The 287,528-nt window shown below is 38.8% G+C and overlaps 13 protein-coding genes and 1 long non-coding RNA gene across 24 annotated transcripts in view; 6 read left to right on the top strand and 8 right to left on the bottom strand.

Annotated features, from left to right (window-relative positions):
- LOC106921809 (rho GDP-dissociation inhibitor 1-like) overlaps window positions 1-17,369 on the top strand; it is a 17,995-nt gene extending 626 nt beyond the window's left edge. The window contains exons 2-6 of the mRNA XM_014993722.2: window positions 5,736-5,924; window positions 11,299-11,382; window positions 12,944-13,020; window positions 13,475-13,538; window positions 15,781-17,369. Coding sequence (XP_014849208.1) covers window positions 5,738-5,924; window positions 11,299-11,382; window positions 12,944-13,020; window positions 13,475-13,538; window positions 15,781-15,980 — 612 coding nt within the window. The 5' untranslated portion in view covers window positions 5,736-5,737 and the 3' untranslated portion in view covers window positions 15,981-17,369. The remainder of the gene's footprint in view (window positions 1-5,735; window positions 5,925-11,298; window positions 11,383-12,943; window positions 13,021-13,474; window positions 13,539-15,780) is intronic.
- Window positions 17,370-18,934: 1,565 nt separating this feature from the next.
- Window positions 18,935-36,374, bottom strand: ppp1r12c (protein phosphatase 1, regulatory subunit 12C). The gene is made up of 20 exons (XM_014993705.2): window positions 36,041-36,374; window positions 32,761-32,941; window positions 31,333-31,463; window positions 30,838-30,956; window positions 29,146-29,305; window positions 28,337-28,481; window positions 28,175-28,249; window positions 28,009-28,088; window positions 27,661-27,773; window positions 27,519-27,586; window positions 26,819-26,973; window positions 26,617-26,704; window positions 25,060-25,177; window positions 22,924-23,039; window positions 21,956-22,005; window positions 21,721-21,751; window positions 21,463-21,576; window positions 21,174-21,224; window positions 20,823-20,873; window positions 18,935-20,021 (listed from the first exon to the last, which is right to left on the bottom strand). The coding sequence occupies exons 1-20, from the start codon at window positions 36,241-36,243 to the stop codon at window positions 19,935-19,937; spliced, it is 2,136 nt and encodes a 711-aa protein (XP_014849191.2). The 5' UTR covers window positions 36,244-36,374; the 3' UTR covers window positions 18,935-19,934.
- A 1,835-nt stretch (window positions 36,375-38,209) lies between these two features.
- LOC106921803 (nicotinate-nucleotide pyrophosphorylase [carboxylating]) lies at window positions 38,210-45,434 on the top strand. The gene is made up of 4 exons (XM_014993707.2): window positions 38,210-38,467; window positions 39,236-39,546; window positions 43,635-43,766; window positions 43,855-45,434. Exons 1-4 carry the CDS (start codon window positions 38,215-38,217, stop codon window positions 44,050-44,052), a joined length of 894 nt encoding a protein of 297 aa, XP_014849193.2. The 5' UTR covers window positions 38,210-38,214; the 3' UTR covers window positions 44,053-45,434.
- A 130-nt stretch (window positions 45,435-45,564) lies between these two features.
- On the top strand, window positions 45,565-68,776 carry LOC106921799 (integrin alpha-L). The gene is made up of 31 exons (XM_088003772.1): window positions 45,565-45,708; window positions 49,168-49,291; window positions 49,499-49,641; window positions 50,946-51,016; window positions 51,114-51,228; window positions 51,301-51,431; window positions 51,527-51,669; window positions 51,770-51,923; window positions 53,300-53,441; window positions 53,541-53,614; window positions 53,882-53,996; window positions 54,149-54,291; window positions 54,601-54,747; window positions 54,832-55,029; window positions 62,025-62,155; window positions 62,433-62,593; window positions 62,672-62,829; window positions 62,924-63,040; window positions 63,172-63,239; window positions 63,338-63,479; window positions 65,533-65,625; window positions 65,762-65,838; window positions 65,949-66,029; window positions 66,121-66,196; window positions 66,312-66,419; window positions 66,516-66,557; window positions 66,642-66,767; window positions 66,847-66,960; window positions 67,041-67,070; window positions 67,158-67,268; window positions 67,362-68,776. The coding sequence occupies exons 1-31, from the start codon at window positions 45,660-45,662 to the stop codon at window positions 67,560-67,562; spliced, it is 3,585 nt and encodes a 1,194-aa protein (XP_087859898.1). The 5' UTR covers window positions 45,565-45,659; the 3' UTR covers window positions 67,563-68,776.
- LOC148161076 (uncharacterized) lies at window positions 56,672-60,040 on the bottom strand. The gene is made up of 4 exons (XR_015762332.1): window positions 59,945-60,040; window positions 58,526-58,682; window positions 57,922-58,014; window positions 56,672-57,055 (listed from the first exon to the last, which is right to left on the bottom strand). It is a non-coding gene; the product is annotated as an uncharacterized LOC148161076 (long non-coding RNA).
- Window positions 68,777-69,584: 808 nt separating the features above from the next.
- anapc11 (APC11 anaphase promoting complex subunit 11 homolog (yeast)) lies at window positions 69,585-71,416 on the bottom strand. The gene is made up of 2 exons (XM_014993712.2): window positions 71,144-71,416; window positions 69,585-70,420 (listed from the first exon to the last, which is right to left on the bottom strand). Exons 1-2 carry the CDS (start codon window positions 71,250-71,252, stop codon window positions 70,275-70,277), a joined length of 255 nt encoding a protein of 84 aa, XP_014849198.1. The 5' UTR covers window positions 71,253-71,416; the 3' UTR covers window positions 69,585-70,274.
- A 152-nt stretch (window positions 71,417-71,568) lies between these two features.
- On the top strand, window positions 71,569-76,021 carry LOC106921804 (uncharacterized). Its single transcript, XM_014993709.2, has 4 exons — window positions 71,569-71,880; window positions 72,651-73,293; window positions 73,381-73,488; window positions 74,337-76,021. The coding sequence occupies exons 2-4, from the start codon at window positions 72,667-72,669 to the stop codon at window positions 75,453-75,455; spliced, it is 1,854 nt and encodes a 617-aa protein (XP_014849195.2). The 5' UTR covers window positions 71,569-71,880; window positions 72,651-72,666; the 3' UTR covers window positions 75,456-76,021.
- Window positions 76,022-77,328: 1,307 nt separating this feature from the next.
- On the top strand, window positions 77,329-87,066 carry LOC106921800 (uncharacterized). 2 transcript variants are annotated; one of them, XM_088003783.1, is made up of 9 exons: window positions 77,329-77,788; window positions 78,063-78,544; window positions 79,061-79,207; window positions 79,730-79,864; window positions 80,430-80,579; window positions 81,061-81,195; window positions 81,758-84,067; window positions 85,213-85,310; window positions 86,146-87,066. In XM_088003783.1, exons 2-8 carry the CDS (start codon window positions 78,092-78,094, stop codon window positions 85,303-85,305), a joined length of 3,423 nt encoding a protein of 1,140 aa, XP_087859909.1. In that variant the 5' UTR covers window positions 77,329-77,788; window positions 78,063-78,091; the 3' UTR covers window positions 85,306-85,310; window positions 86,146-87,066. The 2 variants fall into 2 exon arrangements, with proteins under 2 accessions (XP_087859909.1, XP_014849190.2); XM_014993704.2 differs by having other exon boundaries at window positions 77,330-77,788; window positions 85,213-85,306.
- Window positions 87,067-87,456: 390 nt separating this feature from the next.
- On the bottom strand, window positions 87,457-91,585 carry LOC106921805 (group XIIB secretory phospholipase A2-like protein). The gene is made up of 4 exons (XM_014993710.2): window positions 91,251-91,585; window positions 90,373-90,461; window positions 88,571-88,736; window positions 87,457-87,870 (listed from the first exon to the last, which is right to left on the bottom strand). Exons 1-4 carry the CDS (start codon window positions 91,510-91,512, stop codon window positions 87,752-87,754), a joined length of 636 nt encoding a protein of 211 aa, XP_014849196.1. The 5' UTR covers window positions 91,513-91,585; the 3' UTR covers window positions 87,457-87,751.
- A 1,717-nt stretch (window positions 91,586-93,302) lies between these two features.
- On the top strand, window positions 93,303-99,754 carry LOC106921798 (uncharacterized). Its single transcript, XM_088003760.1, has 10 exons — window positions 93,303-93,614; window positions 93,703-93,775; window positions 94,663-94,926; window positions 95,006-95,107; window positions 95,227-95,342; window positions 95,432-95,540; window positions 95,634-95,770; window positions 96,218-97,593; window positions 98,230-98,331; window positions 99,243-99,754. The coding sequence occupies exons 1-10, from the start codon at window positions 93,532-93,534 to the stop codon at window positions 99,248-99,250; spliced, it is 2,370 nt and encodes a 789-aa protein (XP_087859886.1). The 5' UTR covers window positions 93,303-93,531; the 3' UTR covers window positions 99,251-99,754.
- Window positions 99,755-100,394: 640 nt separating this feature from the next.
- Window positions 100,395-102,254, bottom strand: ppp1r27b (protein phosphatase 1, regulatory subunit 27b). Its single transcript, XM_014993687.2, has 3 exons — window positions 101,790-102,254; window positions 101,560-101,710; window positions 100,395-101,001 (listed from the first exon to the last, which is right to left on the bottom strand). The coding sequence occupies exons 1-3, from the start codon at window positions 102,016-102,018 to the stop codon at window positions 100,878-100,880; spliced, it is 504 nt and encodes a 167-aa protein (XP_014849173.2). The 5' UTR covers window positions 102,019-102,254; the 3' UTR covers window positions 100,395-100,877.
- Window positions 102,255-103,987: 1,733 nt separating this feature from the next.
- On the bottom strand, window positions 103,988-115,306 carry p4hb (prolyl 4-hydroxylase, beta polypeptide). Its single transcript, XM_014993699.2, has 11 exons — window positions 114,955-115,306; window positions 112,715-112,921; window positions 111,613-111,746; window positions 111,340-111,477; window positions 109,477-109,581; window positions 109,268-109,393; window positions 108,277-108,477; window positions 107,926-108,046; window positions 107,196-107,377; window positions 106,467-106,574; window positions 103,988-105,395 (listed from the first exon to the last, which is right to left on the bottom strand). Exons 1-11 carry the CDS (start codon window positions 115,091-115,093, stop codon window positions 105,324-105,326), a joined length of 1,533 nt encoding a protein of 510 aa, XP_014849185.1. The 5' UTR covers window positions 115,094-115,306; the 3' UTR covers window positions 103,988-105,323.
- Window positions 115,307-122,842: 7,536 nt separating this feature from the next.
- pecam1b (platelet and endothelial cell adhesion molecule 1b) lies at window positions 122,843-141,397 on the bottom strand. Of its 7 annotated transcripts, XM_088003740.1 has the most exons (16): window positions 141,201-141,397; window positions 141,086-141,103; window positions 137,929-138,225; window positions 137,261-137,539; window positions 136,913-137,185; window positions 136,473-136,745; window positions 135,445-135,723; window positions 134,828-135,103; window positions 132,836-132,940; window positions 132,690-132,720; window positions 131,631-131,710; window positions 126,515-126,568; window positions 125,557-125,646; window positions 125,049-125,105; window positions 124,224-124,246; window positions 122,843-123,122 (listed from the first exon to the last, which is right to left on the bottom strand). In XM_088003740.1, exons 1-16 carry the CDS (start codon window positions 141,241-141,243, stop codon window positions 123,018-123,020), a joined length of 2,283 nt encoding a protein of 760 aa, XP_087859866.1. In that variant the 5' UTR covers window positions 141,244-141,397; the 3' UTR covers window positions 122,843-123,017. The 7 variants fall into 7 exon arrangements, with proteins under 7 accessions (XP_087859866.1, XP_014849177.2, XP_014849181.2 ...); XM_014993691.2 differs by lacking the exons at window positions 131,631-131,710; window positions 132,690-132,720 and having other exon boundaries at window positions 141,201-141,396; XM_014993695.2 differs by lacking the exons at window positions 122,843-123,122; window positions 124,224-124,246; window positions 125,049-125,105; window positions 125,557-125,646; window positions 126,515-126,568 and adding an exon at window positions 129,711-130,281 and having other exon boundaries at window positions 131,631-131,706; window positions 141,201-141,396.
- A 1,331-nt stretch (window positions 141,398-142,728) lies between these two features.
- Window positions 142,729-285,901, bottom strand: rptor (regulatory associated protein of MTOR, complex 1). Of its 4 annotated transcripts, none has more exons than XM_088003681.1 (36): window positions 285,062-285,901; window positions 282,325-282,499; window positions 270,130-270,232; window positions 267,729-267,811; window positions 244,428-244,586; window positions 242,470-242,616; window positions 233,831-234,006; window positions 220,389-220,448; window positions 211,797-211,897; window positions 209,244-209,388; window positions 202,488-202,563; window positions 200,402-200,503; window positions 196,396-196,479; window positions 195,457-195,567; window positions 194,403-194,477; window positions 194,209-194,274; window positions 191,072-191,263; window positions 184,654-184,794; window positions 184,104-184,224; window positions 183,442-183,582; window positions 180,677-180,832; window positions 174,799-174,917; window positions 172,422-172,525; window positions 172,163-172,340; window positions 171,950-172,060; window positions 164,986-165,091; window positions 162,757-162,871; window positions 162,548-162,672; window positions 160,733-160,858; window positions 155,682-155,729; window positions 149,004-149,110; window positions 147,605-147,732; window positions 145,835-145,921; window positions 145,641-145,757; window positions 145,392-145,521; window positions 142,729-144,730 (listed from the first exon to the last, which is right to left on the bottom strand). In XM_088003681.1, exons 2-36 carry the CDS (start codon window positions 282,490-282,492, stop codon window positions 144,662-144,664), a joined length of 4,077 nt encoding a protein of 1,358 aa, XP_087859807.1. In that variant the 5' UTR covers window positions 282,493-282,499; window positions 285,062-285,901; the 3' UTR covers window positions 142,729-144,661. The 4 variants fall into 4 exon arrangements, with proteins under 4 accessions (XP_087859807.1, XP_087859810.1, XP_087859817.1 ...); XM_088003684.1 differs by having other exon boundaries at window positions 160,757-160,858; XM_088003691.1 differs by lacking the exon at window positions 155,682-155,729.
- Between the last annotated feature and the right edge of the window lie 1,627 nt (window positions 285,902-287,528).

The following is a 287,528-nucleotide window of genomic DNA, read 5'->3' as shown; positions in this document are numbered from 1 at the left end:
GGGCTATACACATGACCAGAATACAAATGAAATTTAACTTGCCATTTCACTGACGACTTTCAGACTTGATTGAAATATATATGTAACCTTGTTTTAGGATCTTTCACAAAAGTTTCATAGCTATAATTATGTAGCTATACTTTATAGGTGCAGCACTGAAGCGTTGAGCTGATCTACCTTTATATATCTTAACGAGTCACATCATGGAGACCAATTAGCAGCTGAGCTGAGCATCAAACAATAATTGCTGCCATATTTTCAGCTATGAAGATTTAAAGTATTTCATCAAACCATCAATGGAGGAAATTAGTTTAAATTGATGGATACTGTTTGTTTTTCCAAACATCTTCAATTAGTTTCATTACCACATTTATAATAATGTAAGTATTTTCCATGGCAAGAATGAATATAACGGCTCATTCAGTAAAATAAGTGAAGTTGGACAAACAAAGAGGAAATCTACTGCTAATAGATGATGTTTTATTTGAATTCCTTTTGTAAAGGGATATGATTTTTCAGATGGCCAGCACCATCATAGAAGCTGATGATAATGCAATAAAGTGTTTTTTTTTCCCCCTGAATGCCATGCTGTCACTTAAAAAGAGCTGTTTAACAATGACTTTTGGTGGTTTTTGCCTTTTTATACATTAATCGGTATGAGATTCTCATGGTTTTGAAGTATTATGATTGTAAGTTTGTGACATTTACCCTGATGTATTCACTTTTATTCAAAAGAGAAAAGGAGCAACTACTCTTTTTACTTCAGGATATTGTCTATATTATGTTTTATATAGCGTTCATTAATTTTGTGATGTAAACTTTAGCAAAACAAATATAAACACCCATTTTATATTGGTATTATATTTTGTGTGCTTTTTGAAAAGTTATCTTTTCCTGATCTACTTTCTTTAAAACTGATATTAGCTGATTAATTTTTGCCAATTGCAGATTTAAAACCGTGTTGGTTCAAAGTGATGGGACCCCTTTTGGTTTCCACATTATGTCCTTGTTTTCTTTCTAGACTGGATGTAATTTCTGAACTTGTTTTGTGAGCACAGGGTATTGCCCTGTGCTCACAAAGTGTATTGCCTCCTCTGAGCAGTTGTGTGCTTCAAAATGTTTTGGATCAGGCAGCGTTGTACTACGTTGATTCATTCAGCTGGAAAACAGCTGAATGGTACCTCCTCTAGCGTCTCATTAAAAGTACTTTAAAATCAGTATTAAATCTGTAGTAGAGTGCTTTGATGCCTTTTGATGTGCCGTTTTTTCCTGTTTAATTTTATTTGACTGTTTTGCCACTGCAGCTTATAGCTAAGATTCGGGTAGAGACACAAGGAAACATTTTGCTCATTAAGGTCGACATCTGCAGTTGCCAAACATGCCTTTCCCTTTCAAGGGTTTTGAACATGTCGGCAACGATTCAGCTACTAAACTAATGATCAAATTGTCTTTACAGCATGCTGCAAATTACAAAATGCCTACAAAATTCATCTGAAATTATGTACCAAGTTTTGTTATTCGTGCATGTTGAGATGTTTTTGTTGTTGTTGTGCCTGAACCATAAAATTATCACTCAAAAAGTAGCTTAAAATCAAACCTATTTCCTCAGAAGTGTTCAGACATTTGCACTGAACTGAAATGAAATTGAAAATGAAGAACTGTTAGGAAAGACCAGCCCCCCCCCAAAAAAAAGTGGAACAATGTTTGAGTTTGGATGTTGGTTTTAAATTGTAACACAATAAACATAAAAGTGACAATGAAAATTATAAATTAATTGTAGTTTCTTTTTTGGCAAGAGGTCACATAGATTGTAGGGTTGCAACGATATATCCCTGCATACAGTCACAAGCTCAGAAACAGATATGCCTCCTGAAATTAAAAAACATCGTCAAATAGACGACGTCAGTAGATCAGTTTGGTCAGACAGGGCAATTGTAGTAACATAGAGCACAGAATAACTGCATATAATCATAGCTGTAATTGTTGACACTCTAATGCACATGCGTCAAACTCCAGGCCCGGGAGCCGAATCTGGCCTGCTGTAGCTTTCTATGTGGCCCTCTAAGCTCCAAATTACATCAATAAGTCCTTCCACTTTTTCACAAATCCTCAAAATTCACACAAAATCAACAGATCCCCACATTTTTTCTGATTTTACTGAAAATTTTCCCTCAAAATTGGTCAGAAACATTGGGTTTAATTGACTGCTGCCTCAGCCTTACTTGATGTCAAGTTATAGTCCATGATCGACACATCGAGTCATAAAAAGTCACATTTATCATCATACATTAGCGTAAATATAACAATTTCTTACAAATATTTCCAAATTAGCATCACAAAATATGTGAGTTTGATTACAAAAAAACACAAAAACAATCAATCCTGGAGGGACTTTAATATTTATTAATATTTTAACAGTTTAATGGGTTTTATCAGTACATTCTGGCACAACTGGCCCTTTAAGAACAGTCAGATTTTTGATATGGCCCAAAATGAAACTGACTTTAACACCCCTGCTCTAATGGAAGTGGGAGTGGAAATAACATCAACTTGAATCTTGCTATAAACCTTTAGGGTTATCAGGGTCAATTAGTTAATTGTGTTAAATCACAAGTCGTATCAGAATGTAATTTTTCAAAATAAATATAAACGGTATGCAAATTTTCCAAGGGCCATAATTTTACAAATTGTTTGTACATTAAAGTAGCTACAGCTCATAATAGTGTAATGTAATCGGAAATGGGATTAAATCACGTATCAACACAGACAGCATAAGAGAACCAGGATATAGAAGTGAAGAATCCCAAAGTTTGGTTTATAGGAGCTTCTGCTGCACCAATGTATAAGGTGCCAGCATCATTCATTCTCCCTTTGTGTAAAGTTTCCTGTCCTATTCAGCTTGATTGTTTCTACACAGAGCTGGGTGTGGTGATTCTCTCTCATAGGATTACTGTGAATCCTTTGAATCTCATGTTAACACTTTGTGTGTTACTTCAGTACAAGTGAACAATTTGACAGGATAAGAACTATAAGTTATATTGAGAATTCATCTACCAAGGCATAAATCAACATTGGTCATTATCTCACAGCTACTGGAGACACGAGGCTCTTCAATTAGCCTTTTCTATGGAAGAGAGAGAAGTAAAAGCACTGAATTTAAAGTCATCAGTTACATAGTTTATTTACAAGCTTCTCATTTTTTAATTTATATATAGCATTGGTCTATTCTGTCCCTTGCAGATTTGATTTATTTGTGATGACTTTAATATCAAATGACTTTTTTTTTTTTTCAATAAAATGTTTCCAGTCAATTATTTCAAGTATTCTGGAATAATACTTGGAATAATTGACTTCCAAGTATGAACCTGCTCTGATTTTGTATAAAGTTACATTACAATTTTACCCCTAATAATATCCACAAACCAGAGGGATGCTCGAAGATGTACATAGATCTTTTATTTTTATCACAAAACGTGGGACAAAAAACCTCTTGACTCGGTCACATTTTTTTTTCTGATAGAAGACCAAATGTATCTAGGTTTTGTGGAAAATTGAAGGGGGATATGTGAAACAATTTTTTTTTTTTTTTTTTTGTGGCTTCGACATTCCTGTCATGACTGCTAGTTTGAGCAGAGCAGATAGGAGACCAGGACAGTGGTATGCTCAGAGAGTCACACTTTACTGGGGATGAAGAATCATGGTGATCATATGTCTGTAATGTAAGGAGGAAACATCAGGTCTCTATGCAAACAGCTTGAAGTTTGCTTTAAGGTAACTTCTCTGGTCCCCTCCATACAGAAGTCCTCTAAATGCTGCATGGGGTCTTGAAGTCAAGTGATGATCTAGGGTGATTGTACAAAAAGAAATGATCAGGATCCCTCTGTGTGCACGCACCAAGTTTGTGAAATATTATCTGAGAAGACTAAATCCGATCATTTTGTCAAACTGGATCTGTACAAAGCATTAACAGCAGCGGTTTCATTCACTAAAACGTGTGTGCAAAATATGTTCTTCACTGTGTTCAATGAAGAAGATTAATTTATTTGGAGGTTATTTAAGTTCTAATAAGCGAGACCAGCACTGCACATAAAAACATCAGTGGTTTACTGTAGGATGGAGGTGAGAGTACATATCTTGAAAAATTAAGTAGAAGCTTGTTGAACCATAACAAACGTGTGTCCTTGAAATGTCTGAAACTTGTTTCCACCCATTTTTAAATCAGTTTTATTTTGGAGCTCTATGCAGTGTGAACAAATGTCCCATTGTTCCTAACCAGATATCCAACATTCAAGGTTCTTTGGTTTATCTGTGACTGGAAAAAATGGCTCTAATAATGGGGCTGCAGCCAATTACCGTACTTTCACTGTTTTTAACCTAATAAAAACTTAAGCTCTCTAAATAATTTAACTAAAATCTGGAGGGTGCTCTGAGATTCTCTTCACTATTCCATAAATTGATAATCTTCTACTCTTGCAGCGTAGAGAGACATAAAATAAACTATTTTTATTTAAAAATTTTAAGAAATCAGTCGCGTCTTTCATAACAATTGGTGTCATTTCAAATATTTTATTGGCATCCCAAGTCCTTAAGGAGATAAACATGTCACTTTGGAATTTCCTGGCTGGATATGCGTTAAATAAAATTAACATCTGCAAAGATAATGTTTAATGTGAGTGTGTTGTGATCATCTCAGTTATTAATTTACTTTACCCAAATGTCTCTGCACAGCTTTAACCTGAAAATTCTTCAAGAAAGAGCCCCATCATTCAGTTTACTGCTCTGTTTTCCTCATCGGACTGCTTTAGCTATTTATTATGTTGGAGTAGCTACACCAATTTTTTTTTTTTAAAAAACATCAGCCTGCGCTTAGCTCACAAGAATCGACACAAACCCTAGAGGTTTAAAATATTTAGACTGCATTGCTTCAGTCTCCCAGCATGTCTGTGGGGCTGTTGCAGGCTGTGGGTGGGATGGCTGTAGTGTGAATGTCGAGACTCTTGGAGTAAACAGAGCTCTTCCTGCTTTTGTTACTCACTCTGTTCCTGCAAAGGAAATCATTCCAGTGCTAACCTCCTAAGCTCTTCCATGGGGAAGCGCAGAAGGACCTGTTATTTGCTTTCCAAATAACCAGCTGTTCTGGCTGCATTGGAGCCTTCATTCCTGATGTTGTGGTTAAGAGGACAAAATAAATGTTCTTAATTCTTAATTCAGAGGAATTTCCTGGACTGCAGCCAGTATTTTATATTTTAGAAAAATAACTCCAATATAAATAGAACTTAATGTAGTGACTGTAATGAGTGCAAGATGCTGTCTTTTGTTTTTAGCATCCCTGTTGGCTCAAGTTTGTCATTCCAGGGCATGTCAGTCGTTTTCCCATGACCTAGACGTCGCCATATCCTGGTGGAGAGGCTTTCTGTCATGTGATCCATGACGCCTAATTCAATTCATGACTCATTTTGATGACGTTACTTCAGCGCAGGTTTCATATAGCAGAGCTGGGGCAGCAGCATCAAGATAAATGAGGCTTTTTGTACAACCTGACAGCAGCACACCAGATGCGTTGGAGTACAGAATACAAAACCTCTTCAATCAGGATTTGAAATTAGGATGATTAAATCTATCTATAGGTGTTCATCTTTGTTTTGGTTATTTCTTTGCACTTCTATTTTCTTTTACATTTCTAAATTCTCGGCTTGCTTTGCTGCTGTTCTGATGTACGTTATTCATTTCTCCAGACATGGCTGAGGATGAGGTGACCCCAGAGCAGCTAGCAGCCATCGCCGCCGAAAATGAGGAGCCAGAGCCAGTAAACTATAAACCACCAGCGCAGAAGTCTGTGAAAGAGATCCAGGAGCTGGATAAAGATGACGAAAGTCTACGCAAATACAAAGAAGCCCTGCTTGGCCCCGGGATCACTGAAGCTGGTATGTCACAGTATGATTATGTGCCTGATTGGGGAGGAGGTGCTGCTGCTGCTGTCGAAATTGTTTCTAGAGTTTTATGGTTTAAGAAGCTTAAATCCTAAATCCCTTCTGGTGTAAACAATTGCTTTTGCTGTGGGATTGTGTTGGAAATGAGGCTAATTATTTGCCTGAGATATAGACATTAACAGCTGGTGTGTGGTTTTTTTGTAAGCTGTAGTAAAAAACAACAACAAAATAAAAATCCCTGAAGAACTAAAAACTTCTGCACGTTTAGTGTTTATAGAAAATGTTTATTGCTCTCAGAATCGAGGGATGTGTAGGTAAACCAAATGTAACGCCATGACGTGTTTTTACAAACCGTCTTTTAAAGGACCATGAGCGCACACAGCGGCGGCTCTACATCTGTCTGGATCAACGAGGGCAATTTTATAGAAAAAGTGCTGCAAGGAGTTTACTGCACTGTACTTTTTTTGCTTTTACTTGATTATTATGATTGTTTCTATTTTTACTTCAGTTAAATTTCTTTATACTCTATTCAATAGAAGTAACTTTAACAAAGAAAGAACAAACTTATTTTAACCATAAATGTCTGAGATACAGAAACACCTACATACTTGTTTCTATACCAGCTTTGTTGTTCTAAAGCTGTTTTCTGTCTGATGAGCCTGTTGGGTCATTTGGACATTAATAAGATACAATAAATACTACATATTGACACTGGAAGTACTTAACCCTGCTCTAATACACACATTACCTACTGTATGTATTATTTTATGTAAAATTTAATATTGGAAAAAAAAGATTTGAGAAAAACCTGAATGTGTTTGGTATATATTTTTTGGACCGTTTTTAAAAATGTAGTCTTTAAAATACCATAATTGGCACAACTTTATATTGTATCTGTTTGACATTATTTTAAAAATATTAAATCAGATTTTATGATCACTTATGTAGCCTTTAGTTTTATCAAACACTTCTTTTTTTACACTGGAGTACTTTCTTGGAAAGCTGCTCTTTTACTTGAGTAAAAGTATGTTGAAGCAGTGCTGCTCTTTTGGCTTCTCTACCCAGTTCTGCCAATGCTGGTTATTCAATGCCAGGAATAAGACCAATAACTTTTTCATTTTTGTGCAGTTTTGGTCACTATTGCTTTTCACATATTTAAAATAAATCTTTATTGTCATAATAGAGCAGAGAGTCAGGGAGGAGACATTAGACCAGAGGCCAGCAGCAGGGACGATGATGCAGGGTTTTTTCAGGTAAGATTGTAACTTACTGAGAGAAAGAGAGATCTGTTGCAGGGAGAAACCAGGCAGGTGTCAGGACAGGGTTTTCATAGATATTTCAGAATCTTTCTCATTCACACCAAGATATTCTTGCCTGTATAGCTACCATACTATTTCTCTTACAGTTTATTTCTCACGCCTCTGTCTGATCTTTGCATTTAAACTAAACAGATTTCAAGTATCGGAGACTTTAGTACCTTAGATTTTTGCAATGTATGAAGCTAAAGTTTATGCTAATATAGGAATAATTACTCATCAATGTTTGGTAACTCATGCACACCTGACATGTCATTGTATATATTGATAAAAAACATGGCTACTTTATTTTTCACAAAGGTTTATGGATTTATATTAAATACAAAGCCTGATTACTGGACCCCCTGAAATAAGCTGTAGCCTCCCAAGCTAAATTCCTCTGGATCTGGGTCTCTGTTTCCTAATGTCATTACCCAATAACACCCCGTAACTTACTCAAGGATTACAACAAATAGAACCATATGACTGGTTAGAGTTTGTATGATGAGAAACATGTGTTGTACAAAATTCAACTAAAATGGGCAACATATCCTCAAATATTAATTTGATGCATACTCGTTCAAAATATGGCCTCATTAGTGCAGTTCAGCATTACCTGCATCAAGAAGTCCGTTTCTGGTAGAACATGAGGCAGAGATCTTCCACATGATAATAAAACAATATGAAATTAATTGCAATGTTTTTACCTGCATTTAATTAAAAAAATGTAAACTATTAGAACCTTCTCAATAATCATTTACTAATCTTTATTTGCATTAGAGCAAACTGCTGGCCAGCTTTTGCATGCTTCCAGTGGTATCTTGACTATTTTTGGTGATGAACTTCAAGTCTTTGAGGTTCCAGCGTTTCATTTCAGTCATACTGACTAAAAATCCCTCCACAGAATCTCTGTCAGTGAAGTTGAGATTCTCTAAAATACAATTACTTTCAGTCAGAAGAACCATGTTGGTCAAATTAAAGAGTTAAGTCTGCTTGAGTATGAATACTCCAAGCAGAACGAAACTCTGTTCATTATGTTATAAGTTCTTAAACTAGACAGCATAAAAATCTCCTGTGTTGATGTGAACCCACACTCACTGCTGGTTGACTTTGTGTTGGATCAGTGATGTAATCAGCTTGGTCTTCGTGTTTTTCCAGCACTGTGGTCCAGTATCCATCGGATTGAAACCAGGAATCCATTTGTTTCTAATTATTTTTGCTACACTGCAACCAAGAAACTAAAGTCTAATTACCAAAGAAAGTGCCTGAACTACAGCAGAAGTGTCCCAGTTTCAGCTCCCTGGAGCTCACATATTTGAACAGCTGCAGGATGCAGGACTCGCATCGTGCGCAGGCCCTCCTGCAATGCTGCAGCAACTGGACTAATAAACACTTCAAGAGTTCCAGAATAGCTTTAAAGAACTTAGATTATTTACAGTAATCTTTGGGATTGCTGTAATCTCAAAGTATATTGAGTGTATATTAGCATGTCGGAGTGACCACATTAGTTCAAATCATTTTCGCTACAGCAAATGTCTGAACTGCTGGATGCCACCACTATACTTTTCTCAGCTTGGTGGGAATGTGCGTAAAGAGCCTCTCTCCTTGCCTCCAGACTGACCCACTGTGGTGCAGATGACTAAAGGTCTTCATATCTGATGTTCTGTGTAACCAAATAGTTGTCAGCTCTGGTCCTCTGGAGCCACTGTCTTGTATGTTTTAGGTGTTTCCCTGCTGCACACACATGCCTTGCCAACCCATTGTTGGCATGGGTGGTTAACAGGATTCTGCAGCATTGTTGGCATGCTGGAGACGTAATGAAATTATTATTTAAGTTAGATGGATTGGGGATAGTGGGCCTTCTAGAGAGTCGTGGTTTAGAAATACTCATCCAGCTGATGTCTGTGCTGCAGTTTGTGATTGATGTTTCAGGACACTGCATCTGTGTGATGTCGTATAATAAAGGTTGCTTGAAGAATCTAATTTGCATCTGTCTGTAAAGTTTGAGCTCTTAGCCTTTGGTTAGCAATGACCTGAAACTAAACTTGTAAGGAAGAAGAAACAGTTTGTGGTTCTTGTCATGTAAGAGGTTAAAAAAATGACACTAAAATGTTTTTTTTTTTTTGTTCAGCCACACACAAACGTTTCTAAAAGGTTTAGGAGTAAGTTTATGAGGATGAGCATTCTCCTCATGACATAGAAAAACACACTGTCTTCAGTCAGAGGCTTCTTCAAAGTAGTAATACAGACTGCTACAGGAGATATTTCATGCTCACAGCTATCACAATCTACAATAACTCTTTAGTTATCTGAGTTATAACACCATTAAGTATATTTGAATTTGAATGTTTGACCATCTGAGAGTAAGAATTCAGACACTGATACTGGACAAGAACTATGTTGTGTAATTTACGAGAACACGGTTCTGTTATGTTGGGACTCTATGGAGACCGGTAAACTACTTCTACACCAAACTGTCTCGTCCGTGCCTTTATGGATGCTGCATTGTGCACAGTCATGTTGGAACAGGAAGGGACCGTCTAACATAAGTTGGGAGCATGAATCTTTCCACAACATTTAACTTGTAAGCTGAAGCTTTGCAAGTTCCTTTTATGATCAGTGAGGAGCCAAGCCTAACTAACTTCCCTCTGCACTGATGTGTAAACCCAACACAATGCAGTCAGAGATACTCTTGAAAAGAGAGCATCTCTGCCAGGCTCAGAGTTGTGTGTTGAATTACCAGAGTGGCCTAATTCATCCCTCCAGAGAACATATCTGTGTTACTGTCCCATAGTGGTGCACTTTACACCATTGCTTCTGACACTTTGCATTATAATTGGTGATGTGAGACTTGGCTGATTTTACATCATGGCTACCACCTTGTGACAGAGTTGCTGCCATCACCCAACACTTTGACTTTGCCAACAATACAAATAATACTTGAGTGTGGAGTATGTATTAAATAAGAAGTTTTATGGCTGAACTGAAGGCACATGGTCCCATCCTGGAATTCATTCAGCTCCTGAGCGACCCAATCTTTATAATGCTGGATTTTATGTTCATGTGGACAGAAATGTTCAGAACCCCTAAATTCAGTGATTTTGTCTGCAGTATACCATCTGCTTAAATATACAATTCTTTAACAAATGTCAGTACAGTCTAATTATTATGTTGCTCACTAAGCAAAAGTCACCCAACAGACAAATGTGACCCATATCTCACTTTTTCACTTCAGTGTGAATCGCCCAATATCAATCTTTTCTTCAAAAAACAAAAACAAAAAAGTCTGATTTATGCCACTTTAATATCTGGAACTAAATCAGATATCCAATAGTTTTCAAAGCATCTGAATGGTCATGTCAGTTTATCTGACTTTTTTTTTGTTAATGTGAGACATGCATCATAATTCTGCGCCAGAAGACTCAAGATACAATAATACTTGGACGTAAATGGTATTTAAAAATTATAATTTTGGAAAATTATGAAAGAAGTCTTTGTCAGTGAAGCTAGTTACATCATAATCCCACCAACTACGAGTCCAAACAGACTTCTGTACACAAGTTGGAGTCGATGCTCTACAAAAGACCATTTCTATTAGTTGTGCATTCTGTTTATTAGCCCCTTCATCTTTTGATCATGTAGCAGCATTGCCATCTCCCATTGTTGGATAACTGCGATATTGATACATAGAGCGCGACATTCTTTATTCTGCGCATCGCTCGGGAGTCGTAAACCGTTCACACACAAGTCTGATTGCGGAAGCAGAAAAAGAAATCACATTTCAGAAAAACATCTGAATCGAGCATCAAGACCTGCTTTGTGGCCGCAGCCTACCTGAAGTTGTTCCTGCTGTAGGAAGCTGATATTTTAATCCACAGCTTTGCCACACATCTTGAATTGGGAAAAGTTGATTATAAATTCTACTTTAGGTTTGGATGGGATGTTATTTCTAACTTAGTATGTTCCTACAAAGCAATCATCAACATTTGTTAGCATCCTTTGGAGAAGGACTCTCTTGTTAGTGTATTAATCTAAATATACATTGTTTTTTTTTTTTTTTTTATCCCATCCAGATCCAAATGCTCCTAATGTCCAGGTGACACGAATGTCTCTCGTTTGTGAAAGTGCACCAAATCCCCTGGTCCTGGACCTGCAAGGTAAGTCCATTTTTTCCCCATGCAGTTTGCACAATATTTCCCCATATTTATAGTATTTTTATTATTTTTTTAATTGGGGTCAAAATGTCTATTCAGAAAACTGCAAGAGGTCTGAATACAGCCAAATGTTTTTAAGCTAATCTCCTGTGCAACAGCAAAAATAAACAGAGCCTTACTTTCCTCACACCACCACACATCTCCTTGCCCCGTGTCAAACCTGGAAGTGCTCATAAACGTATTTTACACAGTTGAAGTCATTTTACTCCCAGTGGAAAATCTCCAGCTGGCCATGATTTGAGTTGGTGCAGAACATTCTGTCCTGTGTCTGCTGTGTGTTCCTGGCATCACTGCAGCGTTTTCAAACTTCTCATCCAATTATGACATCCTGCTCCGTAGATGGATGGAGACGATGCTGAGTTGGTGTCACATTTTCAATATTTCCACCGAATCTGACAGCCAACAAGAGTAGTTCTGGTGTGCTTAGCTTAAGTAGTGAACCGCTGGATATATTTACATTTGATACGCTGAACAATATGTGTGAATAATTAAATTTACCTCCTCTTTACAAAGTGTTGTCTTAAAAAAAGAGTTTGTATGCATTAATTAGTAGAGGTGTCTTATGCAATCAGAATCTGCTGATGACTCGTACTTGAACAGAATAAAGTAATAGCAGATGGAGAAGCTTTATAGCACGAGGTTTGGGTCAGGGATGCTGGACATGGGGTCACCACACAAGGGACTCCCCGTTCATTTTTAGACTCCTCTAGTTCAGGACTTGGAAGATGATCAATGCACGTCGTAAACTACTGTGTTTATCTGCACGTCCAATAGATTTCTTTCACTTAAGCAAATTTATTATGTTTAAGTGTCAAGAAACAAACAAAACAAAACAAAAAAAAAACAGTCTAAATAAAATTCATATTTATTTGTGCGCCTGCACCAAAATATGGGTTTAAATGAGGCGGGTGTGAGGAAGAGGCTCTGCAGAAACCTAAAAATAAAACTAAGTTATCGTTTGTAGTTTCTCTGCTGAGTTGTCCTACTTACAGTGCTGTAACCTTTTCTGAAGAGACAGACTTTCTTGAAATGTTTTTTTAAGCAATTTTAAGGATTTCCTTATAGATTGTAATGATGTGGAAAAAAACAAAATCTTTGTTCTAAATTGTGATGACATTTTAACAACTTTACACACACAAAAAAACAACAAAAAAAAAACGGATAATGTTGCTGGAATTTTCAGATCACAAAACAATTGAAATTTGTGTTTAGTGTAGAAAACAACAACAACAAAAAAATCTTTAAAACTGATACCTTCAAGCTGCTACAAAGTCAGAAAATGCATTATTTTATATATTGAGAACTGATGTTAATTGTGGCATTCATAGAGAAATGAAAAAAATGTTTTGCAGCGAATGTAGGAATCGGCAGCATACTGGCTGCCAATTTTGACAGACAGATGTTTTTTTTTTTGTATGAAATGAATGAGAAACTAATTTGACGAGGGAGTCTTGCTGTTTGATTTCTGTACTGGATTCTCATGACGGTCCAACTTTCCTTACAGGAGACCTAGAAGCCTTTAAGAAGCAGGCCTTCGTGCTAAAGGAGGGAGTAGAATACAAAATAAAAATCAGCTTTAAGGTAAGAGCTCATGTCAGTCTTTTTTAGGAGTTATCTTTTTCTTCAAATATAGACATACATAGTTATATAGTAGTTATAGCAAAGATTCAGCGTGACTGTAATGTCCCTGAATTTGTAGAGTAATGTCTCAAAGACACAGTATTGTTCACAGTGTTGTTCTGAGACTCTCTGAGTCAGTTACCATGGTGATATCCCCGAGCAGGTTTTAGTTTGGTTTTGAGTAGAAATGGTGATAAAACTCATTTTACTGTCAGGCCCAATAATTTAGTTTTCCATCCATATTTTTTTACCCATTGCGGCTCCTTTCAGGTCTGCTAAACTCGAGGAATTCACTTTGCAGAAGAGAAACCCCCCGCAGAATTACTCATTTTATTCAACTCTTGTTACGAAACGGTAAACACTAATTTGTAAGATTTGTCTCTGCTAATATCTCAGATGACGTCTGTGTTCTCAGGTGAACAAGGAGATTGTTTCGGGCCTGAAGTACGTGCAGCAGACGTTCAGGAAAGGAATGAAAAGTGAGTCAGCAGCTTCTCCTGATGTCTTTTGAACCGCTTCAAAAGACATCAGACATCACTCCACAGACATTACTCCGCTGTCTCTGAAGCTCAGCAGGCTCTGTCCAAAACCAAACAATAGTGAGGACTCCCTGCAGCCAGATCCCTCACAGAGGCTCATCTGGAGATCCGCTCCACTTCAAAGGCCGTTTGGCTTCGCATCACCTGTCGCTAAACTGATGCTGTAAACAGCTGTCAGTTGGTTGACAAATGTTTATATTGTTACATTTCCTCCAAAGCATCCAGACTGGAAAAAAAAGTAAAATCCTTAAAGTAACTGTTTGGTTCGTCTCTATTTTATTCTGCTTTTAAGAGACATAATTGAGGGTGACTATTTACACTTAAGCTAATGAAAAATGTCAAAACTGCAATAAATGTCTGTGCTGTTAATTATAAATCTTTGGCTACACTATGCACTCTATGGTCATACTGTATTCTTTGTAGTTAATTGTTACTTAACTGTTGATCCAGCTCAAGCTTCTGTAAATGTTATTTTTATACTAATTTGCTTCCTAAAATGACCAGGTTTTATCGCAAGTTTTTCCACAGTCTTCAAAGATTAATTTATTTTTCCAGGGTGGAAAAGTATCAAAATTAGTTTCTCCACTCCTCCTATGCTGTCTTTTTCCACATCATAAAAATCTGAACTGATAGAAAATGTTCCAGCAACTTAGCTGATTGTTTTTATTTCAAATATTCATACAGTCGTCCGTCGGTCCAGCCATTTGCACATCCATCCTGTTTATTAATTTAATATAATCTTTCACATTCATATCTGCCCATCAAACATCCAGTCTGCCTCTCAAACTGTCCATTCCTTAAACAATTCATTCAATCCTCCTTCATCCATTTATTATCTAATCAATAATTTTTATTCCGTCCAGCAAATCGTCCATTCGTTATCTTTGTCATATCTGCTGGCGTGTCATCTGTCCTCTCTGTCAAATCTCTGCAGACTCCGTACTCAAAACCTGAGCTCAGAAACCGACTGGGAGCTCTGGAACCGGAGTCTTAAAACTTTTGGCATTTTGACTTGGAAAATTTGAGGGAACCCTGTTCAAAATAAAACACAGATGCAAGATAATTTATGCCAGTAGGTGGCATGATTTTACCGTTTAATGGTAGCTGTGACATAAAACCTTGGCTCTTTTTCTGGTTCAGACATGTTTAATTAAGATGGTTTTTGTGAAGTTTTAGGTTTGATTTAGATGCCACGCTGTGCTGATGGTCACCATGGAAACCTGAGCTGGACAGCAGCTGGGCATTTGGTAGTGATTTTCTCACAACTCTTTACTGTTAACACGTTTTTTAACAGGTTCAGCAACGATTAAATGGACAGGAAGTTCTCACACTGCCCATTAGGTTTTTTTTTTTTTTTTTTTGGAAACAGATTTCACACAGAGCTCAAAAAGATGTTCCAATTTACTGAACATAAAAGTCAGACTTAATAAAAAATAAATAGTAATCAAGTGAACCTATGACAGATAAAACATATGAAGCAGAGGACAACTTGCATCAACCAGTAATTATTAATGACCAGCAAAGTAATGGGTTTAGTCATTTAAAGTGTAAAAAAAGGTAACATAACTAGCCAATAGAGTAATAATTTTCAAGTCCTAATGATGTTTTATACAACAGATGTGTTTCAAATGTGATCTTTATATTATCATTTATTTACTAAGTTTATTTTTGATTAACACAATGCAAACAAGTTTAATTGATGTTCGCTTACAGGCTGCTGCATTCACAGGTTCTTACTTAATTAAACATTTTAATATTATGAACTATGCAAAGCCGCACTCAGATGTTATCATCTAGCAATCGTCTTTTGCCCATCAGTATTTTTGAAAAATGCAACGTTTTGTTTTTAAATTGAATATATCGCAGATTTTCTTATGTATTTGTGTTGGTCATAGCTTCAGTGTTCGGTTTTGATCTAATCTTGAATGAACTCATTACCTTAAAAATAAGCTAGACATAGTTTTGTCTAGTTTAACGGTGATGCAATGGGCTTAAAATTGTCCTCAGAAGACGAGACAATAGAACTTGGACGACTTTGCAGAGATGATTGAAATTTCTTCATCTGTAGATATTGAACAAAATCAAGCTAAGAGCAACAAACGATGAAACGCGCAGAGCTAGTTGTGTCGCAGCCCTACCACGAAGACGAACTTGACGAAACCGTTTTCTGTTTTCTTGACAGTCGATAAGTCGGACTACATGGTGGGCAGCTACGGCCCGCGCCCGAATGAATACGACTTCCTGACCACGATGGAGGAGGCTCCTAAAGGCATGCTGGCCCGCGGCAACTACGTCATCAAATCCAAGTTTACCGACGACGACAAGCACGACCACCTGTCCTGGGAGTGGAACCTCAACATCAAGAAAGACTGGAATGATTAAAAAGAGGCCTTTGTGTTTGGGGCGGAGGGTTGTTCCCCTCACCCCACCTCTCCTCTTCCCCTCCTCCCATCCTCATCCCGTTGTCCACCATTTCTGCCTTCTTTGTTGTTACTTTGCATTTCATGCTCTCATGCCTTAGTTGTGGCCTGACTGTCTTAAGCTCGCCTTGCCCTCCGTCCCTTCCTGCCTCCGTCCATTTCATCACTACCTGCACGACGGCTCATTGGTTGCTCACAACCCTCCTCTGTTCACAGACCTGCTATGTAGCACCAAGCCTCCTCACACCCAGCTTCCGTCCTCCTGGTTTTAGCTGCTTGAAGAGATTAACCCCCCCCTCCCCTGCCAGAATGGTGTCTTCCTCTTTCAGTATGAAGTACATGTGGACAAGCAACTGTACAATCAACTTTTGTTTGCCTTTTTTATATCTAATTGTATCAATGGTTGTGTAATGTGACTGTATTCACATGTTAATCAGCTGTTGTATTCATAGCTAACCCCACCGCATCCGCTCTGCCCTTCCCTCCCACACACTACCGTTCCTTCGCTTGGTGTCTTTTGATACAAGAACCGATACCTGCCTTGTAACAGTTCGATCGGAGCTGCTCCGTAGCACCTTCACTAAATGTATTCGCCCACCTCCCCCCTCCATCCAGGAGGCTGGGGCCAAAGTCGGCAAGGAAGTGTCAAGTAGAGAAGTAGCTGCCTTATGTCGAAACTTATCAGCGTGTCTTCAGTGTACGAGCAGCGCTCTCCCATCAGTTGGTCTGTTCCCGAAAGGCTTTGTTTCATCACCGTCTGTCACCCTGCTGTAGTAGTCCCCCCCACCAATCTGAATTAATTCCTGCTCTCTGGAGTTGACTGAATGTTACGACTGATTTGGGGGGAAAAAAACAAACACAAAGTATTGGTAACCTCTCCTGTCCCAGCCGTGAGGCCTTAGTACCAAACTACAGTCATGTGGAGGAAAACTAACATTATGAAGCTGTTTTTGCTTATTGTTCCCTTTTTGCCTTATTGTACACCATTCTCACTACATTGTTCATTTTGATTGTCAAGAGGAGGCGTGGAGGAGGCTGAGCCAGGCACCGCCTGCTGCTGCCGCCGCCGCCGGAGACCTCGGCGGTGTCTGGGCTCAACCTGCTGACTGACCCACCCACAACCTGAGATCAGGTGACACTAAACTAACCAATGTTGGATCAAATTAAACTTGTACTGTACCAGAACATCTGGATGTAAAACACTTTGTTCTCGTTGCTACGTTTATTTTCCTGCGCCATACATTCCTTCACATTGTACAGTTTCTATGAAAACGCTGGCATGCTGGTGGGGTGTATTATATCATCATTTGTGGTTGCTCTTATTGGTCAATAAAGATTTTGCTCAACTTGGCCTCTGATGCAGTGTTTTGCAGTGAAGTAGTGTTACAGCATGTGACTAACAGAAGATTGAATCGAATCATTTAAACTTTCACCACCGATGCTTTAGGAAGGATGGAAGCAGTTTATCTCTGAGGAAATGATCATTGGCACACAGAGTGTGACAGTTTTTGGCACGGCTCAGTTGAATTTAAACAAATTTTAAATTGATTCCTCTTTCAAGTAAATCCGTTTGAAATTTCCACCAGTTCCTGTTAGAGAACTGCTGCAAAGGGGACACCGGGTCTCCATAGCAACAGCTTGGTAAATCTTTTAAACTAGCCTGTTTCTGTCCTACCAGCAGACTTTAACTAACTCTACTGAAAGCCTACATATTATATTATCCAGACTGAGTCTTTGACTCTAATTGTAAAAATATTTAAGATTAGTACAAATGTTCAGTGGATGTTTCTATTGTGAGTGTAAAGATGGATGAACACAAGAATCGAAGGAAAGGAGGATTAATGGTCACCACAAAGTTAATAAAATACATTTTGTAAATACAAATATTCTTCCATAATCATTGTTTCCAGACTAATATAGACATTGAAAATAATCAAATTCCAATTTTTGAGTGGTCAAGTTTGTGTCCATGGTTTGAATCTCTATGGTCTTTCTGAATGTAGTTTGACTGTTTTCCCTGAGCATGTGTGGGATCTTTCTGGGATTTTCCCAGTCCAAAAACATGACTGTTACATTTACTGATCTCTAAATCATCCTGGTAACCTGTCTAGGATGTCCCTCCCTTGAAGACTGCCGGATATAGGCACCAGAAAAGCACTGTGTGAAATACCAGGTGATTTTAAATGAAAAGTTGAAGGTAAGTCACCACTGGGTCTATTAGCAAGATATTGATCCAGTGCATGTGGCAAATTATGACAGAAATTGTCCGCCAGACTAATTAGCCGTCTCCAAAAGTCAAATGAATTTTTTTTTGCTTTGAGATATTTGTTGTGAATTGGCACAGTCAGAACTAAAAAATGTTAAAAACCTGCTGGTGTTGAAGAATCCAGGACTCTGGATAAACTGTTCAAACACCCCTCGCTCTCCGTGTGTGCGCTTCAATTTTGCAACATAGAGAAGAACAAGCGGCGTCTTTTGGACCAAAAACGGGTTGCATATTGTATGAACTGCAATACTGTTTAACTTGGGATTTTTCCTCCAAAGTTACAAACATGCTCAAGCTAAAAGCTGGATTATTATTTTTTTTTTACATACCGAAGCAAGATAATTCATCTGAAATGTTGGGAAGGGATTTGGAAGCAGACGGTATCAAAACATCCTCGGGACGTGTTGGTACTTGAACGTTTGAGCCAAACCGTGTTCCGTCATTTGTTAGAGCTCTGAATAAAAGACTCCAATCAACTGAGGTCCAACTCAATAATGCAGTTTGTACTGGTTCCTTATTCGGTCTGCAAACTGGGAATGCATCAGCGCCCTCTGGTGGAATTATTTTGTAATTACAAACGTCTCGCTTTTCAGGGTCTACTGTAATATTTTCAGGTAAAAATCAAACAGTAAGAAGCAGCAGACCCTTAATTATTTATGCCCACGTTGTATTTTATACTCAACCTTGTACAATGCCAAAGCAAAATAGAAATATTACTTACAAATGTATATCCAAAGGCACAGCTTCAAAATACATTTCGACATGCATTTCTGTCTCGTAAGGAAGTAAACATTCAAAGGATGACCCATCTGGCCCGTCTGTTAAACAGCTGTCCGTCACAGGGTGAATACTAAAAAGAAGCGTCCAGTTAAAGCAAAAAAAAAAAAAAAAAAAAAACATACAGTACAGAGGTCAAAGATCAGATTCTCCTCAATCTCCAGGAAGAGATCTGAACTGTAACATTATTTGAAGTATCTGAACCTGAGTTTCACCTCACAATGTCTCTGTTAGCACCCGAACACTCAGTCTGTAACACAGCAGTAATTAAACACGCCTTTACTCCGATGCACCCCACAGGCTGCTGCAGCACGAACATGTGAAATGCACACAAAGGAGCAGGGAAAGGTGAGCATGCAGGGTTTTGGTCCACTGGTACAGCAGCCGACTAAAAACAGTAAGCGTTGAAGAAAAGAATCATCCTGAGAAAAAATACTGCCCACATTTATTTTTTTACCTAAAAGATGTGCAAAACTGGGACTATTTTTATTCTTTTTTTTCTCATTTTGGCACATTTAAGTCTTGCGTGCGACACACCCCCTTATTGTGAGCCATTTGTGCATGGCTTCAAGTCTCTGAATACAGATTTTATACAAAGGATCATTGAAGCAAAGCACAATAAAACATCGCAGGTAAAAAATACAATAAAAGCCTAATATAAAAGTGGATGTGGACATCCCGCCGGTCCACAGGAGGTGCAGTTTGCCTCATTTAAACAGTAGATCTGCCAAAACATAAAGACCCAAACGCTGTGGCGGACGGTGAGCTGGACATCTGCAGTTCCACGCTGCGTCTCCCTTACTGGTTTGTGTCCTCCGAGTTTGGGCGACAGAAGAGTCGTGTAATACTTTGTGTCTGTACGGTTATCGCAGTTCATCTGGAGAGTTTGCTGATGACGCGGATGAGGGCGGCGTTCTCGTCTTTAAGCCTCTGGTTGTCCGCTCTGAGGTCCTTCAGAACCTACGCACACGGACAAACGACACCGTTACAGAATCAGTACATTTAAAGAAATGACTAGAAGACTACGGTTGTGTTGTCCTCTCTGTGTGTGTGTGTGAAATTATTTAGTCATAATCCAGTCTTGTGGTTCAAAAGCATTAGGTTGAAATAGATGTTCAATCAACCAAGAAGTTTGTTTCTGGTAGGAGTCAGGAATCTCAAAAAATATGAGAAAATAACAGAAAGAGCATCTGTTTTGAATAAAATTATCCATTATATTATTTTTTTTTTTCTAAATGATTCATGCATTTTCAATGATTATTGGAAACATCTTTACTGGCATTAAAGTAATCAAACCCTCCCTATTTGCTGACCATCTTTCTCTTCTTCTTAGTGTTTTGGTGATTTAGCTCCAAGTCTCTGAGGTGGAAAGGCATATTTTCTAATCTTTATCTTTTATGGTTTCATTAGTTTGTGAGCAACAAACACTTACAGATTTTCTAACTTCTCCTCAAATCAACAGCCAACTAGCTGATGCTTAGAAACAATTATTCATAATTCTCATTAACACTGATTTAGGAATGGATGAGGAAGATTTACACTAAGCTGTAAGCCTTTTAGTCATATATGAGCTCTATTTAAAAGCTCGGTTCCAGGAAACAACAGCTTTAAATAAACTCCGAACAGAACCGGGTTGACGACTGCAAAAAGCACGTAGTTTCTCAGCAGCTTGCTAAGGGTCACATGTGGATAATTTTGACCTGTTGTGGATTAGAAACAAAATCCACTCGTTTTTCTAAATAATCATAGAAAAGCTTGTACCTTCAGCTCATCCTCCAGTTCCCCTGCTTTCCTCTGGAGGGACAGCTTCTCCTGTGAACCAATCAGAAAGATCAGGAAACAGACAAACTGCCACAGCACAAAAAAATAAAAAAAATAAATATGTTTCAGCTTCTGCAGTAAAACTGTGCAAGTTCAGACAACGACTGGTTCAACCCGTGGGCTTCATGCAGCGCTGAAACTGCAGAGCGGTTAACTCATTCTCTGCAGTAGGCTTGTAATTTATCACACCTCCCAAAGCAACGACAGAGAGCAGCTTAAAGGCTAAAGGACAGGAAATGGCAGCTTAGCTTTGTTTTAGGTGTTTAAAATAAACCTCTGAAGGTGACTTACAAATCTCTCCAGCTCAAGCAGGGCCGGTCTGTCGGTGTCGCTCTCCTGACTCTGCAACACAGGGACAGCGCGTTTCTCTCTCAGATATCACAGGGAGACGTTTTACTAAAACTTCTAAGTACGCAAACAGTGACGGTTGTATTTTACGTTCCTGTTGACTAAATGACAAAATGCTTTCTCCGCAGTCCAGACTTTCTGTTCGGGCTTGCATGAAATGAACATGTTTCTTTTCCTGATATATCATGACACGAACACAAACCCAGATAAAAGGTCAGAGGAAGCAACAAACCTGCCAAACCTGTCGGAGTCTCTCCAGCTCCACTTTGTTCTGGCTCAGCTGCTGCTCCATCTCCTGCAGCTTCTCCTTCAGAGTCATGTTCTCCTGCAGTACCTTGATGTACAACTGAGAGGAAACAACAAATAACCAGAAAAAAAAAAACAAAAACAGAAACTCGTCAGTCTGTGTGGTAATTAGTTTCGTCAGTCGCAGACGCGTCTGACTGATTTCAACTCTCAGACCGAGAACAGAAAAAAATGTTTCACCTACCGTTTTGTAGTCTGAAGACAAATCTCTCCCTCTGCAAAACGAAAGAACCCGTTTAACATCCTCCGTGATAACATGTCTCCTCTCCAGTCATTAGTAAACCCTGGTTTTTCTTGAAGGTTTTGCCTACAAACAGCAAGACTTTCCTGCCAAGACTTTACTTAATGCCATATTCCCATGTGCCAGAATCAGTCAAAAGGCTGAAAACGTGAAATAAAACACAAAAGCCTCGACTCACTCAGTGCTGTTGCTGTTTGCGTCTTCCAGCTGGGCTCCGCCGTCATCATTCTGGAAAACCCAAAGTTTGGAGTGTAAACATGACACTGGATCTCTGACATGAACTCTGCACACAGTCTCACGCTTTATGTTGCTTATTTGGTTCTTAGAGGTTTTAACGAGGATGAAACACACAAGCTGAATGGCATCATTACAAAAACATTTGTGTTTGTAAAGTACGTTTACCTGCCAGCGATTATTTTCACAGCACTTCTGCAATATGCAGGTTCATGTGATGTACAAACATGAGCAGGTAAAACACCGACTCGGATCCGAGGCGCTCAGCGTTGAGGCTGACTGATTGTGATGTGGGTGTGATAATCTGGCTGATGTGGAAATCTAAACTTTGGGGAAATTAACCGTTTCGCCATGATGGGTTTATTTCCCCCCTCCACCTAAAACTGAAACAAGCAGCAGCTTCGCTCTCTGTCTTTACCTGTAAAGATCTGGCCGAGGAAATATTCAGTCATGTTTACATTCCTGTTCTGCTCACGCACACCGTCTGAAGCAGAGAGGTTATCTGGTAAAATAATCATGAGAACGCCGTCTGATCTGTTTGCTAATTTCACTTTATGAACAGTTTGTATAATTTGATTTCTGTGCAAGTTCAGCTTGTTCTGTGAAAACCTTGGTGGGTTTTTTAAAAGAACGGACGCTCCGGTGGAAAAATGTATTTTCTGTTAGGTGATTCTATTAAATATAACATCCTTATCTGTAGGAGATGACAACACTTGCTCAGGAACACAAAGTCTCGTAACTTCGACCGAGAGGACTTCCTGTTTTCACGAAACGGTTCACATCACATGTTCAGTTGCATCATGTAATAGAGGAACTGGTTCGCTCTCCTGTCCTTTTGCCACACAAATTTGACTGATTCGCTGAAGGCCGCCCCCGCTGCCCGTCTGCAGTTCAGCTCCGAAGGCTTCTCACCTCTGACCCCAGCTGGACGATGCCGGTGGAGCGTCTCTCCCTCCTGCCTCTCCTCCGGTCCTTCACTCCCAAATTCTTGTCTCCCTCCGACTCCACCTGCTTCGGCGTCTCATTCTCTAAAACAAACAGATGTGGACAGAAACAAAGATGAGCTACGGAAGCACATGAAGGAACCAAGAGCGCCTCGGAGGCTGCTTCAGAAAACAGGATTAAGGGAATAAAAGTGAAGTGAAGAAATAAGAGAGATAAGAGGATCTCTGCGGTAGAGGAAGCGGTCGGCTTATGGTTGACCACGAGCTCAGATGACCGCCAATGAAAGATGTGACAGTCTTGATATTTCTCCAGGCTTTTTAAGGCTCGCTTTATTGGGTTTTTGGTTGATTTTTACTTCTTATTATCAAACCCACTTCTTGTAAATAACCATTCACTAAAAAAAAAAAAACAATTAAAAGAAGTGAAAAAACTGGACATGAGTTTGCAGTTTGATCACAGTTCTGAAGGGGAAGAGAGCAGTTCCCCTGCACACAAAACCAACATAAACAAAGGTGGCGCTTTTGAAGCGATGATGAAATCATGATGGCAAGACAAGAAGGCTTGTAAAAAGTATGAGAACAAGGCAGCCGCCCTGAGGCACGCCAAGCAGCTCACACCACCAGCCGCGGCCCTCAGGGTACGTGAGAAAACCTCACTTCCTTGTAAAAAGCCTCCTTGAGAGCACTCCACCTACCGCGCGCTTCGTACGTCTCGCTTCTCAGTGATGGATGGGAACTTACAGTAAAGAGAAGTCGAACAGCTCAACCAGAAACAAAGTCAGACTGAAAGCAGTTTGACTTTTAACTCTTCGTTGGTGAAAAACACCTGAAAACTGATTGGTTTTGCAAAAACATTCAGCAGATTTGAAAGTTTAGTTCTCATTTTCATTTCATGCATCTGATCACGATGTCGACTGAAATGTGAATTTATTGTCGTTTCTAACTGAAGGCTCGATGGCAGCTTAGAAAATGAGCATAACCAAGGCATAATAATGTGAAATTGTATCAACTTCCATATCACCGTTTAACTATAAAAAGGTGAGTCAGCACCTCAAAAAATGCTTTTTTATTATTTTTTTTATTTTCTTGATTTTATTTTTCACATCGCCAATATTTAATGGATAAAGAATAACTTGTTCACAATCCTCACAGTGAAGAATGGTGGTGGCATAATTATGTTTTCTTCTGCAGGGACAGCGACTCTGGTCAGAGATGCATCTTCTCTTATTATGAATGTCTAACGGCCACTCACAGCAACAAGAAGTATTTTTAAATGCTCGTCTTAAATTAAAGCTCTTAAATTGAAATTGTAGAAGCCTAAAGCTGTAAAAATTCATCAGGAGATTCTGATCAGTGCATTTTAATTTGCTTTTTCTTGATAATCCCTTTTAAACACACTTGTAATCTGAACATCTTGTAGCCACTGAAACTTAGAAAAGTGTAACTTATTAAAACAAAATAAAACTGATCTCGAAGGGCCTCCAATGGGCTGTTAAAAAAAAATTAGCAACTGGGAGAAAAATCTACCAGATTCATGAACCTGTGTTGTAAATAATTTGAGGCTGTTCTCTGTTTTTCCTTGTTGAGGCATTTTTAAGTGGTGACTGCAGGCGCAGACAGTAAAGAATCACGCCGTCCTTTGATCTTCCGTACCGTAGATTTCATTTCCATTGAGGCCTTCAGCGTCGTCTTCACCACCCAAACGCTCAAACCGGTGATGAAAAAGTTTCACTTGTCTTGATCTCAAGTCTAGACAGTCTAACATCATTACCAGAGTGTTTGTGACACAAACACCAGAAGCAAACGGAGGGAGTCACCTGCTGATGTTTAACACATAAATCATCTTTTATTAAACATAATATCTGTGCATAGCTAATGAAAATGTTATTTTAGTGCAAAGCCATAAAACTCTGGTTACTTAGAGTTCCCTTATGTCATGTATAAATATTAAGAAGCTTAATTTTAACAGACTTTCAATCTTCCTTTGCTGCAATTCCTCAACATTTTGACTTTTATCATCACTAATAAATGAAACACTGTATGTAATTAAAAGCTCCATCTTTCTTTTTTAAACAGGAACTCCTTAGTGAATTCTTCCACTCACCCCGTTCAGTAGGCGTGACGGTGATGATGGGGCTCACTGACTGGACATTTCGAGGCGGAGGATCAGCAGCTTTACCGACGCTCTTCTCTGCCTCTTTCAGTTCAGTCAAGGTCACACCCTGTCATCGAGAAAGGAAAAATAACCTTCAGTGGGTTTTTGGCTGCACACAGAAATGTGGGTCTCTTAGTTTTTCCATTTCAGCACCTTTACTGAAAGTTATGCCTGTCGGAAAATCTGATGCAGACATGCAAAAAACATGAAATAAATTGAACTTTTGTTGCTGCAGCAAAGAAAGTTCTTCAATGGAAACATTTACACAGAAGAAGCAACTGATGCCCATTGTTGTGTAGGGAGGAGGGTCAGTAATGCTGTGGGACATTTTCTACTTTAGAGGTTTCAGAATCTTGTAAGATGGGGGACATTTTAAGAAAAATAAAATCTAGTGGGACAGTAAACTTAAAAGTGGGCCATCAATGTGGCTTAAATAGACAATATTTTGTTGATTTTGATAACAATAGTTTCCTTTTAAAAGCAAAGCAAGCCTATTTGTTCAGAATGTCATTTAAGCACATTCTTGGCCACAACACTCCTCTAAGAATGAGCTGCTCAGTACATTTCTTCATCCATCTTCAATCAGAAATGTATTTCAAGAATCATCCATAACATTTGCAGGTCTTAACACCAGTCAGAGAGGCCTTTTAATGAGCCAAATGAGAGTAATTTAATGCAGTCGAGGGTCTGAGATGACCAAAAACCAGAGGATAATGATCCCAGTTACTGATGCTGATGGATAATTGGTGCCGTTTCAGGCAGAATACTTCATGATTTGCTGCAGAAGATTCATTTAAATAAACATGGGTGTTGCCTCCAAATGGAAACAGGAAGGAAGTTTAGTAGTATAAAATGTCAGGGTCACAAAGGGAAATCCTGAGACAGAAGTAGATCCTGAAACAGAAAGTAGAGCAAAAGAAAAAGTTTGTGAAACCAACAGGTAGAAGACACTGTAATCCTGCAGATGTGTGATCATCTCCAAGGTTAATTCATGTTATTTTTGTTTTGTTTTTTTAAGAAGGCTTACTTTCAAATAATTTCAATTGCAATTTAGATATTGGATATTCCTTTTTATGCTTAACAGCACGTCAGATGATTATTTTCATAGTGAAAAGATGAAAAGCATCTAAATTTTACATGATGGGAAAAATGTCTTGTAGAAATGAACAAGATATAAATATTAATTTGCGTTTAAGTATACATTTCAGCAAACCCGAGATTGCTTAAATAAATTGATAGAGAAGGCCTGTATTTCATTTTCTTGTGAATTTTTAGCTATGGTTATCTTTCGTTACTTTTTATGGCACTAAAGTGGTTTGAATTAATAGGCTGTTAGATGTTATTTATTTCAAGACTGTATTCTTCTCGTCATTTAAGTTATGCAAACATGTTCAGCTGTTTCTGTAATTTGGCTGGTAGTATCTGGATAAAACAATAATGCTAATACATTATAAATCATAAGATATGTCTGCAATATTTTAAAAATGTAAATAAAATGAGCACCACCTGAGTGAGGCGACGGGACTGTCGCATCAGCCGACACCGAGCTTTCCTCTGGGACTCAGACTCTTCGTCTCGATCCGCTGCCTGGAACCTGAACACAAAAATAATTACATTTACTATTTGCATGAAGCTGAATGTTAATGTTTTGCGTGGGACAGAAGGGTTAGTAAAGGCAAACAGAGAGGTGGAGCTGAGTATGACTTACTGTTTGGGTTTCTTGTCTGCGTTTGGAGCGCTGGGGCTCTCGGCGGCAGCTTCCCTGGTCTGAGGAGTGGGCTGGACTCTGGCGGTCCGGCTCGCCTTGTCCTGCTCCTTCTCCTCCTCCTTCTGCTCCTCTTCCTCGTTCTTCTCCTCAGTAGGCTGCAAGACACAGGAGAGGAGAAATAAACCAGCCAGCAAATTAAAGCCAGATGTATGAATGAACCTCCTAACTGGATCCTTGGGAATCTTTGTAGAAAAATGTTAATCAAATCAAATAATTTTTATTTTTACCTTGCTGAAGAAACTTAATATTAATAAATGTTATATTTGTGATTAACAACTACATGCTCACCTCCGAAGAGCCATTAAAGATGCGTTTCTGAGTTCTGCACAAATTCTATATTATATTATCTGCAATGCCGTATTTACAAGTATGAAATTATACGAACAATTTATTTCTGTTTTGAAAACACATCATTGATCTCAGATGTGGCAGCAGCTTAAACATCCTACTGGGACCTGACGCCATGACAGCACAGGAGGTTATATTTTCTTTTCGGAGCTCTACTTTTACAGACTCAAATTTTCTAAAATAGTTTTATAAAATGTCTGTGAAAAATCAATCGGTGTATGTGAGTAGCACATTCAGATTAATGTTCTAAGCTGGAGCTCTGACGTTGATGTGCAGCAGGCTGGGTTTTTACCTTCTCTGCAGGACTGACGGTAGATGTAGTCACACTCTCGGTGTCTGGACTGGACACAGCAGAGCTTTCTGCAGAGAAGCATCAGAATTACGGATCAGGTCTGCATAAAGCAGCTGCAGCGCTCCGGGTCGAGCTGACTTACCAGTGCTGCTCTCCTTCTCCTCACTCATATCCACGCCTCCTGAAACGCCCCGTTCTTTAGACAGATCTTGCACGTTTATCTTGTCTCTGCTGCTCATCCTGCACACAGACGTCCTGATAGGCAGAAGGGGAGCGTTAGGAAGCTCTGACTGACGTCACCTGGAAAAACCTCGTCCTGTTTCCTTTACTGCAAGCAGGTTTCAATGCAAACTCTTCAAATGTTTAATGGAACAAAACATCTTGAATGTTGGGCACTCTACAATGAGTCTGATAGCTGTCTTCACAGATAAGAGCATAAAAGCATGTCAAGAGGACATAATGATTTTAAGAAGTAAAACATGAAATGAACCTCCGTCGTTTGCCTTGTGCGTTTGCAGCATTGGGGCCTGGTTGGTTCTGCCTCTCTGATATCGACCGCTCATTACGCCACTGAAAGAGGGGGAGGGGGAAAGGCCCCATTTATAATAACGTAATAAAACATTCATTACATTAAGTTCAAGTAAAATCTTTCTCACGTTGGCTTGTTTCTGTAAGAGCTCCTCCAGCAGCTCGGCAACACTTTCATCAGCTACATCGAACGGCGTCTGACCCTGCAGGATTCAACCAATCAGACGTTAAGAGGAGGTGGAACAGACGGAGGTCAGAGGTGAGACGCTTTACGAGCGCGTGGCGCTCACCCCGTTGCTGCGAGCCTCCATGTTGCACAGCTGCTCGGCCAGAACGCGACACGCCTCCTCTTGACCCCAGTGGGCTGCGGCGTGAAGAGGCGTCCAGCCGTCAAAGTCTGTGGCCGACACGTCCAGTCCGCACTGACACAGCATCCTGCAGGAGCAACACAGACAACAGGGTCTGAGATTTCATTCAACTATTTTTCTACTATTTTCTGAATTAGTGTGGAAAAGAGAGAAAGAGAGAGAGGAGAACGGAAATCATTTGCATTTCCAGACTTTTTCCTTTCCCATTGTCCGAACGTTGCATCCTTTCTTACTCGTATTCTTTGAGTTCTTCCTTTTTCCTTTCGTCCTTGAATCTTTTTCTTCGTGTCATGTCCTCCCTCCTCCCTTCTTGTTCCATGTCCCTCCTTTCATTTTTGAATCTTCACTTTTCTTTATTTATTAAGCTTCCTTTCTATATTGTGTCCTTCTGTACTTGCTTAAGTCCTTTCACACCAATCCTTCCTTGCCTCCTTCCTTCATGCTGTCCTTTATTTCTTCATGTCATCCATTTTTATGTTCTTCCACTGTTAAGTTTTGATGTAGGGTCCCTCTTTTTTATTACTTTCGTTCTGTCCTTCCTTCTTCTTCCCTCTTTCGTGTCTCCTTCCTTCACTCCACTGTATCTCAGTTTATGGTAGCTGCAGGTTCTGTGTATGAAGTCCACTTAATATATCATTTTCTGCCATGAATTTGCTGTTTGTTTTAAAAATAGTTAAATTAAGAGGTAAACTGTTGCATTTAGTTTTCCAATAAATTAGTTACTACATTACTTGAGAGCCTCCATGTATCCTTTAGCTGCAGCGACATGCAGCGGCGTGGCGCCGGTCCTCGGGTCTCGGAGATCAGCCGGCGGACCGTCGTTCAGCCACATCATGGCGTCTGACATCATCTGCTCCTCCTCCTTACACTTAGCTGCCTCCACGTCCACACCTGCACACCAGGAATTAATAAGAAACGACAGAAAAAAGGAAAGATGCTAGGAGTTTTATTAGGCTGAGGAAAAGAGGTTTGCACCCTGGTAAACTGAGCTCAACTGATCGATGTTTTCATTTAACCTTATATTGATGTATTGATGTGATGATCTGAGACTTCAAACACAGAGAGAGAAACAATGTAGATATAAACACACATTCTCTTCTGAGCAAACAAATAGAGCTATTCAGTTCGCAGCACAATGCTGTCTGAATCACTGGTGGCAGAACGACTAGCTGACATCAACGTGCCAGAGCAAATCGCCTCGGACAAAGACGCCCACTACGCGATGGAGGACCACAGCTAGAGCACTGACTCACTCAGGGACAGCAAGACGGATCACAATTCATTTCTGTTCTGTACTTACAGTGATTTACATTTTATCCAACGCAGAAAACCTTAGGCACTTTGAAGCAAATGTGATTAAACTGTTTTCAGACAACTTGTTGCTGCTGACATTATTTAACCAGCCCTGAGCTTTTAGCTGAATTTTTTTGATAGTTGTATTGAATACATTGTATGAAAATCAAGTAAATGATGATTATTGGTTTTATTAAAAAGCTCAATTTAAGTTTTAATTCAAATGTTAAGAGGTTTCTGTAAATAACTGACAGATCACAGTAATAAAACCTAATGAAGAAACGACAAGCAAGTTTACATGAACTGCATATATAACTAGGTTTTAGGCACATTTTTTATTTTCATTGAGACAATCTAGCCAAATTCATCTTATACATGCAAAGAATGTGATGTCTGAGGGATGTAAAGAAAACCCGTTCAACAGCCTGAATCACTCATTCTACAGGACTGATAACGAAAAAGTAAAACTTTAAAACATCCTGAAATCTAATGATGCTTTAAATTTACCATTACGTTCAGTCACAACTAATAAAATTAAAATTAATCAATATTAGAGAACAATAATAGGAAATATTATTACTGTCATTTTAAAATGCACATTAATATAAGAAACAAATAATGATAATGGATTCAAACACGAGAAAAGTGTAAAGATACTCGAGCTATTATGTCAGGAGCTAAAACACTTCCAACATTTTACCTTTCATATAAAATCTTTAGGACAAGTAAATCATGTTCGATTTCATAAAAAGGACTGCAAGATAAACATCATCACTAATTAAATAAAAACAAATTAAATATAAATGTCAAATAAACCCAATATACCCCAAACCTCTTTAGGCCAGAATTGGACTTTTTTTTAATGCAAAAACCAAAGAGTTCAACTGCAGATGTTCAATAGTCAAATACAGAAATCATTTTCTTTCAGTGCCACATGTAAACACATCTAGTTAATTCAGTTGCAATCATATTGCAAAATTGTTGAGTGAAAAAGGTCCTGCTTGTCTTAATATGCGTTATTTTCTTTTCCATTCCGAATATCCCAGACATGACTGAAGTAAAATGCAGCAAATGCTTTATATTTGCAAATACTGCAATGAAATATAGCGCTGTGCAGGCGAAGAGCTCACCTTGTCTTTGTGTGTAATCATGGAGAAGGGATTCGGTCGTCTCATCCAGAGCGATGTCCAGAGGAACGTCGCCGTCACAGTTCACAGCAGTAAGAGACGCGCCTTTCTGAAGAAGGAACCTAAGAAAAAGGAAAAATAAATAAATGTCTAAAAGAATTCCTAACCCTGTAGTTTAATTACATAATTCGTGTTTTTGGTGCAAATAACGTTTTCCACTGGGATAATGGAACCAGTTTTATGAGTAAACAGACTCTCACTTTGGAGCAAAAAAAAAAAAAAAAGCAGATCCATTTTTAAACCTCTCAAGCTGGACGCGTTTGAGTGCTGCACCACTCGCGCTTTAGCTGAAGCGTCATCTCGGCACAGATGACAACAATGTCAGCATTGTGGAGAGCAGAAATGCTCTGGCACCCACGGTGTTCTCTGACATTCAATACAGTGGCAAAGAGCAATGTGCTGCACTGATTTAACCATTTAAAGGAAACTCCTACACACTCTGCTATGTCAGAGTAGCCGCAGGAGGCAGCGACGTGCAGCGGCGTCCATCCCTCGCTGTCGACCTGGTTCACGCCGGCGCCGTGCTCCAGCAGGAAGGTCACGATCTCTATGCTGCCATCTATGCAGGCCTGCACACATTTAACAACAGAAAATTAATCAATATACTAACAATGAAAGAATAAAATAAATAAAAAAATAATAATATTCCATCTGTAGTCACAAGCTGCTTATTTATTCACATGTTTTATGCAAAACTTCAATGTATTTTAGTAGGATTTTATGTAGCAGAGCACAAAAAAATAAAACTGCTTAGCTTGTATGCAAAATACGATATGCGATGAAAAACTAAAAATACCTACAACCCCCACAATGTGGCACATGGCAGGGGCAGCATGAGGATGTGAGTATGGCTTTCTTTAGCAAAATAGCGGTTGATGGAAGACCTGCACAATTTAATGCAAATTTATGGTCATCACAATATCATGGACTACTTGAAGTGCAATAGTAGTTAACTAATATATTCCACATTTTATAAACTTGCATTTTTTTCATGCAGATGTAATATTCGTCCAGTTGGACAGAGTCTCCCGGCAGCCAAGACACACACTGGACATTGGCTACGTTTCTCTAAATGTTAACAGTCACAGAGTGATGGAAGCACAAATTTGAAAAAGAGGAAAGTAGAAAACAGGAACACATCACAACTGATATCGTCCTCTCATGTTTTTCTATTTTACAGTAGATGGGCAAATGAACAGAGCTGAGTGAAGGGCAACACTCAAAGAAAACCCATTTAGAAGCAGCAGGTGGGGTAAAAGTTCACATTCTAGGAAGGCAATGATGCTAAATTTACAGTCAGGTTGTGACGTAGCCATATTTATGTGTTAGAGAGGTCTAGTTAAAGTCCAGACCAAAATCCAAGCAGGAATCTAAGATAAGGTTTGAAAATTGATGTCAACAGACAATCTGTGAGCGATTTTAATGGGCTTGACACACAGAGAATGACAAAATGACAGCTAACGTTCCACCACTGCTGGTGAACTCAACACACGGGTCGTGACATCGTCAGCAGCAAAAGAAACTTGAGCATTTTTCAACTTTCTTGCTCACGTGTGCACATCTACGTGCACAACTGCACAACTTTTGCAGGTACTTGTCAAGCTGCATTCACAAGCAACTTATGTGTGTTTACATGGATACGCTACATATGTAGCAATATTTTCAATAAGTTTTCAATAATCTGTGTTGCCGAGGAAAGAAGCACGCCGCCCTACAAAGAAGCAGAAAACACACTCACTGTGTAAAACGCCTTTTGCAATGTAGTCCTGCAATCATTTAAGCAATACCTTTACACCATGTTTCACTAAGACTTCAAGAAACTCCAGAATGAAGAATGAAAACGACAGTGCGGTGAAGCTGCGTTACCTGGTGCAGTGCAGTGATGCCATCAGCGTTGGAGCAGTTGATGATGTCTGGCAGACTCTCTCCGTCTTCCCGTTCTGCTTTGGACTGTTCGGTCTCCTCCAGCATCGCCTTGGCCTCCTCCGTGTCGCCGCTGGCACAAGCAGCGAGGAACTCAGCGGCGCGGTCAAACCTCACCCTCTTCCTAAGAACGGACAAAAGGGACGATTACAACTAACTCTGCAGAATAGGTCCAGAAATGTCCATCTTTGTCTCTTTGGGACACCCAATACTAGAAAAGTCAGCCGAAATGATTGAAATGATTTATGATAAAAGTAGGGACCACTTTATGGTTTATTTGCTGAACCATAAATACACACAATAAGCTGAAGATTTAGCTCTCAATTAGATTCTATTTCATGAGTCCTCAAAGATTAAGAAAGGTTTTGGTGATTTTTATGATTCAATAAAACCATTTATGCTGACAAAACAAGAATTACATTCACAAGTTTAAATTTATAAAGCATTTTCTCAAATGCAAACATGACTCAAATATATAAGCTTGCCTCAATAAGCAATTAATCAATTAATTGTAAGAAATTAATATGAACGTCATTATTTCTGCTTCAATTTATTCTTATTTTTTTGAAAAGCAATATAAGCAATGTAAGAAATCAAATAATTTTATTTGTGGTTTTGGTTGTGTGTGATTTTTATTTCTGTTTTATTTATTATTTTTCGCTGTGTTTTATTTTGGATCTTTACATAAGATGTCTTCAAGTTTGTTAAGTAAAGTTTATTCAACACAAAGTTGGTTTGATGTGTGCTTGGGGTCACTGTCGTACTGGACAAATGGAAATAAAGACCACATGCAGCAGGACCTATAAATGAATTACATTATGAAATATCTGTAAGCAAAACGTCCCTTAAAAAAATATTAATAATCGAAATGGAAATTAACACGGTCATTTTAATTTATCATGCGATGAACCGATTAATTGCTAATTCAAACAGGGGGTTTGAACACAACAGACACCAAATGAACATTTTGTCCTAGAAGTTGATTTGCTTTAACTGAAATACTTGATGGCAGTGTCACAGCTTTTCCCCAGCTGAAATCCAGACTCTATATATGTCATAAGGTCATAAGTAGTTCAGTCAAAAATAAACTTGAATCCTAGCAATGCTGGAAAAAAAAAAAGAAAAGAAAAGAGGACAGCAAATAGCTTTCAGCAAAAATACTTCCTGTACAAATCTCCCTGAAATATTGAAGGACAGACATTGTTTCTGTTCTGGTAGGTTATCTGCACTTACTGATGTAATCACGGAGCACGAAACCAGGATGTCAAAAGAGATGGAATTTCTGATAGCTGGATGGTAAATACCTTCTCTGTGTAGGACTGAGGTAAGCAAACAAAACACACACAACACCGCTCTGATTGATCAGCTCAACCACACACAATCACACCGAGATGTTCTTTAAATCACAAAAAGGTCAAAGCAAAATGCTTGACAACAAACACAGTGTAAGAAAATAGAGACCAAAGTGATTCTGTAGCTGATTTGAGGTCTAAAAAGAATCTTACTGAGTAAGAGATGAATCCTTCAGTTGATCCAGGTTGCTAAAATACGATAAAATGACAGACAACCAGTATTCACATTGTTGTTGTTCATTAATTAAACTGGCCATTTTAAAAAAAGGTTTCTAAAAAGATGGAAATAAATTTTAAACTGGAGCAATTTATAGTTGTTATAAACAGGCTCACCCCAGTTTGCGGATTATCACAATCCAAACAAGAGACATCAAAAGCACACGTCTTCGGATTAGATGAGACCAACGTTGAACCGGTTAACAAGCAAAACACTTTGTAGCAGACAACCAGTACTGAACTTAACCCACAAAACACCATCCAACAATGAAACATGGTGGTGGCAGCATCATGCAGAGGGGATGCTTTTCTTGAGCAGGGGCGGGGAAAGCTGTTTAGGGGGCATTACTAGGAGAAATATGGTGCAGATGAAACGGCAACTAATTTTCTGAGGATTTGTACAACACCTTATTTGTAGAGATTGGCCAATCAGGTGTTCAGACAGTGGGATAGCAAGTTTTTTCTTGATCAGGTCTGAGCTAAATAACAAATACAGGGTTTCCCCCAGTTTATTGTAAGCCTGGCAGGCCACCAGGCTTTGCTTGTGTCCCCACCAGGCTTAGCATTGCTTATTTATTTAAGGGTTTTTTTAATGTTTGCATTTTTTTATAGACTTTATAGTTGGTGTTCAGACATTAATCTTCCAATAACACATACTTATCAAGTGCTATTTTCAAATTTCCTGAAACTTAAAACATTTTTTAACTCAAAAACACGGCAGGCCTCTGGATGAATGACTGCCAAGCGCCACAACCACCGGACTTAGCAAGTTTTCTGGGGGAAACCTTGAAATACTAAAAGTAACCATTTTTTTCAGTCATCAAACGTGTCAAAACTAAGAATATCTATTTCTAGTCCATAACCAGGCCACCCAGCAGTATTTACTTTATGCACATTTATTATGGATTTAAATAAACCAGTAGTAAGGAAAATATGATCTAATGACAACTTGTTGTAGTAATTGCTTTGTTTTCTTGGATTCAAAGGTGCTACCTTAAGAACCTGCAGCACATTTCTGCTGCTATGTGTTGCAGAAAAACAATAAATTAGAATTGAAAGGTGAAAATCTGAGGTCCAAACCAAAACAACTTTGATTAATCCTCTTCTGACAGATACTGCTTATCAGAGTCATATGACCACATTTCCTTCCAGTGAAGTTTGAGTTGATTGGAGAATATTATTTTACATCTTTAGTTGTAAGTGGGTACAAAATGTCTCCAAAGCAGGTTGGGATTTGGGTATGAAAAGGACAACGTTACTATTACCAGTTTGGTTCCAAGGAAGCAAAATATACAGAAAGAAACATAACAGATATCAAGCATCAAGTTATTAAAAAGGACAGCTAGGTTCAGATTTTAAAAATCTGGGAAACAATGAATACAGTGGATCCCCCAAATCACTGAATCAACCCCTCCTTAACTGTGGTGAATGCAAGTGTTAATGGTAGACTGACTACACACAAGCAGGGCTAACCTATAGTACTCCCCAAAAGATCCATGACAAACATGTTGAGCAGATAAAATGAGATCTGGCTCAGCACAGAGCAGCAGACAACAAAACCTGCTTTACACTGATTAGATAACTCCTGATACTATAATAGGCTGACTTTTCCCTTTTTGCTGGTGTCCAACAGTTGGACTGAGCTGTGTCCTCACCGTCCACTCGGGATGGGGCTGCTTTCATCTCTGCCCTCTGACTCTGGCTGCTGATCCCCCGGCGGGTCGCCACTCAGCTCGGCCTCGGCCTCCCCGGCATCGCCCCGCCACCTCCGCCGGGGAACGTCCGACGCTCTGTCGGTGCTGGAGCCGGCCCAGCGCTTCAACTGCTCCCGCCGCTTGGTCTTCGCCGTGTCCCCCATTAAATTAACCGCGGAGGACGGTGTTTTTACAAATAAAACCTGTGCTGGCGGGGCCAGACACACCCTCCATGTGTATACTTTCGCTTCCTGGTTCTAGCTCCTGATCTCTGAAGGCGGTGGAAGTCCGGCTCGTGCTCGAGAGCGTCGAGAACGCGCCGTCAAGATACTGCCTTCGTGATGTGACGTCATCGATGTTTTGAAAGGGGAAACGTGCCCGCGCATTGTGCACGCACTGTACTTCCTGCCATTGTGCTCTTTGATGCTAGTAACCTATACATCCTCCAAATCTACATACTAAACACAGAGTTTGCCGATGTTTCTGTGCTAAGATGTTAAAAGCTACACATGATGAGGCGCATTGTAACAATATTTAATACTTGGCAAATGATGCACAAATGGAAAAACGTTTCTTTCTTTCCCCCTTTAATTGTGCGTTCAACTATGGAGGACCATAGTGCCTCCATACCCTGGCCTGATTCACTCTTAATTGTTGTACAAAGCTAATAGCAACATCCAACGAAAGACTTTCAGTATGAAAGATGGTTCTACAAAAGTCAAAATACTGAGTCAGTATTTTGACTACAAAGAACAGCAAGTGATATTTTCCATTTAGTACCTCCTTTAGGATCTTTGAGTGCACATTACAGTATTGAAATATGAAGTTTAGAAAAAAAAAAAAAACAGTGCTGCCTAACTCATAGAGTGAGCCAAAGTTGCCACTAACTTTGACTTTTGTTTCTTTTTCTGTACCATAGAAAGTATTCCTGGCCTGGTGCTTTTGTATTTATTTATGTTTCCTTCCTGTTCTCACTGCAGCCCTTGGCTCATCCTGCACATGGTTCTGCTGGGGGTTTCTTCCTGCCGAGGCCGAGTTCGGCTCTCCTCTTAAAGGAAACTCGTGTTTCATCCTCTCCATTGTGTTTATTCATAATGGGTCATCAAACATCAAATTAAAGTAAAGATCTAAGCAATTTGTGAGTTTTATTATATAGATAACTGGCAATAAGCTTAGGCTGTAGTGAAAATGTTAAACTGGATTTTTTTTTTTGAATGCTGAGGTTATATTTGTGTTAATCACCCCTAATATCAATAAACTGCACTGAAGTGAAATGGAATATGCATGATTTTAATACCATACCAGGTTATGGCAGCAAAAATGTAGTGTAATGTATATATTTCTCTGCATTTTATCTTGTGAAATTCTCTGCAAAAGGCTTTTAGATTAAAATTTTTTGTCAGATTATACAAACTAAATCAAAGCAAACAGAACTCAGTGGGGGAAAATAAGCTCCAGATTTGATTGCATAGAACTAGAATGAATTTTCTCTGCAACAAAACCTGAATTCAGAGGCCTGTTAATCAATAAAAAAACAATCAATGCTAATCCTATGGTGTGGCCTCTGAGTGCGCCTGTAAACATTCCAACATGGACACAAGGTCAAATTCCACGCCACATTTTGCTTGGGGCCATGTGTGCTCACTTCTGTCCCACTGCAGCCTGGGATCTACAGACACAGAGAGCCACTGAGAGAAGAAGGTATGCATCTCATTTGCATTTATCATGCTGTTGCAGTCCCAGCCTAGTATACTGTGTATTATTCCTTTGTGTTCTAGGTTGGAGCTTAGAGTATGGCAGAGCACAAAGGAAGCAGAACTTTTAAGCATGCTGCTTTGTGTTGCAGACTGAGCAAAAGTTCATTTTTTGACTCAGAAGGGTGATGAGTCTAAATGGACCTTGTGAGACATTACTCAGTCACAATTATCTTCTTGTACAATCTAGTCTTCTTGCAGCTGCTATACTGGAAACAGGAATAAAAACAGAAATCAGAAAAATGTGTTAGTTCATAAGAAAACTTAAAGTCACAGGCAAAAAAGAAATGATTTGACAATGCGTAGCCTAATTTTGGTTCCTATTTTCATTAAAAGATTAGATAATTACAGCATACATTTCTTTAAATGCAGGTTTGTAGCATGTCTGGACCAAAAGCACAAGTGGTCCATTCGATTCCAACCTACAGCCTGACCCGGCTTGCACGAGAGTGGCTTGCAGAGGACACTCCAAACTTTGACCCGGCAGGAGTCTGCGTGGGATCAGAAGAAGTGGAGGCAAAGTTGTTGTGTAAAACTCCTCACACCGTGCTGGCAGGAAGCCCTTTCTTCACAGCAGTGTTCACTGAGGTGGGCTGCACCGTGGACTGGATGTACCAGGAAGGAGCGGTGATCGGTAAGCATCGGTAAATTAAATTACTACAAAACCTCCACTGACATAAGGTAAAAGCACTGACTGTTTGGCGAGAACAATGCTCCAGTTATCTTTTTATTTACTTATCTTTCTTCTTGAGATCTTGATGTTTGTTACATCTAAATATGTCCTGAAGCGATATGGGCTGACAGGCCCCTCAGCAAGGAAAAACTCCAAAAGAAGCACAATAAAACAGACTGCAGTTTGCAAATACACACAGGGACAAAGAACTTAGTTTTTGGAGACATGAGAAGTACTGTAGTCGGATGAAACTAAAGATGGTCATTATGTTTGGCCATAATGACCATCATTACATTTGGAGGAAAAGCAGGGGTGCTTGTGCCATGGTGAAGCATGGGAGTGGCATCATCTTGTTGTGGGGCAGGAGGAGCTGGTACATTTCTCTTTCTGATTATTGTGGCATTTAGCAAATAGAAATAATTTTGATAATTCTAACTGACCTAAAACAACAACAACAACAAAAAATGTTTGGTTTGATTTAACTTCAGATAGCAAGAAAAAAAAACAGACCTCTCTTTTTATTTGGTGTATATAAACGTCTGGTTTCAGCAGTACTATGGCGTACATAAAGCTGATTGTAATTTGCTGATACAAAGAATATAAACTGTGCATTCAGATAGGAGTCAAATTAAAAAGAGAATAATGTTCCTGACATGCCATGATGCAGAAAAGGAACAAAAAAAAAAACATCCAGCACCTCCATCTCCCCATTTTCTGTAACACCTGTAGGTCCAGATGCCGTCACAGTGACTGCTGTGGTGAGAGGCCCAGCGAGATGCCTCCTCCTCGGGGAGCGCCCTGCTCTAAACTGCCTGAGTCGCGCCTCGGGGATCGCCACCCGCTGCTCTCAGCTCCAACTGACGGCAAAGTCTGCGGGCTGGCACGGAGAAGTGGCTGGCACCCGTAAGACCACCCCGGGCTTCAGGCTGGTGGAGAAGTACGCCATGCTGGTGGGCGGCACTTCCATGCACAGACAGGACCTGAGCGGGATGGTGATGCTGAAGGACAACCACGTCTGGGCGTCGGGGAGCATCACAGAGGTGAGCAGCTGCAGAAGACATTCGGTGGTTCAAGATGAACAAACAGGAAGACGGTGCTCAGATGATCACGGCGCAACAGCTTTGCATCTTCAGTTCATACAACGGCATGTCAAATTTTGTGGGGGCGCCACTGCACAACAGATGGCACAAATCCACCAGATTTTGCCAGCTACAAACAGTGTTAGATGTAATTTTCCGTTTCTATAGCAACAAAACACAACACCAGATGACATGGTTTTAAAAGGGTTTAAAATGTTGCTGAACAACCAAAACATTTCCAAAAAGGAAACCACAACCAGGCAACTAAAATGTTTAAAAACTTTACTAGTAAATAATTAACCAAGTCGCAAGACAAAATGAGTTTTTGAATTTTACAACGAGAAGCTAACCATGAATTACTTCTTAATAAGAAGCATTATTCTCATACTAATATTTTATTTGCTTATATACAGATGAGTCCCATGCAGATATACATTAGGGCTTCATTTTCAATTCTTACTGAGTTTCTTTTGTAAAGCTAGAGGTCTTTATTTCATGGGAGAGAAAGAGGAACCAGAAATTGAACCCAGAACAGCTGCGTTGAAGACCAGTCGCTGTGCACGGGGTTCCTGCCTGACCCACAGCACCACGCTGTGCTGCAGGAGTCCAGCTTAGATAAATAAAATACACAAGGTTTTTTTTGGGGGGGTGTAGGGGGGATTCTATCTAGTGCATGCCTCTCCAAGTCAGAGAGAAACTCTCCATCTGAGACACACATATCTGTTGAAAATGTTACTCTGATAAGAATGACACCTTAAAGCACCGTTGTTGTTTTTTTTACATACAGACATTGCAAAAAGAAAGCCTCTTTGCTTCAGTGGTCATTTTCTGTAGGATGCTATCAGTCTTTTGCAATGTTGTGAGGGAATTATGGCTCGTTCTTCTTTTCAAAGAAAGTGGGAAGTCATTCCTAAAGGCCTGCCTGGAGATGTCACCACAGGGAATTGATTGGATTGGGGTCTGGACTTTGACTAGACCATTCCATCACCTTGATTCAGCCACCCTGTTGTAGATGTGGAGCTGTGTTTGCAACCTGACGTGATCTAGTTTGAGATAATCTTCAGATGTTTTCCAGATGGCCTCTCACTTGCAGTCAGAAGATTGTGGGTTTGATTACAGCTTCCCTCTGTTAGCGTTCCCAGGGCCAGAATTAGTGATTGCGGTTGTGTGAATTTAGTTCTAGAATGACAAGTGGTGAGCATGGCTTGAAAAATGTCTTCATAAATTCAGCTACTGGATGATCATGAGCACAATGATTTGAATGTGGCCAGGTCGTGTGGGCTCAAAAAAGCCTAACTCATCACACCTCCATCATGAAATTTGACACTTGGGTATGAGGTGTGTGTGTTTAGAATATGGTTTGGTTTCTCATTCCGAACAAACATCGATGACATGATTTATTCAGATGAACTTTTGAAAACATAGTTTATGTCGACATTATGTTTTTTAAAGAGAAGAATCTTGGAAACCCTTCAAAAATATGCCTTTCTTTTTCTGCTTTTCAAAACTGTCTGTGATTAACTTAAAAGGACAGAAATATATATAATCCATTGTGCCATTTTACAGCACAATCAAGTAAAACTTAATCAAGTAACTTAGTTACTTCAGTTAACTAACTTATTTGTTTATAGAAATACTGCATATATCAAACATGACTAAAAAAGTTTGATTTCCAAATCTGACGCCTTGAAATTCGGCCTCTGTCTCTTTAAGAAACTTCTGCTCTTTCTGACACTCTGACACAACATTGCTTTTCCATTATTCTGTTAACAACAGTTCTTAGGAGAACTGAACTGGGAAGCAGTTTGCATGCTGAGCTCAGCAGATGAGCCGTTCCACCAGGTGTTTGCCAATCACTGCTGACGCTAGTCTGAAGGAGCAGAGTGGGCGAGGTGTGGGGGGACGGGTGCTCTGTGAGGCAGAAGCCTACATCTCCCAGAAGGAGCTTCGTGGAAATAAGTGGTGCTGTCTGTGACTGTGAGCAAGCATTCATTACGCAACCCTAATGTCCTTTTAGTTTCTTCGAACTTCATGCATTATTTATTTTTCTGAGATTACCGTCAACCCTGATTCTCCTTTCGATTCCGGCTTCTATTTGGTCATAGTTCACCTTTGGTTCACCTCAGCTTCCCTGCCACTTTCCTTGCCACAGCTTTCATCATTAGTCTGCCAGGTTCTCGTGGTACTTTGTCTCTGCAGTTAGTCCCATTGAACCCACCTGTCAGTTATACAACTCACCTGTTTTCTTTCTTGTTCTTTTCTGAATGTTGTTGTTGCCAGATTCCCTGTTCTGTTCATTTTCATCTCATGCTGTTCCAAGGTGCTTCAGTTTAAAAAAAATAAAAATAAATTATCACCATGGCATATTTTAGCAGTCGTCTGTGCACTGACTCTGCAAAAACCTTTATGATGGGAACATCAGTAGTTTTAGTCTGGAGTCCAACTTTTCATTACTTTTCTTTTGCTACTGCAGTTTAATGTTTCTTTCTTTGTTTATTGTGTTATGTTTTTATCACATGGAGCACTTTGAATTGCTTTGTTGCTGCAAATTTATACAAATAAACTTGATGATGATGTCTTGTTAATTGGTTCAATAGGATATGAAATATCCACAAATGCTTAAATAGGACAATTTTAACGTTGATACCAACAGCACTTATATCTCCAGGCAGTTGTGATTATAAACTGTGTATAAATCTTTAGCTGGCTCAAGTTTTATGCATTCACATAGTTCTTCAAATTTCCAGCATTCAGTCTTCTGTGTGAAAATTCACGGGTAGCAGATAAAATCCAGTAGAGTTTTTTTTTTTGTCCACTTGCTAACGACTCTTAATCACATAGGAAAACTGATTTAGAAAAATATGGCTATATTGCACTCAATTTGCAAAACAAATCTATTGGAATCGACTTATTTTATGCGTTAGAACAAATTAAAACACATTGTTCTCTGACTGAAGAGAAAGAAGAAGCAGCATAATGTCATTCTGGACATAATGCTGCTCTAGCAGAAAACTAGAGGAACTGCTAAGACATTCACATTTCACCCAGATTTAAAAGGATTGCTAAACTCTACATCATTTTAGTCATAGTCATTAAGAGTCACTGTGGTTAAATGGCCACATCTAATCTGACAGACTTTTCCTAAGGAATAAAACTGGATCAGATGGAGTGCTATAGCTGCAAATGGTTCATCCAAATATGTTTAATCTACAACATAACTGTGATGATCCATAAGACATGAAGGATCGTGTCTTATGCCAGTTACCCTGCTGGGGTTCCATATAAATGTCTTCAGACATTTATAGTCTAAAGACTATAAATGTCTTCAGAACCTAAAGCACTTAAACGAAGTGAAAGATCTTCTTTTGTGATGTGCAGAAGAGCTAAGGCAGATGCTGCTTTCCTAATATTGACGTGGTCAGTTGCTATGCAGTCTTTAAGTTTTAATCGAGAAAGGTACTTTGAATCATGTTCTTATGTACAGTCATCAACTTTTCTTTTTTTTTATCTAAAAAATGATTTGTTCTTACATTCAGCTCACCAGAACAAGTCTGAATTTAAAAGTAGGGAGAAAAAATGTGGCACACTGAATCTGCTGGCAATCATTAGTAATGTCGTTCTTTAAACCAACGCCTTCTTTAACATCTCGCAGTGATGTCCATGCAAAGTTTGGTTAAACTTAATTGGGAGTTTGCTTGGTCTTAAAGTCAAGTCTTGCCTCCTTGTTTAACATCTATTTTGTTTCTTCACAAAAAACAAAAACAACAAAAACAACAACTCTGGTCTGTCTTAACGGTCGCAATGTGATCATTGTTTCTCATTGCATCTTTTTATAGAGTGTTTTGAATTGTTGCAAGGGCCGATGGCTCATAGCACACTTGACACTATCACACTTGACACGGTGACAATGATAAAGCAGTGTTAAAATACGTCTGTTTTTGTACTCTGAAAATAACCAGTGATCCCCACATGACTGACAGATGTCCAGAGTCCAGGCACCGTTCGCTTACTTCTGCAAAGACAAACTTAGAATCCTGTTTGTTTCTCAGGCCGTGAAAGTGGCGCGCTCAGTCTGTGGCTTCAGCAGCAAGATTGAAGTCGAGTGCCGCTCCACAGCGGAGGGAAGAGAGGCAGCCGCAGCCGGAGCAGACATCGTCATGTTGGACAACTTTCAGCCGCAGGTAGGGCATTTCTAAACTCATAAGTTCAAGAAATAAAATTTTAACTGCAGAACTATCAAGCACCCATTTCCACATTTCTCCTTTGCAGGAGCTTCACGTTGCAGCGCGAGACCTGAAGAACGAGTTCCCATCTCTTCAGATAGAGGCTAGCGGAGGAGTCACTCCTGAAAACGTAGCTTCATATTTCTCCTCACATGTAGACATTATTTCTCTGGGTTGCATCACTCAGGGATGCCCAGTTTCAGATTTTTCTCTGAAAGTTCAAAAGCCAGGTGCAAACAAGTGATTGCTAAACTAATTGTTGTCATAGCAACAATGACAACAATTACAACTGTAATTGAATAGTGGAAAGAAAGTAACAGATCAGTGCAAAAAATATAGACATATAAAATACTGCATTTGCTTGCATTCAGTGCAGTTGACTATATTACTATATAGACTCAACTGGTGGCCCTCCCCCCCTTGCAAACAGTGAGACACGGTGGTGGCAACATTACGGGGTGGGGATACTTTTCAAAGCGAAATTTTAGGCTATTCTGGGAGAGAAAAATACAGTTTGACCTTTCAAACCCTTTAGGAAAATAGATTTATGTCTACTGGTGAATTATGATTTAATGCAAATAGATTCATGTGTGCATATATTTTAGCAGAGCACTGTAAATAAAACAAAAATCTTTTGTTTCTGTTGTGGAAAAGTTGTAGAGGTTGTTTGTTGATTAATCACATCTTGTTTGTCATTTCAAAAGAAGAATAGAAACTGGATTTGACATGCGATGGATTTGTAAAATACACTTCAGCAGAGGAACTGCAGTCACAAGTTTAAATTAAACAGAACAAAGATGGAAAACAAAAGCAAAGCAAAAATTAAACTAAGATAAGTGCTTACCAGTACAGAAAAGTGGATTGGGTTATACAGACAGGTATTTCAGGGCTGTGTTTATTGTTTACCTCTGTTTTTCATTCTGGATTTCTGTATGTTGTCTAAGCCTGTTTGAGTGTCACATGAGTCTCAAACAGCCTCACGCACTTGCATTTTATCTGTACGTACATGTCACTTAGTCTGTGCGTGTTAGGCAATTTGTGCTCATGAATTTAATCATTTGCTTGTGGAGGAGTCTTTCTGAATTCATAATTATCACATTTGTGAGACTGAAGATAAAAAAAAAAATATCTGTCAAATTTGATTATTTCTGTAATTTGTAACTGTGCGTGTGTTAGTTTATTTTGTATTGATATTTTCTAGATATTGGTGTGCACATTTGAAAACACATTTGGAAGTTACCAAAGTCATGCAGAAAATGTTTTTCAGTTCACAAATCATGTTTTGCTCACATAAGTATCCAAAGTTACACACAAACAGACTTACACAGTTTACAAAAGCACAAATATTTATTTTCTCTCACCATCACTTCCAGGTTGGTGGTGAGTTTGTTTTACATCAAGAGGAGGTTTTAAAGTTTATTGTGAAAAAAAGTGGCTGATCTGTGAGCCCGCCCAAAAGACGTGGCATTTATGGGCATTTTTCAAGAAAAAGGCTTTTGCAAACCTAAACAGAGCTGAAACATGTTTAGCCAACAACATTCAGACATGAAAAGATGTCTTTACGGGGAAGATGTTTACATTTTAAACATTTTAAGTCCCTTTAAAATAAAACCAACACAATCTGAACCAAGTGGAGTGTTTTATTGAAAGAGAAATAATTAGAAATGTTCTATGACAGTGGGAAGTATTGGGGATTGAAGTCATTTTATGCAGCTGTGAATGGGGCTCTGTGCAATAGCGGAAGTGTCCCACCCACCTGCTAAGGAAACAGCCTCGTTTTTCAACACGCACTCCAACTACTGCACACTGACACAGAAAGGCGCTGTCTGTAGACTCTGAATTCATGCCAAGATGTACGCGCCACGGCGCTTCAATCTGTTCATCTACATGATATTGGCAGGTAAGTTGAAAATAATTCATTGGTGTTATTTTTTATATTTTTTTATGTTATTCACCTAAAATTGAAAACTATGGGGTGAATTATGATTTTGATCGGAAAGTGTGGAAATCATCTGAATGGTTTAATATGAAGCAACTAAAATAATCAGAAAGTAGTTTTTATTTAAAAGTTACAGCTTTCCTTTTTACTCAAATTGTGACAAATTATGAGCTTTGTTTGTTTTGTTTTTCTTTTTGTGTGGAAAGGAAACAGACTTAAGAAGAATAAAAACAGGAACTCTTCACCACAAACGGGTGCATTACAGTCTTGTGTCAGCATGATATGATCTTCGGTTTACCCAACTGATTTTCTGCTCGTTCAGAACAAACTAAGTAGTGCCAACAGCTAAAAGCACAAAAAGCTTAATATTGTGAGAACATTACTTGTAAAAAAAAAAAAAAGTTATTGCAATGTTTTTTTTTTCTTTTCTGCGACGAAAAGTTTTTCTGGAAGGGCTCAGCTGTTGCAAACCATGTGCAAAGGTGATATTGAATTATATTTACACGTCGGCCAGCCACTGAAGGCATTGTGAATAAGCACTTTGAATTGCCTTGTTGCTGAAAATGTGCTGTATAAATAAAATTACCTTACCTGACCTTACCTAAAGCGGCGGCCATGAGGAGCTATTTTGTTTTTGTCTGAGGTTTTCAATTATAGGTCAGCGTTCATACTGTCTGCAAACTGATTCTTCACCGTTTCTCTAAAATGTTTAATGACTCTTACTGAAATGTGAAAACTGTTTCTGTGAATAACTGATCAGACAGTGCACAATGCTTTCTACCAACAGAGGCGGAGATCTGGAAAATGTTTATTTATTGTGTTAAACATTAATTACAAAAATCATTTGTCATTTTAAAGCTTTAAATGTGCACTTATGTAACTTTTCTTAACACCTTTGCTTAATGTGAACAGTACGATAGCGAATCTAATGAAGGCAGTTCCTTTTTAATAAAAGAGCTTTTCAGTGTAAGAAATAATTTTATACTAAAAAAGATTTTTAAAAAAGTGTCCCCTCCCCTCCCGATTTGCTCATAAAGCAGCTTTGCATCAGTAGTTTTACCGAAGTTAACCCTCTAAGTATCTATTCCACTGTCAGAATGACTCACTGCCGAATTTACACAACATACTGTGAGAAAACGTTACTGGCTGCTAAAGTTCCCCTTTTGCTAGACTTAAATATGCTGATATTTAAGGTTTGAAATATCTAAATATGGTGATAATGCAGAAATAGTGATCATGACATTGAATTAATACAGTAAGGAGAATGTTTAATTTAGGCTTAAATTTTGTGTTTTTGGGGGTTCTTCTATTGTTTTTTAAGCACACTTAATTATTGCATTTATGAAACGGCGTGTGGGGGATGAAAATAAGTAGCTTTATTTATCTTGAATGGTGTAAACTTATGTGAGAGCATCCTTCATTACCATTTTAATGAAGTATATTTATGGAAAAAATATGCTAAATCTCAAGTGCAGATGTTTTTTTTTAAATATGTTTTATATCTCTGATGTTATGTTGGTTGAACAGAGTAAAATAAGTAAATATTTAGTTTTAGCACGTTAGGGAATAGCTTAAGAACTTGCGTTGAAAACTGGAGATGACGCCCTTCCTCGGTTATGCCTCTCAAAACCCAAGTGCAGCACGTCTGCACCATGAAGTAAAAGAGGATGGTGTGAGAAGCGAGAGCAACAACTCCGGCAGCTTTTTTTCTCTTTTGCCCACAGTGTTAACTTCTCTATCAAATGACAGTAATTAGGTTGGTCTCAGCTCACTTTTGTTTCTGTTTAAAAGACTTCAGGTCTCAGTAATTAACTTAGCCTCAGTACATACAAACAGCAATTTTAAAATTATAAATTGATTTATTATGTAGGAAAACTATCCACTCCTATGTGAAGTTGTGATAGTAATCTTTTGGTAATTTATAATTTAACTGCGATCAGATGCACTTTCTGAAAAGCTTTAATTCAGACAAGAAATCTCTTCAATAGATCCTGTCTGACAGCATGAAGTAGGTTATAATATTTTTTTTTAAAAGCAGAACATATTTATCCCATCTACGAAAATCCAAAAACAAATGAAAACAAAGTGGTTGGCGTCTGTTCGTCTGAGGAGAGTTCATCTATTTGGCATGCCATCGAACCTCAGTGAGAGCCATTATTTATGAATGGAGCAAACAAGAAACGCTGGAGAACCTCAAACTCAGTGGTTCTCCAGTTCTCCATACAGTCACCATTCACAGTTAAGAACACCAAAACCACTGTTCACCAAAAAGATCACAGAGACATGCTTCACATATTTCAGAACCCCCTTGATGAAGAAACCTTAGGGAAAACATCCCAACTTCCAAAAGTGGACGTTTTTGGGAGATACGAATCCCATTACTTCTGCAATACAACTGAAAAAAGAAAAGAACATCATCACGTCAAACGTGGTGCAAATGTGATGGTCTGGGGCTGCATGATTCGCCCTAAATGGACCTGAGAGTTCTGCTCCCTACTGAAGGAAAATACCTGGAGACCATTTCATGACCTTAATTTCAACTGAGTCGTGCAGCAGAAGAATGATCCAAAGTGGTTCAGGATTCATTATCCTGCATGATTTAGGAGGTTTCTGCTGCCACACGCCTGACTGGTGACTGAAATAAATGGGTGATTGACAGACTTCTGCAGCACTTGATGGCATGCAGAGGAAATTTGGAGCAGAGAGATGCCTAAAAGTTAAGGGCGTTGGACCTTGAGAACCATTAATCTGAAGCCCACCAGCTGCAGAAGAAAAAAAACATTTTGAGGTTTAGTAAAAGTCCTAGCTCTGCGAAAAGGCAGATGGGCTGTAATGTTTCCCATGTCATGCTGTCTCCTATCAGCTATGACCTTTGCCTTTCTTAATTTTACTAATTACTAACTTTTTTGTGCTCTCGTGGCTTTAAGGAAAGTTTTCTATCTTAGCTTCTGCTTTTGACAATTGAAAACTGGAGACAAGAACTCCAGAAAGTCGTTTTATTACTCTGGTATTGAAATAGTGTATGTCCTGTGTGGATTATGTCACATTTATTTTCAACTTGTTCACTTCATGCAGTACACCTACTCTGTTTTATCAGTAGCTTAGTTTGTGCTGTTGCTTGTATAAATTCAGAAATGTCTGATCTAAACAGGATTTCCTGCCAAGCTAATGAAAAAAGTCCCAGAGAAATGAGAAGGCTTACATTTAGAACGATAAATTTTACAGTTCACTCCCCATTGTCAAAGTTCATATTACCTGATTGCTATTTATACCAGCTTGCACTTATCAAATTTCTTTTGAAAAGATAATAAATATGGTCGATCAGATTATTTTACAATGAAGACAATTTTAGAAATCCAGAAAAGGAACTTGTTCTGCTACTTTTGTGAGCTTGTAAATTGTATCTTTCGTACTTTTCAGCTGCAGCCATCGCAACTACTTCAGCTTTCAATGTTGACACAACAAAGCCTCCCTTTTATAAAGGCGAGCAGAAAGATTTCTTTGGATACAAGGTGCTCCAGTTCAAGTCGCCCAAGGACAAAGGGTGAGTTTGCAGCTCCAGTTCTCTTGTTCTGAGTAAAAAGAGAAAAGTTAAGAGCAATCAGTAGACAGGAAATAACTAAGCTTGTGGTTTGAGCTGTATTACAATATTTCGTCACATGAACAACACTTTGGTAATTAGCAAAAACTTTTCTGTTTTCTGAGAATCATGTTTTTGCCGGTATCTCACTTGTATTTCTGTTGTTCACAGGGTGATCGTTACTGCACCGCTGTGGCAAAATGGATCAGGGAGGATCTCCAAGTTCGTCCAAAATGAGACTGCACTGCTGTGGCAAAATGGATCAGGGGGGATCTCCAAGTTCGTCCAAGATGAGACTCCATTGTGGTTCAATGGTACGCGCTCGTTCACATTTAACCACAGGAGAAGAAAAATGGCTTCCAACAGTACTGAAGTTTGAAATATAACTCAGAATATTGGAAAAAAAAAAGTTGGAATGAATGCTGGTTGCAAAGTAAATATGATTCAGTCATTTAAAACTCGTACTTTTCAGGAATTTTAAATTATGCATGCTTTCTTATTTTCCTGAAGTATAAAGTGATGTGATCTGCTCCACTTCCCAAAATGGGAAAGACAAAAGAACAAGGCAGTCAGTCCTCAGAAATCAGACAAAACCATATTAGGTCTCAACTGTACCGAGGAAGCAGGCATCAAACGACCAAGTGGAGTAAAGAAAGTAATTTTTCTAAAAGCAGAGATGAAAGTATTTCATATTGAACCGAGCTCTGGGAGATGTTCCTAGCTTGGGATATTCTTTCATAATCTGATCCAGTTTTAAATTTCTCTACATCTTTCTCTCTGACCTGGCTGCTGTGCTCCTTGGTCTTCATGATGCTGTTTGCTCACTAATATCCAGTCGTATTTGCGTTGAGGCTAAACAACAATTTTAATAATATAAAATTTTTCCTGAGAGCACCTTTCTGAGACCCAAAGCCACCTTACAGAGAAGAATAAATAAAAAAAATAAAAACATTTATTTAAATCAGTCAACAAGTTTTAATAACAGTAAAAATGTGTGGACTATTTATTAATTATTTGACTAACAAAGGTGGTTGGTTGCACTGGTTGTCATTTAGGTGAATGAAATACGTTGAATTTGTAGCTGTAGCGTGGGAAAATGTGAAAAGGTTCCAGGGGTGTGAGTCAAACCAAATCTGTAGACAATGATGCATTTTATATTTATAACTTAAGTAGGGCTAGTTTGGTTTCATATGTACAACAGAGCATTAGGGCCACACCAAGAGAATATTTTTAAAATTACAAGAATAAAGTAGTAAAAAGAAAAACAAGCAGTCTTACCACTGCATTAAAATGAGAACTGGCAAGTATCTTGCGAAATTATGCTTTGGTAACAGTTATAGCAGTAAGAAAATACTTAATCTTTTAACAGATCAACAGATTATTTTCAGTAGCAGAACTTTGACACGATTGTGCAAGAAACTGCCTATTTCGAAGACGGTCTTTCTACTCTCCTCGTCTGACTCTGGCACTCTGTCGTACATCTAGTCTGTGATGAAATTAAAAGGAAAAATAAATGCAAGAACCTATTCAATATTCATTTACTTTCATCATCCAACCTCGTTGTGAAAACCGATCAGTTTGTCGCTATAAAGTATAACTGGAACAAAATGTTTTACAGGTTCTTCACATCCGTATTCAGCCAAGCATCTCGGCTTGTCAATAACCATGGACACAAAATCCCGGTTTATTGTGAGAAACCACACACTATCTGGGATGTTTTAGAGCAAAACTAATGTATAAACAGTGTTCCAGACCCATTTCTCTAACATATTTTGCTCTGCTTTAGGCCTGCAGTCCAAGCCTCGCTCATCCATGCGATGAGAACGTCTACCTGAACAGTCTGTGTTACAACTTCACACATGATTTTGAGCTGTTGTCTTCTTTCAAGCCTTTGTTCCAAAGTAAGATCATGCTGTTTTTAGTATTTATATGCTGATTTATATGGTGTTCTAATATTCTGTACTTTTTTACAGAATGCATAAAAAAGGCTGTAGATCTTGTGTTTCTGTTTGATGGATCCGAGAGCATGACCGGCACAGAATTTGAACAAAATAAAAACTTCATAATAGGCATGATGGAGAGCCTTAAAAATACATCTATCAAGGTCACTGCACTCTTTCAGCATTTAGTTAAAGTGTAAGTGGGTTAGGGTATAATCTCTAATGTTAAATTAAATCAATATTGTATATTTTTCTTTAGTTTGCAGCAGTTCAGTTCTCAACAACTTACAGAACAGTGTTCAACTTCAAGGATTACGATGATGGTAAGGCTGAAGGCAAACTTATGAAAGAAGAGCATATGAAGGGTCTAACCAACACATACAGGGCCCTTAACTTTACACTGTAAGTAAACATGCCCAAAGTCCATACAGTATACAAATTAGTTCCTGCTGATTAAGCTGAGTTGTCTTCAGCAACCCTAAACATGCCAGCATTTCTTCAGGTACGAACTCTTGGAAAATAAAGCAGCAGGAGCCTCAAAAGATGCAAATAAAGCTGTGGTGATAATCACAGATGGAGATCCAAGTGAACTGGATAAAACTTACAGGAGTGTTGAAACCTATAATCGCAAAGAAATCATTCGAGTTGTTATTGGGGTAATTATGAACATATTTTTCTGTATTATTAGACTAAAAGATGTGGTTGCTTTATTAGATTTTTTTTTCTCTTAAGTTCCTTGTGAAACTGAGCAAAATTAATTTCTCACCACACTATACACAGTGAAATCATTTTTCCAGAATACTGCTTTTAAATACTCCAACAAAAAATCTTTAGCATTTATGTGTTTGCCTTTCTTGCTGACTATAACATCACCTAACTTTCGTCTCCTTCAACTATGCTTTATAAGTCTATGCATCCTGATGATTAAGGCATAGATCCTCAACCCCAGCCCAACATTATGAAAAATGAAAAAGATCATAACTTTTAGCATTTGCTTTACATAGTTAAGAGTGTACTCAGAACATTTCACCCTAATCACCTGGGCTGAAATAAAGAAAAAAGTTTATTGAACAAGTGTATGTCCTCGTTACAAACACTTGTTCAGTAAATCCCATCACTTCAATTAGCGCACTGAAGGGATTTGTCTTGCAGCAAAAAAGCTGTGTGATGAAAGTTTAGACTTTCCCATCGTGTCAAACAAGAAAGCATTGTGTTTCAGGTGTGGCCGTAAGATACATCCACATGTGTGCCTCCAATTAACTCGAATGTGTTAGTTAATCAGAAGTTGGTGGAAGGAAACCCTAAAGGTTTGACCCAAGTCATACAGTTTGAAACACAGTTATCTCTGATACTGACCAAATGTACCGTATGTAAACTTCTAAATTTGAAGAAAGTTACAAAAAAAACTGCAAGAAATGCTTTGAATACGTTTTATAACGTTTAGCAAATAGAAATAATTTTGGTCATTCTGACTGATCTAAAACAAGAGAAATTTGGCCTGATTTAACTTCAGGACAATGAGAAAAAAAAATCTGTCTTTTTACTTGCTGTATGTCTAGTTTCAATTGCATATAGCACAGATTTACATCAAAAGTTCTTTCAAGGTTGGTGTGCTGTGGTTGCGCAGGGGTTAAGCACAATCCACATATGGAGGCCTTAGTCCTCAACGTGGCTGTTGCAGGTTTGATGCCTGGCTTGTTGACATTTGCCGCATGTCCTTCCCTTCTTTCATTACCCACTTTCCTGTCAATTGACTATGAAATAAAGGCCACTAGAGCTGATTAAAATGTTCTTTCAAGGTATTGTATGATTGGTTCATAAGCTGCATTTTCAATCTCTGTAAAGCTGCTGCAGAATACTAATCAATACAGACCAATTAAAAACCACTTGTCTCTTCAGAAGAGAGTTTGCTTCCTTGGCTCAAATACCACATTGTATTTAAAACAATGCAATGTGGTATTGTTTCAAATTACAATTAAAATGGTCATTTTAATTGTCTGAAATCATGTACTATATATTTTTTTCTTTTCAGGTTAAGATTAAAGATCATCAATTCGACAAATTAAGAACAATTGCATCAGAGCCAAAAGAAAAAAATGTCTTCAAAATTACAAACTATGATGGACTTACTGGACTACTGGAAAATTTTCAAAAACAAATCTTCGCTATTGAAGGTGATTTGTTTTTCCTGCTTTATTTTGATTAATGAGATGCTAATGATGTTTCCCTGTCCATGCGGTAGTGACATTTCTTTCCCCTTATGTAATTTTTAGGGTCTAATGGGACTCGATCTGGAGAACTAAGTAATGAAATGGCACAAAGTGGATTCAGTGCCATCTCACACAAGGTAAATTATGCATTGGTTTAGTTGGCATATTTAATGTTTTTGTTTTCATCTGGCAAACATTTGCATCCTTTTTTTGTTCCTGAGAGTAGAGTCATAGATGTCTTCTTGAAATAAATACATTTCAAGAAGACATCAGGAAACTTCTATAAAAGGTTCTGCTTAAAAACTGAATTAATAGAAATAGACCTTGATGAGTCTCCACCAAAGGATAATTTTTCACAGATAAGTCAGGATGTGTGTGTTCTGATCAAACATTTGTGTTGACAGAACACCTTGATTCTGGCCTCAGTGGGTTCAAAGACTTGGCGTGGGACTCTCAACGATTATCAGAATAAAAACAAGGCGATAGTAGACCCAGAAATGCAAGAGGCCTCCTACATGGGTATGCTAATTATTTGCTACCTTACTCAGCTGATTTATTTTAGCTGAAATATCATTAAATAATTGAATCAGTTCCAAATTGACTGTTAATGCCGTACATTGTGCAATGTAAAAGAAAAATTCACAACAATTTGTTGCTACTCACATTTGTAGGATACTCTCTTTCTGTTGGAGAAAGAAATGGCACTTCTTTGTATTTCACGGGCGCCCCACGTTTCAACCACATGGGAGAGGTTGTAGTTTTTCGACGTGATGAAGACAAGTGGCCAATAGTCCAAAGATTAACTGTGGACCAGGTTGGGAATTGTAGTTTTTTTTTATCTATTATATAAGCAAGTAACATGAACATGGGTTGCTCCTTTTTAAGCTTACGTCTGCCTTCAAATGTATTTTGCTTTTGACTTTTAGAAAGAGTCAAGAATTTACAGACAAGTTTCTGTTTGCAAACAAACACAAATGATTATATTGGAAATTATTATTTATACTGAGAGTCAAAGTTTCAGTTTTGCAGTTGCAGAGAGGGACACAGAAAACCTCCTTGAATTTCCAGCTAATTTTTCTGAAAGTAAAAGCTCAGGAAGCAGCTCTTTACCTGTACCTTCCAGATTGGTTCCTATTTTGGTGCGGAGCTGTGCTCTGTGGACATCGACTCAGACGGTAACACTGATTTCCTGCTGGTTGGCGCTCCAATGTTTTTCCTTCCCGAGGAGAGGAAAGAAGGGTCGATCTACGTCTACGCCCTGTCTGATGAGGTGCATCAATTGTTAAGGCTCAGATTAACACTCACTTCTGCATGAGTTTATTACTGAGCTAAATATTGTCCTTATTGCTTGTAGATCGACCTAAGGAGTGTGCTTCACGTGAAAGCACCGTCCATGGGCAGATTTGGCACCACCATATCCAGTCTTTCAGATCTGAATGGAGATGGTCTCCGCGATGTTGCAGTGGGAGCCCCCCTGGAAGAGAACAACGCCGGAGCGGTCTACATCTACCTTGGACAAAAAGGCACCGGGATGCGCAACATTTCCAGCCAGGTGACACAATCATATAAGATTCTGTCAAGTAAAGTTCACATGTTTTCTGAAGTTTTTTTTTTTAGAGTTTAACATGTTTAGTGTTTAATACAAGAACACACAGCTGAGAGAGAAAGGTGAAGACAATTGAAATGAAATTAAAACTATTTATCATGATGCAGTCATAAATCCAATTGACTCTGGCAGAAATATTTTTTTAGTACATGGTATAAACAAAGTAAGCTTTTTTCAAGGGCAACAGAAGGTAATACCCTCTTTCACACCAGGCTAAAACTGTCCATCAGTCTCTATTACCTGATGGACAGTTTTAGCCTGGTGTGAGAGAGGGTATGTTTAAATGTAGCACAATCACCGCAAATCTGGGACACCACATGTCCCCATGAACGCTCTCGTTATGCAACTGCTTTGCATGCCCCAACGATGTTTGTCACTGTTGCTTTCCTGCCATACTGCTGCAGGTACCACGTCTGTGTGTTTCCTCACGAGCTACACAATTGCCCCACATACCATATATGAAAGATTTCTGCATAGGTGCTAGTTTCAGTCTTACTGCGGAAAACTGTCAGGTCCTTCTTTCAACTCATCAGCAACTTGAGAGGAGAAGAGATTTTCTCGTCAGAGTACTCTATGCACATATCTCAACAACTGGAGCAAAAAGGAATCGTGCAGACAACATCCAAAATTAGCTAATCATACCAAAACTTTTGAAATTGTTTAATGTGTTGCACTGCCATTTCAGCATAATTGTGCTATCAATACACTCTTTTCTTAACAACTGGGATATCCTACACTGAAAAAAATAACTCTTTGGATTAACATAAAAAAATCATGGAAAGATTTTCCACCTGATTACTTTGCTTTATTTCAGCACTATGTAATTTTGTTACTCCGATTTAAAGGAAATGTGTTGGTTCAACTTAATTTATTAAGGTTATTCCAATTTAAAGGAAATGTGTTGGTTCAACTTAATTTATTAAGGTTATTCCAATTTAAAGGAAATGTGTTGGTTCAACTTAATTTATTAAGGTTATTCCAATTTAAAGGAAATGTGTTGGTTCAACTTAATTTATTAAGGTTATTCCAATTTAAAGGAAATGTGTTGGTTCAACTTAATTTATTAAGGTTATTCCAATTTAAAGGAAATGTGTTGGTTCAACTTAATTTATTAAGGTTATTCCAATTTAAAGGAAATGTGTTGGTTCAACTTAATTTATTAAGGTTATTCCAATTTAAAGGAAATGTGTTGGTTCAACTTAATTTATTAAGGTTATTCCAATTTAAAGGAAATGTGTTGGTTCAACTTAATTTATTAAGGTTATTCCAATTTAAAGCAAATGTGTTGGTTCAACTTAATTTTTGTGGTTGATTCAACTTATTTACTTTAGTTGGACCCAATGTAATTTAATAGAGCCAGCCTAACTAATTTTACACTGATAACGTCACACTACTTAATTAAGTTGATCCAACTCATGAAAATTAAGTTAGCTGAACAAACATGCTTCATGCTGAAAGAAAGCTATATAATCGTGTGGAAAATCTTTCCATGATTGAATTATGTTAAATCAAAGACATTTTCTTAAGTGCTATTAAATGAAGTGTTTTAAGACCACACTGAAAGAAGAAAGAACACTCAACAATGAGAAAAAGTACAACATGAACTGTATTTTCAAAATTGTTATCCATTTTCTTTTTACACAGCACAAAAAACAGCTGAGTTGAAAGTTGAAATAAACAACAAAAGGTCAGTTTTGTTTTTCCAGAAAAAAACTAAGCTATGTTTAGCATAGATCAAATTCTTAACAACATAAAAAGTGTCAGTAAATTCGCTCAACTTTGCGAACTGTAACAGTTAAAATTTAGTTTTCGACTGCGGTCTTTAGAAAAACATGTAAAGATAGATTGCCCAAGTTGTTCATCACTTCCACCCCGTCCAGGAGAATCCCAACATCCTCAATGGCATCGCCAGGCTCTGCACTCTCCGGTCGAATAACGAAGATTCCACAGACGGTCTCGGCCATTTGTGCACCTTGATGATGGGAACATGGGTGGGGTATTGGGGGGGAGAGATTTCACATCTCATTAAATAAAAAAATAACTTTACACTTATTTGGCTGACTCAACAACAGCTAAGGTCCATCAAAGACCTGTCTGTGTTAATTGTGAGTCCAGTGGTAAGATTTCCCATTTAGAAAAGGTACCATATTTTCTACATTTTCACAAAAATCGTCTTATAATCCGGTGCACCTTGTGGTGCGGAAAATACGGTATATTGTCTCATATGGAAAAACATGAAGAGAAGGGATGAATCCCAAATAGGCCCCATATGCCATGGCCTGTTCTCCTCAATTGAAATGACAGTCTGAGGATCCACCACACAGACTGTCATTCTAAACCAGTCCAATTTATGTGCAAACAAAACCCTGACACTGTACACAAAAAAAACATCTTATACATGAAGAACCTGTCTTATTTCCTGGATGGAGGAAATGTCATGACTATGTGTGGTAGTTATTTCCAAATAGATCAGTACTAACATCTTAGGTAAAGTTACTTAATATTTTTGTCTGCGTATGAAACAATGCTGTTAGAAAAAAAGGCTAAATAAAACAGGCCAAAGATCTTTTTGTGGAGTTTAACTCACCTAAAAATCCTCATTTTAAACCCACTTAACAATAACTGTAATTATATCAATCTTACTAATGATTATCCTTTTCTGTGGGAGAAATCTAAAAGCATCTCAAAAGTCAAATTAAAATTGAATGTACCCAAGTGAAAAAAAAGAAGAGTTTTAATGATCTTCTCTTACTTTAAATTTATTGGTAATTCACAGGAAGTCCAATTAACTCCAACTATCATCACCTCTTTTGTGGACACAAAGATAAATTAATATACCATGTACTCTTTCTCCAGCTTCTCTGGATCTTCATCCAGGTATGCACACAGGCCTTTTAGGATCCACTCTCGTCTGACTTCAGCAGTGTTTTCCTAAATATGCAGATCAGAAAACAATGAGAACAACCGCCAAAATCCAGCAGTATACTATAGGGTCACATACTTGAAAACTTAAATTCAAATGAAGTCACAACGAAAGTGATCAGTGGCTTGCAGCCTATTTGAAAGATCTTTAAAACTGTTATTCTCCTTTCATTATGCCATGACTAAAATTAAGTTTAACATTTTATTTAAACTTCTAACTGAAGCTGTCACCTAAGAAATATTTATGTCTGAAACAAGGGTACAGTATAGGGGGATATACTGTGAAAAATCTATTTCCTCTGCCTTCTCCCAGTGCTAGAAACAACCCGTCAGTGGCAGGAGAGTTTTAGTGCTGTCAATCCCAATGTCATGTTGCTGCTCATCCTTCTTCCCCCTTGCTCTGTACTAATCTGTAGCTAGCATAGGGCTGATAGCAGCTCATATCTACTAGACAGAGAGAGACAACACTCCTTACAGTTCCACATCCCCACGCAAATAAAGACAAATAAAACAGACTTACCAAATACAAGTTCAGCTGAACCCTTAATCGCTCTAACACTAGATTCAGTCATTTTAGATCTGGCAAAACTTATCATTAGCCACTGCAATCTAAAACTTGATGGCCGATGACCCCCTTCACCAGTGCTTATGTAGGTGGATAACAGACAGGTGATGTTCTGAAAGAGATCAGATTTTAAAACATTAAAATATGTAATTCACCCTGAGCAGAGTTGTATCTGAACATTCAAACTTTTAGTACAAGTCTCTTGAATGGATCATGAATAAATCAAATTTTATTTGTACAGCACATTTCAGCAGAAAGGCATTTCAAAGGGCTTTACATAATTAAAAACAGAAACACAGAGTCATGCAACATTTAATAAACAGTGAAACAGATAAAAAGTAAAGCCAAAAACATTAAAAACATTGAAGACATTAAAACCGCACTAAGCCTAATTTAGCTATAAGCAACTCTAAACAGGTGGGTTTTAAGTTGAGATTTAAAGGCACCCAGTGTTTCAGCTGTTCTGAAACTGAATATAACCACTGGGCACATGCAAGCATGTATTGCAGAACAGTGGTGACTTGAACATGGTAGAAAGCAATAAAAATATAAAACATAAAAATCAAAACAAAAACCTCAACATTTCAAAATTAAACCGATAAACTTAAAAATTGTTTTTGAACTACAATTATTTGGGGAAAAACAAGTACAATAACAAAATACATCTTTAGAGCAGAGGAATATATGCATTTAAAAAAAAAGGAAAGCTCAAGTCTGTTCATGGACTAATAGGAATAATGGACAATCCTCTGAGTGTTTCAGCCAGAAAACAATACTAGAAATCCATAGTTAGCAGGTGGACATTTATGTGGACATTGCAAGCACATTTAAAGCTCTAACAGCAAAGGTCTCCGCAGGTTCCTCTGACTCAAATTTAATACTTTTTATTATTAATAAATTAAGAATCTGTATTACGATAGAAAGCCACAAAAGTGTGTGTGCATCCAATGTCCACTCTGCATTTACCTACATAATAACAGTACTGAAATTAAATAATAATAATAATAAAAAAACATTTAAATAGACTTATGTTTGGCCCCAGTGTTTAAAATCCACTAAACCTCAGACTTCAGAGTTTGTATGGCACCAGATGCTGAATTTACATCAGTCCAACTTTTTTCCAGGGAGTTTTAACAACCTGAGGAGGAGCAAAACTGTGACATTTATGGGGTCCGTTTTTTGTCTTGACAGCAGCTTTGTGACCCTTACACTGCTTCATGTGATGTTAGCATGATTTGAGTACATCAATTACATAGAAACGTGACCGAACATAGAAAAAAATGTTTTTTTAAAAAAGTCTGATGATATTAATTTGCATCTTTTTATTTCGATTTTTATTTTGATTTAGACGGATGAAAATAGACTGAATCTTACCTTTTTCAAATTAAGCAGATCCAAATCAGGAATCTTCCCGCTTCTCTTGAAAGAACAGTTTGAAGTTTTCCCAGACACAAGATCTCGCGTGATCTCGCCAGCATCTCGCGTGATCTTCCGTAATTTCGCTAGCATCTCGCGTGATCTTCCATAATTTCGCTAGCATCTCGCGAGATCTTCCGTAATCTCGCCAGTGTCTCGCGTGATCTCCGGGTCTCGCTAGACCCTCTTCGGCGGGAGATTAGTCTGACTAAATTGAATCACGTTGTCTCAACTTGAATACATTTTATTAACGCTAGGTTGTTGAATTTTATGTTTATTTGACGTGATTTTGTCATATTTGCCTTTCAAACATAAAATAATTCTGTTAAACATCTTATTTTTTATAAATGCAATAACCACTTCAATTCAGTTGTGTTTTGACACAAGCATGGAGCAAGCAGGAAATGGTGCAAATGTTAGAAAAACGCTGATTAATTACCAGCTAACCATCACTTCATGTGATGTTAACACATGTTAGCCATTGACATGAGTACATCAATTACATAGTGTGAAGGTATCACTGTTAAATAAGTTGGTTTCAACTAAATTTGCATTCATCTTAATCAAGTAAAGTCAATTATTTGGTCCAAAACATTGCAAATTAGTTGGTCTGGTTCTATTAAATTACATTGGGTCCAACTAAAGTAAATAAGTTGAATCAACCACAAAAGTTAAGTTGAGCCAACACATTTGCTTTAAATTGAAGTAACAGAATTACATAGTGCTGAAATAAAGCAAAGTAATCAGGTGGAAAATTTTTCCATGATTTTTTTTATGTTAATCCAAAGAGTTATTTCTTTCAGTGTACATAGCAACACTGATATGTGCACAATCCTGCCAGGAAAATTTAGTATTCTCTAAACTGCAGCTGGCGTTTTCCTGGCACGAAAAACAATCATCTCGCAGGGCTTCGTGTGATTTCCCATGATCTCGCTCGTCGCCTCCAGCACAAGATCAGTCTGACTATAATGAATCGTGTTATCTCAACATGATTCAATTTCATAAACGTTAAGTTGATGAACTTCTTGTTTGTTCAACATGATTTTATCACGTTTTTGTTTAAAACATGAAATTATTGTGTTAAAAGTACATGATATTCTTTTATTAATCTAATAACCCCCTAAGTTCATTTTTTTGAGTGTAAGGCTGCTTTCACAGCATCCAACACTGCTTCAGAATACAAGAAAAAAAATCACATGGTCATCATTGATAAACCCCATAAGACCTCAGCAGGACTCTTCAGTGACCCTCCTCGTTCTGTAAAATTTACAGTGGTTTGTTGCAATATTTGAAAAAAGTGCTTGGTAGATTTTAAGGGTGAAAATGCTTACATTTGTTTTTTCAACCACTTTTGCCGACATGGTGTGTATGATGCTGAATATGGATCATAGGAAGCCAAGGGGAAAGTTGTCTAGACTAGAATAAGTTGGCTAAGTTCACAACACTTTAGGCAGCCTGCCTGGCTGCAGGATGACAAATTGAAGAAAAGGTTAACACAAATGGCAACCGAAGAGTTCAGAACAACTTTAGAAGAAATTAAAGGTGAACTCCAAAGTCAAGGTAGATCAGTGTCACATCACACCATCTGTTGTTACTCGAGCCAAAGTGGACTTCATGGGAGGAAACCAAAGCATTTAAAAGCGAAACTACCACAATGCATGTTGACAGGTCACAAAGTTACTGGGACAACTGGAGTGAGCCAAAACACCTATGGACAGGTGTAGAAATTGACAGTTACAGAAATAATTTAATTTCTTCAAAAAGTTGTGCAACAAAATTTTAAGTTAAAGGTACCAACACTTTTTTCCAGGCCTGTTGAAGTACTCAAAAAAAGAAACACAATTCAGCAGCAATAATGTCTGATTTCACTGGTTAATCTTCAGTCTTTTTTCATGTATTATTACTTTTGTCAGTTTCAAATTATTTCAATGACCAATGTGGGTTTTTCCTCCATTGACACCAACTATTTTGTCAGTGTGTGTGTGTGTGTGTGTGCGGGTGTGTGGCAGTTTTAATAATGAAGTTTCTGCTTTTCCAGAGAATCACGGGAGCGCAATTTGATCCTGGATTGAGATTTTTTGGTCAGTCCATCAATGGAGACATTGATCTTGGAGAGGATCAATTGCCAGATATTGTGGTGGGATCCCAAGGTGCTGCTGTTGTCTTGAGGTATAACTTCGTTAGTGCACCACTACACTCTTCAAATTAAATGAAGTGTTGAAATGCAAACTTGGGTTCGTTTCTAGAATAAAGGCTACAGATGAAGTTAGGCTTGATGCTTTTAAAGTACTTGTAGTTTTTACCAAATTAAAACATCTGATGGTAAAAAAAAAAAAAATCTGAAAAGTTGCTTGTTTAAAACTGCACAGATATGTAAAAAAAATATAACTTTTTGAGGGGAGTTGCATCAAAACTGTTCACAAATCCTTCATTTGGTCTCTTTTAGGTCCAAACCTGTGTTAGATGTCAAGGCTAAGCTGTCATTTTATCCCAGTGTGATAAGCATTCAGGAAATCAACTGCTTGGACAAGACGGAGGACAAACCTTTACCAATGACTAACATAACAGCTTGCTTTGAAATGGTAGAAGTAACAAACAGCACTGCAGGTGAGGATTAAAAATGGGATTTTAACCTATAGCAACTGCAAGCTTGTCATTTTAAAGGTACACTGTTGTCCACTAAAGGGCCAGGAATTGAGATCTCATTCATGATCATTGTGGATCCAATGAGGCAATCAAGTCGAGGTTTCTTCATTGAAAATGGAGCAAATAGCCGGAATATTAGACATACCCAGGAGCTGACGGACAAGGAAACATGCTTCAACTATTCCATCTCCATGAATGTATGAATAATCATAAGATTGAAATCAATCTTAGTCAAATGTTTCTGGTTTTGTCTCTTCAAGAAATGACCACAGTGTTATTTCTGTTTTCCAGAAATGCATACAAGACACATTATCTCCTGTCAACATCAAGTTAAACTTTTCCCAAGATTCCCATGAGAATTCAACAGCCATTCTTAACATAGACAGCCAAAGACGAGCTATGGTTGAGGTGGGTCCAGTAACCCAAGGGTGCTGCAGGAATGTAAAGATGGATGTGTAAAGAAAACAATGAAGATAAATGTTTATCTTTGACCAAACTTCTTGGAGTTTGTTCATTGGACAATATACATTTTTTTACAGGTTCCTTTCGAAAGACGCTGTGAAAAAGACATCTGCATTGCTGATCTTAAAGTGGATTTTGATTTTCTGTATGTATATTGAACACACATGCACATGCATCTAGAAGAGCTATTGTTTTTGCTTCAAACAACTCAACTGAATTTAACAAATACTTTTCCTGTTTAAGGTCTAAGGAACTATTAGTGACAAAAGAAACCACCATCAAAACATGGATAAAACTCCATAATAGGGCTGATGACTCATACAACACCAGCCTGACGATGCTCTACCCCGAAGGCCTCTCTTTCTCAATGTTGGATCAAACAGGGGTAATTTAAGTCATATTATTTTCTGGCTGTTTTAGCTGATTTGTTTTGTTTTGTTTTTCAGGATGGAAAGATTACATAAAATCTAGAAAGAAGTTTAAAAAACAGAAATTGAATCCATAAGTTTGAAATGACTGTACAGATTTTAGGGATAAATTGCTTAAAAGAATGTTATGATTACAATTTCTCATGTTTAGGATTAACATAGCAATAGGAAACTTCAGTTTGCTGGGCGACTCAGTAGGTAGAGCAGGCGCACCACGTGCAGAGGCTGGGAATCCTTGGTCTGATTCCCAGCCTCAGTCCATTTGCCTCTTCTCTTTCTACCCTCCTTCCTGTCAAATTTCAGTTCATCAATGAAAATCTTTGAAAACGATAAAGAAATTACTATTGAAATCGTACGTCAGAACCACATGCAGCATCTTAGATAAGTAAAAGGCTAGAAGATGCGTGCAGAAAAAAAAATAACATAAGTCGCCCTCTGACACAAGCTCCCTATCAGTTAGTGCCTGGAAAAGTAACTATTAAATGGATATTTGATCTTCATAATGATCTGGCTTGTCCACTAAACCTGTTTGTAACTCCTGCTGAAGTTTGTAACTCCTTCAGCGTAGTCAGAGGTGTCTCAGTGGCCTCTCTCAATAATCTCCTTCCCACACGCAGTCATCCAGTTTGTGAGGCCGGCCTGATGTAGGCAGATTGACTTTATTCCTTCCATTTCTTCTTGTTTCCGTCCTCTGATCTGTATTTGCTTGGAGTGTTCCTGTTTCTAATGGCGCCCAGAGATACTGATTAGCCAGTGATTGGACCTACAGATACAGGTGTCTTTATATTGTAGTCACCGGAGACACACTCACATGATCTCCATTCCACTCACTTTGAGACTACTGGCACTACTTTGCTGGACCTCTGTTGAATTAGGCCAGTCACCAAATAATGATGCAATCACTTATTTTATGTTGCCCAATCAATTTTCACTTTGGGTCAGTATTACGTAAATTTGACTTTTTTGAAACTCAGATCATATTATAATGTTATTCTCTCATCGAAAAAACGCACCTGGAGTGCTGCTTTGACTCTTTCATGCCTGTTTGAGAAATCCTTTAATCTCCTGTGCCAACCGTTTAGGGGTTGGCACAGGAGATTTGTCTGACCCTTCCCCACAGATTATCGGCAGCAGCAGTTGGCAAAAACAATGCTTATAAGAATGATGTTGAAGGCTTAATGGACAAACATTGTTGTGATAGAAGGTGGAGTGTCAGAAAGAACAGGAGCTTATTAAACAGACAGAGGCACAATTATGAGACATTAAATGGTAAAGTCTAATTTTTACAAAATCATGTTTGATATATTCAGCATTTCCATAACATAGTTGCTTGATTGTGCTACAAAACGGTACTATGTGTATGGAAAATACACAATACTGCCCCTTTAAAGGTTTTGTTTCATAATTTTTGGTATCAAAATGGAAAATTTTGTTGGCCATGATCGATTTGTTAAAGTAATAAAAAGGGTTAAATTTCCAAGATGGTGAATGCTTTTCATAGACATTTTACATGTAAAATGGCCTCAGCCCACTGGGTTTGAATGAGAAATTGTACACATTTTTTGAAGAATACTAATTACACATTGTAATTGTAAATGAACACTGAATACAAGCCGGGGGAAAGTCTAATGCTGCTTCACTAAAATGTGTTTACTGACACCATGGCCATCTAAAAAGCCCCAGAAAAGTTGTTTTAATTTTATGTTCACTGGAAAAACAAAATGTTTACTTCATCCTTTTTTTGTGACACACAAGTAGAGGAAACTGCAAAAAGGTTTTTTTTTTTTGAGGACTTGAAACCGACACAGGATGTGTCGGTTGTCTCGGCAGAGTTTTCACAACCAAATGCTTGAAGAAAAATCTGTCGTCTCTTTCAGAGACAAGCCTAAGAGGTTTTGGTGACACTTACATGTGCTTAATCAAAGACACAGATTCTGTCAATGCAGCTTTGCTTTGGAACATGGAGCTTTACAGCAGTTAAGCTTGATTTAACTTTTCTCTCCTCATCAGAACAAGAAACTAACTCAAATCTGCGCGGATCAAGAAAAACTTAATGAAACCGTTTGTGGGATAAGTCTTCCTGTATATCGCAGCAAATCCTCTGTGAGTCATACTGCAGCCAAACATCCTCCTTAGCGACACAACAGAGTTTGTGAAGAGCTCTCTGAATGACAAACTTTAACAGCATGTCTTTCTACCAGAACCAAATTTAACGTAATTTTCTCTTGTCCCATAAAAGGCTGATTTTACTGCTTCTTTTCGCATCAAAGATTTTGAGTGGAATGACACAATGCTGATGACAGTCTTTGCAAAAAGGTACTTTTTTTTTTTTAAAGCAATTCCCAATAGAAGTAAGTTACAAATTTTCTGGGAAGCAAAATGTTCTATTATCAACACTTATAAGATTTTATCCTTTGCATTCTTAGTGAAAATTCAAACTCCAGCGAGAGTTCTTCTGTGACCAAAAGTATTCCTGTAAAGTATTCTGTTGAAATGACAACATCAGTGTAAGTAGTGTGACATCCATCCACAGTATCTCCAACTGTATTATATGAAGGTTTCCTGTGTTTTGCAATGGTTTTTCTTTTGTTTTTTCAGAAATGACACATCTGTTGAGAACCTGAAGTTCACTCCAGAAAATTATAAAGCACAAAAAATGATAACTGTATACAAGGTAAGTGATTTAAAATACGATGCAATTGTATCACCTCGAAGCAGAAACATATCAGTTTATCATAGAAAAAACATACCTGTTTATTCAGAATGATGTGGCTTCTTATTATTTACAGATATACAACGCAGGTTTTAAGGATTTTCCCATCAACGTGTCTCTCTTCTTCCAAGAGCAACTGGATCACGACTTTGAAATTAAAAACTATAGCGTTATTGTCGAGCCTGTAAGTTGTCCAATTGTTTCAACACTTCTCATTTAACTTCTACCGCTTGTCTTATTTGCAAGCTTTTAATATGTAAATTTTTCTCATGTTTTTAAGAACAATACACAGTGCTCAAAAATGTCCACCCCAAAAGCTGAGGTTAGTGTAACAGATTGGGACTTAAACTATGTTGTCATACCATGAGTAAATCACTATGTGACACAAAGTATTATTTTGTTGCAGGGCTGCCCATGGAAAGAAAACTGTGTGGCCATAAAATGCGATACATTTATGTTAAAAAACTATTCAAATGTTTACGTTTCCCTGTTGGGGGATGTGCATTTCCGAAATCTGGAAAACTACGAATCGGTATGTACTGTAATGAGTTAAGACAAAATACACCACTGTGACATCCCCTCAACTGCCCTGTCCTGCTCTTTCTCTAAAGAATATGCCCTTTCTGAAAAAATATACTGGAGTCCACGGAGAGGTCAAATTTAACAGCACTATAAAAGTTCACTATAATGGTAGTAGATACGTGCTGTCTTCCCAGAAAAACGAGGTATGTATATTTTGAACTGCTGAGATACCTTCTCAAAGATGCAGTTTTGAAGGTAATTGTAATCTGATTTTTCGTTTCAGAAAAACAAGGACTACACAATGCAACAATCAGTATGTACAACTCTCATCGATACCTACGTAGTTAAAACAAATTAATCGTTTTATGTAAAGCATAACCTGTTTTTTCTCTGCTAACAGGCTACAGTCACAGTTGAGTTTAAGGTGCCTCAACAAAGAAATCTGATCATTGCGACTGGAGTGGTACTGGGACTTATCCTTCTGATCATACTCACAGTCATCATGTGGAAGGTGAGATTTCTATGTCCAGCTTTGGAGCCTGTTGGGAATTAAGACATGGTTTTGGTGTTTGGTCTAAATGGCTGCATTTGTGCCTGTCCTTAGTGCGGCTGCTTCAAGAGGAAAACCATTGAGGAATTGGAAGAGAAAAAGGCTGACTTCCCTGCTCAGACAAAAACCTCATCTGTGCCATCTCATAATAAATCTGAACAAGTGGAAGAGGAAAAGAAACCTCTTAATGCGGACAAGGACAAAGTCAAACCCTCAGTTAATACTGAAGGAGACTGTGAAAAAGTGGGTTTTTAGGGCCAAACCAGCTCAAACGTGGCGAAAGTTGGGACTAAAATTTAGAGGTTATTTCGGATTTTTACAAAGTTTTTTTTCTTCTCTTTTTTATTTTTTTTTATTTTTACATTTTCAAAAATGAAAAACGGAAATGAGCAACTAAATCAATCTGTGTGTCTTGCAATGAGTGATCAGATTTAGTTGAGTCCGAAAGCTGAGAAACAAAACCAGCATAGCCTAATGGGGTCCCGTCTTCACTGACGTCTCTTTTTCAGCGAGATACACTCTCATGTTGCAGCAGCTGAGTTAGTGGATGATCTTCCAATAAAATGAGGGGGCCTCGATTTCAGCTTTTTAAGATGCAACTTGTGTGGGAGCTTTATTTTCATATATGTTTCATATCTTTACTAAAGTGAGAGAAAGAAAGAAAAAGGGGTACACTGTGTTGATGCTGAATTGTGATAATTTGGTTCAGCTTCTTATGCGGATTCAGTTAGATTGTCCAAGTAAATTTTTATGTTTGACTTGATCTCAGACTCTGAAGGGACTGCAGCGCAGAGCAGAGCCTTTCTTTGAGCTGTTCTTGCCTGAAGCAGGGAACAAGACTGCGCTGGATGTATGAATGATGTAATATAAATACAAATGCCTTTCAGAAAACTCTGAATCGAGCACCATTTACCAGGATGTTTATTGTGGTTTATGGTTTCTGCCTTTTCTGTTTGTCTGTAAGGAGTTTTAGTGTAAGATTGTATTATTGACTGCTTTTGTTTTAATTTGATTTGCATTTCTTGTTTTATGTACTGTTTAATTTCATTTATTGGATTGAGGTGTTTACTTCCTATTAACCAAGCTTTGAAGTCTGATTGCACCATATATAATTGTTCAATGTACGCCAGAGTTTGGTTTACTGGTACATTCTAGCATCCTGCTGTTGTGTGTGTGTGTGTGTGTGTGTGTGTGTGTGTGTGTGTGTGTGTGTGTGTGTGTGTGTGTGTGTGTGTGTGTGTGTGTGTGTGTGTGTAAATTGCTGATTGCTAAAGAAGTGAAGCAAGACAGCTTTTATTTATCATCAGTCATTATATAGTGATTCAGCCATATGTTGTTTCACACTGGAATTAAAGCATTTACCTTATCCTCATTTCAAAGTAAGACTCTGTCAGCAGTGCTTTTAGGACAACATGTTTGTGTAGTATTTTGAAAATGTATTAAATAAAATATTAGCTTTTTCCTGGAAATATGTTTTGCTTTTGCAGACGTCAGTTTTAATGAAACGACTTAAAAATTATGTCATGTTGCACTTAAAACCTGAAACAGTATTTGCACATCCAAATTCAATAACTGAGAACACTAATAAAAAGCTTATTTATTTCAACGTATAGCTCTATTCACTAAAGTGAATATAGATATGCATAATTTCCGCTGATTGGTGTTTACAGCCTTAATTTCTATTTACTATGATGATTTTATTATTATTACTACTACTGTTATTAATACTACTATGATTAATACACATTTAAGATTAGAATATTACATTAAACCAATAAAAAACATAGTTAATGCAGAACAGAGGGCTTAATGAAAATTATGCTTAACACCACCATAAAGGTTATTGCCAGCAGGTAGTTTTAATCTGACAAGCCTCATCAAAATGCATATTCTAATTTACTGAATATTACCGTACACAATAGGCACATTACGTTTTTGTCTGGCAATAAGTCAAAATTACATAACTGATCAAAATTTTCAAAGTGTGCTTGTTGGCATTACAGCAGGCACAAAGGATTTGTGTTTTTTTTCTATCAGTACATTATCATGAAGAATATTGTCACATCTGTGTAATTCTCAGTCATGTTTGGGATTTTAGTGTTTTACCACAGTAAACCCAGAGTAACGGTGACATCTAGTGGCATGATTTTGAAACTGCAAGACATTTTGAACATTTGAGATGAAGATTGCTATGTCAACAAGGGCCCTCAATAACATGAGCTGTAAGCTTTGTGATAATCACTTGTCGTTGTGACAATCACAACTAATACAAAAAAGTTGCCATTTTTATATTAGTTTTATTTATTCATTTTTGTGTACAAAACCTTACCACTAGCTGTTTTACAAGCATAATTTAATTCATTACATGTATTTTATTAATATGATGTGCAACAACTGTTTTGCTCCGAACATGAACTTATTGCCCAATACCAGCTGATACAGCACAGGAAAGTGGAACCTAGATCGGTAGCCTCTGCTCAATCCAATAACACGATCAGACTTGGGTCTGATATTAATATTCGACTCCAACCAGGATGTATTTTTCTGCTTCAAATGTGTTTTAATTGTGTAGGAATAACAAGATTTCTTGCAGCATCAAAAACTGGACAGAAATGCTTTGGGTCAGATTTCTTGAAGAAAAAAAACTGAGTAAATTTTCATTTAGTCCTGTTGCAAGTTAAACGATATTAAAAAGTGCATCTATGTCAAATTAATTAAACATTTTAAAAGTAGGTTTTCCAGAAACATCAACCACTCATGAATGTTTTCGTCCAAGTTGCTCCTGAAAGTTATGTTGTGTGTTAAGACTTTATTACAAACTTAACAGAAATTATATCAAAAATATCCACAACATTAAACAAGCAGGAAACTCTGTGGTTTACAGGCGGTAAAAAAAAACACACACAAAAAAAAACAAGAGAATTCCTGTGAAGCGTCCATCTTTATAGTCCACATAGTCGACCAGAGTTACTCTTTGAACTTCCACTCCTGACGACACATGGGGCACTGCTGCTGGACTTGCTGGGAGTTCAGCCACTTCAGGATGCAGTGCATGTGGAAACAGTGAGAGCACTGACCCCAGACCAGCGGGCAGTCGTCTCCAGGAACTTTACCTGCAAAATAAGAAGTATATTACAAAACCATTAAGAGTGCACACAACAGAGGTACATAATCTGAACCCATAGATACAATGCTAAATACTAAGCATTTATTTCAGCGTATGATGTTATTGGCAGTCATTGCACCACAAACAATGTCATAGCAACGTTTTTCAGATACTACTGCTTGCTGTTGACAATAGGTTGGTTCTAAAGTATTTAGCCTCCTTTTTCAAGCATTTTTGATTGGCCTTTAAAATTACGAAAAGAAAAGACTTATTGCAATGTGGATTGATCTCAGCTGATAAGGTTAGTACAGCAGACAACTGGCCATCTTTTACAAATTAAAGAAAATGTAATAAACTTTACAGGGCAGGTACATACAGAATGTTGCACACGAATGTATTTTGAATAGTTAGACACCCATACAGTTTATTTAAACTTTGCTATATTAAAACTCGATGTCCTAAGGATACAAAGGACCTAGTGTCTGTTCAAGTTGTTCAATATTTAGCCCAGTCTTACTTATTTAGCCCAGTCTTACTTATTTGTTTCGCTATTTATCACTTAGATGTGGTAATAATTCTTTTATCTAATATGAACATTAGGGTTTCATAAAAATATTCAAATGAATGAGTTTTATGAGTTGTAAGGAACTTGAGCTAAATGTGGTCAAGTAGACAGGCAGTAAGTAGACAGGCAGTATGTAAGACAGCAGCCCCCTGCTCAGGTACTCACAGTCCGGACAACATCCGTTGAAAGGCATCCTGCAGATGCCGCAGTTTTCATCGTTAGCAACCCAGGACCAGGAGGCCACTCCGTTCCACTGCCTTATCTTCACCTTCATTCTCTCCGAGCTGCTGTTCAAACCCGAGTCAAACACTGCGGTTCGCAGTCCAGCTTCTCAATAAATTACATGTCAAACATAAAACAATTGGACTCTGGAAGTAGTATAGATTAACTCTTCGTTAATCAGCTACATTAAATTGAAAGACTTCTTCTTCTTCTTCTTCTTCTTCTACTTCTTCTTCTTGAGCTTTTTCTTTTTTTGTTTTGGCGGTTGGCTGGCAAACAACTTTTAGGTGCATTACCGCCACCTTCTGAATTGGAGTAGGAATCATAATCTGTTTCTTACCACCGCATTCTTATCTATCTTATTTTATTTTATTTTATATTTTCATTTGTATATATACTTTAAATATGGGCCATTAGCTGGTTCCCAGGATGCCAGGAGCCAAACCCTACAAATTAAAAATAAGAAGTCGTTCATCCTCCTACCAGAAGGGGCAATATTTTGGAGGAAGTAGGTAGAAACCAAACGGCCTTTTTCCAGCATAACTTCGGTTTCATTCGTTTATTACATGATATTGCAGAGTTAAGCGCATTAATTAATTGCTTAATCGTGTTTAGGCGTTTTATTTTAACTTTAAAGGAATACAACTACTTCAAGAAAGTGGAGTCATCCCACGTAAACGGTAAGTTAACGGGATATTATTAAGTAGATGCATAAACAAAACTCACCTCATTTTAAATTGATTAAACTAAATGCATTGCTTTCGTCTTAAATCATCAGTCTGTTACTTACAGTTTATGCTACATTTGTAAAGTTTGGATCTTCAGACTATATCGCATTTGACCTCTGAACGGTTAGCTTCATTTTAGCTGAGGAGCACCGCTGAAGTTAGCACCCAGTTCAGCACAGCCCCGTCGGCTAGAGAAACTGATCCTCGTAAGGAATTTGTACCATTTAATTGACAATGGTGGTGAACGGACTTAGAAGTTATTCTACACTTCTTGCATATTTTACCGTAAAGTTCGAGATATGACAACCGGTTATTCTGTTTATGAACTGACAGAATTGGTCAACTTCAATAAATTTTATCTTACATTTCAACGAGGTGCAATGTGTAACTGGAGCCCTTTATAAGGATAATTTGTTAGATGAGACTAATGTGGAGCTTGTAGCAACACACTCACCATGTGGGCAGCACAACGATGAATGGGCTGTGGACATTCACCATATGACCACTGTTAGTAACTGTGGAAGGTCTGTCATGCTGTGGGCCTTTTTGATTTTTCTTCTTTTGCTAGTGCAAGGTATCAAGAGCAGGATATGAGTGAAAATCTGTTGTACTTTGCCAAAAGGGCCTCCATTTGGCCTTTCAAAAGAATAATGGTCTAACATAGATGGAAATGGTTCATGAGACACAAAATAACCTTTCTTTTGTTTCCCCTTTCTTTTTAGCCTTAAATGTGAAAGGATGTATTCACAAGGATCTGACTACAGCTACAGGCGGCAGGATGGTGACAGAAATTCAAGACAGAAGTGGGATGATTATGATGACAGACGGGAAGACAGGCACAACTTCTGCAGTAATACTCCTCGGGCCTCTTATTATAAATACAGCAACGAAGGACACGGTAGCACAACCAGGTCAAGCAAAAGTCAAGATTACAGCTCGTCTCCTAAAACACTCTGTAGCTCAGATTCAGTAAGCAGAGAGTGGAGTAGAAAGAGCCCGGTGAGGAGGCGTTTGTCCCCACCTGGTTGGGATGTGCCTGAAGTGAAAAGGCGAAGGCAAACAGAAGAAGGTGATGTGGATTATAGATATAAACGGGACTCCCCAGAGAAAGCTCACAGGCTGTCACCAGCAAGTTTTTCACGTAACCAGCAGTTAGGATATTCGTCGTCACATGAAGATCATGCCAGATACAGGAAAATGTCGCCATATTCCAGATACAGGAGTCAACGTGAAGAGTTGCCTCACAAATACCAGTATGAGGATTTCTGTGACAGAGATTTATCTGATCGTTTCGAAGGAAGTGCTTATCAGAATAGACCTGGGTATTCGCTAGAGAGGACCCTCTCACCAGATGACACTACAAAGGTCAGTTGTGAGTTTTAATGCTTTTGACAGACATTACATTTAAAATTACGTTTATTTGATGAATAAAAATGTTCAAATATGTAATAGATTCAAGCCAAGAGGAGAGAGAGAATACCCACCCCCTCGACATCCGGGTATTATGATGAATATTATGAAAGCAGAACCACGGTGCCTCTAAATGGATCCAGTGGACAGGTACGTTGTCTTCTTAGGTGTTTTTTTTTTTTTTTTTCACTTTAGCTCTTTGACCACAACCAGAAGACCTGAGTGATCTGGAAGATTGATATGACAGCAGCTGTATAATGTATTTTGGTGCCAAGCCATTCAGTGATTTCTAAACTAACAACAGTATTTTAAAGTGTATTCTCTGGCCTGCGGGGATCCAGTGTAGGGACTTTAGGACCGGTTTGATGTGCTCTATCTTCTTGGTTTTAGTGAAAATGTGAGCAGCGGCGTTCTGGATCAGCTGCAACTGTCTTAATTATTTTTTTTAAGCAGACCTGTAAGGACACTGTTGCAGTATTCAATGTGACTAAAGATAAATGCATGGTTGAGTTTCTCGAGACGTTTTGTAGAGACTTTAGTTATTTAATCCCAGAAATGTTCTATCAGAAGACATGATTTTATTCTGATAGAAGGGTGACTTTGAAATTGTCTTCATGTGATAATTGTCTTTAAATTTATCTGTTATGTCTCTACCAGATACCTAATCAAATCTATGCTTTCTTGTGAGTTAAATTGGAGAAACTCAAGCAGGCTGGAAGGCCAGTTTCTGGGGTTATTAATGTGTCCTTTTTGTAGGACTTGTGATTCCTGATATGCAATGTAAAGCAGCAGCAATGTAAAGCAGCAGCAGCATTTACGTTTTTCTAACTAAAATGTAAAGTTCCTATTTTTTTCCCTTGCGTGACATCTTTAAACACGGAAACATTGCTGCAGTCTTATTCATTTCTCTGTGATCAGAAAACGTCAGCAGAATATCTGCCTCATCCTTGAAATAATGTTTTGAATTCTAAAGTTGTGACTTCTATGTTTCCCATCAGTCTTTTAAAAGCGACGCCCCTCCACAGAGAGCCGCACTCCCTGACGACAAGTCGTCCAAAGGCTTCCAACGCTTTCTTGAGGTGCTCAACAAGGGCGTGAATGTTGACGTTCTCACTCAGATAGTAAGTCAGAGCCCTACACCACAGTGTGATGGGCCCATTATTCCGAGGTCTTTTGTGAAAGTTGCAGATCAACAGTGGTCTCCCAGTTGCACTGAGAGGCAACAGAAATCATACAAAGACAACAGCTACTGGAACGAAAGCAAGGGCTCCCTCAGATCGACATCTCCGCTTCATCATCGGTCCGCTAGTCCAGACAGGAATGTCGTGTCTGTTGGCAGCAAATCCCCTTCGGTGGAAAAGACGACTATGACACCTGAAGATGAGCAAAAGCGCAAGCAAATGCAAGACGTTTTGCAGGCTATCGGCGTGGATTTGGGATTGGAGGAGCTCGGTCAAATGTCCCATCGAATCCAGGAGCGTCTTTATGGTAAGAGGGATAACGAGCGTGGCCGCAGATTAAGTAGAGAAAGAGGTGTTGGACAGACGTTCACCGAGGGACGCAGAAGTAGATCGTCGTCAAGCAGCTCTAGTTTTAGCCAACCACGTCAAAGTTTTTATACAAGGAGAGACTCCTTAAGCAATCCAAGGGACGAAGCAGACCTGCAGCGATCTGAACGCAGTCCGGAGTTAACAAGGAGGATTTTTGAGGATGGTCAGAGCAGTGAGAAGAGTAAAATAAGCACAGTGAAGAGCATCCCTGTACTGAATGTTTCTTCTCCGGCACTGATGTCTCCAATGTCTCTAATTCCTCCAAGGCTACCGTATACTCCCATCAACCATCCACTACCGTCATACCCGACTGTTCCTCCACCTCCGCTTCCTTTCCTGCCTCCTGCCAGACCAGGAAGTTTCCTTCCCCATGTGCCTCCCATGCTCCCCCATCCTCCCTTTCCACCTCCAAATGTCTTTCCTCCGCTGGACCCTCAGGGGAGACCGTCATTCTCACCGAACCTGGAGCTTTGCAATCCAACAAACATAGATGCTCAACCGGCCATGAAAACAAAGCAAATATCAAGAACACAAGGAAGGCCCCGCTTCCTGCAGGTTATTAAGTAAGTGTGATATGTCATCGTTTATGTGCTTTTTTTATTATTATTATTTGGAAAACACTGAAATAGACATAGTTTGTAGCTTTTTCTTATTTGTTTTGTAAAATGCACAAAACAAACAATGTAACCTGGTTGGAGGTAATTTGTAAAAAAAAAAAAAAAAACTGTTCAGTTAATGGTCATAAAGCAAAGTAAATAGATTTTGCTTGAAGTCATCGTTTCCACCTAAGAATGACACATTATTGCATTTGATGAAAGAGAATAAACACTGGACATCTATAATAACTGAACCAGCAGTTCAGTTTAGTGTGTAAAGATTGACATCTGTTTGGTATCCAAAGTTAATAAATTCTGAATTCTGCCATGAGTCCAGCTCTGGCTTAGAAAAATTTTCTTTTGCATGCATATATTTCTTTTTGTTTTTTTTTTTGTTTTTTTTTTTGACTGATTTTGCTAACATAAAGAAAGACTATTGAATTGTCTTGTCAGGTTTACCTCATTATTTGTGAGCTTGTAGTTGCCACTTGCTTAATAATATGAAGTGTACAACATTAAAAAGTTTTTCAAAGGAAACTTTGAATCATTTGTTCTTTTATCACTGATTTTTTTTAATGCAGTGAAAGTAGGTGTTCTTTTAATAACAATACGGTCTTGCAATTATTAGTCCATATTGCTATTTTTACCATTGTCAAGATTAAAAAAATTCTGCAGTTTCCACATACATTTCTTATTCAAATGTGGTTGAAAGCAGAAGTAGTGACTGGCGACAAGCAAAAGCTGTCTTGTCTAATCACATATAAAAGCTAAATTGCTAAAGAAATTGATATTGGTTCTGGTAGAAAGGTGTCAGTCTGGTTAGTGTATCGCAGTTTGTTGCATATGGAACTGTCTGACCCCAGAACATTTAGGGCGCCAACGCTGATCCTTGATCATGGCTGCAGAAATAATGGAAGCAAGAGCAATAGAAATATGCTGTATTATAATCAAACAAGCTGGCCTGATCTGATTAAATACTTTTTTTTTTTTACATCACATGGATAACCAGGTGGCGGCACTCTGCTTACCTCAGGGATAAGAGATGCACCATAGGAATTACACAACCATTTGAGGCACTGTGATACTTTGGGGCTGTTCCTTTGACGTATGCAACTTACCTTAGCATTTTGGCAATCAGTGTACACTTGACGTTGATAAATTGCCTTGATTTCTTTCAGCAGCTTAATTATCCCAAATGGCAAATTTGGTGCAGGATTGCAACAAGTTCAAGTTGTCCTATCCTATCCGTTTTTTTAAGGTCTTGTTTTATAATTTGCAGGATTTAAAGGATATGCTGATAACATCTTTGTGCTTAACCTCTACTCTATCATGTCATAATGTTGTGCCTGATCAGTGTGTACACTTGGTACAGTATTAACAATAACAGGAAACATTTTTTTTATTTATACATTCACTTTTCAAGTACACATACAATTTTTACCATTTTTTTGTACAATATGTTTTGTGAAATATGCATCCTGCTTTTCTGCTATTGGTATAGCTATGGTCATTTAAGTTTTTTGGGCCTCACCAGCTTTTAAAATTAGCTTAATGCAACCTCAGATAAACCATAATGTATTATGCATAGGTCTATGATTATTATTGAGATGCTTATTCCACATGTAAAAGCAGTTTCTGGATAAAAAAAAAGTTCCTCACTTGAAAATCTTGTTAAATCACCTCTAGTTCTGATTGCTTGAAGTAAATGTCTCCTGTATTGTATTTTATTGTCATTTCATTCTGATTGACATTTTGTCTTTAAAAACAGACACAGATTGTAATGTCATGAATCAATCAATCTCAGGTACATCTGTGTCTGTTTACTGTGTAATAGTTTAGGTAAATTGTGTCCTGCTTTCACTTAAAAACATTTTTAAGTTATGACAGGTTTATGGGTTGTTTAACAGATTTTGTATTTATGTAATTTTAACAACTGGAAGGGTTTAGTAGATTTTTTTTCCTGATACTAAAATGACCAATGTATTTAGTTAGCTCATTTAATAGTTTCAGACAACGAATATTTTTTTTTCTGTAGGTATCTCTTCAACGTGTTTTTGCAGTGGTGGTCCTCCAACCACACAGGTGGCGCTATTGAGCAATTCTTATAATTTTTAACGCCTTAAAGATACTGTCCTTTTGCAGTATCTTTATGGCAGATTTATTTTGACCAAATCTTTTTCCACCAAAGAAGGTTAATTTCGTCTACGTATTGTCACATCAAGCTATTGTGGAGCTCACTTTATTTATGTTTTTGATAAAAACAGCTATTCGGTTGTGTCGCAGATGACGGTTTTCCAACAGAAGGTAAACCTGTTAGCTTCTATGCTATCCTCTCTGTAAACACTTTTTAATCATTTCCGATTTTCCGTTGCCTGTATTTGAACTAGAATCTAGTGATGTTATACTTTTATATCTGCTTAAGTCAAACACCGTTCCACCAAGCTAGGCTTTTAATCGCTAATTCTCGAGTGTTTTGGTGTCACTAGCTAAAGTGAATTATTCTGTTTTGAGCGTTTACCTGTGGGGTCGTGATATCAGTATGCTGTTTAACGTGTGTATGTATATTTTATGTCCATAGAGCCTCTATAAACTGTGAAAGGCAGTACGATGGATCCACATCACAATGCATGGAGATTTCCTACTCAAAGGCTGGTGCCAGATCAACAGAGGCTTGGCAATTTCAACAGGATAGAGAGAGTCCCAGGGATTACCGATCACTGGCAAACAGGCCCTATGTACACTGCTGTCCAGCCTCACAGCGGTGGTGTAGCCTGGAAGGAACCCAGCTCCCCATCCCAGAACTCCCCAGACCCAGACGGAAACCCATTCAACTCAGAGGATGAGGAAGATCCTGAGTTGGCGAGAAAGAAGCGAGAGCTTCAGGAGTTACATGAACAGATTATGCATAAGAAAACCAACATCGCCATCAAAGCAATTGAGATGATTGTGAAGAATCCAGATTCTCCGGATGACCAGGAGTTTGATACTTACAACCCTGAATCGCTTCGAGACAGGGTGACAGAGATATTGCAGCAACGCTCATTCAGCTTTTTCTCCAAGGTAATGTCCATAAAGTTTTATGTGCAGATCTGAGTGGACTTTGATAAAAGTTACATACATAATTCATACTCATTTTGGTATTAATGTGCTAACCCTAACCCCTCTTTCCAGGTTTTAAGTAATATATAAGCTATGATTGTAATGATTTTTAAAGATTAAAAATTAGATAGGGAACTTTTAGTTTATAGTTGGCATCATTCTCTAATCCTAACCCAATCAAAATTAAAGTACGAGTTTAAATACATTTTACTGAATCATGGAATAAATTGCTTTGAAAAACTTAGACTGTGTGTAATTTTAAAAGGCTAAGTTTTCATGATTGATTGGAGTCCAAAAACGTTTTTTTTATTACTATAAAGACCATATTGTTTAGATGCCACTTGCCTAAGAAGTATTTATAAAAATATCAGAAGGTGGATGTATGTATATCTTTTGATCTGGTTTGGATGAGAGATTATCTGTAATAAATTCAAGCAGTGATTATTACATCTTCTAATTGTATCTTTTGATCGCCAGGTTAAGTTATGTAAACTAAAAGCAAAAGCCGCCGTTTTGAGAAAAAATGAAGTGAAGCAGCAGCACCATCCACTGAAGCTTAGAGTGAAGGCATTAAAGGCACGCAGACTCAGGAACCCCGGCGTTTTACCGCCCAACAGAGAGAAGGTTTGTATTAAACGTTTTATAAATACAACAGAAAGAAATCCCATCCAGATTACAAAACATGCATTTAAAATTATCTAAAACCTTCTAGAAATGTAGAATATGTATAGACAAGGATAATGGATTTGAAATCATAATATAACTCTTATCCTTAACAATAAAATTAGTCATCATACATATGTTTCTCTTATGATTCACTATTTGGGTAAATTATGCACAACCTGACAAAAAATTAATAGTTTATATACACAGTTGCATGTTTTAGATTTAGCTGTTTTAGGCGTTTTAAAAACAAACTGACAGACCAAAAAGGATTAAAAAATTTTTTTTTTCTTCTTAGAATTTTTCACATCTGCTTTTATTATCCAGCTGTGGTACCATAATATGAATTTATATGTGTAGTTCCCGTCTCCTCACAGAAACCTGTTCTGGAAGAATTGTTTAAAGAAGCTAATAAAATCACTGTTGGTGTTTCTCCCACTGTTAATGTGTTTGTAATATTGATGCATGCCTGATGTCTGACAGATCCTTGATGTTCCTCCACCTCTCACCACCCGGGCTGTTGCTTCGCCGGCCAAAGAGGAAAGCAACGCTGCTAAGGGCTTCAAACGCTTCCTCAGTGTGCTCAACAGAGGAGCCGATTTCAACCTGAAAAACATGGTATATCTGCCGTACGCACATAGATGTTAAAATGTAAAATCGACATCACATCAACAAAAAAAAAAAAAAAGTGAATAAAGAATGTCAAATGTATAACAAGGGCTATTACATGCATTGGGTAAACAAAATAAAAATATGCATCTGAATAGAAATGTTAATAACCCCCAATTGAGGACAGTGACGTGTAAATGTTTTAAAGTATGTAAAGCAAATTCCCAGTCTAGAGCTTAACCAGGAGTCTAGTTTTACTCTAAAGCTTGAAAACCCATAAATGCTGCAACAACAGCAAAGCATGGTGATGGTAGCCTCATGCTGTGGGGATGTTTCAATGTTATTGGTAGTACTGGTATTGGCTTTGAATTCATATAACTGTGTTTAAAGTGCAAAAGGATTCCCGAAACAAATGGAATGAATGAAGCACATGAAATGTAACTTCCCTGTCCGCCCAACAACCTCAACTCGACTGATGTGTTATTTTGACTGCTCTTAAAAGATACGTCCGAGCCAAAAAGGCAAACATAATTTCTTGTTTTCTCTATGTTGATGAGTGTGTGATGTTTCTCAGCTTTCAGATGACCCTCTGCCTCCTCATGACCACATCATTACTTCGCCTGAAAAGCAGCAGCAGGAGGAGAGCACCACAAACAAGGGATACGAGCACTTACTCACTGCTCTCAAGACAGTAGCAGCAGCAGTCCCTAACATGAAAAAAACGGTACATCGTGTTGGTTTTCACTTGCAGAGCTGTGAAAAAATGTTTGCCCCTTAAAGATTTCTTCTATTGTTGCGTTTTCATTCCACTGGACTGTTTATGTGTTTAATATGGTTTATCATCTAGTGTTAAAATACGTTTGATCTGAAACAATTAAGCATGACAAAGATGCAAAACCTGAAGAAATCTATAATGGCTATGTTTAACAGCACCATATATGACAATTTTATTAAAAGGACAAGAATTGTTCATACAGAATAATGTCGTTTTTCATCAAGTTTTATTGATAAACATATTTGAACACGATTCCAGATTACGTTAAAATACTGTCACACTGGGAGAGTTGGAGCACCTCAACTCTCTGAAAAGACAAAAGAGAGAGAGAGAGAAAAACTTAAAGAACAGTCTATTCTATTCGTTGGCTTACTTATTGCCAGATTAACTACTGTTTTATTAATTTTTATGAATGTGGGATGATTCACAGGGTCCCGACGTCCCTCTGCTGCCTCCTGGCCGCAGCATCACTTCCCCTGAAAGGCAGGAGAGCAACACAAGCAAGGGATATGAGCGCTTACTCAGTGTTCTCAACAAAGGAGCTGCTCCCACCTTGAACACCACGGTACATCCTGTAGAGTTTTTCTTCTATGTATAAACTAGCATTCGTAGAGTGTTTGATTGTGTACATTTTTAATATTATTATTATAACTTGGATCTAATGAAAACCAAAAATTCAGATACTAGATGCTTGGTGGATATGTTTAATCTTGAGTTGTAATTGTATGTGTGCAAATAGCTTGTGTCATAAATGTATTAAAAACAGCTCAGCACTTTCAGTAGATGTACGTTTCTGGAAGCAGTGGGGTCTGATAGTTGTCACTTAGTTGGACTCTGCTCTGAATTCCCTCTCTGTACTCATCAGAGCTGCGTAAAGATAAACCAACATGGTTAGCTCAGGATAATATGGTATGTCCATCTTCAATTTAAGTTTTTATCAAATATTTCAAGTTTCGTAAGGAAATTAGTTTGTGGAAGATCTGATCGTCAATTATGTTATTATCACAATACCAGCAGAAAATATAGTAATAAAACTTTTAAGTCCACATCACACACCCGTACTCTGTATATTCCCAGATTAAATTTATATTTAATCTATTGTGTGTCTTAATTTTTTTTTTTTTCAGATCCCTGACGTTTCACTAAATCCTCCCAGCCATAGCGACCCTCGTAGAACAAAGGAGAGCAGTACCAACAAGAGTCCCGAGGGCGAGAGCAGAGCCAGTCGGGGTTCTGAGCATACCGGGCAACATTCTGAGAGTAAGAGCAGCGCAAGCAGAAAATCTGAGAGCAAGAGCAAAGCCGACAGACGTTCAGACCACGAGAAAAGTGAAAACAAACATTCTGATCTCGAGACAAGTGTCGACAAGCGTTCTGACCGCAAGACCAGTCCAAAAAGAGGCGATGAGGGCAAAACTGGTGTCAGCAGAGCTTTTGAGCACAAGAAAAGTGTTGACAGAGGCTCTGACCTCAAGAGTACCATCAGCCGACGATCTGAAGTCAAGAGAAGAAGTTCTGATTGTACAGACGGAGCTGATAGAGGTTCTGAGGACGCGAACAACCTTAACAGACCTTCTGAACGCAAGAGCAGTGTCCACAGAGTTTGTGAGCTCGAGAGCAGTGTGAACCAAGGTTCTGGGATTGAAAAGATTCTCGACAGAAGTTCTGAAACCAAGAGGAGCGTCAGCAAGGGCAGCGTTGATCGACTCCTTGAAGGCGAGGGCAGCGTGAAAGGAAATTTTGAGTCTGATAGTGGTGCAAACAGAAGTTCAAGGCACACGAACAGTGGCGACAGAGCTTCTGAGCCGGAGAGCGGTGTCAGTAAAACTCTTAAAAGTGAGAGCGAGAAGAACAGAGGTCTCAAGAGCAAGAGCAGTTATAACAAGGGTTTTGAGCGCTTTGTGAGTCTGCTCAACAGTGGAGTGGACATCACCAAGCTCAGTAAGATGATCAAAGATGAGGTAGATGATCTTCCAAAAACCTCTCCCGCTTCTTTGAAAACGGCCCCCAAGAGTGAAAACCAGAAGTCCGACACTGGACTCTCGCTGCCAGGCTGCAGTGGGATCAGCAGCGTGAATTCAAAAACTGTCAAAAAAGAGATGTCCTCGCCTGAAGACGTTGAGGTAAAGACAGTTAAAAAAAGGAGCAGTTTGTACTCCGGTAGTCAACCAGAGCTTGCCCTTGAAGTGAAAAAGAAGAAGGAAGAGGAAAAGGAAACCTTGGGAATAGATGAGAAGCAGAAACAAGTGCAGAGCATTCTTAAAACACTGGGTTTGAATCTGGACGTGGAGGAATTGACCAAACTAACAGATCGCACTCAGGAGAGGCTGTATGGAAGGAGGAATGAAGGTAGGGAGATGAGCGAAAACAGGATGGAACAGGAAAGTCAGCGTTCGCTCTCCCATAAAAAACACAGTAGGTCCCGCTCCTCAACCTCCTCCTCTTCGTCGTCCTCTTCCTACTCTTCCTCTTCCTCCTCAACTTCCTCTAGATATGCCTCTAGAAGCCGTAGTCGGAGCCCTCGGGGCCGCCGGCGTCGGCGCTCTCGCAGCAGAGACACACGTAGACGTTCTCGTGACAGAGGCAGAGACGGAGGGAAGCGGCACAGCAGGACTGAGGCCAGTAAAGACGCCCAGGGGCCCAGTTACAGAAACCAGCAACATCCTTTTCCTTCTCCTTACGGTGCTCCTTCCGCATATACCGATTACAGTTTGTACCAATATGCCCAGTATATGAACTACTACAATGCCTACAACAGTGCTATGAACTCCAATTGGGTATTTGATCCAAATCAGAGTCATGTGCCACCATCCCGTTCACAGTGGCACTCGGTATTAGGAGATATGAGGCATTCCAACCAACCTGGACAGATCTCAGTTAATGACTTCATGCTGTTCATGAATCCAGACTTGTCTGGGAGTGAAGGTCAGAGCAACGAACCCTCTGGTTCTCGTTGCCTCACGGTCATCAATACTACACCATCTTCTGCAAGCAGCGTGACGGGAAATCAATGGATAATGAATCATGAGCGGAATCTGTTGGAGTTGAAAAGAAAGAATCATAAAAGAAAAAAAAAAAAACAATCTGCAAGTTCAACTCAAGATTTGCCACCGAAGAGAACTGTAGAAAAGTCTATTGAGAAAAAACCTGCAGAGACATTGACTGCAGAGAAAAAAGCCTCAGAAACGGTTTCTACGGCGAACAAAACCCCACAGACGGTCGCTATGAAAGAAAAGGTTGCGGAGACGGTTATGAAGAAAAATGTTGCAGAAACGGTTGCTATGGATAACATAGTTGCAGGAAAGAAAACCATCAACTCTAAGACCTTAAACCCCACACCTTCACAGGGTAAGACTCTTGATAAGATAACCAAGGTAACAGAAGAGAAGAAACGTCACCTTACAGAGGAGAAAATAAAGGCTAACCTGAGGGAAAAGGTAAACTTACTTTTTTTCGTTTTATTATTTAATTTTTTTTTTTACCTTTTTCAATTGCGCTGACAGATTTCCATTACTCTTCTTCAGAAGTATTCCAAACTATCCATCAGATAATTATACCTTAGATCAGTGGTTCCCAGCCCTAGTCTTGTATGTTTAAGATGTCTGTCTGGTCCAGCACACTTGATTGGACAGATTGATTTACCTTCTCAGCCTGCTATCATGATCTACAGCAGCGTTTTAATGACACATTCGATTAAATCGTGTGACACCAGAGAAACATCTACAGCGTAAGTTCTCATATCAAGGGTCCCAACTTTGTCCCAAAGTATTCCAGATCTGGACAAATACTGAAATACAGAGTGTGAATTTTTTTCTTCTATATTTTCTCTCATGTTATTTAAAGGGTATAAAATCGAAATTTCTAAAGGATGAAGGTTCCTTCCTCGATTTTGTTATTTTACATCCTTTTACATTTTATGAATAACCAGAGGAAAGCACATAAAAGTTGTTACAAGTGATAAAATCATATAATAGAGCTGCTCTTCACATTCATATTGCTGCTGTAATAACAGCACAAATGTGGATAACAGAAAAGGAGCATGGAGGACTTCAGTGTTCTTCTTTCTTTATGTCATGTGTGTCCAATGAGGTCAATGATCGTCAATCGCGTGGCTTTGTTTACAAACTATTGTCTGCTTGCAAAAAGCGCAGTGTGTGAAAACAAACTGCACCAAATGTAAAAGATTTAGTCCGCTTTTGGTCTGAACCAAACAAGCGGACCAAAACACCACAAGTGTTTGAAAATTTAAAGTAGAGCTGATTTAACTTGATGTTTTTTTTTTTGTTTGTTTTTTTTTTAACTATTCTTTTTTATTATTTGCTTTATTTTTGTATTTAATGTCCAGTTACTGCTGTGGAACCACTGATGTGAAGTATTTGCCCCGGTTTCAACAAAGCTCCACGTTTAGTATGATTGTGATTAATGTGATTAATTATTTCAATTGTATCAGGTCATGTGCAAGTTTTAAGATCCATTTAGTTATCAATAAAATTCACAGCAGATTATTTACTGGAAGAAGTATGAATTATATAAATATATCTTTACCAGACAGTACAAATATATCTGCAAAATCTTTTTGTAGCTTCTGGAGTTTAACCGGAAAGCGAAGCTGCTGACACAACCCAGCTCCAACATCAAGCCATCAGCAGACTCCCTGGACTCTGAGCTCCTTTAATGCAAGTAAATTACATGTCCAGCTCTTTTGTGTCCTTGTATTTTCTTTCATGGCTTTACTGGGTCAAAGTTAATGCCGCTTCATCTCTATATTTAGGTTTATAGTAGATTGTGTTGTTCAAGGTGACGTGTGTGTGAAATTCTACAAAATATCAAAGTACTTATTTTATATTATTAATTTGAGTATAAAAATCTAATTTGCTTAGAAGTAACGTGTTACGTAACGTGAAGCTATGTGTTCATGCTCTGCGTGCTTTCCTCTTAACCTTTTCCATGAACAGTGGAAAGTTAGTCAGACCTCTCATAGCCAAATAGTAATTAACTTGAAATTCAGCAGTTTAAAGCTATTCCTTTAATTGGAGGTTAATGTGTTGCAGAGACAACTTATTTCATTTTTGGCTTAGGATTCTGAAATATCAATCCTCCCGTTTCTTTTAAACTGTTGCCATAATTTTGACAAAACCTGATATTTCCTGACTTTAACAAAACTAATGTTTTATTTATTTTTTTATCTCATGCATAAAAAAACAACGGGAGTTTTAACAGATCAAATTTGATTCATGAATTACGACGATTTTAACTGGCTAAAATTTTAATGCAGTTAATCTCTGTTTTTGTCTATATGGTTTTATATTAAAATGCAATTAAATACATTTTACATGTAACTCAATTAAGAATGTTAAACAAGTCCCACCACTAGGAAAACACTGAGAATTGCCATGCTTAAACTCATCATTTAACTTTTGAACAAGCCTCCCATTCTAGGCAAACTTTGACAAGGGGATCTGTGTGTATATGCAGTATAATGCAACTCTTAATTGTTTGTTTTCTTTGCTTTCAGGGATCTGTAGAAACTCTCACATCCCCTGTGGATCATTGACCTTCATTTCAGTTTTACATAAACCTTTTGCTACTCCCTGTTCGAGCTGAATCCTCCTCTAAAAGACACAAGTAAATGAAAACTTCCTCGAAGAATTTACTTTCTTAAGTTCTTCCTAGTTTATATCAAGGTTTTTACTTTTGTCGCCACTAATTATGTTACGTTCTAACATTTAATTGCTGGTTCCGTTATAGTTAACCTTATTTTGTTGCCTGAAGTCTTTTAGTTTGTCTGGTTTTCCCTAGTAAAATGTTTAAATACTGTTTAAATGATTGTGGATGTTTGATTTATTTAGTTATACTGTCATTTTGAGGTGCTACTTCTAAAAGTCTTCACTACTTTAGAGTAAAACTCCAAGGGCAAAGATGGTCTGTGGAGCTTGCCTGTACAACCAGACAATAAGCTGAATGTTTTAAAAAGGAGAAACGTTATATAACTTCAAAAAATTAGCAATGAACAGAAAAACGTATTAAATATGTGGGAAATGAGAAGCTTGTCTCTTTAAACTCAATAATTGCTGACTAATTGTAGAATATGATTTTTTTTAGTTTCCAATTCTTTTTCTGTTTTTTTGTTTTGTTTTGTTTTTTTACTAATGGACATGTGAATCAAGTTAAACCCAGAGACTTGGATCTGTAACTACAATAACATTGCCTCAGCAAATATTCACTTAAGGGTACCAAATACATGTGCAAGCCACACATTTCAGATTTCTGTTCCTATAAAAGTAAAATTCTAAACTACTTTTTATTGGTGTTCAGTGTAACACATTGAAGTTTGTATTTTCACAAAGCATTATTTTTATGATTTTAACAGCAGAAGGATGTAAGTTTATATTTAGCATTGTGCTCCTCCAGTGTAAATTAAAATTTGCAAAAGATGTGGAGGGTGTTAACTTCTTTGAGTGCATACTGGATTGTAGGCAGTATCACATATGAGAGAGAGTAAAATGTCAAGCGATCAGGATATAGGTTTGTGTTAAAAATATTTCAGTTTCCATTAGAAAAACAGCAGGAAATTCAATTTTCTGGTTGAGACTTAAAACAGGAAAACGTCCTGGTGGATCATATTGTTTCACTACCAGTGTTGTTTGTTTGGTTCACACAGTGAAAATAAATCAACTGTACTCAGAGTAATTGAAGAAGGGGGGAAAAAAACATGTCATTTTTTTTTAATTACTTTTACCCCTTTTATTTACCTCAAATAGATCAGACTGTTGTTACTGACGGCTCCAGGTAATAAATGGAAAGTATCATTTATTAAATGAAACTCTTGTTTGAATTTTTACATTTTTATTTTACGCACATATTTAACACTTATTTATGGGTTATAACATGAAAGCTCTTCACAGATCCATAAGAGTTCATGTTGAAACAAAGTCATCTCGCATGGCGCTCAAAACAATACTGACGTTTTGCTGAATAATTAGTTTTTAGGAAAACAAAGACAAGAAGGTTCAAATAAATTACTCAAGCAGTCATGGGCATATTAAACACTCTACACCATCAAATATGATGCGTCTCTGTGCTTTCCCGTGGCTCTTGTGGAATAGCAACATGTCCATGGTTTACAGTTCATCTTTCTCCTCTCCTGGGCAGTAGCAGGCCGCTCTCTGGCTGTTCATGTAGGGTCTGCAGCCCAGAGTCCACACTGTGTTGAACAAGGTGTCGGCTACTGTCTCGCACGCTGAGGATGAAACGAGCAATGAATGAGCGGAGATTGGCGCAGAAAACTGAAGACGTTGTCTCCCACAAGTTGCAGTGATTTATATGTAGAATAAATGCAGGAGATGTATGACCTCAGTAAAAGGGAAAAGGCAACCTTTTGCTCTTAGACCTGTGCAGTTTCTCACATTATGTTATTATTTTTTATATATATATATTTCTTGGAGGTTTAAAGTAAACTTTTACCTTTTACCTACTGGTAACTCTTCTAAACTGGATGTACTTTTAAACGATTCAGTACAGAACAGAATCTGATAGATGATTAATGGATGTTAGCTAAAATTAGGGTGATGGCAAAGAGGCCTTCCAACCTCAAACACATCAACAAAGATGAATCAAACATGAAGTCGGTCAGCCATGCTTGACTGTAATTGAAAAGGATCTAAAAAAAAAAATTTGTAACTTTTTTTAAAAATTAATTTTTTCCATGGATACTAAATTGTTTTTTCTTATAAGTCTTGCCGTTATCGCTCCTTGGCATGGGGTAAACTGCAAGTGCAAGTTTACTCCCAAGTTCCTTCTTCCCATAGTTTCTGCATTTAGTTCCAAGTTGGCTAAATAAAGGATGGCACATTTTAATAAGCTGTGCTGATTGTCAGCAAAGGTTGTTAAATAAATCAAAACGGCTTCGCTAGACAATAGAGAAAATGCAGACCGCTGACCTTCGACTTTGGACACGAAGCCGAGGCTCTTCTTGAGGTCCGAGCAGATGCTGTGGAGACACCAGCGAAACTTGGAGTCGCAGCGGTACTTGTTGGAGCCGCAGGTGTCGTAACACATGTCCAGCTGATTGCAGCACTTGGTCATCGCTGGGATTCCCACATCCATCTGGCACAAACACACAGGGGAGTATGATTTCATGCAGCTTCAAAAACCAGCGAGGGTTTATCGCAGCAACATAACCTCACACTGCAAATTAAAAAAAAATAAATACAGGGTTTTATTAATAGTAAATTCACGTCTTTGTGTCACTAAAGCACTAGGGAAAGTGTTTTTTTTCTGTCATGCCACTCACATCTGAAATATGTTTTCGCAAATTGACTTTCTCAAAGGAATTTACAAGAATTGCATTATAAACAAAATAAAAAAATACACATGGATGGGATAGTAATGGGAAAAACAAATGTGTTGATGTGGAACTTATTCAATCATTGGATTTTTCTCAAATCTTCAGTGAGATTATGCTTTTTTTGTACAATTTTATCAGGCTCCCACAGTTGTCTGTGGCAGGCCCAAGGCAGAAGCAAACTAAGCAACCACTTAGGGCCCCAAGGCCCTCAGTGGAGCCGTTTTATTCTATTTTATTTTTTTTAGTAATAATTTCTATGTCATTATAATATCGAAAACACAGAATTTCACTATTAAGTTATTTGGTTTTACAATAATATATATTTGATAATGTATGTAGAAATTATTATTTTATCAATAAAAAGAAAAAAATAAATAAATTGCTCTTGGGTGTCCCTGGTGGCCGTTAGCAAAACAATGTCTCAAAAAAGGACTTATCCTTCAGAGAGGGAGAAAAGAAAGAGGAAGAATAGAAAAAGCCAAGATAAAGGTTTGGTTTAATGTGCCTTGGTAATGTAACGTTTACAAAAAAGCTTTGTAAAGCTGCTGATAGAAAATTAGCTTGAACAGTGTCTTCCTACACTTACAAGAATGTCTTTGTAACATGATTAACAGAAGGCCCTATCTTCCTTTCTGCCCTCATGTGAAAGAATTAACTGTGTGAAAAGACAAAACTTGCTTTTCCCTGACCTTGAATTATGTTTTACAGCTGCTTGCTTATCTACCGGAATACTCCTTACTTGTGAAACTGCCTGTGTGCAGAAGTGGTTTCTGTTTCTCCCATCTTGCCCTTCCTCCCTTCCGTTCCCCTTTTTCCTGATAATAAAAAGACAAGTTCTGCAGCAGGATGGCAGAACGCATGGCAAACTGCTGGCAGAAATGCCAGGATAACTGTGCCTTCTCAATTCTTGCAAGAATTTGGTTGAAAACTAAGTAACGTTGTCTGTAGTTCTTTTATGTAGGTTGGGAAAATACCTATCACTCTATGCTGTAGTTGGGGATATGTTGTTTGCTGCTGAGCATAATCATTTTGTGGGTAAATATATATAAATTACATTTTTAGCTATTGGAGTTATGCTTAAGAGAAATTAATTTAATCACAGAATGTCATGAAATAATTTTTATTCAATTTATATATATATATATATATATATATATATATATATATATATATATATATATATATATATATATATATATATATATATATATATATACATACTTGATATTAGGTTTTATCCTCTGGGTCACATCCAAGTTCATTCCGTTATTATTTCATGTATGTAATCAGCTATCCTTACATACATATTTTACATGTAGAATTTATGAGAAAAGCATTACTGAATAAAATTGACTTTTTCTAACCCAGAAACCTGCTTTTTTCTACAAAACGTACCCCGTCTGGAACAGGAAGGCCAAAGAAGTATGAGCTGCATCCATCAGGCTCAGGCATGTTGTAACCTGGACGAGGAAGAGGCGCTTTACCTGCAACACGAAATAGAGAAAAAAATGATTTCGATGTAGGTCATGAAGCCAGCTGGACAATATAACTGTGAGATTAAAATAGATCCATGTTTGCACATAGAAACACAGAATCAAAATATTTGACACGACCCCCAGTGACCGGATGGCCCCTCTCCTATTACCCAGAGGCCACAGTCCGTTTCCTGGGCCTCACCCAGATAACAGAGCCAATATGGGAAAACATATTGGCTCCAACTATATGTTTAGTTGTAGAAAATCCTGCACATTTAAGAGAAGAGGGAGAACCATTTTAAAATAAAATAAATAAATAAGAGTCACTTAAAATAATGTTACTCTCATTCTAAAACAGGAAATGTCTAAATGTATGTTAATGTGCCGTCAAACATTTAAATCAGAACATAGTATGTAGAAAATGTAAAGTGGTAATTAAAATGTTTTGTTTGGACAAACATATTTTTGATAGAGGAAGTACTTAGAAGTAAAATGTAGCTGTCTTCAAGAGCTAAAATATCAGCTATGCCATATGGCAGTAAAGGCAATTTGAAAGGTTATCATATGATTGTGTGTCTTGCAGATTTTACGGATTTTTTACTTATAGTCTGAAACAAGGATGAATTTTACATTTTTGTTTATTGATTTATTTTTTTAGCTATAAATTTATTTGGAAAACAACATATAAGTACTGTTAGGTCTTACAGACGCTTGCTGACTCAAACAAAATCAATAAGATCATGTGTTACTTAACCCTAAATCAAAATATGCGATTCCATTAATCCAGGTCAGATTTACCATGTCTGCAGCGGTACTGGCACACTCCATCTTTTCCGCCCATGAACTCCAGCATGGAGTCAAAGTAGCCGCTGACCGCCTCAAAGCCTCCCCGCAGGGAGTTCAGCCCCCAGTCCTCGCTCTCGTCCCCTGCCTGGGTGCTGCCATCAGAGGGTGGACCCGGTGGAGGTGGTGAGGCTTCTGGGTTTCCAGCCTCCTGACCTGCAGCTCTGAGGGTCAACAGGCCCACCATGAGGGGCACGACGAGGGCCCAGCGTCTCATCCTGTCGCTCAGACGTGTTCAGTGCAAACAGGAGTCAGGTCCTCTCAGAGGAGACTCTGAAACTTTAGTGCGTGACCTGAACTTTGAGTCGGACGTGGATAGATGTCACGTCGAAAAGCGCATGCCTGCTGAGATTTGCATGGCCTGTCGCGGGAACGCGGATCGCAAAGCAATCTCTCTCTCTCTCTCTTTTTAGGTCATTTAGATAAGAAAGGTGTTAACATTTATAATATATTACAGGCAGAGTTTCGGTCAGATTTCAACCCGCTTTCTTCATCGAAATGTGGGTTTATTGAGTAATGCGCGTCCTCGCAACAAAGAATGGAAATATCGACAAGCGCGCACTTTTCGGCACAACACCTGTCTCGCATGTGGAAGAACAAAGTCCAACTGGTATCTCGGCTTTTCAGCAGGCCTAGCCTTTTATCAGTCCTGCTGATGATGAGTTTGTCTGCTGAGTGTATTAATTTAATTAATTACATTTATGGTAATTTTAGATTTAAGAAAAGTTCACATAAAGGAGCATGTCATGATCAATTTCTAGCATTCAGTTGTGTTTTAGGGTAGCATATATATTAATAAGTAAAGTAGAAAAACATTTAAACTTGATTTAAAACTGTTCCAACCTGATAAGAAATCGGATTGAGAGATTGCTTTTGTATTTTGCCTTTGACTGCTAAAATATCCGTCAATGAGGATTTTTTTAAAAGTTCAAAGTCAAAAAAGTAAAAAAAAAAAAAAAATTTACATTTTTTTTCATCTATTGAACAGGTAAAACAGACTGTCAATTTATATTTTCAAGTTTTTGTGCAACTAGTCAGCTCCATTATATGTTGAAAGGTACCATTTTTCACCTCCAAAAAATGTGGTGCCCAAGACTTTAAAATACTGCATCTCTCCTGATTTTTAATCTGAATATGTGGTCCATTAAAACCACAATTATTTAGACCCCAGGAAAATTTGCATCAAAGTAATGTTTTAATTTTACTAATATGTTTGTTATTATTAAACATTTTGAGAGGTCCAGCTCAATCCCAATTTCAATTTTATAAACTGTCTAAAGATTATGGTGATGGCAAAGAGGCCTGGTAACTTCTCAGTATTGCTGAGTTTAAATTTGTTTAAATTGGCCACTTAAGCAAATTTGTCAAGACTGATACTCCTGTTAAACAGAATAATTATCTTTATGTCTTTCTTGTTAAAACAAACTCTTTGGTTAACTTTATTGTTTGTTTAGAATTAATTCATGTTGCACATCAGCTTCCCCTGTCCTGTTTCAGATTCACACTTTATCTGTTCACATAAAGTGTGGCTGAATTAAATGTAAAACTTGGATTTAATTGGAATTTAGGACTGTGAGTTACATTTTGATTGAACCCAAAACCTGGAATACATTCTTCAGGGGATAAAAACTTTTAACAGTCTCTTTTTTGAGTCACACAATCTTAAGTGGATCAGTATTTTAAGCTGAATTGTCTTTATAGGACTCATTGCTCAGTTACTGGATGGTACATCTCTTTGCTCCAGAGGTCACAGTCCATTTCCAAGGCCTTTGCCCAGAGGTTAAATCAGTGAGTCCAACTCCTGTACAACCAAAGAAGAACTTATCATTTAAAACCTAGCTAAAGACACAGTTATGTGCAGTATTTCTTCAGAAAATATTGATTTTTTTTCCCAATGAATATTCTACTGTAACTTTGGCATTTTAGATCTGTTGTTTTAAAATGTGGTTTCCCCTGATTAACACTCCGGGCCAAAAGGCGGCGATAAAACACCAGTAAACTGAGTACCGATGTCTTTAAAAAGAAGAAAACATCCGCTTGAGGAAGGTACGCGACCAATTTCATTAGCTCTATGTTTGTTTATGACCATAAGTTAAGCGCATGGAAGTATCTGGAGAGGGCAGGTGATAAATGCTCATATTTCAACCCCAGTCAGACTAAGGTAGTGTTTCTGAGGGACATTTTACAGCGTTACGCTCCTGCTGGGGAAGTTTGTTCTGACACGTGAGGAAAAAAAATGGCTTTTGCTAACTTATTCTCTGGACTGTCTGCTATGACTGAAGATGCGGGGAGCCCAGGTGAATCTGACATCACATTCAGGTAAAACGGCTGATTGTCATGGAGTAAAATGGAATAAAGCAATGGTAGTGCGTTCTCTGCATCTGTGCGCATGCTCTGTGTTTCATAGCAACAGAACGGAGAATGGCTCGAGAGGGAGGAAAAGGAAAACGCAGTGGGAGATTCCCGGCTCGTACAAGAAGGTGAACTACTTAAAACATTTAAAGTTACTTGTCAGTTTACTAAGATCCGTTAAAGTCAACTTTAGATGTAGTTTGTCAACCATAAAAAGACAAGTGATACTGAGTGTTGCAGAAAACTAAATAAATAATTAGCTACTGTATCTGATCGAAGTTTTTGTGTATTTTTGTACATTTTTCCTAATCATTTACATGTTTTTAATCTAACAGCTTATTTAAACTTGTTTATTTTGTAATATGTACATCTGTAGCAAAACATTTGAGCGCAACTTTCATCACTTTGTATGTTTGTATGTTAAAACTCCTGATTGAAAGGAGAAAACCCATTTTCTTTAGAGATTGTCTCCAAAATGTAATACCTCTACAATAATTTAAAGCCGTGGGTTTATTTGTGTAAATGTGCCATAGTATGCTTCAGTCATTTGTAGACTTTTAGTCTCTTTTGCAAAAAATACCACAGTGTGCTTTCGACTGATGCAAACTAATATATCAGCACTGCACCAACTGTGAAGCATGGATATGGAAGAGCCTGTTTTTAACCACTATACCTGGTTATTGTGTCATCCCTGATCTCCCCCATTTACCAAATCACTTAGTAGTTAAATGTGAGGCCATTTGGCATTTTTTTATTGGATTCTGATATGATAAAACTCTAAATTAAACCAGGGTTTACTTTTATACCACAATGTTCAGACTGCATCAACATTATCAGACATTATTAACTCAGAATAAGTCAGTCCAGACATGCCTGAAGAAAGTTATGTGCAAATGTTATGAGGTGAGCAGGTTATGAACCTGTTATCAAGTTAATTAGCAAAATATGTTTCTAAATTTCCTTTGCATTTACTGTGTAATATTTTTATTTTTATTTTTATCCGTTTTTATAAAAGAGATTTCATCAGTTCCAGTCCAAAGACAACTTTACCTCCCGGAGCAAACCCTGCCAGGAGCAGGTCATAGAGAGTGAGCGCTCTTCTCCAGCCCAGAAATACAACCACAGCTTTAACTCCACTTATAACCTCAGGCAGAACGGCAGCGGTCAGAACTATCAAACTTATTCCGGCAAGAAAAAGAAAATGAATCGAGGGAAGAAGAAGAAGAAGAAGGGGAAGAATCAGCATCATGATGATAGAGGCCCAAGACCAATAAAGGAGGTGAACAAAGGTGGACAGTGATATGCTCAGAGAAAATATGAGAAATTTGGTTGGTCATCTCATCTTTGATCTCATTTAGGAGAGACCAAAATTCATGACCCAGGAGTTTAAGGACCAGAACGCCCTGTTGGTGGACGGGCGTTTAGTGTGTCGACATTTTCTCTCCGGACGATGCATTAAGGTCTGCTCCGTAAAAACCTAACAAGTTACAGGATCAAAAAAATACCTGATTCTCACGCTTTACTTGTCTTTATTTTGTTTACTTTTGTTTTTTTTTGTTTATTCCTTTTTGTTTTGCAGGCAGATCAATGCCAGCTGGAGCATTTTCAAGGTTACAACGACATCATAAAAGAAGGCTGCAAATATTACATCAGAGGATTCTGCATCAACGGGCAGAGCTGCCCTTACATGCATGATATCCTTTTACCTTTTTCTTGTTTGATCGCACAGATCACTGTCAGAAATGGCAGGACGGTTTCCTTGTTTTCCTTTACTTGGCAGCACAGTCGTTTCCGTGCAAGTTTTTCCACAAGAAAGGAAACTGTTTGCAAGAAGGAAACTGCAGATTCTCCCATGAGCCGCTCAACGACGTCACTGAAAAACTGTTGGAGGAGGTTGGTGCTGTTGCTGTTTAGGGAATCCAGAGCATTAAAGTGCATTTCTTTGTGCTGTAACATCTAAGTGAGGTTAATGTCTTCCCTGTGCAGGCCATGGAACAAGAAAGAGCCTTTTACCAACTTACAAAGACAAATAAAGAGGAGTCGTCAGAACAGCAGGCGGACGCACAGGAGACCAAACCTGCTGAAGAAAACAAGAACCCAGATTTGATCTCACAACCTCTCAGGTGTTAAAACACGAGATTTAAAAGTCATGACATGAACACCAGGAAATAGTAAATGAATACTGAGTTGATTAAAATTTCAGAAATGGTTTCAGAAATCAGAAAATGTAAAAGGAGACGACAAACACTTGGAAGAAGGTGGTCTGGTCAGATCAGATGAATGCAAAAATGCTCTGTGTGATGCAACACTTAATATTTCGCACCATATGGTCAAACACAGAGGTGGCAGGATAATGCTAAGTGAATACTTTATACGTTTGCAAAAAAAATAAAATAAAAAGAAACCATTTGCTATTTTCTTATTTCACAGCTGTGTGCCACTTTCTGCCACTGACTGGTGGTGTATAAATTAAAATAAGTTAAAGTTTGTGGCTTTTAGACGGCTTTTCATGGAACCGCACAGTGAGGGTTTTCATTCAGGTTGAACTTGTATCCGTTTTCATTTTCCAGGCCAAGCTTTTACAACAGCACGGACGCTGAGAAGGAATCCCTCGAGCAACCTGATGTAACAGAACAGTGTGCGTCAGACGCTGACCAGCCTCCCAGCTCTTCACCAAACACTCAGAGCCAACAGGAGCCAGTCTGCTACTCGGTGGAAGCCGTACTTGGACCTCAGCTGTCCAGAACTTTCTTGAGTTTCTCTAAAACTCCCGCAAGTCAGGATTCTTCATCTGCGTCTCACCCTCGAACTTCTTCTGATAGACCTCATCCAAACCAACCCAAAGCCCCCGACTCAGCTGAAGCTGTCTTCAGCTCCTGTAAATCTGCAGACAATTCCTCTAACAGCCAAACACCTGATCGTCCTAGAGAGCGGACCGTATGTTACGCACCTCATGTCATTTCAGAAAAAATCCAAGCTCCTCCTTTTAGAAAAGAGGAGCCACGTTCATCTCTCAGAATTATAGAGAATGGATGTCGACAAACATTGCCAGAGAGCTTGTCGTGTCTCGAAGTAAAAAAACGCCCGACTCCAGACTCCCTACCAGTTCTCTCTTATGCATCTGGGAACGAGATGGAGGGGCAGAAAACTTGCATCAAACAAAAGTTGTTGCATCATCCAGAGATGTTTGCGTCTTCCAGAAGCAGAGAAATTGAGGATTCGCTGGCAGGAACTAAACCCAGTGAAATCTCTACAGGACAGGCGTATCTTGTGAAGCCTCCGAAGCCAGCTCTCTCCAAAGGAAGAGGTGCTGTTCCAAACGAACCTGTAATTAGATGTAATAAAAGAAGAGAAGCGGGTGATGCTTCAGTTCATCACTTTGAACTCTCTAATATTCTCCCAAGCTTCAAAAGGAAACATTCAGATGCCCGACCTGCAACACTAGAACATCATTCTTCTAAAAACTCCATAAAATCCAGCAGCGACACAGCAAATCGGGGAGATTTTTCATCTGAAAGTAATAAAACCGTGAAAAGATCGTTCAGTAGCCTTTTTGCAAGCCCGCTCCCTGACAGTGTCACACCAGGATCAAACTCTTTGACTGCAGCTGTGAGACCTCAGCGGTCTGCGGATGTCCAGATACCCTCCTTGCCCTTCTGCAGCCTTTTTGCTTCCCCTCTCGGTGAGAATTCACCTTCTTTTCCAAGCTCAAAGACTCAAACGGCGGAGTCCAAACAGAGAGACTGTGATCGAAGGTGCTTCCCATCCCAGCTTAGAATGCATCACAGGCGAATGTCTTCTATATCCTCCCAGAGCTGCAAAACTGAAAACGATGCTGTGAAACCGCCGTCAGCTGCAGTTTGCAGCATTTTATCTGGCTCCGCTTGTGAGCCGTCGTCTTCAAGTCGGACGAATCAGAACCGGCCTAACGTTTCATCCCCAAAAGGTAAAAGATTCTTCAGTGTTTTTTTTTTTTTTTTTTAATATATATTCTTTTCAAACTTTAATGTATCATATTGGGTCTTATGGCAGACCAACCCAAAGCGGTTCAGTTTGAAAGTGAGGAAAAAAACGATTCATGGTTTCAACATCCAAACGTATCTGTTTTCTTCCTTTTACTCTGATATCCTCAAATAAAATCCAGTGCAATTTCACCAAATGAGTACATTCAAGTCCACCTGTCTGAATTTTACCCAAATGCAATAAATTGTAGGACAACATAGTTTTTCTGCAATCACTGCTGCACGTGTTTTGGGATTTCTTTATCTAAATCAGGATTGGGTGGAGAACATCAGTCTTGCCACACATTCTCACTTTAGGTTCAGGGGTTTGTACTTTGACTGGGCCTTCCTGTAACACATGAGTATGCTTTACCAGTTTATAACCAGCTTTTGTGCACCTTGGAGAACAAATGAATGACAAGTTTTAATAAAAACGTGTAAATCTCCCCATCCCCCTACAGTCCTTTGTTTTGGTCTGTCCAATAAAGTCCCATTGAAGTTTGTGACTGTAGTAAAAAACTACAATATGAACAGATTGTGTTTTTTTTTCTTCCAAATATTCATTTTGCGCTCTTGTGTAGACACTTCAGCACCTTCAGTCCTGAAGTCCCTCTTTGTGCAGCTGAGGCCGTACCCAGAGGACGGAGAACAAAAGGGCTCCGGTCAGAGCAGAGACCAGTCAGGTACACCAAGTTATTTATGTACTCTGGGCAAAACGTTGTCGTATTTAACAGTATATTGATTAAACTTGATTTTAGAAGATGAAAAGGAGAGGGCAAAAAGAATAGACGTAAAACATTAGAGAAGTCGTAGTAACTGATGAGGGCGCCATTGAGAAACCCAGTTATTCCAAACTAGAACTTGGCCCAGTTTGAAGAAGGAACTAGATTTTTGACGAATGAAGCTGAAAACAAGGTGCTTCACCATGTAAGGCTGTAACTCTCATTTCATCCACAAGGGGGCAGTGTTGAAGCGCTGCCCTGAACATGGCTCCCTACCACAAAAACAAAGACGTTGATTCTTGCGTCCTCCAAACTGTATGCTTGTGAAATAAATCTGTCTCCTCGTTCATCCTCGATTGTGTAGTTCTAGTTGTTCTTAAACTTTTATTGTATTACTGTAGATATGAAGATTAACACAATACTAATATTATGTAATAAATAATATTAATTAACACACTGATCAGTGTAAAAACAATTGTAAATGGGAAAAATATGTATAAAATTGTCAGGGGTGATTATGAAAAAAAAAAAATCCTAAATGTAATCAAATTGTTGGATTTTTTTTTTTTATTTATTTTTAGTTCCTTTTTTTATTTTTCTTTGGGTTTTTTTTTTTGGGTGCTGTAATAGAATGTACATTTATTTTAAGATATTTTACACATCTTTCCCAGTGGTGCTTAATTAATGTGGAGGATGATGTAAACATTGTTCATGTTTTCTTTACTTTTAAACCTGGTTTTGTAGCAACACACTTTTTGAGACTTTTAGTGCAATTACAAAAGGTACAATTTAACTCAAGTTTTCTATCTCATGCACTTTGAATATAGTTTGGTACAGTGGTGACTCTTTTTTTTTTTTTTTTTTTTTGGCAGTCTATTGAGACACCTGGCAGACCAGCAGCCCCCCTCTCAGCCGTTCTCCGTCTGTCACCAGTCCAGGTGTAAGTAAGGCTCAGGTGAACAAATCTCGCCCACACTGCTCACCTTTCAACCCACTGGCTCCACAGCGGACAGAGAGAGAGAGGGCAGAATCAGAAGAAAGAGAATGAAAAATCTGGAGCAAAACCAATGAAACAGCTTTTAAAGACTTAAAAACAACAAACCCTACAGACCTGTGATGGATGTTTGGAGTTTAGTTTGACCTAGCTTGTATGCATTGGCTAGTTTTAAATATTTCATGATTTGAAAAATCAAAATATGTAATTTAATTAAAGTGAAGCATTTTTTTTTTTAGATTCAATCCACTCACAGGGATATTTCTCAGTGACATATTTCAAGTGTGTGTTTATGCAAATTTTGATTAAATTGCCTTATAGCTGATGAAAACTAGAAATTGTGTTTCTCAGAATTTTATAAAAGGCCAATAAAAAAAGGATGTAATACTTTGTTGGATCTCCGTTTGCATGAATTACTGCACCCGTGCGTGTTGAAAGCGTGTTGCTATGGTAACAGCTCGTCTGCATTGCTCGGTCTGGTGACTCTACCTCTCGACAATACGTTCAGTCACAGTAACACCACTGACATTGATCCAACGGCCAAATGCTGCTGGAAAATAAAATTAATTCAGTTAGGTTTATTTAAATAGCACCAATTAACAACATGTTACCTCATGGAACTTTACATAAACAAAATACTTACGCACTTGTGATTTTGAGTATTTGTGATTTCTAAGTTGTTTATTGAAATCAATATGGAATAAGGCTGTAACACAAAATATGGAATACTCTGGATGCACCTGCATTCGAGTTTCACTTTTTGAATTGAATTACTGAAATAAATGTTCTTATGTTTAGATTAACCTATATGTGTTGATGTAAGACTAACGAAGAACCTTGATCCATTATAATTCATGGTGTTTCATTGGAAACGGAACATTAACTTTAACGTGATGTTAGAGTTGCTCTGTTGGTTTAACATCTAAAAAAATGTATTTAGCTTAAACGTCTGATTCTCTTTTCCGCTAAATAACTTTTTAAAATCTGTTCAGTTTAACCTTAATGTTCACTGCAGCGCAAAGCAAAGACGTCAGGAATTAATTAACTTTATTTAAACAAGTAAAAAAGGGCAAACAAGTTAATGAACAGTACAATTAGTTAAAAATGATCAAAACACAACAACAAACTTGCTGGTAAAGGCTAAAAACATAAACATGACAGTAAACTTAGAAATGGAACTAAAAAGTGCAGCAGCTTTGTTTCACAAAGTCGAACATTCCTGCACATTCAGATAACGATATATATAAAAAAGCTAAGTTATAAAAAGGTCTGAGGCGCGGAGAGGACGCAGCAGGTTGGTGCTGCTGGAGTAAAACAGTCCAGTCAGACGAGTCCGTCGGCTCTGCCGGCCGGCCCTTCGTCCACCCGGCGTCCATCCCCTCCCGGATCTGTGGCAGCTCAAAAACCAGGAACCTGGACTGATGCGGCTTTCTCCGCTCACCGACGAAGAACGTTCAGAACAACCTGCAGCAGCTTTTGGACGACTGTGGAGCTCAAGGGACATCTGGGGTCTTCAGTCGTTGACCGCCAGCCCAAAGAGCCTCAGCAGCTCCTTGTTGACCGGGTCGATGAGGTCAGCCGGCTTCTCGCCGCACTCGTTCTCCAGCTCCGGGTCGGCGCCCAGCGACAGCAGGTAGCTGAAGGGGAAACCAGACACACTCCAGGTCAGTGAAGGTGAGATGTCTGCGCAGTGGAAAGCCCTGAGTCCCTGTATCTTAGAATCTGACAAGTAACTTTTCAGCAAAAAAAAATAGGAGCTTGTTTCAAATCAATTATTTGATGTTGGTGAAAAAGAACTTGGCAGATTATTTTGCATAATTAGTACCTATTTTTTTTAAAATCAATTTTAAGGAACTATTGACTTAAAACAACCTCCTATATGAGAAGTTACTTGAAAGTCAGTTTTGTCTTATTTCAAGTGTGCAAAGATATTTAAACTAGAAACTACACCAAAAGTAGTTGGTAAGATTTTGTATTTTTGCAGCACAGCTCATAAGAGAATCCACACACTGATGGCAAACAACTTTAATGAGAGCTGTAGTGTACAATTTATCTGAAATATATTGTGGATTCATTCCATATTCAGTAGCGCTTCATACGTATCGTGCAGCACTGACTGTAATTATGACATAATGATACCCAGAGTTCCCTGCTCTTGCTGCAGAGTCTCTAAATGAACCGGTGTGGACGCTCACCTTGCGATGTGTGGGAAGCCGTCGCTGCATGCCATGTGCAGCGGGGTCCACCCCTCCTCGTCTCTCTGGTGGATATCTGCTCCGTAGTGCACCAGCAGCTGCACGCACTCCAGATTCCCGGTCAGGACTGCCTCGTGGATGGCTGCCATTCCTTTTGAGAGAGAGAGCTCTTTTAGTATTTTAAATTTTTGCCTGATTGCAAAGCTCACAATCCTGAAAAGGCCCCTCACCAGAGTGGTAAATGGTGTCCAGTTTGACCCTGCTGGCCCTGATGAAACGTCCGATCCTCTCCAGCTCGCCGTGCCTGACGCAGTCCTGGAAAACGACGTCGTTGGGGAAGTGGACGCTCCGGACCGGCTTCAGGGAGGCTGCGCTCTTGCAGGTGACTGGAAGGCTGCAGCGCTGGCTGTAAGCTTTGATTCCCAGGGTCTGGGACACGGGGCATCGGTAGTACTTCATCCTGGAGTCTTGTTGCAGAAGAACTTGCAAAAGCTTTAAGTAAGTCCCTTTAGGGGGTGTCTCTCTCTCTTGGATCAACCTCTCCTCTGAGGGTGCAGCTTCCTCCGTGGCTCTTTTATTCTCCCTGCCGGCCTATTTTAAGATCAGCTGCAAGATTTGGAAGATGAGTGGGCTCAAACCAGTTCCCTCCCTCTGACCAGTCACAAGCCTCTTCAGACAGCTTACATCAACACACATAACAGCCAGTAACCTCCTGGACCTGGGTCAACATCACATTTCTTGGTGTTGTCCACTTAAATAAATCAGTGACACCCCTTCAGCTGACAGGAAGGTAGGAGGCTGGAGGTTTCTAGTAAACACCAGGCAGGATCGGGTGAGGTGAAGTCCCCATGAGGGGCTGTTGATGGTAAAGTGAACTGATAAACAGGTTTGATTACCGTTATAGGGTGTGACACGGCAGATGATAATTTCTAGATTGTTTTGCTTCATCCTGCTGTTTACTTGTTGGGAATCAGCATTGAATAAGAGTTAAAGCATTTCAGAAAATGAATTATATAGATTAAAGTTTTAGTTGTTACAGAGCAAAGTTTGGTATGTTCATAATTACCTCCTTTACTTTGGTAAAACACTGGACTTTCCATTATTTACCAACATAACGATGTACTGATTAAGGGTTATGGATGATTGTATGTGGGTCACTTGTCATTGCATACAGGCCCATACTGCTCCAAATGAAAGTGAGACTTGTATACAAGTCCAGGGATAAGTTAGGTTTAAGTGGAAGGAAAAAGTGTGGTTGAAGTTAATAGCCTGGGTTAGCCTTAGCCCTGACAGGATTGGGAACAAATCCTGGTCAAAATTTGTAAGAGATTCATGAACTGCAGCCTTCAAAAACCACCAGATACATCCAAGACATTGTTCCTATTTTAATTCTGGGAGCTTTGCCATCTAATTCTGAGAACAAAATCTAACTATGCCAAATTGTGCATGCAAAGTATCTTGATATATCTGCACACTTAATTTAGCGTCTGCTTTACCAAAGCTCTTTTTAAACAACTTTGTTTCAGTTGCAGCTAAATTGTTGCCTAAATCTGAGATGTCAGAATTCTTATTTGGACCCAGGAGAAAAATACCAGATGGCTTGGTGGTCCAAAGTCCTCGTTTTAGATTAAAAGTACATTTTATTTAGAAATGAAGGTCCCCATTTCAGAGTGAAGGAAGAATTGAGAGAGTAACAGGTTTGCTGGAGGTCAAGTTTGAAGTTTCACAGTAATTTAAGAAGCCACATCATCTGGTGTTGACCCCATGAATTTGATCAAGGCCAGAACCAGAGCAGCCAACTACAAGAGCATTTTAATGTTTTCCCCGACATTAATACCTCATTTAAGTCATGGCACAACTGTGCTGGATTATCAAACTCAACTAAAACTCAGAATATATGGGACGGCATCAAAAAAAAAAGATGGAATTTTGTATCATTTTCACTGATGTTATGCAATTTAATTTTAGCCTCAGCCTTGAGAAGCAAATCCCAGTCAAAATTTGGGATTGTACAAGAGATGGAGACGTATGCCCATCTCTTACACCCCTCTTCTCTACCAGTTATTTTTCATACTCAGTTTTTTGATATATATCCAAATATATTGGCCTTTTGAAGGATTTCAATTACAGTCTTCTGGACAAGTGAAGTCAATCTTACTATAGTCTTAGCCAGAACATCTGGAGTAGTTTTACTATTTTTTTTTCCTTTTAATTATTGAAAATCAGCTTTAAATGTGTGTAATGTTGGTGTACAATAATAGCCTCGAAGACTTGCAGCTACTTAAGATTACAGAAAATAGATTTGACTAGATGAGGGTTAAATTACCAAATCTCAAATGAATTAAATCTTTATATATGCATTTCAGAATCAGAACTACATGCAGTGGCATTTCATGACTTCAGTGCAAAAACACCACAAATCCACACATTTCCATTTTTCTTTTTTTATTGGCCACCATTTCACATTTTCCACATTAATTTGAATATGATGGAATGGTTTTGTTAGTCCCCCCCCCATCCCAATGCTGGTTGAAAAACACACCCGTCCCCCACTCTACTCAACCCCCTTTATGCCCAAACAGACATGTTTATATTCTCTCAGACAAGCAAACATTCTCCACACGGCACCATGGCAACTATGGGTGCCGAGTAGAGCCAAAAGAGAAGCAGGAGACTGCAGTGTGGGTAAGGGGTGGGGCTGTGCACCTGTTCCCTCCCCACTTCAGATACAAACTGCACCAATCTGTCTGCTTCAGTAACCACAGTGAATCTCAAATTAGGCGTGAATGCAGTGCGACCCATCAGAACCGGCTCTGGTCACCCTACAGGTCTGAGAGGGTGAGTAAGGGCCACCTCGGCCCCAAAAGGGCCAACCGCCCGGCAACAGTTGGGCACGATGGTACAATAAGAATAAGTCCTAAATTAAAAATAAAAAATAAAAACAAATACCTCCGATGTGAATGCAATTAAATAAGAGATTTTACTCAAACGTTAACTGTTCCTGTTAGGCAAAAATAAGTCAATAGATATGCTGACATGAGGAGAAAGAACTGAAATATGTGGGAATGAAGAAATGGCACCCAACCCCCTGCTGGAAGATAGAAAATGACTGGTCTCGGCTACAGATGTGAGGGGGAGGGGTTTTGTGTGTGCTACACCGAGTTTACTTAAAAAAATATATAAAAAAATAAAATTAAAAAAAATTAAGGATGGCCCCTTGTCCCCTGAGACAGTCCTTACAAAACCCAATGGTCCTCTGGATTTCTATAAGAGGGAGAACACTGGCAGCCCCCAAACCTTCAGCTTGCAGATCATTTCATTCAGTTCAAACCATTTTGTCATTTTACAGATGGGAGTCATAAACCTGTTAGGAAAATTAGTATTTCAAAAACTGGACATCAGTGCTATTTTTTTGTTCTTAAATCATTTGGTCAAAACTATACAAGGCTGTGATGAGGAGCCTTGTGTAGAGGCATTGGGGGTCACTGTCCCAAGGATCCTGCAGGAGGAATGAGACCAGTCTGGGCAGAACGTGCCAAATTAAAGATTTAGATGGTGAACACCAAAAAAAACTGCCGAACCAGCCGTGGATGGTCAGACTGGTTGGTTCTCAGGCTAGCTTTACTGAAGGACAGTTTAAGGTGGACTGTTAATGTTCACAGGACAGGGAAGGTCCACGAGGAAGCAAAGGTGGTGGTGACTGGTTGGAACGGTTGGGGTGGGTCTCCTCTCGCCTTCTCTCTCTCTCTCTCTTCCTGCAGCTCTTACAACTCGTCGTGTCCGTCATCGTCGTCGCCGCCGTCCTCGCCATCCGAGTCATCCACATCTTCCAAGTCCTGAGTGTGAACAACAGTGGTCAGAACACTGGCAACTTTATGCAAACACGTGCCTGTTTAAATATAGTAGTTGCCTGAAGTGAAGGTTCAAACCCTTATAGAGCAACTTCAAAAGGAATTTAGAGAAAATTTGACTTATTCATTCCTGCACTACAGCATTTTGAGGCAATAAAGCAATCATTCACAGATCCCGAAAACTGCATAATGTTTGTGCAATGAAATGGTCTAAAAGTCTAAATGCTTAAGGCAGTACATGCTATAATGATTAGGAATTTGTGGGGAAGTGACTAAAGTGAAAAGAAATTGCAGCAACAGAATTTCAAAACATTTATGGCAAACGCCAACCATTGTAGTTCAAGCTGAAGAGGCACGTGCAGCTCCAACAGGAGGCTCAGGTGTCCACAGAAAGCCCAGTGACAGCTGACCAGACAGCTGCAATTAGACCTCAGATGTCTAATGTGAGATGAGGTGGGCTCATTGTGAGACAGGCAGGTGTTAATATGGAGGAACCCCCAGACCCACACAAATGTTTATGCGACTGTCCCACTGTGGCACGAAGGAAACTTTAGTCTGCATCTCTAACCAAGTAAGCTGCAGCAATGAAGTTGACAGTAAAGTTTAAAGGTTGCCAACTTCTAAAGAGTCACAAGATGTAATTTTTTGTCTTTTGGTTCTTTAACTTCCACCCTGATACTGCAGATATGTGAAAATATACATTTGGTTTAAACTAATGCAGACAATCTACATTTATATACATTCACTGATTGTATGAAAAGATATTTCAAAGTGAAAAAACTGGGAAGACATGGATTTTTGCTAAGTTTATGCACCAGCCTTCCCTTATTTAACCGTTTACATGAAACTTTAAAACTAAAAATGTAAAATGTCAATTAAGCAACTGTAGCTAGAGGCTAAACTAGCCACCTTAATCCATTTAGTCAAGTGCAAAAACAAAGGGTAGGTTTTGTTTTTAAATTAAAAGGTCGAACATTTTCTATCAACTATTTCTCATGAAGCTGCAACCCTGGAGCTCAGGACTCAGGGTCGGCTTTAGTCAGCTCACAAACTCACATCTGTATCGATGTCGTCGTCTCCTGCAGGAGCGCCTCCATCTTTACCGCCGCTCTCCAGGAACTTTGTGAAGCCCTCCAGCGTTCTCTCTCCATTATAATCAATCACCTGTTGACCACAAGTAGTAAAAGCACATTAATCAGGTCAAAGAATGCAATGGAAACAAGAAGCCATGTGGCTAAAAGTTTAAAATTTCATTACATTTGGCTAGATGTTCATCAGACAACTGTAAATTATACATTAACGTGTTTTATAGAACCTTCCTTAGATTTCCGATGCTATAAAACTTCTTAAACACTTTGCTCCACTGCACAACATAAAAGGAGACAGTTGCATTACAACATGAGGGCTTCCAGCCTTGGCCTTCTGGCTCACTGTGCAGGACGCTGCAGATGTTTCCCCATCGTTTACACCAGATTTTTATAAGTGAGTAAATAAACGGCTTCAGCAGAACTCAACAGGCTGAGGAGCTACAGGTGTGTCACAAATTAAACATTTAAAGCAAATTTTTTTTAGTAACAGAACTGTCAGCGTATGGTACAGTATAGTTAGGCTTTTTTCTTCCACTTAACTTTTCATGTTTCATTGCAGCACAGCCTTTTGTCTTTAGCAAAGGCATTTTGTGGTCCATGTGGATACAACCACCAGCAGTTCATCTATATTTTAAAAAGTAATTTGTGCTTGTAGAAACAGTCTGTTCTGATTTCATGCAAGTTATGGAAGGATTACCTCGCGACCCTCTCCTGCAGGGAAGAACTTTAGCGTAGGGAAGCTGTGGACTTTGACCTCTTCGATCTCGTTGGCCGTGGAGTCCATCTTGGCCACGATGATGTCACTGCTGTCTTTGTACTTCTCTCCCAGCTGCTCCCAGATGGGAGCCAGCTGTTTGCAGTGCCCACACCAAGGAGCATCTGGAACGCAGCGCCATGTTTTTTTTAGCATCAATTTTAATATTACTGCAGTATTGAATGTAGCAGATCAAGAGAAACCCCAAGTTTACACTTTTTACACTTTCTGCATGTTAATTTAGGTTCTAAATGTGCTGTAAAGTGAAAACCTCAACTTCACTCTGACTGCCAGAAATTTTCCACCTGTTCATCACCAGTCAGAAAATATAAGCTTTTCCCCGGCTGTGCCTTACTGGCCATCAGCTGCGTTTCAACAGCCAGACGTGGAAAACGATCCCAAAAATAAAACCCATTTGGACTGGGATGGGTATAAAATACTCCTGCCGCTATATTTATCTTTGCAGCATTAGAGCCTGGCAGGAAGTGGAGCTGACGGGGCACAAAGAGCACCTGAAGTCAACTCTTAGATATTCGAGACAGGCTTACAAAGAATTAAAGTTTCAGACTGAAGATGGATGTCTGGTCATTTGCCTTTGAGGAATTAAGCTTTAATAATAAAAAACTAAAAATAAAAGGCTAAAAAAAAAAAAAAAAGTAAAATGATTTCTTACAGAATTCAACAAAGACGTTCTTAGTAGGGTTGAATGCAACCTCCTCGAAGTTTTTGCCCACCAGGACCTTGACGGGGGTCTTGTCCCAGTCTTCAGGGATGTCCTGGCTCATGAGGTGGGCCTGGAAACAGTTAAGGAAAGAAAAATAGGCAGCAGTTAGTTCTGGCTGCATTTTGGCACCAACTAGAATACAACTCCAACAAAAATAAAATAAGAGGTGGTGCATACAGTGTGGCTAAAATTGTTCACACTATGCTACATATTTATAACAGTTAAAATGAGCCTTTGGATGGTAAACTATCTATAGCCACTGCTGCTGCTGCTGCTACAAGCAGCCTCTCAGGGCTTCACCTTTAGTTTGCCCTCGACGAACAGCGTGCAGAACTCAATGATGCTCGCTGCCGTGATGTCGCTGCTCTCAGGCTTGTACTTGGTCATCTCGTCCTCCAGCGTGATGAGGCGGATGGCGGGGCAGTCCTCTTTCTTCAGGCCGAAAAACTCCAGGATGCGCTGGTTGTCATCGATGTCGCTGTCGATGAAGATGAACAGGATCTGGACACAGAGTTGGGAGATAAACGCCCGACTTTTTCCATGGAAAACTTACAATAGCTTAATGTTTTTAAAAGGTCCAAGTAATACGACAAGTTATTTCATGAAGGTTACCCATGAGATTAAATGAATGCAGGTTCTCATAAAGAGGCTCAAATTTTATACAAGTCGAGATCACCTAGCAGCAAGACAAGGCTGTTGCATCATTTGCCTATTTAAGAGCCACACAAATCAAGATAAAATTTAAGCCAAGCCTAATAAAGATTTAAATAACAACCGTCATTTAACTTAAAATTAAATTCAACCATCACCCCAGCTTCAGGTGTATATTGTTTTTTTATAGTAAAACAAAGACATTTTTATTATTAACTACCCAAATAAACTACAATAGCCCTGCTTTGAGAAAATTTGCTTCACAGGTAAAGCAGACAAATTCAACTCCCTCCGATAGCATCTGCTAACCTTCGGCTGGTGGTTTTGTTAACCAAATTGCTCAGCAGCATTAAATTACACAGGATGCAGGCTTATAGTGCATTTATCCAAGTAAATGTCCAAGAGGCAACTTAATACATTTTCTGAGCTAGAACGAAAAGAAAACCTGAATGCATTTAAGACCCGAATATGAGGTTTTTAAATTTATGATCTGAATTTTAAAAGACACTGAAGGTTAAAAACCAGGTATTGCGATTTACTGCATATTCAAACTAAATCTGTTGCTTTATGTAAACGGTTCAACGCGGTCGATTCTGTAACTTTCAGTAACATCACTTGGTTGTCCTGAGGGTTGACCTACCTGACCCTTGAATCCCTCAGCAGCTTTCTTAAAGTGGTCCATTTTGTCCTGGAAGTCAGAAGCCGCTTTGGGCAGGAACATGAGGATGTGGGACTTTATGTCTCCGCCAAAGATTTTTGGGGCAGTCTGCAATAGGGAAAGATGAACGTATTAATACATTAAAAGTGTATCAATAGTATGAAGGGAGAACCGTCTTGGTTTAATTTTACCTGCTCTGTGAACTCAATGACCAGCGGCAGCTGGTTGGCCTTAACAAAAGCCAAGAGCTTCTCCTTCGTCAGCTCTCCATCGAAGGTATTGCGACCTTCATCGAACTGTCAAGAAAACATGGAAACACTTAGACGCAAATATTGACCACCTGGTGTCCCACCTAATCTGCCTGTGAACCAGCAAACTGCTCTAAAATCATCCAACTCTCTGCAGACCAAACAGGCCGTTTATTGGGCATCAAGAATAGCAGCTGTAGCTCTCTGCCAAGTGGCTCTTGCTGGCACACAATAGCAGAGGATAACCTTCTAAGCACTGAAACCTAAAACCAAATCCCAGTTGCAATAAACAAGCTAAAATCCACCGGCTGTTTATTGAGCTGATCCCCTACTTTAGGAGGGTTCACCAACTGCAACCTTCGGATTAAAGTAAGTTTACCAGCATGAACCTCTGGCTGCTCAGCAGCGGCAGAAAGTGGAAGCACCGGTGCAAGTCCTAACATGAGAAATCATCATCAGCCCTATAATCGAAAGTTAAGCCATAATCAAAATAAAGGTTTGAAATACTTCACAGTGTAATCTTTAATATGGGTTTTGCCTTCTGAATTGAAAGTTCAAAAATTGTCACAATATTTGAAATTTGAGCCTCACCTGTAGAGTGCAGCTCAATTTCCTAAATACACTTTGTCACAGCCTTTCATTCAAATTATGATCAGCCAGAGCTCACCGTAAAATGTCCTGGTTGGAGGTGGACATTGTAATGCTAAACTTAGGTATCTTTTCATAACATTGAAAACTTGTGTGCTCTGCAAGATATTTTATAGATAGACCAAATGAAAAGTATTCATAAAAAATAGAATCATGAGCCAAAAAGCTTAAGACAAAAAGTTTTTTTTTTAAAAGCATTTGAAAAAAACGGACATTTGATTACTTCATTTCCGTAACTGATCCTTTGTACTTTGACCCAATCTGACAAATCACAATCTCACACAAGTTGATTGTTCTGCTCATAAAAGGACTTCAAGGCCCAGCATATCAGAACAAGTGCACTATGTGCAGTGTACAGCTACAATTAAAGCAAAGTGAGAAAGTCATGCAAGAGTGAGAAAGGAAACTATTCACCGATTTTCTTGATTACCAACATCTCATCCCTACCAAAAAAAAGAGCAATACAAATGAAACATTCTACATGTGTGCAGTGTACAAGTTTTTTTTTTTTTTTTTAATTTCCACCAAATCTCCAGATGGCTTCATGGTCTTAAAGATTTAAGTTTGTCATCTTAAAAACTGGAGCCACTTTTAACATGGCAAGTCTGTCACTTTACACCTACAACACAAAAGTCAGACTGAAATGATCAGTGGTCATTACACCAGTTTAAGGTTTAATGACTAAGCAACTCCAAAATAACGAAACTCTGATATCCTTTTATCCTGATAAAAGGATATGGCATTTAAGTCAATAAATTCCTTAGTCAATATAGAGTGGTGCTTGGAAAGGCAGACCATTCCCTAATACAGTGAACAGCTCAATACCACCAAGTCATTCATTAGTTGGGTCAAGCAACATAACCCAACATCCAAGACGTTGAATGACCTCAGAGGAACTAGGATTAGCAACAGATATTTGACACTTCGTCTGAAGCATCAAATTCCTGAAGGTGTAGATCAAACGCCAGCAAGGCGCCGTCAGTGGCTGGATCACCAATTCACATGCCTCCATTACATAAGCAAAAAAGATAACCTACATTCAGTAGACCTCAACTCGACCTCAAACACTTTAGAAGCTGCATCTTAGACATTTTGCAAAATCAGATCAAATGGCCTAATGCACCGCTCAATTTTAAATCTCTCCAAGTAGAAAGTCACCTTTTTGAAGAGGATGACGCCATCTTTGGACACCTCAAACTTTGAGTAAATTTCGTCACTGGAGGTCATGGCGAAGGGAACGTCATCCATGGCTTCAGCTGCTTTTTCCAAGGCTTTGGCATCAGCAGACTCAGCATCCTGTAAACAAAGAAAACAGTAGCATTCAGTAAGTTTTGTGCAAGTCTTAAAGATGGAGGCTTAACCTGTATTATGGGCCTTATGATGGGCTTAAAAGGAAGATTGGGCCCAAATACGTCTGTTCTGGAGACTCACCTTAAAGAATCCAATGACTGCCACCTCATTGTCAGCAATCAAGGACTCTGCTGCAGTGACCTCAGTCAGGGTGGCGACAGCAGGCCCTGTGCGCTTCTTCAGCCAGTTGACGATGTCATCTGCCTGCCTGCCAGCTGCCAAAAAATAAAGAGACCATCAATAAGTGTGCAAGAAGCTGGCTCAGACAGATGGAGTTTCTAATGTGGGTAAACTGAAAGATGGAACCATGCGAGTGCTTGTGAGAACGCTTCAGCGGCTTTGACAGTGAAAACGACAGAAGAAACTTCTGCAATTTCTAGCAAAAACTTCAAAGTGCTTCAAGCGGAAGTGAAGTTTGTTTTCAACCCAAAATTTAAATGAACCTTCATTTCATGTTTAAAAAAATGGGGCTGATTGTTTTTGAAAATCGTTTTCACCCCCAAACTGTTCAGGGTTTTGATGAGGGAGAAAACAAAAAAAAAGTGGGGCAAGGAATTTATAAAACTGATGTTATTAATCTAAATTTAGATATCACACTGGTGAACAAAACGGGCGCTGCAACAAAGAAGCAATTTCTCAGATACAGTGCCTTGGCGGTCCTGGTTGAGCTGCATGTGGGAGGCGGTTGAGTCAAAAAGACTAGGTCCAACCCACAGTAGTCACTTCCACAAAACCACTTCCAAGCTTCTCCCTCCCCTCCCTTTCCTAAAGGAGTCAGACGCGAGCCGGCCGAAGAGACGACGTGAAGAAATGCACATAGGTCTGCCCCGACTCAGCTGCAGCATGAGGGGAACGTGCTGAGGAAGCCCGGCCCCCCTGCGCTCCGATTGGTCGAATTACTTTTTGATGCTGTTGTGCGGGTCAAATTGCCAGAGTGAACAGAGTCTGCAGGCCTGGCTTTGAACCATTCATGATCATATTTTCAGATCATTTTAAAGCACAACACTTCTTGTTCCGAGAAGAGATCATCTAAAATCACGACATGTTATCGCTGCTGAAATTATTCAAGTAGTGATCAAGACAAATTACTGTAAAATCGGCAACCAGTTAAAAATCCAGACAGATCATCTACAAATACCAGGTCGAGATGGATGAGTAGGTTCCCAGTGACTGCATCACTCACCAGAGTACTCCTTGGGAGACTCCTTCTCTCCACCCTTGAAGAACTTGATGGTGGGGTACCCCCGAACGCCGTACTCCTGAGCTAGCTCGCTTTCTTCGGTGGCGTCCACTTTGCCGAGGCGGATTTCTGAGCCCTCGGCCTTCAGCAGGCCGGCAGCTTTGGCGTACTCTGGAGCCAGGGCCTTGCAGTGGCCACACCATGGTGCATCTGTGGAGCGCAATCAAGAGGATTTCATGGGTCGTTGCAGCAAAATATGAGCAGAAGGACAAAGTGGGAGTCACAGATCATCTTGATTCAGGAGAATTCAACAATATTGGGAGTGATACAGCAGAGAAAGATAAAAGTATCTAAACAGAGTTTTGATTTAAAAACAAAATAAACTGTACACGCGCTGCATAAGTAAATAAACTTTGACGCATTGTCTTGCTGCCACACATTTAAGGAAAGTTTCACTGTTTAATGTTTTTTTAACGACCAGAAAGAAATCTTGTGAGTGCTGGAGCTGACAGAAGGAATTTCTGTCGATTCTGAAGAATGAAGGGCAACGTTTCATCTCAGATGCATATGGATGTCAGGCGAGTACAATTTTAAATCATTTTACAAACAAGAGGCAAGAACGTTAACTGATTAGAGAAAATGTGTTTTTAAGCAGAAAAGCCAGCTTGTCTAATTTTTCTATGCAATATTTATTTGCACAGAACACTACACAATGATACATTGTAATGAGGTTCCTCCCTTACATGGATTCAATTTGCAAAAAGTAAGATCTCTTTTCCTGATGAGATTCCTTGTAACAAAAATCAAGCAGAAATGATACATTAGGCAAATATCAATTCTAGTAAACTAACCTCTCTTTTTTTATTAAAAGTCGTGCTAATTTTCACCTCAGGATAAAACATGTTTTAGGAGCACAGGCAATAATGACTTATCTTTTCATAAACGTGTTCAGTATCCAAACTGTATGAATCCTGCATTTTACTGACACTTCCTCCTCTCCACCAGTGTTGTACTTTAGTTTCCACATAGACATGCTTTTAGTGAGGCAGAAATATTTACATATTTTTTTTACATTCCTGGTTAAAGAAATTCATACACAACACATTTAAAACTTTCCAGTGAGGAATTACTAAAGGGCATCTACTCCGTCTTAATCATATGCTGCAGGTTAATTCAGGTCAGACTCTTGCTGTAAAGTGAATCTACTATTCCAGTTAATTTAAACCATGTTTGAACTTTACTCAAAAGATTATTGAAAGTAAAGAGACAAAGGATGGATAAACAACCTATGATTGGTTCAAAAGTATCCTTTAGAGGCCATCTTTGCACATTCCAACCAGATGGCAGGCCCATCAGAAGTGACACGTCTAATTAAGTCGAAAGCCTTGCATCACTTGTCAGTGAGCAAAACTTCCTTGTCCGAGTCCAGTCAACGTAAACGTGCACGCGTACATGAACTTTTGTAAAGTACACGTCAACCTAGCTGCACACAACCCGTGATCCCCGCCCAGCTGAGGATGTACGTGGGCATTTAATCTACTTCTCACCCGGTGCTCATTGGTCGGTGTCGGCCCACGGCACCGTTTGACTGGTCCACACTGCTGTCACACAATCCACGGAGCAGGTCCCAACAATCTGACAAAAGTGTAGCGGGATGGGCCCGGATGGCCCGTCAAGATTTGGTGCAAGCATTCAAGAACTGATCTGGTTCAACGCAGATTCAACCATGTTCTCACTTATTTAACTGGGGTGTTTATGTCCCATAAAGGGGTTAACGAAATATGAAAGTACTTGTGCGAAGCCACAGATGACAATCGAAACTTACAGCTCTTTTCTCATTAACTCAAGGCGATCATAATAAAGAGGCAGCCAACCAGAATATCCCAGGAACAAAGTTTATCTCAACAAGGATCAATTGCTTAAATTAATTTAGCATTTAATTTTACCCATTACCAAAAAAATGCTAACATTTTTGGTATATTTTTTTTGCTAGCTTGTCAAATTCAACCAGAACGCCTGCAAAAGAAAGAAAACATACCGTCTGAAATGCAATGTCTAGTTTTTTTCCCCTAAAAAAGTTTAAAAAGTAGTTAGCCAAGTAAGCTAACTGATGCAGAATTTATCAAAACATATGCGTCTTGTGTGTTAGCGGTTCCTACCTGCAACCTAAAACCTGGAAGTTTAACGCTAACCTTAACAGCGAAAAGTGCAGCTAGTGTCAGTTAGCAGCCTGGGATACTTACAGAACTCAACCAAGAGGTTGGGATGAGCCAGGAGAGCCTCGTCGAAGTTACTTTTCTTCAGCACCAAGACATCATCTTCTTCTGCGATGTCAGCCCTGCTGGCAACGGCCAGTGTACACAGCAGCCAAAACTTAAACATAGTTACCGTCGAGTTTTCTTCTTAAATACAGAGACGAAAGCTGCAGACGCAATTGGTTGCGAGTTAGTAGATAAATTCGTATCAATTTGTGAGTTTTTGTTTTCTTGTTTAGGGTTGGGAGAGTAGCTGGTATTTTTGTGTCTACCGCTACTAACGTGGCAGTGCACGCAGAAAACCGGAGGGGTCAACTGCAGTGCGCATGCGCATTTATGGGGCCGAAAGCAGTTCGTGTTGAAATGTGACTGGACCGCAGCAGGCTGCACCTGGAAGTGAAAAGTAGGCTCCACGAAACACTGCAGCCGGGAAGAAAACACAGCCGCTGTGAGGACGTGATGATGCTTCATCAAAACATACACCGTATTTCATTATTATTCAAACATAATACTTTCTCTTAAAAAAATAAATTAAAAACCTTTTAGGTTTATTTTTTAGACTCGTTCGATCATTTGTTCCTGATCTATTCCAGCTTTATGTATTTCTAGGTCAGATTTATAAGTAAGGAATGGTCTAATTACAGATGCATTTCACTATATTACATTATAATCAAAAAGTTTAATTCTATTTAAAAAGAGAAACTTATAATTTCACATTTATAAGCTATTATTATTGTTATTTGGCACAGTAAAAGGGACTCCCAAGGACATTTAAGCCAAAACTTACCACAGAGCATGTCCTGAAAAAAAAAAAAAAAAAAAAGCTGAAGTGGAACAGCCTAAACCTAAAGCAAAGAAGATGCGTCTGTAAGGGGTGTTATTAATTAAATGAATTATCATCCTTCAGCTGATCATCTTCTGCATGCAATGTTGCTAGCTAATAACTCCCTGGGAATTAGTTTATAGGTGCAATAAACCGTGTTGTGCATGTAAACCTGTGTAATCTTTAACATCATTTCCAGTTAAATAAAAAGTTGTTTAAATGAGAGGTAATGGCATAATCAAACTAAAACCATTATTTAACTGTAAGGTGGGATGGATTTTCTTTTCTTTTTTTGTAGATTCTGTCTCTCAAAGTTGAGGTGAACTCGTGAAAAAAAATTGCCACCTCTCCAACTTTTGTAAGTGGGAAAACATGAAAACAAAAATAAACAGTGTATCAAAGACTTATTATCTGTTACAGATGGATGTCAACATCATTTATAAAAACATGAGCAGTGTGGTGTACATTTAGATTCAGTCCACCTTAAATGAGATCTTCACCAATTGACCTAGAAATCATATACTGAGTAAACAAAGTTCATCTGTGTGTAACTTAATCTCAGTAAATATATTTTTTCTAGGTGGTGCAAAGCTGCTAGAGAAATACTTGAAAGACTCGCCTCATAGTTGCAATAAAAGATAGTTCTGATATATATTGACTTAAGTATTAAATGAACTGGTTCAGGACACAAACACAAACACGAAAGGAACATATTTTTTATATAGCAAAGAAAAAATACAAGAGAATCTGGTATCACAAAGAAAAGCTATGGAGAAATTAGGGCTGCACATTTGCGCCGTACTCCCATTTAATTTATGCAATGAGAGTATTCACACTATTTCCTAATTCTGGGATTTTTGTTTGGTTCAAATAAGGCAACTGTACAGAGGTATCTGGAGAAAGTTTTTTTGTGTGTCCAAAAAACAAAGTCTAAGTGATGAGTTACTTTACTAAGCTTTATAATATTAACAACCTGTGGTTGTTTCCTGTATCACCACAAAATATTTCCTCAAGAGGTTTTGATTTTTGTGCGGAAGACTTAAAGATGTTGCCAAGTGTTCACAGAAGACTCTTTCAATAATTCATAATATCAAGAAACACATATGTTGCCCCAGAAAATTTACACAGATGATACATTTTTGTAAAATCCAAACTAATAGACTAAACCTAGACGTCTAATTGCCGTTTGAAGCGACAATTGATAAATAGTCGAGAGGAAGGTTTAAAGACATTTGCCGCACAGTTTAAAGAAACAGTGCATGCGTGCAGCGTAACAGAGGAGTGGCTATACCGGGAAATTTTGAAGTTGTTCAGCCAGTAATGTTAGAGTTTAGATCCAGAAATATCTCTACAGGAAACATGCATGAAAACAAGCATTTCAGGTAATAGTGACTGAGGCTTTTCAGTCAATGCAAAGAGCAACAGCTGAACAGTGGGACGAATGCACACAGATACATTCAATCAGTTTCACTTTCTGAAATTAAAGAAGCTTGTGGAAGTGTAACATTTTGTGAGTTGCCAGTTTAAACAAGTTATTTGTCCAGACGTCGGGCCAGTGAGAGGTTACAGTTCCTTGTTAATTTTGGTCTGTTAATGATACATTTTAACCTTTTGATAACAGAACAAGCAACTTTAGTGCCTCTTCAAAACAAGAATTAGGTACAGAAGTTTGGACAGTCAAAATTATACGTAAACTCCAACTCATACGACTCATACTCATACACGTTGCAAAGAAGCAATTTGAATTCTGGCTGAGTAGGACACCTTTTCATTTAAACTGGCTGGTTTCCAGAGACAGCCACTTTGTTTAAATTTACTCCACATATTTTAAACAGGGTCATGGCTAGAAACTAAATGTTAGCGGGTTTTAATAATGTTGTTACTAGACTCAATATCTCGTTGGAGCACTAAATTGTGTCCTACTTAGTGTCAACCTTAGCTTGATTGCTCCGACAGATAGCTAAGCTTTGGTCTTAACCCTCCATGAAGCTTCCTGTTTGTACTAAACGCATTACGTTTCTCTACAGCTTGCTAAAAACAGATGTATTTAAATATTATTGGGAGTGCATGTATATATTTGAGCCAGTTATTTATTTATTATTATTATTTTTTAATATTCCACTCTGGAAAAAGCTGCAGTGTAAAGGATGATCACCAGAAAGTCAGTGTAAATAACTTCATTGCCATCATCTGTAAGTACACTCTTGAATCTGTGTGGCATAGATTTGTATCACAGTGAATTATGACATACTGTTTCTTTACTGCCAATTTAAAACCTTGTGGGAGAAGGGTGATAATGACAGACGTTTCAAAATGCTGATGAAATAATCTTGTCTTTAGCAAATGAGATGGTGAGCAGCAGCAGGACAGGGCAGCTGAGAGCAACATATTCTACTTAGATTCTAAAGTTCACATGATATGCCAACAAAGACGACTGCTTTTGTCACAGAGCATGTTACTACGTTTTCCCAGAACTATAAGTGATTTCAGAGTTCAGAGTCCTGACAAGTAGTGGCAAATGCTGTTACCTCTACCAAATCAATAGTTCTCTGCACCAGACAGCAGATAACAGCAAATCAGTCATTGATGCAAGAGTCATTACGACTGTTTGTGAGAATCGATAAACCTCTAATGTATTTTATGCACTAGGGTGGACTTCTGAGAGAGTAAAGCACAAATAAAAGAAGCATTCTGCTGTTTGCAGTGGCCTGTGTTCAGTTTCAAACAGTAAATACCTATAAAATGTCATATTTAATGTGAATGCTTTTGGCATTTTGCTGATTGTATACCTTTACTTTTGCGCTTGACAAAAGTCTCCCAAAGTAATTGCTTGTTTTGATTTTATCATGTGTCGATGAAAACTGGGTCTTGCTGCAATGATTCTTCCACCTTCTTGTCCTTGCTGCATTAAACATTTTCCATAATCTCTGATTTGTTTGTTAATTACGCTATATAAAAAAACCCCCATGTAAATTCTGTTCAATCTTTTTTTGAGGATGTTGTTTTAAGATGTTTTTAATGCTTATATTGGCAGTCTGCAGATCATTTGTCCAACTCTGCTTTCAAATATTAATTTTTACCTGAAAGGCTGCTTTGGTTTTTTCTTTATTACTCACCTTGAATATTAGAACAATTTTTAAAAAAGAAAAGCTAAATGAAAGCTTAATCTCCTGGAAAGTCATTACTGTGTGATCTGGAAATATAACAATTAAATGACTCAACATATAAGTTATCAATCTTTTGAAGCAAATTTAGCTTTAGGAAAATTTTGTGCTGGAAAAATCCAAACAGTCCTTGAACATTTTATCTACTTACATTGTAAAGGTCACCTCCATTCAGTACACATGGCCGCGACATGTCTGCAATTAAAGATAGCAATCCTAGTAAAATGAGAGAACCCACAGAAGAATGCTGGGATGCTCCATCTTTTGAACATAATTTCTGTACAATAATTTTTTTTTTTGTTTGTTTCAGCTGGATTATGAATATTTTTAACATGTGACATTAGACTCAGTGCTTGCAGATGGAATGACACAGTTGGTAAAACTATAATAAACAACAGCAGAACAGTGCCTCATTGTTTCTTTTATATTATCTTGGCTACAAGGCTACATACCAAGGACTTCCAGTCTCTTCAAAGATGAATTGAACTTGTGCCAGATTGTCAAAACATTGGGCTTTGTGAACCAAATCAGGTTTGACACGTTTTTAAAAGTGTTCACATAATCAGAAAACACAAGTTAAACTAGTTTGTAATTTAACCGAATGAATAAAGCAGCTCATGCGGACAGGCCCTCGGTAACTCTGGAGGAGCTGCTATGATGCACAGCTCAGGCAGGATACCCTGTAGACTGAATGTATGTTGTGGATGTGCAAATCTGGGCTGTACAGAGGAATGGAAGAAACTCCAAGAATTCTCATTTGCAGTTTGGTTTAGTTTCTCTGGACTGGAGAAACTGGAGGAGCAGCTGGTGGCAGCATCGTGCCCTGGAGATGCTTTTCCTTCACAGGGACAGAGAAACTGAACAGAGTTGATTGTACACACATAACTACAGCCAGGATACACAGTTTCAGCTTTCACCAGCATGTGAATACATTATTAATTAGCTTTTTTTTTTTTTGCATACAAATGCAACTTTTAGTGTCCATGCAACAGGAGGTTTATTTATAAGCAGGACGGCTGCGAGGCAGGAGGACAGGATAATTGATGAGGACATGCTGGATGAATCATCCCCGACCTTCTATGTTCGTCCACTCAGATTCTACCTTTTGTGATTAAAGCCTTCTGGCTTTAAATAAACGTGATGGCAGAGAAAGCTGGGAAAGAGGATGAGTATTCACTTTAAAGGAAGCAAAGGAGCAATAATTGAGTTTAAGTTCGGTTGCCATGCCGTTGCTGTCATCATAAACCCCAGCGGTCAGTGAAGCCCTTCTGCGGATGTGACGCAGGTTTTTAACGAATTACACTGATACCAACGGCGTGTTCAAACTGATGAACATGTTATATTTATTTCGGGATGAGCTGTTTATTACATGTTGAAAACAATATGAGTCACTTCCACTGCACGGCAGAAACAACACATGTTTTAATAACAGAACACAGAAGATTACTAGCCAGCATGTTTGCGTTTGAGTCAACAGCCACGTTCACTTTACCAAGTTCATTTCATCCAGAGTCGTGGTTGAACTGCACATTTACAATATATCTATGGGCCTCTGCTTCGGTTTGTAAAAAAAAAAAAAGTGATGCAATGACGGCGTCTTCCTCTATTCGCTTCACACTCTCACCAAAATGTGTTAAGTAATTGCTTCAGCCGTTTACCCTGCCTCATTCTTCTCTACCAAACAGGCTTGCTTCAAGTGATGAAAGCCCTCGCTGGCTCATCGATGGACGGATATCACACTGATGTTTCTACTGATTTACTTCCACCGTGGCTCAGTTGGTTTGCAACAAGGTCCTGGGTTTGAATCCCTGCATGGTGTTTGCATGTTTTCCATGGTTGTGGAAACTCCAGTTTCCTCTTACAGTGGAAGGTAGTTGGTTATACTGGTTAGGATAATAAATGATTAAATTTGTACGTGTGTGCGCGTGTGTGTGTATGTGTGTGCATGGTTATTTGTCCTGTGTCTCTGTTTTGCCCTGTAACAGACCGGCGAACTGTCCAGAGTGAACTCAACCTCTTCCAAGGATAAGTGGGTGCAGACAATGGACGGATGGAAGCCAGGAAAAGAAAACGGTTTCATCAGACTCAGGGATTTTATTGCTGGAATACTTCTGTCAAACATATCCCACCTAAATTAATTTGTGTTCATTTAAACAGTGCCAAAGTACAATCAATGTTATTGCATATAAATAAAGGACAAACGTGGTGTAGAAAACAGGAACGATAATTCACCTACCAAACATCTGATGAAGTGATGAGGTGTACTTCTGGTTCTGAATTTTGGTTACTCATTCCTCTTTTAAACCTGCCAGACAGCCTCCAACCCCTCAGGGGCCCATTTCCCGTTTTGGCTGCTTCGCTTTGTCTTTGTGACAAGCAGCCAGAGCTCTTAGTGGGATCATTAGAGACGATTTAAAGAAAACAGCTGTTTAAAAAACTGAACTTTCTGACACGTCACACTTAGCTACAGCTTAAATGAAACGCAACCCGCACTCACACTGTGTGGGTTGTAACAAACTGTCAGTTTGTTTCAACAAAAAAAAAAAATCAAGGTGCAACAAGATCAAGAAAAGGCTAAGTAACACTAAGTAAATTATATAATAGTAAAAAATCTGCATTATAGTGCACTTAGTCTATAAATGAGGAGAACAGAGGAATGTAAGGCACTTTATATTTTCTTGAAGTACATATAAACCAAGTAGATTCTATTAAAAATGATTATCAAATTAAAGTTAGTGATTTCTTCTAACTTTTCAACTTATAAAATGAAAAGATTTATGTCATACTCAGAAGTGTTCACGCCCTTTAGCGTATTGTGTTGTTCTGCCACAGGATGGACTCAGACCAGGAACAAAACACGAACCGTGAAAGCAGAGAGAGAAATGCAGGCCGAGATTTAGTACAATGGCGCCCTCTACTGGTGAATAACTAGAAACGCTGTTTTGTCGAAGTAAATATTTTTCAAAAGTTTTGCAACAAACCTTAGATTATTAATTAATAAAAATCACTTAGTTCATGCCTTCCCTTCTCCCTCTGCTCCCTTTCCTGCTTTTTAAACTGCTCAGTAAATTTGTACCACACACAAAATATTTACAAGGAGTCCATACAATGCTAAGAAAACAGTTCTCCCCTTTACAATTTTTTTGTTTTTTTATTATTTGTTGTCATTCTTCCATTTTCAGATTATCAAACAAGTTTTCACCAAATGGAAACCAAACATTAAACATAAAAGATTATCCAAAAGTGTTGGGGATTGTTAAGTTTTCTTTAGCAAAATAAGACTGACTGTTGTGTTGCTTTTTGATCAGTAGTGTTTTTATGCAGTCTCTTTGCTGTTGTTGACTCATGAAGGAGGGGAAGCCTGCAGTATTTCAGATGTTCGGCATTGTCTGACCACCTGGACGAATCACTGATGCGCTCTGAGTAATGTCAGTGGGCTGGCCACTCCCAGGAAGTTGCACCAATTTTCCATGTTTTCTCCATTTGTGGACAACGACACTTGGTGTGGTTTGGCAAAAGCCTTAGAAATGACGCTGAAACCCAGAGGGATTCAATGTTCTCATCTCTTCTTGAAGTTGTTTAGACAGAAGCATTATGTGTTTCTTTTCAGATCTTTTGGCCAACTTTATGCCTGTGGCATGGGTGTAGCTTAAACTCGTCAAAACAATGTAGTTAATCACTATTTGAAATGACAGGCCAGTGATATTTTTTATTATTGTAAATGAAACAATAATATCAAAACGCATATTTGTATTTTTATATCTTTGTCTGATATTAAAATGTAAGTATGTCAAGAAACAGCAAAAAGTTCTTTTTCATGGTCATTTATTTTCAAAGCTTTTAGGATCATCGTCTCTTGTTGTTAAATCACACATGAAGATGTAATGTGTTGGCTTAAAAGGCTTTTATTAAAGTGAAAAATATTTACAGCAATCCAGCAGTCAGTAACATGACTGAAAGTAAGTGGTGAAGTGTTTTAGAGAAACAGAAAAGCGTGGACATGAAGCGTAAGGGAGAAAGGAAAACATTACAGCCCATGAAGTGAGTGAAGACAGCACTCATCTTCAATCCACAGGCATCGGCAGATCTGAGTAGCTGATATCTTTAGGACTGTGCTGCGTGATCCCAGGTTGCTGGTCTCCATTCAGGTCAACGTACTTTACTGAACCCTGTGGACACGTAATGCAAAGTCAGCAAACTCAAATTTAAAACCGCATCATAACCAAAATAAGCTATAAACAAGGATTCAATCTTTTTTTTTTTTTTTTTTTACTGGTGAATACACCTATAAAATGCAAGCATGAAATCTAAAATGCAAGCATGAAATCTTAAGCAATCAGACCAAACAGCATCTTTAAAGAAGAAGACGCATGCACTGTTTATTATGTCCAGTTGCTCCCATTTTGCTGTCTTCAATGCCATGTAGGGGCAGCAGCAGCAGCACACAGTGAGGCTGCATGTTGGTCGGGATGGGCTTGGCACTAATTTGACTGGAGCAAAGTGCTGATCTGAACAACTGATAGGAAAGGAAGCCTCGGCGCCAAATGCCTTTGTTCATCTCTGGAAACTTTGACAACAGTTTCCCTTTATGGCTGCAGAGAGTCAAAGCAACCAGGAGGCGGCCGAAGACAAAAACTGAAAATGAAAGTTTTAGGAAGGACATGCAGTTCATGTTATTCAGCAAAGAATTGAGAAATCCATCCTTCAAGGGTTTGGCATAATAGTCCTTGAAGGCACAAAACATTTAATGTCAGACATCTAAAAGAAAAAAGAAAAAAAAAAAAGGTCCTAAAATGATCTGTCTCAATCTTGAATTTCTAAGCAAAATCTGGATAAATGTAGCTAAAAATTTAATCTAGCTAAATGCTGAGTTAAACATTTAATTTAGTTAATTATTTAGCTAAATATTTTACTTAAGTATATTATTAATTTAATGTTTAATTTTGCTAAATGTGGAAGAGTTGATTTTGAAAAATCAGCTTCTATATACGTTACAGCGGGTGTTTGCTGTATTTTCCATTACATACTTCTGGAAACCTGAGAAACAATATCTTTTTAAATGACTAAAAGTAAATATTTTTATACATCTTAGGACGGATCGAGCCTTTTTTTATTTATTTATTTATTTTTGGCATTTTTCTGTACAGAACAAAACGAAATTGGCAAAAAAAACTTTTAGCATGTAATTCTGCCTTTTAGGGCAAAACTTGTAGATGCCATCCAATGACTCATTGTTAAGAAATGTCTCGGAAGAACGCCCAGTTACTCACGTAGTCGTGATGGTCAGCGGCACCTGCAGGGAAAAAAAGCATCACCAGTTAAACATGCAAAGTCCTGCCCACTCACTGCCTGACCTCAGAGCAGCCCATTAGTCATTTTTATCAGTGATTCATTAGGAACCCCTCTGCAGGGACCTCTGCCCCATAAACCCAGCCTAATATCTCTAATCTGACTCTGTATTTACATTACGTCTGATACGCACTTGCGTAAAAAAAAAAACAAAAAAAAAACCTCACAGTTCCTTTGTACAGGAAACATTAGGTCTCTGATGGACTACATGATAGACATGTCCAGCTTCTGTCTGCTTGTATAATAACAGGAAGTTCCTGACTGCAGTAACAGGATGAGACTGCTCCTGTGAGCTGCAGTGCAAATTCACCTCTCTGACTCCACGTCATGTTTAGTAAAAATGTAAAGAGGCTCAAGCCATAAATATTGTTGTTGTATATTCTTTTCCCATTTTAGAGCCAGAAATCAAGCCTTAAGGGGATGCAACAACAAGGTTCATATGGCTGCAAAGAAAGAAGAAGTTTATAGGTTTGATCAAATGACTTTTGGGGATCTAATTATGCATTTGAACAGTTATTTTTCTCAGACTGGAAAGATAAGGCAAGGAACAACTACAGCTAAATAAAAAAAAAAAAAGAAGTTCCAATTTATTATAGGTTTTCTGTAATATTTAGGATAAAAACTATCCAAATAAAAAAAAAAAAAAAAAGAAAACACAGAGGCGGATGAACAAAAGTCACTCAGTATTCAAACCAGAACAATTTAAGACATTGTCAATAAAAGGGTCTTAGTGGAGGCGAACTCACCGTGTGGAGAGTTTTGGAGCTCGCTGTAAACTGTGTCTGTGCCTTTTCTAAGAGGGTCTGTTCGTGGAAGAGACAAAAACAGGCAGTCTAAGCATCAAAGGAAAAACTTGAGCAGATACTGTCTGTTTGAAATATCATAAACAGCGTCCTAAAAATAGGAGGGTCTTGCCAGTGTAACGACCGTCTTCACCCCGATGGGATCCAGAGCACGAGGCCATGACAATGAAGGAACGAACATCAAAACCTTCTCTGCAATTAGCTCAACCCTTCCTGTTTACAACTGCTGCAACAGTGCTGGAAATCCCATCAGCTATCCATGTCAGCAATGAGGTGTATCAATTAAGTGTAATTAGGCCCCTCCCAGGAAGTCTTGCCCTGTCTTATCAGCGTCTAAGGAATGTGGCACAGTTCTGCAGATTTGTCCAGAAAAGGGAGAAGCTCTGGGTAACAAAAAGGGAAGACGAGCTGAGGCTTCACGCAGAGAAGAGTTTAGGTTTTTGTGTATTACTTTTAGCAGGATCTGATGAGCGCGGATGCACCACCTCCGTGTACTCCACCTCTGGCTCGTTGGACAACGTGCTGAGATCGTCGTCAGTTTCTGCATGAGAAAAATTCACGTCAACGCAATAACGCGACATTTCGAAATCTCTTCATTCTCTAGCACCCCACATCCACACAAATAGATAGGCAGCTATGTCAATCCGAGCAAGTGAAATTCCTGCCACTTTAACACCCCGAGGACAGTGACTCTAAAAGGCCACAGAATCCTTTTCTGTGGAGGCATTTACAAAAATTCAAAACCACCACAAATCTCTGCCAGCACCAGGATGAAAGGCCTTATCAGCCACATGAGACCACAAGAGACGTTAGCGAAACAAATAAAGCAGTTTCAGCAGGGACGAACGACGTCCTGAAGACAATAAGTCAGAATAAAACGGAGTCAAGAGAAAACCAGATGAAAATATGGTCTTTCAGTAAAGTAAAGACAAGAAAGGCAGCAACTGGAACTATCTCAGATATGAAAACTACAAGTATCTATTTGTCAATCCGTGAGAGTTTATGTCAGTTTTCAATCAAAATGTATGAAATGCTTCTGCCTTGGCTTCTCAATTTACTCAATTGTAAATTTAGCTGATACAGTTAGTAACTAATGCCATTATTGAAGGATGCTTCTGCTATTTTCATACCTAAACAGCATGGAAAAGAAACAAAGGAAGAAAGAAATAGAGAACAGACGGAATAAAAATTACAAACATAGGCATCAAACAACCACTAATGTTTAATAATTGTTTCTAAATAACAATTGCTAATCACATCCACAATTCTCTTTCAAATGAAAATAGATCTGTCTTTTTGTAAGGCTGATGACTAATGACTAAATGTAAAATTCTTTAGTTCTTTTAACAAATGATTTGAAAGAAATGTATGAACCCCACGATGGTAATGGTGCTGCAGTTCTGTCTCACCTGCTTCAGGTTTCCTGCTGCTCCATACGCTCTCTGGAGTTCTGTCCACTCTCACTGTTAAACACAGACCAACCAGATTAAGTTAAGACAAAACTATAATTTACAAGTTAAACCGCAAGGGACGAAGTTATATCAAAAGCAATTTCTGGAAACTTTCCCAGCATGCAAAAAAAAAAAAAAAGGAAAAAAAAAGAAAAGAAAATCCACTAAACAAATTTTTCAAACTTTCAAACACAAATAAGGAAAGCAGATGGGTCAAGGTCTCAGCTCGGCCCGGTATGCGTCATCACCACAAAGTTCCCGTCGCTCCTCCGGTGCCTACGCAGCCTGAGCTGCGCTCTGCGCTCCCCATGGAGACTCTTTGGAGCTTCCACAAAAAAAAAAAAAAAGAAACTGTAACCTTCAGAGAGTGATTGCAGGCCTCCTCCGGAACCGACGTCCGGACCATCCATCGTCCATCTGCTGCAACCTCTCTAATGTCTCCATCATTGTCTCAATCACTAACACCATCCTCTCCTTCGCAGTGTTCATTCTCATCATCATCGCATTCCTATGCACTCTTTTCTCCTTTGTCATCTTTAGTGTGTTTTTGTCATCGCCCCCTCTATTGCAGTCTTCATGTCTTGAGAATCTCAGTTCTTTCTTGTTTTGTCTGTATTTATTTTTGATTATGTGTTAGCTTTAATCAGGTTTGTTTTGGTAAAATCCCACAGTGTCCTTTTTTATTAGCCTCTATAGTTATTTCTGTGTTATTTGCTTTAGTTCCCTGCTGAAGTTCTTGTTGTTCCAGCTGCCCTTCCTTCTTCTTATTAGTCACACATGATTCTCATGTCTCTCACTCTCCCTCCTGGTAGTTGTAACCTGAACAGTTTTCTCACCTCCTTACCAGATTATCCTGTTTTCTGTGCTCTGTTTTTTCTCCATGCTGGTCTCCTTGCGGTGCAGTTCCTTTGTTGTTTTCCTGTCTGATTGCCTCAACTTTCTCCTGTGCAGATTATTAGTTTGTTTTTTTTTTTTTTTCCCTTGTTAAAAGGAAATTTCCATCTGCTCTGCACCGGGGTCCCATCCTTCACTTATAGAGATTGTGAGGAGTTGAGAGGCTGCTAGCTGCCAAGCTAGGATAACTTAACCCGGATATTATTGATATTAACCTGTAATGCAAAGTTGGACATGGTGGGTAAAATGAGACCGAGCACAAACGAATTGTGAGTTGAAAAGACAACCGCTTGAGAAAAATGCAAAGGGAGAGGGAAGGTGTTAGGTAAGCATCGCATACATGATGGACAGCACTAAGACCCTCCTCCTATCTCTGACTGGTTGTTTCCAGTTAGCACTGGGAGAAGGCAGATATTTTTTATTTTCTCAGATTATCTGTCTCATATTATACTGTCACAACATAGTGACAGTTTCAGCAAATATGTAAAAAAATATATTTTTTTATAAAACTTACATACTGCAGTTTTAAGTTCCAATATGAGCATCAACTAGAGCACAAAGCAAGATCGGTAAACTGAGATAGATTCAACTGGACAATGTGATTAGACGAATCCACTCCTGAAATAATTTTCACAAATTCCCATAAACACACTAACATTTTTTCCATGTGTCCTTTAAATGTATTCTTAATCTGGCATATATTCTTTGCTAAAAGCAAGGAGAAACTTTCTGTGGCGTTCCATGTCACTATGACCCTCTAAGTTACTGTAACAAAAAAACAAAAAAAAGGTTTCACATCCTTAATTGCTGAACACAGAAACCCTCAGAAACTCAGCTGAGTTGTTCACAATAGTCTGTTAATTTAAGAGCGACTGTGCCGCAGATTCTGGCAAAAACAACTTCCCCAGTTGGTAATGTAATCTCATACGCGGCTCAATCGAGGCTTATGTGAATAATTTCCTGCCCCTGCTGAGTGCATTCAAACTCGCCTGGCCTGGAACAAAACAAACCCAACCCGCCAAAATACCAGCAGTGTGATCAGCGCAGCAGAGCTCTTCATGCCAGCATGGGAAGCAAATCAGAGACTCCATTGTTCCACCATTTCAAGGAAGTCTCTGCAGAGCATTTAGCTTTCAGGAAGCAAACTGACTTCATGGTATGCAGTCGCTCTTGCCTCAGGACTTCGATAAAACCAAGCCTGCAAGGTCATATGTCAGATATGTCACAGTTCAGTCAGAGGTTTATATAAACACATGACTGGCATGAATGTCACAGTTACAACGATGCATTTGAACTAGTCTTTGTTCAGGGTCGCCTCACAGATTTAATTATTTTATTATGGAACAACAATTAGGTGCATACTTTTGAATTGTGGAAACACCCTCAATCAAAATAGTAATGCTGCTCATGTTTTTTTTTAATTAAGGCTGAGGCTGAGAGCATTTTTTCAAGCTAAATATTAGCCTGTTTTATATATCCCAGCAGCACTTTGATATATGCTTGGGATAATTGACCTGTTCGATCACCTAAACCGGTCCTGCTTTCCACCGTCAAGCTGATGATGTGACTTTTCTCTTCGTTATTCTACCCAGGTTGTTAATGTACCTGTACCACTGCCAGAAAAACAAACCCACACCATAACACAACCACCGCCACGCTTGACATCAGGCACAGAGTTGTTTGGTTTGAAATCTTTACTTTGACTGCCCCAAACGTAAGTCTTCTCATTGTAACCAAGCAGCATCATTTTTCTTGCCCAATCAAGAAGAGCTCTGACTTATCCATGTGATTAGCTACGAAGGTGTGGAAGCCAAGTCTGCTCTCTTGATAGCACTCTGTAGTCCAGGTTGAAATTTTAGACTCACTCTGAATGGCAGTCCTGAAGAAATGACATCATCTCTGTCAAAATGTGATCATATCCACCCTGAAAACCAACAAGTTCTATAATCCTGTCAATGTCAAGAATAGTGGTCAGGATAATTAAACCAGGAACTGGAAGGTTAACAAAAAGAAATCATGTGGAGCTCCATAAGGGACATCTAAATGAATGTCGCTTGGTTTTGTGTATCACATGTCCCAGCCTGTTTCTGTAATGTATAGAAAAAAAACTTCCTATTTTATATTTTATGTATCAACAGTAGCCCCAAAACCTATGATTAGTGTATGTAAACTTCTGACTGCCAGTGTTTAACAACATATTTCAGCAATTCAGGCGTCGTTCAAAAGCGGGAGAAATGAATGAACGGTTGAGACACACCTCTAAATAAAATAAACACCTTTATTCTACAGAACTGCTCTCCGTCATCAGTCCAGTAATCAACCAAAATTATATACACACATTTCCTGTTATAATATATACAGATCAGTGTTATCAGGTTTACTTCATGTAGATTAGATGAACAGATGAAACAAGAAACGGGCATGCAGTCACACGGAAAAACGACACAAAGGTCAAAAAACGATTGTTAGGACAATGACTGAAAGAGGAGGGGAGAGGGAGCAGTGGTCCCTAGTTTATTTCTTGTTCTTAAAAAAAACAAAGAAAAAACAAAACAAAACAAAAAAAGGGGCCCTCCATTTCGCAGGGAAACAAAATATTGTCCACTTCCTCCAAAATGTCGTAAACATCAGGAAAGTGTTTCTGTCTCCTGTGTTTGTCTCGTAAGTCTTTCAGAGTTTGGTTTTCTTTAAAAATAGAGCACTCTGCCTCTACACTGTTGCTGGGATACTGTAGCTGCTCCTGTTGCTGATGTCTGCAGGAAGCGATGCAACGCTACCTCGCGTCCCATTGGTCACTCTCCCCTCCTTGTCATCATAGAACGACGCTGCGTCTGGAACAAGAGGATAATGGCTGCTCTAAGCAGGTTGCAGAAAATGAGAGAAAAGTAACTTCCCTTCTTGCGGATACACCGAAAACAAACTGTGTCTCATTGCTAATGCTGCTGTGACTCATGCTCAAGCATAACACGACATGCAAAGGCAAAAACAAATAAAATAAATAAAAATACGAGGACAAGGAGATTTATCACACATTTAAGGACAGAATTTATCAGACGCCCCTGCTTTTTTCAAACATCTGATTTTCATTTGGGATGTTTACATTATTCACTCAAAAAAAAACAACACATGGGCCAAAAATATTTCCCTCCTGTTCCAGTTATTTATCTGTATTTATTTGTTATTGGATAAAAACCAGAAGTAATTTGTTGTACTTTTCAACAATCTGACAAGTTCCCTGATCAATTAGATCTCGTTCTCCTCTCTCTGATCTGGAACGGAGCTTTGGCTTCAGTTCACTCCAGATTTTCTATGCTGGCTGCACATCAGTCAGAAATGTTTGGTGAATGCAGCTCTTCACCAGGAGCGACGCCTGTTTTACTGCTGACTTCTTCAGGGTTTTTTTTGCTCTTTTCAAATTCTTCATCTAGGGTTGTTTATTCTGATTTCCTTCAAGCAAGAAGAGATTTCAAAGTGCAGCTGTGCTAAAGCTTCACCACAGCATGATACTCCCTCTAACGTGTTCCACTGTGGGGAGGGTATATTCTTTAGGTTAAAGGTCTCTCCTTCCTTCCATTATGTTCATCTCCAATTTAAAGAGATTTTTGTGTTGTTGTTTTTGATATGATGCATTCCTAAATGAAAGCTGAAATCCGTAATGAAGGATTAAAGGTTAGAGGATAAATCTCGGTTCAAACCACTGGTGTGCATTAAAGCTGCCTTAATAAAAAGGTCAGTTATTAGAGGGCTAACAATATTGACCCCTGCATTTTTTTCCTAAAATGGCTTGGTTATTTTATGCAAATACAAATAAATAACAGCGCTATCCAAAGAAAACTGATTCTTGTTCTGTTGAGAGCAAGGATCAGCACCTAGGAACATTTTGTGAAACATTAAATCACACAGGGGGGTTTAATAATAATTTTGTCCTCAATGATAAACATGCTGAGCATGCACAAAAAAAAAAACAAGAAATCTGCCACTCAAAGGAAGCACAGGCAACAACAAGGTCATCCTGATCTGACCTCTGCATGCATGCAGGCCAGAGCATGGATTATTGCTGTGAGTAAAGGTGTTACAACACAGTGTGATGAGTGTTTAGGGTGGGATAATGGCTTGTTAGATGATAAATATTGATGGGGCCTGTAAGCAACACACAGGAGGACGGTAAAAACCAAGCTACCTGTGGCTGCATTATAAACCTCTGTGTCGTGGGTTAGAGCCACTGTTAAAGAGTCATCTGATTTAGGGCTCGCAGGCTTTCTGAGAAATGGTGAAAATAAAGTCAGCTGCAGGCAAACGTGACGTCAGATAAACACTAAAGAAACTAGACGAGGTGTTTTGCATGTAGTAGACATTGTAATCGTGCGACTGTGGTTTCTGCCCACATTTTTCACTTATTCATAAGTCGTGGAAGAAAAAGATGCATCAGTATTAATTTACTTTTACTCTAAACTGACTCCAGAAAAATGTTCCAATAAGACAAAACATAACTGTGACAAATAACTTGACAAGAAAGGACCTGAAGCAGGAAGTGACTCAAGTAAAAGCAACAAATCAGCGTAAAATGTTCACGACGTGCGAACTGATTCAGTGATGTAGCCAACCGCAGAACTAGAACTTTGTTTTCTTTGGTTAATATTTATTTAGCAATGGTCTGATAGCATCAATTCATGCGTAATAGTAAAATGAGGAAAAAAACTATGTTTACTAATTAAAGCAAAAGTCTCATCATTCAGTAAATACATTTTTTAAAAATCCATAAAACTCATTTGAGATTTCAAGATTATTATTATTATTATTATTATTATTATTACAGAATTAACAAGATGCAATTCCTGAAAATGTTTCTTCTATGCAAATCTAAGTGATTATTTATCTACTTATTTCATGGTTTCTGTTCTGTAGTTTATCATGAAACAATTAATCTTTGGAGCTTTGTTTAAAAGGTAAATAAATACCAAATAATTTCTGATACCCTGCAGGACAACAATTTATTTCTTGAAACTCAAATCCATTTGGCTCCCTATAAATATGAACTACCAGAACAAGGAATATAATGTTGAAAGAACAAATTGTGTTTCTGTCTACAAACATGCAAAACACGCCAAGTGCTTCCCACAACCCGCCGCATCCAAACTCTGCCGCATCGTCTGAACCACCTGGTAAATCTGAACACCCTTCACCAGCTCCTAAAACATCCAGCACATTCAGGAGAAGCGAAAAGTCAAAGCCAACTCACACTGACAATTCAGCAGCTCTTTCTCTTTTTCCTACAATAAGAAACGATCAGTCAGAAGAGAGGGGGAGGCAGCAGGAGGAGGGAGGCTGGTTTTTATTTAAAGATGTAAGCGGCCTGAGTGTCTGGAGGACTGTAGATGTCTCTACCTCTCCTGGATCTTGTGAACAGAATAAAGCCCACCATCACCAGTGAGAACACCACCAGTATTATGGTCCCAGGAATCAGTAATTTCTTCCACATCGCCATGCCGACTGCAAAGAGAGACACAAACGACAAAAAGAAACATGAGATAAGAAATGAGGATATGAAGAAAAATGCAAAAATTTTATAATTATTATGTTTTTTGCTAGTTTTAGAGAAAAAATATTAGTACAGGGAGGTTAGGACATTTCTGATCGTTTTATTAAATTTACAAATATCTACATGTTTATCAGCGGATTTTGGTGGATAGGAATAAATAGACAAATAAAGAGCAAATGACACGAGTTAAAGTTTCCAAAGTCGCCAATTTAAGAAAACAAATGACAGAAATGGACTGAGGTATCAGTCAGAAGGGATCTAAATGTTACTTGAAGAGCATTGCAGCAAAAATAAGAGTTTTAAGGAGAAGAAAAACAAACGATATCAGAAAGAAAAGACTTGAAAAACTATTGATTATTTTTATTTCAGCAAGCTCTGTAGAAAATTAATTTGTTTTTGTTTTATTTCATTTTTTTTATTTCTACTATTTTTTCCCCCTTTGCAGGTGTGATTCACCACCAGATCTTTCATAAAGCAAGTGTGTGTCAGTTTCTGAGATTGAAGAGGAATGTAAATGTTTTATGGACTGATAGATTTGTAAAATAGATTTGTAAAAATTTCATTGCAAAATAAAATCAAGAAATCACTGAAACGGGTCCTGACTTAACATGACAAAGGCTAAAAACATCTCTGACTTTGGGAGTCAAGTGAACAACAGTGAGAACATTTATTCACAAAAGAAGAAAACATGAAACACTCGCCAACCAACATTATTCCAAGAAAGCATCAACAACTAATCCTGGGGGTCACAAAAGAGATCTGGAGCACCGCAGACCAAACTTCACACTTCAGTGTTCATAATTCAACTAGAAGAAAGACAAACTGTGCAAAAAGGTCATCGACAGGAGAGTTTCAAGGCCACAAACGCTGCTGATCAAAAACAACGCAAAGCCCTTCTCACATTTGCCAGAAAAGCATCCCAAAAACGTCTGGGGGAAATATCCTGTGGACTAATGAGAAAAAAGGGGAACATTTAGGGAAATGTGTTTTATGTTACATCTAGTATAAAACGAATGGAGCATTTCTGTAAAAACAACATCATGCACACAGTGCAACATGCTGGCAGTGTAATGTTCTGGGTCTGCTTTGCTATTTCAAAGTCTGGACAAATCCCAGTTCTGTTCCAGAAAATGCTGACGGAGAATTGCTGCTATCAGATTCTAGAGAATGCATTGATTTATTAGGCTTAAACCTGAAATATCAAAATTCAAGTGATTTTTTTTTTTTTAACTCAGAAAGACTCATGAACTAGGTTTGTCACAATTACAAATTTTGCTGGACGATAAATTGTCCCAGAGGTTATTGCGATAAATGAGAAAATTATCACTTTGAGACCGTTTTTCAGGGAAAGGAATAATAATGCAACAACACATTAAGAGATCAATAAACTTTAAATTCTAGCAAACGTTTAACACTGCTACTGGAAGATATTTTAAATATCCAAAATAAATAAACTAAACAACAAATAATATGAATTATGAAGTCTCTGCAAACAAAATAATCCTTCAGAAATGGACTAGTTGAGACCAATGCACCAAACTGAGAAGAGAGCGAGAAAAGAGAAAGAAGAAAGAAGATAAATAATGAAAATGGAAATTGTTGAGCTCTTTTTAATTTTACATGTGACTAATTCATTTACTGCTTATTGTGACAGGCCAACTGGATGATGATTACATTTCTAGAATAAAAAAAACAAAACATGGCACAATCTTTTGTGCTCATTAAAAGGTAGAACATACTAACAGATCAGACCAAATATCTAATAAAGTCCCTAGTTTTACTTTTATTTAGAGGATAGAATGAGGAAAGACGAGGTGGTTTACAGAAATCAGACTCACCTACTACGTTGATTGTATTACTTTTAACAGAGTTGGCTCGGTTCTCAGCCCGGCAGTAGTAACTGTCGGTGTGCTCCTTGTTTGCAACGAATTCGTAGTTTGTGTTGTTAGAATTAGTGGTCGTGGTGTCCAGTGGATTCAGATCATCACTGTCCCGGAACCACTTCACTGTTACAGGTGGCGTGCCCAAGAAAGAACAAATGAGGATGACCGAATGTCCTTCGGAAATGTCGCCGATGTCGGGAACGACCATCAGAGACGCGATGGTCATTGGCTCTAGAGGCAAGAAAAAAAAAAAGAAAACAAATACATGTGTTGTGTTATAATCTCGAGTTATAGTCGATGTCATTTACTGGAAACCCACAGAGTTGTCAAAAATGTTACAAAGAAAAGGTTTGTGGTTAAAAATGAGACCCAAACACATTTTCTGTCACCAGGGAACCCAACCCAGTGGTAAAGCAAGATGGTGGCACCGTTGTGGGACAGAACATATTTGATCTCATGAGAACTGAAGCACTCCTGTCCTTGAGAATATTCTGCAAAGCAGGCTGGGTTTCGTACAAAACAATATTGGCCAAATAAATGTGCTATTCTTTAATTCAGATTTTGATATTTACCAATGACAGCTGTTTGGAGTTTGTCACTTAGTTCAGGCGTCCTGTCCCCATTACTTGCTGTGCAGAGGTAGTGGTTTAGTCTTCCAGTTTCATTGATGACGACTGTAAAGTTAGCAGCTTTATTGAACTCATGAACAACGGCAATTTGGTTTTGTTTGCTAGCCTTCCACAGGGTGTATGTAATGGGTGGGGTGCCTGTGTCCGACAGACAGAAGATTTTGACTCTCTTCCCAAGGATTGCACTGCCAGGGACCCAGATCTTTGGAGTCGAGACGGGAACTAAAAAGGAGAGACGTAGAAAAATTAAAATTGAGCCCAACGTAATTGAAAAGCAATTCAAAACGTTTAGTTCAGAAAATACAAATACAAGGAAGAAGCAAAAAATATAACTGATGGGTTTCTTTAAACAAAGTATCTTTAAAGAGCATTTCTTTACCAACTCAGTGGGACAGCAGTTGAAATTAGTACATTATTAGTAATATAAATTTATCAACCTTTTGTATTTCGCATTATTTCTAAATATTGCACAGACCTATGAGGAAATATTAAACACCTTGCACTAACCCCAAAGCAGCATCAAAAAGTAGCAGAAACAACAAACTATGTAGTTTTTAACAGGGGCCAATGAGTAAATCTACTGAGAAAAGTCAAGAAATGGCATCAGCAAAGCCTTCAAAGTCAAAGTATTTGAAGAAATAAACATAAATGGAGAAGAAATATTGATATGGTAAAGGCTGAGATAAATTTATGCAACCAGTTCATGTTATATTCATCCAGAATAAAGTGATTTATCAAACGGCATATCTGAATCATACATTGCTATTATATTCTATGGTTTTAATTAAGAATGACCCGGCACTCATCACATCATAAAATAATTGCAAACTGAACCGAAAACGAACAAACCCAAACACCACAGCTTCCGCCACATGATTATTTATAAAGAATACAGATGAAGACCAAATATGGTATGTAACATCAAAAACCAAACGTGAAGCTGCTGTTGTTTTTGTCAGAGGTGTGCTCACCTTTAGGATGAATTGTCAGCACGTTGCTCTTCTTCTTGATGCCCTTTGCAGCAGCTGTACATGTGTAGTTGAAATCAATTGTCTTGGCTTTGCCAACAAATACTCCATTCCCTTTCCGAACCATTTGGTAGTCAAAAGGTTCAAGGCTGTAAATGAGGGATTCTCCTTCAAGTCTGTCATAAGACAGTTTCTCACTTCTGCATGTGAGACTAATTTCGTCTTCTTGGAAGACTTCGACAGCAGACAGACTGAGAGTGGGCACGGAGAACAGCTCTGTGGATGGATTGAGAACGAACAATTTATCGCGCAGTCGCTGAAAATATCGTGATATGTGGAAGGGTCTCAGAGAAGTGAAATAATCTCAATCAGAATATGATGAATATAGCAAAAAGTCAGAAAGGATTTCATGCAGTAACATCATTCTTTCTGCGTCTGCTCACCCCTCACTGAAACCGTCTTGCTGACGACTTTTTCTACATCTCCTAGATCCAGCTGGCATCTAATGGTAAGGACTGGGGTTCTTGCATGTGCAGTCCAGTTAACATGGATAGATGTTTCTCCACTCTTGAGTAGTTCGGTGTCCTGACTCAGGAAGAGCTCTCCTGCTTGGTAGCCCTTCGTAGAATTACTAACCGAGCAAGTGATGTTGAGAGTGTCACCTTCGTAGACATTGTCCTGAGGGGAAATCTTCAGGACTGGTTCGATGGAAAGTTCTGTGGAGGAAAACCCATAAATCATGAGGTGTGTTGAGACTTGGAAGAATTGACCAATGAACAAATCTAATGTACCTTCAACGGTAAGGGTGACTGTGTTGCTCTGTTGGGACTTAGATGGGTATGGCATGTTTAAGACAAGGTAGGAGCAGTGAATGTTGTGGTTCCCAACGCCTTTAGGGACAAACGTGAGTCTGCTGGAGGTCACCCACACTCCATTTTCGACTTCCTTGGAGTTATCGTGGAAGCTGAACAAAAGGGAACCCGTCTCTCCTTGTGCTAAACATGTGGCTGTTACTGATTCCCCCTCAGTGATATTTGCTTTGTTGATGCGGAGAACGGGCGTTGACATGCCTGGAAACCAGTGAACATAGAAAAACATGAGTGAGATTTGATGCAAACCAAAAACGGAAACAGACCCTTTCCTCCAAGTGTTAAATAACTTCCAATCAAACCACAGATAGCTTTTTCTTCAATGTACAGTGTGGAAAATAAATGTTGAACGCTTTTCTCAGTGACAATATTTCTAAAGGGGCGACTGATCTTATTGTTTTGAACAATAATACTAATAATAATAATAATAGCATAATATTCATATTTCATGTCAATATGACCTATTATAGATTCAATCTCTGAGAAAAACTGATTTCTCCCTTTTCACCAACGTATTTATTGTCACAATGTTTTATTTTCTCAAACACAGAGCGTACCTGTTAAACATCCTCAGGTGAAAACAGACTCACCTGTCACTGTGAGTGTTGCAGCTTCGCTGGTCTTCGCCTTTCCCATGATGGTTATCGCGCACTTGTACTTGCCATTGTTGGAGACTCTGGCCTGAGGCAGGCGGTAGAGCAAATCCTCAGAGGAGCTGGTTGTCTTGTTGTAGATTACACTGTCACCTTTGTATACGGTGTACACACGATTCAGTGCCTCCGTCCCAGAGGTGAGAACCTCGGCCTTGCATCTCAAAGCCACGTCGGTGTTTCTTTCCACGTCAGCACTGGGCTCGATGGACAGGTCCACTTTCGTTATTTTTACAGCTGGGGTGTGACATAGGCAACGATTATCAGAGTTTAATTGACAATAATATTAGCTTTAAAGAAGTCAAATTAAAAGGGGGAAGCTCACACTGACAACACTGATTTTGAGGAATTAAATGGCTTCCAGGAGGCGTAGGGGGTGTATCGCAGACATGGTTTAATGTTTTTAAACCATGTCTAAATTACATCCCGTTTCTGCCGAGGTTTTCCGGGGGTCAATCCAACGAATGAGCTGATCTCTCACTTTAGGAGGGAAATGGTCAGAAACTGACAGGGGAACGTCTGCATCACCGACAGGGAGGTTTAGTGGGTCAGCAACTCTTTTTGGGAGTCAACGTCACAGCGAGACAGAAAACATTTCTGCTGAGAGGTTTATACGCCCTCTTCATCAGCACGAATCGCAACATTCATTCTGAGCTTTTATAGAAACAAAATAACTTTTTTTTTAGAGTGGCGTTACTGTACAACATCAACAACTGAAACAACTCAAGTTTAAACCTAATAATCACAATAAATTAGAATATGGGTTCCGATAAAGCTCGTTTCAAGATTATCGTTATGCAGGTTTTACTTATTTTTTTTCATAAGACCCACATTTCTGCATTAGGAAAGATTTTTTTAAAATTGTTCTGATGTAATAATCTAATCATAAATGCCAGCTAAACATTTTTATTAGTTGTAAGCAACGAATCATCATTCTTTACATAAATGAAAGTTTGAAAACAGACTGTATAAATGACCTACATAATGTAGGTCATTTATAACTTTTCATTAATATTCTAGTTTATTGATATGACTGTACATATAAACAATAAACAATTAGATGCCTAAAAGTCAGTTTCCAGGAAACCACATGACTTTTGTGACCATAAATATGGATATCTGGATATTGGACCACTTTTATTGTGAGAGTTTATTTGATCAATTCACAAACAGCTCAATCTTCGTCTCTTCTGACCATGAAACCTTTTTCTCTGAAGGCACTTGGCTTGTCCATTTGGGCCGCTGCAGATTTCAATCAGATGTGATGGTGCCAGTTTTATTGATATGGTTTGGTTCATGGCTGGGACTACCTCAGACCATGACAATATAAATGTGACTTCAATGTCGCACTAGAGGGTCTGCTGCCAATGCCAGGTTAGAGCGTCATTGGTTCCGGAAATCCAATGTACTTTTAGCTGATGGTGACAATTTGGGTGAAATGGAAAAAGGAGGATGCTCCAGCATACAGTAATAACACCAAGCATACATCAACATTGAATTTGGAATGGATAAAAATCACCAAGAAAAGGGCAATAGACTTAAAACTGTGTTTGTACCAGAAAACCAACCGCTTTAAATAAACGACATACTCTGCAGGAATAGAGAAAATTCACAATAAACACAAAAAAATGGTTCAGATTTCACCTCTTTCCTCGAATGCTTGCAGCCATCAAACTCCACGTGCAACACAGAGAGAAAATAAGCACCTAATCTTAACCTGTTTTCATTCTGACATCAGCACCAAGCCTGATCTTGACTCGTCTTCAAGGGGAAAATGTTAAGCATTCAGAAATGAGGATAGTTGGAGGCAGAAAGCCTCGGCACGCCGACGTCAAACTATCAGACCACTCATACGAGCTGAGTGGCTGCTGCTGTGACTCAGAGAGGGGCGGTAAACAAACCTTGAGGAGGCAGGAAAAGCACTTTGTTTAACAAACGGGTCGCTCAGGGGACTTAGCACCGTTTCGGAGCGCACTGATTCTGGCCCACGCCCAGCATCATTCAGCAGGAGCTGGCAGGGCTGATGATGGGAAACAAGGCACGTGCAGGACTCAGGTTTGCTTCTGGGTTTCCCAAGCAGAACCTGATTAACAGACCAGCTGAAACTATACAGATCTGGAAACAAATTGAGAGGTCACTGCACTGAACCCCACTGAAAACCTCATGGTTATTCCACCAAATATTGATACCTGAACTCTTCCTGAGTTAAAACATTCGTATTGTTGTTTCTAAATGAGTGTAAACTTGTGTTCTTGAAATTGCTTGAGGTCTGAAAGCACTGCATCTTTTTTATTATTTTGACCATTTCTTGTTTTCTACAAATAAACACAAAATTTTTGCTTGGAATTTCAGAGACATGTCAGTAGTTCATGGAATAAAAGAAAAAGAATTCATGTTACTCAAACATGTATCTATAAAAAGTAAAATCAGAGAAACTGATGATTTTAAGTGGTCTCTTAATTTTTCCCAAGGGTCTATATAAAATTATTAGATTTTTCTTCTGGTAATAAGACTTTTTTCTACCCTGTACTATTTTATTATTTACTTTGTCCTAATTTATACAGTACTGCTGCAAAATAAGTGATTTAAACTTACCCATTTAGTAAGTCAAAACATTGATTTTTTTTGTGGGAACTTAGTTTCTCTGTATCACTTGCATTACAAGAAAACAAGTGAGGAAATCTGCCATATGAAATAAAATCTAAATATCAGAAGTGCAAAGGAACCGATCCAGCCTTGAGCACACAAAGCAGAGTTAAAATAGAAACTTTCCTTCCATCCTGGACCTGCTGCCTTACAGATCGGTATCTGCGGCCGATATGAACAGATTCCCACCTCCCACTGCCAGCAGCTCCAGAGGCGTGTGACGATCCTCGCCAACCAGTTCCCACCAGTGACTCTGATAACCGCCACTGAGTGTTCCCACTGACCAAAGAGGAGTATCTCTGCTCTTGCACAACAAATCCAAGCTCAATACCAACACCAAAATATTAAACATCCTTCTTTACTCAAGATAAAATGATCCCTCATGGATATATATTAGTCTGTTCATACAACAACTTTAGTCCAAATAGGATTTATTTCAGAATATGCTTACCCGCATTCAGAGTTGTCCCTGAGTGGAAGCATTGGAGAAAAGAAAGAAATAACCAGGTTAGTGAAGATCAGATCAACCATCTCCTGTTTGAAGAGAAGTGGGTGAGAAGCCTTACAGCTGAACAGGAGCGTGGAGGTGATCAGTGGCAGGAGGCCCATCCTGTCTGAGGAACGCCGAGGCTCCTGGTGGTCGTGGCTGTCCTTTAGGCACTGGACACTGGAGCTGCCTGACGGGCGCCGCACGTTAATGCGAGGATGGACCGGGGTCTGGTGGGTGGGAGCAGACACTGAGGTGGTGCTTTACCTCACCCAGTGGCGGCGGTTATCAGCCCAAGCAGCCATCGACTTGGCTTAATTTGACAGGAAGCGAGTGTTGTTTCCTCAGGATGTTCGCGCCGCCCGACTCTTTGCTGTTGTGGAATGTGTTCCACATACTGTGTGTGTGTGTGTGTGTGTGTGTGTGTGAAATGGTGATGAGAATAATGCTGTGCTGCTTGCTTGGCCATGCAGTGTTCAGAACTTTCATCATGCATCCATCTGTCAAATTTCTTTTACCAACATTTACAGGGAGAACTGTGACCCAGACAGGGTCACCTGCTCCATTTTTATTCAAATAAGATGATCCACCAGGTTTAAATGCTATATGCTAGCTGTACTAATAAGTCTGCTGCTAAAACATACAATAAATCTCACTTAGTCCAAAAAGTGATAAGGATCTTCACTCAACCAGCAGCCCTACCACCAGAGGTGGGTAGGCTACCAAAAAAACCATACTCAAGTAAAAGAAGAACATCAGCATATTTTTAAATTGAAGTATTTTCAAGTAAAAAAATAGCCAAGAAATTGAGTACTTTGTAACATCTGATTAGATATATGAAAATGATGTCCTCAGACAAAAAAATACAAAGTTATGTGCAGATTCTGGTCCGTGCATCCCAGAAAAAAGGTAAAGTGCTTCCAGTGACAATATAGTGATTACTGTATTTTCCTGGCCTCTAAATGGCACAAAAGACTCAGCAAATACAAATTAACACTGATACACCAAATATCCTTAAATTTTTATGAAGTAAAAGTAGCAATACTTCACAGTATTATTGCTCAAGTACAAGTATGGTGCAGTAAAACTACTCAAAGGTATTTTTCCCCTCAAAAAGTTAAGTACGGTAAATGTAATTGAGTAAATATATATATAAAAAAAACTGTTTTCCATCTTTCTTTGATAACTCTCTAAACCAAACTCACTTTGTCAAATGTTCCTTCTATCTAAACCTTTATGGCAACAACCTACACCAAGAGCTGCTTATGTAACCATTGAGGAATTTTGGCCCACTCCTCTTTGCAGAATAATTTACCTTTGTTGAACATAAAGAGGCCATTTTCCTATCACTGAATGTGAATCAAGGACCTGTAGTTTGACGGTTCTGGAGTCGCTAATCCCTGAAATGTAATTTGACATTTAAAGAAGCTGAACAAAAGGACCAAACAATATACTCAAATGTTTGCACAATAACCTATAAAGAGGTTTGTAAAGATACTGCTAGAATATTTTGATAAGAAGCTAAAGTTCCAGAGGTTTAGTTTGTTTTATATTCAAATGTTAGCAGAAAACTTCATAATCAGACATTATTCAGAAAGAGACAAAGGTCAGGTGTTGTATTTGGTTTATTTCATTGATTTCATCTCTTGTTTGATAAACCACAGTCAGTGAAGGCGTCTACAGTCACAGAGACAAACCTGATTGTTTTCACTTTTCCTTTCTTACTACTGTGTTAAAGTCTCTCCCCCCCCCCCCCAAAGTCTAAAATCTTAAAACTCAAAGCAGGATAACTTTAGTTGAATGTGGTTCTGGTCTGTTGATGCCTGCTGAAGTGAACCAAACAGCGCTGAAGCGGCACGGTGCTGTGGTGGTCCGGACCGCTGGCTCCAAGCGGTGACTTTTACAGGGAAAGGACAAACTTACAGTCATGTGACGCAGGAGGGGGCGGGGTAGCGTCTGAGCGGGCGAGGCTGAGGCAAATAAGATGCAAAAGGAAGCACTTAAAAACATAAATTACAAGAACAGAAAGGTAATACTTAAAAAGAAGAAGCTAAGAAGGCAGAGCTGCGGCCCGGAGGAAGAGGCACGTTGTTGGTGGTAGGGCACGCACAGGAAAAAAACCGAACCTCAGAGCCGTACCCTAAATGCACCACAGTGACACTCATCTCAATAACGCGTGACTAACCTGAGCATCCTCACTGCTCTGAGGTCAGCCGTTTGAGGTGGGTTCTTTAGATTCCTGAGTGAAATCAAGGGTGCCGACTAAAGCACAGACTGACGTGGAGACGAGCAGGCAGCTAACACGAAACAGGCCGCTAGCTCTCCGACACATGATCGACGCAAAGGAAGCTGGAGCTGAAAATAATAAATAAATTAATATAAAATCCTGCCAGAGCGAGAAGAGAAAGTGGTATTTCAGTGCTTATGCAAAGCTTGTTTTCTAGCTTCTCTTCGGATGGTATTTGTTTATGTTGATCAGCAGAGTTTAGATAGTGATAACATCCGATGTCCTTCCTGTCTCTGACGGAAGCAGAAGAACCTGCCCGACGCTCTGCTGGTGGAAACGATCAAACTAAGTGTTTGTATTGCCGAGCTGCAGCAGGAGCAGCCTTATTGCTTTGGGTGGTAACCAGGGAAGCGAGCCAATCAGCCTCCAGGTGGGCGCTGCTGTGTACTCTGGGAGGAGATGCAGGTTTTCACTCAATTAAAAAACAAAAACAAAAAAAAAGGATAAATCAATTTTACTGCTGCAATAAAGAGGTGGAGGATTCTGACTATGTTTGGCACACAGGGGGTCCGCTGTGGTTTTGGGCTATGAGGCCCCATTGTGGGGCACATCTGTGCTATAACAACACACACACAGAAAAATAATCCCTCATAACAACGAGCACAGTCCATCACTTCCGGATTAAAGCTGCTTCTCTTTGCAGTGAACCTGCAACACATAAACACAAGGGTCCAGCGCAGGGAGGTGTGTGTGTGTGTGTGTGTGTGTGTGTGTGTGTGTGTGTGTGTGTGTGTGTGTGAAGGAAGGGGCTCAGTCCATGCGTCCTGTCTCAACAGTGTGTGACCCCACCGTGGGCTGGTGTGGGAGTCGGGTCACAGTTCATTCAGGTAGTGATGCTCGCTGTGCAGCCAGGAGGAGCTGCAGGCATCCAGGGGTAGAACTTCTTTAAAATAGAACCTCTTCTTCTTCTGCTAATTATATACACACAAACTCCTCAGCACAGCCAAGTCTACAATCATTAGCCTCATAATAAGAATATGAATAAACAATCATAATAATAACAATAATTATATATATATATATGTATATATATATATATATATATATATATGTATGTATGTATAGAGACATGGTAGCATTGAGTTTTTGTCAGCAGCCATCACTTGAACATTCACGGTGGTGAATTGCATATGTACAAAAAAAAAACAACAACAAAAAAAAAACAAAACAAAAGAAAACATCCTTTACATCCCAGTGCGCGAGGCACAGGGTTAGAAGGTGGAGGTGGGAGGGAGAGGAGCTGTGCTGGTGTGTTATCTGAGCCTCTTCTCTGCTGAATAGATGGACATGTAGTAGTCGTTGCTTCCCACAGCCAAGTGGGGCTGAAAGGAGACAGAAAATAAGAGGTCAACACACACAGTTCCTTCATTTTACTACGTGATGTGCATGAGCAAGTAGCAGAAAGCAGCCTCGGAAAAGAATTAGAACAGCAACCCCCCCCAAAAAAAAAAAAAAATATTACATTTAAATTTAATCGGATTCTAATTCAGAAATTTCTTAAAGTCTGGAATACGCAGTGAGTCATTAGCTTGCGGTCAGGTTCAAAAACACCGAATGGAATAATTGTAAAAGAGAAGGTAAACTTTAAACAGGGAACCGATACAAATTTCATTTTAAATTTCCATTATTACATCTTCAGGTCAATTTTAGATAAGTGTATGAATATTTTAGAGCAACACATGCTGCAATAAAAACCCGAAAATCCTCATTAAAAGACAATGTTAGGGTTACCTGCTGGAATTACAGTTTTTTGTTGCAAGTTTTTAATTCTCAGATACAGAAACAGTATTTTTGTATTGTTGTTGTGTTCAATGATCCTGAAAAGTGTCATTATTGTCGTTTTCCATGATTATTCGCTTCAAAAGTTAGATGGCGGACGTTCATTAATAAGAAGTTCAGTATTAAAGGTCACAAAGACGTTTAGTCAGAAAATCAGTTTTCTCAGACATTTTTGACTGCAGCACAGAAAAGCTGATGTTTTACCCAGTATGGATGGAAAGCTAAACAGCTGATAGCACCGATCCTCTGTCCCATGAAGCCGTCGTAGTACTTTATATTGCTGATCACGTCGCCGTTAGTGTTGTAGACGGCTATGAACTGGTTCATCGATCCACTGCAGCCGCAACAGCAGAACAAACAAGGTTAGAGAATCACGGAATAGATGGTAACAAAGCTCTTTTTTCTTTTTTTTTTTTTAAGGGTGAACTTGTGTGACCACATGAGCAAACTCACCAGGCGAAGAGGTTGGCCTGTGGGTGGATGTCCAAGGCCGTTAATCCCTTTACAGTCTGCAGCACATTAATCGAGTCTGGCGTCCGCGGTTCAAAGAAGCGAACGTCTCCGTTGACACTGGGACAAGGCGTGAGCGTCAGAACGGCCAAGGCAAACAGGGCTGAATAAAAGCCTGAGTGATGTAGAGCGTTTACCTGACACTAATAATGTTCCCATCCGTCTCCTTCTGCAGGTGAGCTTTAACCACCCAGGCTCCGTGTTCCCTGTAGGTCATCACTCGACTGAAAGAAACACCACAGGCTAACATTAGGCTTTATGCCGACCGACCAAAGAAGAAGTTCAAAAGTCGGAAAGAACGCAGAAAGATCACAACCTGACAGAAATTATTAGAAAACATTTTTTTTTTTCCCCTGGGGATCGCAAAGTTTATCTGAAGCAGACGATAATTGATTCTTTTGCGAAATTCACTAATCTTTTTCAAGTTTTCTTTCATGTTACAACCACAACCTTTAACTTATTTTTTTTGATAATGTTTGTGATATACCTACACAAAGTACTGCATACATGTGAAGAGAGCATGAATGATACATTAATTACACTTTTAGAGCCACATCTTCACACAAATACAGCCGCAGGTCTTTTGGGGTTATGCATGTACAAGCTTTTTGTTTTTTTGTGCTAAAGCTTAGTGAGAGCAGCTGTGAACATCAGTTTTCAATCTTTGTCACCAAAAGATTCAGGTCTGGTCTTTGTCTAGGCTTTGATGTAAATCATTAGACTGCAGCTCTGGTTCAGCTCAGCAGTGAATTGGCCGGTGTGAGGTAGTTGTGTCATTCCCTTTCCATGTTGAGACGATGAACTGAATAAACTCTGGGAGACGTTCTGAGCTTACGATGGCTTCACAGAACATCTGGAGTTATAACGAGATTAGATTACACACAGGTGGACTCTGTTCAGGAGGCTGACGACTTCTGAATGCAACTGCTTGTCTTGAATCGTTTTCAATTAGGCACAGCTTTGTATTTGTCTATCTTTACTTTTAGCCTATCTCTATAAAGTGCCGTATGCTTCAAAGATTAAGGGATTGTGTAAAGCTCAAGTATTAAAATAAAAACTAAGCACCAAGCAATAAAGTGTTTCTTAATAATGCATCATGCAATACAGACAGAACACCACAGGGTGGCAGTATGGCTTCAGGACTAAGGCAGCAAACGTCCGGCTTCCTGTGAGCATGCATTCTGAAATGTGCCTCATCACGGCTTCGGGGCTGTGCAGAATCTAAATGACCTAATCCATACAGTAAAACAGAGTTATATGAATTATAGATTGCACAGGCACAGCATCTGAAATGTCTAACACAAAAGATACAGAGACCCCCATTAACCCAACAATGTCAACAAAATGCTGAGAAAAGCAAACATAAAACTAGCGAAACTTCAACTCGAAGCTGCATTGTAGATTTTCCCCATATCCCTTCAGCGCATCTCCTGCAAACGACCCAGGTGAGCTCGGCTTCCGGCTCTCGCAGAGGGAGAAACAAAACTTCTGAGATGTAGCTGCAGGCCTGAGGGGAGCCGTTACATTTACTTTCTTTCTTTAAAGATTTATGTGCCTTTCCACATTTTAGCTGCTCTTTTTTTGTAGCCCACAGGGGCTGAAATTAAAATAATGTTTTACCAGCTGAGGGGCAGGACACAGTGCCACCACGGTCCATTAAAAGAAGTGACAACCCCAGAGGCAGATTTACAGCACTTTAAGTACAATAAATACAGATTAGTGAATAATGTAGGACTCAGAGGGAGTTCATGTGGACAAAAACCGCCACAGCTCCTCTGCCTTAAATCAAAACAAAAGAGAGGCAGTTTAAATAAAACAGGGCAGGGAAATTAAATCATAAATCCAAATAGAGCTTAATTTGATGAGGAAACAAAGATGTGTGCAGGATCCGGTGTGAGGGACCTCACCATTCGCTGGGGCCCATCCTGCGATCGAAGACGCGCACCGATCCGTCACCCAGACCTGCAACGATGAGCGAGCGCTGGGAGTCGCAGGACAGGCTGGTCACACAGCTGTCGGCTCCAGTCGGGATGTCCTGATTCACACACACACCCACACACACACACACACACACACGCACACACACACAGCAACCTTTTAGTCGAGGTTTCAACAGGTAACACTAATTTCACACTAACCTCTCCCTATGAATTCATCCATCATGCCCGACTCATTTGAAGTTGGACTCGATATGCAGCCACAGGTCATTTGTACTTGTATTAAGTCCATCCATCATGACAATAATTAGCACACTGAGGTTGGTTACATTAGTTAAATAGATGAAGCCAACTAACATAGTGACTCTACGTCAAGGTTGATTTAGTTCACAGGCAGCGCTCCGATCAGTAAACTTTCAAAGTTACCCTGAATTTCCCTCCAGACTCTAATTTAAAATCTAATTTTGAACTAGAAAAAACAAATGTTCACTTTGAGGTTATGGCAGATGTTTATACAGAGGCCAGGAAACAAACTGCAGTGGACGAAAAGGAAATATGAAAAATGGAGAAGAAAAATGAATGACATGAGGAAGGAAGAAGAAGAATGTAGGATACAAGAAAAGATGGAAGGACAAAGGAAAAGAAAGGAAATGAGCAAAAGGAGACAAGAAAGAATAATGATGGAAAATCAAGGGGAATAAGAAATGATAAAAGGAAATATTGAATGACATAAGGATAAGATTAAAAAGAAGAAGGCTATTATTATTATTATATTATATTATGTACAGAGATTATTGGTCACAGCTGTCTGGAGCTTAATTCTGAAATCTTGGTTTTACCTTTCTCTCTCTCTCTACTTGGCTACAAATAAAAGCCACTTGTCCCCAAAAAAAAAAAAAAACTTAAAAAAAGAAAAAAGGAAGGCAAGAAGGAAAAAATAGGAGGAAAAAAGAAACAAAAGAAGCAAGCCAAGAAGGAAGGACAGGAAAGAACCGAAAGAAGGAAGGAAACAAATGGTGTTGGAAGGAAGAAGGGATAAAACAAAGAAAGTGGGGAATGAAGAACAGAAAGTAAAATGGAAGGATGCAAGGAAAAAAGAAGGAATGATGCAAGTAAGAAAATGAGAAAAGACCAGAACAAAATAAAGAAAAAAAAACGAAGGATGGACACCAACTTAGACAGAAAAATTAAATTGGATGGGAATTAAGTTTGGAAATACTAATATTTTTTCACTCTATTTTATTTCTCCAACTTTATCAAGACCTGAAAAAAGTAATCAAATGTTATCATTTTTTTCCCAGACTTTGTAGCAAACCTGGAAATGTAATAAAGAACAAACACCAGGAAAGAAAAGAAAAGCTTCAAGTACCTGGACCTTCATCTCCCTGTCCGTGTCCCAGATCCGAATGACTCTCACGTCTCCCGACGTCATGAGCAAACCAGTTTCCTGTTCCCAGTCCACGACCATCCCAGCTCCTAAAACACATGGATGAGACGTCAGTCAAAAAGTGAGTCATAAACACAACGGCTAACCGAAATAGGCCACAGCAGGGCTGTTCGCTGTTATTACACCTGCAGAAGGCGGGTTTTTAATCACAATTACAGAAAAAAAGCTTGAAAAATGTGATTACTGAAAATAATTGGCCTACAATCTGTGAAGTGCTGCTTCAATTTGTTGTTTTTAAGCGCTTAATTCAATTTAAACTGGACTTGCGCTCACACACAGCTGTTTAACACAAAACAGCATGTGCTCACTCCTCAAAACACAACCAGCGCAATCTGTTGGAGATTTCAGGAGGCTCTCGCTGCCACATGTTGCAAGTCAAATGTGAAGATTAGCGCAACAGCTTCCTGCACCGCTGTGTAACTAACACATACACCCACCAAGATTAAAATAAAAGGAGAAAAACAGAAACACTGCCAGACTCTGACACAGCAGCTGTAAAAAAAAAAAGACCCTGTAATGCCAAGTTTGAACATAAGAAATAATTTGCATTGTTTTACAAGAAAACTGTTTTTAAAAATAAACCTCTGAGTGCAAACTTCACGCAGATGGAAGAATGACGCAGCGTTTGTATCTGCCACGTCGAGATGACCGCTAATCTGAACCCGTCAGCACATTCTGGCGTTGGCAACTCAAATAGCAATCGAGTGAGAGAGCGAGGCAGGAAGGAGCAGAAGACAGCCAGGCTCTTCAAACGCCGGAGAGGACAGCCTGAAACGAGCTCTGCTGGCTCACCGACACAGACCACGGGCCTCCAACTGCAGCTCGCAGCACGAGAGGCGGCGTGCGGCGACACCGTAGTCGCTCCACGCTGCAGCCGTTCAGCCGTAAGCAGAACGGTTTCTGCTGCAGCATTCAGGGAGGCTTCTGATTTACTTAAGAGTAAATGTTCAGCTAAAAACGATCAGATGCCTTCACACAACTCTAAAAGAATGGTGGCGCTTAATAAAAACTCCTCTAGAAAAATTACATGGCGATGCTTCAACTCGTATTCGTAGCTGGTGTTTCTTTACTGGAACGTTTTCCGGAGACCGGGGTATCTTTCAGGGGCTAATTTCTTTTTCAAACTGGTTCACGTCTTTCAACATGAATTGTATTGTCAAGGAGAAACCCACCCACGAAATGTAAAGTAGTGTGCACAAGAAAGTGTAAAGATCACTGATGAACAGAATCTAAACAACATATGAGGAAGTAACAAACAGATATTAAAAAAAAAATGTAACCTGAAACGAGCCATAAACTTATATTTTATCACCAGCAGAGACCAGAAATAGAACAAATATCTCATTAAATGTTTTACTCTTAAATTCTTGCTGTTCCTGTTAATGCTAATTATTCATTTTTGGCAAAGTATCACGAGAACTACTGCACACTGCAAATGAAACACTTCGGAAAAATAACATTTAGGTGGCAATTAACAGAAGAGTTTGCCTGCAATACTCTTCTACAAAGCGTTAGGTTTTAGTGCTCCATTGCTCTGGGTCTGATAAGATTTTAGAGAATAAAAACTAAAGTGAAATATTCATACATTGTAGTTAATAATTCTCATAAAAATGAGTGATTCCTTAAAAACAAAACGTTGCCAGGCAGCTACATTAAATCATCTGTTTTCAGTCACAGAGGGTTATCTTTGTTGCTAAATGCAGTTCTTCATCTGCATGAAGCTTAAATCACGGTTTTACTTTTATTAAACGTTTATTCTTTGCCTTACTTGCTCCACATGCTTCCGCTAGGACTGGTGGCTTGACTGCTGAACTAAATATATCATGGCCCTGTATTGTTCTGCTGGCGTTGGATCGTCAGGAAACACCCGAGCCCCCATGCAGTGGGGGCGGCTTCGACGCCCCGACTGTGACGCAACCCAGCCGGCTCGGGCATCACGCCGCCTGATGCGTGGGCTCAGGCGGAGCCAATGGCGTGCAGGGGAAAAAACACTTCACAAGACTGAGGCCGGGAGAAGAGACGAGGCATTCCCTTTGAAGCCGACAGCTTGGATGTGAGCAGAGCCGAGATGGGGAGGAGAGAGAAAAGGCTCTCCTGCACACAGAACGAACCGTGTGCACCATCACCGAACTGTGATTTAGACGGTTGTATCTCATCTCTCTAATCTCATTATCTTCTCCCGTGAGGAGAAATCCTCTTGGGGTTTACCGAGAGAAAACCTTCAGAACCAAGTATGCATCGCAAGGCAAACACACGTTTGAGGTATTTCTAAGAAATGCTCTCAGCTGCAGTAAATCGGATGATGGAAATTCAATAAAAACTGGTGATTTGAACTTAAACTGCAAATTCTATGTTCACAGTTTATATTGTGAAAGAACTGTGAGAATAATAATGTTGACACTTCTTTTCATAGATATAGTTTTAGAAAATTAACAATTCATGTGTAAGGTTGAAAATATGTTTGGGCAGCTGGGTGGATGTTTTATGCCCACAGCTGTTATAGATTGTTGTGATCAAGGTGACTGAATTCAATAAGAGTCGGGTTGATCGTTGTGAATAAGCCAACATCGCAAAATTCAATCAAAACCTCACAATTTCATGTTATCCTGATTTTGCAGAGATCTAATGTGTTTACACAGAGGTCTACAGAAACCTTTTTGACACCAAGTATACTTAAATGCATCAAAATGTAAAACTGTGATGAATGTCACATGAAGATGTTAAGATGAAAACATTTGACCTCTCATCATTTATTCATCTTTAACTACTTTTTTTTTTACAAGTTAAAGCGCCTAGAATCGATACATCAGTCGAAGGTAAAGTATTCTGGACATCAGGTTTGCTTTGGGGATAAATCCAGTCAACTCCCTCTTCCTCTGTCTGAGCTACTACTTCCCCTCAAACTGTTTCTTTCTTCTCCAAAAACTATCCCGTGTCAATCCCCACTTTAGGAAGCCAAGTCCTTGTTGACTCCAGCAGAAAACATTTAGTTTTAGATTCAGAGGTTAAAACCAGAAGATCCACAAGTTTACGCCAGATGCTCTTAGCTCCCGCTTCCCGTCAGCAGCTCAAACCAGAGGAAAACTCTGCCTTAGAGGAGCCCCCTTTGAGAGCCACAACAGGCCCTAGTTATCCACACACAAATCAATATGGACGTGGAGAAGCTGGAGCCAAAGGAGCCAGGAGATGGAGGTGAAGACTGCATCTTTAACCATGCGGAGATCACCTCTTCTTACGCAGCTTTAAACCAGGCAGGGGAAAGTTTCCATTATTAAGAGCTGGCTGAGTTGTGATGAAAAATATTATCACCAGCGTCGCAGAGATAAAGAAGAATATTATGTGTTACATTATCTTTTCTTTTGCAGAAATATCACTTTTATTCAATTTTCTCTTCTAAGCCTGACTATCCCTGCAGCTCATTAAACCAGTTTTTTTCTATTTTATCTCCCTTCCATCCAGCTTTGAATGGTAATACGCTCTCCCTTGTATTATTAGGAGCTTCTTTGTGCCTTGTAACACACGATGACATCACTCCGTGGGAGTTTTTGATCTCCAGGGAGTCTTCCTCGCTCTGACATTAGTTTTCCTTTAGGACCTCGGTCCTGCCACATGGGGGAGGCAAACAGCATTGTCCTGGTTGGTTGACAAAAGACCTTTGAAACGACACCCTGTAAATGTGGACAGTGTTAACAATTGTTGACCTAATTATCATGGGGAGAAGGTTTCTCACATCCTTTTAAATGATGCAGAACGGATCAAGTCCCAGAGCTCCTTACATTAACCTTACAACACCAGAAAAATCTCCGGAGAACCAGAATTTGAGAAATAAGCAACAATATTAAAATCTTTGGAATGAAGAGCTAAAAATTCTAATGTATTCAGTAAATTAGCATGAACAAAATATTTTCCTTGATCTAAAAATTTAGTGGAAGCAGCATCAGTGAAATCTGAGACACAGAATGATAATTTCAGATTCAACTGAACTGACAATCAAGACCAAAACGGGTCAGTCGGAGGCTTATGATCGCTTAAAAACCCTCAGACTTCAGCAATAACATCGTCATGAATTTTCAATCTCTGGGTAAATTTGAAACATCCCTCTGGTTTTGCATATGATCATATATCATTTTTATCTCACTCAACCAAAGGTAATTTTGGAGCTGCAAAAACAGGAAAAAGGTGTTATGTTGGAAAATCAATAGTAATAACTGTCAATCATGTTATTGTATTAACTGTTGTGTGAGTTAAATGAAGAGAAAGATTCGATCTTTTTGACAAGAATGTGATGATGTTGTGATACAGAGACCTTTGAGTTTCGCTTAATTTTATAATAGCTTAATATAAGCAGTAGCCCTAGTTTGTCAGGCTACTGCTGAGGAACACACCTTCAGATTTCAGATTTAATATACATACAATCGCAAATGGCTCAGAAAATGTTTTAATCCACGTTAATCATCAATTCTTGATATTAGATTTTCAACTCACTAGACAGCATGTGCAGTTTTACATTAGCATATACTTAATCACCAGTCATAAAAAGCAAAATAAAATTAGGCTGGGGGACGCATGCTTTCAGGACTTTTCTAGATTTACCCAAACTATCAAGTCCTGTTCTCTTAAACTCCTCACAAAACTCACAGGATGTAGATTTATTAAGGTTCCCAGAGCCCTGGTGTTAACAAGGCAGCGAGCAACTCGGCTGAATGTGGAGCAGGACACAGCGTGCGCCTCCATGCTGCTAACGGGAGCGGACCGTCCTATTTTTATTTAATGTAGCCAAGAGGAAAGGGTTACATTAAGAACCAGGACAGTACAGTCTTAGTGCATCCGGGATTAAGTTTGCACCAGTTTTTTGTTTTTGTCATTATCTTATTTTCTTCTGTCACATCCCTTTTTTTCAACACAGACTTTAATTAGGCCGACATGTCAGTGCAGGGGTGACAAGTCTTTGTGGTTCGCTCCATCCTTCTCAGATCTTAAGGAAAGCTTGTCGCCTTTTCCTAATCAGAAAGTACTCCAAGTCACCAAATTTAGCAACCTTTTCACAGTTAAATCCTTAGTTTCTCTCCCCAGCTCCACTATTCCATCTTCATGCTGTCCAAGTATTCACCCAGCTCCTTCCACAATCCCTGTGACTTCAACCGTTCTTCCCTAGAAACTCATCTTCCTCTTGTTATTCTTATTCTTTTGACTCTACACCTCTGGTGACAGCCTTTTGCTTCCAACCGCAGCGCCAGAAATAAATTCCCCAAGCCAAAGACCCTCCTGTATTTTCACTGCTTCCTTCCTCTGGAGTTTAACAGGCTGGCCCCTGCAGTGTCACAGACTGGGGAGCTCAACGTTATTAAAAATATCACAGCACCCACACACTCCAATTAAACAGCCGAACCCCAGGGACAAACGTAAATGAGTCGCTTTTATACAAGGAAGCGGCGACACGAGGTGAATACGAATGCAGCAGGTAGACAAAAGAGCAAGGCCTCACCTCCGCAAACGCTGTAAATCACCAGCTATATGACTGTGAGATGCCATTGAATCTCATGCCTTCATGCTAAATCAATAACAGTTGTCTGAATAGCAATGAAGAACAGATATTTTGTCTTATTGCTTTAGGCTAATGCTAACAAACTAGAACTGATGGTAGCTGTCTAATAGAAGGCTAAGTTTAGCAGTAATGTCACTAAAGATCTTGCTAAGTATAAAGTAAAGGTCAGGGGTTTCCGTAGGTATTTTCAGGATTTATTTGGGGTAATGAGCTCCAAGTGTTTGAGGTTGGAAGGCCTCCCTGCCATCACCCTAATCTTTAGCTCCCCTCGCAGACTTTCTTTCAAGTTGGCATTCTAGCTGGGTCACTCCTAAAAGGTTAACATTACTTCAAGTCAAAAGAAAATGTTAGTAAAAACAAAAAAATATATATTTTAATTATAAATTAACAACACTGGGATCATGAGCTGAAAGGTTTCAGATTCAGTGAATTGCTGTGATGTGTGCTTTCACAATTGGGTCCTGTTTTGAGCATTGGTGCCCTGAAGCCTGGAGGGAGTTAACCCGGCTTTCTATGCTGGGATTAAGAAACCCAAACATTTCCTATTGGTTGTTGTGAGCAGACTGTAAAGCCCTGGATCTTTATCAAACTGATGCTAAATGTTTGGCAAAAGTTTACAAGTTGGGGGGGCAAGGGGGAACAACAATAAATAAAGTATCAGCAGCAGCATTCTGCAGGGTTTTTACTTCCATTTCTAATCTTATTAATTTCAGATAAAACACGCAACTCTGTTAGTATGACGTGGTTGTTTCGCTGGAACTTAATTTTGAAAATTTAAACTTAGTTTCTATCCCTGTTAAGAAGTGTGGTTTAACTGCTTGAGAGGTTCTTGCTGTCATAAACAAAATCAAATTCTTGTGAACTTCAGAGTGACTGTCAGAGATGGAGTGGTTGGACGTTAACACACCAGACAGATGATGAACGGGCAATGGGAAAGGGTGCGATGTTAAAGGAAATAAAAGGAGTACAAACAGAAGAGGCACGTTCCCAGCTGTATACTGCAGCACCGTTGCTCTCCGAATAAGGAAGAAAAGAACAGGAAGGTAAAGACTCACCTCCTTGTTTGCTCCTGTCAAGATAGATGGAAACCCTTCTGGCCAGACCTGCGAGCGGGAGAAGGGGGATGGGGGAACAGCAGGAATGCAACAAAGCCAGCGACAAATTAGAAAGAACCCCTGTGCATGCTAACCCAAGGAGTCCCACACACATCTAAAAGAACTGTAAAACTGAAAAAGATTCATCACCTCTCGAGTTTTGCAGTTCACATGCATTCAGCAGAGAAATGAACAAGGCAGCTGCTTCCAACAAAACTAGCTGAGATCCAAGAGGATCTGCGTTCCAAACAGTATGTGGTCGTAATGCAACAAAAGATGAAAAAGGTTGAATGGATGAATATTTTTAAAAGTGCCTGCACATAAATGCCTGCAAATGTAAATAAAAGTGAGAGAAAGGTCGACTGAGTAGGAAATAACGAAGCCGCCCGATTCGATATTAAATTGAAACAAAAGGGAATTTTGACATGATGGGGAGGCGTTTTGTTGCTGCCTTGTTCAGCCTCTCTCCAGAGACGAGGGAAAACACAAAACAATATCAAAGACCCAGCAAAGTAACAACAAGCCAGTCAGTCTGGAGAGATGTTCCACTGGTGTGAAAACAGAACAGAAGCGTTGCCATTGGCTGATGGAGATGGGGTGAGCGGGGACGGGTCCAGCAGGTACCAGGCTCAGACTGTTTGTCTCTGCCAGCCTCTCCTTGAGAAATGTTCAGTCTTTTAGCAGCTGCCTTCAGAGCAAGAACAGATTTTTTTTGGCAGCACAAAGATAGAGTTGTATAATATTTCATTGGGCTTTAAATTATTAATGCATCTGAGGAAAGTATTTTTTTTAAAATCCTACAAATTCTAGCTTATAACCATCAACATACCTATTAGGTAAATGTAATAACTAATAAGAGAATACTAGAAGTATATGCTGGAGAAAAAAGCTAGTGTGTATGTGAGGGTTTTTTTTTTATTTTTTTTTTTTACATTTCCACAAAAAAAATAATAAAAATAAACAAGAGCTGAAGCCTAACTAAAAGTTCAGGAGAAATCTCAGCTGATGCCTTCAGTGTAGTCAGAGTCCAAGCCAAGCAGCAACTGTCAATCCGCCATAACAAGCACACCATTAAATGTGAAAGTCACTCGCAGAGAGAGACAAAGACAGAGGGAAAGAGACAGAGAGTTCCCCTCTGCAGGGGCAAGAGCCTCTCTGGGCAATTTGTGGTGTGGGACTTATCCAGGCTGTGAGGTTAGTTAAATGTGTCGCCTCACCACAATCCCTACAGTCCCCTTGGAGCTCTGCTGACTCTGCTGAGGCCTCTGTGGAGGCTTTAGGTCATCCAGTCACTTATCCTGACAGATCCAATGTTCAGTCAGATGTGCTACGAAACACAGCGGCGCACAAGTTGCCCACAAACTGAGCTATCATTGTACAACATTAAAGCTAAATAAAGATGGCTTTCAAATAAACACAGATGTCTGTAAAATTATATTTAAAAAAAAAAAACTAATTTAATATTGTATATCAGAAAGGACACCAAATTCATTTGTGAGGACTTGTATTTCTGTATGTTTTTTTAGTCTCATTAAATGTTCATCCTTCAAGATCTTTTTAGTTGTTAATGTCGAAATGGGCAATTTAACAGGAAATCATCCAGTATCAAATAACTCCACAGTACTCTTCGTCAGCTCTGCACAACTGGGGAATACTTAAATGTCTGATGACTGTATTTGCACTTTTACTTCACAGAAACATGCATGTACCAAACATAAAGCCTCGCACAGAGATGTTAAATGCGACAGAAACTACGCGGACTAGAAAGGAGACGATTGATTGAAATGACGTCTTCAAGGCACCTGGGAGCTATAGCCAATTTTTCTTTTTCCAATTAGACATTTCAGCACAACCACATGTAATTTCCTTCTGCTGTGTCAGACTGTAGGATGGTTCTCCAGGGGGTGGTGGAAGTTACTGGAAGACACTTTAGCTCCGCCTGGGAAGCTGATATCCTGTCTACCTTTACGATGAGGATTAAAACTTTCCTTTTATTTAAAGTTGGGTTAGATTTTCCTGAGTTGCTGGTGGACCTTAGGCCTATGGTGTTTCCTCACTTTACTATTTTCTCCTACTACTCTCCACTGATGCATTCCATTAACTTTCTGTTGTCTATTTCTCCTCACCTTGGAAGACATGCTTGGCCCAATACTTTCGTATCTAACTTTTTTTTTTATCAAAGCTATTGATGAAGCTTATGTGGCCATTAAACTCAATCCAAGTTTATTTTGTTGGCATTTTTGGCTCAGAATGAAGGGGGAGGTGTTAGGAAAAATACTTCATCTATAAAGGATTAAAAAATTCACATTTCTATTAAAATGCAACGACTCTAAATACACAAAAAGACGTTGATCATCAAAATATACAACTAAATGACAGAAACCCTCTTCTTAGAGGGTAAATAAGGGCAAAACTGGTGATTTTCTGCCAGTGGAAACTGGAAAAAATAAACATATATATGCAAGTCTACAGAGTTTTGGAAATGGATTTCAGAGTGGTTCAACATCTGTACTTTGTCCTATCATACATGATAACATTTGTTATTGGTTGAGTCTTAACCTTCATATAAATGCAGGAATTCTTAATATTTTTAATATTTTTTCATTTTTGTATTTTCTTTCTTCCCTTTTAGTTTCTGACTGGCAAAGAGAAAAAAATATACATCTCTTATTTAACCGTGCACAGCTTTGCATAAAACCCATTTAACTTAGCAGAGTCATTACAGTCACTGTATTTCAGAGGAAATGTGACTCTACATGAAATCCATTTTTCTCAACATGCCTCACCGGCCAGTCTGAATGCTGCATAAATAAGCAAAAAGCGAAACCTTCTGGGGCTCTATAGTAACAGTGACCTTTAAAGAGTATTCTCAAAAACACAGTTCAACTTTATATAAACTTGTTTTACGCAGCCCTGCTTAACTATAAGAGACGGGGAGCACTTTCTACATAATAGGTAATTCTGTGCTACATTCACTTGCACCCAGATATCAGATTTTTACTAATTTAAGTGTCTCATATTTTACTTTCTTATTTTATGATATTTTTTTCTGTAATTAATTAGTTCAAATTAACAGGTTTAAAGTCTTAGCTCTGATTGTTATATTGTCAAAATAATGAACTGTATATTTAATATGAAATAAAGCATTCACAGGCTCTTTCTCATAAGAAGTACAAAAGTGTGGTTACTAAATGCAGCAGTTATCGACACATTTAACAAGTGTGCACACTCTTGCAGCCCCGCGTTTCCCCAAAAACAATTCTGACCCAGAAATGTAGAAGTGCTTGAGGCAGAAAAATGTGGAGCAGCTGGGATTGAGGCATGACAGTGTGTACTGTGTATGTGTGTGTGCGTGCGTGTGGTGGTGTAGAACAGTGAAGTGGGTGGATGTTTCTGACAAGAGTGTAGCACTGCTGTCTGCCCTGGTTCACATATTTGTGAATAACTCTGCCTCAGGAATTATGGAAGTGTGTCAGCTAAGAGGCTAAACGTGACAGTACATCCACAGATTGTCAACACTTGAGTTTTACGTGATCCGTTTTACTGATGGAAGATAAACAATCCTGCAAGGGAAGAGGGAAAATTACCTACCTGCTGAATGCATAATTCTGCAGCCAGATTAAGTTGAATGTAGGCCACCCAGCAGGTTAAATCCAGCTTTTTCACAAATATAACAGAAACCTGATGGACAGTTTCTGATGGTGCCTGGCATCAGATTTCACATCATATTTGTTTCAAATAATAGTGTAAATTTATGCTTTCTGATGAAAAAAAATCAAAACATCACTACATCATAAGTCAGGCACAACCTAAGTATAAAAAAGTTTGGAAGGAAGTTGTATTTTATTTCTACTCCAATCTTGTGTCTCTACTAAAAGTTTAGAGATCCGGTCTCTGAGAGCTTCTGGCCCGAATCTCCAACCCTCTGGGGTTATAACACAGTTTGATAGTTTGAACCATTATAAAGGCCCTTTTTCTAGCAATTACAGAATAAAAGCCTACAGTAAGACTTCAAGACATGTAAAAATGAGTTTTTATGGCAACTTTAATGAATTGGAAGTTAGACTTTTACAGTAAAACTTAATATGATCTGACATTAACATTGAATTTGATGAATCCAGTCTTATGACTTATTTTAAGTTACATATGTTTAGAAATCACCAAACTAGATTCATTTAAACAATAAGAACACTTCAGGTTCTTATTAGTTTTTCTTTGGTTCTGTGCTGAGTCGTGTTTTTATATCTGATCGTCTCACTAATCCTTGATTCTGGTCATATTTTTTTGTACATACATTTCTTTAAACAAAAACTTGTGCAGCTTTTTGATAGCTCTTTCAACATATATGGAGAAAAAAAAAAGATGCACAACTGTGGCTGTACTTTCTCAAAAATAGTCTGTATCATGTTTTATTTCTGATTGTTTGAGGTATTATGCCACTGCACATTAATAAAGCCATTGTGGGTGTCGTTGAACAAATTCAAACACTTAATTTTCTTACCTTTAATCTATGATATCGGGACTGGTCAGTCATTTTGGGACTTATAATTATTCCCTAAAGTTAAGTAAGGTTATACATATTTTTTGACCAATTTCTGCTCAACAGGGATTTGATTGTTTTCTCTTCATGTTTATTTGTTGTGCTCTAAATAAAAAGAATATTAAATTGATGTTTATTTACTGCTTTGCTCTGGAGCTTTTTGCAGTCTGCTTCCAGTTTTAGTTTTCAACAAAAAAAAAAAGCTCCTCGCTTACATTTAAAGGAACCAAACAGGGAGTTATGGAAGAAAAAAAAAATGTGCGCAGAAAACAAGAACTGCATATATTCAATGCTTAAGCTTGTTTGAATTAATGCAGCAGCCTTCCTGTCATACTTGCTGAGGATGGGGAGGTGTGAACTTATGACTGGGACGGGTTGGACAGGAGGAGTGGGGAGGGGTGAGCATCCACCGAAACAGGAGGGCTGTGGGGCATGAGCAGAACACGCAGTAATAGAAAGTGTTGATCTTTACTGTGGGTGCTGGAGGAGGGCTGACCTCTGGTGGTTGGCAGCATGTCGGAGAGGCCCTGCCACGCCGTTACCATCTCTGGGTTCTTCTGGTCAGCAAAGTTCTTCCAGACACGCAACGCTCCGTCATCTGGACAGAGGAAGGAGGCGGCGAGACGAAAATTAAAACAAAAAAAACACACAAATGAATTAAAATACAATCAAAAAGTGGATTTATGTCAGTCATTCACGTCAGAAACTTAACTTTCTATTACAGTGCATGGGGTTAAATACACACAGGGGAATTTATTGTGTTTAATTCTGTTAATTTGGATAACCATGACTAATGAAATATAAATATTTAGTTTGTGGGAGAATTAACATATAACTTAAAATCATTAAAAAATGTTTTTTTTTATTATCATAGTCACTGAGTCCCCCCACAATAAGGGTAAGCCACAAAATGACATTAACAAGAAGTTTGCTGCTTACAGTACTAACACTGTAGGCAAGCAAATTGTTGGAAAATTGAATGGAAGGAAAAAAGTATGGTAGAAATAGAAAAATGTGTAATTTACTGTTTTGTTTGATTTCAGCAATGAGTTCAGTGCATCTCAGTGAGGTTCTGGGTAGTTGGATTACCAGCAAAGAGGGCAAAATTACAATAACAACTAAACATTGTTCTTAAAAGTCTCTGCTAGCAGGAATAAGCTTAAATTAAGTACAATTAAGCTTAAAATGTCTGCCACTCAAACAGCCAATTAAAATAGTACAACACATTTCTGTTATTTGTTCCAATAATTAGGTGTGGACTATTCTCTATTTCCAGAGAGTCAAAGTTATGTCAGTTTTTTCTTTTACTGAATTTCCCATTGATAGGTTTACATGCAGCCCTTTATCAGCCGACTTCTTCAGTAATGACCTACTGCTCCTCATCTTCTTTGTAGAGGGTGTTAATGACTGTCCACTGGACAAACTTTGTTCACCACAGTTTTGTAGATCACACCAAATTTATAGTTTTAAAAAGTTTTGTATTTGTATTTTAAAATGTTATTTTATAAGAAATTGAGGGTGTTCATTACCCACAGGCCATTACAATGAATCTATATGAAATACCTTTCAAAGTAAATTACTGAAATAAATAAACTTTTAGTGATTCACTAAGATGCCTCTGTATGTCCTGACTGTGATGAAGTCTTCATGAGTTTTTTAAATAACTTTACTAAAGTTCTTTAAACGTAAAAACATCAGAGAACTTATGCAGAGTAACATCTTAAAAGTCTGCTCACCTAAAACATCTCGACAGAGAAGAAAAGCAGGACTGAAGCCTTGCCCTAAGAAGATCTGTGCAGTTCAAACACCACTAAGAGCAAAGCATTAAACCCGTCCACTCGCTCCTTCCAGAACGTTATTACGAGCCATAAAAGTTCCCACCTGATTTATGCTCATTGCTTTACTTTTTTAATGTGGTATCTGTATAAGAAATGGTATCCTTCAGAGCATGACTGATGGAGAAAAGCTCAATAAGTGCACATTACTTTTTGATGAGGCTGAATTTAAAAGCATTCATTCCTGAGCATTTTATCGCTTTGAAGTGTGCAATTAAAGGCAATGTTTATTCTTAGTTTAAAGGTATTCTATGCCGAACAAACAGAATAAATGAGTTTAAACATGGGGTTGTTTTCTAAAGAAAGAAAAAAGACTGAAGAAAGAAAGATAATTGCTCAGTGATATTGATGATGAATACAGAGAGGTGTGCGTAGGATACAGTAAGCACTGCTAATGCTCCGGTGCGGATCAGACATTTATATTTTCTGGAGGTGAATTAGTGCTCTCCCACCTGTCGCAGTGAGCAGTAACGAACAGTCATGTCCGTTCAGGTACTCCATGGCAGTGATCCGGGTGTAACGAGGGTTCCCGTTGTAGAAGTAGTCCAGCCTCTCCCCCTTCTCCCAGTCCCAGAAACTGGCACAGACATATTCAGGCTCCGGTGTAAGAGAAACAATAACGCCTGGAGGAATTCAGGCTGAGTGTGTGATGCATTCTGACCAGATGCTGTCCTTGTCGGCCACAGCGATGCAGGTGTTGAAGGGGTGAAACTTCACAACAGATGGCACTCCGGGGTTACGGTTGATGAATATTTGATCGTCTAGACGGGAAATGCCTGTGACAAGAAAGGAAGATGGTAAGAGCTCTCAAAACTCAGATGGTCACAGTTTTTGTTGCATGTGCCTCCAATGTCAGATATGAGATGAGGAATTTGGTTTGAAAGTCCTGCAGAGTATCCAGGAAAGTATCACTACCATGCATTACTCAAAATATGTGCATTCATGATGAAGAAAACATTTAATTGGTAATTATGTTCCAGACGCTGCAGCTGTACTTTGGGCTCTTCTTCCTGATTGGTTGATTCAGAAATTAACAGCCAATCAAAGTCATTAAAACAGCAGAGAGTGGAATTGAACAATCACTGATGGGAAAATCATTTTTATCTGCACAACTGAATATTTTCTCTTTTTGTGATCATTCTTTGTAGAATAGAATAATCCTGGTAAATCCCAGTATCTCAAAGACTTGGAAGGATTTTGTAAAGCCAGAAAATGAGAAAATAATTTGAGATGGTCTTACAGAATTTTATGGAAAATGAGTAAAATTGTCACCACAGTTTCATGTGACCACTGCAAAAGCTGTTTAACTCTTGCATTAAAAAGCAGGCAACTTCATCACTAAAACACTGTTATAGAGAGGCGAGGATCTAGACAAAAACTGAATCAGTTTGTAGCTTTCTCCTCTCCTCAGCCTTCCTCCATCTCTGTGCTCTTCCTCCTCCTCCAGTCTCGTCTCTCTCAGGAGGGAGCCGACTGAATGAGGGCAACCCTTCCACACTTCTTTCAAAACAAAAAAAAAGAAAAAAAAACCGTGAGGGGGAATTCAATGATTGAGCAAGCAGTTGAAAGTAAGGGAGAGGTGTGTACGTGAGCAAAACTCAGCTCTGACGCCAATCGCCTCGTGACTGTGTGTGTGTGTGTGTGTGTGTGTGTGTGTGTGTGTGTGTGTTGCAGGGGGGCTGCCAGTGACGTTGGGTTTGTTAGTTATTCTGTTTGAGAGCGCTCTAACTTCACAGGAGGATTCTGTGACTATGCTGCCACTCCAGACTCTGTGTGTGTGTGTGTGTGTGTGTGTGTGTGTGTGTGTGTGTGTGTGTGTGTGTGAAGAGACTCCTGTCTCTCATGGAGCAGGATGTTTCCAGCTGCGAACTGTTTTTATATCTATCCGCTCACTGCTGTGAATTATCTGCACACAATTTGCTGTGTTATCGCATCATTGGCTTCTTCTGGCCAGACGTCAGACATGAAGCTCAGTAAATCAGTGATGAAGATCGTGAGGAGATATTCACTGTGAAATCACACAAAAATCATCAATGGAAATCAAATTTATTAACCAATGGAGGCCTGGATTTGGAGCCACACACAAAATTAAAGTGAAATGTTCCCTTTATTTTTTTAGCAGTATATATATATATATATATATATATATATATATATATATATATATATATATATATATATATATATATATACAGCAAAAAATAGTCCAAAAATACATGTTTGTGAAAATCCTGTATCCTAGAATTGTAGTTCAAATCGTCCACCTCAAATTATTATTTTTTTTAGCATTATCACATATAAAGCTGAAGTAATTTTAGACAAAGGACAGTTATTACCACACATCCAACAAAACTGGAAGAATCTTTCTCGACTTCCTGTTTGAAGCAGCCAATCGGATGCCAGAATCCCTACAGAAGCAACCATAATCCCGCCCACTGAGTTTGATGGGTGAGTTATAATTAATATTACTAATATTTAATTACCATATTTTTCGGACTATAAGCCGCTATTTTTGTCCCACGTTTTGAACCATGTGGCTTATAGCCGCAGCGGATTTTCTGTGGATTTTTCTTCCACCACCAGGGGGCTTTTTAGCAGGAAGTGAATCATTGCAAGTCAAAATTGGAAATCAAAGAAGAAAGTGCTGATTTTCATTTAGAACAAGCACATGCCAGCAGCAGGTATGATGGAGAAATGTTTTCAAACTTATACCCCCTCATCATGGAAACCACACGAAGAAGTTCATATGATCCCGCTTTAAAGTTGACAAATAATTACTTAATTCTATATTTAATAAATATTTTCTGTACTTATTTACAGGTTTTTTTAAATAACACATTTAAATGATTATTTTATAAGTTATTTAATTAGTCGTTTGTGTGCCACTCACCTCTTTGTGTGATGACTCGACTCTGTCTTCTAACACGAGCGTTTCTCAGGAACCTCCACTGCCGCTCCATCCTGACCTGGCTCTCCAGGTCGTGCTCCTCTGGGATCTGAGATGATATAAGAAAAGAAACAGTAGAAATCCTCCATCACAATACAAAACAACAGCTGGACGATGTTTGGTGCGCTTCGATCCTGTGACTTTATGTGAATCGTTTTACTTCGATTTCAATACTGACTTCACATTCAGCTATTTTTTTCTTTTACACAACAAAATTTGTGTCAAATGATAATAAATGATGGTTCTGTTTGTTGCTTTTGCAAGAAAAGCAGCAACTCTTCCATGAACAATTGGTTTATCAATGGGCACCTTTGACAAAGTGACGCTGAAATTTGTTGTTTCCCCCCGTGAGACATTAAGGAAATTAATATAAACCAAATGCGTGATGTGAATGTAAAACAAGCAACAATAATGTGAAAGTATGATAAGTTAGAATTAAAAAAAAAAACATTTTTCAAAATAAATAGCTAGAGGATGAAATATATTACTATTTCATATTTCCTGTGTTCAAAGATTCATCTATGCATTCCATACAATTTCTGTGTTTTTGGTCATTTTCTGTTTTTCTTCACATCTCGTTGTTTTATTCTTCCATAACATAACCGTAGATCATGCTGCTCTCCTGTCTCCCCTCTCTGCCTGCATTTGGAAGAGGTCATAATTTAATCCATCCCAGTTTTAAACCTAATTTTGCTGCACCAACGTTGGGGACGCTCATGAGCTTATGAAAAAAAAATAAATAAAAAATGACTCAAGGTATCAAAATCCCTTCCTGTAATTACATCTAATCACATCTGCTGAGCAGGGGGACAGCATTAAAAAAATAACTTCATTAAGTCTTGCATAACAAAAGAGACCCCACAGAATTAGTGCCCAGCTTTAAGTGAACAGAATAAGTCTTTCATTAGGGCTGTATTAAAAAAAGCAGTGTAAAATAAAGCATGCGTCCAGATGAAAGCATTAAAGTCATGCATTACAAATATATGATTTTTAAATAAACAGCAGTGGTTAAGCTGCACGTGTGTGTGGTATTTAACGATGGCTGGCCATGTGTGCTTATTAAGCACCTTTTTGCTGCAAAGCCTCCCACACCCGCTGAATGCTAAATAGCTTCAATAAACAGCTTCGACACCACGTGACTACACTACTACTGCATGCAATCAACACCCTGACGTGTGTGTAAATGTGGCTTTGAAACAAATGCACGTTCAAGCACCTCGCAGTCCGATCCCTGACTAAATAACTTTGGCCGTTCCTCTGGGACTCTCTGGTTCCTAACTGAGTAAGAGAGGAGGCAGGTGCAGCAGGAGGACTCTGACGTATTTTCCAAGCTGAGAGGGAAAATGAGTGTGACTATGAGGGCCGTGTCAAGGTAAAAGCCTGCTCACAGCGCTGTTTCCAGGGCTGCTGCCCTGCTGTGTGTCAGCAGCTAACGTATTCTGTAATGAGAGCCCCGGGTGATAGATGAGTGTTAGTTCTCCACATAGAAAGATCTATAGTAAAATATTAACTGTATTACGTAGCAGAACCTCTGAGAACATTTGTCGTTCTGGTTAAAGGCGCCACGCGCTCATCATGAACACAGTTTTTACACATTTTAGGCCTCCAAGGATGGAACTGAACTGCTCTCTTTTCAGGCTTAATTTTGAAAAGAAGAAGTTGGAAATCACTGTGGAGTTTCTCTAATTCACACAAGATCAAAACAACACACACACACACACACTCAAATATATACATACAATCCTAAAAATGTTTACATAATTATCCCTTAGTAGCAGAGAAATCACAAACTTCTTGTAGATTTCCAATGACCAAAGTTGTTGGTTCTGTTTGAGGTGAATAGAAGATTTTGGACGTCAATGGCAGATCATAAAACCTTTCTTCAGGTGGCATTTAGGTCGAACATATAGCTGTAAATTTCAGTGCAGCCTGAGGGTCCAAACCTGAAAACCCTAAGGCACATTTGGTTGATACCTTTTTTTCTTTTTTTTTGTTGATATTTTACATTTTTGGCTAAACGGTCAGTTTCTACTGAAAGAAACCAGCGTTATGCGACAGCAAGAGATTAAAATTATGCAATGACTAATTATGAATTGCACAAAAAGTTTAAACTGACACTGATTCTGGGGGGTCATGTGACTTCTAACAGATGAATCAAAAGATGTTTTAGTCAATAAAATGAAAGAACGAGAGGTGAAAAAAAGCAAGCCCATTCATACCACAGGACTCAAAATTCTCAGGACTTGATTAGAAATTGTGATAATTTAAGTTATTCTCATGCTCTTGTATTAAATATTCAAGAGCATCTAAAACACCTACGAACAAATCAAGAGATGTTCAGTCATTTCCAGCATTTAACATAAACATTCAAACACAAACACGCCTTGTGTGCTGCTGACAAAGAGATACAAAAACTTGCATACTCACATCAACAGAGTAGCTTGGTAATGGAGGAGGAGTTTTATGGTAGCACTCAACATGTTTTATTTTTGCAAACGCAGCGTTTAGATTCACACTACAGCAGAGCCCTCGCTCTGGCGTCTCCGCCGCCTGCTCTCGTACCGACTCTTCCCATCCAGTTATCTTTCTGATTTCCATCGCCTCTTCTCCACGCTCTGTCTGTCAGTTCATCCACCCCCAACGCTCTTTATCATAAGTTTTACTTCACAGTCAATCTGTTCCTCCTTCTTCACCCACACTCTGCTCCCATCTCTTTATGTCCCTCCATGTCTTGTCCTTTTCAAACATTTTGCTTTGATATTTTTTCTTGTTTTCCAGACTTTTCTACACTGTTTTCATCTAACATTGCACACTGCTTTCCCAAAAGAAAGTCACCACCTAGATATTACAGAGCAAATAGGTAGGAGCTTCCCTCTGGATAATTACTGCAGAGATGTTTATGTTCTAATTCATTAAACAATTATGTCAGAAGACATTGAGTAGTTGCGTAAAAGACATGAATCAGTTTAAAAAGGGTCAGGTTAGGCAAACAACAAAAAAAAAAAAAATTGGGACTATTATAACTGGGTTAGGAAATGTTCAGCGCATTATTAACCTGAGGGATAGTGGGGAGCCATCACCTCTGCAGAAGAAAGACAGAATTCATCAGCCTCAAGTTGTGCGGGAGTAGTCAAGGAATATGAGATATTATTTTCACACATCATTTCCCACTATAGACTCTACGCCTCAACCCCAAGGATCATCTTTGGGATATTCTGGTTAAGAGTTGGGGTTAGGAGTTTAGGAGGAGGTCTGACTCTCCCAGTATCGCTTAAAGCGCTTGGAGAAAAATGGCTGCAACTTTGGACGTAAATAAATGCGACATCGCAGAAGATATTCAAATCAAATCTAAAGATTTTTCCAGTGAAATATTAGGATGCGTGACCTTCTTGTGTGCCCTGTAAATACCTTATTTAACTGATTTTATTATCTAGTTTATAAATGTCAAAGCTTCTCTCTTGTTACTGAAAGGAAAGGTGACACGTTCCAAATATTCGGAAACAGCACTTTGCAGGAATACAATTTATCAAGTTTATCACACATGATTGTGTACTCCTGGATTTAGACCAACATTTTGATAACTTGAACACTGCTGACCTCTCGAAAATACTTGGGAGCAAACATATATGGTCAGTTCAGAAAGTGGAAAAAGCTAATGGAAGTAAGTGACAATATGGGCTTGTTTTAAACGAGAACTTAAGTTAGTTAAGTTTTGTTTACAACATTGGCAGCAAGTGTGATTTATTTATATCCCTGCCATTACACTGTCCTTTTTTGTACCAGATAAATGTTTTTGTTCACTCAAAACCAACAAGTCACAGTAATTTCTACAATTTATCCATGCCTTTTTTTAATCATTACAATACATGATGAGACTCCTCTTGAACCCTTCATAAAGGCCAAACTTTAAAAAAAAATAAAAAAATAAAAAAATATTTGTGCACAACTTCTAAGGAGTTAGTGAGAAAGTGGAAATTTTACTTCTGGTTTGGGTTATTTGTGAATCTTAAAAGAAAATCCATGGTGGACAGCGTTCCTCAGAAACCTGGAAGAGTGCTGATAACATCTAGATGTATTTATTGCTCAAACCGAGTCGTGCCGAGCAGCTACCTCTGAGCTTCGAGAACAACTGCACCAAACAAACTCTGTTCAACCAAACAAAATGAAAACACCTCCTGCGTTTTTTTTTTTTTATTCCTTACTGAAAATAACACCGGTTCTCAGCACTCGCCTTCAATCGGGGAGCTATAATTGTCTGCAAGGTTTTGGAAACTTAAACACAATGTTACTTATAGCTTATAGCTCGTTTCCCCATTAGACCCACAGATTATTGGCAACTGCAAATAGCTGCAGTGAAATAAGAGATAAGTCATTTATGAAATTCCTAGATCATTATGCCGTATTATCTGCTGCTAAATGTAGCACTGAATTGATGCTCTTTTTGTCTGTGTAGAGACTGGACTGGAGTTACAGAGTCTTAAAAGTGGATCTGATCTGGAGGGAATAAGCTAATGGCACCAATACTTTAAACCAAGCAAGGCAAAATGCCTTTTGGTCATTAGGCACTTTGCTGCAACCAGCTTCCACTGAGACTCTGATTTACTGTAGCCACTTTTATTCGAAGATTTTGAGTTTACATATTGTCTCTTGCTTTTTACAAAGACTAAAATAACACAGCAATATCCAAGTAATCTCAAATGTCAACTTTTAAGCAGCTGTAAAAATATTTGTTGCTTTTCTAATTTAAATATAACATAATTTAATCACACTGTGATAAAAACCCAAACGTGCTATTAAAAAATGTGTATGCGCATGGAAATATGTAAATAAAACTGAAAATACATACATGAAGTAAATACATACGTACATGTAGCAATAATTTTAAAATGTTTTAGAAAACTTTGTGAATACATAATGAATGTATGTATTCATTATGCATGTATTCATTATGTATGAATACATAGATAATGAATACATTATGAATACATACTGAATACAGTAAATAAATAAATTATTTATTTATTTATTTATTTGAATAAATAAATAATGTATTTATTTAAATAAATAAATAAATGATTTATTTTTTTATAAATAATTTTTATAAATAAAAATGATTTTTTATTTATAAAAATAATTTTTATTTAATCTTCTGATTTATTTATTCAATGATATAATTTGATTAATTTATTTTTCAGCACATCGTTAGTGCCGTTGGGTTTAACTTTCCTTTAGACAAGATGATTGGAGCCACACACTTAAAAAATGGTTATAGGATTTATGATAGATAATTAATAAATAAATAGTAGAAAAAAAAATCTATATTTAACTACTCAATTGATTATTTACACATTTAAATAGAGGTACATTTTACAGTCTAAATGATGGCATATATAAATAATCAAATCATTCTTTCTGCGTTACTACCATCATTGTACTTATCGCCCCAATAGAAAATCTAACTTCCTCATGCCTGTTGTAAACTATTGCCTCTTTTTTAAAACTAATATTTTTTCTAAAATGTTCTGAAAACCTAATAATTTCATCCTATTAGTTAGTTTTACCGGGACATGTTTGCATTTGATGCACAGTTTCTAATTGACAATATAGTTAGCTTTAAAAGACGCTTAATATCTTCTTTTTTTATAAAAACAAAGGAAAACTTGAAGTAAATATGGAAACCCATCACCAACTACCAGGTACAACACAATCACTGTGCTTCATCTAAAATTTCCCTGTGGAGGATGTTACATTATGGACCTGACAGTGCTCAATTATTCAGTGAAGCCATTTTGAAGAAGCAGCAGGTGCTTTCCCCCTCCAATGATTGGTCCCCACATTGCAGTTTCACATATCAGTTTATTGCTATTTAAACCCTGACTTCCTGTCCCTGGATGGATCTCTGTGTTCCTAAATCTCGGCAGAATGGGGAATAAACAAACAGCTATGATGAAAATTCACATGAATATGTGAAAACGAAAAATAACCGGGCATATCCCTTTTCACTGTTGCTTAGCAACAAAGAATGAGTACAGCTCAAAAGGGCGAGCGGTCGTCAGCCATTCAGAAGAAGGTCGGTGGTTTGATACCAGACTGGGGACTTAAAGTGTGGAAAAGTCCATAAAAAGACACAGAGGTATGATTTGTCTCTTCGCTTCATCACTCTGCATGTGTCGGTGAAAAACACAACACAGTTTAAAAAGAGATGCATGAATGTTTCTGTGAATGTGTGAGTGCAGCTTTTAGTGTCTTCTATTCTTTCAGATGTCAAAAAGACAAGAAAAGAGCAAAAATAAATGTCGTCCATTTATGGTTTAGCAGCTACCTGAAACCACTAGAGCAAGTAAATACAGCTGAAATCAGATATTTACAGAAAGTGTATAAAAGCACGCAATGTTTATTTTCACACAGGACAAATTGGGCCAAACCCAGGCTGGTTAAGTCACTGCTTTGTGCCACTCAGGAAAAATAACAGTTTAATATTTGCTAAAATACATTAATGATAAGAAATATATTTACTTTCTTTAAATTCAGACATTTAAAAATGTCAAATGTTTTAGCCATCTTTCCACAAGCTTCCTTTTCTCGTACAAGCCAATGTGTAACTAACTTGGTGGCATGCTTACAGGGTCATCCATACATGAAGTGTCCCTCTTGCAGCAAAACATGTCTACGTCATGATGCTGCCACCACCGTGCTTCACAGTGAGGATGCTGGTCTCAGGTTTGCAACCTGCCTGCTTTTCCCTCCAAATATAATAATGACCATTATGGCCCAAACTCTAATTCCAGCATAATGCTGTTGGAGGAATGGCTTCTTCTAGTGTGAATGTCTAATTGCTCAATGTATTTGTTTGTAATACATTGTAAAAGCCATCAATGTAAGAGATGGCTTAATCCAGGACACTCACCTTCATGACAGGCTGAGCGAAGTACTTGGCACTCCAGTCACACAGTCCTGTTTGCAGGGCCAGACTCACGTAGTTCCTGTGACCACCCGGCTCCTCACCGTCTTCAGCTGCCTGAACCCGCGCACAAGAACACATGCTCAGCGACGAGAAGCTCATTTTCCCAGTTAAATAGCTGTTTTTCCCCACAACAGAGGTTTTTTTTTTTTCCTTCACCTGTTCTGGTCCCTTGTCAAACATCTTGCGTGTGCGGGGGAACTGGTGTGAGTGGGGTGCCTGTCCTCCCAGCGTTGGGGTGTAGGGCGGCCGTGTTGCTGGCTGCTCTCTGGTTGGGGGCTTGGGGACTTCATTGGTCAGACTGGAGCTGCTGGTACTGGGCATGGGCGGAGAGCCGCTGGAGGAACAACAATGCAATGAAGATGCATTTAAAAATCACGGCAAAAATCAACATCAAAATCAATCTCGATTTCCTCACCCTGCCTGATGGATGTGCGTGCCTTTGCTGGTGGGACTGGCCGGCGCCGACTGAGTCAGAGATCCAGAGTCCAGGATCCGCTGGGGTCTGGCATTCATGGTTGCCTGGTGAGGAAAACAAGCATTTGCTGCAGGGCTGTTCTTCAATTTTGAAAGGTTCTGATACTTTTCAACTGTTTCAAAGGCTAACATCATTTTGTTTGGTTTAGAAACACACATAACACATAAAATCTGATAATCACCTCCAGCTGCAGCTGCATAAGAAGTGCAGCACTTTACAAACTTTGCCCAAATTTCAAGAAGTTTATCTCATTAGGTGAAGCAGGTAATATTGCCTCTTCATTGTGAGGTGTCTAACGATGGTGTGTGAGGGAGGGGTAAACCTAATAAGGACAATGGAGGCGAAGCATCACTGATGAATAGTAGAGTTGTTGTTTACTGGAGCTCGGTGCAGAGAAAACTGGGCTACTTAAATCTTGTTAGCAGAGGGAAACACATTTCACTGGCTGGCATTGGCTGGGATTTGATTTCTATGCTAATTACCGGATTGTAGCAAGCATCTTTTGTTTGTTTGTGAATCTAAAAGGCTGGAGGGGAGCAGAGCATCTTAATGTAAGACTTACACATTTTCTATGAAATCTACAGTGTTTGTGACAGAGGAATGAGATCTGATATGAGATATGAGCGATGCGTCAAGGAGCCATTAGTGTGAGACAGATTTAATAGAGATTCTGTGGAAGTGGAAAAGTAGATAAAAAGCTAATGGGAAGCTTTTTTTCTTTTCTTCTCATGTTGATAAGACAGTGTGTGGCTAAGAAAGCAGAAATGGATTTTTGAAAATAAACTGAATCTGCAGCAAGCACAAACAGATATACCAGGAAAATATGAATATATCCTTAGAGAACAAAGGACGAACCAAACAGGAGATATAACCTGTTTACCTGAAAACTCATTAGGTAATCTGACCCAGTTTTGTGACTTATCCATGGATCCTTAATTGAAGAAGCATCACACAAACGGGGCAGAGTTTACGCAGAGTTGTTGGTAAAGTGGGGTAATCGTTTGCACTAGATTCTCTGCTTCCCACTGGGAAACTCCCCCACTGGGATCTTGTTCTGCCTCACCACGATCCATCTCCACATACTGCCTTGAAACTCAGTCAATCCAGCAAACGTAACATGTTTCCTCTATGAATGGGATTGAACTGCAGTAGCTGAGGTATTCCTGTAGTGTCTCTCAGTTGAATATCTTATACCACCTCCTAAATTAAATGCATGTCACGTTTGTAAATCAAAACATTTTACCAGGTAAAATTAAAGAGAGGACGCAGTGGCAGTGAATCAACATTTATCTGACAATCTACGAAATAAAAAAAAACTGCAGAAATTTGAAGCAATGAAACATAAAATGCAAATGAAGTCTAATATTTCAGGAGATATTGACATGAATCAAAAATCAATAAGAAGGAAAATAGCTGGACACTACAGATAGAAAACAAATTCAATGTACGGATCATCTGAGAAGCAAGTAAATCTTAATTAGCTTCTGACCTTGCTCACTTAGTTAAAATCAATAACATTTGAAAGTCAAAATCCTAATTAAAAGAGCTGGATTCTCTGTTTAGCCGATGTTAACACTTGTGAACCTAAGAGGATAGTCGTTGATTAAGTTGCCTTTGCAGGAAATAAATCAACATGTAGCTCCATCTCTGGCAGAAGTCAGCAGCCTTTACATTCTGTTCCCACTGCTACTGAATACAATTTATCAAAGTTGCAAAATCTACTTGACAGAGAAATCGGCTGGTGATCGAAAAATCATTCGGTGACTGAATGTGACGGAAACAAAAAATATTTTTCCAATCACTGGACTAGAGTGGGGTTAGAACAACACTGTTCCATGTGGATGCTGTCACTGAGGGAAGAAGACTCACTCATTTATTTTAAGTAACAGAGAGGTACATATAAAAAAAGTAGGCGGGTCTTAATATCATGAGGCCAATAATTTATCCAAACTAATCCCAGAATGATTAATCAGAACACAACTAAGACTGATGGACAGTATGCTGCTTCTGAACCAGATATTAAAGGAAAAAATAAAGGTTTTGAAATGCTCAATAATGACGTCATGTTTTTACGACATAAAAATCAGCCATTTTAACAGGGACGTGTAAACCTTTGAACTGACTCAGTACCGAAACATCCAATAAGATATGCTGCAGATTAAGTGACTAGTTTTCATTGTAATGTGGAATATAGTAAAATGTTGCAGCGCACTAACAGCTTTGATCTTAAACAATAGCAGCCAACTTCTACCTTATTATTTTTGCAACGATAAGTCATTGAGACTTCACATTATCAGAAACTTTAACCACAACAAACCTTGTATGCGATGCTATTGAGTACTTTCATGGCCAAATCTGAAACTTCTGGGAACGGATCTGCAGCTAGGTGGAGCAGCACTCTCCATATCTGAGTGTAAACACTGTTGAAGGACACACCTGGAAAGGACAAACAGGGAGAGACAAGTTCAGACATCTCACCAAACAATACAAACACAGCAGATGAACAGCTAGAGATGAAAACCACATATTCACAGCCGTTAAAAAAATACATAAGAAGACGTGACCCATTCTGTTATCACTCAATTCAGTAAGTATACAGGTTCTGCGTTCCAGAGATGAACGTGTTTGGGTATGAAACATGCACATCAACCCCAGAATAAAAGAAAAAGATCTTGCATTTATGGAACAAATACTTTGTCGTAACTTAGCAAATACAAGAAATTCTTGATCTGCTTTAAAGTAAACCTAGAGATTCTTAACATCTCTAATTATAAATATTCAACATAAAAATAGATCTCGATAGGCTTCAGATGGCATAAAGTAGAGTAGGGCCTTTTCATTTTCTACTCCTTATTTGGAGTCTTCACCAACCAACCTTGTTAAAACCTGCCCTAAGTGGGGAGTTTTACTTCCTTTCGCTCATTTATTTCTTGCTTCTTTTTGTCTCCAACTTATTAAACTTCTCGTCTTCCTCCTCCTCAGCTTCACGTTGCTTAAGAGGTCCTCTAATATGTCCCCTTCTCTCTTTTGTTTCCAGTTTCAAGTTGATTCTCCTTCACTTTCCTCCCTTGCAGATGTTTCCGCCCATGCGTTCGCTCCTTCTAAGTACATAAATGGCAAAAACCCCCAGGAATGACTGAAGTCTGGACCCAGTAACTGAGGACAGCCCTCTCCAAAGAGGACTCGGGGGAACGCTCACTAGTCCCATGCCTCACAGAGCGGACACCACAGAGAGATGACTGAAACAGGAAGAAAGACAAAGGGGTTAAAGCTGGCGCATTGGGTTGAAAGTATATGAAACAAGAAAAGAGTTGCTGCTAGAGAGGTTGGAAGGCGTGTCTGGAGTAGAAAAAATGAGGACAGAGGGGGACAACTTATTTCAGAACCCAGTGTCCTCTTACAAAAGCAGAGAATTTCAAAAAATAAAAAAAAATAAAAAAATTGGGAGAGAAAGTGGTAGAGGGACAGAATGTGATTAGCAAGGTAGCTGCTGCAGTAAATAGACAGTGGGAGGGAGGGGGGGAGAAAAAGCAAAGCATGATTGCTTTAAGTCATAAGAGCGTACAAATTAAAACTACTGACTCTACAGAGACATCATGCCAGACAGCATCATGATGAATGTGAAGCTGCAGGACGTCCTTATCCGTCACTCGTGTCATTTGAGCAAAAGTGAAATAAATGTGAAGTCATAAAAATGTTAAAGTGCTAAACTAAATGAACCACTGCACCTCCTTTTATAGTGCCTCCAAATTTCTCGCAAATGGCTCAAATTACAGTTAACACACCACAGGAATTTTAGGGGCCTTAAGCGCTGCAACATAAAAAATAGTTCAAGATGTTTTCAAAGCATCCCTGAAGCTCCACTGCAAGAAGCAGCACATTGTAGCCGCCGTATGACGCTCTTTAAACGGAAAACACATCAAATCCACTGAGTGGATATAAACCCCTGAAAAAAATAATAGTCAATTCAGATCCAGAATGTTTTAAATCATAAATGCTGGTGTAAAAATCAGATGCATTCAACATGTATGGCAAACTGTTAAGCTTAAAGCTGTTCATGTTGGAAGAATAATCTAGATAAATATCGTCCACTTAACGTCAAACTCCAATGTGTAAATTATCTTTTCAAAACGGATGCTTAGAGTGCTGGTTGCTATTCTAATTAATTACATCGTGTTTCCTAGTGTATTCAGTGCCATATTAGTCAATATTCTGCTTTTAAAGAATCGATTTATGTGCTGTTGAGCAATAGCGCTTGAGAACTTCTATGTTCTTCCTTTGGTTTTAGCAGCTTTTCCAGCCAATATAAAGCAGCTTCCTGTGTCTTAACATTTTCACATCAACTAATACATGGGATGAGCCAGTGCTGTGTGTTCTGGATGTTTTACCAATTAGCTTGGGTACATTTGCTCTGGATGACAAACCTGCCATGTTCTCCACAAACCAGTCGTACACAGGCAAACTCATAATACATTGAATTTGAAGGCAACAACGATGTCAGTCAAAGCCATTTTTTTCTGGCTATATTTCACATCCCTCGAACCTAATTGTTTCTCTTCAACATGTTTTATATGTGAGCAGAAGTTTATTTACTAAATAAAAATAACATTATGACCTGGAGTGGCTCTGTTGTACATTAGATGAAGAAACTAACAGATTTTATTTCCGTCATGGGGCTCACTCTTCAGATCTCTGTAAGTGCAACTTTGAAAATGGCTTCTTTTTAATTGTTTATATAACCTTAAGAAGAGTATTCACTTAATTATAGCAGCTGCAGCTCGATTTGTGTGAAACTCACTGCATATTCACCCTGCTGGAACTTAGCAGGGGTTTAGAGATAAGGATGGAAAGCTCCTCCACATTCAAGGTTAGTTCATCCCATTTTTCGGTTTTCCTGTTGCAATTCAGCAAGTTGATGCGATGCACTTATCAAACTTTGTGGTGAATTTATCTTTGTTCTTTTGGAAGCAATACAAGTATGAGCAATTTTTATTGACGTCATATCCATGGAAATTATGAGTTTTGTGTGATTTCATCACAGGAGATAAAAGTTCTGACGGTAACTGTAATAAAAACACCAGTGGAAGTCGTGTCAGCACATTAAACACACATCTATATGATTACTTTATGCTTTAACCAAACAGAGGTTTGGTTAAGTATTTCTGTACATCCTTAATGATCCATTTTGCTTCGGACTTATAGTCTAAAAATAATACAAAATCTAGGATGGATGATGAGGATGCAGATGGAAAGACGAACAGATGGGTAAACCATGGATAGATAACTAAACAAATTAAGTGATAGTTGGGTAATCAATGGATGAACAAATCATTAATAGACAGATGGATGGATGGAAAAAACAGATTGTTGCACAGGTAGATGGAAGAAACACTGATAGATGGATGGAAGAAATAAAAGTCTGGATGGCAGGATGAATAGGTGGATGATGGACCAACAGACACATGCAAGAAATGATGACTCAACATTTAGGAAATGGAAATGAAAACCTTTTCATGCTCCTTTTTCCACACTAATCAAGATATTTGAAATCCTTACATGATAATCAGAATTTATCTGGACTGCGTGGGACCTCTGAGTTTACAATATCCTTATATTCCATCCTGCATCCTGGTTAATGGACAAAACTGAGCCTTAGCTTCATTTTTCAAAACAATAGTGCCTAACGGAGACAGCAGCGTGGTCTCCACAGTGTGGTAGGATTTGTACAAATGATAGTAGTGGGAAGTTAATAAATCACTTTACTCCAACGCTGCCCTCCCACACAGCTTTGCTGTCCTGCTGCTCTCCGGCAGCCCGGTGTTGAGCAGAGGCCGCAAACAGCATTTATGGCTTCAATTTGCTCCATGATAACGCACAGGCCCTCACTTCTTGGTTTTGCTCACATAAAGATTTGATAAAACCGAAATGGAGATCCAAAAAAAAGGGGGCAATTTAGAAGTTTTCAGGAGAGGAGAAACAAAGGCCCCGTGGGTTTCATGAGAACAACTTCAAGTCAAACAAGGAAGGAACAAACAAATCAGACTGATGAGTGAAGCGTCCAATAAACCGATAGGTGATTTCTGGTCACAACAAAATGGAAAACAAACAAAAAAGAATATAAATATCAACTCAGATGACATGCAGTTTGTGCTCTATGAATGCAGTCTGTTTGCTTATGCATGCAGCACCATGCAAGGTGCAAACAGGCTCACAGGGAGGCCAGGACTCTGGCACAGAGCTGAGTGGGCGAGGGGCCAATATGTCTTTTAACCTGCTCACCCTGGAACCTCGTTCCAGCAGAAAGTGGCTTGAAAAAGGTTTAGAACGAGCATCAAATGGTTGATTTGTTGGATGAAAGCGAAAGAGCAAATGTTGTGCCAAAACTGTAATTACTGTTTCTTTCATTAAACATTCATTTCCAAGGCTTTAATGTTGAGTGTTTTGAAAAGGCAAACCCAAAATTTCAGCAAGAGGTGATGACTGACAAAACGCTCGGCTTAAATTTGGATTTTTAAGATTCGGTTTAAGTGATTAAATTGTTTCCTGAGGAAAACGGAGAAGAATGACCTGAACGAGTTTCAGGGAGAAATGTGAATATTTTTGTAAACACAGTTACACAGCACATTGTATTGAAGCTGTAAAAACAATAGCAGAGGAAAACTGATTATCTGATATGAAGCTACGCAAACAGAGCAACTGGAATTAATTTAGGATGGAGATGAAAGAAAATGTGCTGGAAAAAAAAACCTCTCTTCGGCATCTGGACTTTTACTATAAGTTAATTTAAAATTTATGGTTTGATTGCAAACATTCAAAGTTAAAATAACAAAACTGGACATGACACAGCAGCGGAGAACATAGAGAGAAGTGCAAATTAGGAATAAAAAAAGAGCAAAATGTTTTATATTTCTGTTGTTGAGGTGGTGGGAACTATTATGTAGTGGCTGCCTGAGCAGATAGTCAAGCCTGCCAAACACCGGAGAGCAATAGACAGTGGAGGGAAGATCAAGAAAAGCACTTTAATGTCCTTCATGCTCCTCCCTGATGCTCTTTACACTTTGTTTGTCCCTGCTGTTGTTTGGAAGCAGTGACTCTCCCATGGGATGCCCAACGGTCCCAGTCTCTCCAAAGTGCCTTCATCCTCTGCTGTTTGTAATTTTCTGTCTAACGCTCAGTCCAGTGCAGGTTATCGCCAGCCTGGTTGAAACCTGCAGCAGCTGCTGTCCGAGCTGCAGCGTCACAGAGGTTGAGGTAGGGCAGATACACTGCGATGATTGTCATCAACGCATAAACTCCTGCTAAAACCTGCTGCAGGTTTAATGCAACAGGAGTTTATTGCCTCACTTATCACAAAAGTAACTACTGCATTTTTTTTTCAACTTTGATTTCTGCATAAATACAAAAATAATAATAATACTAATATTTTCCATATGATTGTTCAAATATCCCTTCAACTCAGTAGCGGTTCTTGCATGGAGGACAGCCTGTCCATGTTATTTATGAACACAAATCACATTCAACTGGCATTGACAGGTTTGATTTTTTACTGAAGTAGGGATGTGATACAGAGTTTGGTTTGGTTTAACCATTAACACTGACACAAACTAATTCTACACAGAAACCAAGAACACTCAAGTTAGTTTAGGCAATAACATATTCAACTATAGAGATTATATTTGGACTAGATAACAATTTAAACATATATTTATTTTTCAATCTAATAAGATTGGAATCAACAAGCTTGGATATTATGAGGCCCGACTCTGGGTTTGCAGTGCATCAGGGATATTAAAGCTGCACCCAGAGAACTCAAGTGTCTGATTCAGACATAAATGTGAGCAGGAGAAAGAAACAGGCAGTGAAAGCTTTGTAAAACTTGTTTGGTATGCTTGACTCTTCTTTGATAGAAACCCTGATTGAAGCTTTAGGTTCACAAATGAAGGGAACTTTAAAGGCTGAAAGAGTAAAAGAGAGAAAACTGGAAGCAGAAGAGCAGAACATGCAAAAAAGCTTCAACAAGAGAAGCTCGACTTTGAAGCTCCGTTTTTTCTGTATTATTTCTACATAAAACCAGCTGCCATCTAAATAAACCAAAGAGATCCCCCTCCTGAACCCATATGACGTAACAAGTTTACCCAGTTTAAGTAGGGAATCTGAACCGATCTATTGTCCCGAAACCGTGGGATGGCTGTTACCTATAAGGGAGTTTAGGGAGGAATATGAAGAAACCCGCCGCATCTTGTCGATGGTCTCAAACGAGAGGATGTACTCGTCGTTGTCGGGGCTCCCCAGCGTGCTGCTGGCGCTGCTGCTGGTGCTCAGGTTACCAGGAGAGAAGGCTGCTGGGCCGCCTACAGAGCAGAAATTGAGAAAAGTGGCATTTATTACTCCAGTTGCTGCTGGATAAATTGTAAAATAAAAATAAAGGAAACCATATTACACCCCAATAAGTAAGGAAACAAACTTGTCTTTAGAGACCAACCCCTCATAACTTCATGTGAGCTTTCCGGTCCAGGCATGAGCTGCTGTAGCTCACAGTTTCCCCAAACACTACTCTGACTCATACGAGCTCAAATGCCATGCATCCTCCTAACAAACCACAGGCTGAAATGTGAGAATGGAGATTGGTGGAGAATAAAGAGCCGCTCTGCTCGGAGCTCATTGATGATAAACACCCCAGCGCATCGGAACGAGCGGCGAGAAGGTGAATTAGAAATGGTGTCAGCAGTAGGTTAGGCACTTCACCGAGCGCCGGTGATTTAGCGCTACACGCAGCTCATGCATTACTCAGTGTGGCAGCGCTGGTTCGGAGGGGAGCACGCCCGGCTTTGGCTGCCTGAATCACCGAGAGGTGACAGAAACACAGAAGGCTGGGAGTGACAGCAGGCTGGTGTGTGCTTGGAAAGTTGCGGGGAGGAAATGTTAGACTGACATTTCTACAGCTGGCCGCAAATGGGATCATTTGTCTTTATCTGGAACCTAATTTAATGAACAAAACGATGACACTTTTTCAGCCTGATAAATACAGCTGCAGGAGGCTGTATGATATCAACATTTAACTAAATAAGGAAAATGAAAAGGTAAAAAAAAAGAAGGAATTTGAGTCATTTATTAGAAGGATGGAGGTAATCTGCTCCAGTTATCTGTCTTTAAGGGAGGAGGGCAGCATTATGGATTTTCCAGGTACATGGATCCATTTCATAGCAGAGTCAAGTAACTATGTTATCTTCAGTTGTTATGACAATACTTTATTTATCAAATTACTCAATCATAGCTGTATCTGATGTCTTAAAATTAGGCCTCTGTTTCTTTAAGAGGCTCCTGCCCTTTCTTATCCTCTACCTTCAGAAAGTTATCACGACATTGCCTTTTCATTATTCTCAGAAACGTTTAGGTGGAGCATAGCATGCTGCTATTTGACAAATGTTAACAACAAGCCAACAAGTTGCATTAGGATGAGCTGAAATGTAAGCAATTTTCTTAAATTACATTTCTCTACTTTGAGATTGTCAAATTCATTCCCAGAAATTGTGAAAATTTAAGAGATGGACTCCGGAAGTCCATGGATTGATTGGTGTGAGCTCTATGTTGCCTAGTGGTGATGTATCAGTGAGGCTGAAAAAGGCTGAAAGTGGCATGCAGGTCTTGTGACGTCTGCTTTTGTCATGTTGGTTCAGTCACAGAGAGAAACAAAAACCAGAACTTCAGATGAATATTTTGGTTTAGTTCAAACTCGGGGCATGTTGAATAGAGGTTTCAGTAACGGGCTCCTTCAAAACATGCTCACTATCCACTTCTAGAGATCTTTCTTATCGAGTTAAAAATACAACAACAACATTCAGTAAATGTTCTATTACTATCAACAAAATGTTCAATGAAACTGAACAATTTTCAAGAATTATTATTCATTCACAGGAATATAACACTTCATATTTTAACAGTCCTGCAACCTCTAACCCCAAAAGAAATGTCTCTAAGCCTTCAGCACCATGGACAGCTCAGCGTTTCCGAGAACAAAGTGAATGAGGAAAACAACGCCGCGGCTCTTTTTATTGGATATTCTCAGTAAATATGGAATCAAATTCTTAGCAGAGTTACCCCGTTAATAATAGCTAAGAGGAAAACTGAAAGATATTTCCATTCAATGAGATAAGCAGAACTGCTTCATAAAAAAAAAATCACCACATATTGAACTGGAAATTAAGTGAATGGGAAAAATGTCGTAGAAAAAGAAGATTAAACCCTTTTAAATACAGGACTAAAAATGTTAAATTGGTACTTTAAACTAACGGTGGAGAATCTGAAGAGTGGTTGGGGGATTGAAGGTACAGAAGCAAATAATGTGTAAAAAAGAATTTAAATTCCTACAATCCATTTTCATGAATACTTGAACTGCATGCGTCAGGTTCTCAGCTCTACCTGGAAACAGGGAATGAACTCGGTGAAAAAGTTGAGCTCCCTACTGCAAACTCCACCAGAGTCACTTTCTATCATAACTGCATAAAGAGTGCAGATATATTAAAGATGTGGCTGCAGAACATTAGAAAAACACCCAATTGTAATACCATCACTAAATATTTAGATGATGTTATGATAAAAACACATTTTTAGTTTGTTTTTTTAAATATTCCTTTTTATGGGGTTTGGAAAAAACACACAGCGACCATGGAAGGTGGTGAAAGTTCATCGCCGTCCTGCTGAACTTGAGTGGCTGGCGCTCAAATAATAATTTCCCACCAAATATTTCATCTGAGCAGCACTATGTGATTGTAATACAGCAAAAACCGAAATTGCAATGGCAAGTGCTATGCAATATATTGTGCAGCATAGATTACATCTGAAGAATTTCATTTATGTTTTTTCTATTGAGAAAAGACACATTTTGGTCATTTTATTCCTCTCCTACAAACAGCTGCCTTTAATCTCAGTTTCTCACCATCCATCTCTCTCTCTGTCTTACCTTCTTCATTCAGGTTGAGGTTCTGTAGACTTTTGTTCAGATTGCGGGCGGTCGTTACCGCTCGGATGTTGGTGTAAGAATTGACGGATCGCAGACGAGGGATGGCCGGGCTGTCTCTCACTGGAGTCATGTTGCCGGGTTCTGATTGTTGGCAGAGACGGAAGAAAAGAAAAAAATGTGTTATTGATGTTTGAAACGTAAAGACAAAACCTTCTGCTGCCCTCATTTTTGATAAACTGTGTGAATTTAGGAACATTTTAAAATTTTAAACTAAACTTGTAAAACTGGAGAATATTTCCTTAAAAAAAAAAATCCAGCAACAAGAAATGTCAGAGCGCTGTACAACTATTTGATTTGCTCCCCTTTTCGGTGTTAGTCTAATGCTTTAGAGGGGGAAATTCACTACACACCTGCCTGTAACTCCAGCTTTAGACTTTGCTCAAAAATACTCAAAAATCTGTGATGGATAAATGGAGGGCAAGATTTGCGAAGCACACTTTCTAATTCATGGCAAATGAACATTATTAAAACAATTATAGGCCTTGTGGGAATAATTCTCCTCAAAAAATGCCAAATAGCACAATAAATTAACTTTTGCTGAAAGAAAGAAATCAAATTGTGATGTGTTTTCACATCTTCAAACAAGATCTGCTTCAAATCACCTGCAGCGTTGGCTGGCGATGGCACGGCGTAGTTCTTCTCTTCTTCTATGAACTGGAGGGCGACTGTGCAGAAGTTGCTCTCATACTGGACCACCAGGTGACTCAGGGCCACCACCAGCTCCTGGGAAACGGCAAAAGCACAACAAAAAAAACATCCAGCATACTCAGGGATTTTTTAAAGAGACCATCTTGATACTCTTACTGAAATTTTGAAATATTTGTAAGTTTGGGAAATGCTATTAGTGAAATAATCTGCCAGTAGAATTAGGCTTTCTTTTTGTAAATATTAAGGAATTAATTACTTAAGAAAATCTTCCATATCTTGCAGAAGAGTTACGTGTAAATTAGCTCTGTCTTATTTCAAATGTTCTAAGACAAATGTACTAGAAAGAAATGTTTTATGCTTGCATTTCAAATGCATCATTACAAAGAAACCCCCACAAAATAAAAAACGTTATTTGTAAATCTCAGGTACGTTTCTGCTTCCATGAAATCCACGATGAAGCTGCATTTAATGTGTGATCGGTGATGAGTGTGACTGTGCAGAGACCTTGCGGACCACGGGGCTGCCGTCGTTGATGAGTTGAGCCAGCATCATGGCCACGTTGTGGTCGATGGTGGTGGAGTGGTCGGTCCTCTCCGCAGAGTTTCCAACAAATGTTCCCAGAGCAAACACGGCAGCACATCTCACCTGCAATTAAATACAGATGACAAACCTCAACTTTCTGTTCTGCTGGCGTGTGATACAACGCTGTGAGCGCAACTCTCAGACTTTTAAACACTTTCCCTCTCATTTAAGATACACAAAACTGACAGAATGCCAAGTGAGACCAATAAATAAAAGTTTTAGAAGTAATTAAACACTAGTTCGTCTCCCAGCATCAGTATAAAATGTGGAGATCATCGGAGCTGCAAGCGTCTATTAGCTGATCGGCGGTACAGTATCTCATTTCTCTCTTTCCGCTTCAGTGGATGTTTAATCTAAACTCGGCGTCGCCCAGAGAGGATTCTCCATTAGCGACTGATGTCATAAACCAGACCAAATTACAGCACAAGAATTAATATTTTTCTGAGTGGTTTATGGTAGCAACACAAAAGCTTTCTGTTTTAGAGTCATGAAGATACACCGTCACGGCTTTCCAATTCTGGCAATAGTTTTAAGAGCGGAGAAAACCTGTACCTTAATGTTGATGATTTTGCTAGAGGTAAATTGCTCATGGTGAATATTTCAAGAGAACAAATGCATTTAGAGGAAACAGCAGAGCTTTTATGAATCCAAGAATTTATTTAAAAGCTATATTTTGTTTTCAATAAAAATGTTCTGGGGTCCATCTCTTTACTTGGTTTTAATTTCTGGTCGTGGTAAATTTTACATCCTGAAGACAAATCTATAAAACCTTTATCTGGTTTCAGCATGAAATCTTTCTTGATCCTTTTTCTTTCTTCTTTTTAAATCACAAAGTTGTGTCTGGTTCAGTTAAAATTTTAAATGACTTCAATCTGTTTCATTTGCAGTAAACAAAAAAACACTTGGCAAAACCTCTTAGACACTTTGAAACATTTAAAGTCTTCAACAAAAAACTCTATCCTCTATGACTATAACATGCACACCAACTACGGAAATTTTTGATAAACACATTTTTCAGTCATCTGACTGGCAGTGTGCAGTCAGCGAGGATTATGGAGGGTCAGATCTGGTTGTTTTAATTTTTTTTTTATACACATGTATTCTTAACCACTTTTAGATTTTTTTTTTTGTTTGTTGTTGTATAAACCTACATTTTGATGCTGCTGTTACACCTGAATTTCCTCTGTGTGGGACAATAAAGAATATTTCTATTTCTGGGTTAGCCAGTGAACCGTTTGGAAAACTGCAGTCACTTCAGCCCTGTCTTTGTTATCCAATTTAAACCTACAGGTACGGCATGAATGAAACTTTTTGCAGTTTTGAATTTGTGATATTTTAAGACCTTGGTTTTCCTTCATACCAGAAACCAGACCTTGCTTACTAATCACGCAGGTTATCTGCAAAATTAAAATGGGACTTGGTGTTGAAGTTACTGACAGCTCCCAGAGAGACAGTTTAATATGCCTCTGGTCTTAAAGGTGTATTACGCAAATGTAAGAACAGACAGCGCAGCCTTTTGAGCATGTCATAAATCTCTGCCTTAGAGAGAAAAGAAACCAATTTTTTGTTTAATTTTCCTTTCATGGAAGCCTATCTAACAGAAAAGAGTTGTTTATTTAATAGAGTTAGAGCTAAAATTACACATGCTCTGAATGAGACATTCATGGTCGTCTCCTGACTCCTTAATCCAGAAAACTATCAATTCACCTCCATCATCGAAGGCAGCGAACAAGAGAAAACTCAAAATATCAACTGGATGGCAATTCAATGGATATGAAAATGTCTTTTAAAACTTTTTTCAACTACGATACACAGAGTATCTCAGGTTGAGCCCTGGAGCAAGAGGGCGACAGCAGCAGAAGACCAACTCAAGTGATGTTCCTGTCAACTACAAGAAACTAAAAGTTACATTTCACACAGATTTGTCAAAGCCAGGCAAAGCTACAGAGTCAATACAGACTAAAATCTCAGGAATGTTTCTGACACCTTGTTGGACCAGGTAAATGCAAGGTGTACCTGACAAAGTGGCCGGTGAGTGCATTGCTTGCTAAGTTTTTGTGAAATTCAACTCACTCATTTTTTTAAACAGGGTGATTGTCAGACAGACGCCTGAACCATAAGACCTTCCAGGTGATGTTTTACCTGCATCGTCCCATCAGGCTGTGCAAGAGGTCTTTGGTGTCTCCATGTGAGCTTTTTCTGACAACCTCTGTCAGAATAAAACAATCCTTAGTGGCCTCAAGAGTTATTATTAATTTAAAGCTGTGAAAGAAAACAAAATGTTTTGTGACTTTGTCAGAGAAACCCTGGAGAGACTGGACACTTCATGGTCAGCGACTTTAACCTGAGGCCTCCTCGATGCCGCTCGATACCAGAAAGGGGTTATTTGTTGCGGCATCCTCGTTATCGACTTCTTTGGTATCTGTCATTAAGTTTAAAAAGTAGGAAAGAGAAAAGCACTTTTCCATCGAATGAAACTTTGTCCTTGACTGGATTTAACCAGGCAGTAGAAATGTCTTTATTTTTTCACATTTTTAAACTATACTGAAGCTACTGTACAAAGTATGTCTACAATTTTCTTTTGTCAAACTAAAATTAATCTACAACTAAAGATTAAGACTCAATTTTTATCTTCTTTGAAATTCTTTTCATTGAAGACAGCGTCTTCCATGTGCACAGCTGGGAAGTTGCAAACTCTGAAAGAGTGAATGTCTGCCTGCTTGTAGATAGTTGTGAATTTATGCAGCTCTTATTTTCCCTGCCAGGCTATGAAAAAGCAACACAAAAAGTCAAATTTCCACCACAGAGGAGGACATTTTTTTTTATTCATAGGGTCATTCCTAAAACCCCAACTAAAAAATACTATTTACCCTAAAAACAATCAATATCTACATTACAAAAGATTGGTGTTTGACTCCAAAACGGAGATTAACATCTACAATGTGACCTTTTTAACAGAATTCGTCATATTATAATTTCTACCACACAAAAGTCTAAAATGCAAGATTTATGTGGAAAGAAAACAAAAATAAACCCTCTGCAGCCCTTACCAACAAAAATTGTTATATTGTTGGAGCAAAAACCTCAACATGCAGGAGAGGCTGTGAGTGTTTTCTGCAGAACTCAGTTTCAACCCTGCAGATAAAACAGATGCCAGGGAGGAGGGTTTTTGCTGGAAGCAACTGTTTTTCTAGCAACATCTGGGTGAATGTTGGGGCGATCTCTGCACGCTGCTCTCTGGCGTCCATGCATGACCCAGGAAGGTGCTGGAGGCTCCAGCTGCAACATGAAGGATGTGCGTCTGGACAGAAGAGCGATCCACTTACTGGGAACATGAGGGATCACCGTGCGAAGGCATCTGATCGTAAAACATTCATACGCTGGTTCCCTGCTCAGTGGAGTTACAGAACGGCTTGTTTCTGTGTTCAGTCGAGCATGTAAGGGCCAAAGATGTACAACATGACTCAACAAATGTTCCTTCGGTATTTCTTCAGACAATTTCTCGAAATGTGTGCAATTTTTATGTCCAAAAACGTTGTCAAGCAGCACTATTACCGTCACAATAAGCCTAAATTCTACCATATTTTGCTAAAATCTTAGTTTTCTGTGCTCATAAAAAAACAGTTCACTGTAATAATGCAAAGACAGATGGACAACAATACATGTAATATAGGAGAAATTGTATTTATCCAAACTGATTTTCTTTCATGCCTGACACTAACTTTAGATTTGGATGTGGCTGCTGGTATGAAAACTTTATCATTAAAATCCAAAGTAAAACAAAAGTTTTCATAGATTTTTTTTCTTCTCATCTTAATCAACCAGCACTTATTTGTATATTTTTTTTCTCACAGAATTAAAGTAGTAATAGAAAAAGGAGAATACAAGGATAACAAGTAAGAAGTCAGAATGTTAAATGTGTTCATAAAACAAGCTTCTTCCTCAATCTCCAGGACCTTAACACTGGCGTCATCTTAATTAATTATTTTCATCTGATATTTCAAATTGACTCTGGATCCCACAGTTTACCTGTAAACGCTTTGAATGACCTTCAGTTTAATACAAATTGTGGGTTGCATTTACTGGCACCTCTGGTATAAAGTTGCCAGAGGTTCCTTTTTACCAGAGCTCATCAGACGTTATGATGAGCTCGAGAGAAAGGAGAGAATATAAGACGACCGAGTGCTATGGAGGATCTAGAGAGAGAATTATAAAAAAGATTCCTCTGCCTGGCTGCAAATCAAATATAAAAGTAGAAAACAGTTCTGTCACAATGGCAGAAGGAAGTTGTACGAAGTAATAACAGCAGGGGTATCAAGCATTGTTGCACTGGTTGGTTTTTAATAAAAAACTATTATTTCAGAGCGATACTGTGGTAGTGCAATAAAACATTAATTTATGTTGAGGTTTTTACATGTATTTCACCAGGGGTGAAGATAAATGTATCTGGCACTATATCTCCTTTAGCCAAGTTCTGACCACCATTATTCATAGAGCTCATTTTTATGACTTTTTCAAACAAGAGCCAGCAAAGGAATTTCATTATATGTAACTACTCTTAAACTTTGTGCTACACATTTTTTTGTGACGTCGTTGAAAATGTTTGACATTTATTTCACATGTCTGGTTTCTCATAGTTATTATCTTACTGCAGAAAACAGGAAGACAATCAAAAGGTAGAACAGTTCTGTCTACTAAGTTTAGCTCATTTCAAGCCAGAATATACAAACAGAGCGCAATGACTTAATTTTTATAAAAAAAAAATATATATATATATATATATATATATATATATATATATATATATATATATATATATATATATATATATATATATATATAAAGCCTGAATTGTGTCCCGCACTTCTGAATACATCCCAGCCAGTGAAGGTTTAGAAAAATGCAGCCTGTGAAGAACCTCAAACTGCTGATCGAGCACAGAAATAGTCGGCTTCTCTCCACCCTTCATCTGTGAAATCTGCACCCAGCTCAGGCTCCCACACAGCTCCAGTCATGAAACACTTGTCAAAAGAAAAGAGAGGCCTGTGGATGCTGATGATCCACCAAGACTTTCTTTGGAGGAATGTAGGAGTAGTTGGGCAAAGGAGAGCGTGCTCAAGAGCTGAACACAGCGACAGCTGTGGGAAGAAGGCCGTCTAATTCTGTGATAAATGTAGCGACAACTCTTGTTTGTACGTTTAATCTAGTTTGAAAGCATAAAAACCAGCACTCTTTTTTTAAAGCTTTGTTTATTTGTGTGGCATTGCTCCATTTTTCTCATGACAGCTTCAACTTCAGAGGGAAAAATCGGTAACACTTTATTTGAAGGGGGTTGAATAAGACTGTCATGACACTGTCACAAACATGTCATAACACATGTCATGAACATGAATAAGCCTTCATGAATATTTATGACTGTTGTCATAAAGCGTCATTCGGTAAATAATGACACTTTTAATACAAAGTTGACATTATTCTAAATGTCTTTGTTATGACAACTTGACATTAACCAGGAAATCATTACTGGTTAAACTTTACCTTTAATAACATAAAGTTACCTCATTTTTAAAGTCCAATCAGTAATACTTTTATAACAAATTTATATCAGTAATGATTTCTTGGTTAATGTCAAGTTGTCATAACAAAGATATTCTGAATAATGTCAACTTTGTATTAAAAGTGTCATAATTTACCGAATGACGCTTTATGACAACAGTCATAAATATTCATGAAGGCTTATTCATGTTCATGACAGGTGTTATGTCATGTTTATGAAAGTGTCATGACAGTCTTATTCACCCCTTCAAATAAAGTGTTACCGAAAAATCTTAATAGGAAATCTAAAAAATGTAAAGCTAAGAAAGATCTGGATTCTACAAATAATAATAATAAAATAAATTCATTATTAATTAAAAATCTTATCAGTTTGAACAATAGAAACAATCAAAGTAATTATAAATCAGGAACAAGCAGCAGCTGACAAAACCTTTTGAACATTTTTACATCTTGCCACATTACAAACAATCTGCAATCTGTTTTATGACAAAATAATTGCGCTTTACTGTGGAGTGGAAAAATATTTGTCTGACAATCTGAAAATGAGGTGTGGATTCGAATTCAGGCCTCTGGAGGCAAAAATTTTGGCTCTTTTGCTTCATTTTCTTAACAAAACTGATGAAGCCTGGTGAGAATGTATGGGGAGAACCAGTGAAGAGAAATGTTCAACTCTTCCTCTCTCTGTATGGACACAGAACAACTACAAAGCCAACATTTGGTGCCCCGTAAATACACACCTTCATGTGTTTTTGACTGCGTTTAGGGTGTGGCTCAGACTTCTCACCTCGGGGATGGGATCCGACAGCAGCGTGTACAACTTCTCATGAGCGCTGTCTCGGACGCCGCACCAGCGCGCCGGCTCAAAGTTCTGCCAGATCCGGCCCAGGCAGATCGCCACCCACTGTCGGAGCAACGGGTGGGGGTCAGAAAGCTGCTCCAGGCAGTTGGCGATCAGGTTACCCTGGAGACAGGCCTCCTAGAGGGCAGAAAGACGAGGGAAGGATGTTGGAAACCTTAAACTGTTTAGCCGTTTACTTTGATCTTTCATCTTTTAAAAATACATGTTATTTCCGGTTAAGGATAGACAGTGCTCTTCTGACCGTGACTGCCATCACTCGTGGCTAAATCTGGTCTTTCTGTATAGCATTCATGACAAAACAAGCTTGATAGGAGCCTAATCCACAGAGGTTTCAGGTTGACTTGAAACTCGTCAGTCTATAAATCCCCACTAACTTCTAAATCTTTTGCTGTGAGATTTGGACAGAAAATATTATAGATTAGCAACATAATAACATTAAGACTTCACTCAAATTAACTGTGAAGTCTGCAAAGTAATAACATAATTCTTTTTTATACTGATGTTAAATATTGTTTAATATTTGGATTTTAGCTCTATTGCTTTTTCTTCTTTAAGCAAGTTATCAAAAATGCAGCAACTGCAGTGACTGGAAAGAAAATCCCATGCAATGTAAACTGAGATGATAAAACAGATCCATTCTATAGCAGCGCTGAGGAAAGCTCTGCAACGTTACTGCAACGCTTTGAGAGCTGATAACGCAGATCACATGTTTGATTTGAACGTCTCTATGGGTAAAAAAAAAACAAACAGACTTAATACAATAAAATAAAAAAATGAAAGAGTATTTTATTTTTAGCTTTTCTGTCACATTTTGATGTTTCAGATCTTCAGACATTGAGGTTAAACTGACCTCTGCCCCCAGTTAAATCAGTTATATGATTAATTATAATTAATCACATATTTCCAGTTGAATGAACGTGTTCAGTCCTAGACTTATAGTATAAAGAAAGCGATTGAAATGAACAACATCAAGTAGGAAAAAAAGATTTTCATGAAGAAACGCAGTATGTCTCGATCTAAAGAGGACACTTTACCATCTGGAAAGGGTTAAAAAGCCATTTATAAGCTTGTGGTTCTCAGATCACCAACATCTGGGTTATGTAACAGAACAACAATCTGATGCAGACCAGCAAGTTCAACCTTGAATGATTTCAGTAGCTGCCTCATAAAAATCTGGACTGAACACTAATTGAGATGAGCTTAAATTGGCCATTCAGGCTGAAAATCCTTCCAATATGGCCGACTTAAAATGATTTGACAAAAGAAATGAGGCAGGATTCCTCCACAGGGATATAAAAGCCTCATTGTTAGCTTTCACAAATGCCAAATGGCCGTTGTTGTCCAGAAGGGTTGCAAGAATCGTCAGCATGGTCTGGATAGCTTTTTCTTTTAATAAATGAAATCGTGAGAACATTTTTTCTTTCTGTTTTTGCTCAGGTTCAATTTTATGATCTGAAACATTCAAGTACGAGGGGCAAATAATTAAAGCTTCAAATTAACAGATTCTAATTAACAAAAAAACATGAATTACAACAGCAGTGAAGAAATTAGAACATTCAGGAAGTAAGCTGCCTTAGCATGTTTTATAGTTATATCTTATTAAAAAAGAGGAATTACTGGACACTCAACTCTAACTTGCATCTTACTGTTGCTCATTTGTACTGTGTTGATGGGTTGGTGACAGCTAAATGCTGCAGCAGCAATGTTTGCTACTATTAAAGCATAAAAATGAGCTACAGAACACATTTCTAATGAGAAACTTTTAGGATTTTCCTTTTGGGAAATGTAGGCCTGAACTGCTCCATTCAGTTGTTCTTTTTCTAATGTTTGTCCAAATGGTCAGTAAAATATTAATACCTACAAACCTTCACAGTAAAGAGAGAACCAGTGACTACACCTGTTAGATATTGCAGAGAAGTAATATCTAACAGGTGTAGTCTTTTCATTAAGCTACAAAGATTTATAAATAATTTTTGGAGAAAAATTACCTTTCTATACATATATTGGATTTTTATTGATGAAAAAAATCATCATGATATTTTTTATTGCATTTTTAATAATGTAATTCTGACTAAAATCAATGTCTTTTTTGTGAGCAGTGATAACATTAAATAAAATAGAAATATGGCATTTCTGGGCCATTAAAGTTGAAAGTTTAGTTTCCCCAGGTTTCATAAAAAATATATTTTTCCCGTATTGTTACACTCATGATCAAAATGAGATCCATTTTAGTCAATGTCATCATATTTGAAATCAGCAACCTGTTGACTCTTATTAATAAAAGCTTCAAATACGTTTATCAACATTGTGATTGCTGCGTGACACATTCTCAGCTGTAAATCCACAGCTGACGAATGTCGTTTAACATAAGAAACAAACAGGAAACTGAAGCTGAAAAGCAGGGAGAGAGTCTTTCTGTAATGTCACGATCATCTATTATTTACAGAAACCAGCAGGAGATGTGGGAGTGCTCAGTGTGCAGAGAAATATACATGAAGGATTGGTGTTTCTGAGCCTGACGGCGGGTACAGGTTTTCTGATTTGTCACTTTTATAAAATGTAATATCAGAAACAGGCACATGAGTGGGAATAAAAGACTCAAATAACAACCATAACTAGACAGAAATATCACAAATATTTTCTAAGGAATTGTTTGCGTGTCTGGGTGGAACGGTGAGTTTACATTATCCCAACGTTGCACCGCTGGGTATTTGATGAGCAGCAGACATAAAAGGCTTCTGGGATTGCACGCGGGAGGCTTGGGGGCCGACGGAAGTGACTCTTTTGGAGTGTCACCACATAGGTGGCCGTGGCAGAAACAGAGGCTGCAGGAGTAACTGCTGCTGACAAAACTGTCACATAACCAATATCTACTGGAAATATACAACAGGCGACAGAGATGACAGCTGGCTCTGAGAGGACCCCCCATTTCCTGGCGAGAGGAGTAAATTAATAATTTGCCGTGTGCTCCCTCTGGCCTTCTGACGCTCCGCTCGGAGCCACACACACACACACACACACACACACACACACACACACACAAATTCAAACCGGTTCTGTACCTGGCCTGTGTTGTAGTTGTTGACGATGACAGCCAAAATGAAAACGGCCATGGTACGATGTTCCGCCTGAAAGAGAGGAGAGCATTCCTCAACCCTCTCACAGAAAGCTATTAATATTTAAACAGCTTCGCATCAAATTAAGCAGAAAAAATCGCATCAAACTCTTTTTACCGGCGACGGCGGCTGATACTCACAGGCATGTAGCTGTCGGCTAACACAGACAGGAAATACTTGTGTCCGTTGTCTTTCACCAGGTCAGCTTGACATGACTGTGAAGATGAAGAGCAGGAGTTGAGAGGCTTCACTCTTCATTCAGAGTAACAGTTATTATAATGTGCTGCTTTTTTCTCTTTTCCCCAGACTGAGTGACGACTGAATACTTTTATTAAATCAGGGTATGTTGAAAAGAACGGTTGTCTTCAAATTTTCCTCAAAAACAAAAATATTAGGAAGAAAATTTGTTACTTATCCTTTGATTTATTCTTGCTTTAAATCTTTATGCTTTGTTAATTTTTTTTTTTGAAGAATTAAATTTAAACTTTTTTGTACTTTGAACATTTTTTGTCCTCGTTTGAGTCTGGTCCCTCACAGCAACAACCGTCGCCATATTTTCACCATTTCTAACTAAAATGAACAACAACAAAAAAAAAACTGTACTTCAAGCACCTGATCTGATGCTTCAGCTCTTAAACATGGCTGCATGTTTGTTATTTAAAATCTATTTTGGTAAATTTGTAAGACTTTATTAGGCCTTTTGAATTTGAGTTTTATTTGTTGGCACAACTCGCCATCTCCAAATTCTTTAACAACAACATTGTTTAGGAGGCGCAGTTTGTCCCCACAGTTTTTACAATTACTGTTACTCTTAAGAAAAAGGAGGAAAAAATGAGGAAAAGCACGTTACGCCTCTCTCCATCCATTTCTGTAATGTTTTCCTCAGCCAGAGTGAGATTGTGAGAACGTCACTGATATAAAGAAGAAAAATGCTTCTGCTGGATGCTCACAGTTTAACTCTCTAATGTCTAATTTGTGAGAAAATTACACTGCAAGTTTACTTCACGATCAAAATGGTGATTAAAACATTAAAGATATTAACGCAGCACTGAACCTTTTAGTTTAAATTTTGACAAATTCCAAGTGTTTTGATTACATTAATGTGAAAGTGCCCATCCTATGAGGTTTTAAGTGAAGCAGGAAAGAAGCACACAGATGCTAGGCATCTGTGTGTGAGTGTTTAGTATTACTTACACTGTCCACAGCCAGGATTTTGGCCCAGATGAACACCAGCAGCGGCCGCAGCTCCCTGGCTGAACTCTGGAGCAGCTTTAACACATATGGGAAGATCCCAACAGACAGGGCCTGCAAGGTCCACAAACAACACAGCACCGGTGCTTACAGGGCAAAGTCATGTGGCATCTCAGCAAACAGACAGAGTGAGGATAGAATAAAGCTGAATCAGGCAGAAAACTGGATCTGATTTAAGTGTTGAGATGTTATCACTTGCTACAATGCTCTTTTACATATATATTTTTTAAATAAATAAAAAATAGAGGTTGGGAGAGATCACAAAGCCATGATCTCAATCCTATGGAGAAGCTATTGGTAGAACTGGAAAGGTGTGGGTGAGTGACCAAATGGACTCAGTTACAAAGGTTGTGTCAGGAGGAATGGACCAGAACTCCAGTAAAGTATTGTGACACGCTTGTGGAAGGAAACCCAGAGGGTCTGACCCGAATTATAAAGTTTAAAAAACGTTATTTCCTGAAACTGGCCAAATGCATGTGAACTTCTGAAATCAATAAACTTACAAAAAAAATCTCTAAAAATGTTCTTGCAACGTTTTCTAGCATTTAGCATGAAGGGGATTGTTAATTCTTAATATGTCACCAGTAACAAAATGTCGTTTGTAAACCAAGTGAGCTGATTGCATATTTTGATTTTACTTCATCTGAAGCTCACGTTTCGTTCTTCAGACGATAATTATTCGACTGTGCAGAGTTTGTGTTTGTTTTATTGCACTGTCGTTTAAATCTTTCAAACCATTTTGACAGATTTTAAAAATGATGCAGTTATTAATATGGTGAAACATATTTTTACGGTTTCAAATTGTAAAAACTACCTTTGACATTCAGGGTTTGACTATTCACTTAGCAGTGTCAAACCGATATATAAAAGAGGCGAACGAACCAGACTGACGGCCCAGGGCCCCAAATCCAGGAACCGCCCGAGCAGGTCCAGAGCCCTCAGCCGATGCACTTGACTGAGGAGAACCTGAAAGGCAGGAAAACAGATCAGAGGCAATCTGGGTTTGCCTGCAAAACCGGAGGGAAGTCTGAGATTAAAGGAGGAGGAAGAGCAGCAGGGAATATGGCAGAGAAGGTGGGTTGGAACAGGTGGCGCTCCCACCACTACTAGAACCAGAACCATCACTGAGTGTGTGGACATGCCTGTGTGGGCAGCTGGGTGTGTCCTCTTGGCTGCCATTTCATTTGGATGCTTACAGAGGTAAAGGAGTGTGACATCATCTGAGTGGGCGCTTTAACTCACCTGCGTTCATATAATGAAATACCGCTCCCAACTGGGAATAATTTAGAAATCTGTTGCAGCCACACAGGACTATTTATAGGATGCATATGGCAGATGCTAAAAATACATAAACGCTCGTGTTTGCAAAGACTATTGCAATGCAGCATTAAAGTCTGTGTGAAGGCAGGACGCCGGAGCGTCTCCATGTGACTTTCACAGTGTGTGTGGGAACAAGCATATGGAGGACCGCAGACTCACACAAGCATCTCCTCCTACACACGACGCATGAACAGAATCCTCAGGGGGGACATCGACCTGCATGCGTGACCGCAGAAACAGGAGGAGGCTGGGGGAAGACCGGAGCACGTCTGCCTCCAGCCCCGAGGAGGAGCGTGGGAACGTCCGCGCTCGTGTGTTTTTACGTGACGTAGGCGCCGCAGAAAAGCCACAGGGCAACAACCCGACCCGAGCCTCTGCTGGTATGAGCGCAATCCAACTAAATCCATATCTTTCTTCCATTCTCATCATCACCGACTACATTTGGTGTGCATTATTCATAGAGCAGAAGGCCTGGAAGGGATGGAAATAAAGTCCCAGATCAACACTGCAACACAACAGAGAACGTGAGTGTGTTTTTACCGCCGCAATAGCTTCACCTCACTCTGATTCGCAAGCGGTGAGTAAGCGCTCCCTCCTGTTCTCCTGTGTCTGAGCACCGATGCGCGTCATGTTGCAGTGCCTCGTACAAATATTCACACCCCCCAAAACTTTTTCACGTGTCAAATTCCAAGTTCAAAACCTCGTTGGTCTTAATGAGACGTGTCGACACAAAGCAGTGCATATTCATGAAGTGGATGAATATGCACATTTTCAATGATTGAAAATCTGGAAAAAATTAGCACACGCCGATTCTTCTAAATAAAATCTGATGCCACTAATTACCTTCCAAAGTCACTAAATTAGTGAATAAAAGGAGCAAAGGCAAGGAAAGCATTAGCTTGAGAAGCAGTGAAATCACCGCTGGTAACTCTGGAGGAGCTGCAGAGATCCCCAGCTCAGGTGGACAGAGCTGTAGACAGGACAACTTTTAGAGGTGCAGGCCACAAATTTTGGTGTTTCTGAGAGAGTGCCAAAAATAAAGCGACTAAATCAGGAAGACATTACAAATATGCCATAAGCAATATAAGAGGCACATGCAAAATGCTGTGTGTAGCAGAAAATCCACAGTGATGTTTGCATGATGCTGTGGGGATTTTTTTTTTTTTTTTTTTTAGTAAAGCCAGCGAAGTTTGTCAGAGTTGAGGGGAAAATGGATACGATCCTACAAGAAAACCTGTTAGAGGACAACAACCCTGAACATACAGCCTGAGCGGCAACTCCATCGTTTTCAAAGCATATGCAGGTGTTACAATGGCCTAGTTAAAGCCTAGTATTGTTGAAAACTCTGTATGCTGTTTGTTTCATTTCACAATCATGGTTTGTGTTGGTCTATTACATTAAATCCTACTGACTTACATTGCAGTTTGTGGTTGTGATGTAAGAAAATGCTAAGATATGAAAACTTAGGCTCTGTGTGAGGTGCATATGTTGTTTAACAGCTACAGCGGTACGTGGAGGAACAAACAGGCGTGAACGCCTCTGTTACCGTAGCACTGCGATTTTTAAATGCTGTAATCCCTTCACACAATCATCTAATCCTTTATAGATGAAATAGCTGTTGTCAAGACAACGCAGCACAGCACCTCAAACCTGCTCTAGATGAGTTGTTGCTCATTTTACTAAAGACCATTATTGATGGATTACTCTGCTTTGCCTGTTTCTTGTTAATCTTTCATCCTTCAAATGGCGCCTGAATATATTTGGCATCAAATCATAAGCGCTCTAAGGAAATGCCAGTCTTCATCCTCATGTAACTGTGTGTTTAAACACACAGGATCATCCAGTAACACACACACACACTTTTTTTTTTCTCCAATCACGGTGTTCAACCGCATGAAGTTACACAAACTTAACGACTGCTGCAGCTGTTTCCCTGTTGTTTCCAAACAAACACACACACACACACACAAACACACACAATCACACACACAGCATCCACGTGCTCTTCAATCACGGCGCCTTTTTCCTGGCTTTTAACGGGTCCCGACGGGCCCCGCTGTATGGATGTGCTGCTGCTCGCAGAGCGCTGACTCAGCAGGAAATTACCATTCAGCACGGACAGCTTCATGCAGCTACTACGCTGTGATATAATGCAACGCCACCACTGTACCACCCTGCGGGGAAGATGGCGGTGGAAGGACGAGAGCGAAGCATCAGACCGCAGCCCCCCCGCACCCCTCAGCCCAACAAATTTACCATCTCTGCCAGACACAGGAGCGGCCGCAGACGTGGGTTTAGCTGTGGGGCTGTAATAAAGGAAATTAGCCTGAAAGTCCTGAACTGAACTTCCAAGAAGGATTTTCACACTTCTGAGGCAAAAGATGTGGTAAAAAGGAACGCCTGGTGTAATAAATTATAATAAATTAAGCCTTGGAGAAGAGCGAGATCTCAGCATAAGAAGTAGTCCCTGTAGCAGTAATATTCCCGGCTACCTGTAAATTCTGGCAGGTGATTTGTGAGTTTAATCAAGATGCTATTGCTTCATAATGGAGAATAAAGCCTTTTCTGTGCAACCTGCAACACTGATGGCTTTAGGTATCAGGTAAAATCGACAGCAGCACTTTACGTGGCGGTAGTAGTCAGTTTAAGCAGCTGCTTGGCGTGCTGTGAACTGTGTTGAGAAGATTGGCTCTCACTCCCCTTGACGATATGCAACAGATGTGGATCTGCAAACACCTGAAACATCTTATGCCATGCTTAATTTGTAGCCGTCATGTGTAAAAATCACCAAAAACCCATTAGTCAGACAAAAAAAAATCCAGATTTTCCCTCATGCTGCATCTGGTGCTGTGTTTTTAATGTGAATGTGATTTTTTTTTTTTTTTAAAAGGGAAGACATGCAGTTTTTACACTGTGGACTTAGCAATATTATTGACTTAAAGACGAAACTGAAATGTATCACAAGAGTAAAACTGAGTGTTTTATTACATTTCTACAGGATATCAGAATACCGCCTGTGATACCATTTACAATTATTTTCTAGATCCCTTGTTTAGCACTTCGACTGGGTCATCAATGCATTAGTGCCAATTATCGAAATGTATAAAAAAAGGGAAACCCTGGCAGCCAAAAGAAAAACTGCAGAAAGCAGTGCAAAGATCATTATCTATTAAACATAAGCAGATGTGAGTCATTGGAGAAACGTAGGACAAAAGAAAAGAGTGAGAGGAGGACAGAATGGCATCTTCTCACTAACAATTGCAAAATGAAGAAATGATAATACTTGTTTCCCACATAAATAATAACAAACTTACTGATGAGTCTCAATTCTTATAGTGTATCAGATTAAAGCAAACAGGACCTAACATCAAATATTTAATCTATGCTCGACTTCGATGTTAATGTTTCTAGTATGGTACATTCTCCAACCACCAGGCTTTGCGTAGATCATTTCTGGGTTAATGAAGTGCCATCATGCAGACAGAAAACACTGATTATAAGAAGGTGTGCATGCATGGGTGTGTGTGTGTGTGTGTGTGTGTGTGCGTGTGTGTGTGTGTGTGTGTACCTGCAGCACTATAGGGAGCTGCTCAGGAGGGTTTCTGTTCTCCACACCCATGGTCAACCAGACCTGAAACGCCGTGAGCTGCTCTGCGAAGAACGGACTGTGCTGTGGACACAAGCAGCAGAAGTAACACAGATATTAGAGCTTTTACTGTGCTGAATCGCCTTCTCTCTTACATACACACGCAAACACGCGCACGCACAGCCAGTCTGCAGCAACTAGCTCATCATTTCATAAAAAGGGCCAACATAATGAGCTGAGAGGTGACACTGCACTGCAGCAACAACATAAATCCCGATCGATCATGATCAGCTTACCGTCTCTGTGGTCTCTTCTGCCGCGGCAGGCCACCTGATTGGCTGCTCGCCCCACGTTATTTGATCATGCTGTGAGGTGAAATTACAGCAGGAATCATGCCATGTTTGGGTAGGGTAATAGATCTTGAGGAGGGAAATGACAGCACTGAACTGGATGGGTGGATTAATTTATGAATAATCACAGCAGGAAAAAAAAATACTTCACCAAACTTTGACCTTATTCATTGGTTTTTGAAATGTAAAGCATGCTGGGTAGATAATCTGCACTTCGAAATTTACTAATTTGTTCAATTAAAGATTGAAGAAAAAACAAAGTTTCATCAACAGGAATATTTAATGTCCCAGAACAGCAATTTCACACTTGTTGCCTGAGAAGGGAGCCAATATTAGGGTACTGGCAAGGAGCCCTTCCAACCTCAAAGACCAGCAGAGATCCAAATGAGATGCTGTGGCTTGACCTCAAAAACCCTCCAACGTGGCTGAATTAGAACAAATCAGCAAGAATGAGTGGACAAAATACCTCTACAGCTGTAAAAGATTCACTGCAGGTTATCACAAATGCTTTATTGCAGTTGTTCACACAGGTCCATGTAGGGCTGGATTTTTTCCCCCTTATTAAAAAAACATACTTATTAAAAAGCTGCAATTTGTGTTTACTTGTTTCGTCTTTGACTAACATTTAAATTGGTTTGATGTTCTGAAACGCTGAAGTATGACAAACATGCAAAAACGTATGAAACCAGGAAGGGGGCAAACACTTTTTCACACCACTTTTCTTGTCATCAATTTTACCAAAGCCTCAGAAAGTAATGTGTATAGCTGAAGAGCACCAGAAAGATCTTAAAGACTCCTGAATTCAACACAGAGCGGGAAGATCTTCTTTAAAGGTCCTCCGGGGCTCAATTATGATGCCGGTAAGTGTTTTCAGCCTGAGTGCTAGGGAAAGTGTGGAAGGGAAACTGCCCCCAGGGGAGCGATGGAGAAGAAGCCCACCTCCGAGGGCGAGGTGGACAGGAAAAAAGCCCAAGATTAAAGTGCTAAAGTCTCCTGAACAGTTTCCATTACAAAGTACAGGTTGCGACTGATCTATCTGCAAATCAGAGGACCAAGTCGGCTCATGCATTAAAAAAAAAAAAAAAGAAGTTGATTGAGATATATGAGCCCATCATCAGTTCAATAAGCCTCTTGCAGCATGTTTTCATTGAACTCAGCATCTCTATCAGAGTCCCCTGCCGTGTCAGTAAATATAACAATAAACACACCAGTGGCTGAAAGTGCAGGGCCAGTGGTTTCAGAAAACCGTTTTTTATTTGACACTCATACTTGAGTTATAAGACCTGACATTTTACAATATCATCCACTGGGAATGTGTGAGTATGAGTAATTATCAGAGATGGTGGTGGTGCTGATGGAGGAAAAGCTGCAGAGCAAACGAGAACCGTTTGGTGTTCCCGGACATCAGCGGAGGACAGAGGCCATCTATCAAAGACGGCATCCTGTTATCTCTAACGTTCCCATCGTCACTTATAAAAACACAGCAAAAAGGATTTGTCCACGTTTTTAAAGCGTCAGAGTTCCGGTTTATCTCTCCACAACACGCACACAAACACACACACACACGCACGCGTGCACACGCACACACACACACACACACACACACACGCACCCACGCACACACACACGCACACACACACACACACACACACACACACACACACACACACACACACACACACACACACACACACACACACACACACACACACACTCACTCTGAAGGCGGTGCCCTCCTCGATGATGGTAGGCAGCTGAGAGAGGCAGATGTCCACGGCCAAGTCCCAGGCTTGCCTGCAGGGATGAAACACGGAGACACAAGCCACGTTAGAATTACATCATCTGATCTTCAAAAACAACACGAATCAGGTAATACTACAAAAAAAGTTACGTTTTAAATTCACAAAAGTTTTGCTACAACAATTAATAAAACAAGAGTAATTAGAACAATAGTAGCAGTATCAATTATGTAATTGTAATTACAAGAAAGGAAGAAAAGAGTGAATATAAGGTGCTTGTAATGAATGGATAATTATGAAATTCTTACTAATAAAACAGAGGTTTTTTTTTTTTAATAAAATATTACAAATATATCCATCACATATTATTCAAACTTTAAATTCAATAATAAAATCAATAGTGGCACTTTCTCCCAGTACATTTTATTTGAATAAAAGCACTATTTGCTACATCTTATTCAACTGGTCAGTGAAACAGACAGTAAATCAGCCAACTGCATGGCAGCAACTCAATGTTTTTAGACATCTACACGACTTGCTGAAGTTCAGAGGCATTGGAAAGGAGAAGACTGACGATGAAGAAAGGAGAAGTGAGTCAACTCTGAAATCACAGGAAACTGAATTTCCAATGAAAACATTTGCAGCTGCAAGATTTGGATGGCTGGGTTTCATTTTGGCATAAACACAAAACCATGGAGCTATCCTGCCTCGTTTCAGCAGTTCAAGCTGCTGGTGGCGTCATGACGCGGGAAATAATATCTTGATAAAATTAAGGATTGTTTTAACGCCACAGCCTACTGGAGCGTTGCTGCTGACCATTTCTATCACTTTCCAACGACGGTGTACAGTTCTTCTGATGGACACTTCAGCGGGATAACGCACCATGTCATAAATCATCTCAAACTGGTTTCTTGAACACTAAGTTGGCATTGGACCTCGATCACAGAGCTCCTTTGGGATGTGGACGAACCGTAAATCTGTGTCGTCAATATGGATTCGACAAATCTGCAGCAACAGTGTGATGTCATCGAGTCGATATCAACCAAAATGGCCGAGGAATGTTTCAGACATTTAATTCCAAAGAGGCAGTTCTGTTATGTCTTATTTATCATGTATTATTTATCACACACGTCTTCACTATCATATTGTAATAAGCTTTGTCATACAAATAGTTTTTCTAGTGTTGTAGTGGCCTTTATCAAGCTGAGGTTCCTATTAAAACGGTAGCAAACAATGCACTTATGAACAATTATTAATGTATCTGAAACTTGAGAACTGAGCAGAAAAACATTAATTACAAATTCTGTATTTATATTAAACACAATTTCTTGGGTGCTAAAATTGTTTTTTCCCCTCAGAAATAAGAAAAACAATAAACCAAATCGAGCCACTCTTTAGACCACCTTCTGCTCAGTTTGTTGGGAATTCAATCTTTCACCCAGGTCTACTTATATATGTATGAATCAAAATGTATTTCATTTGCTTTGGTTGTGTCTTGTCACATAACACAGCTAAATTGATTTTCAGTTTGTACACAAGTGCAGGTCAACACCAGGTCCGCGGTCGAGTTTTTAACCCCAGTGTTCAAATCCATTTTTCTCAGATCAGATCGTCTCCCCTGCATTGTTCTCCGAGCGCCTACAACTCCTGAGATTTCCTTCCACGGGTCCTGGAGAGGGCAGTGAGGAGCCTTTAATCCCCCTTCTAAACACCCAGCTCTTCTCCCATGGTCATTTTTAATTCATGGGGTTATGCAACCCACATCAAACCTTATCACAGCTTCTCTTTTCTCCCTTTCAGCCCATCTCCTCTAACCCTCCGCTTTCCAGCTTCGTTTTCTTGCAGAAAATTGAACGCAGAGCCTCGCTGGGGCTTTTTCCTCTCAGTTAGCAAGAGTTAGAGGTTGATTCATGTTCCCAGTTGATGCACAGCGATGTAATGTGAAGCTGAATGAATGACGCAGGGTTCACCCTGTCTGAGACTCTTTCTCCTGCTCAAATGGCTTCTCCCATTATTCCAGAGTGATATAATGGAGTTGCACTCCTGGTTGACAGCACAGTGCAGAACATGTAATGGATTCACTGACGAATGTGCAACATGGAAACATATAAAGGTAGCTTGATTAAGGCTATTGGGGGGTTTTTGTCACCAGTAGCAGCACAAAGAATTAGCCCTGTGGTAAAAATCTGCGCAGTAAAAAGCTGATTGCATCCCTAAGAGGAGATGCTGTTCATCAAGTAGCAATTTTCAGCCACATACAGTGTTGGCCGTAAAGAATCTAGATCTAATTAGGTTCACAATGATTGGGCCTGGGCTGAAAAACACAGAATTTAAATCTAGTTCAGATGCCGTGGCATCTCAATACGCAGACTGTTTATGCACACTTGGGTTATTCTCAAGTGTTAAATTTGGTAAATGATCTGAAACAGTTGCATGATAAAAAATATATTACAAAAAAGATGAAGAAACCTCAGTGTCCAACTACTCTTTCGGTTTCTCAGTAACAGTGTATCATTGTTATAGCAGACTAAAATATAAATAATAGAAAATTAAAGCAACAACTCAACTGCGTATTATTTGCTCTCCTTGAACAAATCAGATATGAAAACACTACATTCTGGTTTCATAACTTGTGATTGGGAAATTGCCAGCTCACGAGTCCATCCCTGACGGCTTTTATGCAACCCGTCGGCATATAAACAACCAGAAAGCACCATATTATCTGCAAGAACGTACTCTCAGGACGGAGGCTGCTCCAAGTTTATTATGGCACGGTTAACCCGCTCACAAGGCCGTAGAAGTGACTCATCACCAGAGATCATGCGTGTGTCGAGTGTGAAATGAAGGGAAAGCTGCGCAGGGGAGCATTTGGCGGCTGACTAAGCTCTTTTCTCCGGTTGCCTGCAGAGAGTGGTGCAACAACATGCACCAATATAAAACAGACATACACTACTGGCAATTAAATGGCTGGCAAGGGAGTAATCAGCCTCGGGCTTATTTGCCCTGTCCTGTTCTGCCCCATTTGAATAACAATAGCTGTTTGTGTTTTGGCACCAACATGAATCAGCAAGCCCTTAAAAGTACTTATTCCCTCCTCTCCATCCTGTCCAGTCCAGTACATGCTGGCCCGAACTTTTATTTCCTACTTGCCTTTTATCTCCAACACTTACTCTCTTTATTGCCCTCACAGTTTGGTTTCCTAGACTCCTAAAGCACTGCTCAGTCGTTACTCTATCCTGCTTAATATTGCATGTGCTGTTGTGAAATCCCAATTTGTTGGGCCGCAAACACTGAAAAGCACCCGCAATCTAAACTAATAGGGATGAACAAGCGAGAAAGAAAGACTACAGCATGCTCAAGGAGTAAAGAGCAGTATTTGTTACAGGGAGAGATGCCAGGCGGTTACACAACGAGCCTCTCCTGGAGGCTTTGCCAACGCCAGCCAGATAATGAGTGGGAGAAGCAGAAAGAGGCATTTTTAGAAGACGATGCAAAGGGGAAAAAAATGATGGAGAGATGTTTGTGTAACTAAAGGAAGATGGATGATTAGATAATGGCTTTTACATTGTGCAAAAGAGGAGTCGGACAACAGCAGGCCTTTGTGAATAAACATGTATGTTAATGAGAAAACATGGTGGACAAATGGAAATGGGGTTTATTTCAATTCACTGTTTGTCTCATTAAGCAGTAAAGAATCACATTATTTCCTAACTGAAGAAACCTTTTGGGTTTTTTTAAGGAGGTGAAACATCTTCAGAAAATATAATAACTGCATATATAGCTTTTCATTAAAAACTCTTTTTTTTCCTAATTTAATGATCTGTAACAACTTGAATATTGTTCTGGAGATTGTTCAGATGTACTCCCGTAAGGTCTACACATAACCCATAAAAACAAAAATGGGTTCTTTTAAGTGGTTTCTTTTTGGCCTGAACAATTCATACTTCACAAAAACTCAAGGGCTGAGGTATTTTTTGTATATCATTGTCGAACACGAGACCAAACAAAAAGTTCTGCCCCAATCTGTCAAGAGGAAGCTGCAATAACATCCAGTCAGAGATGCAGGAGTGTAAAGATGTCCTTAAAACACTAGGAAAGGGAACACATTTCTCTGTTTTCGCATAGTGTGTAGTTTGTTAAAAAGAGCACTTGAGTAATTCAATAGTCATATCTTGTATCCCATTGATTTTGGATGTGTTTGATGTTAAAACATTGTTCCCATTTTCCCCCATCTGTCTATTCCACAAAACATGAACACTTTAAAGCATCACTTCAAGAGAAATATCTCATAAATGCATTAAATAACTAATGAACCCTATATAGTCAAATCATATTATGTTCCATTTTAACTACATGCAGCGTATCCGTAAAGGACTTAAAGTGCTTCACTTTTTCCACATCTTGCCATGTTACAACCTCGTTACAAGTTGTAGTAAATTAATCTTCCGCAAAATTCAACATGCAAATGAAAAGATGGAAAAAAGTTTGAGATTTTTGCAAATGTATTAGAAATAGAAAACCAGCCACCACAACACATCACACAATCACAAACACATCACCAGGTTTTCTCTGCCTACTTCACATCTAATCTACTGTATATAACAGCCACTAGTGGCAGAAAGATCTTCAAAACATGTCGCGCAACACAAATTACTCCTCAACAAAGCAGAAAATCTGCAACAGAAAACGAAAGCGATTTGGTCAAGCCAAAGTCAAGACGGCAACCCGAGTGGCAAAACCTCAACAGATCTCTACAAGTTTCATTGAACTGAAGCGATTTAGAAGAATGAGTTTGCCAAAATTCCTCCACAAAGATGTGAGAGACGCTTAAGGTCCAACAGAGAACAGTAACGACGACTTTCTCCCACAAAAAGCAGCTCAACAACAGGTTCTTACAGACTATTAGAGCATTCTGGCTAAGACTCTTAAATAAATATTCAAACAGAATAATGTCTTTTTTATTCTGATATTAAAAACCATGAACTAAGTAACCACTCCTGTTCTTTTTCCAGTTACTACTACTGTACTGGTGGTAATTTTCACCGCTATAAAACACTGAGCTCACTGCTGACAGCAACACTGGCCAACAGTCAACATGAGGGAAAAAAAAGGATGCAAAGAAAATAATGCATGAAGGGTTTGCATATGTTCAAAGGCAGAAACATATAAAAACACCTCCACACGTTGGTTCAGGCCTCCACACCGATACTTATTTAAGGAGGCTGTGAAAGTGACTCAAGCATTCATATTGCTTACATGTAATCTACGTTCAGAGCAGCTCCAGGATGCTGTGTTTATCTTCAGTTTGCTTATAGATCCGTGGCTGTAAATGAGAGACAGGGCAGCAAACCTGTTGTATGTTTGAGGACGCATAAAGCATCTGTTGCATCACTGGAAAAAAACAAAATAACAAAATGTACCAGAGAAGCTATTGATTTTTCAGCTCACCTGGATTTTCTTGAGTCAGGAACAAAAAGAAATGTGAAAGCAGCAACTTTGCTGTGACTAAGGCCTGTTTAGGATCACGCTTTCATAAAAACACAAACAACCACAGGCTCCCCTCTTAATGGTTCACCTTCATCATTCACATTATGTGTTTGTATTTGGGTTATAAATGCTTTTAGAACATAGCAAGGAAAACAGGCATTCATATAAAAAAAATAACAGGAAGTCCCTGGATGTGATGTATGTAACAGGTCAGCTCGATCGTGAAGGAAGCTGCACTATGAAGCTTACCAGAAACTAAATGTGCTGTAATCAACCCCACAGGGAGCAGGGCCACGACATCTTCATCAGCAATAACATGTCTTAAACATTCCTCTTACTCCAACTTTAATTCACTTCCTGTGTTGCCAATACCAAACTACCACCCTGTTTCACCCTGTATAGTAAGACAACGATTCAAAAACAGTGCAGAAAATCGATATCTTTCACAACTCCTCCTTGTGTTCACTGATTGTCCAGGTTGAAATTCAACTGGAGAAATCAAGCTCAATGGGAGAAATCCTAGACAGAGCATTAAAAGGGGATGAGAATTGAATGGAATTGGGTAGGAAGGTAATGGCCAGACAGGAAACACCCCATTAAATATTAAACTCTCCACCAAGATATTTTTCACATTTTATTTATTGCTGGAAAAGAAAGAAAGTTAACTGAGATTAAACAACAACAAATAATCAACTTTTAATCCACAAAAGAACTTAACAAAATGTGCCTTCCATGTGAGGATAAAGTTAGGACACCCTCAAATAGCTAGTTCTAAACCCTTTGGCTGAAATAACTTCTGGGAGACATCTATCAAACTCTGACTGTCATGATGTTTTTGAGCGATTTCTTGCATGTACAAGCCGTTTCAATGGAGAGACACAAACCAACCAAATCTTTAAAAAAAAAGGAAGCAGTTTTCTTTCAGTTAGAAATCCCTTCACACTGACACACATTAGCTTCCAGGCATGTTTCACTGTTTGAATTCACTTCTAATTTCCCAGTTGATTTTTTTAAATGTTCATTCATTAAACATACATACCGTTACATAAAGAGGATAATGCCGTTTCCTAATAAAGAATATGTCTCTTAGAAACTCTTCTCATCCTTTAATTGCTTTCTGTCTGAGTTAACAGACAGGCCTTCAGGGTGACTCCTGTCTTTCCTCTAACCTCCAGCTCTACAAAGCCACAGACGTCTGTGCATCTGTGTGTTCGTGTAACCCGAGCTCTGCTTGTGAGCGTGTCTTACCACATGGCGTGCATGTATGTGGGGGGCAGGCGGGGGCTGCTGACTGGTGTACAGTTGTACGACCTCATTATCCTCTCCGCAAGCAGGAAATTGCGAAACAAGCTGGCCACCAACAAGTCCTGACGAAACAACTTCTGGAACAGATCTGAAGTTGGGGATGGAGAAAATAGAAGTGATACAGTATTCTGCAGACAGATGAAGGGCAAAAAAAACTAATTAGATTAACCTATATGTAAGAGTAGAAGAAAATGGGGCACTTTATATGTGAATGAACAGAACATATTGAGACAAAGTCACTAAAATTTGGAAAAACAATCTGGTTTGCGGGTTTGCTTCCACTATGTAAAAGACAGAAAAATGCTTATTTTCAATTAGTCGTGTCCGTAATCATGTCCTCTTCTTGTAGTTTAGTCAAATAAGATGGTGGGTCTGGACAGCTTGCAGTGTCTGGGCACATTTGCAATATACAGCTAAAACCAGACATTTACATTTTATTAAAAGATGCAATCTTTTTTCCCCCTCAGTCTGACATTAAATCACACTAAACTGGTCTTGTTTTTGGTCAGATAGGATCATGAAAATTATTCCTACTAGCTGAATGCCAGAAAAGCGGGAGAGTGAATTCTTTTAACAGGGCACAGTTATGCATTTTCCAGACACATAGTGCCATTTCATAGCACAATCAAGTAACTATGTTATTTTCAGTTTAAAAAGAAATACTGTATATATCAAATATGACATAAAAGAAGTTGGTTTTGTCTCTTTAAGGAGTTCCGCTCTTTCCTTTTCTGTCATTTAGCAAACAGAAATAATATTGGTTTTCCGAACTAAATAAAACCAAGAAAAGAAAAGTTATGTATCCTCTGTTTGCAAATCTCTGGTTTGAACAGTTTGAAATTCTGATTTATAACAAGTCAATCTCAGAGTCTTCAACACATTAGGGATCCTTTAGTTTAGCTCAACTTCGACAAAGTCAGGCCACATCCTTTCCACCGTTTCAGGCTGATGATTATGATTTTACTGTTACTTTTTGGAGATATTTCTTAAGTGACAATGAGCATGTTGTTGGTGACAGGCTGTAGAAGTCTCAGTGTGTGTGAGTGTGTGTGCGTGATTTGGACAAGGTGTATGCAGTGCCTTCATTACAGGAAATCTCTCTGATGTGGGCAGCTTCATTAACAGCGGAGCCCCGAGGCTTTAAAAGGCTTTGGCAGACATCAGCATTGTCACAATGCTATTCTAACCGGGATATGGTTTGTCGTGTGGGAGTTCGAGTGTGTGACTGAGAGGATGTGTGTTGAATACATGAAACAGGAGGGAAATCAAGGAATACACAATCTAGGGACATGTCATAACGAGTGTGTGCGCCAGCGTTTTCATCAGGGCAAGCATGTGAGAAACGGGTAGTTGCGGCGCGGTGTGTCGTCGGCCAAACCCCGGCTCAAGTGATATCCTCAATTATAGTGCGGGGAACTCTAAACACAATTAATCTCAATTTGAAGAGCTGACCCGCACAAACTGCGCTTCTGGCATTTTATATCAACAGCGGCATGATTTCAGCCACTGGGGATGTTCTGATGCTCTCATAGTACTGCTGATGCCTAAACATCGCTGCTTTTTATTTTAGGTGCCCCACTTTGGACTCCCTGAGAGCTGAGCCACGTGGGACGCTTTATTTTTCATCATTGCCCAGATATGTTTAAAGAAAGATTTTAGTATGCCTCTGATGTCTTTGCAAGCTCATCTTCCAGCTCCCGACACCCCCACTGAGTGGTTTCAAACATTACTTTTAGCTTATAACAGCTAAATCTTTTAAAAAGGAGCTTATTTTCCTGATTCTGACGGCTGGTTAGTGCGCCTATAACAAATCAGCACACTAAAGCATTAGTAGAAATTCCTTATAAAGCTTTGTTTTTTTCAATTAGCACAGCAGAGAAAGTGCGGATCATTTGGTTTTTGGATTACTCGACTGTTGCTGTTTACATGTGTACCGCACAGCAGGGGGTTGTGCTTATGATGTAAAATACAAGAGAGAGGAAACAGTTAGAGCATCTCTGCAGAGGACGCTCAATCGTTCACCAGATTTGATGCAAATTGACGCGTTTCTGAGGAAAAATCAGCTTTCTATGAATACTTGTACCATTACAAATCTTTTGACTGAACTGAGATGATCTGAGAAGGTTAAAACTTCTCATTTTGATTCTAAGACAAGGAAGGAAGTAAAGACGGAAGGAACAACAAGACTTTGTCGAAGGACAATTTTTCTTACAGAGACGTCATATTTCATTTTGTTGTTTCTGTGGTTTTGTTTATTTTGGATATTTAAAATGTCTGAGAATTTAAAGTTTATTGATCTTTAAGAATGTGTGCATTATTATGCCATCGTTTATCGCTATAACTTCTGGGACAATTTATCGTCCAGCAAAATTTGTTATTGTGACCTGCCTACATTTGTGTGATATGTACGTATTTTGTTGTGTTCACATACTTGTGAGGACCCAAATAAATCGGTCTTCCTGGCGAGGAGGAGGCTGTTGGGACGAAGAGACTCACCTCTGGGCAGCACGTTCCACGCGATGGTGTCGGTGATGGCGGTGAAGATCCAGTTGAGCTCTCCGAGGGGCGTGCGTCTGTCGTTGAGCCTGCCAGGGATCCTGCAACACAACACAACACAGATGGCATCGTGTCAGCCGCGCTCACCGCATGTCACAGGGTTTACTCAGAGCAAAAAAAAAAGCAGCAACTGTTCTGCACTATTACAACACCATGCGAAGACATTAACATTCGAAAGCACCAAGTTTCTTACTCAGAGATTAGCAGCTGAATATTCATGTGTTTTTGTGCCTCAGAGTCGCTGAAGGCTGAGATCAGACTGACACCAGGAACAAACACAAAGTCCGGCCTCGCTTTGATCATGGTTGAGATCTACAAGATAAAATGTTTTAAGAGGCAGCTATATTGCAGCACCGTCGGCTGGGATGTCTTCACAAAGTGAGCTGCATGAAAACAAATCTGTGTTCTGATTTGACTTGACAAGGTGTCTCAGTAATATTTACACAGGTGGCCATCTCCTGCTGATCCTGGTAAATAGTATTTCCGCTCTTACAGTAGCGCCTTCTCTAACTTCACAAGACGCTATAAGATTAGACATGAATCAGTTTTTAAAACTTTTCATCCCCTTTTCCTTTTTTTGTTGAATTTTCATATCAATCTAATTTTAATGTCAAAGACTGATAACCTGGTTCAGGTTTAGTATCCACCGAAGAAATATCTTAACGTGAAGTAGGGGAAAACAGTCAATGTCTAAGCTCTTGAGATCTCCATGAGCAACAGCGGAAGTCATTATCCATTAAGGGAGAAAACGGGGATCAACCTTCCCATGGTGGCCGGTTCAGGAAAATTAATCCATATGTGAATAAATGACTCATCCAGGAGATCAGTAAAGGCCCCCTACAGACCTTATGTGTCACAGTTAAGGTCAGACTTTGTATTAAAAAACAAGAGACTGTGGAACATGACATCATGAGAGACCTGTAGACCTTAGCTTTACGTACAGTTGGATTAAAAATTAGGACAATGATCCAAAGCTCGCCAGCAATTTCTTCTCTAACACAAACAAATAAATAAAAAAAATCATGAATCTTAACAAGATGGCAGATTTTTGTAAATGCAAATGCTATTTGTACTGAAGAAAGCAATAAACATCACAAGAAAGAAACCATGAAGTTCTTACTCAGTTCTCTTGTTGGTGTCTATCAGATATAAAAGAATCAAAAATGAAAACAAATAAAACTTGATGGCAATAAAAGCCGACAATAAGTTGATAACCTCCTCTTCTTACAAGCATTCTGGGTTTTTGCCATCAAAAACAGGGAATTTGTCAATATGCAGAACATACTTTTTATATATGACGTTCCCATTTCCCTTTAAATGCATCCATTTTTACTCAATGTTAAATGTGAGAGTCTGAGAAAGGTGAAGCAGTCACTTCACAAAACAAAAAACTAAGATCTTTAGGTTTTGCATTAAATCTTAATATTCACTGTACAACCTTTAACTGTTTCCATCCAGATTTCGCCACAAACTGTCATTTCCAAACATCTATCATCATCATTGCATTCCACACCGGAGCACAAGCATACTCACTTTCCCTTTCTCAATAATACATTACATCTCAAGTCGTTTATCATCCTCCACCCAAGTTTGTATAAATGTGCAACGAGGCTGAACTTTTTTTGACCCAAGCCCTCAATTTCTACCTCTAAGTGACAAATAATAGCAGCTGTAAGGCTCCTGGCACTACCAGCCCTCTGTGTAACGATGAGGGCCGGCCAACTCCTGAGCACTTTGAGTGCCTGCCAAAGGTGTTTGAAAAGTCAGCAGTCAGGATGAACACTCAGCAGTTCCCATCCTCGCTGATTATTCTCTGTAATACATTTGATGGTGGAGGGGGGGTGAAAAAAAAAAGAGAGGCAAGAGGTGGATGGGTGAAGAAATAGATAGATGAATCACTGAATGGGTAAGAATGCCCTCTGAGGTGTTGAGGCTTGTGCCATCAATCAAAGTTTGGGTAAGTTTTGTCCATCTCTCGCTCTCCACATTAAGTTAGGATTTATCGCCCCAATTTAGTTTCCACCAATGCTCCAGTTTCACATCTATGAGAGTGTCTCCAGTTCCAAATGAAATGAAAGAGTACAACAAAGAAAGTGCTGACATTATTTTGACCCTTTAAAACTTTTCAGGAGTTCTTTATGATGCATCTAGTGGGGAACAAAAAGGCGTCGACCTTAAAAGGTGCAAGACACCATGGGCTGGAAATGAAGACGTGTCACCTTAGATGGTTGTTTGATATTAAAATGCTGGTTTGAACTTTGAGTTTTTTTGCTTTGATTCAAACTCATAGTTCAAAAAGTGAACTATGAGTTGCAACACAACTCTCACATACTGATTAATAAGATATTTAGACCTTTAAAAGCTCTCGTCAGATAGATTAACTGACAAGCACCGGCTAAAAATAAAAAGGAGCTAACGGAGATCCTGTTTTTAAATTGATTGGTTTTTGCAACGTATACTAAATACATTAAAGTCAAAGTTCATATTTAAAAGGCTGCATTGACAGCATGAATATCATGTTGATTCTGGATTACAAAGCCTTAAGATTAAACAAAGAAGTCATCTTTTTTAATGTTTTTATGGACCATCGGTCTGTTGAAGATATAAATCATCATTAATCATCTCAACAGGCAGTGATCTCATATCAGCCCCTCGTCAAGGCGACAACTTTATTCCCTGTAATTTGAAAGAGTTGATTCTGGTAGCTCATGATTTTGAAGGTACTGTAGATCACGTGACACTCGAGTTTATAAATACATCAGTAAATAAGACACTGGATTTAAACAAGCTGAGAAGGCTCTGCACGAAGGTGGAAAAAGCTCCCAGAAAAATATACAAACATCTTTGCCACCCTGAGGGAACGGCTTGTTCTCGACGTCACAAAGCAGCGAATGAAAGAAGTATTTCATTCCTGGATCGATGCAGCATTTCCGCTGTGTTCAAAATAGAGCTACAACAGAGACACGATTCCCGAAACACAGAGTTGGATATCAGAAACCTGCTAATTGCTAAAGTACAGCAGGTTGGATGAAAAGTCTTATAGTGAAAGGCACAGAGGATGACTTAATATGGATCATCCCACATCACTTGCTTCAACACCCTCCTTTGAGACGAGCGAGAGGGGGTGAGCAGGTAAAATCCACATGCCCTGTGCTTCGTGACTCCATTATGTAAAAAGGGCTCCTGTGACTGGATCCAACCAGAATGTGAGTTGGACGAACGTGGGAAGAAAGGAGACAGAAGGGTGCACAGATGGAGTGAGGACCAAAGAATGATCAAATTAATAAACAAATCATCAACATGCGACTATTCAAAGTTGCCACGATACTGAATTTGTTTCACAACAAAGGCCATTTCTGTCCACGTGTAACCTTTAAAGGCGAGCAACATGAGTGGACGCTGAGTGTAACGGCTGGCTGCTTAGCCACGCTTGGACCGGTGTTGAATAAGAACAATACGGGAAAATGGAAGAGGGAGAGAGTTGTTTGATCTACCGGTTACAGAACACGTACTGCAGAAACAAGCTGCCTACAAGTGACGTAATCAGGTGTAAATTTCCAAACTTTACGTAAAAAATTTGAATGCGAGTTCAACCAGTTTTCCAAGCAGGGGGTTCAGGTTTGTTTTCAGGAAATTGTGTGACAGTGGAGGCAGCTGAGTTTTTAAGGAGGTGTCTGTCTGTCATCCTTTCAAGCACTTTCCTCCGTGGGGTTGAAACGACACAGTAGCCACATAGCTACAGGCACATAGACTTGACAGAGGTTGTTCTTGTGGTAAAAATGCAAGAACAAAACTAGCAGTGAACCGGTCAGTTTGGGATTTAGCCAATCATCAAATGGCAAAGAATGTGTGAAAAAGAAGTCAAAGTCCAAAATGACCCTTCAAAGACGTTTAGAAAAGAAAGATCCAAGCTTCTCAGTCTGATAGAATCAATGAATGAATACTTTCATTTAAAAAAATTTTTTTTTTAATCTTTTTCACTGAACTGTAAATATGTCAGTATGTCCATATTCTTAAATAAAACATTAACCTATCTACATCTGCCACAATTTACAGGAATAGGCTGATCTATTAGAGATAAAATTGAGGGAAAGAAAGTCAAAACAATCAACAAAATGAGTCAAGACCTGCAAAAAGGTATAGGAGGTGAACATTAAGTATCACATTAAAGGGTCCTCACTCTGGTGTGGAGACATCAGATTATCTAGATTATGATTAAGTCAAGTAATGAAGTGTTTCTGTTTTCTGTTCGATTTTGAGGCTCAGCTTTAATCAAAGAGCTGGCACAACTCTAGAGAGTTGAGGTGAGATGAGCTTGGTCCCATTTTTCTTTTATGAGCTCTGAGGATATCCATTATTTAACCAAAGTGGATATTGGCTGACTCAACATTTAACCCCCCCGTGCAACATAGGACATGCAATCAACCAAAACAGCACATTTCAGCCACACTGGTCCCACACTGCTGATACTTCAAGACAGACAAGTTAGAAACCCTTCTACAAAAAATTCATTACAACTATTTATAAATCTGCAAGAAAGAAGCACGTTCTCAAGAAAAATCTACTTTTAACAGGCACAGTGAGTCAAAAGCTGTGTATGAGGTTAAAGTGTTTTATTCGTGGTTAAATTGGGGAAGACAACAAAATATATATGATAAAAAAAAAAATAAAAAAAAAGCCTCTGACATAAGTCAATGTGACATTTGTGGGTGTTTGAACTGTCCTTACAGCCAGCAGGTCAAATGTTACTGTTCCTGTAGTCCACAGGATGATTCAGAGGAGACAGGAGATGGAAGATAAAAAGGACATGAGAGCACAAAGCATAAAGGGAGAGCTTCAGCGTCGTCAAAATCCACCAACTAATATCAGAATGGTTGAGAAGAAAGAATATACGAGTGAAAAAAAATGTTATACTTGTTCAAAGGTGCTCATCCCTTCTCTAGCAGGTTCCCATCCTGCCTTTGGGAGTCATTCATCTGCAGTTCTTCTGCACTACAGCATTTTCTGTGCAACATCCGTCAACTGGAGAGTGGTCGTGTTTGAGAGAGGAGATGAAAAGAAGCAATGACGATGTGTACAAATAACATCAGAAGAAAACTAAAAGGAAAGATCTCAGACGAGCGAGAAAAAGCTTGGAAAAATACATGTTTGAATTATGAATAATTCTCATTAATAGTTTGGGGAAAAAAGGGAGACGTGCCCTATTTATTTGACATTCAGGAACACCTAACTATGCAGCTGTGAGTAAATGCACTGGTATTTCTGTAGGATAGTTTCTGCAACATGATGAAGTCCAACATAATTATGAGGTGGATAATCCAATAAGAACGGTTCATTAAGTAGCAAGAAAGTGAATTTTTAAATGAGCGAGCCCATAATAACATCATCATAATGTGTAATTATGTAACTTTTTAAAACACAAATCTCTACCAAACATTTTCACGTGTCTACCTTCAAAGATGTGAACAGGAGTGACATTCCTCTCTCAATGTCGTCACTGCACCCTGAGCAGCTTTAAATCTTCTCTGAAGGCTTTCCACAATATTTAGGGTTGTGTTTGGGACTTTTTAACCATCTTCCAGAAGGCATTTGTAAGATCATAAATTCTGGAGAAGAAGGACAGGTCTACCAGGTCAGGCAGGCCAACAAACTTCTTCGACACCAAACTCATCCATATTTTTATAAACCTCCATTTGTACACTGGTGAGCAGACATCTTGGAAAGGTACGAGTCGACCCCCGAACTGTTTCCACAAAGTTGGAAGCCTGAATTTACCTGAAATCTCTCTTAATGGTGCAACATTAAGGTTGTGTTCAAACACCATGCAAGGACTCCCCAAATCTGAGCAAGCATCATAATTCTGCACCCAAAGAAGCCAGACAATGGTTGAAATTTTTAATTAATGCATAAGTGAAGCAGATCGCATCACAATCCCGCCACTCCTGGTTGAACATTGGATACAAACAGACATCTCGACACAAGTTGCAGTCAATGCTCCACAAAGGGCCATTTCTATTAGCAGTTATTTCTTTTTATTAGCTTCCTTCGTCTTTTTATGATCTTGATGAAATACTGTTGGCCTATTGCTGAATAACTGATGTTGATCCACAGACGGCTCCGTGCATTGTTACTTCCATAAACAGTGCACTGCTGTGACGTCATTGTTCTTCTGCACATGCAGGTCATAAACAGTTCATACCAAAGTTTCACTGCCACTGCATCACTAACAGATATCAGCAAAAAAAAATAAATAAATAAATATTGACCATTAATACCTGCTTTGTGAACGTAGCATAAGAGTTTCTTTCACTGCAACAAAGGGGCCGACCCCCAAAAATCTGCCCCACAATATAATTCATTCTGCACCAAACTTAACACGACACAATGCAGACAAGTGTTGTCCTCTGGAAAACTGTCAAAGCCAGGCGGAGAAGAAGCATGGTTGAGGACTCCATAGCACGTTGCTCCCCTGCTTTCAAGTCAAGTAGCGATGTTCTTAACACGGTTTCCTCCTGCGCTGTCCGCCTCCCGTTCCCTAATCTGAAGGCCGCATGATATTTAAAGATCTGTAGCCAAGAGTTCAGCAGAGAGTCTGTGATCTCTGTGCACCATTTTGTGCTCGTCTTTCACACAAAATCCCAATAAAATAACGTATCTGGTTGTAAATACTTATTTGTGTTCTCACTGTGGTAAGAAATATAATCATGAGTTTTTACATCAGCTGCAATGACTCACATTCAAGCTGCAGCTGTTCTTCAGGACAGAAGGAGCTCAGCAAGGAAAAGCAGGTGCTTGTGGGACTATTGGCATCGGCTTATTTTGATTTTTATTTTCTAATCATCTGAAAAAAGATGTTCAGTTGGGAGGAAAGACTTGTAGGAAGTCCCACGGATAAGCCTGTTGCCTGTCAATTACACATAAAAGGAAGCAACAGAAGCTTCACTGAGAGGAGGAAGAAACCGATTCTGCTATTTAGGAGATGTGGTAAGCATCAGATCAAACTAAAATAACAAAATAAGTGGTGTTTTCTGATTCTGTGCCTAATTTTATGAGCAGATAGAGTTTTGTGCGTGCATTTCTCACCAGATTTTTCCTGCTGGTCCGTGGCAGACTGACGCGCTTATTATTCAAATTCAACAAAATTAGCGTGACAAATAAACACATCATTAGGAGACTGCTGAGACGCCCTTCAAGTTCAACTCCCTCAGGCACTCTCAGACAATTCTTTTTTTTGTTTGTTTTTACCAACTTACCTAGGTTTTGTAAAAAATTAAGTCAACCATCTAAATATATAAATGTCATTTCAGGATTTCCCCCAGAAAACTTGCTAAGCCCAATGGTCGGGGTGACGAGTCGGTCCACCGGCGGTCCACCGTGTTTTTGTATTAAAAGATGTTAAGATGACAGGAAATGTAAAAGTATTACTGTGTAATAATATGTCACGGGAAAAGATCTCCAGTGAAATGCCATTTAAACTCACAACTAGTCTAAAAACAACAAATTTGCACTTCTGTTTAATGCAAATTAAGTCAGCGGCTCCATCAGGTCCCCAGGGCTTCAGGGGCCCCATAAACGCTAATATTTTAAAACAAACCACAGATACATAAATGCAAGACTTGTTTATTGAGATTAACAAGATTGTTTAACAGGTTAACAATGCTGCTAAATTTGATTCAATTGTTTAGGCATACATAAATTAAATGATTTTAAATTATTTAACATTTAAATACAAGATTTTAAGGAGCTGGCAAGTTTACTTTGTAAAACTTCAAAGAACAATATTCATAGTTAGATTGTTTTGCCTGTGTCCAGTTTGAGGAAAAAGGAGGCGCGTGCGATCCCGCTGAGGTAAAGCAGCGGCATCGCGCAGAGGCAAAGCGAAGAGGCAAAGCGCAGAGGCAAAGCGCAGAGGCAAAGCGCAGAGGCGCCAGCTGTGTGATTGGTCCTATAAACCTATCTATTATAAACCTATCATTTAGGAATAAATCTGCTCTGCTAGTGAAATGCTCAGAGGAAAAGAGACGCTTGCGGCCTGGCTTAAAAAAAAAAAAAAAAACAAAAAAAAAAAACAAACAAGCAACGCTTAGCCTGGCGGCGGGGCTAGTAAAGCATGACGGCCCGCCAGGCTTATGATACACTGGTGGAAATCCTGCATTTCATCCTCTCCAGAAAGCTTAGGTGGGGATCTACGCAGACAGTTCAGTGAAAACAGCTTAAACTTTGGATGTACTCAGAGCTGGCATCAATCTGAGGATGGTGTGCCTGAGAGCAAGAGATGATCCACATTCAGTCGCTCCACGCCCGGAGGTTAATTCAGCAAATTTAAAGCTTTAAATTTGCCAAAGTGCTGCCACTTTGACAGTGAGAGGGAAACAAAGGCATAGGATTATACCTGCAGGATGGAAAACAACAGAGAGAGGGAGGCAAGGCGAGGAGAGGAGAGACAGGCAGGAAAGGGAAACTGGATAATGATGTCTCCAGACCGTGCCCTGCTGACAATAAGAGGGAAAATTGTTGTGCGCTCCTACTTACTTCTCAATGAGGTCTAACGTCACCCCTGGCACCAACTTGGCACTCTTCTGCATACAGAACCTGGAAGAAAACAGAAGGGAGATGTTACTAATCGAGGTTAAAGAGAAAACAAGAAATGCTATATGACGCAATGAAACGTTTGGCCTCAATGGTGCAAATTTTACGGCTCACATGAGAGTCAATCAATAAATAACACTCAAATGAAAAACGAGGGCTGCAAAAATTGCAAGCATCGAGGACTGAGAGGTACGAGTGTATTTTGGCTGAGTTATAGTCGAGAAGGAGGGGACAGTCGGTGGGAAACACGGACTCGTATTTCTGAGACATCTGCCATGGGGGATATTGTTTACTATGCCTGGTTAGGTCTGACAGGTCGGGCCAGATGTAAGTCACAGCCGGCTGCTGTTCAGAGTCCTGACGGTCGCACAGATCGCTAGGAGTCATCACACACCTGGAGAAGAGCGGGTGTGTGTGCTTTTGTACACAGAGTGAGCAGAGAGCAGCTATGGGAAAGATTACATAAAGGAAAGCAATGGAAAGAGATTCTCATAAATTGTTATAACTTTTATAACGCTAACATGACTGAATATTTTTTAAGAATTATGCAAAATTTACTTGGAGCTTTACATCATGTTATAAGGTAATTCCCTCACGAAACACAAACCTAAAGTGTTGCTTTGACTAATTCAAGCATGTTTGAGATGTCCTTGAATATGATGTGGCAGCCGTTCCGGGGGTGCATAAACGCTTGCTCCCACAAAGGGGCGCCTTTTCCGCAAAGCTGATCGGGCTTCTGCCTCTCATAGCCCTCATTCCCCCATGCAGGATTAGCAAACACCTGGTGAAACTGAGCGTTTGCTGAGCTTATCATACAAACTACAATGCTCCTTTAAACAGTATCGTTGGATGGCATGGAGGAGCATTGATGTGACGAGGGGCTAACCAGGGAGTCTCAGAAAAGGTGAGAGGTTCTTACAGAGACTGAGATTAATTTCAAGGTGTCAGATATGACTCGCTGTGTTTCCATTGGTCATATAATTGTGCAAATTTGAACTGCTAAAATAAATTTGCTTAATGGGAACGCAGAAATTTTGAAAAGAATGTTTTTCGACAAAGTTTTTACACTAGGAGGCGGTGGTTTTTCAGCTGTATGAAAATTTGTGTATTTCACAAAACTACAATGGAAACACTTTTTTCATATTATACGAGTCGTAATCATAGACCAGATGTTACTACTGCCAGAAACGATGAAGAAGATAACAGGAAGTGGGAGGAGGATCATGGTGTGGCATATTCTTTTAATGATTTATTGAATAAACTAACATATTTCTGTATAATTTTAATTGCATTTCGTAATTAATGGAAGCACCGCAATTGAAAATTTTTTATTTTTTTTCAACATTAACAGAATATCAACAGATCTTTGCGTGCATTTGTAATGGAAACACGGCTACTGATGTCAAGTCACATTTCTTTTAAATTGTTTTTGATGTGTACATTATTTTAATGGCATATGAAGACATATAATATAATGATTTTACCCTATAAAATGGCATGAAGTGCCTGGAAAATACAAAATACCGCCTCTTTAAACATCAACTTAAATGACAGACACTATTAAAAAATGTAAAGGTAAAAAAAATATACAAAAACGATGTATTTTTCCTTTTCCTTAAAAATATTGAATTAGTATTCAAAAGCCTATAATAGGACTCTTGATCCAGAAGCTGAAATCATCGCATTTTGGTTGCTTACGGTTTACTCCATGTCTGACAAAAAGCTGTACAAGTGTGTTTCACATCAGGGATGATCATCACACACACACACACACACACACACACACACACACACAAAAAAAATCTTCTATTAGAAGAACAGAGCAAATGCCAAATGATTGCTAATACAATTGGATGAAACTCAAAACAGAACCTTCTGTGGCATCTCAATAGAAAGCAGAAGAAAATTTAAAAAACCAAACATGTAAATAAGACAAAAAGAAAATAAATTACAAAAGAAAACATGCAGTCATGTAGAAACGGAAATGAGATGTGCAAAATACATCGATACAATCCAGCTGTGTGATTGTACTGATGTGTCTACCCTTAAGACAAAGGGTAGATCACTTCTACAGTAAGTTTTTTTGATCTGAAAATAAAAAAATCTTCAAAGTAACTGACAGGGGGCAAGAGATATCTGAGGGTGGATATTGCTCCTATTATAATAGTAGGAGAAACACTGAGTACTTAAAGTCAAAGCTGCATCTTACTTTTATAGACAGCTCTCAGATCCCTAATGATAAATAATTCTTTCATGAGAATGAGTGATTCTAGTTTGCTGAGCAGAATCCGGAGCTGCCATCATCCTCGGACGCATATCTGAATGCCAAACTGACTCACGAATGCCCAAAAACAACGTATCCAGGATCTGATCTACCCTGACTGGCTGTGACGAAGGCTGCTGCACTTGAATTCCTTCTGTTCCTGAAGAATAATGAGTTCCCACATGACAGCAGCACGACTTTCTGACTCTTCAAAGATCAGCCGGGGTCTTGAGTGACTCTGACACTCCTGAAGCCAAGAGCAGGAAAGATGTGATCGCAACAACTTGTTCTACGGTCTCTCTGGTTAAATGCATCTTAATTAAAAGTCACAACATGCACAATCTGGTCTAATAAAAAAAATACCACAGACAAGCAATATCAATTCCCACAAACATACGTCTATAATATTTTTGCCACAGGGATATTATAGCTCAAGAATAAGGGCTTTATTTATGCTTTTGTATGGTTTGGTGCAAAATGAAATCAATAAGTCTCCACACATAAACAACAGATGATTGAGAATTAAGACAGGACAAAAATAGACAGGCTGACGTTACAAACCACAAAAAGGTTTCGTCAGGGAGTTGGAATCAAATTTCTGTGCAGCAAGATGTCAGAACCTTTCCACCAAAGACGACAGGAGAGAGAAAAAAAAGGAAAAAAAGAGGAACCCAGGATGGGAGGTCAGACGCAATCGGTGGCATTTCATCCATTCATACCATTCCATAATTTTGATCCAGAAGCTGACTTTATCCCGGCTTTATGAAAAGCCATGTTTGTCCTCACCTACGATCAAAAACAGCCTCTGACATTCTAGGCACGCGCTATGATCAGAGCAAAGTCATTCAACTTGGCTGTTTGAGCTTCAGCTCTGCTGTCTTTGCTCTCTGCGATATCAAAATTAGAAGAAAAAAAACAATTTGGCACAATGCGGTTATAGCATTTAGTTATGAGATTCAGGAATTAAAAAGAAGCACAAGCAGAGGAACACAGTGAGTGAAAATGTTGCTTAACAACAGCTACAAAAGACAACATATAGTCCATAAAACTGAAGGGAAATTTCACAAATATTTTCTAAAGTAGCTCAACTAAACTGTTGACATGTATAAAAAGGTGCATCAGGTGAGGGAGCCTTTCAAATATCTCATACCTTCTACTATATTGTATTGAAAAGTTGTGGGTTTTTGAATAAATGCAACTCGCCTTGAAGCCACATCCACTCAAGCATCTGCTAATTAAATTAGCATTTATTAAAAGTCCTCAGCACAGTCACTTTGCATGAAGGTAGTAAAAAAAAAAAACCTCAACAAAAACAAAAACCACGGCTAACAGTGAAGCTCTTTTAAGCTACGACCGTGGCTGATCATTCACTTGCTCGTGCAGAAAACACAATATAACCAAACTAGCTTCAGTGCTAAAGCCAGTTCTAAAGTGGTTCTACAATGCAACCACTTTGGTTTTGTTGCTACACCAACCATTGTTTGATCCATCCTCCGCTGTTTTCTCAGTCTTCGTAGAGGTTCATTGCTCCAAAAGAAAGTTTAACTATTCAAATGATTTTGTGCATCCCATCATTCTGGATAGATCAGCAGCTTAGTTTACTGATCCCGTTTCAAACAGGGGAGAACAGCGACTGTGAACGCTTAATCCTGACCTGCTGATATCTGATCAGTACCAACCGAGTTGTAAAAGGGATAGATACACCATTTTGAGAAGGATTTATTTACTCCACCTGGCAATACAAAAGAGACCACAAGGAATCAGAGTTGGACATGTTTATAGATCCCATGGAAAGTGACACCAGAAAACATTCAGATGCTGGGGTCGGGGAAAGCAACATGGAAGCCATCCTATCTTGTATCAACGAGTCAGGCTGGTGGCGTGTTATGATGTGGAAATAATTTCCTTGCCACAGTTTAGGGTCCTTAAAGCTGAAGTAGGTAACTTTTATAAAAAAAATGTGAAAAAAATAAATAAATAAATAAATAAATAAATAAATAAATAAATGGAGTTCCTCTGACATGCGATTCTACTGCTATCTGCAGAAATGCACCACTTGTTCAGAAACAACCAATCAGAACCAGGAGGAAGGTTGTAGTCAAGCTCGCATACATGCTGCAGATGTGATTAAGTTGTGAAGAAACAACTTAATCTTACAGAAAAACTGTTTATCTGCCATTATTATTGTTCATGCTTACTAGACTGCACATTCACGGCAGGCTCCGCTGCTGGAAAGAGGTTAAATGTGGCAGAAAGCAAGGGAGAGGATGTGAGGAGTGCATACATGACTGTGATTGACAGCACTAAGACCCTCCTCCTGAATCTGATTGGTTGTTTCTGGTGTATTTGTGCAGATAACAGTGCGGCCTTGGGAGAAGGCAGACGAGTTTGAGTTTTTCACAGGTTATCGTCTAATGTCACAATAAAAACAGTTTTACAAAAATATAAAAACAATTTTGATAAAACTCACCTAATACAGCTTTTGCAGCATTAAATGGTACCAGAGTACATGCTACAACAAACAAAAACTGGAAATTTAGGACCGATCAAAGCCAATAAAACACCCAAAAAATAGGCGTCAAGTTTTACTGACACCAGTCTTCATACGACCGGTACGTTAATATACCTGCATTGAGAAGAACGCACACAAAAAAATGAGCCGACTGAAGAGCAGAAGGGCTGCTGGGCACAAATAATGAGGAAATTGAAGGATTATTGTAGACAGAGAGCAAAGATGGCGGAACTTAATTTGGACTGGTGAATAAAGGCTGAGCAAATGTGTGGGCGATAAGTGCAGAGGCGAGAAAGTGAGCATGTACATATTAAACTTTGAAGAGGGAAATTAAGTGGACCCAATGTGAGGTAACTACAATACTGCTCCCAGGGTGAGAGACAGGAGAGGAGGAGTGGGAGGGACAGTGTCTCCTCTGGTCCCTGCTGAGCCAGCTGCCTTCTACGTCTCATTCAATCAGCCGTCGTCTCCCATCAGTGCTATATGGACTGGAAGGGCTGGCAGGTGTTCCTGGACTTTGTCTCCTGAGTTACCGCAACAGCCCAATCCACCTATGTGTAGCTTAAGCACTGACCACAGTTGTTCGGGTGAGACTTTGAATGTTTGTTAGACAACTTTAGGGAACAGACAGAATCATGAAGACCAAGAAACACAGCAGACAGGACAAGGGTAAGTTATATGATGATATTCTAAGCCTTGAAGATCTCATTGAGCAATTTCTCATGTCAAAATAGAAATAAAATAGAACAACTACAAAGGACAGCGTTAATCCGAGAATCAGCCAAGATGTAAAAGTAACTCAGGAAGAGCTGCACAGATCCATGGCTCAAATGGAGACTCTACAAATCTGGTATTTTGAGAAAAAGAAGCAGGAAGAAACCATTGCTGCAGGAAAACCTTCAACTGAACCATTTAGAGTTTGCCTTTAGATAAGTAGGGGGCAGTTTCCATGCGAGAAGATGCTCAGGTCAGGACAAAATAAAATTTACATGCAAATCATCATGTGTGACAAAAAATAACATTGTACAATAAACTGAACGCACCATGCCAATGCCGAAACATGTTGATGGAAATATAGTGCTGCTTCTTTTTCTTTTGTTACTTTTCTGCAAAGATCTTCCTCATGTAAAATGTAAAAGTTTGGCTTGCATGTTATAGCACAGGTATTTGTGCAAGTGTGCTTGTGCCATCAGGTATGGAAATAATGTGCAAATCCACATATTCACCACTTTCCAGAAACACAGTCAGGACATGAAAAATGGGCTTCTTCCAAAAGATATCGTATGAGTGCAAACTTGAGCATAGAAACCCCAAGATGAGAGTGTTTTTTTTTCCTCATTACTATGCATGACGAGGTTTTCTGAGGTAAACCTGCTGCTCTCTTCAAATCCATACAAGTCTCAAGAAACTCGTCAGCTAAAGCCTATGCAGCGTTACATAACCGTTTTCTCTGTGGTTCATCCCACATCAAGACACAAGAGGGAGAAGATGAATGTGTCAACATTTTTACAAGTAATTTACATTTCTGTTATTAAAGCCAGGGCTCCTGCATAAAATTACAGAGGTGTGTGTGTGTGTGTGTGTGTGTGTGTGTGTGTGTGTGTGTGTGTGTGTGTGTGTGTGTGTGTGTGTGTGTGCGCGTGTGTGTGTGTGTGTGTGTGTGCGTGTGTGTGCGCGCGCACTCTTGTGAAAGCTTAATTTCCCCCGTTTCTCCCACAGTCCCTGGAATTAGAAGGAAGAGCAGCAATTGTTCTCAATGAACATAATGAGGTTGTATTGTAATGTTTGGATATGCCCAAGCTGCTGCCCCACTTCCTGTTAAATCGCATCTGGGTCCCTGGTTTTCTGGCTTCAAACAATGTTTGCTAATGAGATCTTCCTTAAAACCTCCGTTATCTATCCAAAATGTACAGCAGCTAGCAAAGGAAAAACTCGTGTCAGACACCCCCAACAATACGATGCATGTTTTTTCCACACACACACATACATGCCAGGAAAAGCAGCATCCCAGGGGCGGGACTAGCATTTGGAGAACTATTCGTATTAGAGCTACAACAAAGAAAGCAAGGGGTTCATTTGGCAGCTGGAATCTTTTCTAACTGGTTAAATTTTTTTCTGACAGCAGATCATTATGAAGTTCTTCATAACCATCTCAGAATCTCTAGTTGTGCTTTTTTCTTCTTTGTCTAATCACCCTGCTGATGCCTAACAGGTGCTGACACCAACACACATTCACATTAATTGACACAATAAGGAGCTTAGAGTAAAAGAAATCGTCATTAGTGCTGAAGGCAGAGACGCCTGTTTATTGTAATCCAATTTGAAAATAGAGGCTGAGAGCAATAGGAGAATAAAACACTGTAATGGTAATGATGGTGGCCAAATGCCTGTGAGGGAGGCAATTGCTGTTCTTGTTCATTAATGCAAGATGGAGGACAAGCGGCTTTTGTGTGGAGTCTGATAATTGTGAGAACAAAGAATCTGAGCGGCTGTGTGTGGAAGCACTTTGGCTTCATAATGCACCAAATAAAGGCAAAGCTGTCTGCTGTCTCTCAACAACCTGAAGCTGCCGTACTCATCTAAAAGGTGGCGGAGGGTCAGATTGGGAAAAGTTGTCAGATATGGCATTTTAAAAAGGCTTCTTTGAGCAACTCATTGAACTGTGAGATGCAGCGTTTCAGGACAAAGTGGGTCAGTGGTTAAGACTTATAGTAATTTAGTGGTGATTAAATTAGTGTAATGTAAAGTGGCTTGTTATTCTACATTTTAGTCTTTTGGTTTGCTGCAACAGAATCTATGGGTTTATTAGCATCAACGGTTTGTCCTCGTTAATCCACCCAGCAATGCAACAAACCTGCTGACAAAATAATCTGCAAGTGTTTCATCTTCAGGCAAATTAACTCGACAAAGTCATAACGTGTCAGCGACTTATATCCACAAGACCCGACCCCTCGCTAGTTTAGGTGAAGTGTTTTTGACGTTTTCATCGGTAACTGAAGTGCAGTGCATTTGAAGTCTGCCGTGAAAATTGAAATGCCATTTATTATGACTTGTGGGTATTCTGGATTCTCACTTGAATGGTGATTAGTGCGCTCTGAAGATCTATTTCCAGCTCCACTATAAATTAATATAAGACTTTAAGCCTTAGTGCGTTTGTTATTTTCTGGATCCACTCCACACCAAAAAGAGTTACTAAATAAATTCAATATTTCTGAATGAAGCTTACATATTCTCCCTGTACATGCATGGCAGTCTCTCCCTCCAGAGTGTACCCCCTTCCAATAAACGCTGGAGATAGTCAACAGTCTCTGTATGACCCCACAGGCATAAGTGGTTGGAAGAAGTCAAAGGTGCGATTGATTGACTGAAGCCTCATAAATTGAAGTGATTCCCTGCCCTGGTAACTTTTAAATGAACACAACTAAAGTGGAACCAAATTATTCAATCAAATTGCAATTACATGGTTTCCAAATAATGCACAGTATTAGGATCATGAGATAAAACATGACATCATTTTGCATTTGTTCATTGTAACAAGTGATTGCCAGATAGACAGAGGTTCAATGTCAGATTTATGTCTTATAAGTAATTTCTAGCAGTGAAAAAGATGGACTAAATTAGTGGACAGTTGATGAGACATTGTCTTGGTCCATCTATTATTTACAGTCCATGGTTAGGTGTCGATATGCTGGTGTGCAGCACAGTGAAGAGATGGTTTGTCTAAAAGTGTGAGTCACAACTTGAAATAATACGGCATCTTCCTGGGTTTTTGAATTTAATTAAAAGTCACTCATGTGTGTTCGGTAAACGCATGACTGACTTTTTAAGAAAGGAGTCCTATATTAAAGTGTTGAGTTGTAAAATCTTACAGCATTTGTTTATCCCACAATGATTGATTGTTTAGTTTAAAAAAAAAATCCAGAGGTTTCTGAAAGCTGATGGTGACTGATGAAAACATAAGGTGGGGATCACTGAAAGTCAAGTGGAATCAGGAACCTGACATTTCCAAGCAATCAGTGTGACAGAGGTGGTGATATTTCACTTTGAACCAAACTGGTTGACGGACCAGCAGGACCCTCAAGATGACAGCCCCCTGAGAACCTCCTCTGAATGGCTGATCTGCACCCCAATTTTTTTATTCCCCCCATCAGTACTTCTTTCTCCCTTCTCCCCTGTGCACCCTTGCTCCCCCATCTCTATTTTCAGACGCGCACATCTTTCCCCACGTTCCTCCCCACTCGCTGCAGCGGCGGGGAAATCCCTTGAAGATGCCGCTCCATCAGTAATGATTTTCTGCTCAGCTGAGCAATGAAAGGTACACATGCACCCTCCCTGCCTGGCTCTCTCCCCAACCTCTCCTCTCTGTGCAAACCCCCCATCATCTATCCCTCAATGCATCTCATTAAAGTTTTAAAGTGAAGGTAAGCCAGCACATCAGTGCGTTCCTCCATCCTCCCACTCTAACCTCGCTAAACTTCCGCAGCCCATCCCTTCCTTGCTTGTTTTCTCCGCACTTCTCAATCCTCTCATCTCACGTTTTAGACAATATTATAAAATTAATGGCAAGGGGAAAAAGTGTTGTGAAGCATACAGGGGGCAACAATTAAAGGCTAGAAATGCATCGTGTCTGCATTACTTTGTGCACAAAAGGTGCAAGTGAAGGAGAGGAAGAAAATCTCAATCTTGTGTCAAAGAAATCTTTTTTTTCTTTGCTTTAACATCTTAACTGTGGATATTTATCTCGATTAGGAACACAAAATAATATTGTTTATACTGCAGAATAAATGTATTTACAATCCCCCAGAAATGTGTATTTTCTAAATGATTACAGTTTCAGCATGGGAAGGCTGATTACTACAAATAATTCATGTGATATGCAGCACGAGTCTTTATGAAAATTACTTATGATAAAAAATGCATCCATAATTTCACTGAGAACAAACATTCTGGCTGCAAGGAGAATGATGTATTTTGTGTTCCTTCAAGGGCTGCCTCCTAATGACGCATTTCTCTCCTTGTCCCCATTAATTTAACCACAAATTGTTTGAATAATTTTTTTTAATCATTAAAAATGCAGCTTTATTACATTTTACTTCTGTGTTATACAACACATTTTAGCAAGTGAGAGCCAATGAGAGCAATGATTTGAACATGTAGCTTTAAGTAGAATTAACTATTTATGTATTTAAAAAATACATTTCATAAGACTCTACTAGAAACATTTCCACGCAACTTATAAATATTTTCAATTATGGTTTAATTGTATGCATTGTTTAATAGTTTGTCTGGTTTAAATTACATTCATCTTGTTTTGAACAAAATCTACACATCTACAATGAAATTAAATTAAACTGAGACGAACACAGGCACAGCATTAATCAGTCAACCATTTCTCTAAACATTTAAATAAATTATTTTTCTACACAAAGAATGATTGCATTTAAAAAAACACTATCTTAACTCTGTGTCATGTCTGTCTGCTTTTCATGCTTGTTGCTGCTGATTCCTAGGAAATCTCACAGCGAATCCAAATCTCCAGTTTATCATCACCTAAATATTTCAGTGAGGATGAAGTAAATACTTTAGACAGATCCAGACTTTAAAAACACTGAAAATCACTCATAAACTGGCTCAGTGTCTTGTTAAAAAGTTCAGGAAAAAGGAAATTCTAGGGGTGAACTGATAAATCGGCCCAGATTTCCTTAATTTTAGGAAATCTGTGACCGGTTGATACTTAAATGTGAAGCCGATCTTATCTACCTCTGCAAAGGTCTAGAAATCGGCCACTGTGCTCTATTGATCTGCTATGAGAGAAGGATGACTGATAGACCCAGCCATCAGGTCATGTCTACACGTTCACACGGTGGGCAATTCAGCAACTTTCTTGCTATATTTAGCACCGTTTCAGACAATAATATCAGTATCGGCCAAAATCGGAATCGATAGGTCAGTTTTTTTAAAGTTCAGCGATCAGCCAGAAAACGAAAATGAGTGCACCAACAGAAAAATCATAAAATTGTCAGAATAAGTCAGTAGAGGAGAAAGGGAGGAAACAACAACAACAACAACAAAAAAAAACACCAATTCCTGAGAAAATAGTGATAGTGAAAATATACTGGCTGAAATCATAAAGAAACCATCCAATGCTTTAAATAACCGTTTCTAGGGTTTCAAACTGGTAAGCTTTGTGTTTGATTTCATCTTGTTTACATAGTAAATCTGAGCCATTTCGGGTGAAGGGGAGCCTCATAGCTGATTAACATACCGGGCTTTATTGGCTGTTCATACACTTTTGTTTTAGTTTTTTGGCTAATAAGTTGCAAATCTGAAGTAAATTTGTGGCTCATTAACATCCCCATCGCTCACTTTTCATTAACCATATTTTTTCAATACAACAGTCTTAAAAAATTGTTAATGTCAAGAGATTATTATGACTAAAATAATTGTAGCAGCTCTAATTTCTTGTATATAAAAATAAATCTAGAATATATCTGAGTACATCAATCATCAGTAAATACATATTTAGAAGTTTCGAAGACTTATAAGACTAATTTAAAGTAAATTAACTTATTTTATACTTGTAGACTAAACTAAGCTTAAGGAGGACGTTTCACGTACATTGAATATATACATAACTATTAACACTTCAGTTTGAAGTCAACTGAAAGTGTTCCCTGATGCCAAGCCAGAGGCTTGAAAAGAAACACAAACCTGACCTCGACAGGGTCTTTGATAGACGGGCTCAGGCCCAGATTTGCCACGAGCAACGTAATATTAATCTTTTTTAAGGATTAATTCAGCCAGAAACACCCAATAGCCTCTCAGCAACCTGTTTCATGAAAGTGAACGCTGGCAACTGATCAATATTAATGGCACAGAAGTGAGACCTCATTATGCTGAAGGTCATGGCAGGAGGTGGATTTAGAGCAGAGGAAGATGAACAAAACTCTTGAACATTTGTGGCAGAGCAGAAACATTTGTCTAGCTGTATGACACCCCCTGAAGGCAACATGTCATTCCCACTTACATGCTTTTCAAAAAGTTTGAAATTTAAAGCGAAAATTTGTTAAATAGTCCCTGCGACTTTCAGTGTCTACAAAGTGAAATCAGTCATTAAAATGCAAAAAAAAAAAAAGGTCCAGGGAAGTACTGATTTATGGCACCAAAGGGGCTTTGAATGCAGCAGATAGAGACTGTATCTGAGGTGCATTAATGATGAGCTGATCACCTGCTTTTTACAGTTTTCATGAGAGTGGAAATCTCTTAAACCCAGTGAGTAATGACTGAGCCCAGGCACCTGGGGGAGGGGGACGCTTCAGCTTACTCCTATTCTCATCGCTCAAGTCACATAAGACACGGCGCTCCGTCAGGAGACAACGAAAAGTCAAATGTTAATATTAATCAGAACAATTATTTGTTTGAGCGTGGCTGTGCACCTCTTCACATCGTCTTCTCTTTATCAGTTTTGGCTGGATGTGCTTTGATCGGGTGTTTTTCAGTTTTTGACGGAGATGAGGTTAAACCTCAGCTGATGTGTGCAACACATCAGACAGCATGTTATGGGGGAGACCTGCTAATGCTAAAACACCAAGCTTTTCCACGCTGCATAGGAACCCTGTACTCGGATTGATAGAAAGAAAGGGGCAAAAAACACCAGACTATTGCAATGAATTTACCCAGGCTGGCATCAGCTGATGAAAGACTTTCAAAATCCATGAAAGTAACTCGCTGCGTCTGGCAGATATTACAATGCTGTTAAAATGTGCTCATAAATGCAGCAAAATGAGATGACGCCATATAATTGCCTGTGAAAACATGACATAGATGCTTCTACGGAACATTTGTACAGCAAGCTGTTAGGTTTGTATGACAACTGTGAGCCAACATCAAGTAAAAAAAAGAAAAAGAAAAAAAAGAATGATTTTAAACATAAATAATTTATCCTTTACTACTGTATTCAAAGCCTGGGTTTGCATGCTGCTATTAGCTGATGTAAACCACACATTCACAGCTGATGTGTGTGTGACGCAACCTGTGCTCTCCGGAGCTTCAGCTCAAACTTCCATCATTACAGTCTTTTGAATGATGCATCGTAGTGCATTTACATCAGGCCACTGTATCAGCCAAGCCTGAATATCTTCCACCTATTCCATTTTCTTTTTTTTTTTTTTTTTTTTTTTGCTGAAGCTTTCTCTGTGGGAATGATCACCCCTGCATCACTGCAGATGGTGTCGGTCTACATTTTTCATCACAGCTGAATATTCCTCATCAGCTGAATACTGAGCAGCAGCAGCAGCTCGGAGGAATAGCTGCTCTGTGCACAGCATGCATGACAGCGAGCCGAGGTAGTGATTGGCAAACATAAAAATAAAACTGAATAAATAAAATGTCCCCGGCACGGTCAAAGTGGAAAGAAAAAAGTTTGCCGTTTTGCACAATTCTCGGGAACACAACGCGTCTCGTTAACAGATAAAGCAAATAAAAATAATACGAAAGAATTAAAATAAAGAGTGACCAGAGGATCGTTAAAGAAACCCTTTTTAAACAAAACTCATCATTCTGAGGGAAAGATCTGCCTCACAGAAGAGACAGAAAAGTGTGAGTCATTACCATCGAAGTGCGATTTTGATGGGTGTGGTGAGGCAGGAGGTGAACAGGTCAGCAGGGAGGTCCGGGTTCATGGGCAGCAGCTCGTTTGCCTCGCACGCAGCCAGTTGGATGCAGTTCTTCATGGAGGGCGGAAGCGGCATCTGTGCGAGTGGGTGGCTGGGATTGATGGCCGCAACCTGAACAGACATACAACAGGTCAAAAGCTGTTTGGAGATTTATTTTTGACTAGCAGGTGGGCGTTTGTGTATATCCATCCAGAGCAGGTTCCACATTTGCAAATACATCAGGTAATCGATCTCGACGGGGAGTCTGGTTTTGAGCTCCAAAGCAGCGTTTTATTGAAGCTCCTCCACCACCTGACCAGCTCTCTCAGGAAATAAACAACAGAGAGGGAAAGAAGCTGCTATACTGACACCGATTTATTTAAAATGAATCTTGCTCTCATCTGTCAGAGTGAGCATTGCTTTCAATATTACACTTTGATTCTCTGATGCTGGTTGTGATGGAATGGCGGGGGGTGAGGCAGACGTAACGCATTAGTGTAAAATCACTGACTGAAAATGACAAAACACATTTTAGGCCGAAAACAAAAAATGAATGAGTGCAGATATAGTCCACACAAAGGTACACCGATAAATCGGCCCTGTGATTACATGAAGAAACAATGTTATCCACCGTATCTACTTCCAGAAAGATCTGAAAATCAGCCACTGTCCTTTCATGCTTTGTTGTGAGAGGACTGACAGACAGACCTGCCCTCCAGGTTATAAATACACATATGTGGTTAACAATACTCATACAGTTAGCTAGAAGAAGAAATAAGTAGTTCTTATCATCACTTTTATCATTATCACAATAGTAGAAAATATAGAGATAAAAATGTAAGTAACCCCCTGGATACAACTTCTAAACAACATCAAAGGGAATTCTGAAGTGTGAAAATTAAAACATTTCTGCAATATGTTTTCTTCTTTCCACACTTATCCATGACGCCTGGAAAATACAGACCTTTCCGTAAGTTATCAGACTGCCCAGAAAGCCTGGGTGTATCAATCTGTAAACTCATGATAAGTTGTGTTTTGCAGACACAATTAGCTGGAAAAACATATAAAAGATACAAAGTGAGAGCTGAATTACTGAAACTTAGAGAAAAAAAAAATCTAATCTCTGAAGCAAACAAGACAGTTTATGTGGAGTGATGAGCACAAATGTGCAACAGGTGATGCCTTTAGCACCTAGTCACCACCTACATTAGTCTGCTCTGGTGTCTTTCTTGCAAGCCGTTTGCTCTCGTGAGACTCGCCATCAACTTGCTGCTGATAAAATCATGAGAACAGTTCTCATGATCCCCTTTAACTTCTGTCGGAGCAGAAATGTATCAATAAGCAAAACCCATTCTAACAAAGACTTGCAGCATTGATTATTCAACTCAGTCCCTGCAGACTGAAGAGTTGCTTTTAATGTTTCTAAGCTGTGTTACAGTGATGATGCATTTAGACTGAAAAACAAGAGGATGGCAAAAGGAAAAGCATCTCATTAAAGCCAAAAACATTTGCTGTCTTAGGAGTATTTGTTAAGCAATACAAGTTGTTTCCTTTTTTTTTTTTCCCACTGCTGCACAAAAGGCGAGCTGAATATCCTGTTGCATAAATTATATAGCACCGTTTTCCACCAGGCAAAAAAACTTGGCAACAGATTCCTGTGAGAGAAAAAAAAAAAAAAAAGTGTTTAGGGAAACGGGTGAAGTTTTCTCTGCCCCTCTACAGGCGGTCTGTGAATGGAAAACAATCGTCCTGTTTATTCTGGGAGCCAACTTACGGAGCTATTTCTGCATCCCGGGTCGGGGAAGTCAATACTTGCAAATGTGAGATTTGGAGGAGGCGTGCCCATAATGTAAAACTTTAATTGTATCTGGAGCTCCTGACTATTTATAGGCTGATTTTACTGAAGGACTCCTGGTAAGTTTGATGATGGGACTTCTACATAGTTTGTTTGTTTGTAGAGCTGACTAGACTTTAATGAGCGCTGGATCTTAAACAGAGGCGGAAAGCCAAACCCTCTCTTATCATCCTGACTGTGATGGCATGCTTTTCTTTTTTTTTTTTTTTTTTTTTCCATTGTGAATCTTTATTCTGGTGAGAAATCAGTTAGAGATGCTATTCTTCCTACCAAAAATATAATTAACTGCTGGGGGATGAAAAGGCAATTTTGACAGAAAAATAAAACAACTTATGACTACAATTAGAGGCATTGGACAATTAAACACAAATGGTGGTTGATTTAAGTGAAAAACAATTAATAATGCAATTAATTAAAATTAACTACATCATTATTAGAATCCTTACTATTAAGAACCAATAAAAATGTCATATGTTGTGAGTTTAGAGATTGTATTCTGTGTATCTCAAGCAGCCTGTTCTTCTCTAATCTCTGATTTCAATCACTCTACTGCCACTCATAGGACATTTTCAATGTAAACTTTTGAAATTGTTGTGTTTAAAATTCTCAGCAGATCAGTTTCTAAAATACAAATTAAAAATAAATAAAAAAAATCACAAAAACCCCCTCTATTTTGAAACCTGGTTTAAATTTCAGTCGTCTGGGTCTTCATCCCCAAATGCATTAGGCTGCTCTCATGTGTAATATAACATCTCAGATTAGAAAATCGGTTGATAAAGAGAGACTTAAGAGAATTACAACAAATTTGAAACAGAGATGCAAAGTGCTAAAACTCCTCTGTGTCTGCAAACACTTTAGGGAAATCAGGGAGCCAAGGAGGAAGAGCTTGGTTAATCAATTGGAAAAAGTGACAGTGTAAAGTGTTTTTGTCAATTTATGTAAGAAAAAAAAACAGGGTCTATTTATCCACTAATAAATCTTAAAAGTGTATGTGACAGCAAGGTTATATTTATATATATATATATATATATATATATGTTTTAATAATGGAAAACAGAATGGTTTAATCAATCGCGGTCTTGTCAATAAATGACTAAAGTGTGTCCATCATCTCCAAGTTAACAGTCATTAAAATGAAAGAAGCTTGAATATCAGAGTTGATGCTGAAATTATAGCATCCACACAAAATGAACTACATTCCAACTAAAAAGACTGAAGACACCATCCACACTCTAGTCTGCTTATTTATTTATATACAGGATTATAAATGACTCCACAGTGCATCGACTAATACCTGCATTTAAATGTAACGTCACAATTTTCCTTCCACACTGCCACACACCCATCCAATCTATGAAGATGTTTCACTGTGAACATCTTCACTTGCAAATCAGTCAAACCTACAAAAATCTGTGTCCTTCTGATCAAAAACATCCATTATGTCAAAGTGGCTGAAGGCTGTTTCAGCCCTCAGTTTTCAGCGTTGCTCCTGAGCCGTATGAACAGGTTAAAACCGGCTCATTAGATCAGGGGATGCATGCAAACCACCTATGAAGAGTGGTACTGAAGTAAGCTTCAGCCCCATTCAGCTAGACGTGCTACTACTGCACAGGTATAAACAGGGTGTTTATACCTGTGCCTTGGAGCAGAGCTGCTGTGAAACAGTCAAAGCTGGATGCATTATAGCTTAAAAAATTCCTACTTTCACCTCGTGCTGTGAAACCACTGGAGATTTGCTCTGGAGAGAGCATGCAGTGTGATTTGTGATGCACAACCAATAGCAACAGACTCTTGGTGAAATACAACAAGAGCATAAAAAATAGGAGGTTTTGTCACAGATACCAAAAAACGTAAGAGGAAACTATTTCATTTTGCTCGTTCAACTGCAGCTTCCAGTAAAGCTTATTAAACTTTAAAGATATCCTTGTAATGGAGCTGCATAGATTTATATAGGAACACTTTATTGTTGTATATGCTGCTCTTTACAAGTCCAATAACTCATTAATAGGCTCTGTAATAGAGGGCCAAAAAAGGAGGGTGAAGCCCAGATCTCATTACTTTACGTATTTAACACATAGCTCTAACAGTGGCTCTGCACACATGAATAAATAATGATATTAAAAAGAAAAATTGTCTCAACTAATAGAGCGGTGGCAAGGTGTGCCACTGTCTTCCTTCCTGTTGAATCAAACACAGTTCTCTCTCCCCTTTGAAGCGCTTTGCGGGCGCGTACGATTGGTGCCGCTCAGATGGATTTCCGCCAATCTTGTTATGACATAATTCCTCCTTCGGCTAATTAGGAGATCCTGCTTGCGGAGAAATAAATCAGAAAGTAGTGCGTGCGTCTAATGCCTCTCGGTGCGTTAGCCTAAGAACATCATCTGGTGAAAGAAAGCGTGTCACTGCCAGCCATGATAATCCTGACGGTAAACACAACAGCACCGCCGGCACAAGCTGATTAATGCCAAGCATCCACTGTAATTATCACATTAGCATATTGTAATCTGGGAAATTACCATGAAAATCATAATGACAGCCTTCTTTTTTTTTTTTTTTTTTTTTGCTTTCACTGGGGACAATACGGCAGGATATAACTGTTGAAGACTCCTCTTTTTTTTATTCCATAAATGCAACGTTAAATTACAAAACTAATTCTTCACAGGAAGAGGATTTCAGATGTTCTCAGCAAAAGAGAGCTGCCATGTGAAACACTAATTGAGAACTACAGTTTAAGAGCTATGCATGCATTATTTATTGCAATATTACATGAGGGAAGGGGAGAAGGTTTAATGTTAGCGTACTGGAAACAGCAAAACCACAACACACACACAAACATGAGTACACCCAGAGAGCAGTGATTCCTTATCAACATCACACACACTTTACTCCCTGCTAATGCAACAAGCATGTTCACTGAGTGCTCACAGGAAGTGATGAGATTTTTAAAAGGAAGCAGGTGGCCCTATGGTTGTGCACTCAGTACACATCTCTTACACACACACAGATGAACTGCATGGTCCACATGAGGTCCAAAATACAGAAATGGGAGGAGGTGATAAAACACACCCCTCCCTCTGTCATGCCTCCCTAATCTCACCCAGCACTTGATCTGCATCACAGCGTTTTCGAGTAAAACGGTCCCTGGTGAAGTCAAGCTTGTCGTTCTGGGCGAGAGCTGAGAGGCTGTACGCTCCTCAGTGCTGTGTGGTTGGATGACTCTGCTTGGGACCAGTGATGTGCAGAACGAATGTGCTGCAACACAGAGACTATCTGTGCATGTTAAGGAGGACAATCCCCCCTTACAGCAACGCACTTCTTGAACTTTTTAGAAACTGGGACAAAAGAGCTGCAAGCTTCAATCCGTTTTTGTCCAGTTCTGTACAATAGATCAGGGGAAAAAAGAAGAATTTCAATCGAAGTGATGGGGAATTGTACTCCAGGTTTTTTGCAGCTCCTATGACGTATTTTCTTCCAGAATTGTTCTCCATTTGTCTTTTCTGCATTCCTATCATCTCTGACCAGCTTCCCTGTTCCTGCTGAAGAAAAGCATGCCAGTAGCATGATGCTGCCACCACCACGACTCACTGTAGAGAGGTATTTAGACTGATGTGTGGTGTTAATCTTCCACTAGACATTACACTCTGCATGTCAGACCAATCCCCTGTGACAAACTGCAAATCAATTTATAAATTTAGGCTTTTTTTAGATAATGACTTTCTTTTTCTTTCACAGATGAACAGTGCTTCTAAAAATTCTCCCCAAATTAACCCCTGACCTGTCTGCTATGGCTTTTGACCTTTGTGACGCTGTGGCCTTCATAGACTAGCAGTAATTAGCAAATAAATTACTCACAGATTGATTCTTCCATAGCTTAGTGACTTCTGACAGCGTACACTGGATTTCATTTTCTGTACCAAAGTAAGTATTCAGAAGAGGAGGGGATCTGTTGATCCTCTCCTGAAAGATTGGGAGCTATTTGGAAGTCACCACCTTTATGCTAATCTTCCATTACATCACCCTATTACATACTTCCTGTTAAAGAGAGTGGAAAGTGCAGGTACCAAAGAGGAAAAGTGATATTGCGTATGGATATTATGCAACTTCCCATGCATCCAACTAAATTACTTCTTGAGCTTACTTCCTGCATAAATCCAACGGCTGAATCTGAAAGCTTTGGGACTGAAAACTTATTATGCAACAACGCAGGAAATCTCCTTAAGGTAAATGGAAGTATAAAAATGATCAATCAAACATTTGCTGCCTTGTTCCATCCCAGGCTTTATGGAATCAATTTGACAAAAACAGCACCGCAGTGTAAAAGAGGAGCGCTCTCATAAATAAACTTTCAATAGCAGTCAGAGTTTTATTTTCCTACTGGCTATTAGAAAAGGCACCCAGTGTTTTCTGAGTAGGTACAAAGCCTATTTAATTCCCCTTTTAGACTCATTTTACATGCAAGTAGTAACATTTGTAAAACCCAGCTAAATCACAACTGAACAATAAAAGCGTACATATTGGTGTAATTACACATGAAGTCCTCATATTGTGAAAAGCAGAGACATTAAAGAACAGATTGACAATAAGGTTTGCTGAGCTCTAAAATCTGATGTGTGAACACAAATCAAGATGGCAGTGAAAGAGAAAATCTTTCATTTGTGACCCAGAGGATCTACTGTTGTTCACGCTTTTACTGTTGTGTTTTGACGTTTCCCTGCTGCCACACACCCAACCTGATCAATGTGTGATTAACAAGCTTCTGGATGACTTGTTTACATACTGAGAACGTCACGTAGTAATTTAAATCATGTGTACTGGAGCAGAGACTCATCTGAAGAATGAGGGAGAGTCGGCTCAGAGGACCGGGATTGAAACCTACTGATCTACAGGCGTTGTGTAGAGAAGAATGATCAAAATCTTCATTTCTGTATGTAAGAGGACATGTAGGAAAAAATTAAAAGCATGTACACATCAAGCAAGAACGTCGACATTTGTCCTCCCTCCCAGGGTTACAACTTCACTCTGTTCCTGCAGGCGTTTTTTTGGTTTTTTTTAGGAGTTCTCTCAGTTTTGAGGGAAAAGGTGTTTTCCCTCAAAAGAAAACACATTTTGAGGGAATCAAAGTGCTAATTTAGTGGAGGAAAAGGTTTTTAAAGCATGTTTACCCACAATCCTCCTATGACCTCGTGAAACTCTCAGAACACAGCGGGTTAATCTGAGGGCAAACACAGGCACTGCAGCGACTCAGCAGTTTATCTGCTGCTTTCACCTTTACTTTTTAAAAGGGAGTGCATCATTCACCGTGGCTCCTCTTTGCCAACTTCCAGCTCCACACTGTACATCCTCCTATTTCCTCACTGACGTTTTTTTTTTTCCCGTTAATCTACAGTTTGGCAAAAACTTCTTTATGAATAATTAAAATAAATGACAGCGCCATCTCATCAGGCATTCACATTGCTAGTTTCAGCCAGAGGAGAAAAGATGAGACAACATAATAAAAAAGGTGAAGTGTTGAAAAGACTGAAGCAGTGATGGATTGCTTGAAGAGTTCCTACATATTCGTCATGTAAAAAATTCATACTTTGAGACTGAAATTTCCCAGGAGTCAGGCGTTCTGGATGGATGGATGGAGCAAGAGCAGGATAACAATGGAGAAACGACGCTAGGAAAGAAGGAAGCACACCAGGAAGAAAGGAAGGATGATACACTTATGAAAGGGCAGGAGGAAGGAGAGGAAGGACAGATAGAAGAGAAGGAGGACAAAATGAAGCACAAAAGGATAGGAGGAATAACAAGGAAGAAAAACAGAAAAAAGGAAGTATGAAATTAGTGAAATTAGAAGGAAGAGAGGATGAAAATAAATAAGAAAGATGGGATAAAAGGAAGAATCAAGAGAATTAATGACATGAGAAAAGGAACAAACAAAAGGACACAATGAAAGAAGGACAAAAAGTAAAGAAGGAAGGCAGGACAAATAAAAAGGAAGGAAAGCATAAAATACACAAGGAAGAGAGACGGAGGACAGGAAGGAGGAAGAAAAAATGAAAGAAAATAAAGAAAGGATATAAAGAAGGATAAACGGTAGGACAGAAGAAAAAGGAAAAGTAATGAGGGGAAGAGGAAATTCACAAGGAAGAAAAGAAGCATTACAGGACATGTGAGGTGAAGGAAGGACACGTAGTAAGAAAAGAACGGACATGAGGAAGGATAGAAGGAAAGGGGGAAAAGGACATGATAGAGGAAGATAGGACAGAGGAAAGGGAGAAGAAAGAAATTAAGGACAGAAAGACAGGGAGAGAAAAATGAGACACAAGATTGAAATAGCATTTAGTCTATGGGAAAGAAAGCAACATCTGATAATATAAAAAAAATTTATTCAAATCTTGAAAACTAAAATTAAAATCCAGACATTCCCACACTGTGTGGAAAGTTTGTATTTATGGATAAAGGGAACAAACCAAGTCCTTCAGATCCAGCTGAGAATCATGACTCGACACCATTTAGGTTCGACTTCCTTAACTTCTGTACAGGTCATGTGTGCTCAGTAGTAACGCTGCCCATTTCTGTCTAATAACTCCAACACTTCATCTCGTTCTATCCGACTGCTCGCTAACTCTGTGTTTGAAAGACTCGTCTCATATTTTAGAATGTCGTCCTCTCCTGTTAAATCCCAGCTTGTATTTCATTGCTCCTGTGCAGCAACATGTCGTAAACCATGAATGGTTCTGCTGAAGCTCCCTCACCTCCAGCTCCTGTTCTCTCTGCAGGGCGAACTGCTTAAACGACTTGACGATAATTCCCGCGTTGGAGCAGTCGTAAACGAAAATGGACGGGCTCCCCATCCACGTCTGCAGGTCGTAGATGGACAGCGGGATGTATTGTGTGTAATTCTGAAAAGCAGAGGGAGATGAGAGGGGTGTGAGATTTGGTGCATCGTGTTGCTGCTGATAAGTCACTTTTATAGATTTCTACATTGTTCAATTATTCACCAGGCATCTGCTTGATGGAAACCGCTGATTAAAGAAGTGGGGAAAAAAGGTTTGAAAACGTGCAAGTGATGCAAACATGCAGAGCGGAGGAAGTTCATTTATTATATCGGAAATTTACACAGGAAAGACACAAAATCTTACTAAGTATTTTTGATCTACGTAGTTTCTAGTGCAAAATATCTCAATGCACTTGAAATAAGAAATAAAACAACTTACAAGTAACTTCTCAGCAAGATATATGAGCTTGTATTAAATCAATAATTCTTCAATATTGATGGAAATGTGCTAATCCTGCTGGCAGATTATTTCACTTGCCAGTGGAATTAGTAATTATTTACTTAAAACAAGCTCCTATATCTTGCTGAAAAGCTACTAATAGGTTAGTTTAGTCCAATTTCAAGGGTACTAAGATATTTGCACTAGAAACTAGACCAAAAGCACTTGGTAAGATTTTGTGTTTTCACAGTTTAACCTTATACACAACAAGTTGATGTTTAGGAGCAACTGGGAGCACTGCAGCGCTTCAGAGGAAAAAGATAAAGATGTAAAATAAACAGATTCATCTCCATAAACTTCAATTCTGGCAAGAAGTTAATTTATTTCTGGCACTCAATCTGTGGTTCTGCTTGGGTGTTAAGAAATCCCAAGCTTCTTTAAGGGCCCATCTGCATTGTTGCCTCTGGTGCATCTCGTCTTCCCCTAGAAAATATTCCACAGGCTCTATTGGTTCGGGTCATGGAGTTTGATGGCCAATCAAGCTGGTATAACATGTTTGCTACAGTCTTTATCAGGTCCTTTAGCAGTGTGAGCAAGTATGAGGTCTTGCTAGAAGATGAAATCAGCATCTACATGAAGCTTGATTTTGGATGCAATAAAACATTTGGATGAACACCAGCAGATGCTTCCAGAGTCAGCACTGACTTTAAAAACTTTCCACTGGATTTCAAGCAACATTGATCTTGTGTCTCTCCACTCTTCCTCCAGATACTGGGACCTTGATTATCAAATAAAAAACTAAATGTAATTCTACCTTTAAAGAAAATGGTAACTAGTCCTTTTTGTCCTTAGTCCTGATTAGATACTTCTGATGTCCATTGTTCAGGAGTGGTTGAACTCATGTCCTAAATACGTCTGAGTGCAGAGGATCTTGAAGCTCTGACTTCATCTGGACTCCACACCTTGTGAATCTCCCTCATACTGGATGGGCTCTACTTGTGCTTCACAATCCTCTCAGCAGCTATCCCTGCTGATTGTGCCCTTTTTTTTATCCACACCTCTTCCTTCCACTCAACTTTCACATAATATGTTTAGACACAACACTCTGAAAAGTCTGCTTTCTTTTTTTTTTAATGATCTTTTGTGACTTTACCTCCTTGTGGTGGCTGTCTTATTATTGTATTGTCTACAATGATGCAAAGTCAGAACTGTTAATCAGTCCTGTTTTTGAGCCCATCATAGTTTAACTTTAGAGAATTCTATTGTGAATACAGTTAAATGTTCAATTAATCCAAAAAGTAAAAAACAAAATGTATGTGTCCTGCAAACTTTGCTTTAATTCTACTTTTTTCTATCTAATCATACAAACAAAAACAAAACAGATTATTCCCCTTTCATATACTTATTGACAAATTACACTTTTACTTAATGACTCAATATGTGTAAACTTTAAAGGTAAAACCAGGAATTCTTATGAACTCTTTTGTGTTTTCTACCTTGTTGAAAACCCAGATTTCCCCGTTGACGGTGGGCCGTGGAACTCCATGGCCGTTGTAGTGGAAGAGGACTCTCTCCTCTTTGGCGTTGCGTCTCAGTGACGTGCAAAGTTTCTTCACTTCGTCCACTGTGGGGTCCAGACTCTGTTTGTAGCGTGCCTGAAAAGCATAACAACAAAGACATCAGGATGACATACGTCTACCTTAATCTTAATACAGCTACCATCTAATCAGGCCCTAAAATGAGATCACACACAAATCAAATGTCAAAAATATAAGAAGCAAAGTGGCACATTGCTGCATCTCCTCAAATCGCCAAATAAGCTTCTGAACATACTAGCAAATAAGTGTCTGTCACCGTCTGTATGTCGCCTGCTTGTTTCCTCGACCACCTATTGCGTATTTCATCTCCGACTCCACTGCTCTGAAGCCACAAAGCGTGAAGTTCATAGCAGCATTCGGCGTGACTAATCCGAGGAGATTTTACAGCCGGAGACAAGGGGAGTGTGTTTTGGGTTTTTACTAAATCAAGGGCTGGAGTAGTGACACGGAGGTGTCAGCAGCTAGTTATGCAACAGAAAAGCTCCTCTTCTGACTGCTCTGAATCATTGTGAAGCTCAACGGAGCCCTTTTGTTGCGTAACTAACGTGGCTTTTAGTGAACAGCCTGCCTCCTGTTGACTGGATGTGAATCACAGCAGACATTTTAACGTAGACTCATCTAACAACCATCCAGCCAATACAGCTCATAAAAACAGCAAGCTGACCTTGTGGACCAACAGTTTTACTTAGCTATCTAACACAACCATCACTTTGCTCAGAACAATAACTCCCCTCCGTTTACCTGGACAAGACAAAAGAGGTTATTATATGTGTCTTGCAAATATGTGTCTTGCTCTACTATTGTAGCAATGATTTTCTTCAATTATCTTTAAAAAAAAAAACAGTAAATGTTTAATGAAATCAATTTCTCTCACACCAAAAAAATATGTAATTATGACAAAAATAAAACCAGATTTTTTTTTTTTCTGCTCTTCGATTCACTTTTATTTAGAATATATTTCAGGCAGAAAACATTTCTGGGGCTTTGATTTTTTTTCCCCTTTCATCTGTTAGTTTACTATTGTTAAGATCTGTTGCAAGTTTCTTTCAGATAAAACCGCTAAAAACTTTCTACTGGAAAATGCTCACATGAAAAACAAGCAGAACTCATCTACAGATTATGAATTCTGACAATATGGAAAGCTTTGGAGTATAACTTTCTTAAAAAACTTTTTAAAAAGCAATAAGGTAGCTTGGGTAAAACTCTACCAACACATAACATCAACTTATAAATATTTGCCCATCTACAGTGCAAATAATATTTTGAATTGTGTGTAATGTTCTGCAATGTTCCTCACAATGTTTATCCGATTGTGTGGAAATATATTGATTCTTCTGTAGATGTGGATGTATACTTGGACTCATTAGGCTAAAAAATAAAACCCCTCTTCATTTTTAGCTTTCCTAAAACTTTTGGTCGTCTAAATATTCAGAGTAAAAACTAGCTGGTGTTTGGACTGGACCAAAATTTAACCTAATTTGAGAAAATGAAAAACATAAAAGGTGATAAAAGTTTAAATCGATGTGTAATGCCACTTTTATATAAAAACAGGGATGTGAGCATGTACTATATCCTTATACATGTTTATCTGACTCTAGTTATTCAAATTTGCAGTAAATATTTGCAATTTAACTTAAAAAAGTTTATACACAGATAAAGATTTTAAAGATTATAATAAATAGCTGGAGAAAACACGTTTATTTCATTCTAAAAATGTTCTCATCACGTCACACAGATCTATGCAGTTCTTCTTGGAATGACGATGAAATCAAACAATGAGGAAACTTTGGTACAAGCAGGAAAGAAACCAGGAGCTGATGGATTCTTTTTTAAACGAGTTACTTGAATACAAATAAATAGCTGTGCAATGTGGCTAATAAGCACCTAATGATTTATTTCACATATGTAGAACATTTTCTTCTTCAAAACTTTCCCAAACAAGAATTGTCGAACATTTTAACAGTGTTCAATTATTCAAATAATCAACTATTTGGTGACTAAATGATTCTGGATATTGTAATCCTACCTATATCTTGTTATTTGTGAATTGCTAAATCAGAACACTCACAGTTTGTCGCATCTCATAAAATACAGCGGCCAAGCTGAGCAGACGCCAATATTCCTGATTCCAGTGTCCAGAGGACGACAAACAGAAGAATCATGGCGGAACTGGCAGGATAATTTAATTTGTGCATTATTGGATAAAAGCGTCTGAATTCCAACAGGCCCAACACTAATATCTGTGGTATCAAGTGGCATCTGAAGGGCATAATGGTGTTACAGTGAGTGATGGAGACAGGGTATCTGAATTACATGTGAAAAAGGTAAGGCAGTATCAATTAAGACTAAGAAATAAAAAGGTAAATATGAACTAAATGAAAGAAATTAAACAAGTGAAGAAAAAAAACAGAGGAGAATCCGACATACAGAAGACAAAACAACTACGATGGCACACCTGGACGTTCGGTGGATGTCAGAGAAATGTTTATATTGTTTTTTCTCTTTTAGTCCACAAATTATTGTTTCTTCCTCGTCGGCCATGATTGTTTATTCTGATCTATTGCCTGATCTCGAGAGATTTTGTGCAAGATTTGAATGTTTGTGGCTATACACCAAATAGTAGAGAACCAACCTGTTATATCTATGATTAGTTTGTTATGTTTTGAAAATCGGCCGACAATTTTAAAATCTTGTTGTGTGAATTAGGCACTAGGGTCATTGTCCATTTGGATGACCCATTTGTGCTCAAGCTGCAATGTCTTCAGATGTCACTCCAATATTTCTGTATCATGTTATTTCCTCATAATACCATCTAATATCCCATCTACTTTCATCCAAATGTAACAACTGTCATTCTGGGCAAGCACTTCAGATTTAATTTCATCAGACCGTGACTCCATGGGTGTATTTGCTGACTGTAATCTGGCTTTTTATGTTGCTTTTGGAGCAACGGCTTCTTCCTCCGCATGTGGCCTTCAGCCCATAGCGGCACAGGACTCATTTCATCGAGGATAATGACTCTCACCAGCTTCAGCCGGCCTTCTTACACAGTCTTTCACTTTCCATAAAAAAAAAAAAATATATATGCACATTTGCCACTAAAACAAGTTCATTTGGATGGAAAGATGGAAATTGACACGTTAGAACTAAAATGATTCTGCAAAGGATATCTTATTTTGTGGCCAAGATAATAAAATTGTCATCTGAAAGCTGTGTTGTTTATTAACTCAAGTTAGTTTCTGACATAAAATTTGTTTGACTGAAACAGTATATGACGTTTTCTTAATAAAATCAGTTTGTGTAGAGAGTACTCAGAAACGAACCGTTGACACCACAACTCCCCCGCCCCCCCCCAAAAAAAAAAAATAAAATAAAAAAAAATAAATAAAAAATAAAAAAAATATATATATATATATATATATATATATATATATATATATATATATATATATATATATATATATATATACAGGTGCTGGTCATAAAATTAGAATATTGTGATAAAGTTCATTATTTTCCATAATGTCATGATAAAAATTAAATTGTCATATATTTTAGATTCATTGCACACCAACTGAAATATTTCAGGTCTTTTATTGTTTTAATTTTGATGATTTTGGCAAACAGCTCATGAAAACCCAAAATCCCTGTCTCAAAAAATTAGAATATTATGAAAAGGTTCTCTGAACGAGCAATAAAAATAATCATCTGAATCAACAAAGTAACTCTAAACACCTGAAAAAGATTCCTGAGGCCTTTAAAAACTCCCAGCCTGGTTCATTACTCAAAACCGCAATCATGGGTCAGACTGCTGACCTGACTGCTGTCCAGAAGGCCATCACTGACATCCTCAAGCAAGAGGGTGAGAAACAGAAAGAAATTTCTGAACGAATCGGCTGTTTGCAGAGTGTTATATCAAGGCACCTCAGTGGGAAGTCAGTAGGAAGGAAAAAGTGTGGCAGAAAACGCTGCACAACGAGAAGAGGTGACCGGACCCTGAGGAAGATTGTGGAGAAGGGCCGATTCCAGACCAAATTAAATTTTCATCTCCATAAAACTTTTCAGCAGATGGAAGCATGAAGTGCTCCAAAATCTTCTGATAGCTGCTGCATTGATCCTGCCCTTGATAAAACCCAGTGGACCAACACCAGCAGCTGACATGGCACCCAGACCATCACTGACTGTGGGTACTTGACACTGGACTTCTGGCATTTTGGCATTTCCTTCTCCCCAGTCTTCCTCCAGAGTCTGGCACTTTGATTTCCGAATGACATGCAAAGTTTGCTTTCATCCGAAAAAAGTACTTTGGACCACTGAACAACAGTGGTCCAAAGTGCTGCTTCTCTGTAGCCCAGGTCAGGCGCTTCTGCCGCTGTTTCTGGTTCAAAAGTGGCTTGACCTTTGACCTGGGGAATGCGGCACCTGTAGCCCATTTCCTGCACACGCCTGTGCACAGTGGCTCTGGATGTTTCTACTCCAGACTCAGTCCACTGCTTCCCCCAAGGTCTGGAATCGGCCCTTCTCCACAATCTTCCTCAGGGTCCGGTCACCTCTTCTCGTTGTGTAGCGTTTTCTGCCACACTTTTTCCTTCCTACTGACTTCCCACTGAGGTGCCTTGATATAACACTCTGCAAACAGCCGATTCGTTCAGAAATTTCTTTCTGTTTCTCACCCTCTTGCTTGAGGATGTCAGTGATGGCCTTCTGGACAGCAGTCAGGTCAGCAGTCTGACCCATGATTGCGGTTTTGAGTAACGAACCAGGCTGGAAGTTTTTAAAGGCCTCAGGAATCTTTTTCAGGTGTTTAGAGTTACTTTGTTGATTCAGATGATTATTTTTATTGCTCGTTCAGAGAACCTTTTCATAATATTCTAATTTTTTGAGACAGTGATTTTGGGTTTTCAAGAGCTGTTTGCCAAAATCATCAAAATTAAAACAATAAAAGACCTGAAATATTTCAGTTGGTGTGCAATGAATCTAAAATATATGACAATTTAATTTTTATCATGACATTATGGAAAATAATGAACTTTATCACAATATTCTAATTTTATGACCAGCACCTGTATATATATATATATATATATATATATATATATAAAACGATGCTTTTGCCACTGATGGTGAAATGAAATGAAATGTGAAATGTACACATTCAATTAGCTGATCCGTTTTAGTTGATTCAGCACCTGATCCCTCAGAGTGACAAAGACACGAAGCCACTTTTGTCCTGCCCAGTTGTCACCGTCACCTTTAGCAGTGCACTGTTGACTTTTACCCAGAATAGTTTCTGACTGTGTCATCACCGACGTCGTGATGACTGTATCTCTGGTCCTTGACATGCTGTACAGCCCCTACCTTTCCAGGTCATTGTGTGAGTTTTCTGTTTCTGCCTTGTTTTGTTGTACTTGTGAAAATCAATGTGTGACACAAAGATTAGGCAAGGTTTCGGGAGGTTCTCCACCTTGTGTATGGTACAACTAAAGTGATTTGCATAGGAAATTTTAGTATTAGATTATGAGGGTGAGGGTGTCACTGGCCTAAAAACTCGACGTAATAATTTTTCCACACATGTAGCATTGTCATAAAGGAAGTGACATGATGTTTGTCTATAAATGCACTGACAGCTTTTCTTGGTGAAAAGATGGATTTGTGCACAAACACGTATTGTGTTTTCTGATTTTAATTCCTTGCTGGTATTTCAGTTGAATATCATATTTGTCCTTATTACAAATCTATAGTAAATAGTTCAGTCTGGAATTGTTTTTCAGTCCCAGATTCAATCCGATTATAAATATTTCCTCATGAATATTTCAGTCTGTAACCACATTTTATTGACTAAATGCTGTTGTCTTGAGACAAATTGGTACAAAAAATTAAATCAGCCTTGGTTGCAAGATTTTGATGTAAAATGTATCTGGCGCATTAAAATACCAGATCAAGCTCGGTTTGTGAATCTGGTAGTAGTTTGTAATAAATAGAGGAAACTTTAAATGTTTCCAGGAATCGGCCATTTGATTTATTTGTCTGTTTCTCTGTGGTGCTTTTACTTTCAGACATGCCGTTTGTTCCCAGAAGATGTTGTTGGCTGGTGATTGAGGGGACAGAGGTTGACTTTGCTCATTTCCTCTCTCTGACACATTCACTTTTCACTGTCATTAAGGGTAACCTGTGCAATAGTTCCCCCAATTTATTTAGATGGAATACATGAGAGTGTGATCATTTAAATAAAGGTAACATCAAACTAGACTCTATAGTTGAAAGAAGATAATTGCATTTTTAAGTATGTAATTTCTGTTTCATACTTTATCATCCAAAGTGCTTGTCATTTATTTAGATGTACATGGTTTCTCTGCATGAATAATTAAATAATTGAGCTTATCACGTTGTTGTTGTTTTTTTTTTATCATTGTATATGTGACAACCAGCAAAGCTCACCTTGCATCCTTCAGCATAAGAGTCTGAATTTAATTGCATCCTGAATGCTTGTAGTGCTTTGTAAAGGTCACCTGTTCTCAGCTAGTGACATGATGATAAATGGGACCTGAAATGATACAGGGCACACCTTTAAGACGAGCATGTTTCCTGTGTGATGTTATGCAACAGTGTTGTTTTACAGCAGCGCAACATAAGGCAGGCAGAAGCTCCCACTGAAGATCTGCATCGCTCGTAGTTCGCTTTCACCTCTTGTGGTCAAAGTTTGTGGACAGAGCTGAAAGTGAGTGTGTGAGCAAGGCACCCCATAAAAATAACCAAAAATCCAGACAACTATTGTGATAAACTTATCGAAAAGCGTCCGATCCATGGCAGACAGTTTAAATGCAACTGAATCAAATACTAAGGAAACGTATGAAAGCTCTAGCTTTTGAAGAGCAGAAATAATCGGTAACACTAACTGACCTGAAACAGTAAAAGTTCAATCCGACTGAATGTCATGTTTACTACAGAGCATGTAATTATCTGGTTGCAAATGTTTTTTTCCCCCAAATTTAACTAAATCATTTTCTTTTCTTAAGGGTTGGCAAACAAGTCCCTGTGAGCTCACAGTAAAATGTGAAAACAGCAAACCAACATTGCTGATGAAAACCGACCTTCGAGCACCTACGAGACCTGACCGGGAAGAGGTTTGAACAAAAATAAACGAAGGACACGTATTTAAATTCCGGTGAGGAAGAGCAGCCAAGTTAGACAAACAGAGTTGATAGTCATTTCCCTGGTGACAGCAGTCCTGCTGAGGCCAGTGTGTCCAGGCTGACTCAGTTCACAGCAGGTCTTTTGGAGGAGAGGGTGCGATGACACGTCACCATCCAATCGCGCCAAAACTCACCTCCTGTCAACACGACAGGCCCCGCACAATCCTTCCTCCTCTACAGCAAATCAATGTATGTCTAGTTATAGAAGACGGCTTAGTTCTTCTAAAATAACTTCTTCTTTCAAAGTTCTGAAGAGTTCATCCACGATGTTAAAAACCTGCACGCTATCACTTATGTTTTTACACATTCTGCCTGGCAAGTACCAGACAGACAAACACATCCATTTGAGATCCAACATCAAGTTCTCCTCAAACAAGCAGGATGCTGGAAGAGAGCGATCTGAGTCAGAACAGGACTGCTGCTGCTGCTAATGCTGCTGCTGCTTCTGACTAAGTGGTATGAGTTACGCAACCGGCAGAAGGTCCGAATCCACTAAACACTGCTGCGCCGTACATTTACGAGGGTCTGATTATTTCCAATAAGCAGGGCTTCAAGCGCGCATGGACAAACTGATTCCGATAATGATTTAAAAGCCCTCACAATCCCTCATCTAGCTTCTCCTCTAAATGAAATTGGAGCTGAGAAATCAATTTGGCTTTCTGTCTTCCACCAGAAAATTTTTTATCACTTATCAAGTTCGACCACTTCCTATTCTTCCAGAGATAGCCCAACAAAACATCCATTCAGACATTCACCTCCTATTTCTGTGTGCTAGTCATAGAAAGTATTTGTATTTAAACGACATTTGGGAATCGTTCATTTTTCCTTTTTCCATCTGTTTATTTGCGCCAAAGGTGGAAACCACAACCGAGGTGATCTAATCATATTGTAGATAATAAAAAAATTTATGATAGTCACATTAATTGGCACACAATATACATGGGTGGTTTAGGAACCAATTAAAGAAGGTGTTATTAAGCTGCATTAATTTAAAATCTCTGCGAATCTAGTGATGGTGCTGTAAATTTGTGATAGCAAAGGGAGAGAGAGACCTCTCAAGCACCAGTCCAATTAAAATCAAAGACCTGAGTAGCACTTGAAACTAATTTTCAGACATTTTTAATTAAAATCCTTCACCTTGAGGGGTCTAAAATAGGTGAAACTTGTGTTCTTTACGCCATTTCTCCTTTAATCGATAGTTTTCATAGAAGTTGTAAAAACAGAAAAACCAATCCAGCTGAGTTCATGGCACATTACAACTCAATTTTTAGATAGGATGAGGATTACTATACTCAGACCAGGTTTATGCCAGGATGAGGAGAAGCTAAAAATAAGCAAACTGTCAGATGTTGCGCCTCATTAACAACTTGGGCGACTTAAATTTATCTGGAAAGAAATGCAGGAAACTGGAAGCAATTCTTAAAGAAGAAAAACAACACATGGCAAGCATTTTTTGTCAATCCAGTGTCTAGCAAAGGTACATTTACATGCAACTGCAAATTTTCCAAGAGATAAGGAGAGGGTAAGCATTAATCAGAGGAGCAGCAGAGATCCACCGCTCTTGTGGCAAGAAGAAAGCCTTAAGAAATTTGATTTGTAGTTTGGCAGAAGTCATGCTGAGGAGACAACATGTGCAAGAAGCTGGTCTAATTAGACCAAAATTGAACTCCTGGATAAAAAATAAAATTAAAAAAGGCATAAAACTATCACTGGAACAGATCACATCTACCATGAAACATAGTGGTGGCAGCATCATGCTGTGAGGATGCCTTATTTCAGCGAGTTGATGAAAAGAGGAATGCCGCTTTCCTCGAGAGGCTGTAAAAGACTTGAGTGGGAAGGTTCACCTTCCAACAACAAGCCAAGGCTACAAACAAAAGATTCAGATAAAAATATATTGGTTAAATCGGGGACTTAAATCCAGCTTAGATCGTTTGGCAACACTTAAACATTGTCATTTATGCATGCTCTCAAACCAATTTCTTTCTTGGTCCATCTCTTAAGATCTCAGGTGCAATCATTCATGTGTCTAGTAGTAACATGACAAGATGTCTTTAAAAGGCACTTTGATATTTAACTCTGCAGATGTTTGCCCTACAGTTTGCTGATTTAATGTCCAGGCCTCCTTAAATTTTACTTTTGGCGTCTTTCATTTTACGTCACATATTTTTTTAGCGAAGCTGGAAAACAGACCACATATTATAGGCCTTCTGCTTTTGCTGATCCAATTACCTTGCTCTTTTTAACTATCATAATAAAAAGAACTTGAGTAATTGTTTCCTCTATGTTTCACTTCAGTTACCCACAAGTTTGCACTCGTCTGGACAGGAGAAATATAGTTTGGATTCAATATATCCTTTTAATATTGATGAAAATTATGAATAAAATACTTCGACATTTCAATAAAAGGCTGAATTAAAGTACTGGCAGAACATTTGAGCAGCAGTCAAACCAACCTGTGCTTCTGCAGATGTATTTTAGCAGTTATTCTTATCCCATGCTGCCAGCTGCCTATTATATTGCTATCCTCTGGTCTAATCAACTGCTGCCCTCATTTCCAGCCACCTGCAGGGCCACTTGCACCGGTTGGTGATTGAGGAGGGACCGAAGCGGGCAAGAGTGCCACAAACCATTAGCCTAGAGACAGAGCTTAGGGAACGGTGCTGATTTTAACTCTGTGTGATGTCAGAACAAAGTGCGCCTCTACTGAGGCTCAAATTTTAAATTTATTGAAATATTCAGCAGCAGTTCGTATCAGATTTGCATCGCAAAAGACACAAAAAGGTGAGGAACTAAAGCAGTTATTAGAAATCTTAATTAGATAAAGCAAAGGTCTGCAAACTGCTGCAAATATAAATGTTAGTAATTTGTGTTGCCGGGAAATCATTAGTCTTGCTACTAGATCTTTCCCCACAGCAACAGCAAGTAGAGACAAGAGTTATTAGTATTGATCAAACAACCCAAAGACATATTATGGCTATTTGTGCTGTGGTGCATTAAGAATGCGTTCTCTTTAGCAAAGTAAAACTATTATCTATTAAGCAGTCAATTTTTAAAATAAACATCTAATTACGAGAAAATGAATGGCACCTTGTTCCCAAACAGACTATAGGTAAAGTTTTGATTTATCCTTTTTTCACTGACATGAAAACAACAGAATTGAATTCGAAGTAAAAGGAGGTGGGAAACTTTTTAAAAAAATAATCTAATAAGGTTATTAGCCTGGTAAAAAAAAAAATAGCCTTTTGTTCTTCACTTTCATCATAAACTGTATATCTAATTATTTAACTCTGCTCATCAGATTTAGTCTGATGAAGATTTCTATTTAGTGTGTGCTTTACAGCGACCTGTATAATCACGGAAATAAACAATGCGTGTGTGTGATATATTTCTTTGCTTACCTGTACAGACTGTGAAACCACAGGGACAACAGGGACAATAAAGATACATCTAATGAGACATAAAGGAAGTGCAACCCCTCTGACAGACTTCATATAAAGGAGAAACAAAAAGTCAAAGCTCTAAAACTATAAGACTACATGTCCAGGTATAAACAGAGAGCAAAGGTGGTGGGTGTCAGGCGAGACCTTGCTGTTCAGAGGTCACACAGACCTTCGGTAACCCACTGAAGGGATTTGTGTTGCCAGAGTTACACTTCAATGGACATTAAAATCAATTCAGCATGTAGTGTCTGGCACAGGTATTTATATCCCTGAACTTTATCACATTTTGTCTCACTACAAACTTTAAATTTCAATGTTTTTATGGGATAAGCCCATACAAAATATTATTCTCAATTTCCATTGAAATGATTTAGGGTTGCACAAGAAAGACCCTCTAAAGATATTGCATGTAAAGTGACAACAATGAGCAAAAAGATCTGTGTCACTTTGCTGGACTAATGAGATGCTTTATCAGGAAAACTGTGAGGATGATGTAACCTAAGAGCTGGTCTTAATTTTCTCCTGGATGAAAATTTGATATAATCAAAAAGGAATCAGCTTAATAAAATATCTGTATTACTGTTATGAAGAAAAAAGCATACTCAAATTTCTAAAACTTGAGACAAAGCATAACTTAAATTCAAATTGATTAAATCTTACAATGTTTGCTGACCAGTTATGTTCACAAAAGATTTGATTAATAAAGTCCTAAAAGACAAAATTTAGTTCTGAATATTCAAAGAAAAGCAGACACATGCAAAATAAATACGTAATTCTAATAAGATGGCTCCCAGATAACCTTGTCAGATAATAAAATATTAAAATGTGTTATGCAAGACTGTCTGATCTTCAAGGGTACATTTGCCGGGAGTTGTTGCAGGGATCAAATGGCACCGATTCGTTTATGTTCTGTATCTTTTCTAGATGTGGAAAGAGTGCAAACATTTGGGAGGTGGCCGCGAATAAAAGGACAAAAAATAGACTGGACAGGAAGAACAAGAAAGCTGAGAGGCGTAACAGCAAACTAAAAGGAAAATGAAAGGGTGGAGGATGGGAATGTAGGAAAAAGAATCATCTTCTTCCTCCAACATCCTGAAAGAGAAAGCTGATCGTCTGGTAGGATGGGGTTATGCATTTATCGGGAGGAATAAAGTAGAGGGAGAGGCAAGACTGTATTAGATAAAAGCTCAGACGATGGAAATGTCCCGTTATTTAATTACAACTACAGGTATTTCCAAAGCCAGCTCTCTTTTATCAGATGCAACCTTTTAAATACAATACTATGTGTGCATCAAAAAAAACAACATCATCAGATCCAGACTTTAACATAATCCCTCAAAAGAAAACATTTAAAATACTTCAGGTTTTTTCTCCTAAGCAGCCGAGTACCTGCAAAATAAACATTGGGTAAATTTATTAGGCACACTTGTTCAATTGCAAGTTGTGGCCAGCGACTGAGCTTGAAATTGAAATGGCAAATTCAAGTCACATTGCAGCAACCCTATTCACTTAGAGGTCTAGACATGGTGAAGATAACTTTCTGAAGTTCGAACCGAGTATCAGACAGACTGAAGACACTTTCACCGCAGCACAGACATTTCTGACAGACAGGCTAGTCTGAATATCTCAGAAACTGCTGATCTACTGGGTTCACAGAAAACCCATCTCTCAAGTTTATAGAGAATGGCCTAAAAACAGAAAAGATATCCACTGACTGCCAGACTTATGTGATATGATAGGAAGGGAACCGTACCTCAAATAACCAGTCATTACAACCAGGATATGCAGAATACCATCTCTAAATGCAGAACATGTGAGCCCTGAAATCAGATAGGTTGTGGCAACACATCATCTGATTCAGACTAATTGAGTGCCTCTCATTTCAGTGACAAACCAGAAGTTGGACATTAACAGAGAAAGAAAAAGTAAAACATTGCCTGTTCCGATGAGACAATTTCAATCATGTCATTCAGGTGTTGGGGTCAGAATTTGGAGTACACAACATGAAAACATGGAGTACTTCAGGGTCCTTTGGCGGCTCTAAACGATCAGCGCTTTAAACAATAAAGCCTCCATGAGTGTTGTTACCTCCCTTTGTCACCACCATGTACATCTGATGGCTACATTCAGCAGGATAAGGCTCCAATGAGATGCAGGCCATTCAGTGAACTGCAGTGCCTTTTAACATTTTTGTAAATTACAGATCATTTCATTCCAGCTAGTTGTGGGCTGACAAGATGGCTTGAGATCATAAAGGATTATAACCTACTGACAATCTGCAAAAACAGAAACTCTGGCATATACACTCTGTTGTTTTTCTCTGAATTTGTGGAGATGAATCAATGTTATTATCCAGCTATGTTTAATATAGCAAGAGTGGGCTTTACCAGAGTATTGTTGACAGCTTTTTAAATAAAAATGCAGTTTTTGACTTTCGTTGAAGATAAGTTGAATAGTAATATTCAACTTATGATCCTGCAGCTCTTAATTTCTGAGGAAATTAAGAAATTGTGATAAATTGTGAGTGGTAGTCTTCTGTTAAAAAATAAATCTAGATTTATTTTTGACAAATATTTTCCAAATATGACAGCCTCCGCTGTTTCACTTTCTCCGTTTCTCACATTTTGAAAGTGGACATATAGTAAACAAACTGAATTCAGGACAAAATGGATGAATAATGAAATGAATAAATATGATGACTGCTGTCTTTACCCAAAATGACAGAGCAACCTTTTTCCTGGTAAAATTTCCTCTATGACCAGGAGGAGGCATTTGGTGTCTCTCCAGCAGCTCCGGTCATCTCCCGAGACCCGACCTTTACCTCTGATTCACTTTAACAAAGGTAGATCTGACCCCTGACACAATCTGGTGATGTATGGTCCAACATAAAGTCAGACACAGAGAACTTCCCTTCAGATAATATTTTCACATTTATCTAATCTTTTAGATAAAGGCAAGGGGCCTCTGGATCTAATCATTTAATCCTGTAACTTTTTTTCCTGTTTTATTGAGAAATCGAGAGGGGTATTTGAAGTTTTTCCCAGAAACCTGAGTTTTCTGCGGAAGATAAGGAAAGTTTTCTCCTGCCCTTTCTGCAACGACAAGGTCAGGCTCACCGCTGCGGGAGAAGAGGGAAAAACAAGACCTGGTGTCAAACTTCAGCCTAATTAAGGAGTTGACCAAGTCAGTAAATGCTCCAGATCAATCCTAACATGGAGAGCAGGTTCCTAATGGTGGGACTGCTTAATATAGAGACAAGCCTCTAGTGTTGACAGCTAGAAGAACGATCCGTCTTCATTAAACCGCCAGTACTCGTGAAGTGGCAGTAATGAATGGCTATTTCTCTGCTCCTTTTCTCTCTCTTCTCTTTCCCCCCCATGTATTCTGCTCTTGTCTTTTAATTAACTTCACACCTTCCTCTGAAATTGTGACAACTCTTTTATATTTGGTGTGGATTAATTCAGCCTGACCAGATCTGTGGTTAAATCCTTCTTTTACAAAAATAATAATTATTTAAAAAAATGCTTGTAGGGACATTTTTATACTTTTCGACCATTACAGTTCAAAAGCTAAATTTTCCTTCTACTATTTTCTTCATCCGACCAATTTCCTGTGTGTACTACAGACGTTGACACCTACATGGCAGGCATTACAGATACAGCAGGTAAGACCACTTAGAAGGCAATAGTTTGCTGCTGAATGTTCTTTCTTCAAGGTTATTTTCTGTGTATATTACTAATAAACAGTTCAATAAACCAAACATTAAGACTTACTTTAACCTTTTCTCTCTTTTTTTCCCATTTTTAAAATGTTTACTCAAGAGCACAGATGGGCGAATTTAAAATGTTTACGAGATATGTTGTGTAAATCTGCCATTTACACAAAATGAAATATATTAACATTAAATAATTCTGTTTAAACTTGCAGAAGTTCTTTAATTAAAGACAGATTTATCTGAACTACGAATGTCAAAAAGACAATCTAAATTAATAAGAATGAAAACTTATTTTACATTTCTGATCTAAATCTTCAGGAAAAAAAGTCTGCGATGAAGTTAACATCAGCGAAGGTCTAAAACCAAGATGCAGATTTTCCTTGCTCTACATTTTTGTTTTTTATCTTTACCTGTGCTGACAATAGTATAACACTACTTGGCAAACTGAAACTGAAAGCTGCTAAGCAAACATTATTGTTTTTCAAGTTTTAGCATTTATGGAGCCTGTACAGAAGCTATACAGAGGGGAATGGAGGAGTCAAAGAGAGGAGATCAATATGACATGAACATTTTTCCCCTCTCTGAGGAAAGCTGCAATGACCCCTCTTATTGTGAAAGGACTACCTTAATGTTAATGAAGCCTGGGGACAAGGAGGAATAAAGACATCCTGCAGAGACAACAGAGTTATTTGACCGGATTTAGTCAGAACAAGCAACAATACAGCTGAAGCCACTCAACTCTTAACTCTTCAAGGTTTCTTTACCCTTGTAATCAGTAAAACTGTAGCAAAATGTGAGAAGAAATCACAACTTCCTGTTATTCCAGATCCCTCCCACTACATGACTTTAACCCAAAGTTACCTACCAATCTGTACACCAGCAGTGTCTGACTGAATGTGACTCTTTGAGCAAAAGCCTTTTTAATGACCAGTTGTTACTGGGGGGAAAAAAAGTTATTCAGGTTCTGTCCATTTAATGTGGCAAATTTTAGCTTTAAACATTGCAAAAAAAAGTCAAGAATAATGAGTTGGATTGTTTAAATGTACAATTAAAGAAGCAGCAGCACTAGTAGCTAACTATAAAATAATTTCTTTGAGAAGTCAAGTGATCAAAAATAAGTGATGAGAATTTGTTCAAACTGTAAAAAGTAATCAAATAAGATTTCACTTTCTGCTTAGTAATTGCATTAAAAGCTAGCAGGCTTTGAAGATGAAGTGGAGACAAAGATGGGAAATCAGAATAATTTTAGTTCTGAACTCCGGGTGTGATGTAGTTTTTTCTTTCATGTGGCTCACTGGGTTGTGTTTTATCAGATTTTTTTTAGTTGGTGGCGACAACCAATTATAAGTGATATTCTCAAAAAAAATATTGTCTTTAGACAAACATGTGCAGCTTGCAAAGCTTTTGATGTTTTCAATTTGGAAATAAGAGGAACATCCAAGAAGAGGAACTTGGACAATCAGATTTCCTTCTGCAGACGTTACCCAGTAAAGCATTTATTCTATTATTTAGGACTTAAATATGTTGTACCACACAATGTTTTGAAAGGTTGTTGTTTGTGGTCGATGTGGCCGTTTTTTCCAGCTATCATCTTAATGCAATATTGTTGCTGTAACTGCATGCGACTGTTCACGTTGTAGAGTGGTCGCCTTGCAATCAGAGAGTTAATTAGAGGGAGCTAAAATTAAAAAACAAATTTAATTAGTTGCACAACATAACTTTGAAGTTCATTTCAGATTTTTCCCCCGATAATATATAGGACATCTATAAACAATAAGCTCCTGAGAGTTTGAGTCTATCTGTTCAATCAGCAAACGTTTAAGGTTTCATATGAGATGCTAACATAAAAAAGAAAATCTATTTCTCTGAAGCAAGTTTTGAAGACAGAAGACAGATGATATTTAGGTGACCCTGACCTGAAGTATTTTACTCGAACCATTTTACTTGAAATGTTCCATATGTTTGTCCTCAGAGTTTACAGATGGGGAGAAACTAAGATAAATTTACATTCAGCACAGGAAATTGAAAAAAAATAAACACTTCCTTTACTTCAATGTGATGCTCAGGAAATGGGAAATTACAAAACTCTTTCTGAGTTGGTATCATTATTATACAAGAACATGCAATAAACTTCTCAGATGAGCATATAATATGAGTTTGATTAGAGATTAATCAGGTCTCCATTTACTTTTACTCAGCTATTTTTTCTTTTTAAATAAGCTGTCTTTTTTATCTTTGTTTATTGGGTATCAGTAAAAAAAAATACAATAAGGCAAACAAAACATAAAAATTAGCCAATTAAAAAGTCACTGCGGGTAAGACTGTTGATAGAATTGCTGCTCCTCTCATCACTGAAATGGACAGAAATCCAGAAAAAGGAAACAGGGATAAAAAATAGGTGATAAGGAGGCCCTGGATATTTATATAAATACTAAATATAAGAGGAAGATTAGGTGCAGGTCACACTACTCTGAAGCAATCACTTACTAACAAAAAGAACAAAGTCAAAGAGAAAAAGTAGATGTAATTATCCAATTAATCTGTCCAAGCAATGTCTTATCATTCAGCACTAATAGGAAAAAAAGAAATTAAAAGGTTGAAGAAAAAAATACATCTGAAGAATTTAATCACTTACCCAAGTCGCTTTAGAGCAAAAAAGCTTAAACTGATGGTTTTACTTGCAATTAAAAGAACAAGGGGCCCTCAGCACTTTTGGTGTATTGGCAGCAAATTTGTTGCACCGTGATAAACCCACTGCATCTATGTCAGGCTTCATGACAAACAGCTCATTACGCAAAATGAATTGGTAATGCTGCTCAGGGCTGAAGGAACTTCTCGGTTCTTGCACGGATCCTAATGAGAAACAGGAAGATTAACAAATCAGGTGATAACAGGGCCACTTACTGTACAAGATCTGTCAAAATCGATGCTGTGATCTGAGCAGACGTTAATCAGAACTTTCCTACCGCCCGCCTCAAGTCACACGACTCAGCAGCTCCCAAAGTGAAAGAGTCAGGGCCCTATTTTGGGTCATGACATTCAAATTAAGGTTCCTGAGATGATTTCACGTTAACCAAATTAAATATTTGCCTTTTTTTTTTTTTTTTTTTTTTTTTTTTGCTGAATCTGTCTAAAAATAATGGCATGTCATTATGTCATGTTCTTGTTTCATTGGCTTTTTACCTATTTTTGTGTAGTTTAAGATAAAACTACAAGCTATGGCTAGAAATATTTTAGCAAGACCAGGGTATCTACATTAAAAGGTAAAAATACAAAGCAACAATTATTACTACTGCAGCTAAAATAAAACATTGATTATTACACTTATAACAACATCTATCTATCTATCTGTCATTTCAATTGTATTACACTGATCAAAACAAAGGTACATGCTGATGTAGTAAATTAAACCTTTTTGTTCTGCTCTTTATAGAGTAACTCAAGTATACTGAGCTCATTTAAGCTTGAAAATTAGCCAACCTGAAGATAGCTGATTTACAAATGATGCTTGTATCTCTCCACCTATAGCACTGGAAATATATTCAAAAATTTGCCATTTACATAACAAGCTTAGTTTTATTCCAACCAGAATTGTAATATAGCTCTATAAAGCTGTAAACGCTGGTCAATGCTGTCTCATGTACCAGTGAGTGCCCAATAAGCAAACTTAAGTCAAAACTTTAATGCTTGCAAGGAACATTAGATCAATTACTGCAACTTATCCCAGAGACCAAACTGAATGATTTATTAAAGTACCAAAAAAGGAAAGTTCCTTCTTTTATTTGATGAGAGATCCTGAAAGCCACCCCCACCCCCTTCTCCACCAGACATCCTTCATTTGATGTGAACAGACCTTCCTGTATTCATGAAAGTTGTGTAATGCTGAAACTTTTAGAAAAAAGAAAAACAGCAAAACTTTAAATTTATTTCTGTTATGGCTGGGTTGGGAGGCAGGCTCTCAATTATGAAGAACAAAAAAATAAGAAAACGTGACATGAATCATCAGAGCAGAGAAGAAAAGGCCTGGTGACAGGCAGCAAAGTGAGTCAGATGACTTCCACAGACACAGAAATGCCTTCAGAGACGAGTGTTTTTTAAGCCGTATCTGAAATCCTCTAAGAGTCCGCTGCTGATGGCACCCGCCTCCAATTTGCCCCATCGTCCTTAAAAACACCAGTGCCCACACTCTGTCCTTACTGTTGGACTGACAATTCGGTGAGAACAACGATATTTTATCCTCCTCAACAGAATAAAGAAGTAGCCTAATGAATGGTGGGTGTTGTATATATAAAGTCTCTGTTCATTCACTGAGTCACATCCTGGCCTCCTGTGTTGTACCCTCCTGCTCTGCATCCTTTCCAGCAGCTTCAAGCCAATCTGAATGCGTATGTATGAAACCAAATGCAGAGTTGGGCCGTAAAAATAGTCTCGACACACCCAATACTATTTTCAGAGTACAGGAAGACTTTAAAGACACTTGGTTCGCAACTGTGCGATGGAGGGGAAACAACATTGTCGATTATTCTGCATGATTGACACTGAAATTCAAAACATTGTTCTTAAAACAGTGTATTACAATAATCTAATTGCATCTATTAGATTATAAATGAAGATTGTAAACAACAAGATGTTGCAATAGGGTTAACTACATTTGACAAGCTCTATAAATTTCTGGTAGTAAGGCCACACGGACAGTGACAAATCTGGAAGTGAACAAATGTCCTACAATGTTGGATCTGGAAGTCATCCAGCCTTCTGGAAGTTCCCCTGTACTGACTGAGTTACATAATCAACATTTATTTTAGGATTACTACACTTGAAAACAATACAGTTTTTCCTATTTACAACATTCACATCAGCGTCCATCTGTTCAGATACAGATTATTATGTATAGATTTCAGTTTCCACTAAAAACCTCTAGCAGAAAACTGATGGGTTGAGTAAAGCTGCATTTGGAAAATACAATGCTGTGCAACAAAACAGTTTTAATATCTCTTTTTCTGTTGGGTTTCTTGCATATAATACTCTTAGACAGTAATCTGTCCAGATCCTAAAAAGACAGATCTGTTTCAATAAAACCCCACCATTGAGCTAAGAAGTAAAGTAAAACAGCTAGAACGATTAATATTTTCATATTTCCACTTTGTAAGCTGTACCTCTACCATAAACAATCGGATGCGAACATAAATTAAAGGGTTCCATGCAGTGCATCCCACCTTCTAACCTATACCATGCTGAAAAGAGAAAAAATAAATAAATCGATATTCACTTTCTAAACTGAAAATGGGCGGTAAAGCCCCTTAAGATGCATTGTCATCATTGCATCATCTTAAACCACAGTGAAATTTTACACCAGATCTCAATTTGGGTTTTCTTTGGTGATGGAAAAAGCTCAAAAGTCGGGGGAGGCCGAGCCTTTGAAGCCCAGCTCGACGATGCATAATGCAGAGGCCGTTAGCTGAGAGGACAGCAGGGGTTTGCAGGCTGCAGCCAGGCAGGAGAACTGAATACAGCCACCACACAAATACAGAAAAAAAAAAAAAACACTCCGATTAAACCTGTTTGGCAGCTGCAATATGTTCAGCAATTTGTGCACACTGCGTTGGCTTTGAAAAGGCGATCTGGCAAGACAAGCGTGTCGCTTTTTATCTTAAGAGATAACAACCAACAATTGTGGAGGAAAGAGTTGAAAAAGGATTCCCAAACAAATAGCAGACGGCTGAGAAGGAGACGAGAAGGGTGACAAGCACAGATAATATGAAAGTGAACAAGTAAGGTTTAAAAGAGAATGAGAAAGCAGCTGAGGCAGGTTGAGGTAGAATGCACAACAATAAAATGAAAGCGAAGATATTGCAAAGGCTGTCTGGGCAGCACCGTCTTTATTTTAATAAAGCAAAATAAAAGACAAAAGTAATTAAAGAAAAACAGAAAGGAAGAATAAATGAAGCTCAGATGCAGATGATGTGAATCAGTTTGAACATATGAATAGTAATTTAGTTCTGGGTCTGATCCAAGATATTGGCCTGTCTTCATGTCTCATCACAAACGATGGAAGGACAGAGCAAGAGATGGACAGATGGACAGGGGCCACATCTGAAACGACACAAGCTCAATTCAAGTCTGTTGTAATAAAGAAAGGGCTGAGATAAGAAGCAAAGCTCTTGATTTACCAGTTTGTCCTGAGATATGGATCAAAACCAAAAGAACAAGATCCCGTAAACAAGCTGAAGTAATCTCCCTCCGTGGGATCGGTCGGCCTCACACTGATGACACTGCAGCTCTGTTCTCCGGTGGGAACTCTGAGCCGATCCAACCCTCTGCCCCTTGAAATGTCTTGATCAGTACGCATTTGAAGGTTTTCTGGAAACACCCCACTGGGACAACATTCTGGGGCAGATCCACAACTTGCTAGACGGGCTGTAAATCCCCTCCCTTGGCCTGGAATCACCTGGGATGCCACAGAGTGAATACAGAGTTGTATGTCTGTATTCCTGGACCGAATGAAGAGACAGATGGACCGATACTGTCCATATTAAATCTGCCTAAATCTAAGCAATGCATCCAAAGCAACCAGCTGAATATTTGGTTACCAGGGTAACCCCAGCAATCTGAAAACGCAGTGAGGGATCTCCATATGGAAAGGGTTCTCTACCACGACCAGTCGTGAAAGCTCCAGCACCACCACATCTGTCAGTGACAGACCAATCACAATCTTGGCACACGTGGCGCCATTCAGCTCCGCTGGCATTTTACTACCTGCCTAACTGTTCACTAACACGGCTGTTGAGGTTAGAGATGGAAAGTGCTGCGATGCCAATAATGTTTTATTTTTTTTCTCCTCTCAGTTATTGAGAAGAGCACAAATTATGTTCAATCTGCCTTTTTTTTTGTAAGAAAAGGTCTTTTTTGAAATCATACTACTCCTACATATCTTCATTATCTTTTGAGAGACACAGTAAGTATTTTCATTAAAGTATCTCTTGTGAAATCAAGAATTGCCACAACAGCAAAACATAAAAAAAACTGAATAAAACAATTCATAGAAACGGAAGATAGAAAAACAAAAATATTTGTTGTGATGGACACGAGAGCCTTCATTGAAAATAAAATATTTTTATGTTGTTGAGGAAAAAATGATGATAAACGGAGGTCAGCGAACAACAAAGAGGGACGAAAGAGCGGGAGGAAGTGTTGGTAGAAAAAGTGAGTGGGCAGCTGGGATGGAGATTGCTTTTCTTTCTGTTTTCTGGCCATAAGGGTTAATGTTCGAGCCCTGCAGCAAACATAGACATAAGATTCGTGACAGCAGAGCTGGCAAAACTAAACTCTGAACGGTTCAGCTGCTGCAAACAACACTGCTACCAAAAACCGCCATGGGCTGTACACAGAAATGTGCAAAAATAATGGATGCTAATTTGCTCTCAGGTATAATGTTTACCAACTCAACTCATGTACTATTACTTACAACAAAAATGCCCCCCACCCCCCTCCCTCTGCCCCGCTGTGACAAGCGGGTAATAACCGCAGCGTAATTGATTGCTTTGTCAACACTTTATGTAAGGTGTGTTGGCGAAATCGGCTCTTTGTCGTGATGCTGCAGAGCTCTGAATCCTCGGGCTGGAAACGGGAACAGCTTTCTCACCCTCCCACTCCTCCTCCTCCTCCCGGGCTCCTACCACCATTTGCTGCTGACCTCTGGGATCAACCAAACCCGAGCTCACATTTCTTTAGCGGCTCCATCTCTGGAGTCGTTCTTCCTCCACCTCCTCTTACCTTATGCATTTTCTTCTAAGCCATCACACCGAACAGCCACGTGTTCTATTTCTAGCAGCTCCACAGCTTTGCAGCAACACACCCAACAAGACGATGTGTGTTTTGATACTGAAGCTTTATGAATCAAATCAAATCAAATCAAGCCTTGTCAAATTGAACTAATGACAGATTTTGAGGCAGTATTATTAGTGGAAAAAATATTAGTAAGACAAAGTATTTTCATCCTACTTAATGCAACACAATATTCAATGCATTAGGTCCATAACACTTTTTATTTTGTCAGTATTATGTAGTAAGCCACAATCACAACAACTGCATGGTGTGTATGAAGAAAGCTGAATTGAGAAATATAGCAGGAAGCATTAAAAGTTGGCACTTTTAGACATAATACCCACATAGTATGATTAACAATTTAACGGATTTCTAAAATATTTGACTTTTTATTGAATTAGATGCACCGTAATGCTGTGCTGTGAACCACATAAAGCACAATTTTATAAAGTATCCTTAGAACCACTGCCTAAACATAGCAGTAAAGCCGTAGGTAAGTAACAAACTCACACCTTTATAAATTGAATTCCAAAAAGTGAAATAATTAGAAAATGAAATAATTGAATGGGGGAAACAAAAAAATATCACCTGGTATCAACTTAAATATGTAAACACATTTCTGTGTTGTTGTTTTGTTGGAAAAACATGAAAGGGAAGCATAAAAGATAAGAGAAATGTCCTTTGTCTGAAATAATTAAAAAAAATAGCCTGCCAATTATCTCAAAACTATATAAAACATATAAATCGGGTTCACATTTCTAAAAGATGGCGGACAGAATTAAACCTCCAAGGGATGAGCAATTCATCAAGAAAAAAAAACAACTCAGGCAAAAGTAGTGGAGAAATGTAGATGATATGAGACAAAAAATGCATCTGATAGTTATTGTGCTTCATTTCACCATCAATGAAACATGGTTTCATCCAGCTGGATATGGATGGCGAACAACAGAATCCATTAATGTATGGTGTGTGTGGTATATATATATATATATGGCAGTATAATAAGGAGGCTTTCTCCACTCACCCTGGGCTGCCAGTTTTCGTACTGCTTCTGCAAGTTTGCCCCAATGGTCTCCAGGGCTTTTTGTGGACTCATTGACAGAGGATCTGACAAGAAAAACAAACACGGTGAAACCACACAGCCACCTCTGACTCGCACCCACACAGGCCAGCTGCACAAAACCGTCACACCTTGACAAAAAAAAAAATACTAGTAAAATCGAGGTTGACAAGTCAGACATAATTACAGCTTCCACATTCAGGGTGTGAGTGTTAGGGAAATACAGTTTTGGCATTAAAAATGTAGAACAAAATTGAGGGATTTTAAAAATAATATCAGGATATCGCAACATATGGCACTGAGAAAAAGAATAAATGTTAAACATCCGTCCGTTCAACTGTTTTCAGCAAGTGGAAAATCATCCGTTAGTAAGCCTGTGTGAATCACAAATATGCTTAAGAGATATGATAGATTAATTTGTTTTTGCTGTTGTGTCAGACTCCTATTTTCAGATAACCGATTAAACATTTCACGGTGCTCTCTGAACCCTGCTTTAAACCGCCTGCCGTGTTTCTTGGTCTCCATGAGGCTGGAGTTAAACTGAGATTACGCTACAAACACTGTGTTAACTAATTAGATACCTGTAGAAGGTGGTTGGCTGTGCTGGATTTTATTTAGGAGTATGGGAGTAAAAGGGGTGAATACAAACAAATTAAAAACTAGAATAATTTTCTTTTCATTTCAAACTGATAGTTTGTGTTGGTGTATCTCAGAAAATGCATTGAAATTTCCCGTAGTGAATGTTGTAAAGTGGAAATAAGTTCAGAGGATTTGTACATTTTTGCTTTGCACTGCTCGTGTTACTTGTAGACATATATGTATTTTAGACGTATATTTTGTATAAATCATTACAAAATAATTTATAGTTATAGATGTATAGAGCCTAGCAATTGATATTAGGGTCTTTGAAAACTGTACTGCACTTCAAAAACCACCACTGTGATTATGTGATGGTTTCTGAAGCAGTTTTCACAAAAACATGTTTACATTAAAACATTTCAAAGTTCGTTTATTCAAATACAGCTCCTTCACATGGGAGGAGTCGAAGACTGCAGAGCATTTTAGAGGACTGCAGAGCATTTTAGAGGACAGCAGTTGCTCTTACCATCTAATATTAGTAAACACTTTCTTACAAACTACAGCAATAAATAGGAAAACTATCCTTGCAGAGAAAGTTTGTCTAACTTAGGGAGCAGAGCTTCTGCTTCGATCTCACTCAATCTCAGGAGAGAAAAAACAATGGCTGAACATTTCCAGTTAGGAGAAATGAGGGATCTGGTGATTTGCTTTGTCTGATTATTTTTCCAAGATTGAAACAACCCAATGCTTAAACTGGCTTTTCAGACAATGATTTCATGATGGCATTTGGACTAACTTATATTACCTTTATTTTAAAATCTAAAAGCCTTTAGAAGAATCTCTTTTGCTAATGAAAACTCAGAAAAATAGCAGGTTTATTGTTTTGTTTGGCGCTTAAAACACTCTTTAGAAATCACCGTCCCAGTTCATCATGAATTTAAATTTGTTAAAAGTTCTGATTTTTCAATGAGTCTCCAGTCAGATTACAAGATTTAAAATACTGAAACTCAATAAGTGACTTGGCACATTAAAGAGTTAGTCAATGTGAAAACCACTGCCTTTATTTAGTGCGATTAAACTTTCATCCTTTCTTAAATGCATATACTCTCATCCTTTCCTAAAAAGGTAACGGGTAAAAAGCCTCTAAGTCAAACAGCTTTCACATACGAAAATCATAAAAGCATGTTTAATCCTTTCCTATACTTTTCAAGACTGCAGAGGCTCATGGATGACCATGGTTCATTTGAGAAACGGCCTGAGCTGAGGATTGAACCATCAAACTTTTCAGCACAGCACAGCCACTGCACCTCATGGGACAATTTAGGATACAGCTTCTGTTTCTTTCTGGTATTATTTTCAAAAATATCCTTAAGATTAAAATATTACGAGATACGGGACAGATTTAGAAGTGATAAAGTGCTAGATCTCCATTCATGCCAATAGAGATCTAGCATTTTCCCCAGCATCGGTGAATAAGACGTCCCTGGATGTGAATAATCTGACAAGCTGCTAAATGTCACTTCTTGTTGACATTTAGCAGTTTTCAACGTGATCAACTAGCCGTTAAATGGAGAGCATTAAACTCTTCAGTTATTTCATAATTTGATTATTTTGTATGTCATTTGATTTAGGCTTGCAAAGATAATGCCCCATTTCTCATCGTTTAGATTTTTTTTTTACCTTCACCTGTCTCAAATTTGAATTTCTGTTAAGAGCACCTCAATCTTTATTGAAAAGTAGATTTTTTTTTTTTCATTTATATGTTTATTAGGAAGGATATACTCACCTATCCAACACTCCAGCCTGGCACAGGGGGATGTCTTGACCACATCAGGGGGGTCCACTCCCACATTGAGACACAGAACCAGAGCAACACTCACCGTCTTCATCTGTAGGGACACACACACGCACGCACACACACACACACACACACAAAGCATGTAATCCTGTCAAAAATTGGATAGTTTTCAAAAGCCCCACTTTTCTTTTAAGAAATAAACTCTCCTAAGAAACCACGTCTGTAACTAAATTTCTCTAGAATACCTTTGCACCAAAGTTTTAATATGTCTTTTATCTGCTTTCACTTTTGAAATACAGATTGAACCTATAAATATCAAAACAGAAAAGTATAACACATATTTACGCATATTTACTGGCAGCACCACATACGCCAACACTAAGGCAGGAAGTGAGTAAAGACGTAAACCTGAACATGAAATAAAGTAAACATTGATTTGTGGGTTATGTTGCCAATCCTGACACACATCACCAGCCCCTGGCAGGCGGCTTAGGTTCCCTGCTGCGCAAATTAAATATTGAAGTACCAGAGAGCCATTACCACCTGAAACCCTTTCCGTTGTGTCACGACAGACGTCGAGCTTTTTGACGTTGTGTGGATTCATCCTGAAGCTCCTAATGAGCCTGAATCAGGTCACCTACCTAAAGAGCTGAACTCGCACTCACCTGTATGAACAGATGTGAAAGAACTGCATTTATAGAAAAAGACTTTTAAAAACAGAAATGAAAATATGTTTCTTTTGCAATGCTCAATAACTGCTTGTCTGAATGCAGTATAATTTTTCCTTTGCTGTCTAGTGCTTTAAGACATCAATATTTCAGTCAAGTTCTTATTTTTCAGGACACACCAAACACTTTTTATGAAAATCCTGGTTCAATACTGATTGTATATTTACTGAAACTGATTTATAGTCCACACAATATTGTTTATTTGATAATAAATGTTGCCAAGTCAGATGTGAGTTCATGAGGGTTTTATCAAAGTTAATCAGGAAAGATAATATTTGTTCTCATCTTTTCTGTTATGACTGTATACTTATCAGGGACTTGTGTTTAACTGTCTCCCTTAACAGGGCTACCACCTGCTATGAACTTTGGGTGCTCCCAGTTTTTCTGCATCATTGCTTCTGTATTGATAAGTGTCTCTTTCTTGGACAGTACCACTGACAGAACTATTGTTGCCGTTAGCTACATGTCCCCTCTTTGTCATACAAAGTGTTTCTTCATTTAGCCGTTTCTCAATCCTGGTTGTCACCATTCACAGAGCTTATGGTGGAAATAGCCATGTTTACGCTCTTTGTTTTCCTTGCCAATAGAAAGTACTCCTAGCTCAGTGCAGCTGTTTGGTTTTACAGGGACATGCAAGGGCTATTGCTACTTTGACTAAATATGCTCAACGCTTCTCTGTTGAGCTGTGTTTCTCTCCTGGATGGAAGTTATTGCTGCCTTTCAGTTTGTGTATTCTCTATTTTCTTTTTATTGAAAACAGAACATAATTAGAAAGAATGATGCGTTTGGTGACCACTATCATTGCAACATTCCCGGTCGTTTTCTGGTACCATTACTAGCTAATAACTTAAAGATGACTTTGATATGTAGGTCATAACAGCACAGCCAGGCGACCTTTTACAAACACCGTATTGTAGACCCACTGAGCATGTGCTGCATGTCTGCTGTGGGTTATGTGCAACCTTCTGGCTGAGCAGGTTCTGGAGGCCTGTTATTGTGAAACTAATTAAGCCCCCCTGTGTCTTCCCACCAAATGACTAAAAGGTCAGTATGCCAGTGGGACTCAGCGGGGTTACACTTGACATGTACATGCAGCCTTATACACAAAGGCACAGTAGATTACATCACTTCATTCATTTAAGCTTGATTTTTTTTTTCACGCCATGCCCTTTTCTTCCCTGCACAGTGAATGTCAAGACCTATCCTCATGAATGGAAAGTTCTTTGACAGTTTTCAAGTCCAACATTTGAAACAAAGGAAACAGCTACACAACTAAAAAGTGATGCACAAATGCCTCTGCAGTTGCATCTTACTATATAAAAGTTGGTGCAAGTGTGCGCTAGCAGTAAAGTTATAAAAATGGAAAACTTTGCTTGGCACCCTTTAACATAAAACCTGAGAAAGTTGAAAAATGTACATCTTTAGGGTAAAATAATTTTTATCATTTTTACAGTAAAAGAAATATAGCCTCTTAGCTCGACAATAAATTGTCCCAGAAATTATTGCGATAGACGATAACATTGTTTTGGGACCATTTTCAACTAATATAATTATGGCATAATAATACAAGTACATCCTCTTAAATATCAATAAAACTATAATTTCTACAGACCAAGTAGAGCTGGAACTGGAAGACATTTTAAATGTCCAATAGCACTAACGACATAACCAAAAGTAATAAGTGAAACTGAAACAAACCCCCCCCAAACACAACCAAAATAATAAATTAAATGCATTATGAAGTCTCTGTGAACAAAATTGCTCTTCAAAAATATTAATCACTGATCTCATCCTTCAGCTAAAAGAAACAAGAAGAGAAGGGGTCAGTCGAGATGTACTAGAGTGAAGCCTTTTGTCATCCACTCTGGTCGAAATACAGACAGGAGGAAAACAAACATGCATGCAAATTAAAATTATTGAGTTCATTCTAATTTATTGTGCAATTAATTGATCTATTGCTTATTTTGACAAGGAAAAAGGAAAAAGGAAAAAGGTTTGCTGGGCCTCGCCAATCACTTCAAGTCCCATTTTATCTGTCACCAGTATAAAGTGAAAATATGCCTGATTTATATAGTGGCAGTTCTTGTCATTTGCAAACAGAAAGTAGAAAGAAGAACTCAAAACCCAGATGTCTCTGTGTTTATTGTAAACAATAAAAAAAAAGTTTGTTTCTGTTTTTTTAAATTAAAGCGTTACATGCCAAAAAATGGTCCATAATTTTGTTTTATGCACTCTACAAGCTTACACTGTCAGAGAAAAGATGTGGTTTAACAAGAAAGAAAAACATGAGATTTGCCCTTTAAAATACACCATCTGAAAATGGCAGGACAGTTTGGAGAAATATGATCCGGAAGTCCAGAGGGAAAAGAGAGATGTTTCTGTCATTCCAGGTAAAATGTCAAAGCAAACTGCTGGGAAAATTGTAAGGTCATTTCCCTTTTTACGTTAATCTGAGCCAGCAAATGCCAGAAAAACCTGATAACTCACCAAACATCAGTCACATCACTGAAGGCCCAGCACCACAACAATGTTAATTATGATTACGATGAAGTGGCTCACTACAGGAAGATAGTCAAAATCCTATTAAAACAGCCCTGATTACATTATTTATTTTGATCCTGCATCTGACAGAGGTAATTTACAAAACATTTGATTCTCATTTGCACTCAGATACAGCAGATAAATGTGGGATTTTTCACAATCCAACGTGGCATTTGAGTATGACAGCACACAGATGTGCTCCACATTATTCTCATTGATTTATACGCTTGTTTGTTTTGAACCGTAATACAGACACACGCACACAAAAACAACACAAACAGGAGGGCCGTCGTCAGCCTTCATAGCTTATATTAATAAAACAGTTTGTGCCCCGAGAGAAGCTGTCAGATTTAAATCGTTGCTGATTTAGTGGGGTGAAGTGACCGTGAGCATAAAATTGACTTAAATCAATAACAAATCTGAGTGTGAGCGGTGAAATAATGAAGAAAGGTAATCTCATCCTTAAACTTTATGCAATTCTAAGAATTAGGTCTGCTGTGGCAATACAAGATCTCCAGAGCTACATTTATCTTTTTGTAAATGAGCAACAAATGCTGAATTAAAATATATGGCAGCTAACAATACAAATATAGCACATTTGACGTGATGACATCTAGCAGGTATATTTCAAAAATATACCTGCTGTTCCTCCAAATCTGTGAAAACTACAAGTCATATAATCAATGTCACGGTATAATATATGTGTCTCCTTTATGGTTATGACATCAGAATCCACCTCAAGATAAAGAAAATGTTAATGAAGCCATCTTTGGTTTTCGCCGATGACTTTTTCTTTCTCTTCCCACTTGTTCTTAAGATGTTTTATCTTCTTCAAAAACAGTTGGGACCAAATGGGCCGACTAAAAGCCTAACTCCTCTCGAGGGTGTCTGAATCTGCCCGACCGTGTTTTCATTTGGTTGGAACTCCCACTGGTTTCAGGTCCTGCATTAAAATATGGACTGCATTATAACACATATGGAAAACCCAAGGCACTGTTGTTTTCTATGCATAAACTCCACTCGACAAAGCACAATGTCTTCTATCAGTGTTATGCAGGTGAGAATCAGCTGTACTAGACCTTCATAACTAATAATGGTGGTAATCTTAGTGACTGATATGTGAAAGTATGCGTGGTAGAAAATATGGGTCAGTTGGGATCAATACCCTCAACACAGTATTATATCAACATCCCAATTTCAAGTATTACTAATATTGTGCAGCCATACTTTCAAAACTGATCACATTCATCTAACATACCTATACTTGTTAGCACGTACGGTTTTGCTATTGTCTGCTTAAAGTTTAATCAATCCAAGTGCTTCAAATTTTAAACTAGAAATTACAAAATGCATGCGTGTTCATTATCAAATCCGTGATAAGGAAAGTTTAGCTCAGCCAAAATAGGAGGCAACCAAACAAAGCACATTCTTGTTAGCAAGCTGCAGATTAAATCACTCTCATCTTGTTCTTGATTATCCTGCCTGCATATAAGCAAAATGGTGCCACAATGGTGTGCTGTGTGCTCCCTCTGTGCTTTTATTACCAACTTTTGTCACCCAACCTGAGGAGCAGGAAACCTTCCCTAAAATGTATGCAGAGGCTCATCTGCTGGGATTTAACCACCACTTGACCCAGAACAAGATTGTGGCTTATTTAATGGCCTGATCATTTCAGTCTTGAATGGCTGAAACAAGAAAACTAGATCATGAATGAGAAAATGCAACAAAACGCAGAGAACAAAAAAAAAAACAGTGAAAACTCTTCTAGCAGCTGCAATTTTGTGTGTGTATGCATCTGAGTCTCTGCTTCAGTCCTGTGCATTAAAATTGGATGCAGAGCTCTTCTTGTTAATAACGACATGGGACTCCGGGGGATTTCCCAGCCTTTTCCCTCGGGGGCCTTTTTAGACTCCCATTCAGCCCGCATCAGGGCCCGCTGGCCGATCAATGACTCCTGATTAATCCATTTATCGGGTCGGCAGTGAATGAAGGTTATTAAACCTGTGGTGAACATCGATCTTCCCGACTCGTTCTGTCACTAGCAGAAAACAGGAGCAGGTGAAAAACTGGACTGAAGCTGACAAAGACACCATTAAGCATAAAATGAGAAAAATCTGGGTTTAATCCCACCATTTTCTACCAGTTTAACCAAATCAGGCTTGATTTATGCTCATGTAAAATTCACAGAGGAGAAACGCCAAAGGCTCATTGGCCAAACCTGCAAATCAGCATATAAATAAAAGTTTATGAGAGCAGATATGTTAATTTATACATAAAAAATGTAATCTCAAAGCATCTTATATGACAACTGTCCCACGTAATCAGTTTAGATCAGTTTATTATGTCAGTCTGTAAAATATATATGTATGCATTTAAGGAAAACCAGCTTTCTGCATGGAGGCAGTGACTTTGTCCCTTTCCATTCATTACTGGGCAAGCACGTGGTCACAGTGCAAAGGAACAACTCAGGAATCCTTCATCATGGACATATCGGGCAATAAAATCAAAACGTATTTTATTGTCTTGAGAGTTCCTTACGACACAAGTAGGGAATTAAGGAGGCCAAACTAAACCAAAAACTAAAGACTGACTCCATTATTTTCATATGTAAGAACACCAGATCAGTCTCATCTTTCAGGGAGATGGTTATTACCCCATACATCCAAAGATGTATTCTTTGTACATCTTTGGATGTACAAAGAACAAAATGTGAAATTGTGTTAAAATATCCAATTAACCAAATCTCCCTGCGAGAGGTTGCTCAGGGGCTTTTTCCACAAAACTGATTACAATGCATCTTTGTGTCTCTATCACAGTGAACTCTGGTTCTGCCACACAAAGCTGGTGCGAAACTAGAACCAGTTTGCTCCCAGACTATGAAAATAGGGGCACAAATTGACAAAGAGGCAAACAGACCGGGAGCACATCTCACCGTTAACAAAGAAGACCGAGGAAAGACTATGCTAAGTTTTAAAAATGGTCCGAGTCATGCAAACAATACAATTTATGAAAATCCTACAGAGGTATAAAATGTGCAAGCTTCACCAAGCAGCATACATAATTTAAGGACCATCAAAGCCAGAGTCAGAGCTGCATTCAGTATTCTACTCAGCAACTCTTCAGCAGGACGGGAACTTGCTTTGATCTGAAGCTCTCGCCGCTTAAAACCCAAACACTCTCTGCTATAACGCAACACGCAGATATAAAAATCACTACTATCTAATTATTATCAGCAAATTGCAAATACATTTGTGTCCCTGTGACTGGAAGTCCATACACTGCCTAATGAACTCTGTGAACCCGATTGAATTCAACTAATGATGCAGCACAGACCACCGGCCTCATTTCCACATTATTACAATGGGCTGAATATTGATGACCTATCGATTTCATTATTCTGAGGTAGAAACAACATGTGTGAAAGCAAGAACAGAGGAAAGTGAGCGAGCTCTAAATGAGCTCCTGTTGCTCCGAGAGATAAACAACCTGAAGATGCAGAAGCGGGGAAAAAAAACAGAAAAATAATGAGATCATGCTCAGCTAATTACATATTCTTAGGCAGTTTTAATTTGGTACCAATAAACTTAAGCCCATCGGAAATAAAAAAAAATAGGAATCTGAGCAGTTTTACTTTCAAATCAAGGTTTACATTTGCTTCTCATTTCTTAAACCACCATGTTGAAAGGCACATCCTGTGGTTGCTGGAAATATGTCTGTGTGTTTAAGAAAATTAAGTAATAAGTTTAACTAACAATTCACATTTACAAACATGACAAAACATGTAACTGACACTTGAAGTAAAAAAATAACAAACCTTTCAGAACAAAGACCTACAACATTGTCTAATATCTACTGCTGTTAAAATAGTTTGATATATATATTTTAAGGAAATGAGAATAGCATTTATTACCTTTATGTATTCTTATTTTAATTTCTATAACTAGACTCAAGAAATAATATAAATAAATTAAATTCAATAAATTCAGCAGAGATTTCCAGGTTCAAAAACCAACTTGTATTAGTCAGTTAAATATCTGGTTAATTACTGGGACTATATACTAACCAACTTTACATTTAAAACTCATTAACCTCTACAAGACTGATGTGTGATACTCCTTTATTTTCCATACATTTTTCTGTTATGATGACTGTTCAATCTTTCTCTAATTTAATCTGCACTCTGATTCCAGCAGCTACCTCATTGTTGAAGTGTTGGTAAATAGCTTTCCTCCTCCTTATGTGGAGCAGAGCTCTGTTTAGGTTACATTTCTCGATGCAGTGATGGACTGTGTAGTGAGGTAGGGCCTCACTGAGGTACAGTTGGGCCCCTCTGGCGATATTGATTCTGGTAGTGTGACGGTTTCTCATGCAGTGCTGCCTGAGGGCTTGGAGGTCACACATGTGTCTAACAATGGTTCCAGGTCTTAGTGCCTTACACACTGACAATCCCCCAATCTCCCCAAGTCCTTTTGCAACTGACTGCACTTCAAATGTGGGAAGATGTGTTTCTTTGTAACGCATTGCCACCGATTACATCAGGGACAAGGATGATAGTTTCCGACCAAAACTTTTGGTGACAATCGGATTTAATTAGGTCGTGTAGTGTGTGTGTGTGTGTGTGTGTGTGTGTGTGTGTGTGTGTGTGTGTGTTGTCTGCATAATCCAAGACAGAACAATTAAAACTGAGACTTAACATGGAGTCAAAGCAGCATTTCAAATCAATATGGATGATTTTTCTTTCTTCTCGCTGTCTCAATTAAATTAGCTTTTAAAATGAAAGATTCCTCAAATTTGAAGAGAAAGAGTGATGCCAAGCAACTGGTGTGCACAAGCACACAAGCCCTCTTTCTTTATCTTTAATTTTGCTCTCTAGGCTTTTTCAAGGTTTTTTTCTTGTTCAGGGTCAGATCGTCACATAAATTTTGAAGTCATTCCTTTGATTTGACCCCTTTTAAAAACAATTGCATATTGTTACATTCACGAGCAGCTTAATCAATAAATAACTAAAGCAAAAATAAAACTGAATATGGGTATTGTGTCAAAGACAATCATCTAATTGGATCTACAAGCACACACAGCTGAATGGAGCTCGTCACCCAGACACTTTCATAGCAGTTTGGCAATACGGCAAGAAAAACGAGCCCCTGCTAAAGCTGCCTCTGGCCGTTCTTAAATCACCACTCAGGCAGCTCAAGACAATTTGCGCCGTCATAAATAAAGCCAGCATTGTGGGACCACAGGAGGTTGGGTGCAGCGCTGACATCAACGACTACACATAAAATGTGAGTTGGATACCCCTTCCTATTCTTTCTAAAACAATGATAGTGGACGAATTCAGTGTTACAGACCTCTTGTTTGCTTCCTCTTCTCCTCAAAACTAATTGTGCTTACTATTATTTATGCCTCAAAAGGGGAGTATTATGCAAAATCAACTTTTTTGAGCTTTATGTCGTGTTGAGTCCTCGAGTTCCTGTAGCAGCCATTCGGCGGTGTCTTAACGCCTGTTCATACAACGAGACGCCTATTTACCCAAAACTCTTAGAGCTTCAGTCGCCAGCCGAGAGAGTGAGCGGATAACAGGAAGGCTGAGCGCAGTAGAGCAAGATTGCTTAGGGTATTTTTCTCTCATACTTTAAACCTCTGTCATGGAACATGGTAGATTTGGAAATGTTTGCAACCTTCTTCAAATCTTAGTAAATCTAGTAAATAATCAACATTTACTAGGGAATACACACTATTGCAGAGAAGCAGCTAACAGACGTCTAATTAGAGGATCTCGTTCTTAAATCTTAAGAGCATCTGGATAAACAAACAGCGCTTCATCTATATAATACATAAAACCAACTGACACTTTGATGAAAATGATCATTTCAGTTTTGTCTCTACTTCACTAGTTAACCCAGAACCATGACAGCGGTGGCTTGACTTCAACGCCCAGTGCAGAGCAAAGGAAAGAAACCGGGTGGCAGTGATGGAAACATTCGCCACAGCAGAGACTGCTAGACTGTAGCAGGTGATCTTACAAAGAGCCAAAATGTCTCAGTTTGTAACAACCTTCAGCTGAGATCAATCATGCTTCTGGTTTGATGTGAAATCTTTCAGCCATGTTTACTGTGAGAAAAAGACAGATTCAAAGTGATCTTCAGAAGTTAACATAATCAGTTCATTATGCTGGTTTCTTTTAAACTCGGAAAAAAAATATCCCCAATACATAGTTCGATTCTTCATCAACATTTACTTGATATTTTCTATTAAAACCCGCACTCTCAGCTGAAATTAGGGCTGACCTTTGACTCTGTTGCACAACACTGATAGTGTTCGGCTTTTCTGACTGAAAACTCTTCTCAGAATTGCTTTCACTAGTTCAGCAAGTGCACACACAGGCATGCTTCAGCACAAGCAGCTCACACACCAACGCGGCAAATGCACAGACAAGTCAATTGCTTTTTTTTTTTGTTTGTTTTTCTACAAGCCTAACAGGGGAATATAGACAACACTGACCAATGAGGCAAGTAATGGTAAAACCTCTGAGTCGTCTTCTGTGTGTGTCTGAGAGACCTTTGATTTCCCAAAGTGCAGAACATCACTGAAAGCCCACTCATAAGCCTTCTGCTGCACGCTGCTCTCACCAGGCTTAACTTCTAGTTTATCACTTCACTAGACATAGTAGCCCTTGCAGATAATAGCCATCATTTCAAATCAGCCAGAGCATAAGCATATTCTCCTGATAACCGAGTCCAAACTCTAAAAAGCAAAAAACTTTTTTGTGGGAGGTTTGCCTGAATCACAACAGCAAAACCAAAAGGTGAAAATTACAACCCACCGGCCTTGATCGTCATTTAGGTTTTCTGTTATCAAATGTGTCCTCTCAAAAACATCTCAAACGTCTTTTAAAAAAAAACAAAAAAAAAAACATCTGAACAGTTTCAGAGCACTCTTATTGCATTTACTCGTTAAATCAAACTCAAATCACTCTTGCATAAAAAGCTCTTGCGCACCCAGCCCCACATTTTCAAGAAATGTGTCGACTTCTCACAGGTTAATAAATGCAGGTCTGTGGTCTGAAAATGCCCCGAGCAATAAAAAAAAGAAAGAATGTTACAGAGTAGATTTAGCATAACTTTTTGATAGGAAAGTCAATTTCCCTCTGCCTTTATTACCTCTTTTGAATCAATAGCGGCCTCACATTTAATGATATCTTCATTTTCCCTGAGCTCGACACTTCTGCGGGTGCCGTGTCGTTTAATTCAGCTCGTGTCCTAACAGCAGGCGCGTGTTAAATTTTCATATCGGCTGAATTTCTACAATAGGTGAAGAGTTTTCAGGGCCATGTATGACTAAGTGACACTTGCCATCATTATAATGGTAGCACCCCGTAGCAGAGAGGCAATTCAATAATCGAGTTAGTAGCTGAGCAGTGGATCAAACGACAAATCATGAAGGAGAGCTATGAGGTTTCACCTTTAAAACGCTGGATAGGTAGCCTCCAGCAGAATGAAATGAATTAGCACTTTAGTAACGAAGCAGAAAGACAATGATGAGCCAGTGTCCTGGTGAAGAAGAGCTATCCGTTTAAACACAGACAGAAACTTTTAATTTAACTGATGGAACGAACACATGTGGGACTGGACAATAACACCACCGCCCTTGCAAATGCTAATTCCAAAGGTATTATTGGTATCTGTCGATCTTAGTTCAAAAGCTAAGCGCTTTTAGACCGAGACATAGCAAAGAACAAAGAACACGGCAATTAGTGATCCTCCAAGGCGCAGGTAGGTGAACCTTGCTACTGCAGAGCAGACAGATATCGCAGTTTCAGGTCTGACAGAGAAAAGGGAAATAAAAGTGTTCCGACATGTCACGATTTCACTCTGCGGTTGGTGCTCATTTTATTAAAAATGTTTACTTATTTTAGTCATGCAATTATAAATTCTGGCTCTGAAAAATCTACTCATCCTTGATAAACTGCCAAGTTTCCGTAAAAAACAAAAAAAGACTATTTCAAAACATTTTCCCAGTACATCGTTACATTTACTCTGAAAGAATCAACAGAAAAATAAACAAATGAAGGACAAATCTGAAATTTCTTTTAAAAAAATCTAAGTGACTTACAGTAACTGTGCAAAAAACTCAACTTATACTTTAGTAAAGCCCATTTTGATTCAATTTTAGCATTCAACATGTTCTGTCAGACTCAAATCTGGCTGGGCTATTTCAAAACCATACCACTCTCTTGTAGATTTTGCTGTCTTCTTGGACATATGATGATGATGATTAAAAGATACGTTACAGTGGTAATAAAATGTTAATATTTATCTATATTGTTAAAAAGCTTCAGATCCAACTAAAGAGAATTAACAAGAGAGTTCAATGCCAGTTCAATGTTACACTGTGGCCGCCATCCGACTCTGGTGAGAGGGTTGAGGATGACGGTGTCAGTACATTGTGCTCTGACTCTACCCACCATGCCACCTGCACCACGTTTCTTTTGTTATTAAAACTAATATACTATGTAAAGTTTAATAATAAAAATCTGAATCAAAAATATCATGCAACAAAGTAGAGGAAGGAAATTACTGATAAAATGATTAAGTTTCAATAAGATCCCAGTAATACAGACTGTCTCACTGTCTCCATCCATCATAAAAAATGTTGTTTATTGTTCCAGATTGAGTAGCGGACGAAACCCAAACGTGTAATTTGAATTTCGAAAATACTACTACCATATCTGCATATTAGTTTGTTTCTTTTAGTTTCAGAGATGTTTAAACCAGTAAATTATCATTATCTGTTAGTGAATTCCTCTTTTTCAGAGTTGCTCTCTGAAAATGAAAATGAAACCTTCAAAAGTAAAAACAGCTTCTCTCTCTGGCCCTGCTGGCTCGATGCAGACATTAACAAGCTAAAGGTTTACCCTGTCTTTCATCCTCCAGCTCTGTGCCAACGCCTTGGAGCCCTCGATCTTCTCCAAGTGCCTTTTCTTCATGAAGGTCAAAGGAAGTTTCCAGTCATTCATGTCTGCCTCCTCTTCCTCAGTCAGCCCCACAGCCGGGGAATGAAGCAAATCTGAGTCCATTTTCATCAGGGCCCTGTATGGAGTTAAAGCCAACAAATGGGATGAGCTTTTGTGTATAGAACAGTTCTAGAATATGTATATTTAGTAAATAAGCATAAGAATAATAAGTCAAAAGTATGATTAAAATAGACTTGATGTTTGCTGGTGCCAGATCTGGACAGACCCAATCATATTCTCTGCTGTGGCCACTTTTCCACACTTCACCTAAAACCAAATGTTAGTATTCCTCTAAAAAATCCCTATTAAAACAGACGTAATACTTAAATATTTACCAGAAATTTGATTTCAGTATCTGTTATTCAGTCAAAACTTGGACGAGCTTCCTGACATGAAGTCACCACAAAGCATGTGAGTGCTAAAAACAAACCACCAGGCTAAAGGACATTATTGCACAACAAGGCCGGAGCTAAAATGACTTTAGAGCCACGTCAACATACAGCTGTTTAAACTGGACAGTGGATCACTAATAATAAATCTGTCAAATCTGAACGTAATCACAGCTGGGTCATGGATCCTTTGAAGTATGGCGCAAAGTAAAAATCACAGAAAAAGACAGGAATTTAAAGGTTAAGATAAGACTGCAGACTAAACCTTTTGGCCAATCAAAAACTTTCTGCCTTTCTTCTGAGCAAGGAAAAGAAATGCAGGACTCGGTATTTAAACACAGCTCTTTTTTAAAAGAAATTATTTTAGAAATTTACGGCCTTTAAAATTAATTCTGAAAAAAATGCTACAGAAGCCAGACCTGAAGAATCATTAAATGTTATTTAAAAAAATAATGCGGATACAATTTCTTACTGAGGGGCTGCTGTATCAAAGAATTGTAACCTTTCTAATAAATTGTCCACATTTATTAGAAAGGAATATTTAAAGTAATTTAGTTCTTTCAGCTTATTCTCATCTCTTGGCTCACAGTGTCACATTTTCCCAGCTTGCTTTAGAAATGACCTCAAGCAGTCTAAATGTAAAATATTTGCACACTAATAAAAGTTATTACCACTGTCTGCTGAGTTTTGACTTTACAACCTCGCATTGTTTATATAATGATAAAGTCATATTATAAAACCTCCTGCTTAAATAAAAATGTCAACTGACACCAAACCAACATTTGGCTCACAATTACAGTGCTTTGCAAACTCCTCGTCCAAAATGGGACAAATATCACACAACCAACTAACCCGTCAATCATATACTGTATGAAATTGTATCTAGGTCTTTCTGAGCATGGATGAAATGTTTTCTATTGACATTAATGGCTGAATTTTTTTTATGAAGCCACATGAGTCATTGGGGCATAAAATTCCTGAATTGATGTTGAGTCTAGATATGTGTAGACTCAATATGCATGTAGCGAGGTCATTCAAAAAGCTGAATTACCTCCTTAGCAATATCAGCAGCTTTCGCAAAGGCCTAGTCATTAACAATTCATTTGAATCAGGTGTGTTGGAGCAGGGATGCATCCAAAAACTGCAGGACAGAGGCATTCTGGGACCGAAGTTGCAAATTGTCTGTAATGCTTTGCTATTACAGACGATTTGCTTCCTCTGCTTCTCTTGAATGTAAAAACAGAAACCATAAAAACTATAGACGCAGGTTGTCTTCATTAGAAACTAAACATCACACATCCAAGCATTGCAATGTTGCCCCATGATTATTTTCTTCATAATTATTAGAAATATATATTTCAACTATTAGAGTTGCACAATATATGAAACCACAACTGTTTGCTGAATATTAATGTGCAATACCATAATCACAAAGAGCTGCATGGATGCTATTTTTTTAAAGACTTAAATAATAATGTATTTATGCCAGTAACAGATATTTATTAATGTGACCAAGATCATAAAGTTGATTGAGATTAGGTGGGGACATTGTGACGATGAAAAACGAACAGCATTTGTTAGTTGTGAAAGTACATTAGAAATGATTAGTTATCAGAGACAGAGTGGAAGTAGATAGGTGTGAAAATACAAAATGTGGATTTAACATGGAAACATTAAAGAAGAGAATTGACCTCAGAAACCTCAAATGGCAGCCAGAAAACCAAAGAAGATAAACCATCAAAAAAACTTAAGTAATACCAAAGACCAATTGTTAATACATAAATTACCTAAAAGCTTGTCTGTAAAACTTAAGACTTTGTTGGTGGTCACACCTAATAAGAAAACTTTCTGTCAAATGACTTCAGCAATCTTAAGATAAATAATTTAATGTAATCTGTTTCCCATTTTTCTATCAGGCAAATACAACTTGAAGATGTCATGACGTTATTCCGGCTGTCCGAGACACATGTGAGATCCCTGCTGTTGGGGGTCATATGTGCCAATGATCATCTCCTGCTAAAACTTTGCCAAACAAAAGCTGCAGGCTGCATCCAGTTAGCTCCACTAGCCGGCTAACTCAACAGCTGCTCCGCACCGGTGTTGCTCTGACAGCCGCTATCAGCTGTCCAAACGCTATTTTAAACCCCTCCGTGTGGATCATACAGCAACACGAGCTGAGAGATAAATGAGCAGAAGCAGATATGCAGAAATGTCGCACAGTGTTGTTAGCGAAGAGTGCAGATGCATACCTTGGTGCGGCGAGATTATCAACCCTGGATGGGGAAGAAGCTCTCCGTCTCCGGACGATGACAGACACGGTGGCGCAGATAATCCTTGTCAGGAAACTGTAGGGGAGCGTCCAAAGCCGGTACAGGAGGTCGAACCCGTCAAAGGCGAGCTGGACGGGTGCGTGTTTGCAGGGGAACCTGCGGTTCCTCTCCCCGGGGCTCTTTGCTATGGGACGGGGCTGGAGACGAGGCCCATCTTCACACGGACAGTCTGCCACAGCCACGCGAAGAGACGGCCACACTTATCGATGACGGGGGTCCCGCGGGGTTGTCCTGCAAACCAGCGACCCAAGAAGCTGATTTGGCTTGAAGGTTTTCTTGAAAACTACACACAGACCCGAGAATATCTCCGGAGAGGCACTTCTTCAGCACTTCAGCAAGGGCGCAGCCATGTTGGGTTAGACCCAGAATGCACCGAAGCTGCCGTAAAACGTCAGCGCCGTTTCCTGTCACGCACCAAAACAAACACATACCAACTGACAGACCAACACGAATTAACACTCAATTGTCAACTTGTTAAGTGGAAAAAATAACAAAATTAAATAATAAAAAAAAAATCTCCTGAGTGTGGCATGCCTTTGAGGCCTTCCCATTTTATTATGAGTGCTCTAAATAAAACCCAGTTCAACTACCTTTAGTATAAATGCGCTGTTCTCTGGAGGCTTCAGAGAAATCAATCATGAAGACCAAATAGCGCACCAGAAAATTCAGGGATAAAGGTGTGGAAAATTTTAAAGCAGAAAAACGTGTCCCAAGCTTGAACAACCACTAAGCATAGTTTAATCCCTATTCTGATAATGGGTTAAGGGGGGCGGGGGTGACTATGGCACAACTCTAAACTATAGCTGGAGAAAAAATTGCAAGTTTATTGTTGAAGCAATATTACTGTCAGCAATATCGCAAAGAACAATCTGTATTGACTGGAAACATATGGGTGGTAGCATCATGCTGTAGCTTTTCTACTGCAGGGACTTGGGAGCTGCTCAGATTTGAATAAAGGAAAGCTCTGGAAGAAAATCTGGATAAGACTTGAGACCAAGGCAGTCTTATCCATGACTTGGCAGGATGATGACCTCCTTTGGTAGAACTCAAGGAAAGTTTGTAGCTTTAAAGAGAATTTTTTGTTGTTAATAAGCTAAATAAGAAAAGCAAAAAAGATGTGAAAATCCCTGACTTTTATTATGGTACTATTTTAAAATACTATTTCAGTGTGTTTAATATTTAAGTATTTTTAATATTTGGAAAGTTTGGTGTTCAGTTGGGTGCTTTGGAACTATGGGTCCATGTCTGGGCCATAAATGGTTCAGGCAAAATCCAAAAGTGAGTGTCTGGATGTGCACAGCCAGAAAACAAATAATTCTAAAACTCTATGTCCATTGTTTCCCTTTTGCTTCCACATTATCAGCCACTTTATTTTTGTCTTAACATAACAGATGAGAAAAAGTTCAAATTGGATAAGTACTTTTTACAAATTCATGCGCAGTAAAGAGATTAAAGTAAAAAGTGAGGAAGGGCAGTCTGTATGTCTTCTAGTCAGGGCAAAGGCTGCAAAACTAAATGGGTGTCATAAGATAACTAAAAGCACCTTGATTTTAAAGATATATTTGTGCTTACACTTAAAATTAGGCAGACTTGTGCCTATGACAACAGATTAAAACAGAGGACTCATTTATTCTCTGTCTGGGTCAAGTGTTTTAAATTTTTTTACTCTAGAACAATAAGAAAAAAGGTGCAGTACATGATTCAAAAAGAGCAAACCTTTAAATAAACATGTTTCATAAAAGAAAAGAAACATTTATATTTAATTTCTATGAAAAGAATTACCTGAACACCCAAATTCTACCAGGGTGTGTAAACTTGTGTTGTTCTACTAGTATTTTGGCATTTTTAAGCCTAACAACAGAAGATCAAACTGATTTTGTTGACATTTTTTGAAGTTTTTTTTTTCTCAAGCAAAAACCTTAAAGACACATTGCAACAGAAAGACACCACCACATATATGATGCTCACATGACATTTCTGCTTGTTAGCAGTTGATTTTCTTGTGTGGATTTGATTAGCTGTTAAATGTTGGCAATTGTAAAGTAGTTTCTATACACTTTAAGTGAACTTGTTTCAGCTGTTTTTCTTCCACTACTTGATGCATATTGATTGCATACAGGTTTGTTTTTTCTCAGAGCCTGCGTGAGTCAGGTGAGCAGCGTGTTTACATGCGCTTTGACACTTATTTCTCAAGCAGCAGGAGCTGAAGGTTTGGTTACTGAAAGGTGACCTGTTGAGAGGAGAAAGCTGCTGCGTCTGCATCCTCAAGCAAAATGTAGCAGCAGACTTCATGTACTCGCTCAGGTGGTCGATCATGACTGCACAGAGTGCCGTTTAATTGAGAGAGTACAATCAGCGTGTTTACCAGTTTGTTCTCAGTCGATAA

Source organism: Poecilia mexicana, unplaced genomic scaffold (assembly GCF_051168715.1).
Source record: "Poecilia mexicana isolate PSO_F unplaced genomic scaffold, ASM5116871v1 scaffold_1, whole genome shotgun sequence".
Classification (NCBI taxonomy): domain Eukaryota; kingdom Metazoa; phylum Chordata; class Actinopteri; order Cyprinodontiformes; family Poeciliidae; genus Poecilia; species Poecilia mexicana.
The sequence above is the reverse complement of the archived record's forward strand: the minus strand, read 5'-3'. Positions and strand labels throughout refer to the sequence as shown.

Excerpts from the sequence above, each read along its gene's own strand:
- ppp1r12c (XM_014993705.2), bottom strand. The coding sequence starts at position 36,243 with ATGGGGGACACGGCGAAGACCAAGCGGCGGGAGCAGTTGAAGCGCTGG. Across the intron at positions 25,178-26,616 it reads AGTCCCGTCGCCTCACTCAG|GGTGTGACCTTGACTGAACT; the intron begins GTGGTGCTCATT and ends TCTCGATGACAG. Across the intron at positions 21,577-21,720 it reads TGTCTTCAGACTACAAAACG|TTGTACATCAAGGTACTGCA; the intron begins GTAGGTGAAACA and ends GTTTCCTCTCAG.
- LOC106921803 (XM_014993707.2), top strand. The coding sequence starts at position 38,215 with ATGTCTGGACCAAAAGCACAAGTGGTCCATTCGATTCCAACCTACAGC. Across the intron at positions 38,468-39,235 it reads CCAGGAAGGAGCGGTGATCG|GTCCAGATGCCGTCACAGTG; the intron begins GTAAGCATCGGT and ends TAACACCTGTAG. Across the intron at positions 43,767-43,854 it reads TGGACAACTTTCAGCCGCAG|GAGCTTCACGTTGCAGCGCG; the intron begins GTAGGGCATTTC and ends TCTCCTTTGCAG.
- LOC106921799 (XM_088003772.1), top strand. The coding sequence starts at position 45,660 with ATGTACGCGCCACGGCGCTTCAATCTGTTCATCTACATGATATTGGCA. Across the intron at positions 53,615-53,881 it reads TCAGTGCCATCTCACACAAG|AACACCTTGATTCTGGCCTC; the intron begins GTAAATTATGCA and ends TTGTGTTGACAG. Across the intron at positions 62,156-62,432 it reads GGTGCTGCTGTTGTCTTGAG|GTCCAAACCTGTGTTAGATG; the intron begins GTATAACTTCGT and ends GGTCTCTTTTAG.
- anapc11 (XM_014993712.2), bottom strand. The coding sequence starts at position 71,252 with ATGAAGGTGAAGATAAGGCAGTGGAACGGAGTGGCCTCCTGGTCCTGG. Across the intron at positions 70,421-71,143 it reads CAACGGATGTTGTCCGGACT|GTAAAGTTCCTGGAGACGAC; the intron begins GTGAGTACCTGA and ends CTTATTTTGCAG.
- LOC106921804 (XM_014993709.2), top strand. The coding sequence starts at position 72,667 with ATGTATTCACAAGGATCTGACTACAGCTACAGGCGGCAGGATGGTGAC. Across the intron at positions 73,294-73,380 it reads CACCAGATGACACTACAAAG|ATTCAAGCCAAGAGGAGAGA; the intron begins GTCAGTTGTGAG and ends AATATGTAATAG. Across the intron at positions 73,489-74,336 it reads TAAATGGATCCAGTGGACAG|TCTTTTAAAAGCGACGCCCC; the intron begins GTACGTTGTCTT and ends GTTTCCCATCAG.
- LOC106921800 (XM_088003783.1), top strand. The coding sequence starts at position 78,092 with ATGGATCCACATCACAATGCATGGAGATTTCCTACTCAAAGGCTGGTG. Across the intron at positions 79,208-79,729 it reads TACCGCCCAACAGAGAGAAG|ATCCTTGATGTTCCTCCACC; the intron begins GTTTGTATTAAA and ends GATGTCTGACAG. Across the intron at positions 80,580-81,060 it reads TCCCTAACATGAAAAAAACG|GGTCCCGACGTCCCTCTGCT; the intron begins GTACATCGTGTT and ends GATGATTCACAG.
- LOC106921805 (XM_014993710.2), bottom strand. The coding sequence starts at position 91,512 with ATGAGACGCTGGGCCCTCGTCGTGCCCCTCATGGTGGGCCTGTTGACC. Across the intron at positions 90,462-91,250 it reads CCAGTACCGCTGCAGACATG|GTAAAGCGCCTCTTCCTCGT; the intron begins GTAAATCTGACC and ends TTCGTGTTGCAG. Across the intron at positions 87,871-88,570 it reads CTTCGTGTCCAAAGTCGAAG|CGTGCGAGACAGTAGCCGAC; the intron begins GTCAGCGGTCTG and ends TTTCATCCTCAG.
- LOC106921798 (XM_088003760.1), top strand. The coding sequence starts at position 93,532 with ATGGCTTTTGCTAACTTATTCTCTGGACTGTCTGCTATGACTGAAGAT. Across the intron at positions 93,776-94,662 it reads TTCCCGGCTCGTACAAGAAG|AGATTTCATCAGTTCCAGTC; the intron begins GTGAACTACTTA and ends TTTTTATAAAAG. Across the intron at positions 94,927-95,005 it reads GCCCAAGACCAATAAAGGAG|GAGAGACCAAAATTCATGAC; the intron begins GTGAACAAAGGT and ends GATCTCATTTAG.
- ppp1r27b (XM_014993687.2), bottom strand. The coding sequence starts at position 102,018 with ATGAAGTACTACCGATGCCCCGTGTCCCAGACCCTGGGAATCAAAGCT. Across the intron at positions 101,711-101,789 it reads GGACACCATTTACCACTCTG|GAATGGCAGCCATCCACGAG; the intron begins GTGAGGGGCCTT and ends CTCTCTCAAAAG. Across the intron at positions 101,002-101,559 it reads GGCTTCCCACACATCGCAAG|CTACCTGCTGTCGCTGGGCG; the intron begins GTGAGCGTCCAC and ends TTTCCCCTTCAG.
- p4hb (XM_014993699.2), bottom strand. The coding sequence starts at position 115,093 with ATGTTTAAGTTTTGGCTGCTGTGTACACTGGCCGTTGCCAGCAGGGCT. Across the intron at positions 109,394-109,476 it reads TCATTGAGTTCACAGAGCAG|ACTGCCCCAAAAATCTTTGG; the intron begins GTAAAATTAAAC and ends TCCCTATTGCAG. Across the intron at positions 108,047-108,276 it reads TCGTCGAGGGCAAACTAAAG|GCCCACCTCATGAGCCAGGA; the intron begins GTGAAGCCCTGA and ends AACTGTTTCCAG.
- pecam1b (XM_088003740.1), bottom strand. The coding sequence starts at position 141,243 with ATGGGCCTCCTGCCACTGATCACCTCCACGCTCCTGTTCAGCT. Across the intron at positions 137,186-137,260 it reads AGTCACCCTTACCGTTGAAG|AACTTTCCATCGAACCAGTC; the intron begins GTACATTAGATT and ends TTTCCTCCACAG. Across the intron at positions 136,746-136,912 it reads CAAGACGGTTTCAGTGAGGG|AGCTGTTCTCCGTGCCCACT; the intron begins GTGAGCAGACGC and ends ATCCATCCACAG.
- rptor (XM_088003681.1), bottom strand. The coding sequence starts at position 282,492 with ATGAAAATGGACTCAGATTTGCTTCATTCCCCGGCTGTGGGGCTGACT. Across the intron at positions 200,504-202,487 it reads AGGAGGGCACCGCCTTCAGA|CACAGTCCGTTCTTCGCAGA; the intron begins GTGAGTGTGTGT and ends TTGTGTCCACAG. Across the intron at positions 145,522-145,640 it reads CAGGCCAACCTCTTCGCCTG|TGGATCGATGAACCAGTTCA; the intron begins GTGAGTTTGCTC and ends TTGCGGCTGCAG.